The sequence below is a fragment of the Panthera pardus genome, unplaced genomic scaffold (genome assembly GCF_024362965.1).
Source record: "Panthera pardus isolate Hobbes unplaced genomic scaffold, ASM2436296v1 HiC_scaffold_17, whole genome shotgun sequence".
Classification (NCBI taxonomy): domain Eukaryota; kingdom Metazoa; phylum Chordata; class Mammalia; order Carnivora; family Felidae; genus Panthera; species Panthera pardus.
Window position 1 is genome coordinate 149,042,719 of NW_026526732.1, and position 232,288 is coordinate 149,275,006.

The window sequence follows — 232,288 nt, forward strand, 5'->3', positions numbered from 1 at the left end:
TAACCGACTGAGACACCCAGGTGCCCAAGAAAGTGATTTCTTGAGATAGAATCTATTCCTGGTGAAGATACTATTGTTGCATTGACAAAGGCTTGACAATATTACATAAATTTAGTTGATAAAGCAGCAGCAGGGTTTGAGAGGATTGACTCCAATTCTGAAAGAAATTCTTTTATGAGTAAAATGCTATCGAACAGCATCACATGCTACAGACAAATTACTCATGAAAGAGTGAATTGATACAGTCAAACTTATTGTTGTCTTATTTTAAGAAATTGCTAAACCCATTCCAAACTTTAACAACCACCACCCTGATCTATCAGTGGCCATCAATATTGAGGTAACCTTCTCCACCAGCAAAAAGATTGTGACTCGCTGAAAGTTTAGATGATGGTTAAAAAGTATTTTTAAAGTATTACATTGGTTTTTTAGGTATGATACTTCTGTATATTTAATAAACTATGGAATAGTATAAACAGCTTTTATGTGCACTTGGAAACCAAAAAATTCTTTTGACTAGCTTTATTGTAATATTTGTTTTATTGTGGTGGCATTGAACCAAAGCCACAAGATCTCTTAGAGATGCCTGTACCTCCCAAGTTGAGAGCCACTGATAAAGAACAACAACAACAAAAATGATTTCTATTAAATGTTAACGGTTATCTTCTTTACAATGAGATAACTGGCAGTTTTTAACTATTTTTCTTTTTTTTTTTTTTTGCACTTACCATATTTTTCAAAATAAAATTATTTAACCTAAATAAGTATGTTTTAGTCTTGAAATAGTGCTTCTTTTACATGTTCATTAAAAGATACTGTTGGTATGTAATAAATATCTTCACACTATCACAATAATTATGATACTATATTATCGCTTCTCAACCTTTTGGCTAAGATCCAGTGTATGATACTATATTTATTTGAGAGACTTTTACAGTAGCCATGATAATATAATGCCAATGGAGAGTTCTTTTTTTTATTTAATTCTGTGAGATCCAAGACTATATTTTGAACTGCACATTTTACCCCTCTAATTGGATTGATTCATTGACCAAACACTATTACATGCCAGGCACTGCCCTTGGGTGCAATGGTGGGCATTAAACACAGCCCGCATGGAACTAATTCTAGTGAGAAAGTCATTAATTCAATAATAAACACATAAAATTGCAATCATAACAGGTATTTTTTTTTAAGGATAAGGAAGTTAGGGGTAAGATAGTGGTAAGGGATGAAGGATGGAAGGGAAGGTGAGGACAAATCAGGGACAGGAGATGGTGTTACTGAACCAGAGTAGACCTGCTTCTTAGTTATAGATGAAGACAACACAAGGTCATTTTGCCTCTCAAGGTCATTTTTAATTTTATGAATAAGAGATCACTGGGAATAATTTCCAAAGCCTTGTCTCTGGGAACAGGGGAAAGCAGGTTCCTTTTATGAGGGCTTGAGATGAATAGACAGAGGAGGGTTTTAACACTATAATGAGGCTGAGGTAACTGGCACTTCTAGCACTTTTTGATTCAGATCTATGCAGGTGTCATCCTCAAATGTTTCTTTTTCTGTTCCAACAGTTCATTAATTAGTTTCTAAAATGTAAGATTGCCTGGCAGAAGCTTCTAGGAGTTCAGTTTCTAAAAGGTAGGATTGACAGGGAGAATCTTCTAGAAGTTTAGCTTCTAAAAGGTAAGATCGGCAGGCAGAAGCTTCTACTAGAAGTTTCCTCAGTTCAGGGGGTCAGACCAGAGACATTGTGGGGGGGGAGGGGAGAATAGCAGAGGAAGGGGAGGGGGAAGCGAGGCTGGTGAAAGACTGGGCCAGGGACTGGGATCACACTAGAGGGCAATGGGAAAGCCAAGGTAGGGTGGGGGTGGGAGGCCTTGCCAAGCCCAGCACCATCCCCCTACCCTTCTTGGTTCACCTAAAGTGTTGAGTCATCCTGCCTTATGTAGGTATCTTATTTGGGGCTGGGTTCTCAGGACAGTGAAAATGCTTAAAATAACTAAAATAATTTTAGCAACTGAAAATAACAAGCACCATTCTTAAAATGACCTATTATAGGAAGATTTTTACCTAGTGAGCCAGGTTAGGGAATGTTTAATCTTAAGTTCTGCTTTAATTGAGAGCTAAAAGATTAGTTATCTTTAGAAAAAGTGGAAGGAGAAGAGTATTCCACGTTGGGAGGATAGCAGTACAAAGGCACCTTGACATGAACAAATAGGCTCATAACAGAGACTAAGAGAAGCCTTGCACACCGAGAGCATACAAAGTTAAAAACAAAGCTGAAGAAGCAGACCAGAAGCCACACTAGTGTCTTTTAGGGCATGTTAAATTTTTTCTCTCATCTTTGATTAACTAAGAAACCACAGCAAGGTTTTTAATGAGACATGGCTAGATCTGCATTTTGAACAAAAAACAAAAATTATTCTTGCTTGCAAAAGGATGACAGTTTGAAGAAGGGTCAAGGTGGTGTAAGAAGGCCCAAATCAGATATTACTGCAATCATGTATGTAAGAGATGAAGGTATCCTTGTAGTGGTAGTGAAGATAGGAATGACTAGACTTGAGAGATACTACCATTCTGTACATATTGAGTTTGATGTGCCTTTGCAGTATGCAAGAGGAAATATCAAGTTGACAAAGCTGATAAAGAGGTAAGACTCTCAGAGAAGTCTGAGCTGAAGATATTAATTTAAGTCATCTGTAGACCTGGCAATTGAAGCCATCTGTGAAGATCATCCAGGGAAAGGAATGGAATGAGGAGGTGTCCTAAGTCAAACTTGATATGCAGCCACTGAATGAACAGTCAATAAAGAATAAAGATGCTTTTGGTGCAAAAAAAGTGCTTTTATTATAGCACGGGGACAAGACCTGGGGCAGAAAGAGCTGCAACCGTGATTGTGAAGTGTGATAGATTTTTTTTTTTTTTACATTGCAGGGGTAGGGATAAGGGAAGTCTGTAAAGGGATTTCTGTATGTTAAAGAAAACTTACAGGACCCTAGGGGTCTGGCTATTGTCAAACTAAAGTTGCTTTTAGCTCTAGCAAACATCAACATTAAGGAAGCCATGAGTTCCTTGAAGAATGTCACATTCTGTCTGTGTCAGGTATTTATAAATGGGCTGCAAGTTATAAGAAAATTTAATTTTATCTTTATTTCTCTTACTTTTGTTCTCCTTATCATTTTTCCCCCTGAATAGTTTAGACCCTTAAATTTTTAAGGTTGTTGAAGGTGGAAGGTCTTATCTTCTATAACTTCTTCCTGCTGAATAGGGGCATAGAGATGTCCCTACCTATGGGTCAACATGGGTCAGTTGGGGAATTTAGGAGTTATGGAAGTCAGAGGCAATTGAATTCAAGGTAGACAACATATATGAACCTCCTTGATTGGAAAGGATCATCTATCAGCTTGAAGTTATGGCAGTGAAGAAGTCTTAGCACCAGGCAGAGACACTGGAAAAGACAACAAAATAAGGTTAATATTATTATGAGGAAAAAGAAGCCCAATAAAAAGTCCTTTGACAGTTGACCAAAATCTTCCTCCAGTCCATGAGTTTAACCAATCATTAAAGGAGAGGGAGGGATCATATTAAGCACCAATTTCAGTATTCTTACCTTTTAGCAATCCTGTTACATTTTTGTGATAATCTGGAATATATACACAACATTCCATTTTAATAATAGCACATGTACCATGTACTTTATAACAAAAATGTAATGTCATGTTGAGAATCATTTAAGGTCTTAATTGTGTGGCAGGTGGTATTCGCCATCATATAGATGTTTTGTTTAGCAAGCAATCAGGTAATTAATATGGAAACAAAAGGAAAATATAGGATAATGGTTGGAGCAAATTACAAACCTATTGTCTGAGTCTCAAGAGCTCCCAGTGAGTAGATTTTTAGATGTCAGGCTTGACGTATCCTTAGATGGAGTAGGAAAAGTCAACAGAAATCAGATGGGTTTTCCTGGTTTGCAATTCAAATCTCTCTGGTGATCCTTTTGAATAGCCCATAGAGCAACAGGCACAGAAACTGTCTATACATGCGTTTTGTGGCAATTTTTCTGAAGCTGACCTCAAGTTGTCCAGCATCAGCTTTCAGGGCTTCAGGAAAAAGGGCAGTTTTCATTTTTAATGACTTTAAGTTAAGACAATGGAAGGAGATTGGAAACCTTAGTTTGAAGACATAGCCAGATATTTGAGGAAACCAGGAGAAATTAGGACCTAGTATAGTTTATAATAAATAATATTAAAATCTAGTATCTACAAAGATGTGTTATTGAAATATATTTTCTCTATATAATCACACTCACTTTTATCAAAAATAGTCAAATCAAACTAATTCATTTGAAAAACAAGTCAAATTTTAACAAACTTAGTCTAATTATTTACATAAGCTCAGCAAGAATAGTGATTGGCCATATATGCCTTTTAAAATCTGCTTTTCTGGAACTTTTTATAAAGAATCTCTAGGTTAACTTTTAGTAGCCTCTTGAGGCCAGAAGCCGCGCCAAATATTTGCATCAGACTTGTCTGCAAAACTTGTAGGTTTGGGTGAATTCCTCTTATTGAGATCCCCAACATATCCTGAGGTTCCTGCACCTGCCAATAAGTGACATCTTTAATTCACCTGGTAAGGCTGCTGGGAACTCTGGAAGCAAGGTATCAGGCCAACACTTCCAAGGGATTTAATGGGCCTCATGAAATCCACCTTGCTTAGTTCTTTAAAGCTGTCTCGTCATATCCAAGTCTATACATATCTCTCTCAAAGTGACATTCCAGTGAAAGCTTTGGTAAAATAACTAACGTTGGGTGTCTGGGTGGCTCAGTTGGTTGAGCACCCAACTCTTGATTTCAGCTCAGGTCATGATCTCATGGTTCTGGCAGCACAAAGCCTGCTTGGGATTCTCTCTCTCTCTCCCTCTCTCTCTCTCTCTTCCACCCCTGCTCACATAATCTCTCTCAAAGTAAATTAAAAAAACATTTAAAAATAACCAATGTTTCCAATGGTGTCCTGTTACAAGGAGAATAGATTCTTATTGAACTTATGCAAATAGCTGTAATTGCCATGAAATAAAGAACATTCACTGAGAACTTCTGACTTCTGGAGGGTTCAGGTAGAGAGAAAAGTTAAATGCTTCAATTTTTTCACAAAGGAATATTTTATAATATATCTGTATAATCATGGATACCTTAAGAGAAGGCTTCCTTAATCTGGAGGAGGAAACATTAGAGAACCATAAATGTTTCAAACAAGAGTCACAAAAACTATAATCAGCTTTCTTAATTTATTTAGTCCCATGTTACTAATTCTTGTTTTGTTTGAATGCAGCTTTTTAGTTTGTTCCAGAAATTCTTACCCATTTCAGTTTTGATCTTAAGGATCTGTATTTTTCAATATTTTTCAAAAATATCTGTATTTTTCAAAAGCACTTTTTATGAGTCTCCCTGAAGATAAAACACATTTCACAAATGACAAAAGACTATAATGCAATTGAGAGGAAATTCAGCTATTTCTGTGACCCATAACACTTTCATAATTAGAATATCATGTGATGACCTTATATCAGAACATAATATACCAAATAAATAAGCCTAATTAGTCAAAGACTTCATCTATAATTTTAAATCTTAGGGAAGTTTGTCAAAAACCTTAGAAAGTTTTAAAGTACATGCCTAGGGGTAGGAGTTAAGATGGCAGAGTAGTAGGGAGACTCTGGGCTTGCCTTGTCCCTCAAACACAGCTAGATTAACATCACATCATTTTGAACATCTAGGAAATAGATCTGAGGATCAGGAGAACAATCTGAATAATTTGAGGAAGGGAACATGGCAGGTAGGAGTTGCAGAGATGTGAACTGGGGGAGAGAAAATCTGCAGTGCCATGGAGGGTAGGGAGCCCTTTTCATGGAAAGGAGAAGGTGATAGGAGGAAAAAGAGCAGTGCATTGCATTCATGCAAAAAAAGCACTCCCCCAAAACCATTTACTGGGAAATCAGGAGGAACTGACTATCACAAGATTTTGCAAACAATGGAGCTCAAATTTTGATGTTTTGGAAGTTAACACCATTCACCAGGGTTGATCTGGGTGGACAGTGGTACTCCAGAGGAGAAGGAGGACAGAGGCCTGGGAACAGACAGCTGAGAAAGTGGTGTGGGGATCCCCTGGGTCATACTGGGAGAGAACATTCCCCTTCCTGGAGCGCATTTGGAAGAGGGTGTGTTGCCTCTCCAAGGACAAAAGACCTGCTGGTGGCCTCTGAGCAGCTGGTGCCTCTGAGCAGCTGTTCAACAGCAGGGGACAGAGGTACACACAGAGGGCAGATAACCATGTCACAGCTTTATACTGTGCTTCACCATAAATTCCAAGCACCTGTGTGGCCAAGTGACTGCTTTTCTGGGACAGAATGGCACCAGGTGCAGCACCGGTGCAGCTCTTCTCCAGAGGATGGCAATGGGTCCGTGTCTTGCCAGGTCTTTTAAGAATAGGAGTTTTGAATCCTGGCTGCATGCCAGAGATAAAACACAGGAGAGTGTGGCATCTGGCATGTTGATGGCCCAGGCATAGACAAGTTGAGGACAGGAATCTGACAGAATCCAGGGACACAGGAGGGGAGATTATTTGCTTGCTAATGAGTGAGGATTTCCTGAACAGTGGTGGGTGTGAGCTCCCCTACCAGGTATTAGAGAGTGGGGCAACACCATCTTCTCCCATAGCTGGGTTAGACTTCAGTGAGCAACACAGTGCCTCTAGTGAAGGCTGGAACGGCTTACACCAAACCCCACTCCCCTGCACCCTGCAGGGGTGTCTGTATCAAAGCAGGTCTGACTTTAAGTCAGCACAGGGGGCCTCTCCCCAGAGGACCAAAACAGACACCCCACATGCACCAAGTCTACTGATCATAGAGTGCTCCAAAACATCACCTTCAGTTCTGGTGGAAACAGGACTAAGATTTCTTTTCTTTTCTTTTTCTTTTTTTTTTTTTTTTTTTTTTTTTTGCTTTTTGAATCACTCATATATTTTTTGTTGTTGCCCATTTTGCTTGTTTGTTTGTTTTGTTTCATTTCCTTTTCCATTTTTGGATCAGGTTTCTTCTTTTTTTTTTTCTTTCTCTCTCTCTCTCTTTTTTTCTTTCCCTTAGGAATCAGGCTTATAGTTGTTTGTCTGTTTGTTTGTCTTGTTACTTTTCCTTTTATATTTTTTTTAGATCAGGCTTTTTTTTTAAAATCAGGCTTATTTTAACAAACAAGTCAAAGCACACCTACTTAAAAATCCGCACACTCCCCAATGTAAGCAAAGAGGAGCTCTGCAGAGAACTTCCTGGGAGAAAGAGCAGTCAAATCACAACAGCAAAGTGCACACAGCATACACCAGAAATACTTCCTGCAGTGCCAGGCCCTGGACAGTGTATGACCCCTTCTTAATATAGCATTACTCCCAGGAGCAGGAAACATAACAAGCTTTCATAACACACAAAAGACATGAACCTAGACAAAATGAAAAGATAGAGGACTTCTCCCCAAAAGAAAGATTGAGAAGAAACCACAGTCAGGGATTTGCTCAAAAAGGGTATAAGTAATATACCTGAACAAGAATTAAGAACAACAGTCATAAGAATACTATCTGGGCCTGAAAAAAAGCATAGAAGACACCAGAGAAACCCTTGCTGCCAAGATAAAGACCTAAAAACTAGCCAGACTGAAATAAAAAATGCTATAACTGAGATGCAAAACCAACTGGATGTAATTGTAATGGGGGTGGAAGAAGCAGATGAATGAATAGGTGATTAAAAGACAAAATTATAGAAAACAATGAAGCTAAAAGAAGAAGGAAAGAAAACTATTAGATCATGAATATACACTTAGGAGAGTCAGCAAATCCATGAAGTGCAATAATATCCCTATCTTAGGAGTCCCAGAAGAAGAGTGGGAAAAAGAGGCAGAAGCCTTATTTAAACAAATTGTAGCTAAAAACTTCCCTAATCTATGGAAGGAAACAGGCATTCAAGTCCAAGAGGCACAGAGAAACGCCCTCAAAAAAAAAGTCAACACCAAGATATACCATAGTGAAATTTGCAAAATGCAAAGATAAAGAGAGAATTGCAAAAGTGACTAGGGACAAAAGGTCCTTAACCTACACGTATGTAAAGATAGATACATAAAAATATCAGCAGACCTGTCCATAGAAACATGATGGCCAAGAAGGGAGTAGCATGATATATTCAATGTGCTAAATGTGAAAAATATACAGCCAAGAATACTTTACCCAGGAAGGCTGACATTCAGAACAGAAGGAGAGATAAAGAGCTTCCAATACAAGCAAAAACTATAGGAGTTCATGACCACTAAAACAGCTCTGCAAGAATTATTATAGGGGACCCTTTTAGCAGGAAAAAGAAACCAAAAGCAACAAAGAACTACAAAGGAGCAGAGACAATCTATAGAAACAGTGACTGTACAGATATTACAATGACACTAAATTCATATCTATTGATAATCACTGTGAAGGAAAATGGACTAAATGCTCCAGTCAAAAGGCAACAGGGTATCAGATGGAGTAAAAAAACAAGATCCATCCATATGCTACTTACAAGAGATTCATTTTATATCCAAAGAAACTTCCAGATTGAAAGTGAGGGGGTGGAGAATCATCTATAATGCTAATGGATATTAAAAGAAAGCTGGATTAGCCATATTTATATTAGACAAACTAGATTTTAAATCAAAGACTGTAATAAGAAAGGAAGAAGGGCACTATATCATAATAAGGAGGTCTATCCAACAAGAAGATCTAACAATTGTAAATATTTATGCCCGTGCAATACCCAAATATGTGTCAATGAATAGCTAGCTTAACACAACTCATTGATGATAATACAATAATAGTAGGAGACCTTAACACACTTCTTACAACAATGGACAGATTATTTAAGCAAAAGATCAACAAGGAAACTGGCTTTGAATGACTCATTGGACCAGATGGACTTACCGGATATATTCAAAACATTCCATCCTAAGCAACAGAATACATATTCTTTCTGAGTGCACACAGAACATTCTTCAGCATAGATCACATACTGGATCACATATCAGCATGAAACAAATACAAAAAGATTGACGTTATACCATGCATATTTTCAGACCACAATGCTATGAAACTTGAAGCCAATCACAAGAAAAAATTTGGAAAGATCAGAAATACAGAGGTTGAAGAATATCCTACTAAAGAATGAATGGGTTAACCAAGTTATTAAAGACAAAATTTAAAAAATGCATGGAAGCCAATGAAAATGAAAACATGACACCCCAAAACCTTTGGAATGCAGCAAACATGGTCATAAGAAGGTAGCATATAGAAATACAGGCCTTCTTCAAGAACCAAGAAGCTCTCAAATACATCACCTAATCTTACAGCTAAAGGACCTGGAAAGGAACAACAAATAAAGCCCCAAAACAGCAGAAGAAGGGAAATAATAAATATTAGAGCAGAAACAAATTATATAGGGGGGAAAAAACCAGTAGAACAGATCAACGAAACTAACAGCTGGTTCTTTGAAAGAATTAGCAATAAACCCCTAGTCAGACTTATCAAAAAGAAAAGAAAGGATCCAAGTAAATAAAATCATGAATGAAAGAGGAAAAATCACAACCAACACCACAGAAATACAAACAATTATATGATAATATTATGAAAAATTATATGCCAACAAATTGGGCAATCTGGAAGAAATGGATAAATTCCTAGAAACATATAAACTACCAAAACTGATACAGGAAGAAATATAAAAATTTGAACAGATCCATAGCCAGCAAAGAAATTGAACCAGTAATTAAAAATCTCCTGAGAGGAGCCAGGATGGCAGAATAGCATGGAAGTTTTTGTGTGTCTCGAGTCCATGAAATACAGCCAGACCAACACTAAACCATCCTGCACACCTAGAAAACTGATTGGAGGATTAACACAACAATCTGCACAATCTGGACCACAGAATTCAGCAGGTACACAGTGCGGAGAGGTGAACTTGGAGAGCAAGAAGGGAGGTGCTTTTGCAGGCAGAGAGGACGAAGATGGGGCAGGAGTGGGGGGAGAATACATGAAAAGCACCCCTCCCCAAAAGCAGCTGGAGAGAAAATGGAAAATTGGAAACAAACACAGGGACTAAACTAAAAAGGGAGAAAGGAGAGGGTTTAAATTCCATTAAGCCTGTAAACAAAGGGAGCACAAAGTCTGCAACTCCGCAGCTCAATACCTGGAGGTGCTCTGATGAGAAGGGCAAATCCCCAGGAACAGAGTGGGGTCCGGGAGGGTCTCAGGCCACACGGGGAAAAGCAGTTCCACTGCTGGAAGGACATTTGGTAGAGACTGTTGAAGCCACCCGGTCCCAGCAGACCCCAGAAAACGGCCACACTCGCTGGTGCTGGAACAAGGTCGTTAAGGGTGAAGCCTGGTGCCAGATGTGTGTTGTGATTTTCCACAATCCCTGAAACGCTGCTGCTACACTATCTCATGAACTCTTTCTGGGTTGGGCTGGCATCTGGCTGTAGTCTCGGGGCACTGGCAGTAGCAGGGTCCAGCAAGCATTCCTGGGTGCAGCCAATATTCGGCCATTGCTTATTCAGCCATTGCTCGGTGAGACTGTCCCACAGAGGGGCGGAACGGGTCAAAGCTGCAGTCCTTCAGAAGTAAGGGGCCAGGGAAAACAGCCACATATGAGACAAAACTTGGGAGAGAGGTACTGCCTGGGGCCTGGTCACAGAGGGTGAAAAAGCGGGGAGTGGACAAAAACTGAAGACGGAGGATGGGTGTGCGATTGCTGATTCGGGAGAACAGACTGGGTAGCTGAGTGGCACCATTGTCACTGCTCCCACACATGCGCATAGCACCTACAAGGTTGGCAACAATCCACCTCAGTAGCCTAGCAGCGCCATCTAGTGGAGAAGGGAGCCATTACACTGAGCCCCACCCAACTGAGACAACCTCCCTCTTCAAGAACACAAGTCTCACTGCCTACTTAGTTTATGGACTATAAAGCGCTTCAGAGTCTGACTTCTAGGGGAAACTGAAGTAATTTCAGTCCTATTTCAATCTATTAGCAGGTCTGTCTATTCAATTTTATTTTTTTTTCTCTTTTTCACTTCTTTTCTTTTTCTTGAATACAGAAAGAGAAAAAATTCATTTTTACTTTCAATTTCTATTAAAAATATTTGTCTTTAAATTTTTACTGTATTTTTTACTTTTGTGTAAATTTTTTCAAATTCTATTTTACTTCCATCATTTTATTTTAGTCTACTACAATGTATTCACTTTTTCAAATTTTCAAAATATTTCCCTTTTTTTCCCTTTTTTCTCTTCATTTCTTTTCTTTCTCTTGAATACAGAAAGAGAAAAAGTTCATTTTTATTTTTAATTTTTATTAAAAACATTTTTCTTTAATTTTTTCTACTATATTCTTTACTTTTGTGTAAATTTTTTCAAATTCTATTTTACTCCCATCATGTCATTTTAGTCTACTTCAGTGTATTCACTGAATTTTCTGAATTCACTGAATTTTTTCAAATTCTCAAACGATTTCCTTTTTTCCCCCCTTTTTTTCTCTAACCTGTCAAACCACTTTCAACACCCAGACCAAAACACACCTAACCTAGCATCATTTATTCGATTTTTGTGTGTGTGTGTGTGTCTTTAATTTTTTAGTTTTAATTTTTTTAATATTAATTTTTCTACCTCATTAATTCCTTTCCTCCCTTCAAAATGACAAAATGAAGGAATTCACCCCAAAAGAAAGAACATGAAGAAATGACAGCCAGGGATTTAACCAACACAGATACAAGCAAGATGTCTGAACCAGAATTTAGAATCATGACAATAAGAATACTAGTGGGAGTCAAAAATAGATTAAAATCCCTTTCTGCAGAGATAAAAGAAGTAAAAAATAGCCAGAATGAAATTTAAAATGCTATAACTGAGCTGCAATCATGGATGGATGCCGTGGCGGCAAGGATGGATGAGACAGAACAGAGAATCAGCGATATAAAGGACAAACTTATAGAGAATAATGAAGCAGGAAAAAAAAGGGAGGTGAAGGCAAAAGAGCACAATTTAAGATTTAGAGAAATCAGTGACTCATTAAAAAGGAACAACATCAGAATCAAAGGGGTCCCAGAAGAGGAAGAGAGAGAAATAGGGATAGAAGTGTTATGTGAGCAAATCATAGTGGAAAACTTTCCTAACTTGGGGAAAGACGCAGACATCAAAATCCAGGAAGCACAGATGACCCCCATTAGATTCAACAAAAACCGACCATCAACAAGGCATATCATAGTCAAATTCACAAAATAGTCAGGCAAGGAGAGAATCATGAAAGCGGCAAGGGAAAAAAGTCCCGAGCCTACAAGGGAAGACAGATCAGGTTTGCAGTGGATCTATCCACAGAAACTTGGCAGGCCAGAAAGGAGTGGCAGGATATATTCAGTGTGCTGAATCAGAAAAATATGCAGCCAAGAATTCTTTATCCAGCAAGGCTGTCATTCAAAATAGAAGGAGAGATAAAAAGTTTCTCAGACAAACAAATATTAGATGAGTTCGTGACCACTCAACCAGCCCTGCAAGAAATTTTGAGGGGAGAAAAGTTGAAAAAAAAATATATATATATATATACACATATATGTGTATGCGTGTGTGTGTGTGTGTGTGTGTGTATACAAATACCAAAAGCAACAAAGATTAGAAAGGACCAGAGAACACCACCAGAAAGTCCAACTCTACAAGCATCATAATGGCAATAAATTCATGTCTTTCAGTACTCACTCTAAACGTCAATGGACTCAATGCTCCAAACAAAAGATATAGGGTAACAGAATGGATAAGAAAACAAGATCCATTGATATGCTGTTTACAAGAGACCCACTTTAGACATAAAGACACCTTCAGATTGAAAATAAGGGGGTGGAGAACCATCTATCATGCTAATGGTCAACAACAGAAAGCCGGAGTAGCCATACTTAACCAGACAATCTAGACTTTAAAATAATGTCTGTATCAAGAGATGGAGAAGGGCATTATATCATAATCAAGGGGTCTATCCACTGAGAAGACCTAACAATTGTAAACATTTATGCCCCAAACTATAGAAAGCTTATGAAAGAAATTGAAGAAGACACAAAAAAAATGGAAAAAAATTCCATGTTCCTGGGTAGGAAGAACAAATATTGTTAAAATGTCGATACCACCCAAAGCAATCTACATATTCAACGCAATCCCTATCAAAGTAACACCAGCATTCTTCACAGAGCTAGAACAAATAATCCTAAAATTTGTATGGAACCAGAAAAGACCCCGAATAGCCGAAGCAATCTTGAAAAAGAAAACCAAAGCAGGAGGCATCACAATCCCAGACTTCAGGCTATACTACAAAGCTGTAATCATTAAGACAGTATGGTACTGGCACAAGAACAGACACCCATATCAATGGAACAGAATAGAGAACCCAGAAATGCACCCACAAACGTATGGCCAACTAATCTTTGACAAAGCAGGAAAGAATATCCCATGGAATAAAGACAGTCTCTTCACCAAGTGGTGCTGGGGAAACTGGACAGCGACATGCAGAAGAATGAACCTGGACCACTTTCTTACACCATACACAAAAATAAACTCAAAATGGGTGAAAGACCTCAATGTAAGACAGGAAGCCATCAAAATCCTCGAGGAGAAAGCAGGCAAAAACCTCTTTGATCTTGGCCACAGCCAATTCTTACCCAATACGTCTCCGGAGGCAAGGGAAACAAAAGCAAAAATGAACTACTGGGACCTCTTCAAAATAAAAGCTTCTGCACAGCAAAGGAAACAATCAGCAAAACTAAAAGGCAACTGACAGAATGGGAAAAGATATTTGCAAATGACTGATCAGATAAAGGGTTAGCATTTAAAATCTACAAAGAACTGGGGCGCCTGGGTGGCGCAGTCGGTTAAGCGTCCGACTTCAGCCAGGTCACGATCTCGCGGTCCGTGAGTTCGAGCCCCGCGTCAGGCTCTGGGCTGATGGCTCAGAGCCTGGAGCCTGTTTCCGATTCTGTGTCTCCCTCTCTCTCTGCCCCTCCCCCGTTCATGCTCTGTCTCTCTCTGTCCCAAAAATAAATTAAAAAAAAAAAAAAACGTTAAAATCTACAAAGAACTTATCAAACTCAACACCCAAAAAACAAATCATCCAGTGAAGAAATGGACAAAAGATATGAATAGACACTTCTCCAAAGAAGACATCCAGATGGCCAACCGATGCATGAAAAAATGCTCAACATCACTCATCATCAGGGAAATACAAATCAAAACCACCATAAGATACCACCTGACACCTGTCAGAATGGCTCACATTAACAACTCAGGCAACAACAGATGTTGGCGAGGATGCAGAGAAAGAGGATCTCTTTTGCATTGTTGGTAGCAATGCAAGCTGGTGCAGCCACTCACCAGCTTGGAGGTTCCTCAAAAAACTAAAAATAGAACTATGCTACGACCCAGCAATTGCACTACTAGGCATTTATCCAAGGGATAAATGTGTGCTGTTTTGAAGGGGCACATGCACGCCAATGTTTATAGCAGCTCTATGAACAATAGCCAAAATATGGAAGAGCCCAAATTTCCATCAATGGAAGAATGGGTAAAGAAGATGTGGTATATATATACAATGGAGTATTACTTGGCAATCAAAAACGAATGAAATCTTGCCACTTGCAACTCTGTGGATGGAACTGGAGGGTATTATGCTAAGTGAAATTAGAGAAAGACAAAAATCATATGACTTCACTCATATGAGGACTTTAAGAGACAAAACAGATGAACATAAGGGAAGAGAAGCAAAAAATAATAGAAAAACAGGGAGAGGGACAAAACATAAGAGAATCTTAAATATAGAGATCAAACAGAGGGTTGCTGGAGGGGCTGTGGGAGGGGGGATGGGCTAAATGGGTAAGGGGCATTAAGGAATCTACTTCTGAAATCACTGTTGCACTATATACTAACTAAATTGGATGTAAATTTAAAACAATAAAAAATAGTATTATTATTAGTTTATATCTTTTGACCCCTTTTACCTACTTTGCCTACTTCTTGCCCCTCACCTTGGCAATCATCTATATCTTCTCTGTATTTATGAGTTTGGGTTATTATGTTGGGGGGGGGGTATTTTGTTTTCTTGTTTTTTGTTTCAGATTCCACATATATGTGAGATAATTTGGTATATGTCTTTCTCTTTCTGATTTATTTCCCTTAGCATAATGCCCTCCTGGCTATTATAAATAATGTGGCAATAATACAGGTGTGCAGGTATCTTTACGAGTTTAGTAATTCCATTTTCTTTGATTAATAGGAGGGGAATTGCTGGGTGATAATGGTTGCTCTATTTGAATTTTTTGAGAAACCTTTATATTGTTTTCCATAGTCACTGCACCAATTTACAATCACACCAACAGAGCACATTGTTGCCCTTTCCTCCCCATTTTTGCCAACCCTTGTTATTTCTTGTCTTTTTTATTACAGCCATTCTGACAGGTGATAGGTGATATCTCTTTGGGTTTTGATTTGCATTTCTCTAACGATGAGTGATCTTGAACATCTCTTCCTGTATTTCTTGGCCATCTGTATATCTCCTTTGGAAAAATATCTATTCAGAACTCTGCCCATTTTGTAATTGCTATTTGCTTTTGTGTTATTGAGTTGTATGAGTTCTTTATATATTTTGGATATTAACCCCTCACCAGATATGTAGCTTGCAGATGTTTTCTCCCATTCAGTATGTTGCCTTTGCATTCTGTTGATGATTTCCTTTGTTGTGCAGAAGCTTTTTGGTTTGATGTAGCCCCACTTGTTTGTTTTTGCTTTGTAGCTTTTACTTCTGGTGTCAAATCCAAAAACTCAGTGTCAAGACTGAGATCAAAAACGTTCTGCCCCCAGTTTCACCCAGGAGTTTTATGGTTTTAGCTCTTATGTTTAAGTCTGGAATACATCTTGACTTAGTTTTTGTGTATGGTGTTAGATAGGTGTCCAGTTGCATTCCTTTGCTTGTGGCTGCCCAGTGTTTCCAACACCACCTATTGAGGAGACTGCTTTTTCCCCATGTTACATCCTTGGCTCTTTTGTTGTAAATTAACTGGCTACATATGTGTGGGTTTCTTTTTGGGCTTTCTGTTTCTGTTCCATTGATCTATGTGTCTACTTTTATACCAATGCCATACTGTTTTGATTACTATAGCTTTGTGATAGAGTTTGAAAGCAGAAAACATGATGCCTCCAGCTTTGTTCTTCCTTCTCAAGATGGCTTTGGCTATTCGGGGCCATTTGTGGTTCTATTCACATTTAAGGAATATTCTTTTCACATTCTATTTTTGGACATGTTCTTAAATTTTGATAGGGATTGCACTGAATGTACAGACTGATTTAATCACTGTACGCATTTTGACAATATTAACTCTTGGGATCCATTAGCATGGAACGTCTTTCCACTTATTTCTGCTGCTTGTAATTCGTTCACCAATGAGTTATGGTTTTCGGTATACAGGTCTTTCATCTTCTTGTTCAAATTTATTCCTAAGTATTTTATTCTTTTTGAAAGACTGCAAATTATTTTCTTGATTTCTCTCTCTGCTAGTTTGTTATTCATGTATAGAAATTCAACACATTTTTATGTATTGAATATCTGTTCTTAAACTTTGCTGAATTCATTTACTAGTTCTAAGAGCATTTTTGTGGGGTTATTTAGGTTTCTATGTGGCATATCATGCACTCCTAATAAGTGAAAAGGTAACTGGGAATATAGGATGATGTCATCTAACTTGGATGAGAGTATGCAGACATATGGAGTGATAGTTTTCAAATTTTCTAAAATGTTTTGTTGTTAATATAATCAAACGAGTCCATAAATATGGTTTGTTTTTGATATACTGTTTTCTTTAAACCAGACATATAGAGCTGTGACATAGACCGGTTCTTCCCAACACTTTCCCACCCCACACTCTGTGCGTCTTGAGAGATAGCCACCCTGTCTCTTTTTTCTGTCCTGGAATCCAGTGCCTGACTCAACTCTTCAATGAATACTTCTCGAAATAATGCACTTGGGGAGAGGCTTATTTTTTCATAGGTTTCCTGCAAGGCACCCCCCCCCCCCCAAAACACTGAATTTTACAGAAGTGTTTCTGATCTACCTGGAATCCTGTGAGGATGTCTTAATTTTGCATGTGGCTTCCTTTGCAGACAGATCAGAGAGCCCAGCAGTATTCCTGCAATGTCTCTTGTGACCACCAGAGGGAGGTGTTTGGCTGCTCTTGACAAGGACACTGCTCCACTTCAACAGAAGATCCAAATTAATCTCCTTCAGGACTTAGTTCACAGTCTTCGCCAGTTGCTTTAAGGACTACTTATTCGCTTTTATGCTCTAGTTTCCTTGGGATCTATTGAAAATGCTATGCAAGTAACAACTTAAAGTAATACACTGACTAGAAGATGTCCCTTCTTACACATACAGACACATAAAATTATGAATGACTGAATGAAGGTGGACGTTCACCTAAACATAATATAGAAAATGAACCCACAGTGATCAAAGACCTAATTTTAAGAGATAAAACTAAAACTCTGAGAAGAAAGCATAAGAACAAGTCTTCCTGACCTTATTTTGGCATCTGTTTCTTAAGGATGATACCAAAATCAACAAGAGGAAAAACACATATGTGGATAAATGGTCACCAACATGATTGCCTTTCCACTTGACTCTTCATGTGCTCCAGGCACCAGGCAGGAATCGTACAAATCATTTCTCAAGTGATTCGTCTGACAACCCACTTAGCAACATCAGTTCTTTCTCCATTTCAGAGATGGGGTCATGAGGCTCATAGGAACCCCTGGGGTCACTCAACTACAAAGAGGCTGAGCAAGGGCTAGAACTGCTGTCTCTCTGCCTTTGGACCTTGTGCTCCATCCACACTGCTCCACCCAGGAACCCAGAAGACTGCAAATCTTCCATATCGAATCTCTAGGCCTGAAGACCTCACTGAACTGAGGGGGCAGTGTTGCCTGCCCTTATGACTAAGGCTTGGCTTGGCCAGAAATGGCAGCCAGCCTTTATCTGAGAAAGAGGAGGTTTCTCCCTGGGCACCAGGAACAAAGGTTCATGTAGCTTCAGGGCTGAGATGTCTCTTCTGCAGCATCTGATTGCAACCTTCTTGTCAGGTAGGCCCCACAGGGGTGACAAGCACCGACTTTGAACCCTGCCTCCGCCTCTCTGTGGGGCATAGAAGGGAAGAGTTCCCTCAGTCAAAGAGGGACAGCATTTCTACCTTCCTCATGGAATTGTTGTGGTGATTTAGTGACATGATTCATGTCCCAAAAAGACACTCAGTAATCCTTAGCTGTACCTGTACATGTTACTCCACTGTGAGCCCACTGCTGCCATGGACTCAGCCTCTGCATTCTCTGTCCCCTCTGCCTGGCACGCCCTGCTCCCTCTGACTCAACTGTCCCTCCAGAAAGCCTTTTATCACCTCCAGTGTGGGTGGAGTGTCCCTCAGTTGGGCTCCCACAGCACTGTTGCTCACCCATCACACCCAGGCCAGCCCTAGGACTGGACATCACCCACAGCTTGTGTCTCTGGACATAGACAGTCCCAAGTGTTGAGATCTGTGCTCTGGAGTTCCCTAAACTGTCAGCTCTTCCTTGAGCCAAATGTTGTAGTGCTCACTGAAGGAGCTCTTTCCCTCCAAAGCAGCCAAAGCGAGCTGCCCTCAGCCCCATGGCACCTGCCTTCCCCACCCCTTCTGTGCAATCAGTGGTGCACAGCATCTTGGGCCTCATTGGATGCCAGAATCGCAGTGCCTTTTGGTGCTTAGTATTGAAAATATTTTCTGGAGGTGAATTTGGGTTTTGATGGAAACATCAGTAGGATGAAGCCTGGCCACTTCCAACAAACCAACACAGAGCCTGTGCCCCTGACCAATATGGCAGTAACTCAGCTCACGGCAGCCTTTCCCCCTTAGTCCTCACAACTCTCCTCTCTTACCTGCTCCCCATTCAATGGTGTTTCTCTCTCTTCCTGCAGGGAGAGCCCCAAGTTTCCTCCTTCTGAGGATCTATCTTCTCTGTCTGGGGAGCCCCATCTTGTGGCAGAGAAGACATGGGTTGCTGACCATGGCCTCTCTTACTACTTCAGATCAAGTGGACTCTCCCTGAATTGACTTTATGGGAGGAGAGGAACCCCCCCTTCTCCTCACATGGTATCTTGAACAGGAAGAACAGCCCCTTCTCTCACAAAAATTGAACTTGAGGGATACCAAGGTTGGGACTAGCAGGTGCAGGGGGTCACTGCCGGAGGAACCTGAGGGGTGTTGAGGGGTATTCCCAGTGCCAAAACCCCTGGCTGAGGCTCTATCTATCCTGCAGCTTCCATGAGCACTTAATGTGATTTGTAAAGGTCTCCCTTGCTCACAGAAGTTCAAGTGGTTCTTGCTGTTGCCAATAAAACTACATCTGGATGAATACATTCAAATACATTTCCTACTGATGGTCTATAACTCATTGACCTGACCTGCACTTACAGGTTCTTTCCTGAGAGGAACAGGCCCAGCCAGGGTGGAGGGCCAGCAAACAGACAGCAGTGGCCCAGGCTGCATCTTCCACTAGCCTGAAAGCAGGGCCCAGCTGCTCTACTTAGAAGCTGAGTTATGGAACAGGAGGGAAGAAGTGGCTGGGGTGCATCACAGAACGGGGCCTAGATGAGGTGTGTTCCAGGACATAGGATAGGGATGCTGTCAGGGTGGTCATATGAGGGGGATTTGGGCTCTTCCCCGCTCTATGGGTCACTCCTAGGTACTCTCATGGGCTCAATCCTGGCTTGTCCTCCTAATTCTTCAGGTATCCACTCAGTCTCTGGGGTCCCTCCTTTCCCAAATAAGGCCCCAACTTAATAAAGAGACTGTACAATGGAATACTACGTGGCAATGAGAAAGAATGAAATATGGCCTTTTGTAGCAACGTGGATGGAACTGGAGAGTGTGATGTTAAGTGAAATAAGCCATACAGAGAAAGACAGATACCATATGGTTTCACTCTTATGTGGATCCTGAGAAACTTAACAGAAACCCATGGGGGAGGGGAAGGAAAAAAAAAAAGAGGTTAGAGTGGAAGAGAGCCAAAGCATAGGAGACTCATAAAAACTGAGAACAGGGGCGCCTGGGTGGCTCAGTCGGTTAAGCGGCCGACTTCAGCTCAGGTCAGGATCTCGCGGTCCGTGAGTTCAAGCCCCGCATCAGGTTCTGGGCTGATGGCTCAGACCCTGGAGCCTGCTTCCAATTCTGTGTCTCCCTCTCTCTCTGCCCCTCCCCCGTTCATGCTCTGTCTCTCTCTGTCTCTCTCTGTCTCAAAAATAAATAAAACATTTAAAAAAACTGAGAACAAACTGAGGGTTAATGGGGGGTGGGTGGGAGGGAGGGGGGGTGGGCGATGGGTATTGAGGAGGGCACCTTTTGGAATGAGCACTGGGTGTTGTATGGAAACCAATTTGACAATAAACTTCATGTATTGAAAACAAAAAAAAGAGAGAGACTGTAACTATCGGAAACTGTAACCAATACCTCAAGAAAGTATATAATTTATATTCCAGGATTGTGCTTATAGGGATCAGTCCTAAAGAAAGAGAGATTTATGGCACAGATATACCGTTCACTACAACTATGCGAGTCAAAAAATTGGAATTGCCCCAATTATTCAACAGCTGGAGACACTGAATAAATGATGATGTGTGGCAACTGAGAATACACAAGGGGACAGGAGTGGCTGTGCCCGTCCACTGTGGAGACATTAGGTAGTATAAGAGCATAGTCCTGGAACCCTCCATGTCCCAACCCAACACACACTCACAGACACACACACACACACACACACACACACATGCTACAAAGAGAAAGGACTGGAAACAGGGAAACCATATTTTATGGGCAATTATTTGTTGTTAGGAGTGTATCTTTTTTCTTCATATTCATTTATTTGTTATTTTTTAATGTATGAGAGAGAGAAAGAGAGAAAGAAAAAGAGTAAACACCGGTGGGGAAAGGGCAGAAAGAGTTAGAGAGAATCCTGTGCAGGGCTCCAAACTGTCAGCACAGACCCTGACTAGGGGCTCAGTCCCACAAACTGTGAGATCATGACCTGAGCCGAAATCGAGAATTGGACGCTCAACTGAGTCACCCTGCACCTATCTTCATTACTTAAATTATTATTTTACTAAATAAACAACTCATCTAAAACCTTCAATAATATAATTTATTACCTAAAATATTGGTAATAAATGGGAAGATTTAATATTTTATTGTGGTATTTTTATACTATGCCCATTAGCCTAATTTAAACATGGCCTGTCCGGGAAAATAAAAGATTTTACAGGTATTTTACTGGTCCAGACATTTCTCTTGTAGTTTGTGGCTCTCGAGTCAAACTTACTTACAAAAGGTGTCCCTATCCCACATAATGAAGATAGTTCATTTTGAGGCTTCACATAATCTATGTTCTTTGGGGGATGTTCCTTTGTAACAAAAATGTTATTTTCATTAAAAATTTCAAGAATTATTAATCACCGTCATGTTATGTAGCCAGACACAAAAGGCCATGTTGAATGATTCCACGCACATGAAAATCCCAGAAGAGGTAAAGCAACAGAAACAGAGAGACCAGTGGTTCCAGGGATTGGGGTGAGGGAATGAGCAGTGACCGATCAGTAGCACAGGTGTCTCTGTGATGGAAGTGTTCTAGCAGTACCTAGTGGTCATGGTTGTATAACATTGTCAAAGTACCTAATGACACTTCAACATCCAATTTAAAAGGATCAGAGTCAAACTTTACTTGAAGTCAATTTATACTTCACTTATAAAACAAAATACACTAAGCCATTCCATATCCGAATAAAAAACACAAAAATTTCAAAAAAAAGCAACGACAGGGGAGGGGAAGCCATCCTTTGGGGATGAGCCGAAATGAGCCACTGCTTGGGAGCTGAGGCTGGTTGTTCAGCTGTAGCAAGTGGTTGTTCTAGTCCTTCCGTAACCCCGTAGCTGGGGCTGGAGCCTGCTCATGCTCCGGGGCTGCCAAAGGTGCAGGTGGTTCATCCAGCTCCTGACAGTGAATCAGAGCTATAACTACCACCTACACTGGCTCTGAAACTGTAGGGAGGGTCACTGCTTTTCCTAATTGCTGAGCTCCAGCAGGAGTGATGGCTTCAGCCACCTCGGGCTCTGAAGCTGCAGCAGGCAACACAGTGGGAGCTGGGGCTAGCTCTTGAGTTGGTTCTGGATCCTGCTCCGGAACGGGTGCTATAGCTTCAAGAAGAGAAAGTATCATCATCACGATTGCCTTTCCATGTCTCTTCCAAATAAAGGAAACCTCTCCCACCAGTCAATGTCTTCTGAGTCCAAACCCACCCCCAGGAAGTCTCCCCAGATGGCAGACCATGGGGACAGTTATCTGAGACTACTCACGGCTCCTGATCCAAACACAGCTTAAGGATACTTGTTCTGTGTGGCCTACCCTGTCCCCTCCACATGCTCACATCGCCCACCCTGAGTTCTCCTCACCCTCAACCTCTGGCTCATTGGGCTCCATGTGTCCCAGCTATGAGAGGAAAACAGAGATATGGTGCTCCAGGTGTGAGCCCAGCATGTTAAGCCCCACATATGCCAGCAGCATCTTCAGGCAGGGAAATTCTGCAGGTTGGAAAAAATCCTCAGGGGAGTGGCCCATCCAGGTGCCCAGAATGGAGAAGATGGCCCTGGAGATACAGAAGTGGGCAGAAGAATCAAGACTGATGTCTCAGGGCACCCAGTGGGAACCTGGGCTCCTATGCCTCCAGCTGTCCAGAGGCTGGTCCTACTCCTTGTCCACCTCTGATTTGGCACTCCTGCTAAGATAGTCCTGGTCACTGAGGAGAGTCTGGCAAAAAGCCATTTTGAATGGGAGCCCTTAACCAATGATGGGGCCATCTCTGTCCTTCTTGGAGAATGACTCTGTGCTCTGTCTCCCTGCCTACTTCCTGCTGGAATTCAACTCCATGTGGGCAGGGAGGGGTGGTGTCTGGTCAGTTCATTGTCCTCACTGCATACACCAGTGCTCCATGAATATCGGAACAAATAGGAAACAAAGGAACCCGTCTCTCAGCAGGGCTTCTCAGGACCCTCCTAATACCTCAAACTTTACCTCCTCCGCCTACATGTTGCTTTATTCACTTCGCATCCATGTGGGTGTCCCCCCACTGACCCTAATCTCCCACAAGGTGGGGGACATCTGGTCCCTGAGCCCTCACTGGGTCTCTGAAGCACTTGCTGAGCACCCACCGTTGAAGTGCCACCAGATTGGTGAGTGTGATGCTCCCCACACCCTTTGTTCTGGGTCCCAGGATGGGGGTGGAGGCAGGACTGGGAGTGGGAAGGGATGGGGTTGGATTCTCTTAGGAGGTGACTCTGTCCTCTGGCCCCCTCTGCTGTCCCACTGTGCCCACACCTCATCTACAGCTCTCTAGAACCCCTTTCTCCTCTTCCAGGAGAAGCACTCAGACCTTTGCCCGCTCAAAGGAATCGCAGATGTGTGGGATGCAGGGTCCAGAGCCCTTCCAACTCACCGCCCCCCACCCCCGCTGCCCTCTTGGAGGGGGAAGACCCTCCTGCACTGTCTAAAGCCCACTCACATTTTCTGCTGCTCCAGGGGTCTGTCATCTTCATCCCATTTCAGGAAGGATGCATCCATACCTAGAGGAGGCCAGGAGGGCATCATATCACCTGTCCTGTGTATGCTACCTCTTGTCATACCTAGTGTCACTGACCCCTGTGTAGAATGGAGCCCTAGAGGGCAGGGTGTTGTCTGCTCTGTGCCTTGGATGACAGTCAGCTCCTAAAGAAGTGCCTGCATCTGGTGGAGCTTCCTGTATGTTTGATGAATGAATGGGCCTCAACTAGCACCATCACAGATACCTGAGTGGGCCTGGGGCCACCTGCTCACCCCCAGGGATCCCTGCTCTGGTCTCAGCCAGGATTCAGACCCCCAGATGGAGCCTCAAATCTCCTTTTCAAATGGGAAAATGGCCCAGCTCAAGACCTGGTGACAGTGAGAGATGAGGCAGAAACTTCATCATGGGGAAGAGGACAGTAATAATCCAGCACAGCCACAGCCCTGCCAGCAGACGGTTCCACAATGCCAGGTGCACTTTCCCTGCAGGGCCCCACTGGGTCCCTATAATAACTCTGCCCCCATCTGAGGAACAGACTGAGACTTGGGAAGGTTTGGTGACATTCCCAAGACTCAAAGCCTGTAAGTGGCCAAATTCAGTGGGGCTGTGGAGAGGCAGGGTGCTCACCTTGGACTCAACAGATCCAGCACCTTTTCAGTAGTGGAAAAGTTCTGTACATGTCCAGGAACATGGAGACATGGGGGCGGAGGGCAGCGGTCTCTGCCCAGGAAGACAGGCACTGGATGCTACACTTGCTTATCCAGGAAGCCTGCCTAGATGGTCCACACCACGCTGGTCTCATTCTTATTCACGGTTGAGGCATTTTTACCCTGAGGTGGAACAGAGGAGGGACACAGAGTCAGGCAGCACACTGGCCACCAGGAGGGTTAGGGGACAGAATGCAGAACAAATCCCCAAGCCTTCAGTGGCTTGTGGCAAGACTGAAACATAGGTACCAACAGTAGGAAAAAGGATTTTGGCGTTAAAACTAGAATTTGAGGTGGATAGTGACTGAACATGTGAGTATTTAAGGTCAGATTGTTAGCTGAGTATTGACAGCCCCTCCCTGCATTAACAGCATCATCCGTGTGATTTCTGACAACACAGCCCATTCTAGAGATGAGAAGGCAGAGGCATTTCCTGGGGTTAGAGGGATTAGGGTAATAGGTCATGTAGGATGTCCAGTGAGCACTGTAACATGGCAACAAAAGGGAATCATGTCAAAGTCCCACATCAGTGAAGAGCTAAATGGGTGTGGTAACCCATCTCCCTTCTGGAATGTTGTATAGCCCAGAGAGGCCCCTACTCCTGACCTGGAGGGGCCTCAGGGATGTGTTCCTTGGCAACCAAACTGCAGAGCAGCAGACAAAATACCATGAGCCCCATGTCCCTTCTGGCAAAAATCTCCCTACTCATGATGATCATGTGCCAGATTTGGAGAAGGTGTGCCAGGATGGTCAGGCCAACAGGGACACCTGGGAACAGGAGTTAGGAAAATACTTACAACAGTGAAAAAATACTCTAGACCAGATGGGATGTGAAATGACTTCAGGTCTCTTTTCTGATATTCCTACAAATGAGTGGAGAGTGACTTTGCATCTGGCCATGGCAGGGGCTGGGCCGTGAAGGCAAATTTGAGGAGGATTTGGGGATCCAGATTCATCTGGGAGCAGAAGTCTACAAGGGGGCTCAGGGGAGTAGCAGTGTGGCTTCTGGGCCCTGGGATCTTTTTGCTACATCTGGGCCCTGGCTGTGGGTCTCCCTGGTACCTGCACTCACCCTGAGCCGCTTCGGTCCCGCATCCTGTTGGTGGTGTGGGGCATATTCCTGTCTTTCACGGAAGTTGAGCAGAGGATCTCATCACTCAACTCCTGCCCCATCTCTGGTGTGCAGTTCTGTAAAGACAGTCCAGCAGATAGGCAGGAGGCCTCAGAGTCCTGACTGGCTGCCTTTACTGGCCCTCAGACCCATGTGACTCCATTCCAGACACACTACACCACAGTGTGCACAGACTTCCACCAAGGAGGAAAAAGATACATGCACAAGGACCTTGGATTAACCCTTGCACAGGAAAGAAGCACCTCAGGAATCCCTTTTCCACCCTACCCACCATGACATTGGTGTGGACATGATGGGGCCACCAGGTTATCCACTGCCCTCCAACCTTCTCTAGCCCCAGGCAGGACCTCCTCACATGTCCCTCTTTCCCTGAAACTGAAGAGGAGGGAATGGGGCTTCCCAGGGATGGCTCGAAGAGGTGGCCTGAACTGAACTGGCCTTCCCTAGGCTGCTCTGTGTTACTTTACGGGGTCTTCAGAAAAACAGCCTGAGGCATTGGGAGCGAGGGTTGAGCCAACATCCACAGCATCTGAAACATCTTCCCCACTGGGGTCTCTGGAAGCCAGAGCTCCAGAAAGAAAGATCAGCAAGAAAACATTTTTTACTATCAAGTGTCTCCAGCCAAGTGAGCCTGGTGTGGGACTATACTAGATAGAATATGGGTGCCTGGTTATGGGGATTCCAAGTTCTCTTGGGATCTGTTGTCAAGGCAGTAACTTCACTGCCTAGGATCACCTACCCAAGTCCCCTCCAGGGATAACACCTATGCAAATAGAGCCCTGGGCTGCTGGCTTCTCACCCCCTTTCTCCATGAAATGTCTCATCTGTACACAGTTACACCAATACACTACTCTCTACAGTCCCCTGGGAAGGTCTGGGTGCATCCAGGTCCCACCTTTGAGACACATCTAGGTTCAGACACAAGTCTTCATTCTTACCTGATTTTGACCCTGGATAAGCCATTGTGCCTCTCAGGGATGGTCTGTGTCCTTCCTGTGCAATGGAGATTATTCTAGCATGTACTTCCTCGGGATGTCCTCGGGCATATTTGGGATGATACCTATGAAATTGGAGGAGTAGTGTCACACATAGGAAATGCTTCCAACCGTATTTTCGTCGTCTCTTCACCACCTCTGAACCTGCAGCTCCTCAGATCCCCCCCCCCACCGTCCTTACTGGTGTGTGTGTGTGTGTGTGTGTGTGTGTGTGTGTGTGTGTACCAGTGTTCACATTCTAGAGGCCCAGAAGATGGGAAGGATGGGCAAAAGCTTCCCAAGATCTTAGGCTAATTTCCAAAGCAAACCAGACAGAATGGATTTGAGCCTTGGCCTAGAAGGTCAGAACCCACCCTTACCTCTAGACTCTGCCATTCTCTCCCTCTCCACTGGGTGCAATGTGGACAGGGGTGCACTCAGTGGGTTGCCCTGACCTGGGGTCCTCCTCAGACAAGAATGTGCTGGAATGCCTCCTGTCACCCTCCTGTTCACCCTCACCCCCACACCATCTCCATGTCTGCACAGGTATAATAACACAACATTTTCCAGAGCCCCCTCAGAAAGCCTGGGTGCAGCCAGGACCCCAACTTTAAGGACATGGAGCTAGATTCATGCTTGGTTCTGCCTTTTGACCTGTCCCTGTGATTCTGGAAAAGGCACTGACCCTGTCAGAGTCCTCATCTTTTCCCCTCAGTGGCTCCTTGAGATCCCCACCTCATGTATACTTGTCCTTGTGTAACTCCCTCCTCTGGAGTGTGGCCTAGACTTAGTGATTCACTTCTATTCTACAGAAGATGGCAACAGGACCCAAAGCCCCTTCCAAGGTTTGGTTATAAAATCTCAGTGCCCAGCCACGTGCTCACTCTGACCTGTGTTCTCTCTCAGATCCTCACACTGGGGAACAGGCCTCTATGTTGAGTCATGACACAGACACATGCATGTGGTCTAGCACTGAGAGACAACAACAGAAGAGAAGAACTCAGGCCTTTGATGTGGACTGAACCCTGCTAACACCCCTAAGTGAGCTCAGGTTCTGAGTGAAGCAAGTCCTGCCTCGGTGCTGACAACAGCCCCAAACTCCTGTGAGACTCTGGTAGGAGGCCCCAGCTGAGTGCTGCTGGATTCCCGGTTCCCTGGGACCGTGAGACAGTAAGTGTTTGTGGGTCAAGCCACTAAGTGTGGGGAAATACGGTCATACAGCACTAGTAGCAGAGTGCTGAAAATGTCATCCTGCCCCAGGCCCTGGCCCTCCTCCTTCTCCCTCTCTGCTCTCCTCCCCAACTCTCTCTAGCCTTCCTATCCTCCTTTCTAACCTCCACTCTGACAACACCAACTTCTGCCTCCCAGCAGGCACTCCTGTGCCCTTTGCCAGACTGCATATGCTCAGATTTGTGCAGGACTGACTCCTTCCTGTCCTGCTGACGAAAATATTAATGTCAGCTCAGCACAACCTCATTGGACCCTCACCTGGTGGAGCTCGAGACCCAGTTTAATTTACAAAAAAAAAAAGAAAGAAAGAAAAGAAAAAGAAAAAAAAAGGAAAGAAATAAAGCTGAATCTCAAGGGTAGTCAACAAATAATAAAAATACTATAATTAATAGAGAAATCAAGAAACATGATCTAGATATTATTAAAGCCAACAGAGGAGAAAATGGCATAACTAAAAATAATTAAAACAAAAAGCAGAAAGGGGGAATAAAGCTGCAAAGAGCAGAATGGTGAAGTACAACGGCAAGGTTTCAACATAAGTATACCTGGTTTGTGGCTTCCAGGTGCTGACTGAGAACTAGTTGCATTGAAGGCAAAACAGCTGGCAATATGGTGGGCAGGTCAGATGAGGCTAAGCACTGAGCAGGTCATTTTGCCTGGACACCTGTCACTCACCACCAGGCAGCCTCCACACTGAACAGCCCTTTAGCATCTTGGGCATGGGTCTCTGAGAATGCCAGGAACTTCTCCCTACTGAGGGACCTCCACTGCACGTGGGGCTTTGGGAGCCACTCCAAGGCTGTGCACTGAAACCCTGTCCCTCTCTGGCCCGGTGACGTGTACTTTGGGGACAGAGCCCATGCCTGCAAGAGAGAAGGTGGAGAGCACAGAGAGGCCTTCCCGAACCCGGGGATGCCATCAGAGTCTTCCTGTGCATAACTCCAGGGGCAGCATGCATTCTGGGGGCTCCCTGGGGAGCAAAGCAGTGGCCCTGCCATAGGGAACAGAAGGAAGGAGCATGGGGTCCTGCATTGGGCACAGAGGGCAGGGCTCTTCTCTCCAACCATGAGAGTGGCATGTCCATTACCCCCAGTGACAGAAAGAGGAATTTGGTCCCAGGTTACATCCTTCTCTGCTCTTCTCACCTCACACACGCTCCGGGGCATCTGCTCCCACCATCGAAAACCCTACCTACTTCCTTCCTGAGCTATCTCCCTAATATCCACGTCCCTGGGGGTTAGCTCTGCCAGAATTCCTCACAGATGTTTCAAACTCAAATCCTGAACTAATTCATATTTGGCCCCATCTGTGATAGTCTGACGATGAACATATCCCTAATCCTTCAGCCTCCTTTACATCTAAGCTTCTGCCACATATTTTTAGTGCCTTCACACTCTGCCTCTGGGTTCCATCATGCACCTTGACTCAGCCACTGAGAGTTCAGGGAATGTGACTCTAGCAGAGGCTAGAAACTGCTTGTGCCTTTGCCTTGGCCTCTGACACAGGAAGGACATGCTCAGTCTAGCAAAGCCTTTCCAGCTAAAACTCTCCTAGATCAATCAGCCAGCAGCCAGCTGAACAACACCCATGGGAGCAAACACAACCAAAGTCCACTGTAAGGACAAAAAAAAAGGTAAGAAGTTTATTGTCCCTGTTGAAAATAGAGGAAGAAATCCCTTCCTATCCTTTTACTTACAGCATTTACTTTAGGAAATTTGTGATTTTAGAGGCTTTCTCCCCCTCTTTGAAATGTATGTAAGTCCTTTGTGAAAACTAGATAGGTCTTTTGCCAGCTTTGAGGTCCAAGAATGTCTTTCTTAAGAACCAGGGAGCCCTCTCTCTGAACTGTTAACATCAAGAAGGACAGCACCCCTGTGTCCCCATTATGTGACCCAAATCTCAGTGGGTACCATGATTCCAGTGTAACACTATCTCCTGTCATTAAGATAGGAAACTTGGGGGGGGGGGGGGGGTTTCTGGATGAAGCCAAGAGTTGGTCACCCCAATTACCAAGCAAACTTGGAATGAACTGTGACAAATATTGCTGTCACATCCACTTACTTGAGGGTTAATACCTGTTTATCCAGAGAACATGTGTGTAATGAGTTGTGTCTGCATGGCTATGTAAAAGGGTGAGATTTCTTCTGTCTTTGCAATCCCTTAGTAGATTCTCTGTGATGCACAACACAATCTGGTTAATGCTAATGCAATGATAAAAATGTTTCCTTTCCCTACTATCTTTCTGAAAAGGATTTCCAGGTTGAGAGATTTTGTGTTTAATCATATTTCCCCTACATGACCGAAGATGTATGAGTAAGCCCAGTTAAGATTAGCCAAACACAGGGGCACCACGGTGGCTCATTCAGTTGTGCGTCTGACTTCAGCTCAGGTCATGGTCTTGCAGTTCGTGAGTTCAAGCCCCGCGTTGGGCTCTGTGCTAACAAACAGCTCAGAGCCTGGAGGCTGCTTCAGATTCTGTATCTCTCTCTCTCCCCTTCCCCCTCCACTGCTCATGCTCTGTCTCTCTCTGTCTCTCAAAAATAAATAAATGTTAAAAAAAAATAAAAACAAAAAAAGATCAGCCAAACACAGCCCAGATGAGGTGAACTGCTTTAATGCACAGATTAATTAAATGGTTGTTGCTATATGCCCCTGAGCTTTCTGCGTCAGCTTTCTGAGACACCACAGCATTGTTGTCACAATAGGCAACTAACACATAGTTATCAATATTTCTACTGCTAAACAACAAACTGCCAAAGAGAAACCTTGGGAGTCTCTGCAGTCCCCTCTTCCCCCTCCAAACTCCTGTTTCCAAAGCTACTCATTCAGTTGGGTCTACTTTCCCAACTTCTCTGATGCTGGAAACCCCTCTTCTATCTCATTGCCCCTACGTGAATTCAGACACCTCCCCACCCCGTAACTACATGTTTGTTCCAAGTTTTCTCACTTTGCATATACCCTCCCTTAGAGCAGTCAAAGCAAAACTCCTACCCAAAACACCTCCTTCCACTGTTCTGTTGAAAATTTCCTCAGCTCTGCATCCAAACTCCATGAGACAGAACACAAAGCCTTGGGAGGTCTGGCATTGGCCTCTCAAACCGTCTTCTTTAATATTTACTTACAACTAGCAGTTGGGAGATCACCAGACCTTTCCTACAGCCAGGGCCTCCACCAATAACCGTCTGTCCCGATGGAGACACAGCAGGGCTCCCGGAGGCTCTCGCCCACCCAAGGGAGTTGCAGGAAGGGGGATGGGGACACACTTACCTGCAGACCCCCAGCAGGCAGCTGGAAGGGGAGAAGCAGGGAGGTGAGACAGGAGAGCAAATAGCCCCTGCAGGAATCTTCCATTTCCTCAGGGCTGGGGAGACACAGGGCAGGAGGCAGAGAACACCTACAGAGATGAGGAGGGCCAGCCCACAGTTCTGGGCCTCAGAACAGACAGAAGGGCTCAGGGCTGATAATAATCCCCAGAACAAGAAGATTTTTTGTTACTAGTCATTATGCTGATGGGGCTGGGGGCCCCCACAACCCTGGTACGGAGAAAGCCCTCCCAGTCCCTTGGAAAGCTTTCGCAGACTGCTCTGCCTATAGGACCAGAACCCTCCTGCCTTAGCACAGGGCCTCCCCCAAGTCTGTATGAGTCACAGACCACCAGAGATGCCCAGGGACACAGGCCCAAACTCAGGCCCCTGCCCATGAAGGACCCGCCAGATCCTGTGTGCTGTTCTTCTGCTGCCCCCTAATAATGACCATGGAACCACTGAGAAGCATGAGAGTCAGACGACATCCTCCTCAAGGACATTGTGGTTCCCACCACACACATGCTGTCTTGAGGCCCTTTGCTTATTGAGTTCACCCAAATTTCAGCTCCCACCTCCCCCAGCTGTTGCTACTCAGGACTAAGGACCTGGCCTTACTCCCAACAGAGGGCTCCATCAATTCCCCATGAAAAGTTGATCCTCATCCTCTACATCTCTGAGGAGTTTCTGCCTCAGGACAAAGGAATCCATGAGGGGGCTGCCTAAGTAGCTTAGTCGTTTAAATATCTGACCCTTAATTCCAGCTCAGGTCTTGACCTCAAGTCATGAATTCAAGCCCCACGTTGGCACAGCTTGTGAAGCCTACAAAAAAAAAAAAAAAAAGCGGATCCCAGGAGAGAGAGAGCACAGAAACGATAAAATGTGTCCTGGTCAGACAAAAAAGGTTTCACACCACCTACTGCTGGGTGGAGTGGGGGTCCGGCAGCAAATAGTACTGAGAAGAACAGATTCTGGAGGTGACTGCTGACTTCTCCAGATTCAGCCACTCTCTAGGCAACCACCTTAGGCTAGTTTCTTGACCTGTTCTGCCTCAGTTTCCTCAATGTCAAGTGGGGATAGTAACGGGATCTCACCCCAACATGCAAGGATGTAGTGCTACACAAACGTCAATAAATGAATGAAGTGCAGGCATCACTGTATTTCTCCTGGGTCTTCTCAGAGCCTCATTATTACCCAGCACCACCAGCCTCACGACAATTTCAGCCACTTCCTCAAAGCCAGCTGCTCCCACCTTTCCTTTTATTGGCCAAAAGGATCTTCAGAACCAACTTACCTGCTTAGAAAGCTGAGACTTCTGGAATGTCTCTAACTCAGTAGTGTGAGATCTCAGCAGACCCCAAATCTGCTCTCAGAGATTGCACTTGCAGTTAGCTGCTCTGAGCCCCAAACCCTGCTTCCAAATCCAACGTTGGGTGCCATAGGGTCTTCTTGCCTGAGAGGCAGGTGGTTTCCAGATGAGTGGGAAGCAGAACCTGAACAGATTACAGGAGTCTGAGCCAAAACAGGGTCCGGGGCCTCCACTAAGCACTCCCAGACAGGAGAACCCACCCTTCTCTGACTCCTGCACCATTTGAAAGTGAAAGCTTACAAAAAACAATCCCAGCAGACTCTGCCCTATCTTCTGGATATGCACCCCCATTATCAGGAATGAAACAGCATGACCAGAACCAGAAATACAGGACAAACCCACCCTGCATGGGGACAGAGGCCCAGATTCAGCAATTCTTTGTTGAAGCACTGCTACTCTCCACTTTGGCTAACTTCTAGACCAAAAGCAGGGAGTGTGTGTGGCAGAGCCAAGATTAATACCTATCCCTGTGCATGGGGCTCTCTGTACTGGCTCTTCATTACCCAGCTGATTACATGTCTATTTGTGAATCACATGTGGCCAGAGCCATTGAGGAGTCCCAGTGTAGTTGCTATGTGTTTTTTTTCACCAGGAGACCACCAAGGTGCTCTCCACAACTTGGCAGCAGAGAGGTTAAGACTGAGCAACAGGAGCTTCCAGAATCAACTCCAGGACCCTGGCTCTGACCAAATGAATGGACATTGACCTATCGCTTGTTAGTATTTTGTTCTCATACATGGCTACGATATAATTCAGCCCTCTCCCTGCCAGACCACAGTGTGCACAAAGAAAGGCAGATTCTATGGTCTCCGAAAGAAAACCAGGGAGCTTCCTCACCAGCCCCTTCCTGGGGCTTCCTCACCAGCCCCTCCCTACCTGCAGGTTCCCATCTCGGTAAAGGATAACTGGGTGAACACAGTTATCTCTGCCAGAAACTGGAGGGACATTCCACTACACACTCCATTTTCCCACCCAGTCTACCTCCAATGTACCAGAATGTTCAAGACTTTTCTCAAATCCATATCCATGGCCATTACCTGGCTCCTGACTACCCTCATTCCCCCCTGGCCCAAGAAGGGTGTTCCTGCTTTCCCATGAGTGTCCCCTGCTCACCTCCAGCCTGACCTCCTCAAGTTCATTTTCCTTCCAAGGTCATGATCCTTTCAAATCACCTTGTGTCAGATCTGCCTCATCTGTTCAAGGAATCCCCCTATCAACCTCTTGTCTGTGACCCCCAATCCCAGGCTTCCTCTCTGACCTCTTTCCACACTCTCCCAGTTGCTCCCTCACTGGCTTGGGTGACTCCTTCCAGTTCATGGAGCTTTGCCATCCTCAGGCCTTCTCACAAGCCACTGGTTGATCCTGCTTGCTCTCTTGTCCCCCAAACCCCTCAATATTCCAGTCTCACCTAAAGTGACCTTCCTCAGAGGGGCCCTCGCCAACCTATTCATCCCCATACATGCCCCATACACACGCTTGTTGGAGTTTAATGACACCCTGCTTTTCACAATAGCCCTGACAAGCATTCTTCTGGGGCATGTCTGTGACATTCACAAAGGGAGGCACTGTGTGCCCTGCTCAAGTGTCCAGCACATAGTAAATACTCAATAAACTTTGTTGAGCTCATTTGCAGAAGACTCACTGCAGCAGCCCATTGGCTACTCAGCCTTATCTAAATTGGGCAAACATTTCAGGCCATTGAGAAACATGAAGAGTGTTAAAATTCTGACCTAAACAAGTTAGCCCCTTGGTGGATACAACAACTCCACCATCTTTCCCACTTTTCTTCTTACCCCAAACATAAGTTAGTTCATCACTGAAATGTCCCCAGGATAGAATCGTCAGATTCAACAACCAAAAACCTTTGTTTGCTCACTTAAGTCTGCCCAGTTCTCAGGTGTTCACATGTTAAGTGATTGGTGTTAAGACAATAGCTTGGCCTAGAGCCTCCCTGGTCACACTTCTGCCATGTTGTTGTCATTACTGTCTTCATTCTGCATGTGAGGAAACCAAATCTGTCTGAGTTTGACAACCACATACTTGGCAAAGACTCTCATCCTGTGTTCACTCTTGATTGTTCTGAATGATCTGCTATATTTGTTTTCATGAAACAAGGAGTGCCTGATCCACTGATACATGAGAGTGATTGGCTTCTGCTCAGAGGTCTGGTCTGAGATACTTAAACTCTAAGCAAACCCAGGACATCTGGAGAGACCTGAAACATCTGATTTTTTTATCCCCAAACGTCCATTTCTTCCAATATCCACTTAGACTTGTGAATGTTGGCAAAATGCAACTTAATGCAAAGTAAACTAATGAGATAAGGACCTATATTAGCCTCCAGATCCATCCACCATGGCCCCCACCAATCCCTGCCCTCAGGTCTCCTTGAGGAGACTCCTCAAGACCTAAGAGACATTAGGGGAGTTTGATGAAAAGACTGAGGGAAGGAAAACAAATTTGCACTCGTACTAAGTGCCAGGAATGGGGCTACACAAGTTGTATTTATGACACTTCATTTTCACACATGCACACAGAGATGAAGGAAGACATGAGCCCTGCCATCTATTAGTCTTTAATCCAGGAACTTCCTAGAGGAGGGAAGGCTGGACCTGCAAGGACACTCCCCACACCCTCCTCCCAGTCCTCAAGCCCAGCCCAGCCCCCAGCTCTACACAGTTCTAGGTGAAAAAGGAGCAGGAAGAGGACCTTGGACTCAGCAATGGCTCAGAATGACATGGCCAGAAAGCTTATCTCCTCTGAATTCCAGTCCTTGGATCCCATGTTGGGAGGGAGAAACACGAAGGAATGACAAAGCACAGGGAAGATGTTCCCTAAGGATCCTGGAAGGACACCTGGAGGTACTGCAGGAAGGACACCAAACAGCAAACTTCCCTGCTCTCCCCCAGCTCATCAGGCTCATGTCTCAGCTGCTTTATCAGCAACTACTGCTCACTGGCCATTAATGATTTTTCTTGCTCAGAATATAAATTATTCTGATGCTAATGGGGTTAATATTATACTTTCTTCTTTAGCAGCCATATAATATCTCTTATCTTTCTTCATGTGTGTTTCAAACAGTTTCAGAGAAATACCTAAGCCATGAAAGAAGGGCTAAGGTAAAATGAATTGTGTTTTTATAATGTGCCAGTTGGTGGAAACGATTAAACACGCTTTTTAAAAACCCGTAATAAAGGAAAGCTTAACTTATGTTATTTTTGATTTTTATTATTTTTTTTATTTGAGTATAGTAGACACACTATGTTACATGAGTTTCAGATGTACAACCTAGTGACTCAACAAGTTTAAACATTATGCTAGTTGTGCTCTGTGTTTACAGGTCTGATTCTGCTTTTTTGCTCATTTGTTTATTCATTTCTTTCTTTTTTTTTTTTTTGATTCCACATAGGAGTTAACTCATATGGCATTTGTCTTTCTCAGTCTGACTTATTTCACTTAGCATAATACCCTCTAGGTCCATTCATATTGTCACAAATAGCACAATCTCATCTTTTTTTATGTCTGGGTAATGTTCGATTATGTATATAAACGAACTTTTCCTTATCCATTCCTCAATCTGTGAACTCTGAAGTTGCTTCCATACTTGGCTTTTGTAAATAATGCTACAACAAACACAGGGATGCATACATCACTTCAAATTAGTGTTTTCATTTTCTTTGTGTAAATACCTAATAGTGATATTAATCAATCATTCATTTATTACTATTACTATTTTGCAATACTATTTTTAATTTTTTGAGGAAACTCTATACTGTTTTCCACAGTGGCTGCAACAGGTTGCATTCCCACCAGCAGTGCAAGAAGGTTCCCCTTTCTCCACATCCTCACCAACATCTTATTTCTTGTCTTTTTGATTTTAGCCATTCTGACAGGTGTCAAGTAATATCTCATCGTGGTTTTGATTTGCATTTCCCTGATGATGAGTGAGGTCGAGCATCTTTTCTTGTGTCTATTGGTGATCTGTATGTCTTCTTTGGAAAAATATCTATTAGGTCCTCTTCCCCTCCCCCATTTTTTTAATGTTTATTTATATTTGAGAGAGAGAGACAGAGCGTGAGCAGGGAGGGGCAGAGAGAGGGAGACACAGAATCTGAAGCAGGCTCCAGGCTCTGAGCTGTCAGCACATAGCCTGATGTGTGGCTTGAACCTACGAACTGTGAGATCATGACCTGAGCTGAAGTTGGACGCTTAACCCACTGAGCCACTCGGGCACTCCACCTTTGGACTTGGAAGTAATGAGAGGCACTACACAGATTCTGGAAACCGTGCTCATAGTCAAAGCTTTCTGAAATTCACCCAGCATCTGAAAATCCTCTTCCTCATTCGTATCTTTATTCTGGTAGAAGTTCTCTTCTTTCCAACTGGAGTTGACACACACGAAGAACCAGATCCTTCTTCTTAATTCCTGAATTAACACAGCACTGGTATTTCATGAATAACAGACATTTACTAAGGTTGGTAAGATAAGTGTGCTTCCACCATCCCAGAATAGGAGGTATATACAGTAGAATATTAGACTGCTTTCCTCTTGAACATCAATCAGCCACTCATTTCTCCAGAAATTTTTGGATGGCCAATGTCTCTAATCAGAGTGCACATTTCCCAAAATAGAACTGGTGACCTACCCATAGCCTCTGGGTTCATCTGCACAACTCAAGTTGGATAAAATATACACCATTTAATTCTGCAGAGTCATTCAGCCCTCATCTCCTTCATATCCAAGCAGAATAAAGACTGTATGAAATAATTTTCATTACCAAAAGAAGCATTACTTCCAATAGCTAAATTCAGCCTACCCCAAACAAGCTCAGTCAATATTATCTTCTGCTGCCTGAGTATAAGGCATGAACTGACTGTTCTCATAGCCATACCCCAGGAGACTGCATCCAAAGCAAGAGTGCAAGACACCAAGTCATCCAGGACTAACCTCAGAGGCTTTTGTCTCAAGGAATGTGAAGCTCCAGAAAGAGCCACCATAAGGAGTCTGGGGTCCTATGGTCACATAGCCTCAGGGCCATAGGGGAGTAATGGAGAGCCGGCCCCTGGGAGAGCACCATCAACAGCACAACCTGAGCTGAACTCATTCCCTGAGAGGCTTACAGGTTCCTCCAAAGAAGAAGGAGGATTGTTAAGGGGCATAGGGGTCTCTGTAGGCACACCCACCACAGAGCAGATGGTCAGGGACACATCCCCTGACTTAATCGTGAAGTATGGAAACAGAGTCCCAGTGGAGGAAGTTAGAGGGAAGGAAAAAAGGTGAGATCCATCAGTCATGTTATAGAAGGAGACATCCTCTTCTTTGAGGTCTAAGAAAACACCCACCCTGTGGAGAACTTCATCACAGATTTCCTGACTCTGAGGGAGGAGAGCATATAATTTACCTCCGTACCACCCCAGGACCCAGAACCCCTTTTCTGGGCATACTGTGTACCAGCCTTTCCTCTCCACATCTCCCCTACAAACCCCCAGACCCCACTCGCTTCTGTTTCCATTCCTGATCTCCACCTCCCAGTAACAGCGCCCTGATGTGATGGCCTCCTGGCCCAAGATGCTACAGGGTCCTCCTGGGTCCTCAGTTGTGTCCTCCAAGGTCACACTAGTCTGTCCACCAGAGACAGCAAGGTGCAGATGTGCAGATTCTGGATCCAGAGTGACAGACACTGCAGAGAGAGTTGCCAATCATGCAAGACCTTCCCCTGCCCCATAACAAGGGCACACAACCACCACCACCACCCTCAGACACCTAGTTGCATATGGGAAGGGCTAAGCCTCCTGAGATGAGAGTCTTGTGACTCAAGTACACAGCTCTCCAAGCAGGAGAAGTAAGCATAAGACTGATCTGAGGGTTAGATGGGTCACAGGGAACTTGAGGACTAGTCTGGACTCAAGGACTGAAAGATATCTATTTAGAATCCAACATCAGTCACATCCACTAAGCTCAGCTATGTGACTTTTACTGCCCCATCCCACTGCACATCCATTGATGGTGCCAGCATTTGTATCACCACAGCAAGCTAAAGGAGACATCAGAGGCCATGGGGCAGCAGTAGGAATACCCAGAAAGAATGAGAAGTAACTCACAGGCCTGGAACTTCTCCTTCCGCCAGTCTACAAGAGAACCATATTTCACAAATGTAACAACAAATCAGAGATTTGAGGAGACTGTACATATCAGTGTCGATATCTTTTGGAAAAATCATTTGGAAACATTCAACTGAAGCATTTATTTCTTTTACACACACACACACACACACACACACACACACACACACACAGAGCCATCATGCTACAGCCTTCCCATGAAAGCCAAGCTATAAAACTTAATACCACTGAGAGGCTGGATAACAACCTGAAAAGAAAGCTAGACCCAGATTTCACCATCATATTATGCTTTCTCAAGAATACTTAGCCACACATTTATCCTGAAAGCTAGGTTTTCTTGAGAAGAATTGGGGAGATAAAAAATTCTGAGGCCTCCATTTAGTTCTAAAGAATTGATTAAACTGAACTTGGAGGTTGACTCTAAGCCATGGTAGAGACCATACAACCTGGCAGAGCTGAACTTGGAAGACAACTACAAGCCCTGGGCGAGGAGAATTCAGGACACAGCATCAGAGAAATTTTGCCTAGTCAGAAGGCAATGGAGAGGTTTCAAGGAAGGGAAAGACAGAAGTTCAAGCAGGAAAGACATACATCCAGTGAAAGGACAGACACTATGAACTTGTTTCCACTTTTCGTGGGTTATTGGGAGGAAAAATATCCCTATATGTAAGGGGAAATCAAAAATATCGGGTCTAGTCATCTGCTTCCCCCCTTAACTGCTCAGAGAGATCGAAATCACCAGGAAAAACCCCACGTGGTAGGTACCCAAATATGGCCATGTCCTAGGCCCCCTTATTCATGACTTTGAAAAATTATTTTTCAATTTTTAAATATGATGAGATCAGACATTAGTTCACCTCACGCTATGAGCCGATCAATATGCAAATATTTATTCTACTGTAATGGTATCTGTCCTTACAAAATAAAAAGGTATACAAAGTATACATTAAAACACATGCACTTCAATCCATCAGAGAAGGAGGAATGCTAAAAGAAGACTATTTGATCCTTATTTTTAATAAATACATCCCAAGAATCAGTGAGACTCTCTAAGGGGGTTTACTCACACATCTAGCCCCAAGTCTCCTGCATCCCTGGCTCCCCCTTCTCTGCTCTCATAGTCCATGTCCATGATCATGAACAAAACACCTGGGACAAACACCCGCGCGTGCACACACACACATACACACCCCACACAGGTTCAAAGGACCCAGATTCTTAACTCACACCGGTGCTAAGTGGTGTTCTGGATAACCTTTCACTGCTTTAGGATCCCCCGCACCACACTTCTGCCCCAACTGCTACTGGAAGGTTGAGATAGTCTCATGATCAGAAGCAAACTCAGTCAGAAAAGTACTTCAAAACTGCTCAAAATACTGTAAGTCTTTTCAGAAATCTCTCAAAGAGGTATCAGGGAGTTTATTACTTCTTGTGCACCCAAAAACTTTGCACACCCTCTGTGTACTTTACACTCAAACCACCGTGATTATGATTTGTGGTCTCTCTTCCACCACTCTGAGCTACCCAAAATCTCTCCAAGAGGAATCACAGGATTTCTACTTCCTTCTCATCTCCTCTCTTCCTCACTGCTTTTCTTTCCCTGATTTGTTCCCAACTTTTCTCTGGTAAACAATTGTCACTCCTCTAACTTTCTCCTGTCGTATCTTCACACATTGCCCTGATAAATCAAACCAGTAACAAGCCCATCAGGTAAACATGCAATTCTCCTAAAACGGAGATAATGGTTGTGAACAATTATAAGTTACAGTTCTTTCAAAAAAAAAATTTTTTTAAGTTCTTCCTCTGTTACACAAACATACAAATAAGATTTTGTATATAATTGCAGGTAGCTCTCAGACCCACCACCAGGAGTCCATAAATATCCTGGAAGCTCTGGATCTCAGATTCAGAACAGGCAATTTAAAGCAATTACTTTCACAGCAAGCAGGGAAGTTTAGAGGAAGAAACCCAACTTGGACAAGGAGCATGAGGAAACAAATGATGACCACCATTCCAGGGGACCAAGACAAAAACAGGAAAATCAAAAGTAGATCCGCAAGATGTAGGAATTTCAGGGTAAAATGGATTCAGAACCAAGGATCCCCTTAGGAATACCTGAATCGTAAGCAAGCAAGAATGATATCTGAAATCTTCTAGAGACAGCAATTTCTGGTCTACAAAGCCATTACTGTGTTTCAACTGTCCTTATAAATGAGCACTCTTTCGTCACTGCTCCAGCAAAAGCATCAGTTGAACAAGGTGTGTTCAGATGAAGTTGCTAATCCTAATAGTGACCTACAGTAGAGGACTGGTCAGAATAGAGGCAGATCTGTGTTTCCCAGAAGAGTCCCTGAAGTCTTCACAAGGAAACGACAAACATGACAAGGAGAACAGGGACACCCACCCTGTCCTGGTATGAGGTCCACTGACAGAGAAGGGGGAAGAGTTGAGGCTGAAGGGGTAAGGGCACAGAAAACTGAGTTACTCACCTGCATACAACTGCGCCTTCCTCCAGCCTGAAAAGGGACACACTCTAGTGAAATATGACCCAGAACAAGAATGCTTAGCATTGATCTACTGGCCTTGCCTCCTCTCTGTACTGCAGGTGACACTCCTAACAGAGTAGGGAGGCTGGAGAGGAGATATCTTCCTGCGATGTGCAGACAACAGAGTATTGGGGGAAATTCCCTGGATCACAGGTCAGAAAGCCTGAATTGCAGGCTGAGTTCCACCCCAGCCTGCTGCAGCTGTGTGACCTTTTGCAAAGCCATTTAGTATCCTGTGCCTTAAAAACCTCAAATATTCTTATTCTATCTCCATTCAGTTTTGCTTCTATGAAAATATTTTAGGGAATAAAATATAAATTATTCCATAATTATAAACAGAAATCATTATTACATCCAATGTTTTCCAGCAAAAAGATATTTGGGAAAGAACACAAAAGGGGACATGAATTAAGGACAGGGACGTTAGGTGGGATCTGGGGTAAAAAGGGCCAAACTTTCTCAGAAAACACATCACTGTTCTGGAGCATTGACACCTGACCCCACCACATTCCCACCCGTGGTCTGCCCAGTCCTCTACCCATCACTTTGTGACCAGCACCTCCAGGAACTGGAGAGAAAAGACTCTCCCTGGATGGTGTTACATGGAGGGGACACACTCCTAAACTTAATGACCCCATTTATTTACATAGCGTCTTTACCAAAATCTCAGAGCATCCAGTTTGAATGAGAACTAGTTGCACTGAAGGCTAAAAAGTTAGGAAGATGGTGGGCAGATTAGCACTGGAATAAACCCAAGATGCGTGACAGACTCCAGGGACCACCATCACCCCAGGTTCCCAAGCACTGTGTGGGAAACAGCACCCCAGATAGGGAAAGTCCATGGAGCAGGGTCCTGCCCCCCACCAGCTTCCACTTCTGCCCCAGGGAAGGGTCCGTATGTCTGTGCCTGAAACAAGGAGAAGGGACACCTTAGCTTAGGTAGGACAGGAGACCCAAAGACAACTGGAGAGTCACTCACCACCCAGGTAAATGGATTTCCTCCTGCCTGAAAGACAACACAGGAAACTGGTGAGCTAATAACCAGAGTGTCTCCTACACAGGGGACTCAGAAACTTCTGGGGAAAGAACAGAATTTACCGAGATCTTCTTGGAGTTCATCTGAAAGAGAGTGAAAAATAAGTCTGAACTCCCATCCTTAAGAAAGGAAAGACTGCACCTAGAGAACCCATAAAAGGACTTCTCTGTATCCTAGAAGATCTAACTCCAGACCCGCCTCCACAGCTCCAGCTGTCCTTTCTGGACCTGTTCAGCCACCTGCTTCCAGCCAAGCCCCTTGCTGTCAGCTTGTCCTCTGCACCACTTTCCACACTTGCCTGCCTTGGCTCCTGAGCTGCCTTACCTCTGGCCTTCAATGCCTCCTCCTTTGTCCACCGGGCCTCCTCCTTGTCCCTGTGCAGTCTCTCCCATTCCTGCATCTCCTGCCTCTTTACAGTATGTTCTGTCTTGATGTAATAGGCAGCCCCAAGGAGTGAGAGCATCAGCACCACGAGGCTCACTATGAAAGCTGGCTTCCACGGAGAGGCCTGGGGGAAGAAGGGCTCTGTGGCCAGCCAGAGACCCCATCAGTGGCACAGACCAGGGCAGCCAAGCCCAACACTCACAGAAGCCCTAGGCCACTCCCTCTGGCCCTGCTGGGAATGGGAAGTAGTGCTGACCTGGGATGAAAATGGCCATCGCCTTCTTCTGGTCCAGGACGGGGTTGAGGACTGAGCAGGTCATGTTCCCTGAAGAGCTGTCCCTCACCACCAGAGCAGACTCCACGCTGAACAGCCCTTCAGTGTCTTGGGCATGGGTCTCAGAGAATGTCAGGAACTTTTCCCCATTAGCAGCTCTCCACTGTATCTGGGGCTTTGGGAACCATCCCGAGGCCGTGCACACCACTCGGACCCCGTCCTCCTCTGGCCCTGTGATGTGCACTTGAGGGACAGAGCCCATACCTGTGAGAGAGAAGCTGGAGAGCACAAGGAGGCCTTCCAGAATCCAGGGATGCCAGCAGAGCCTTCCTCTGCACAACTCTGGTGTAGCATTGCATTATAGGGCTCCCTGGGGAGTGGTCCCTGCAAGAATTAGAGCAGGGGTCCTGCCACAGGGAACAGAAGGAAGGAGCATGGAGACATGCAGAGGACAGGGCTCTTCTCCCATCCATGAAGCTGGGAAGTCCATCACCCAGAGTAACACAAAGGAATTTCATCCCAAGTTCTATCCTTCTCTGCTCTTCTCAGCTCACACACTCTCCAGGGCATCCGCTAGCACACTCACTGCCCTGTGGTAAATCATTTCCATCCTTGACAACCCTACCTACTTCCTGAGCTCCTCCCGCTAATATCCACATTAGCTCTGCCAGGATTCCTCACAGATGCTTCAGACTCAAACCCTGAACTGATTCATATTTGGCTTCTCTGTGATAGGCTGATGATGAAAATATTCCCAATCCTTAAGCCTGTTTCACATCCAGCTCACCTTCTGCCACATATTTTTAATGCCTTCACACTCTGCTTCCGGGTTCCATCATGGGACTTATGTGGGCCACTGAGAGTTCAGGGAATGTGACTCCAGCAGAGTTGGAAAGTACTTGTGCCATTGCCTTGCCCTCTGCCACAGGAAGGACATGCTTGGGCTAGAGCAGTCCTTCCAGCTAAAGCTGTCCTAGATCAGCCAACAGCCCACTGAACTTCACCCATGTGAGTAAACCTAGTCAAGGTCGACTGTCAGGACAAAATGTATTAAAAGGCAGAGGCTTCTTGTCCCTGTTGAAAGTAAGGTCCCTTCCCATCCTTTTTCTTATGCCATTTACTTGAGGAAATTTGTGATTGTGGGGGCTTTCTCCCCTCTTTGAAATGTATATAAGTCCTTTGTGAAAACTACATAGGCCTTTTGTCAGGGTTGTGATCCAGGAATGTGTTTCTAAAGACCATGGGAGCCCTCTTTCTGAACTGTTAACACCAAGGTGGACAGCATCCCTCTCTCCCAGTTACTGGGGGAGTGTAGGAGCCTAACCTCATTGGGGACCAGGGCCCAAGTGCAAAACCACTTCCTGTCATAAAGATGGGAGAAGTTGTAAAAACAAACTATTTTAACTTTTATTTGTCTGGAAAACTCTTCATCTTTCCTTCCATTCTGAATGACAGCCTTGCTGCAGGTTTTTTCCTTTCAGTACTCTGAATATATCGTGCCACTCCCTCCTGGCCTGACAAGTTTCTGTTGAAATCTCTACTGAGTAACAGGAGGAAGTGTTGAACCACTATATTGCACTATATTGAACCACTATATAAAACTACATGTTAACTACACTGGAATTTAAAAAGCTTTTTTTTAACTTTTAAGATTGGAGAATTTGTTTTCCTTGGGATAAAGCCAATCAGCTAACATAGATGGTCACCCCAATTACCAAGTACATTTAGGGTGCGCTGCCCATGACAAATGATACTGTCAAGTCCATTTACATGAGGACTAGTAACTGTCTATCCAGAGAACATGTTTGTAACAAGTTGCATCTGCATGGCTATGTAAAAAGGTGAGATTTCTTCTGTCTTTGCAACCCCTTGGTAGATTCTCTGGGATGCACATCACTTACTGGTTAATGCTAATGCCATAATAAAAATGTTTTCTTTCCCTACTACCTTTGTGAAGACGATTTCTGGATTCGGAGACATTGTCTTTAATTATATTTCCCCTACACTTAAGATGTATGAGTAAGCACCATTAAGATTTGTCAAACACAGCTCAGGTGAGCTGAACTCCCCTAATGCTCAACAGTAAATAAATGGTTGTTACTATGCGCAGCTGAGATTTCTGTCTATGTTGCACAGCATTATGACAGCAATCAACAACTAACACAAAATAGCAATACTTCTAAATACTACTACTAAACAACAAATTGCCAAAAAACACGCAAAAAAACAACAATTAAAACAAACAAACAAAAAAAACCTTGGGAGTCTCCAGTCCCTTCTCTCCAACCCCCAAACACTTTGTGTCCCCAAATCCACCCACTCAGTTGGGTCTGTTTTCCAAACATCTCTGACACTGGAACCCCTTCTCTTCTCCCACCCCACTGCTCTGACATCAATTCAGGGATCCATCCTCCCCACCCTGTAACTACATGTCTTTCTCCAGTCTTGCTCACCTTCTATGTACCCTCTCTTACAGCTGTCAAAGCAAACCTCCTCCCAAAAACACCTCCCTTCACTGCTCTGTTTAAAATTTCCTCAGCTCTTCCTCCCAACTCCGTAATACACCACACAAAGCCTTCTATGGTCTGGCATCGCCCCTAACCTCAAAACCCCTCACCACTTCTTCCCAAGTTCTCCCACCCGGGCCACTCCAGCCCCAGGCCTATTTGGTTAACTGTTGAACTGCTCATAACCACAATCACCATGCTCTCTGTGCCCTTCATCATCCACCAGGGCTCTTTGGAACACTTTCTAGATTCACTCAAGTACCTGCTCAAGTGTGTACTCCTCATGCACTGTTCAAGATCAATCCCTTCTCTCTGCCCGTGGACCAGGATTGTCACTTCTCAGCAACCTCCCATCCACCTGTCTCACCAACCACATGGCTTCCTTGTCTGCCCAGACACACCAGCCACACTCCAACCTTGGTTGTTTCACATGAGTATTCCTCTGCTTGGAACTCTCACCCCCAGATACCCACTTAGCTAAGTCTCTACTCACCACCATCTAACATCCTCTATAACCCATCTGTCTGTCTATTTACTGTCTTTAACATAAACTCTGCAGGACAGGGATCTCTATTTGGTTCACTGATGTATTCAGGTGCCCAGAAGGGGACCTGGCACTTAGTAGGGATTCTATATATCTTAAAAGGGTATAAAGAATTAAGTGGGTTGGGAATGCAAGCTGGTGCAGCCACTCTGGAAAATACTATGAAGGTTCCTCAAAAAAACTACAAATAGAACTACCCTATGACCCAGCAATTGAACTACTAGGCATTTATCCAAGGGATACAGTTGTGCTGTTTCAAAGGGACACATGCACCCCCATGTTTATAGCAGCACTAACAACAATAGCCAAAGTATGGAAAGAGCCCAACTGTCCAGCGATGGATGAATGGATAAAGAAGAGGTGGTATATATATACAATAGAGTATTACTCGGCAATCAAAAAGAATGAAATGTTGCCATCTGCAAGTACGTGGATGGAACTAGAGGGTATTATGCTAAGTGAAATTAGTCAGTCAGAGAAAGACAAAAATCATATGACTTCACTCATATGAGGATTTTAAGAGACAAAACAGATGAACATAAAGGAAGGGAAACAAAAATAATATAAAAACAGGGAGGGGGACAAAACAGAAGAGACTCATAAATATGGAGAACAAACTGAGGGTTACTGGAACGGTTGAGGGAGGGGGATGGGCTAAATGGGTAAGGGGCACTAAAGAATCTACTCCTGAAATCATTGTTGTACTATATGCTAACTAATTTGGATGTAAATTTTTAAAAATTAAAAAAATAAATAAATAAATAAATAAATAAAGTTCAGTGTGGGAAAAAAAAGATACTGGTATATTGTTAGGACAGACAAATTAATGCAAAAATGGGGGCAAGGGGTGTTGAGTAACAGATAATTAGCCAGTCCTTAGAGGAAAAATTTTAAAAGAATGTACTCATGAACTTGCATGCATTGATGACAGAGTTGTAAATCAAAAGAAATATTTCTGATTTACTTTTCATCAATTTAACAAAAATGTGATTTTATACTCGAGTCGTAATACTTTCTTTTAGGAAAGAAAACTTAAAAATAAACTGATGATTGGGGCACCTGGGTGGCTCAGTCGGTTGAGCGTCTGACTTCAGCTCATGTCATGATCTCGCAGCTCCTGAGTTCGAGCCCCGTGTCGGGCTCTTTGCTGACAGCTCAGAGCCTGGAGCCTGCTTCAGATTCTGTGTCTCCCTCTCTCTCTGCCCCAACCCACTCGCATTCTGTCTCTGTCTCTCTCAAAAATAAATAAACATTTAAAAAAAGAAATAAACTGATGATTTTTCTAACAACAAAAAAAAGAATTAAGTGAGTGATGGGCATTGAGGAGGGCACCTGTTGGGATGAGCACTGGGTGTTGTATGGAAACCAATTAGACAATAAATTATATAATAAATAAATAAATAAACATTAAAAAATAAAAAAAAGAATTATAAGGATTCCTATTGAACTAAGCAATAAGTGAAAATCACTCCTTTCCTCATCTCTAAAATGAGGGGACTGATTCACTTGGCCCCTGATGTCGCTCCCAACTCCAACACTCAGGACACTAAATATAGATGAGCCACTCACCTGCCACCTTCAGCTCCAAACTGGCCTCTTCATAGAAATTTCCCTTTCTGAAGAAGCAGGTATACAGCCCGTTGTCGGAAGCCTGGACCTTGTGGATACGCACAGTGGCCTCCCCCTGGCTGAGGAAGTCCTTCACCAGCGAGGTCCGCCCTGTGTACTGAGCCAGCTGCTCTTCTTTCTGTTCCTGCTGGTTTTCATAGATGAACACTACTTCTGAGAACTTGGAGCGGAACCACCGCAGCTCCATGTTTTCCACATCCATGGCTGGGGACACATGACAGGGCAGCGTGACGTTCCCACCCAGCACTGCCACAATGGGGTCCGAGGGGCCAATCACCACAAACTCCTCTGTGGACACAGACACAGGAGCGAGAAAGTGGAGAGACACAGGTAGGGAGGCATGGAACACATACTGTCAGGTGGGGGGCCCAGGCAGGCAGGGGTGAGTAGCAGGTGGGAGGCTCTGACCTCACAGACTGAGCTGTGACCACTCTGAATTGGGACAAGATCATCTTACCACACCTTTGAAACCCGGAAATGATATCAAAGAGACTCCCTCAGCAGCCTGTGTTCCTGGTTTCCAGCCCTCCTTGAAGGACTCTCTAACTCAGGGGTTCTAAACTTCCACAAGCATTACAATCACCAGGAAGGCTTGTAAAACACTGACAGCTGGGCTCCACCCCCAGAGCTTCTGGCTCAGTACATCTGGGGTGGATCCAACGATGCACATTTCTAAGGGGTTCCCAGGGATGCTGAGACTGATGTTCCAGGGGCCATACTCTGAGATCACAGCTCCAGTTTGGCTCCTCTTACAACAGGACTGAAAACTGACTGAAGTTTATTATTTCTGCCCATGTGTTTCTCCTCTGCTGAATTACATGTGCATTAAAAACTAGAGCCCACAGTTATCTCCATTAAAACCTGCCCTCACTCCATCACACAAGCACCCAAATCACCACCACTTTTCACAGGCCTTGGTCTTCTGAGACGTGGTGGACATGTCACGACATGACATTTCTGCAGAAAGAACCCTGTTAGATCTCCAAAGAGTGACTTCTCATCTCCTGTGCTACTCGACTTTAGCTGAGTCACTATCTGTCTCACCTGAGGAATGACAGTGACTAGTCTCCCTGGGACTATCCTCTTCCCAGCCCCATTTGTGTGACCCTTTTAACCTGTAAGTAAAACCATGTCCCCTCTCTATCCAAGCCCTCCAATGCCTCTCTGGTTCCTGAAGTGACCTGCAAGCCCAATAAGGATGATCGCTCAGTGCTCTCTGACATCCAACTCTTGTTTCTCTTTCTTGCTCAATCTGTTCCACCCAACACGTGCCTCTTCTGCTCCTTCAACACCCAGGCACACTGCCTGCTTTGCTCTGGCTGCTCCCCACTCTGGAAACCCTCTTTCCATGGGGATCCAGACAGGATGGTACTCCACATCTTCATTCCCATCTCACTGCCTACACCGACCACCTTATGGAGCACTGCTGCCCGCCCACACACCCTCCTGCACTGCTGACTGCCCACCCTGCTCTACTTCCTTCTCCCATACTGTCCACTCCTCTAACAGACATAGATACCATGGAGTTGAGGTAGTTAGTACTCGCTGTCTCCTGCCAGAATGTAAGCTCTGTGGAGATAGGGACTCTGGTTTGTACATAGATCAGCACCTTACACAAACTTCATACCCTGTAAATATGTATGGAATGTAATGAATTAATAACCAAATAACTAGTTAGATACCAATAGAGCCAGCAAACAAAAAATAAAAGGAAATTTATTTTCACACTTTCACAGTGAAATTCACATTTTTTTACTTTGTAAGACATAAACTCATTGGACAACTGTCTTGGTCCCCTTCCCTTATTTTATGGTCCTGGGACTCTTCCTTTTTTTTTAATTTATTTATTTACATTCAAATTAGTTAACATACAGTGTAGTATTGGTTTCAAGAGTAGGACCCAGTGATTCATCACTTGCATATGACACCCAGTGCTCATCCCAACAAGTGCCCTCCTTACTGCCCATCATACATTTAGCCCATCCCCTACCCACCTCTCCTCTAGCAGTCCTCAGTTTGTTCTCTGTATTTAAGAGACTCTAATGGTTTGCCTCCCTCTCTGTTTTTATCTTACTTTTCCTTCCCCTCTGCTGTTTTGTTTCTTAAATTCTACATATGAGTGAAATCATATGGTATTTGTCTCTCTCTGACTCATCTCGCTTAGCATAACACCCTCAAGTTCCATCCACATTGTTGCAAATGGTAAGATTTCATTCTTTTTGCTCACCAAGTAGTATTCCATTGTACATCTATACTGTTTCATATTTATCTATTAAGTAGTCAATGGACATTTGGGCTCTTTCCAATACTTTGGCTATTGTTGATAGTGCTATTATAAACATTGGGGTGCATGCGCCACTTTTAATCAGTACATTGGTTTCCTTTGGATAAATACCTAGTAGTGCAATTGCTGAGTTGCAGGGTGGTTTTATTGTTAATATTTTGAGGAACCTCCATACTGTGTTCTAGAGTGGATGCACCATGTTGCATTTGGTGCTGGGAATCTTCTTAAATATTTAATTATACCTAGTTGTTGGGGGATCACCAGACCTTTCCTACAGCTAGGGCCTCCACCAATAACCATCTGTCCTGATGGAGACACAGCAGGGCTCCCAGAGGCTCTCGCCCACCCAAGGGAGATGCAGGAAGGGGGATGGGGACACACTTACCTGCAGACCCCCCAGCAGGCAACTGGAAGAAGAGAAGCAGGGAGGCGAGACGGGAGAGCAAAGAGCCTCTGCGGCAATCCTCCATTTCCTCAGGGCTGGGGAGACACAGGGCAGGAGGCAGGAGAACACCTACAGAAACGAGGAGGGCCAGCCCACAGCTCTGGGCCTCAGAACAGACAGAAGGGGTCAGGGCTGATAATAATCCCCAGAATAAGAAGAATTTTTGTTACTAGTCATTATGCTGATGGGGCTGGGGTCCCAGGACAAAGGGTGCTCAGGACAAAGGAACTGGCCTTACTCCCAACAGAGGGCTCCATCAATTCCCCATGAAAAGTTGATCCTCATCCTCTATATCTCTGAGGAGTTTCTGCCTCAGGACAAAGGAATCCAGGAGGGGGCTGCCTGGGTAGCTTAGTCGGTTAAATAGCTGACCCTTAATTCCAGCTCAGGTCTTGATCTCAAGTCATGAGTTCAAGCCCCACGTTGGCACAGCGCGCGAAGCCTACTTAAAAAAAAAAATAAGAGGATCCCAGGAGAGAGAGAGCACAGAAACGATAAAATGCGTCCTGGTCAGACAAAAAAGGTTTCAAACCACCTACTGCTGGGTGGAGTGGGGGTCCGGCAGCAAATAGTACTGAGAAGAACAGATTCTGGAGGTGACTGCTGACTTCTCCAGATTCAGCCACTCTCTAGGCAACCACCTTAGGCTAGTTTCTTGACCTGTTCTGCCTCAGTTTCCTCAATGTCAAGTGGGGATAGTAATGGGATCTCACCCCAACATGCAAGGATGTAGTGCTACACAAACGTCAATAAATGAATGAAGTGCAGGCATCACTGTATTTCTCCTGGGTCTTCTCAGATTCTCATTATTACCCAGCACCACCACCCTCACCACAAGCTCAGCCACTTCCTCAAAGCCAGCTGCTCCCACCTTTCCTTTTATTGGCCAAAAGCATCTTCAGAACCAACTTACCTGCTTAGAAAGCTGAGACTTCTGGAATGTCTCTAACTCAGTAGTGTGAGATCTCAGCAGACCCCAAATCCGCTCTCAAAGATTGCACTTGCAGTTAGCTGCTCTGAGCCCCAAACCCTGCTTCCAATTCCAACGTTGGGTGCCATAGGGTATTCTTGCCTGAGAGGCAAGTGGTTCCCAGATGCGTGGGGAAGCAGAACCTGAACAGGTTAGAGGGGTCTGAGCCAAAACAGGGTCCTGGGCCCCCACTAAGCACTCCCAGACAGGAGAGTCCACCCTTCTCTGACTCCTGCACCATTTGAAAGTGAAAGATTACAAAAAACAATCCCAGCAGACTCTGCCCTGCCCTCTGGATGGTGCACCCCAGTTATCAGTAAGGAAGCAACGTGATCAGAGCCACAGAAACAGGGCAGGTACAGGTCCACTGACCCACCCTGCAGGGAGTCACACAGAGGTACAGACTCAGCAATAGTTTGATGAACAACTGCTACTCTCCAGGTTGGCTAACTTCTAAACCATAAGCAGAGAGTGTGTATGGCACAGCCAAGACTAATACCTAACCCTATGCATGGCTGTTCACTACTGAGACTCTTCATGACAGTTGGTGAATACCATCAGGCAAGAGTCTTTGAAAAGCCCCTGGTGTAGCTGCTTTGCTTTTCTTCACCCGGAGACCACATAGGTGTGGCAACAGAGAGGTTACTACTGGGCATCAGGAGCTTCCAGGACCAGTTCCAGGACTCTGGCCCTGCCCAAGCTGAATGGACAGCACCCTGTGGCTTGTTAGTATTTTACAAGTATGCATGGCCTGGATACACCATTCAGTCCCCTCCCTGCCAGGCTGCAGTGTGCTCTAGGAAAGATGGATGTTATGGTCTCTGAAGGAAAACCCTGGAGCACTGGGGCTTCCTCCAGCCCCTCCCTACCTGTATGTTCCCATCTCAGCAGGACACCTTGGTTCACTCAGTTACATCTGCCGGAAACTGGAGGGTCATTCCACTACACAGTCCATGTTCCCACCCAGTCTACCTCCAATGCACCAGAAATGTTCAAGACTTTTCTCAAATCCATATCCGTGGCCAGTACCTAGTTCCTGGCCACCCCCATTTCTCCCCTGGCCCAAACAGGGTGTCCCTGCTTCCCCATGAGTGTCCCCTGCCCACCTCCAGCCTGACCTCCTCAAGTTCATTTTCCTTCCAAGGTCATGATCCTCTCAAGTCAGATCTGCCTTATCTGTTCAAGGGATCCCCCTATAAACCTCTTGTCTGTGATTCCCAGGGCACAGCTTCCTCTCTGACCTCTTTCCATCACTCTGCCAGTTGTCCCTCACTGGCCTGAGTTAGTTCCTCCAGTGACTTCCTCCGTTCCGAAGCCTCGGGCCTTCTCACAAGTCATTGTATCATCTTGCTCTCTCATTCTCTCTCTCTCTCTCTCTCTCCCTCTCTCTCTCTCTCATCCCCCAAACTCCTTAACGTCTCAGTCTTGCCTAATGTGACCTTCCTCAGAGGAATCCTCGCCCACCTGCTCATCCCCATACGTGCCCCATATACGTACTTGTTGGAGTTTTACTGGCACCCTGTCCTCCAGCACAGCTCTGACATTGGTTCTTCTGTGGAATGTCTGTGGCATCCACAAAGAGAGGCACTGTGTGCCCTGCTCACATGCCCAGGACACCGTAAACAATAAACTTTGCTTGAGCTCATTTGCAGAGGACTCACTGCAGCAGCCCATTGGCTACTCAGCCTTGTCCAAATTTGGAAAACATTTCATTCCACTGAGAAACACAAAGACGGTTAACTCTGACCTAAACAAGTCAGCCCAGCCCCTCGGTGGTAGGACCCCACCATCTTTCCTGCTCCTTGTTTCTTCCTGCCCCAAATACATATGCTTCACCGAAACATCCCCAGGCTAGAAACTCAGATTCAACCACCTTTGCTTACTCCCTCAAGCCTGCCCAGTGCTCGGGTGTTCATGAGTTAAGTGACTGGTGTTAAGACACTAGCTTGGGCTACAGCTTCCCTGGTCACATTTCTGCCAGGTTGTTGTCATTTATCTTCATTCTACAGGAGACGAAACCAAATCTCTCAGAGTTTTGCAACCACACACCCAGCAAAGCCTCACCCAGCCTGCATTCACTCTTGATTGTTCTGAATAATTCACTGGATTTGTTTTCATGAAACAAGGCCTGACTGGCTCATGGTGCATGGGCTTGATAGTTTTCTGCCTAGATGTCTGATCTGAGATATTAAAACTCTGCACAAATCCAAGACCTCTGGGTATATCTGAACACATCCCAGGTTGTCATCCGCAAAGGTCTATTCTGCCAATATCCACTTAGACTTGGAACTATTGGGAAAATGTACCTTAACGGAAAAATAACAAATGAGGGGAGGCTGGGTGACTCAGTCCATTAAGCATTTCACTCTTGATTTTGGCTCAGGTCACGATCTCACAGTTTGTGGGATCAAGTCCCTTGTCGGGCTCTGTGCTGAGAGAGGAGCCTGCTTGGGATTCTTTCTCTCCCTCTCTTTTTGTCCTTTGCCCACTCACGTGGGTGCACACACTCACTCTCTCTCAAAAATAAATAACCTTTTTAAAAAGTCAATATTTTTTTAAAAAAGAAATAAAAATAACAAATGAGATAAGGACCAATATCAGCTTCCAGGTCTACCCCCCCCCACCCATGCCACCACCAATCCCTGCCCAACAGGGAGACTCCTCAAGGCCTAAGAGACATTAGGGGAATTTGATGAAAAGACTGTGGGAAGAATTTGACTGAGTTCCTACTAAGTGCCAGGAATTGGGCTACACAAGTTGTATTTATGACACTTCATTTTCACACATGCACACAGAGATGAAGGAAGACATGAGCCCTGCCCTCTATTAACCTTTAATCCAGGAACTTCCTAGAGGAGGGAAAGCTGGACCTGCAAGGTGCACCCCTCCTTACTGCCCCACATGACCCAGTCCACGAGCCCAGCCCAGCCCCTAGCTCCACACAGCTCTGGGTGAAAAAGGAGCAGGAAGAGGACCTTGAACTCAGCAACAGACCAGAATGATATGGCCAGAAAGCTTATCTCCCTTGAAGGCCAGTCCTTCGATCCCAGGATGGGAGGAAGGGGAGAGGAAGGAATGACAAAGCACAGGGAAGATGTTCCTGAAGGACACTGGAAGGACACCTAGGGACACTGCAGGAAGGACACCACACAGCAAACTTCACCGTCCTCCCCCAGCTCTCAAACTCATGTTCCAGCTGTTCGTCAACAAATACTGTCCACTGGCCATGAATGATTTTTCTTGCTCAATATAAGTGATCCCGATGCTAGTGTGTTAATATTATACTTTCTCCTTTAACAGCCATGTAATGCCTCTTATCTTTAGTTGTTTCAAGTACTTTTGAAACACTTTTCAGATAAAAACTGAAGCCATAAATCAACGGCTAATATAAAAAGAAGTGTAATTTTAAAATGTGACATTTGGTGGAAAGGATTAAACCTCATCTTTAAAAATCTGCAATGTGGTGAATCTTAATTTATTTTGACGCTGTGAAGGTCAAGGTTCACTGGGTTATCTTCCACTGCAGGAAAAAAGTTTATACAAGTGTTTCCTGCTTGTTTGGTATCTGGAAAAACTGAAAAATAACAGGAAACACACACACACATACACACATGCGCGTACACACACATAAGGCGATAGTTTCCGTGTAGATTTCAAAATGTTCCTTCCTTTTCTAACCAGCATGACCACGCTGGTGGGTTGAGCTCTGCCCTGGGAGTCTGCTGAGGACAAGACCAAGGGCTCAGTGGGGATGATCAGTATCCCCTGAGTCTGCACACCTGCCCCTCTGGTGAGCACAGCCCTTCCTAATGGAGGCTGTCTTCCCATATCTGAACTATCCCACCAAAGATGCCTCAGAAAATTCCTTAGACCCTTACTCATTCCCAGGACTGGGGCCTGCCCAGGCCTCTTAGAGGTCGACTGCAAAGCCCAACTGGCCAGGGCACCTGCCCCGGCACCCTCTGAATGCGCAAGTCCCTTTGCTTCCAAAGTCTGAGATTCCTGGGGACATGAAGAGGCATCACTTCCACCCCTCTGAGCTATATAAAGGCAAAGGACTGAGACCAGGGAGAAAGACATTCTTATAGAAATTTTAATAAATTTTATTACGCCATCAATTAGCAAAAGATAAATAAGAAATTGAAAGAAAGCCAAGAGAAAAATGGTGTAAGAATGGAAAGAACAGGGGAAAAAAAGAATGGAAAGAGCAAGAAGAAAGAAGTGAAGGAGGGAGAGGAAAAGGGAGAACAGAATGACGGAGGGAGGGAAGGGCAAGCAGGGAGGAAAGGAAAGGGAAAAGAGAAGGTGCAAGCCCCACCTTGCATTCAGCCCTGATATATCTGGGGACAAGACACCTGAATGGGACACAGGTATGCCCACAGTGTCTCAAGTACATTCACTAGTCACTGAGATGTCAGTGAATGTTTTGCAGTGAGTGAATACAAGTACCGCCCACATAGAGGTGACCCAGTCATAACCTGGGAAGCATTTACTCACTCTCCCAATCCCATGTAGATCAGGCCCATCCACAGTCAAGGCTGAAACAGTTAAGTCCTTGTAGGAGGGTGAGTGCAAAGTTATGGGAAAAGGGCCTGGAGATCTGCTACTTTAGCCTCTGACCTTGAAAGAATCAGAGGAGAGAGGCCCGAGGCAGAAAAGTCAGGAGGGGCCCTGGCCAAGCTTGAGAGGCTGATTCTAACAGTCCCCAGCATGCCCAACACCCTGTTCCTCCATGTCAGGGAGACTTGCCTCCACAGGCTGAGCTGTAGGCTGAAGCCCTGAGGCCAGGCCCCAGCTCACTACTGACTTTCACCAAATACTCAGGCCCACCATTTATCTAGTGCTATTTCACTCTGGTCATTATGTACTTTGTTTCAATAAATGACTTACTCTAATCCTCAGAGGAGAGTCTTTCCTCACTTTAAAGCTGAGAGACAGAAGCTGAAGAATACACGGGGACACGGGGACCTGCCCAGGGCCAAACCCTACTTGACGCTGGTCCACCCCAAAACTCAGGTGAGCCCTAAACAGAGGGCACCAGATTGGAGGCCCTGGGCCCAGAAATCCTCTCTAAAGTAGCAGGTCTCAGAGACGGAAGCAGGAGGACTATGCTGCAGCAGCTGCCTGGGAGGCAACCAGACAGAGGGTGCTGTGAGGGGAGAGCAACCCTGGAGACCCTACCAAGTCTCCCAGATTCCATCAGGCTCTGCTGCCCCCTTGTGGCCAGCATGCACAGCACCGAAGGAGCGCTTCCCTGCGGGAGGACAGAGGGACAGAGACAGATACAATCTTATAAATGTGGATGGGAACATAGGAAACCAAGCACAAAAGACCGCAGCCTACAGGACTCCTGATAGATGAAATTAGAGAACAGGCAAAACGGAAGGCAAAACGGATCCGCGGTGGCAGAAGGCCGATGAGGAGTTCCGTGGCACTGAGGGGTAGTTAGGACAGGAAAGGACACCACATAGTTATCCTGGGGTGGTGGGGCTTAATTCATACTTATCGACTTACTGAAGTTAGCTTATTCATTTTATTTATTATTTTTATTTTATGTATTTATTGTAATTAAATATTATTCATTTTTAAAGAACAAAACTGAGTTCCCACAGGAAAGTGCTGGGACAGATGTCAGCATCTCTGTCCAACCAAGTCTCCACACATTGGTTTGGCTCCCCATTCTCACTGTTCCTCTAAAGCCTGGTAGGGTGAGGATCCCCCTTCACAGACACCCCCATACATACACACACACACACACACACACACACACACACATCACTGCATCCTGTCTTTGCAAAAGGTCCACACTGCCAGGCCTTGGTTCTGCCATTTCCCCACACCAAAAGCTATCTTCTCCACCTGCCCCATCCCCTTTCACCCCTCACTGTGCCCCTAGTGAAAGGTCATAGGACACAATCTCTACACTCACTTGTTCAGCGGGCATCTATTGACAGCTGGCTTCAAGCATCTGGGGGAGACAAAGAAAGTCTCTTGCCCCAGACATTCTCACAACCTGGCCACTTAACATGACACATGGCAAAGCAGAGAAACCGCAAGGCAATGTGAGCAAGAAGCGTGGACCCTCAGATACGCTAAAGATACGATACACCTAAGGGAGGCCCTGGGCAGACTTGCTGGAGAAGTGCCCTAGGTTTGCAATGTTGACTCCCCTTGAGAAACTCCAAATTCCCTGGAACAAAGCTGGAAGTGGCTAGTCCAAGTGTGACACCTCTGAGAAGACAGCTTCCTTGCTGAGGAGACACTGACTCAGAGTTGGAACCAGAGATTCAAGGTAGAGGGAGGGAGTTAAAGATTGAATCCCAAGAGGGTGAGCGATGGAAAGGAAGCTGAAGATTCTGCCTTACAGTTTGTGGTGAGAAAAGCACAGCACTGAGTGAGGAGAGAGGGTCTCCCACCACATGGAAACTCAGTTCTTAGCCAGCCCACCTGAGGCCAGAGTGTGAGAGAAGAGAGGTGGAGGGCCCCAGAAGGAAGCAGAATTCCATTAAGATGGTTCAATTACAAAGTTGTAAAGAAGTAATTTATCTGGGGATGGGTGGGACAAGGGAACAGCAGGGGCTTCTGAGGCACCTGAGAGCCTTTATTCCTCCTCCCAGCCTTAAAGGGACAGGGAAGAGGAGCCCAGATACTGGCAGGGAGGGAGGGAGAATACCCCACCTACTCTCCCTCCACCAGAGCCTCCCTCTAGTGCCTCCCATTGGCTGTACCCGGTGAGAAGCCACCAGCAAGTCCCTAAGCCCTTGCTCCCTGTGATCAATCCAGGGAGTCAGTGTCCCCAGTTACAGAGTGAGGCAGGGAAAGGTGAGAAAAGACAAGGAAGAGGGGGCAGACAGGGAGTAACACAACAAAGGACAAAGGGACTCAGGGGAAGAGGCTAACATGAGAACCCCCACCTGATCCATCTCTGCCACAAGCACCTTCCCAAGTGATCCAACTACTGCTTCTGCCAGATGACAACCCTCCCCCCAACAAAGATAAGGACACCAGTGACAAGCCCAGTGAGTGGGGAATCTGGGTGCATATAGAGGTTGGAGAGGTAGGGAGGCCTGCCAGGCAGCTCTAGAGTGGACAAAACACAATTTTTGATGTCTCCAGGCCCGAAGTCATACCCCAGACTAGGAACGGTGGGGAGCCTCCCAGCAGGTATTTGAGAAGACCTGAGGACTAGGTTCTATGTAGGTTTACCCCCAGGAGCCTTCCCCAGGGACAGCCCCCATCCACTTCTGCCACCATCACCACCACAGAGGCCAGGAAGAATCACCCCCTGCATCCTTTTAGTTCACACTCAAAAGGTAGAGATTCATTTTTAGAGAACTTTGCATAGGAAATGCAAAAGGAAACATAAGGACACAGAAAAGAAGGATTGTCAACATACAAGGCTCTCAGGGGCCTATACAATGACAGCTGGCCAGGGGGCCAAGCACGGTAGCTGAGTGGGACCAGCCTCAGGCTATTCCAGAACCACCTCCTCTCCCCAAGTCTCTCACCCCATTGAGCTCTGAGGCTGTTCCCCATGCCCCAGATTTACTCTGCAGATGTCTCTCCATCCCCTCAGGACTCTCCTGTCACACCTGTCTGCTCTGGGAAGCCCAGTGCCTTAACCCCATGATCCCAGCTCCCCCTCTCCCACCTTGCCTTCCTGCACTCACCAGCCCTATTCTCGTGCACCACCCTCACCCACACAGACTAGCTTCTGTGGGCAACAACCATCCTCAATTTCCTTTGACCGGCCCCTCCACGTCTTCCCTGCCACTCAGTTCTTCTCAGTCCCTCCTCAAATTACTCACTGCCATCAGGTGTCAGATAGGAGACCCAAAGGAGCCCTGGAAACTTCTAGTTCAAACCCTTGGGTTCAAGTTATCCACTGACCTTGCTCACCATTTCCCACTCTATCTTCTCTACCTCTAAAGTGATACCCTCTCCTTGGCTAAAAATGCAGATGGGCAGAGGGAGTGCCTCCCAATGATTGTAGCTGGCTGCCTCTCCCTGAGGCAACCTGGCCTTCCCTGGCCATGGGCCTTCCCCCATTGCAGGATAAGAGTCCTGTCATGCCCTAGACCTGCACCCAGCACATGTACACTGCCCGTCTTCCAGAGTGCCAAGCCTGGCCACTGGCTTCTGAAGAGGTCTGCAGGGCACAGGCCACACCTGCACCTGCTGGGAGACAAGAGATCAGCCTGCTCCTCCCCCTTTCCACAGCCAAGAGTTGGACACCCTCAGTGGGCAGAAGCCCAGCACCCACACTTCAAGGAGGCCTTCCCCCCAGGGAGCAGGCGACAGGTCACATTCACCAAAGGATATGCTTTGGGGGTATGGGGGTGAAAAGTCTTCCAGAAGCTTCCTAAGGGCCTCCCCTTTTCCCAAGTCCCAGAGGTCACAGAAGGGGAGAGTCTTCAAGCCTCAACTGCACCCAAGGAGCTCCTGTGCCCAGAGGGGCAGAGTCCACAGTGCCTCTGCCCACATCCAGCCCAGAGCTCTCCCTTTCAGGAAAGGGAATCAAGAGTTTGGGGTTAGATGTGTTTCTGTTGACTTTTTGTTAGACATCTTGGTGGGGAGTGGAAGACACAGTTGAACATGTAGGTCTTAAGCCCAAGAAAAGTTCTAGAGCGCCTGGGTGGCTCAGTCAGTTGAGCATCCGACTTGGACTGAGGTCATGATCTTGCAGTTTGTGAATTCAAAGCCTGCATCGGGCTCTGTGCTGACAGCTCAGAGCCTGGAGCCTGCTTTGATTCTGTGTCTCCCTCTCTCTCTGCCCATCCCCTGCTCATTCTCTCTCTCTCTCTCTCTCTCTCTCTCTCTCTCTCTCCCTCAAAAAAAAAAATAAATAAGCATTATTTAAAAAAAGAAAAGTTCTGGGCTGGAAACATCCTTTGTGTGGCTACAGGACCATTTGATGGTGGTCAGAGCTGTGGGGATGGAGAACAGCTGGCTTCTCTCTGAGCTTCCACAGGGGATGTTCATACCACCTCCCTTCACATCCACAGTTTTACTTATTATAGCTGTCCAGGTCTCCCACATAGTTTGGGAACCTCTGGAGGGCAGTGGAAGGTCAAAGATCCTTTAGCACAGGCAGATCCTCCCAACACCTAAAGCTGGGTCAGGCCCAGAGAACCCATGAGGAAGGTACCATGCTGGGCAGCTCTTGCCCCGTGACTGTGCCAGGCTGGGGCCCAGGACCCAGGAGAGCCATTCCCAGCCTTTCCATCAAGATAGGCCATGGACCAGAGACTTTACCTCTTGTCCCAAACACCCAGGGAGGGTGGGTTGTGAGTAGACCAGAGCAGCCCACGCAGGTAGCTAGCTGCCAATCTCAACACCTCTGGCTGCCTTCGCTGCACGATGACCTCTCTGCCCCCACATCACGCATCTTGGGACCCTCTGCATCCTCACTGAGTCTGCCCTCTAAACAGTTCGCCACAGGACAAGTCCTAAAGCCCCAGCCTGCTGCCCCCACCCCAGTCACACTCCACCCCCATTACCTCCCCATCTCCACCTCTCCCCATCCTAACCTCAACTCTCCCACCCCACCCCCACCCCAGCCACGTCCCCTGCCCACTCCAGACCCTCCACCACCCCACTCCCAGCCACTGCCTAAGGGCTTCTTCCTCCTACCACTGAGAAAACACTACCCTTCCACTGAAAACACATCCAACAGTCCTCTCTCTTCACCAAGAATTCAGTAAACTTTGGCAAAAGAGGTAGAAAAAAAAAGGAGATAACACACAGATTCACAAACCCTTTGGGTCCCTGGGGCTTAGGACGTAGAGACATTTACTAGAGGTCAAGTAGTAGTTTTGCTTCTCTTACTTATCCTGCCAATTGTTTTAATACTTAGCAACTTGGGGACTTAAATTTCCTTAATATTTAAATAAATTTGCTCCTCATACTAGGCCCCAGTACAAGACTGCTTCTCTTCAGGAAAAGAATAAATAAGTTGTTGTGCTATCTTTAACTTTTGTCTGCTTATGCAATAGTTTGTAATTTTAAAATGGAGAATTTTCTGAATCAGTCTATGATCATGTGTGTCCAGTAAAAATGTTAGTCTATTTTACGGGTTTAATTGCCAATCTTTCTGGCAAAGGGATAACCCATAATGTTGCACCACCCAGCAGCTCCAGTTTAGGGTCTTCTAGGACAGTATCTGACTGGTCAAGTACCCATGTACAACCCTGTGCACCTCCCACGCTCCTAATCCAGCACCTACTGACTGACCCACACTAGCCCCAACCTCCCCGGCCAAGGTCTGAGTGCCCAGGGCCAGTAGTGTGCTGAGGAAAAGGGACAGGCACAATTCACTGACTTAGGAAGAACACACTTTGTGCTATGTCAGGAGCCGCTTTCAGCCCCTTCTGGATCCCAGACCTAGAGAGGCAACCATTTCCCCAGCCCACCCCTCCTCCCAGGTCAGATTTTCCAGAAAGTACTACTCTGGGCTCTCACATCATGAAAGGATGTCAGCATCTTCAGGGTCACCTTCAGAGCCACTGTCCAGAAGCCCCAAGGGCCCTATCTATACCTTCCATGAGCACAGAGCAGTCACTCGATGTAATAAATTCTCCAGAATATCCAAGAACCAAGAACCGCATAATGGTCATCCGTGGGGAGAGGGCCAGGGCAGCTGAGAGATGCATGTGGGGAGAGCAGTCCCTATAAGAAAGGCAATTAGCCTGATTCACAAGATCCCAGGATCCAGGAAATGGAAAAGCTTCTCTGAAGCTGGAAGGAGGTCATTTAGGAAATACTGAAAAATTTTAAGTATCCCACACTGTGCTCAACACCTCCTGTTTTTGCAAGTCACTCTTCTCCCCCACCCCCATAATTTGTCCTCTTCCCAGACTTCCAACCGCTTCTGCCCGATTTTAACAATATCCCACTTAGATTTCCAGACCCATTGTTATAATTACCTTGCACACTCAACTCCCATTTTCCTCATTCTCTCCATCATACCACCCTGGAAAAATCCAGCTTTGCCTAAATCCAACTTCCCACCTACTCCATGTCTAAATCCAAGCAGCTAAGTGATTGGATAAAAATACTCAAACATGCCTATGGAAGATTTATAATCACAAACTTCAAGCTCGTCGATAAAAGGACACAGAATTTTCCCGTTTACTCCCTCACAAACTTTCAAGGCAATTATTTCACATTTTCTCCTTAATTACACACCCTCCCTCCCCTCCACTTTCAACTGATAACCAACTCCTCCACTCGGTCACTGAACCCCAGCCCCTCCCACCTATTCAAGGACATTCCTCCTGCAACACTCCCTCTTCTGCAATGCTGTCTTTCCCTCTGAAAATCACACCCACAAGAAAACAAACATGGTATACTTCCTATCTTAAAAAGCAAATGGCAGGGAGCCAAGATGGCAGAACAGCATGGAAGGTTTTTTTGTGTCTTGCGTCCATGAAATACATCCAGATCAACACTAAACCATCCTGCATACCTAGAAAACTGATCTGAGGATTAACACAACAATCTGCATAACCTGAACCACAAAATTCAGCAGGTACATGGCACGGAGAGGTGAACTGGGGGAGACAGAAGCCATGGAGGGCAAGGAGCTCTTTTTGCGTGCAGGGAAAGGATGGAGACAGGGGGGCAGGGGAGAATATGGGAAAAGCACCCCCCCAAAACCAGCTGGAGAGAAAGGGGAAAAGTGGAAACAGTCACAGGGATTAAACTAAAAAGGGAGAAAGGAGAAAGGAGAGGGTTTAAATTCCATTAAAACTCTATAAACAGGGGGAGCACAGAGTCTGAAACTCCACAGCCCGATACCTGGTGGTGCTCTGGTGGGCAGGGTGAATCCCCAGGAGCAGAGTGAAGTCCAGGGATCTTCAGGCCACATGGGGAGAGGAGGTTCCCCTGCTAGGAGGACATCTGGTAGAAGCTGTGTGCCCCCCCCCCCCAAGGCAAAGGCCCCAGTGGATAAGGGAGAACAATCATATTTACTGGTGCTGGAACAAGGTTGTTGGGGGTGAAGCCTGGTGCCAGATGCATGTTGTGAGTTGCCATAATCCCTGACACAGTGCTACTACAAAATCGTGTGAACTCTTTCTGGAGCAGGCTGGCACCCAGCCATAGTCTCTGGGCATTGGCAGCAGCACAGTCCCACAAACGTTTCTGGGTGCAGCCGGCACCTGTCCTTTGCTCTGTGAGACCCTCCCACAGAGGGACAGAATGGGTCAAAGAAACAGGCCCTCAGAATTAAGGGGTCAGGAAACACAGTTGCATCTGAGATGAAACTCAGGAGGGAGGTGCTGCCTGGGCCTTGATCATGGACAGTGTAAAACTGGGGAGTGGACAGAAGCCAAAGACAAAGGATGGGTGAGTGATTGCTGATAGGGGAAAACAGGGTTCCGATACTAGAGACTGGGTAGCTGGGTGACACCACTTTCACCACTGTGGCGCATCCACATACACCCCTACAAGCGCCACAACAATCCACCCCAGGAAGCGAAGCAGCGCCATCTAGTGGAGAAAAGGCCATTACATTAAGCCCCACCCAACTGGGCCAACTTCACTCTTCAGGAACACAAGTCTCTCTGCCTGCTTAGTTTACAGACTATAAAGCACTTCATAGTTTGACATCGAGGGGAAAGTGAACTAATTTCAATCATATTTCAGTCTGTTCGCTGGTCCATCTATTCAATTTTCTTTCTTTTTTCTTTTTATTTTTACTCTTTTCGTTTCTTTTCTTTTTCTTCAATGCACAAAGAGAAAAAATTTATTTTTATTTTCAATTTTTATTAAAAATATTTTTAATTTTTTTCTACTATATTTTTTTGCCTTTGTGTAAATTTTTTCTAATTCTATTTTACCTCCATCATTTCATTTTATTCTATTTCAGTGTATTCATGTTTTCAAATTTTCAAATGATTTCTTTTTTTTTTTCTTTCCCTTTTTTCTCTAATCTATCATGCCCCTTTCAACACCCAGACCAAAACACAGCTTAGATATAGCATCATTTATGTGACTTTGTGTGTGTGCGTGCTGTTTTTAGTTCCTTAATTTTAAGTTTTTTTAATTTTAATTAAAAAAATTTTTTTTCCCTCATTAATTCCTTTTCTCCCTTCAAGATGATGAAATGAAGGAATTCACACAAAAAGAAAGAACAGGAAGTAAAAACAGCCAGGGACTTAACTAACACAGATACAAACAAGATGTCGGAACCAGAATTTAGAATCATGATAATAAGAATACTAGCTAGGGTCGAAAATAGATTAGAATCCTTTTCTGCAGAGATAAAAGAAGTAAAAGCTAGTCAGAATGAAATAAAAAATGCTATCATTGAACTGCAATCTCAAAAGGATATTCAGTGGCAAGGATGGATGAGGCAGAGCAGAGAATCAGTGATATAGAGGACAAACTTATAGAGAATAATGAAGCAGAAAAAAAGAGGGAGACTGAGACAAAAGAGCACAATTTAAGAATTAGAGAAATCAGTGACTCATTAAAAAGGAACAACATCAGAATCATAGGGGTCCCAGAAGAGGAAGAGAGAGAAATAGTGGTAGAAGGGTTATGTCAGCAAATCATAGCGGAAAACTTTCCTAACCTGGGGGGAGACACAGACATCAAAATCCAGGAAGCACAGAGGACTCCCATTAGATTCACCAGAAACCAACCATCAACAAGGCATATCATAGTCAAACTCACAAAATACTCAGGCAAGGAGAGAATCATGAAAGCAGCGAGGGAAAAAACAGTCTTCAACCTACAAGGGAAGACAGATCAGGTGTGCAGCAGACCTATCCACAGAAACTTGGCAGGCCAGAAAGGAGTGGCAGGATATATTCAGTGTGCTGAATCAGAAAAATATGCAGCCAAGAATTCTTTATCCAGCAAGGCTGTCATTCAAAATACAAGGAGAGATAAAAAGTTCCTCAGACAAACAAAAATTAAAGGAGTTCGTGCCACTAAACCCGTCCTGCAAGAAATTTTAAGGGGGACTCTGTAAGGGAGAAAAGTCAAAAAAAAAAAAAAAAAAAAGACAAAAAGCAACAAAGACTAGAAAAGACCAGAGAACACCACCAGAAACTCCAACTCTACAAGAAACATAATGGCAATAAATTCATATCTTTCAGTACTCACTCTAAACGTCAATGGACTCAAAGCTCCAATCAAAAGACATTGGGTAACAGAATGGGTAAGAAAACAAGATCCATCTATATGCTGCTTACAAGAGACCCACTTTAGACCAAAAGACACCTTCAGATTGAAAGTGAGGGGACGGAGAACCATCTATCATGCTAATGGTCGACAGAAGAAAGCTGGAGTAACCATACTTATCTCAGACAATCTAGACTTCAAAATAAAGACTGTAACAAGAGATGAAGAAGGGCATTATATCATAATTAAGGGGTCTATCCACCACGAAGACCTAACAATGATAAACATTTATGCTCCATTATGCTCCAAATGTGGCGGCACCCAAATATATAAATCAACCAATCACAAACATAAAGAAACTCATTAATAACAATACCATAATAGTAGGGGACTTCAACACCCTACTTACAGCAATAGGCAGAGCATCTAATCAGAAAATCAACAAGGAAACCATGGCTTTGAAGGACACACTGGACCAGATGGACTTAACAGATAACTTCAGAACATTTCATCCTAAAGCAGCAGAATATACATTCTCCTCCAGTGCACATGGAACGTTCTCCACAATAGACCATATACTGGAACACAAATCAGCCCTAAGTAAGTACAAAAAGATCGAGATCATACCGTGCATATTTTCAGACCACAACACTATGAAACTCAAAATCAACCACAAGAAAAAGTTTGGAAAGGTAACAGATACTTGGAGACTGAAAAACATCCTACTAAAGAATGAATGGGCTAACCAAACAGTTAAAGAGGACATTAAAAAGTACATGGAAGCCAATGAAAATGAGAACACCACAACCAAAACCTCTGGGATGCAGCAAAGGCAATTATAAGAGGAAAGTATATAGCAATCCAAGCCTTCCTAAATTAGGAAGAGAGATCTCAGATACACAACCTAGCCTTACAACATAAACAGCTGGAAAAAGAACAGCAAAGAAAACCCCAAAACAGCAGAAGACAGGAACTAATAAAGATTAGAGCAGAAATTAATGCTATCAAAACCAAAAAAACCAGTAGAACAGATCAATGAAACCAGAAGCAGGTTCTTTGAAAGAGTTAACAAAATCGATAAACCACTAGCCAGTTTGATCAAAAACAAAAAGGAAAGGAACCAAATAAATAAAATCAAGAATGAAAGAGGAGAGATCACAACCAACACAGAAGAAATAAAAACAATAATAAGAGAATATTATGAGAAATTATATGCCAATAAAATGGGCAATCTGGAAGAAATGGACATATTCCTAGAAACATATACACTACCAAAACTCAAACAGGAAGAAATAGAAAATTTGAACAGACCCATAACCAGTAAGGAAATCGAATTAGTAATCAAAGTCTGTCAAAAAACAAGAGTCCAGGGCCAGATGGCTTTTCAGGGGACTTCTACCAAACATTTAAGGCAGAGTGAACACCTATTCTCTTAAAACTGTTCCAAAAAATAGAAATGGAATGAAAACTTCCAAACTCTTTCTATGAAGCCAGCATTACCTTGATTCCAAAACCAGAAGAGACCCCACTAAAAAGGAGAGCTATAGACCAGTTTCCCTGATGAACATGGATGCAAAAATCCTCAACAAGATATTAGCCAACCAGATCCAACAATACATTAAAAAAATTATTCACCACGACCAAGAGGGATTTATACCTGGGATGCAGGGCTGGTTCGATATCCACAAACAAGTGATTCATCACATCAATAAAAGAAAGGACAAGAATCATATGATGCTCTCAATAGATGCAGAGAAAGCATTTGACAAGATACACCATCCTTTCTTGATAAAAACCCTCAAGAAAGTAGGGATAGAAGGAGCATACCTTGAGATCATACAGGCCATATAGGAACAACCCAACGCTAATATCATCCTCAATGGGGAAAAACTGAGAGCTTTCCCCCTAAGGTCAGGAACAAGACAGAGATGTCCACTCTCACCACTGATACTCAACATAGTATTGGAAGTCTTAGCCTCTGCAATCAGAAAACACAAAGAAGTAAAAGGCATCCAAATTGGCCAGGAGGAGGTCAAACTTCCACTCTTCGCAGATGACTTGATACTCTATATGGAAAACCCAAAAGATCCCATCAAATCACTGCTAGAATTTATTCATGAATTCAGCAAAGTTACAGGATATAAAATCAATGCACAGAAATCGGTTGCATTCCTCTACACCAACAATGAAGTGACAGAAAGAGAAATCAAGGACTTGATCCCATTTACAGTTGCACAAAAAATCATAAAATACCTATGAATAAATCGAGCCAAAGAGGTGAAAAATCTATACACTGAAAACTATAGAAAGCTGATGAAAGAAATTGAAGAAGACACAAAAAAATGGAAAAAGATTCCATACTCCTGGATAGGAAGAAGAAATATTGTTAAAATGTCAGTACTACCCAAAGCAATCTACATATTCAACGCAATCAAAGTAACACCAGCATTCTTCACAGAGCTAGAACAAATAATCCTGAAATTTGTATGGAACCAGAAAAGACCCTGAATAGCCGAAGCAATCAATGGAGGAATGGATAAAGAAGATGTGATATATATATATATGTATATATATATGTGTGTGTATATATATATATATGTATATATATATATATATATACACACACACACAATGGAGTATTACTCAGCAATCAAAAACAATGAAATCTTGCCATGTGCAACTACGTGGATGGAACTGGAGGGTATTACGCTAAGTGAAATTAGTCAGTCAGAGAAAGACAAAACCATATGACTTCACTCATATGAGGACTTTAAGAGACAAAACAGATGAACATAAGGGAAGGGAAACAAAATAATATAAAAACAGGGAGGGGGACAAAACAGAAGAGACTCTATGGAGAACCAACTGAGGGTTACAGGAGGGGCGGTGGGAGGGGAGATGGACTAAATGGGTAAGGGGCACTAAGGAATCTACTCCTGAATTCATTGTGGCACTATATGCCAACTAATTTGGATGTAAATTTTAAAAAATAAAAAATCGGAGCACAGCAACACAAAGGTAGTCTTCCTAGGTGATATTTAAATCTGCCAAAGACACTCGGAGGGAAGATGGCGGCGTAGGAGGACGCTGGGCTCACTGCGCGTCCTGCTGATCACTTAGATTCCACCTACACCTGCCTAAATAACCCAGAAAACCGCCAGAGGATTAGCAGAATGGAGTCTCCGGAGCCAAGCGCAGACGAGAGGCCCACGGAAGAGGGTAGGAAGGGCGGCGAGGCGGTGCGCGCTCCACGGACTGGTGGGAGGGAGCCGGGGTGGAGGGGCGGCTCACCGGCCAAGCAGAGCCCCGAGTCTGGCTGGCAAAAGCGGAGGGGCCTGACGGACTGTGTTCCCACAGCAAGCGCGACTTAGCGTCTGGGAGGTCATAAGTTAACAGCTCTGCTCGGAAAGCGGGAAGCCTGGAGGACAAAGGGAGGGAGAGCTGCTGAGCCCCCAGACGACAGAGCTCAGTTTGGTGGGGAACAAAGGCGCTCGCCAGCGCCATCTCCCCCGCCCATCCCCCAGCCAAAATCCCAAAGGGAACCAGTTCCTGCCAGGGAACTTGCTTGCTCCACGCAAACACCCAACTCTGTGCTTCTGCGGAGCCAAACCTCCGGCAGTGGATCTGACTCCCTCCCGCTGCCACAGGGCCCCTCCTGAAGTGGATCACCTAAGGAGAAGCGAGCTAAGCCTGCCCCTCCTGCCCCCCGTGCACCTTGCCTACCCAGCCCAGCTAATACGCCAGATCCCCAGCACCACAAGCCTGGCAGTGTGCAAGTAGCCCAGACAGGCCACGCCACCCCACAGTGAATCCTGCCCCTAGGAGAGGGGAAGAGAAGGCACACACCAGTCTGACTGTGGCCACAGCAGTGGGCTGGGGGCAGACATCAGGTCAGACTGCGGCCCCGCCCACCAACTCCAGTTATACACCACAGCACAGAGGAAGTGCCCTGCAGGTCCTCACCACTCCAGGGACTATCCAAAATGACCAAATGGAAGAATTCCCCTCAGAAGAATCTCCAGGAAATAACAACACTAATGAACTGATCAAAAAGGATTTAAATAATATAACAGAAAGTGAATTTAGAGTAATAGTCATAAAATTAATCGCTGGGCTTGAAAACAGTATAGAGGACAGCAGAGAATCTCTTGCTACAGAGATCAAGGGACTAAGGAACAGTCACGAGGAGCTGAAAAGCGCTTTAAACGAAATGCAAAACAAAATGGAAATGACGATGGCTCGGATTGAAGAGACAGAGGACAGAATAGGTGAACTAGAAGATAAAGTTATGGAAAAAGAGGAAGCTGAGAGAAAGAGAGATTAAAAAAATCCAGGAGTATGAGGGGAAAATTAGAGAACTAAGTGATACACTAAAAAGAAATAATACACGCAGAATTGGTATCCCAGAGGAGGAAGAGAGAGGGAAAGGTGCTGAAGGGGTACTTGAAGAAATTATAGCTGAGAACTTCCCTGACCTGGGGAAGGAAAAAGGCATTGAAATCCAAGAGGCACAGAGAACTCCCTTCAGACGTAACTTGAATCGATCTTCTGCAAGACATATCATAGTGAAACTGGCAAAATACAAAGATAAAGAGAAAATTCTGAGAGCAGCAAGGGATAAACGTGCACTCACATATAAAGGGAGACCTATAAGACTCGTGACTGATCTCTCTTTTGAAACTTGGCAGGCCAGAAAGGATTGGCACGATATCTTCAGTGTGCTAAACAGAAAAAATATGCAGCCGAGAATCCTTTATCCAGCAAGTCTGTCATTTAGAATAGAAGGAGAGATAAAGGTCTTCCCAAACAAACAAAAACTGAAGGAATTTGTCACCACTAAACCAGCCCTACAAGAGATCCTAAGGCGGATCCTGTGAGACAAAGTACCAGAGACATCACTACAAGCATAAAACATACAGACATCACAATGACTCTAAACCCGTATCTTTCTATAATAACACTGAATGTAAATGGATTAAATGCGCCAACCAAAAGACATAGGGTATCAGAATGGATAAAAAAAACAAGACCCATCTATTTGCTGTCCACAAGAGACTCATTTTAGATCTGAGGACACCTTTAGATTGAGAGTGAGAGGATGGAGAACTATATATCATGCTACTGGAAGCCAAAAGAAAGCTGGAGTAGCCATACTTATATCAGACAAACTAGACTTTAAATTAAAGGCTGTAACAAGAGATGAAGAAGGGCATTATATAATAATTACAGGGTCTATCCATCAGGAAGAGCTAACAATTATAAATGTCTATGCGCCAAATACCAGAGCCCCCAAATATATAAAACATTACTCATAAACATAAGCAACCTTATTGATAAGAATGTGGTAATTGCACGGGACTTAAACACTCCACTCACAGAAATGGATAGATCATCTAGACACACGGTCAATAAAGAAACAAGGGCCCTGAATGATACATGGGATCAGATGGACTTGACAGATATATTTAGAACTCTGCATCCCAAAGCAACAGAATATACTTTCTTCTCGAGTGCACATGGAACATTCTCCAAGATAGATCATATGCTGGGTCACAAAACAGCCCTTCATAAGTTTACAAGAATTGAAATTATACCATGCATACTTTCAGACCACAATGCTATGAAGCTTGAAATCAACCACAGGAAAAAGTCTGGAAAGCCTCCAAAAGCATGGAGGTTAAAGAACACCCTACTAACGAATGAGTGGGTCAACCAGGCAATTAGAGAAGAAATTAAAAAATATATGGAAACAAACGAAAATGAAAATACAACAATCCAAACGCTTTGGGACGCAGCGAAGGCCGTCCTGAGAGGAAAATACATTGCAATCCAGGCCTATCTCAAGAAACAAGAAAAATCCCAAATACCAAATCTAACAGCACACCTAAAGGAACTAGAAGCAGAACAGCAAAGGCAGCCTAAACCCAGTAGAAGAAGAGAAATAATAAAGATCAGAGCAGAAATAAACAATATAGAATCTAAAAAAACTGTAGAGCAGATCAACGAAACCAAGAGTTGGTTTTTTGAAAAAATAAACAAAATTAACAAACCTCTAGCCAGGCTTCTCAAAAAGAAAAGGGAGATGACCCAAATAGATAAAATCATGAATGAAAATGGAATTATTACAACCAATCCCTCAGAGATACAAACAATTATCAGGGAATACTATGAAAAATTATATGCCAGCAAACTGGACAACCTGGAAGCAATGGACAAATTTCTAAACACCCACACTCTTCCAAAACTCAATCAGGAGGAAATAGAAAGCTTGAACAGACCCATAACCAGCGAAGAAATTGAATCGGTTATCAAGAATCTCCCAACAAATAAGAGTCCAGGACCAGATGGCTTCCCAGGGGAGTTCTACCAGACATTTAAAGCAGAGATAATACCTATCCTTCTCAAGCTATTCCAAGAAATAGAAAGGGAAGGAAAACTTCCAGACTCATTCTATGAAGCCAGTATTACTTTGATTCCTAAACCAGACAGAGACCCAGTAAAAAAAGAGAACTACAGGCGAATATCCCTGATGAATATGGATGCAAAAATTCTCAATAAGATACTAGCAAATATAATTCAACAGCATATAAAAAGAATTATTCACCATGATCAAGTGGGATTCATTCCTGGGATGCAGGGCTGGTTCAACATTCGCAAATCGATCAACGTGATACATCACATTAACAAAAAAAAAGAGAAGAACCATATGATCCTGTCAATCGATGCAGAAAAGGCCTTTGACAAAATCCAGCACCCTTTCTTAATAAAAACCCTTGCGAAAGTCGGGATAGAAGGAACATACTTAAAGATCATAAAGGCCATTTATGAAAAGCCCACAGCTAACATCATCCTCAACGGGGAAAAACTGAGAGCTTTTTCCCTGAGATCAGGAACACGACAGGGATGCCCACTGTCACCGCTGCTGTTTAATATAGTGCTGGAAGTTCTAGCATCAGCAATCAGACAACAAAAGGAAATCAAAGGCATCAAAATTGGCAAAGATGAAGTCAAGCTTTCGCTTTTTGCAGATGACATGATATTATACACAGAAAATCCGATAGACTCCACCAAAAGTCTGCTAGAACTGATACATGAATTCAGCAAAGTTGCAGGATACAAAATCAATGTACAGAAATCAGTTGCATTCTTATACACTAACAATGAAGCAACAGAAAGACAAATAAAGAAACTGATCCCATTCACAATTGCCCCAAGAAGCATAAAATACCTAGGAATAAATCTAACCAAAGATGTAAAAGATCTGTATGCTGAAAACTATAGAAAGCTTATGAAGGTAATTGAAGAAGATATAAAGAAATGGAAAGACATTCCCTGCTCATGGAATGGAAGAATAAATATTGTCAAAATGTCAATACTACCCAAAGCTATCTACACATTCAATGCAATCCCAATCAAAATTGCACCAGCATTCTTCTCGAAACTAGAACAAGCAATCCTAAAATTCATATGGAACCACAAAAGGCCCCGAATAGCCAAAGTAATTTTGAAGAAGAAGACCAAAGCAGGAGGCATCACAATCTCAGACTTTAGCCTCTACTACAAAGCTGTCATCATCAAGACAGCATGGTATTGGCACAAAAACAGACACATAGACCAATGGAATAGAATAGAAACCCCAGAACTAGACCCACAAACGTAGGGCCAACTCATCTTTGACAAAGCAGGAAAGAACACCCAATGGAAAAAAGACAGTCTCTTTAACAAATGGTGCTGGGAGAACTGGACAGCAACATGCAGAAGGTTGAAACTAGACCACTTTCTCACGCCATTCACAAAAATAAACTCAAAATGGATAAAGGACCTGAATGTGAGACAGGAAACCATCAAAACCTTAGAGGAGAAAGCAGGAAAAGACCTCTCTGACCTCAGCCGTAGCAATCTCTTACTCGGCACATCCCCAAAGGCAAGGGAATTAAAAGCAAAAGTGAATTACTGGGACCTTATGAAGATAAAAAGCTTCTGCACAGCAAAGGAAACAACCAACAAAACTAAAAGGCAACCAACGGAATGGGAAAAGATATTTGCAAATGACATATCGGACAAAGGGCTAGTATCCAAAATCTATAAAGAGCTCACCAAACTCCACACCCGAAAAACAAATAACCCAGTGAAGAAATGGGCAGAAAACATGAATAGACACTTCTCTAAAGAAGACATCCAGATGGCCAACAGGCACATGAAAAGATGTTCAACGTCGCTCCTTATCAGGGAAATACAAATCAAAACCACACTCAGATATCACCTCACGCCAGTCAGAGTGGCCAAAATGAACAAATCAGGAGACTATAGATGCTGGAGAGGATGTGGAGAACGGGAACCCTCTTGCACTGTTGGTGGGAATGCAAACTGGTGCAGCCGCTCTGGAAAGCAGTGTGGAGGTTCCTCAGAAAATTAAAAATAGACCTACCCTATGACCCAGCAATAGCACTGCTAGGAATTTATCCAAGGGATACAGGAGGACTGATGCATAGGGGCACTTGTACCCCAATGTTTATAGCAGCACTCTCAACAATAGCCAAATTATGGAAAGAGCCTAAATGTCCATCAACTGATGAATGGATAAAGAAATTGTGGTTTATATACACAATGGAATACTACGTGGCAATGAGAAAGAATGAAATATGGCCTTTTGTAGCAACGTGGATGGAACTGGAGAGTGTGATGCTAAGTGAAATAAGCCATACAGAGAAAGACAGATACCATATGGTTTCACTCTTATGTGGATCCTGAGAAACTTAACAGAAACCCATGGGGGAGGGGAAGGAAAAAAAAAAAAAAGGTTAGAGTCGGAGAGAGCCAAAGCATAAGAGACTGTTAAAAACTGAGAACAAACTGAGGGTTGATGCGGGGTGGGAGGGAGGGGAGGGTGGGTGATGGGTATTGAGGAGGGCACCTTTTGGGATGAGCACTGGGTGTTGTATGGAAACCAATTTGACAATAAATTTCATATATTAAAAAAAAAAGAAAAAATTTAAAAAAAAAATCTGGCAAAGACATGAGACTGGATGGGATCACCCAGGGACAGACGAAAAATAGAAGAGGCCCAGAGATTGCACCATGGACACCACAGTGGTACAAAGTTGAGGAGACGAGAAGTCACCAGCAGGGAAGGGAGGTCTGAGGGAACACGAGAGGCTCCAAGTCTCCCGAACTATATAATCACAAGTAATCTCTCAGGGTGGGCCAACTGTTGTGCATTTCTACATCTACCATGAGCATCTTCTCTGTGTTTGGTCACATTATCAAGGCCCAGCTCAGAGATGGATCCTATCTTAAGGTCAAAAGTCCCCAGGACTAAAGTGTGAATGATTGACAAGTTTATTCTCCTCAGGGGATATACAATATAAGAAGAGTCAGTTGAGTACAACAAACCTCTATTTGATGGGATGTTGTAAGGAATGAGGTCACTTTACACCAGAAAGAACTTTCTGTGTCTCCTGGGACAGAGAAACAAGCTCTTAGGAAAGCATCAATACTCTTTTGGACAGTAAGATCCTAGAGGCCAGGGAGAGTATCTGTGACCCAAGCACAGCTCATAACACCTGAACAGGTGCATGCTGTCTTCCTTAGGTAGGGATAAGGCAAGAAGTGGGCTGTGCACTTTCTTGACAATGTCTTCTTTTTTAATGTTTATTTTTGAGAGAGAAAGACAGAGTGCAAGTGGGGGAGAGGCAGAGAGAGCGGGAGACACAGCACCCGAAGCAGGCTCCAGGCTCCGAGCTGTAAGCACAGAGCCCGACTCAGGGCTCAAACTCAGGAACCACAAGATCACGACCTGAGCCGAAGTGGGGTGCTCAACTGACTGAGCCACCAAGGTGCCCCGTCTATTTTTTATGTTTATTTATTTTTGTGAGAGAGAGAGAGAGCAGGAGAGGGGCAGAGAGAGAAGGAGACAGAGAATCCCAAGCAGGCTTCGAGCCACCAGTGCAGAGCCCGACACAGTACTTGGGCTCATGAACAACGAGATCATGACCTGAGCTGAAATCAAGATTTGGACACTTAACTAACTGAGCCACCCATACACCCCACTGACACTGTCTTTAAACTCAGCTTCTGCCCTATCACACCCCAGGACCCCTTCTACCCAACCACTCCCTTTCTGTCTCTGTTATCCTTTCATTCTCTCAAGCTGCGGCCTAGTGCACTAGCCTCCTTTTCCACACACACACACACACACACACACACACTCACACACAAAATGTGGGGTCAAGAATATGGAAGAAATGGAGAGTTTCATTTTTTCTACTCAGGTCTTCACAGTTCCGTGAGAAGCATAGTGTCCCTTCTTATTTTCCTTTCCCTTCTCACAAACATCAAATCTCACCCTGTCCACCAGTCAACAAACCAGAAGGTAGCAAAAGGAGAGACTTTTCACACTAGGTTTCTTCTGCCCAAGACTCCATCCTCAGAGCTGCCACCAACTAACAAAGATGATGGGAAAGTGGCAATGGCATAAACAGGACAATGGGACAGAAACACACACAGGAAACTCACGAAGAAGAAACAAGAATAGCCACTAAATAGATGAAAATAATGTCAGCTCTCCAGCAAGCACAATTGAAAACAATGAAACACCATTTCACCTGTCAAAGTGGTAGGTATTCCGATTCTGATCAGCAGGGTCGGCGAGAATAAGGGCATGCACAGACACTACGGCACAGGTGCGTCCTGTGCTGCTTTCTGGAGAATGACTCGGCAACACTTAGATACCAAAAGCTTTCAAAATAAGCCTATCCTTTGACTCTTTGACTCAGTGGTTTCCCTTCTAGGAACTCAGCCTATGGAATCACTTAGGCAACCATGCAAATATGTATGTTCAAAAATATTTACTGCAGCATGCCTTACCGTAATTTTAAGGATTGAGATCCAACTAAATGCCCCCACAATGGGAAACTGGTTTCAATGAACGAGGGTTCATCAAGCAGTGGGATACTTGCCAACCATTAAGAATGATGTTAGCCCATGTGTCTTCTGGTGTGCTGCGTTGAGAAGGCTATAGCCTCACGTTGGTGGTATTCCTGGCCCAAAATGAGTAAACTGAAGAAACATCAGACATACCTAAATTTAGAAACAACCTACAAAATAGCTGACCTGTATTCTTCAAACCTGTTAATAAAGGGCAAAGTTCGTCTAAGGAATTGTATCCATATTAAAGGATACTGAAAAGACATGATGATTAAGTGCAAGGCATGATCTGGGACCAAGAAAAAAAAATCAGTATGAAGGACATCATGGGGCAATTGGCAGATTTGGAACATGGACAGTAGATTAGGTAATACTATTGTATCAACTTAAGTTTCCCAATTTTGATAGTTGTACTGTAGTTACATAAAACATGTTCTTGTTCTTAAGACATTCATACCCGTGTTTTCATAAGTAAAGGAATATCTTGTGTACAACTTACTCTCAAGTGGTTCAGAAAAAAATACTGTGTATTTAGAGAAATAGTGATAAAGCAGATGTGGTCATGATGCCAGTTGGTGAATCTGAGTGAAGAGTATCCTGGAATTATATTCTTGCCCCTTTGCTGTGAGCTTTAAATTATTTCCAAATAAAAAGGAGTTTTATTTTTTTTAATATATGAAATTTCTTGTCAAGTTGGTTTCCATACAACACCCAGTGCTCATCCCAAAAGATGCCCTCTTCAATGCCCATCACCTACCCTTCCCTCCCTCCCACCCTTCCATCAACCCTCAGTTTGTTCTCAGTTTTTAAGAGTCTCTTATGCTAATAAAAAAGAGTTTTAAAAAGGGAAGGTACTCCGGGCACACCAGGCTGCAGCTTTGGGTAGCACAGTGCTGGGGCTGTGCATGGCTATTGATAACACCTCCAGCCACCCCAGACTCTCAGCTCTCTGTGCTACTAAGGAAACTCAGTGTGTGACTGACCCTGGAGCTGTTCTGGGTTGACTCAAAAAAAGTAGGATGAGTCAGGGAAATGAATTCTCTTTTGTCGTTCTATTTACTCCAATTCTGAACTCAGAAACTGACATTCCGTACATCTCAGAGATCTCTGTGGTAGAGACAGGGAAGGGAACCTACCTAAATATACAGTTTGCGCTGGATAATCCAGACTGCACATTTCAGTACCGACAACATTCATTTATCATTGATATTGGTTTTATACGTTTCCCAACAAAGGAAGGCCAAGATTTCCCCCAGAACCAGCCCAGTAACTTGCCCATTCCCCCAAAGGAGAAAACTAAGTCCCCAGCAAGGGCCAAGGTAATGGCTAGGAGTGCCCTGCATTCCCACTGCCAAGGTTAGTGGTTTCGACTTATAGAAAGTTGCAGAGTGTCCAAGAAGCACGGATACTAACCTGGAATAGAAGATGCCTCAGCACCCCACACCTCTGTTCCAGGCCCTGACCCTCCCAGGGCAAGGGTAAGCCACCTTGTTATTCTCATCTCTAGAAAGGGGAGACCACACAACAACAGAAGGGCTGGGACTGAACCCAGAACCCCCCCCCCCCAGCCCGGTGCTCCCATCCTGTTCACCTGCCACACCATCCCACTCCCCCTCTCCCCAGGGGTTGTCAGGGACAGAAGGCCCCTCCCTCATCCCCCTCAATGTTGTTCCACTCCTCCCCCTCCCATCACTAGGGTGTCCAGGACATTGTGTGACTCAGGAAACAGCTCAGACGTGAGGCTTGCAGTGGGCAGAGGAGGAGGAAGGGGCCGTGGGAGCAGAGGAGGTGGCTCCTGCCTCGGTGAGGGCTCTGAGGGTCCTTGCCTGAGGAGGCAGAGGATCTGGGTGTGGGGCGGTGCTCTGGAATGCAGCCCCCTTCACTGCTGCTGCTGCTGCTGTGTCACTCAGTCGTCAAGACCAGAGGTGAGGCATGGGGTAGGAGAGGTGAGGGGACCCATCTTCCTTAAGAGGGTGTTGATGGGTTGGGGGCAGAGGGCCAAGCCCCATGCTTTGAGAGGACACCGGGTGGAAGAGAATCTCACCACCATCACCCCCCAAATGCAGGAAGAGAAGACTCTGCTGCTGCAGCTGCACAAACCAAGGCTTTGGGGCCTGTGCCAGGGGCGGTGACTGTCTGGGGAATGGGTGGGAGGGTGCCCGCCTCAGGGAGAATCCAGTTGGCCTTAGTGCTGGGGGACAGCAGGCTCTTGCAATCACATTTAGGAGGTAAAGAGGGAAAAAGACTGGCCACCTGCTAGGGAAGGCGATGAGAAAAAAGCAGGAGATGGAGACATGGGAAGGTCAAGGGCTGACCAAGTCCCTTTCCCGGTCCAGCTGTCCCCACCCCCCGGATGGCTCAATGCTGGGCCCTTCCGGGAGGAAATCCCTTCAATGTCTCAGCCATTCACCTTCCAGGAGTCCCCTGGGCCCCCCTCCTGAGCCCTGTTGTCTCCATTCCAAGGGATGGAGCCTGAGGCTGGACTTGGAAGGCTGGATAATAAACAGGAAAGGGGGTGGGGATTAGGAGCTGAGAGGATCCCCAGGCCTGGGATGGGGGCGGGGCGATGCTAGGGCAAGAGCACCACTCGGGTAGGGATCAGGCAAGTGCAGAAGTGGTGGTGGCTGAGAGCACGTGTGGGGCTGCTGCAGGCAGCAAAGCACCCAGAGAAATCTGGGAGCACAGCGCTCCCCACTCCTATGCCTTCCTCATCTCCATCCCTAGTGCTTCGGTGTGGGGACTTCCCAGAACCCTGTGCCAACGGAGGCACCTGCCTGAGCCTATCTCAGGGACAAGGGAGCTGCCAGTGAGTGTCTCCTGGGAGTGGGAGACCAGAAATGGGGAGGGAGAGCTGGGGAGGAGGAGGGACTGGGAAGGAAGGAGAAAGGGAGGAGGTAAAGGCACTAAAGGGAAACAAATGAAGGCAAAGGAAGGGAGGTGGGAGAGAAGGCAAAGAGGACCCAGTGACTTCAGTTTTCCACTCTCCTCCCCTGCTCAGGTGTGCCCCTGGCTTCCTGGGTGAGACATGCCAGTTTCCTGACCCCTGCCAGGATGGCCAGCTCTGCCAGAATGGGGGCAGCTGCCAAGCTCTGCTTCCCGCCCTCCCAGGCTCCCCCAGCCTTCCCTCTCCCTTGGCCCCCAGCTTCTCCTGCACCTGCCCCTCTGGCTTCACTGGCCAGAGGTGCCAGGCCCAACTCAAGGACCCCTGTTCTTCCTTCTGTTCCAAAATGGGCCGCTGCCATATCCAGGCCTCAGGCCGCCCACGATGTTCCTGTCTGCCTGGATGGACAGGTGAGCACTGCAGTGGTGGGGAGGAGAGGACAAGCAGGAACACTGGACTGGGAAGTGGGGTGGGAAAGATGGAACTGGAGTCTGCAAAACAACCAGCCCCTTTGAGGACAGAGGCTGTGAGAATCAACAAGCCCTCTTGCTGACCATTGACCCGAGACACATTCACCAGCATGGCTGTACCAATGGTCAAAACGTTGAAGTGTTTTCAAACCCGTTAGTAAATGGCTACTGCCATAGCCCCTTCAGTGCCCCAGCCTGGCCCCTCGACGCAGTAGCTAGAGTGTTAATGCCTAGCACAAGGCAGGGAGAGGGGAACCTCCTAGATCCTGCGTAATGGGCTTCTGGCCTTTATTCTTCCAAGTAGGAGCCCATAACAGCACCTGGAAAGACTGTGGTGGTGGGAGGTGTAATGGGGGTGGAAGGGATCTGACCCAGAGAGAGAAACGGGTATCAAGGCAAGGAAGAGGGGTGCAACCCTGGGGCGAGGGTGTGGGACCCCTGGTGGGCAGGGTGTCCTAGCCTGGGGAAGCAGTCAGGCGTATGGGACAGAGGTGAGAGCCCCTGGAGAGGAAGGCTCCTCTGATCTACCAGGAGGGAGGGGACTGGACAGGGCAGTGAAGACCACACAGGGAGGAAAGTGATCTGTGAGGGGTGGACTAGAAGAGCAAGGCTTCTCAAACGTGGCAAGGCACAGCAGTCACCTGGAAAGCCTGCAACATACTGGTGCCCACGTCCCAGAAAGGCTGCTTTAGTGGGTCTGGGGTGAGCCCAGGCATGGAGATATTTTGAGTGCCTGGGTAATTCTGAGGATTTGGGGGTGGGAGACCAGCCTCTCGTGGTGTGACAACAAGGAGGACTGTCAATGGCAACTTGCCAGGCCTTGTGCTTCAGAGCAGGGGCCCACGTGTCCAGTGCCAGCTCTGCCACCGATGAGACGCGCGCCCTTGCATCAGATAGTTAAGATCTCTGCATCCTCAGTTGCCAGCTGATGTCCACACTTCATAACATTGTCGAGAGGAGGAAAGGGAGTGATGTTCAGGAGGTGGTCACTTAGCCCAGTGCCAGCCACCACCACCGCCGTTGCCACTGGGGGGAACAGATGAGACGTCTGTCTCCTTATCATTATCTGGAACACTGTACCCACCTAAAGATTAGGAAATCCAGACAAGAGAGGCCAGACACACCTGAGGGCACACAGCGGTGGTGGCACAGCAAGGTGCCGAGTCTGGAGGCCAGCTGCTTTTCTCCTCCCCACCAAGGAAAGGCCACCAAAGGAAGGACACTGTGTCTCAGGTCTGCTCAGCAGGGCCAGCCTGCAATACTCCCACCAACAATGACAGGTCCCATTTTCCAGAATGCCAAAACTGAGGCAAGGGGTGGTGGAGCAGGGCAAAAAGCGTATGGGAACAAAGAGAAGGAAACATGAAAATCAGACACAAATAATCCAGAGTGAGAGCTGGATTCTCCCAGCTGAGCGGTGGGGGGGGATTGAACAGCACCCTCTGTCCTCTGCCTCAGGTGAGCAGTGCCAGCTTCGGGACTTCTGCTCAGCCAATCCCTGCGTCAATGGAGGGGTGTGTCTGGCCACATACCCCCAGATCCAGTGCCGCTGCCCACCTGGCTTCGAGGGTCATGCCTGCGAACATGATATCAATGAGTGTTTCCTGGACCCAGGGCCCTGCCCCAAAGGCACTTCCTGCCATAACACCTTGGGATCTTTCTGGTGTCACTGCCCCACTGGGCAGGAGGGTCCACGCTGTGAGCTCCAGCCAGGACCCTGCCCCCCTACGGGCTGTCCCAATGGGGGCACCTGTCAGCTGGTTCCAGGGAGAGACTCCACCCTGCACCTCTGCCTCTGCCCCCAAGGTGCGTCCTCACATCTGCCACCCCTCTCTCTGGGCAGGGAGGTCCCCTTCCCTTTGCTAATCCCATGACCCTGTCAGGTTTCAGAGGCCCGAGCTGTGAGGTGAATCCAGATGACTGTGCTGGGCACCAGTGTCAGAACGGGGGCACTTGCCTGGATGGGCTGAGCACCTACACGTGCCTCTGCCCAGAGGCCTGGACAGGTGAGTCGTTTAAGCCAAGTCCATGGCACCCGTGGCCCATATGATCAGCCCCTAGCCTCCCCTCCTCACAGGGCTCCCAACTCCAGCCTTTGTCCCCTTCCCATCCCATCCCCTACAGGCTGGGATTGCTCCGAAGATGTGGATGAATGTGAGGCTCAGGGTCCCCCTCACTGCCAAAATGGGGGTACCTGCCAGAACTCAGCTGGCAGCTTCCATTGTGTGTGTGTGAGCGGCTGGGGAGGCACAGGCTGTGAAGAGAACCTAGACGACTGTGTTGCTGCCACCTGTGCCCCGGGATCCACCTGCATTGATCGTGTGGGCTCCTTCTCCTGCCTTTGCCCACCTGGCCGCACAGGTGTGACAGAGGGCTCGGGGAGGTGGCCGTGGGGATGGCAAGTGACAGAAGCATAAGCGGGACAGCTGGGATCCTCAAGCGGCCCAAGAGCCTCATGCCCATCCTGCTGTGCCACATGGAGGACATGTGCCTGAGCCAGCCATGCCATGGGGAAGCCCAGTGCAGCACCAATCCCCTGACAGGCTCTCCACTCTGCCTGTGTCAGCCTGGCTACTCGGGGCCCACCTGCCACCAGGACCTGGACGAGTGTCAGATGGGTAAGGCACCCCCACATCAGATCCTCTCTGAGTCCCAAACAGCCTCTGCAAATTGTTTTTCAAATTAAAAATACAATCATCTCTTTTTTTCCCAATTTTGTCCAGATTTGGCAATTCTTCCCTACACGGTCTTCTCACCAGTGCTTAGCCCTCCGGGCCCCACTTAGTCCTTGTCTGTGTTAAAGACACCAGCCCTTTCTCCGATTTGTTCACTCTGCCACAAGCAGGCCCTCATGCCTTCCCTGGCCTTTCTGGCCCCCTTGCCCTTCTGCCCTGGGCCCCTGTGAACTTCTGACTCCTCTCCTCCTAGCCCAGCAAGGCCCCAGTCCCTGTGAACATGGCGGCTCTTGCCTCAACACCCCCGGCTCCTTTGACTGCCTCTGTCCCCCTGGCTACACGGGCTCCCGCTGCGAGGCTGATCACAATGAGTGCCTGTCCCAGCCCTGCCATCTAGGCAGCACCTGCCTGGACCTGCTTGCCACCTTCCACTGCCTCTGCCCACCAGGTACTAGATGGATGGGGCCCTGAGTAGAGGACACAGGGGACTAATCCTGAACCCACTAGGCATGACCCCTCCAGAACATAGATAGCCCCAGGCCAGTTGGGATCAGCTATCAAAGAATACCTCTTTCTCATCTCCCCACCCAAGATGAAAACTCTGGGAAACCCATGGCCTCTAGGAGAAGGGCAGCCACAGATGGTACTGAGGTTGTACACTGCTCAACTCTGGGGGTGAGAGGAAAGCATTCACTTCATAGTCATTGTAAAGTGCGCAGCCTGGTCCACTGTACACAGAGGCCCATCAAGGAAGAGCAGAACAACAGCAGCCTCGGCTCATGCCAACTCAGAATGTTCCTCCTAATCACAGAAACTGTCCCCTGTAGAGATTGAGTAAATCCTTAAAACCCCAAAGGGCCTGTATGCTTGAATTTGGTACAATAGAAAAAAAAAAGTGCCACAAGGCTGCACCTACCTCCAAGTTAGTTTTAAGGGAGACAGGTCTCCCCAGGGGTATAGTGACCAACCCGATATCAGGAAGCTGAATGAAACCAAAAAAATAATGGCTTACTTTATGCCAAGTACCACCTGAACATCTTACATGCATTTTGTCATCTTGGCAATAACCCTCTAAGGTCAGTATTGTTACTGTGCCCATTTTACAAGAAACAGACACAGAGAGATTAAGTGAGTTGTCCAGCTAGTAAGTGGCATGGCCGGGATTCAAACCCAGGGCTTCAGTAGATTTAACCACTACACCAAACAGTCTTCCTAAACTGAGCAGCATCCAAGGAAAAAAGCTGAGAAAACCATGCAGTCATCCAAGGGACAAGGTCATAGATACCAAGGAACTTCAGAAGCAGAATCCCCAGGCAAGAAGTGGGAGGCAGCCGAGGTCTAGAGGCTGATCCAGCTTCAGTTCAGGGTGGGACTGCGGATACCAGGACAAGCCCAAAGATACAGGACAAATATGTGACCAACAAGCTACCCAAATGCCCTTCAAATACCCCCCCTTGGGGACTCCTGGTCTCCCTGGCACAGAAGCCTACTGGGGTAGAACAAGAGGCATGACTCACCTCCAAGCAGATGCCCATTTGTTTCATTTGACCTTGAGGACCTCCAGGCTCATTAGCCCGGCCCAGTGAGCCTGCCGTCTGGGCACAGAGAATGGCCCCCAAAGGTATTTCCTTGCTGCCCCCTCGGGTCCCAGCAGGTGCCCTGCTCCCTGAGCTTTCACATTTAAAGGGGGCAGAGCCACACACAGCAGAGCAGCAGGACCGCAGGCTCGTCGCCCCAACCTTCAGGCAGACAGCACCCTGGGAGGGTTCTAGAACCCTGGTCATCCTGGGCAGAAGGGGTGAGCAGCCCAGGCAGGGCTCAGCCTGCACCACATCTCCATGTCCCAGGCTTAGAAGGGCAGCTCTGTGAGGTGGAGACAGACGAGTGTGCCTCTGCTCCTTGCCTGAACCAGGCTGACTGCCAGGACCTCCTCAACGGCTTCCTGTGTGTCTGCCTGCCTGGTGAGTACAGATTCCACTCCAGCCCTTCAGCCCAGCCCCCTGAACCACAGTGCAGGCCCGGCAATCCCAAACCTTTTGAAGTTCACCCTGGCTTGGCCAACGAGGCTCCCATTTCTCCCAACTCCTCTGCTCCCCCAACTCTCTTCTGTTACATCCCAAATCTTCCACGCGTACTCATCCACCTTTATCTCTGTCCTGCCAAATTACCCAAATCGTCCTTTCTGGCCCTCCTCCAGAGTCCGCTCGTGGGGATCCCAGGCTGGTCTTGGCACTGCTCACCCTGGATGCAGGGAAAACTGCCCCCGGCCTTCCTTCTCCACCATTATCGATCCCTCTGTTCCCTGATGTGATGATAACAGATGTTTCTTGAATATTTGCTCCAGGCCAGGCACTTGGCTGTGTACTTTTCAGGCATTACCTCATTTAATCCTTTCAATGACACCATAAGGTAGGTTCTATTATTCCCCTTTTACAGAAGAGGACACTGCAGCCTAGAGAGCTTGAGTAACTTGCCCAAAGTCACACAACTGGCAGGTGCTGAACATCATCCTCCTGTCACCTCCACCTGCCCCAGGTGTCTTCTCTGGGAAGCCCCCCAGGTTCACTTTTCCTGGTGAGGGGAGGGGCCACGACTTGCATTTATGCTTTTGATACATAGTATTTTCACCATTCACACACACAGCCAGTTATACCTTCTTTATATAAAGAATGAAGTTACTAAGACATGCTGTTATGTTCTGAAATTCAAATCACTATTTGAGAAGCCCCCAGATTGGTACCTTCATTATATAATGATACATGCAGATGAACCTCCAAACCAAGCCATTTGAAACAAGATTCTCTTCACTGCAATTCATAGCAATGTTATTTCTGTCTCTGTAAATAGAAGGTTAAATATCGGTATTAACTCCAAATTTCTTGTTTGAATCCATGAAATCATACCTGTATATCTCAGTCACAAATATTTGTAACAAACCCCTAATGAATCCAAAGTCAGGAAAGAAAGAAAAAGAAGGAGAGGAGAGGAGAGGAGAGGAGAGGAGAGGAAGGGGAAAAGGAAAGGAAAGGAAAGGAAAGGAAAGGAAAGGAAAGGAAAGGAAAGGAAAGATAACCTTTACCATCTCTCCCCACTTACTCCCTGCCCCTCAGGATTCACTGGCTCCCAGTGTGAGGAGGACATCGATGAGTGTGGAAGCTCTCCCTGTGCCAACGGTGGGCAGTGCCAGGACCAGCCTGGATCATTCCATTGCGAGTGTCCTCCAGGTAGACCAATGCTCAAACACTGGAGGGAAGAGTGGGGGCCAAGTGCAGACTCCCCTGCAGGTCCCTGACCCTCCTGCTGTGCCATAGGCTTTGAAGGCCCTCGCTGTCAGACCGAGGTGGATGAGTGTCTGAGTGGCCCATGCCCCACTGGAGCAAGCTGCCTGGATCTCCCAGGAGCCTTCTTTTGCCTCTGCCCCTCTGGCTTCACAGGTAAGCAGGGGAGGTGTTAGAAAGGACTGGCAGGACAGTTGAGTCCATTAGGGGTGGAGCAGAGGTCATTGCTGGATATTCAAGGGTTGGAATGTAAAAAGAGAATGAGAATGGAACCCCTTCAAATTATTCAATGCAAAACCTGCACAACCTGAGGCTGACAGCAGGTGTTATTTACAGGGCCCACACTGGGCCCAACATGAATGGTGTGATTAGGGTTCAGAAACAGGATGGGGTTCAAGAGGAAGCCATTCATTTGCTTATTTAGAATGTATTAAGTGCCTACTATGCACAGCCAGACACAGACACAAGTTGGTAAGAGACCTGCTCTCCTCAAGTGGCTTTAAATCTAGTGCAGAGAGACCAAGAAGTCTCCTGTTGGTTATAGCCACAGGTGCTCTGAGAGAGGACTGCACAGGATTCTATAAGAGCACAAAGGACCAGCCAACCAGACTAGAGATGAGAAGGCTTCATGAGGAGGTAATGGCTGAGCTGAGTCTGGAAGAATGAGTAGGAGTTTGTCAAGACAGAATGATTACATGTTTTAGCTGCAGGTAACTGCATTGCAAAATGATGCCATGCAGGAGCCTGTGTGCCATTCTGAGGAAGTTAGACAGTATCCTGAGGCAACAGGGAGCCACTGAAGGACAGGTTCGTGGGGAGTGAGCAAGTCATATGTAAAAAGTGGCTTTGACCCCATCAAGGACATAGAGGGACTCTGTTTTCCCTCTGACCCATCTCCCCACCCCAGGTCATCTCTGTGAGGTTCCCCTGTGTGCCCCCAACCTGTGCCAGCCCAAGCAAAAATGCCAAGATCAGGAAGACAAGGCCCACTGCCTCTGCCCTGATGGAAGCCCTGGCTGTGCCCCCGTTGAGGACAACTGCACCTGCCACCACGGACACTGCCAGAGGTAACCTTCCACTGTCCTCTGGGTCCTCCTCAGCTAGGCCAGGGAGAGACAACCGGTGAGGGGTGAGTCTGCAAGAAATGACCAATAGGGAAGAAGAAGGAAACGGCGAAGTTCTGAGGTCAAAGCCAAGGTGAGGGATCCACTAGTGAGTGCTATCCCGTGAGGGGAGAGTTCATAAATAACAGGAGAAACGGAGGGCTAGAGGGTCAGAACAGGAAGAAAAACATGAAATCCCAGGACCAATTAATCATACATTAGAGGGGTACCTGGGTGGTTCAGTCGGTTGAGCGTCCGACTTTGGCTCAGGTCATGATCTCACAGTTCATGAGTTCAAGCCCCGCGTCCAAGCTGTGCTGACAGCTCGGAGCCTGGAGCCTGCTTCAGATTCTGTGTCTCCCTCTCTCTCTCTGCCCTTCTCCCACTGTCACTCTGTCTCTCTCTCTCTCTCTCTCAAAAATAAAAAATTGATAAATTTGAAAAAAACATCATACATTAGACAAATATTGAACATCTACTATGGGTGTATCCTTTTCCAGGCACTGGAGGAATAGCACAGAACAAAAGAGACAAAGTGTCTGTTCTCATGGAGCTCTCACTCTAATGAGGAAAGACAGATAATAAACAAATTATAGAAGAAATGTATATACATATTCATACATATAGTCGGAGAAAACAAGCAGGAGGCAAGTATGGAAGGGGGAAAATGCTGAGAACAGAGCCACTGAAGAAGGGGACCAGACTCTCAGGGCCAAAAAAAAGAAGAGATCAGGGGGCTGGGTGGCTCAGTTGGTTCAAAGTCCAACTCTTGACCTCAGCTCAGGATGTGATCTCAGGGTGGTGAGTTCAGGTCCCACGTTGGGCTCCAGACTGGATTGGACTCCAGAATGGGCGTGAAGCCTACTTAAAAACAGAAGAGGTGCCTGGATGGCTCAGTCAGTTAAGCATCTGACTTCGGCTCAAGTTGTGATCTCGCGACTGACAGCTCAGAGCCTGGAGCCTGCCTCAAATTCTGTGTCTTCCTCTCTCTCTGCCCCTCCCCCACTCACACCCTGTCTCTCTCTCTCTCTCTCTCTCTCTCTCTCTCTCAATCTCTCTCTCCTCAATCTCTCTCTCTCAAAAATAATAATCAAAAAGAAAAAAAAAAGAAATTTATAGGGGTCTAACCAATGATGGGGAGTGGGGAGGGGAGAAGAAAAAATCACCAGAAGAAGAAAAACACCCTTCTTTTTCTCGTTATGACCAGATCCTCATGTGTGTGTGATGTGGGATGGACAGAACCAGAATGTGAAGCAGAGCTAGGGGGCTGCATCTCCACGCCCTGTGCGCATGGGGGCACCTGCCACCCCCAGCCCTCGGGCTACAACTGTACCTGCCCCACAGGCTACACAGGTGAGGCCCTTCCCAAACCACAGACATTCTGGGCTGGCCACCTCTAATCAAGAGCAAGACCAGTAGAGGCATGTGTCCAAGGCCTCTGGGTCTTGGTCACCACCAAGGAGAACTGGGCATGTGCTGCAGGGACCACAGGCGATATGCAGGAGGTGGTAAGAAAAGAAAAGAGGTTGGATGGAAGACAAAAGGGATGGGGATGAGGAAAAGGAAGGGGAGATAAGTGGAGGAAGACAGAGAGAAGAGGATGCCCTTTCTCAGACCCCACTCATTTCCCTCAGGCCCCACCTGCAGCGAGGAGCTAACAGCTTGTCACTCAGGGCCCTGTCTCAACGGTGGCTCCTGTAGCCCCAGCCCTGGGGGCTATTCCTGCACCTGCCCTCGGAGCCACACTGGGCCCCGCTGCCAGACAAGCACTGACCACTGTGCCTCTGGTGAGTACCTACCATGTTCTGGGGCTGGGCCACAGGTGGATGGAGGAACTGGTCAGGGTGTGTTGGTGCCGTCTGATAAAAATCAACTGGCCACCACGAGCTGCAGTTTTGATGGGGGCAGCAGGGAGTGCGTGTATGTCCTGTGCGGGGTGTGACTAAGGTCACAGGCCAGGTATGGGTAAGGAACCCAACCCCTCACAGCCTCCTCTCTCCAGCCCCGTGCCTCAATGGGGGTACCTGTGTGAACAGGCCTGGCACCTCCGCCTGCCTCTGTGCTGCGGGCTTCCAAGGCCCACGCTGTGAGGGAAGGACCCGTCCTAGCTGTGCAGACAAGTGAGCAAAGACCCCTAGAGGAAGGGAAGGGGCCCCTCAGCCTTCCCACCCTTCCTGTCCATCTCCTCTGGGGCTCCAGGCTGCCTTGAATTCCACATCCCACATCCTTTCACTATGACTCCCTTTCTGGTTTCCTATCTCATCACCGCGTCACATACGCCCTCCCCTTTGGTTGCCGGGACTGCCTCCCACCATGCCTTGTCTCTGTCCTGTCCAGCCCCTGTAGGAACAGGGCAACCTGCCAAGATGGCCCTCAGGGTCCCCACTGCCTCTGCCCCCCTGGCTACACAGGAGACAGCTGCCAGGTGAGGGGTGCTGAGCCAAGTGTGCTGAGGAGGGCGGTGGCTGAAGGGCTCTAGTGGGAGGGTCTCAGGGACTAGAAGAGCAGGGAGCTTGGGAAGGTAACCACATGAAAGTGGAATCTGGGAGTTGAGCTCTAGCTGGCAGAAGCTGTCAGAAGACCATCTCTGGGCCTGAACACATGACACTCAGTCTTGCCCCATGCTCTCTCCTAAACCTCAGACTCTGGTGGACATCTGTGCCCAGAAGCCCTGTCCACACAATTCCCACTGCCTCCAGACTGGGCCCTCCTTCCAGTGCCTGTGCCTCCAGGGATGAACCGGGCCTCTCTGCAACCTTCCGCTGTCCTCCTGCCAGAAGGCAGCTTTGAGCCAAGGTGCTAACCCAAGGACCAACTGGGGAACAGATGAAGAGAGAAAGGGTGTCCCTCTCTACCTGATCCCTAAGGAGACCCACATACAACCTTTGACCAAAACAACCAACTAAGAGTCAAAGTAACACAGACCAACCACTACTGCTGATTCTATAGCTCAGCCCTCCTATCACCATGCTCAAAGCAACTCAAGCAACACCAACCAACCCAGACAACAAGACTCCAGTTTATCACAACCACTGAGACATAACTCCATGTGAAGCAACTCAACTCTGTCACTATCATAACTCAGCTAGAATGGATCACACTTAACCCAACTTCACTCAGCTGCTGCTCCCAATCATTTTGATGTTATGCCAACCCCCTTGTGAAAGAATACCCCCCCTCATTCAAATGAGGTTTAATATGAGCAGAACTCAGGAAAGAGACTACTGTGGGGTTAGGGGATGGGAATCACAGTGAGAGAACATCACAGGATGCCAATTCAGGGGACAGACTTAGGCACCTAAAGTTTCCGCTGAGTTCTTTCTTCCTTGAGACTTGTTTTAAGCCACGAATACAGTTGCTTATAATGCTCTAATAAGTTTAAGAAGAGGTATCTCTCTCCATTCTGGCAGAACAGGCAGGAGGGGGATCTTGATGACTTAATCTCTTCAGCACCAGAATTTATTGACTCCTCAGGCTCCAAGTGGCCTCCACCCACCCCAGGAATGTCAGTGATCCCCATGAGCCTCTCTGCTCTGTGTCTGGGACCCCTGAGAACCTAACTTAGCTTTGTCTATCCCTGTTTGCCTTTCTTCTCAGGCACAGAAGTTTCTTCCCTGTGCCAGAATGGAGGTCTCTGCATCGACAGTGGCTCCTCCTATTTCTGCCACTGCCCCCCTGGATTCCAAGGCAGCGTATGTCAGGACAGGGTGAACCCATGTGAGTCCAGGCCCTGCCAACATGGGGCCACGTGCATGGCCCAGCCCACTGGATATCTCTGCCAGGTAAGCCGGTCTAGAGGAGAGCAGTAGGGGAGACAAGCGTGGGTGGATGTGGGAAAAGTAGTTGAGGGGGCGTGTAGTGATGTATTCATTTCCCTTTCCTTTACCCACATACCCAACCAACCACCAAGTCATGCCATTTTGCCTCCTAAATCTTTCTCAATTCTGTCCTTCCTCCTTCACCCTTTGTCCCACTGCCTCAGTCTAGGCCTTTGCTGCCTTCCACCCTCCTCCACACATGGAGCACCCTCCTATTGTCCCTGCCTCCCCACTTGTCCACCTATAGGCTCAACCTTTATTCCACTACCAGGGTGCTCTGTTGAAAACGTTAAGCTGACCTGTCACTCCCCTGCTTAAAAACCTTCAGTGGCTGCCCACCTCTTTTTAAAAAAAAAAATTTTTTTTTTAATGTTTATTTATTTTTGACAGAGAGAGACAGAGCATGAGCGGGGGAAGGGCAGAGAGCGAGGGAGACACAGAATCCAAAGCAGGCTCCAGGCTCTAAGCTGTCAGCACAGAGCCCGACACGGGGCTAGAACTCACAGACCGCGAGATCATGACCTGACCCTAAGTCAGACGCCCAAATGACTGAGCCACCCAGGCGCCCCATTGTGGCTCTCTGATAGTGAAATCTAAGGCCAGCGTGACCCAGCCTTGCCTGCCTCTTAGGTCTCATGTCCCCACATCCCCGCCCTCCTACTCTCTGCTCTAGCTGCTGTTGGCTTCCCTACACACCCCTTATACTGGCTCTCCAGTGTCCTTCCCCACCCACTTCCACTGGACAGTGCTCAAGAGGTGCCTTCCTCAGGGAAATGTCCCTAACTTCTCTCCAGACTGGGTTTGGGCCTCTCCCTCGTGGTTCAGGTCACTGAGCAGAAGAGGCAAAGCTGGGATTCAAGTCCAAGCAGCCTGATGCCTGTACTCAGAAGGCTGACTTTGGATAAAAGGTGTGATGCAAATCCCCCAACCACCCTCTTTAACTTTTTAATTTTATTCTTTAACTTTTTATTATGACCATTTTCAAACATACGCAAAAGCAGTGTACTAATTAGTAGCAAACACCCCTTCACTCAACACTCAGCTTTACCTCCCCTTTCCTGAGACTTCTTCCCTCTGATGTCTCCAAGATACCCCCTCACCCGCTTCTCCCAGCCCTCCAGCCACTCCTCACACTCTCTGTAATTCCCTTTTGCTCCACCTTTCTGAAGCCTGGTACTGCATTCTTACATGCTCTCCTTCCTCTTGCAAGAACTCAGCACATGGTACAGACCTCATCGATGATCTTCTCCCACTAGCAGAAAGGTAAACAATTGGAAAATGGCTAAGGGTACTGGTTATGAAGTCACAGACTTGCACTGAATCCCAGCTCTGCCACCTGCTAGCCGAGTCATGCAGTCTTTCCAGGAATCATTTGCCTTTTCTGCAAAGTGAGAATCAAATGAGATAATTCACATACAAGTTTGTTGGGAGGGTTTTATGAGCTTATGTATAGAAATCATGCAATAAATGCTAGCTGTCTCTCTGGTTTACTGAGAACGTCATGGAAGCAGGGATGAGTTCTAATTTTCTTCATGTTCCTAGTGCCTACAATAGTGCCTGGCACGAAGTAGGCATTCAATAAACACTTACAAATTAATTACAAAAGCATGACAGAGCCTGGGGGTGAGGCGTGTGATTGGGGGAGGGAGGTCTTACAAAAACAGAACTATGTTTAATAGCATTGTATCATAAGATGGTTTGGGACTGCTGGAGCGGTTAAGTTGCCCACTATTGAACAAGGGTATAGCATGGAGTTGAGATACAAGGGTGAAGCTACGCAGGGCTGTGATGGATGATCAGTTGAGTGATACTCTGAACTGGAAGGTAGGGAAGGGATTGGGCAGACTGTCTTGAGCTGGCTCCCCTGTACTGTTGAGATGGGCTGGATTATTGGTTCCCTGTCTGACCCTCTTTGCCCGCAGTGTGCCCCAGGCTACAATGGACAGAACTGCTCAAAGGAATCCAATGCTTGTCAGTCCCAGCCCTGTCACAACCATGGGACCTGCACCCCCAAACCTGGAGGCTTCTACTGCACCTGCCCTCCAGGTTTTGTGGGGCTGCGCTGTGAAGGGGACGTAGATGAGTGTCTGGACCAGCCCTGCCACCCCCCAGGCACTGCAGCCTGCCACTCTCTGGCCAATGCCTTCTACTGCCAATGTCTGCCTGGCTACACAGGTGAGGCCTGGGAGGGTGTGTGTAGGCATGTCTGTGGCACAGCTGAGTTGACAACCCCCACTCACAAGGCAGCCTAGTCATCATGTCCATCCCCCTGCCTCCCCACCCCAGGGAATATGCCCCAGGATCCCTTCCTGTGCAGGTAGTACTGGGTCAATTCCCAGTAATGAGCTAGGAAGGGGGCAATGACTGAAGTAGCGTATGACATCTAACCCCACCCCACCACAGGCCAGTGGTGTGAAGTGGAGACAGACCCTTGCCAGAGCCAGCCCTGCTCCAACGGAGGGTCTTGTGAGACAACAGCAGGACCACCCCTGGGTTTCACCTGCCACTGCCTCCAGGTAAGTAACCACAAACCAGTCTTCTCTGTTTCCCCCAACACTGGTGCCAGGTGAGAATGCCTGAGTGGGATCCTAGAGGGGAATCTAGGGAGCACTGGAGTGGGAATTATTGATGAGAACCAGCCCATGTTAATGGCGATGAGTGGCTCTCAGAAGCAGTTCAAGGGGGCAGGCAGGATCAGGTGTTAGCATGAATGGATTTTCAGAAATCATTGGCACTGCCTAAGGTAAGGCCCCAGAGTCAAGCTGGGCGACCTTGAGTAAGTTCTTTTACGTGTGTGTGTGTGTGTGTGTGTGTGTGTGCGTGGACCTCAGATGCATGAAATCAGGTTAATCATAAGCCTTTGTTCATGATACACCATCATCATTGGTTTGTGCATGGCCTTCTTTTTATTATTCTTACAACATAATACCCAGGAACCTAATCTAAGAATTACAACAGTAACGATGACCCACATCTACTTATGTCTTCCTCTATCCTCTTCCCCTTCCAGAGAAAGAGAGTTTATCACCCTATGTCCAAGGATTAAGATAATATTCATTTAATACCACTCTATTAAGTGTTTAGTCTTCCAGGTTGTTGCACACAGCGGTGGTTCGTCCGTTTTCACTGTGTAATATGTCATTATGTGAAAAAACCATGGACCATGGTTTCAACATCTATAAAATGACTTGATATAAACTTGATGTTCTCTGAGGCCCCTTCCAGATATGAGATTCTAGGACCATCTGAGTTATCTTAACCCGAGAGTTTGCTTGGTGGGGGGGAGTGGGAAGAATAATACAAGGGCCTTCCCCAACATCTCTCTCCTCTCCACAGGGTTTTGAGGGCCCCACCTGCAACCACAGAGCCCCCTCCTGTGGCCACCACCACTGCCACCACGGTGGCCTGTGTCTGCCCTCCCCCAAGCCTGGCTTCCCACCCCGCTGTGCCTGCCTCAATGGCTATGGGGGCCCTGACTGCCTGACCCCACCTGCTCCTCATGGCTGTGGCCCTCCTTCTCCATGCCTACACAATGGCAGTTGCTCAGAGATCCCTGGGCTGGGGTCCCCAGCCTTCCGATGCTCCTGCCCTCCCAGCTCTCCAGGGCCCCGGTGTCAGAGGCCTGGAGCAAAGGGATGTGAGGGCAGAGGTGGAGATGGGGCCTGTGATGCTGGCTGCAGCGGCCCTGGAGGAAATTGGGATGGGGGAGACTGCTCCCTGGGGGTCCCAGACCCCTGGAAGGGCTGCCCTTCCCACTCCCAGTGTTGGCTTCTCTTCTGGGATGGGCAGTGCCACCCACAGTGTGACTCTGCAGAGTGTCTGTTTGATGGCTACGACTGTGAGACTCCTCCAGCCTGCACGTGAGCCTAAAACCCTGACTTCAGGTTGGGGGTGGGGAGGCCTCTAAGTTACAGTGTGACCACAGCCTCAGGCTCCAGGCAGTTGCCACCCTTGATAACCATTGCCAAGTAGGGGTGGAAGACACTAGGCTCCAGCCCAGGGGAATAGGGCAGCATCAATATTTAACATGGGGACCAGGAAGGAGGGCACTGCCTCTGTCTGGGCTCCTAAGAGTTGTGAGAGCTCTGGCCTCAAGCCTCTCTAAGACCTGTTGCCATGGAGTATCTCCCCTAACAACCAGCACCCCTGAGGGAAAAGGTCTTTGGACTCTCCTTCAGGGAGACAGGAGAGCTTGGGAGGGTAGGGAGAAGGGACAGTCTTAGGGAACAAGGGTGTCATAGACATTAGAGTGTCTCAACTACCTACCACCCAGGGCCTGACTAAGCCCATTGCTCTGGAGCTGTACCCACTTAGCAACCTGTGCCCTAGAGGCAGTGGAATATCAGGTATCTCTCTGAAATGAAGAAGGGGGTCAAGTTTCTTTGGGGATCCTGAGTCCCTCTCACTCAGGCAAGGTGAGAATCATGAAAGCAGAAAGGGGAAAAAATTTCCTAACCTACAAGGGAAGACAGATCAGGTTTGTAGCAGATCTATCCACAGAAACTTGGGAGGCCAGAAGGGAGTGGCAGGATATATTCAGTGTGCTGAATCAGAAAAATATGCAGCCAAGAATTCTTTATCCAGCAAGGCTGTCATTCAAAATAGAAGGAGAGATAAAAAGTTTCTCAGACAAACAAAAATTAGAGGAGTTTGTGACCACTCAACCAGCCCTGCAAGAAATTTTGAGGGGAGAAAAGATGAAAAAAAGTATATATATATATATATATATATATATATATGTGTGTGTGTGTGTGTGTGTGTGTGTGTATGTGTGTGTGTGCGCGCGCGCGCTTGTGTGTGTGTGCGTGTGTATAAATACCAAAAGCAACAAAGATTAGAAAGGACCAGAGAACACCACCAGAAACTCCAACTCTACAAGCATCATAATGGCAATAAATTCATAACTTTCAGTATTCACTCTAAACGTCAATGGACTCAATGCTCCAAACAAAAGATACGGAGTAACAGAATGGTTAAGAAAACAAGATCCATTGATATGCTGTTTACAAGAGACCTTCATAAAGACACCTTCAGATTGAAAATAAGGGGATGGAGAACCATCTATCATGCTAATGGTCAACAACAGAAAGCCAGAGTAGCCATACTTAATCAGACAACCTAGACTTTAAAATAAAGTCTGTATCAAGAGATGGAGAAGGGCATTATATCATAATCAAGGAGTCTATCCACCAAGAAGACCTAACAATTGTAAACATTTATGCGCCAAACTATAGAAAGCTTATGACAGAAATTGAAGAAGACACAAAAAAAAAAAATGGAAAAAAATTCCATGCTCCTGGATAGGAAGAACAAATATTGTTAAAATGTCGATACCACCCAAAGCAATCTACATATTCAATGCAATCCCTATCAAAGTAACACCAGCATTCTTCACAGAGCTAGAACAAATAATCCTAAAATCTGTATGGAACCAGAAAAGACCCCGAATAGCCGAAGCAATCTTGAAAAAGAAAACCAAAGCAGGAGGCATCACAATCCCAGACTTCAAGCTGTTACAAAGCTGTAAGCATCAAGACAATACGGTTCTGGCACAACAACAGACACCCATATCAATGGAACAGAATAGAGAACCCAGAAATGCACCCACAAACGTATGGCCAACTAATCTTTGACAAAGCAGGAAAGAATATCCCATGGAATAAAGACAGTCTCTTCACCAAGTGGTGCTGGGGAAACTGGACAGCGACATGCAGAAGAATGAACCTGGACCACTTTCTTATACCATACACAAAAATAAACTCAAAATGGATGAAAGACTCAATGTAAGACAGGAAGCCATCAAAATCCTTGAGGAGAAAGCAGGCAAAAACCTCTTTGATCTTGGCCGCAGCAACTTCTTACCCAACACATCTCCAAAGGCAAGGGAAACAAAAGCAAAAATGAACTACTGGGACCTCTTCAAAATAAAAGCTTCTGCACAGCAAAGGAAACAATCAGCAAAACTAAAAGGCAACCGACAGAATGGGAAAAGATATTTGCAAATGACATATCAGGTAAAGGGTTAGCATTTAAAATCTACAAAGAACTTATCAAACTCAACACCCCAAAAACAAATAATCCAGTGAAGAAATGGGCAAAAGACATGAATAGACACTTCTCCAAAGAAGACATCCAGATGGCCAACCGATGCATGAAATAATGCTCAACATCACTCATCATCAGGGAAATACAAATCAAAACCACCGTGAGATACCACCTGACACCTGTCAGAATGGCTCACATTAACAACTCAGGCAACAACAGATGTTGGCGAGGATGCAGAGAAAGAGGATCTCTTTTGCATTGTTGGTAGCAATGCAAGCTGGTGCAGCTACTCACCAGCTTGGAGGATCCTCAAAAAACTAAAAATAGGGGCGCCTGGGTGGCTCAGTCGATTGAGCGACCGACTTCGGCTCAGGTCATGATCTCGCAGTTCGTGAGTTTGAGCCCCGCATCAGGCTCTGTGCTGACAGCTCAGAGCCTGCAGCCTGCTTCTGATTCTGTGTCTCCCTCTCTCTCTGCCCCTCCCCCGCTCATGCTCTGTCTCAGAAATAAATAAACATTAAAAAAAAATTTTTAAACCGAAACTAAACTAAAAATAGAACTACCCTACACCCAGCAATTGCACTACTAGGCATGTATCCAAGGGATACAGGTGTGCTGTTTTGAAGGGGCACATGCACGCCAATGTTTATAGCAGCTCTATGAACAATAGCCAAAATATGGAAGAGCCCAAATTTCCATCAATGGAAGAATGGGTAAAGAAGATGTGGTATATATATATATATACAATGGAGTATTACTTGGCAATGAAAAAAGAATGAAATCTTGCCATTTGCAACTCCGTGGATGGAACTGGAGGGTATTATGCTAAGTGAAATTAGTCAGAGAAAGACAAAAATCATATGACTTCACTCATATGAGGACTTTAAGAGAAAAAAAAGATGAACATAAGGGAAGAAAAGCAAAAAATAATAGAAAAACAGGGAGAGGGACAAAACATAAGAGAATCTTAAATATAGAGATCAAACAGAGGGTTGCTGGAGGGGCTGTGGGAGGGGGGATGGGCTAAATGGGTAAGGGGCATTAAGGAATCTACTTCTGAAATCACTGTTGCACTATATGCTAACTAAATTGGATGTAAATTTAAAACAATAAAAAATAGTATTATTATTAGTTTATATCTTTTGACCCCTTTTACCTACTTTGCCTACTTCTTGCCCCTCACCTTGGCAATCATCTATATCTTCTCTGTATTTATGAGTTTGGGTTATTATGTTGACGGGGTGGTATTTTGTTTTCTTGTTTTTTGTTTCAGATTCCACATATACGTGAGATAATTTGGTATATGTCTTTCTCTTTCTGATTTATTTCCCTTAGCATAATGCCCTCCTGGCTATTATAAATAATGCGGCAATAATACAGGTGTGCAGGTATCTTTATGAGTTTATTAATTTCATTTTCTTTGATTAATACCTAGGAGGGGAATTGCTGGGTGATAATGGTTGCTCTATTTGAATTTTTTGAGAAACCTTTATATTGTTTTCCATAGTCACTGCACCAATTTACAATCACACCAACAGAGCACATTGTTGCCCTTTCCTCCCCATTTTTGCCAATCCTTGTTATTTCTTGTCTTTTTTATTACAGCCATTCTGACAGGTGATAGGTGATATCTCTTTGGGTTTTGATTTGCATTTCTCTAACGATGAGTGATCTTGAACATCTCTTCCTGTATTTCTTGGCCATCTGTATATCTCCTTTGGAAAAATATCTATTCAGAACTCTGCCCATTTTGTAATTGCTATTTGCTTTTGTGTTATTGAGTTGTATGAGTTCTTTATATATTTTGGATATTAACCCCTCACCAGATATGTAGCTTGCAGATGTTTTCTCCCATTCAGTATGTTGCCTTTGCATTCTGTTGATGATTTCCTTTGTTGTGCAGAAGCTTTTTGGTTTGATGTAGCCCCACTTGTTTGTTTTTGCTTTGTAGCTTTTACTTCTGGTGTCAAATCCAAAAACTCAGTGTCAAGACTGAGATCAAAAACGTTCTGCCCCCAGTTTCACCCAGGAGTTTTATGGTTTTAGCTCTTATGTTTAAGTCTGGAATACATCTTGACTTAGTTTTTGTGTATGGTGTTAGATAGGTGTCCAGTTGCATTCCTTTGCTTGTGGCTGCCCAGTGTTTCCAACACCACCTATTGAGGAGACTGCTTTTTCCCCATGTTACATCCTTGGCTCTTTTGTTGTAAATTAACTGGCTACATATGTGTGGGTTTCTTTTTGGGCTTTCTGTTTCTGTTCCATTGATCTATGTGTCTACTTTTATACCAATGCCATACTGTTTTGATTACTATAGCTTTGTGATAGAGTTTGAAAGCAGGAAACATGATGCCTCCAGCTTTGTTCTTCCTTCTCAAGATGGCTTTGGCTATTCGGGGCCATTTGTGGTTCTATTCACATTTAAGGAATATTCTTTTCACATTTTTTTTTTTTGGAAATGTGCTTAAATTTTGATAGGGATTGCACTGAATGTGCAGACTGCTTTAAGCACTGTGGGCATTTTGACAATATTAATTCTTGGGATCCATTATCATGGAATGTCTTTCCACTTATTTCTGCTTCTTGTAATTCGTTCACCAATGAGTTATGGTTTTCGGTATACAGGTCTTTCATCTTCTTGTTCAAATTTATTCCTAAGTATTTTATTCTTTTTGACTGTAAATTATTTTCTTGATTTCTCTCTCTGCTAGTTTGTTATTCATTTATAGAAATTCAACACATTTTTATGTATTGAATATCTGTTCTTAAACTTTGCTGAATTCATTTACTCTTACAGTTCTAAGAGCATTTTTGTGGGGTTATTTAGGTTTCTATATGGCATATCATGCACTCCTAATAAGTGAAAAGGTAACTGGGAATATAGAATGATGTCATCTAACTTGGATGAGAGTATGCAGTCATATGGAGTGATAGTTTTCAAATTTTCTAAAATGTTTTGTTGTTAATATAATCAAACGAGTCCATAAATATTGTTTGTTTTTGATATACTGTTTTCTTTAAACCAGACGTATAGAGCTGTGACATAGACCGGTTCTTCCCAACACTTTCCCACCCCACACTCTGTGCATCTTGGGAGATAGCCACCCTGTCTCTTTTTTCTGTCCTGGAATCCAGTCCCTGACTCAACTCTTCAATGAATACTTCTCGAAATAATGCACTTGGGGAGAGGCTTATTTTTTCATAGATTTCCTGCAAGGCACCCCCCCCAAAACACTGAATTTTACAGAAGTGTTTCTGATCTACCTGGAATCCTGTGAGGATGTCTTAATTTTGCATGTGGCTTCCTTTGCAGATAGACAGCCCAGCAGTATTCCTGCAATGTCTCTTGTGACCACCAGAGAGCGGTGTTTAGCTGCTCTTGACAAGGACACTGCTCCACGTCAACAGAAGATCCAAATTAATCTCCTTCAGGACTTAGTTCACAGTCTTCGCCAATTGCTTTAAGGACTACTTATTCGCTTTTATGCTCTAGTTTCCTTGGGATCTATTGAAAATGCTATGCAAGTAACAACTTAAAGTAATACGCTGACTAGATGTCCCTTCTTACACATACAGACACATAAAATTATGAATGACTGAATGAAGGTGGACGTTCACCTAACATAATATAGAAAATGAACCCACAGTGATCAAAGACCTAATTTTAAGAGATAAAACTAAAACTCTGAGAAGAAAGCATAAGAACAAGTCTTCCTGACCTTATTTTGGCATCTGTTTCTTAAGGATGATACCAAAATCAACAAGAGGAAAAACACATATGTGGATAAATGGTCACCAACATGATTGCCTTTCAACTTGACTCTTCATGTGCTCCAGGCACCAGGCAGGAATCGTACAAATCATTTCTCAAGTGATTCGTCTGACAACCCACTTAGCAACATCAGTTCTTTCTCCATTTCAGAGATGGGGTCATGAGGCTCATAGGAACCCCTGGGGTCACTCAACTACAAAGAGGCTGAGCAGGGGCTAGAACTGCTGTCTCTCTGCCTTTGGACCTTGTGCTCCATCCACACTGCTCCACCCAGGAACCCAGAAGACTGCAAATCTTCCATATCGAATCTCTAGGCCTGAAGACCTCACTGAACTGAGGGGGCAGTGTTGCCTGCCCTTATGACTAAGGCTTGGCTTGGCCAGAAATGGCAGCCAGCCTTTATCTGAGAAAGAGGAGGTTTCTCCCTGGGCACCAGGAACAAAGGTTCATGTAGCTTCAGGGCTGAGATGTCTCTTCTGCAGCATCTGATTGCAACCTTCTTGTCAGGTAGGCCCCACAGGGGTGACAAGCACCGACTTTGAACCCTGCCTCCGCCTCTCTGTGGGGCATAGAAGGGAAGAGTTCCCTCAGTCAAAGAGGGACAGCATTTCTACCTTCCTCATGGAATTGTTGTGGTGATTTAGTGACATGATTCATGTCCCAAAAAGACACTCAGTAATCCTTAGCTGTACCTGTACATGTTACTCCACTGTGAGCCCACTGCTGCCATGGACTCAGCCTCTGCATTCTCTGTCCCCTCTGCCTGGCACGCCCTGCTCCCTCTGACTCAACTGTCCCTCCAGAAAGCCTTTTATCACCTCCAGTGTGGGTGGAGTGTCCTCAATTGGGCTCCCACAGCACTGTTGCTCACCCATGACACCCAGGCCAGCCCTAGGACTGGACATCACCCACAGCTTGTGTCTCTGGACATAGTCCCAAGTGTTGAGATCTGTGCTCTGGAGTTCCCTGAACTGTCAGCTCCTCTTTGGGCCAAATGTTGTAGTGCTCACTGAAGGAGCTCTTTCCCTCCAAAGCAGCCAAAGCAAGCTGCCCTCAGCCCCATGGCACCTGCCTTCCCCACCCCTTCTGTGCAATCAGTGGTGCACATTGGGGTGCACAGTGGGCCTCATTGGATGCCAGGATCCCAGTGCCTTTTGGTGCTTAGTATTGAAAATATTTTCTGGAGGTGAATTTGGGTTTTGATGGAAACATCAGTAGGATGAAGCCTGGCCACTTCCAACAACCCAACACAGAGCCTGTGCCCCTGACCAATATGGCAGTAACCCAGCTCATGGCAGCCTTTCCCCCTTAGTCCTTACCTGCTCCCCATTCAATGGTGTTTCTCTCTCTTCCTGCAGGGAGAGCCCCAAGTTTCCTCCTTCTGAGGATCTATCCTCTCTGTCTGGGGAGCCCCATCTTGTGGCAGAGAAGACATAGGTTGCTGACCATGGCCTCTCTTACTGCTTCAGATCAAGTGGACTCTCTCTAAGTTGACTTTATGGGAGGAGAGGAACCCCCCCCCCTTCTCCTCACATGGTATCTTGAACAGGAAGCACAGCCCCCTCTCTCACAAAAATTGAACTTGAGGGATACCAAGGTTGGGGCTAGCAGGTGCAGGGGGTCATTGCTGGAGGAACCTGAGGGGTGTTGAGGGGTATTCCCAGTGCCAAAACCCCTGGCTGAGGCTCTATCTATCCTGCAGCTTCCATGAGCACTTAATGTGATTTGTAAAGGTCTCCCTTGCTCACAGAAGTTCAAGTGGTTCTTGCTGTTGCCAATAAAACTACATCTGGATGAATACATTCAAATACATTTCCTACTGATGGTCTATAACTCATTGACCTGACCTGCACTTACAGGTTCTTTCCTGAGAGGAACAGGCCCAGCCAGGGTGGAGGGCCAGCAAACAGACAGCAGTGGCCCAGGCTGCATCTTCCACTAGCCTGAAAGCAGGGCCCAGCTGCTCTACTTAGAAGCTGAGTTATGGAACAGGAGGGAAGAAGTGGCTGGGGTGCATCACAGGAGGGGGCCTGGATGAGGTGTGCTCCAGGACATAGGATAGGGATGCTGTCAGGGTGGTCATATGAGGGGGATTTGGGCTCTTCCCTGCTCTATGGGTCACTCCTAGGTACTCTCATGGGCTCAATCCTGGCTTGTCCTCCTAATTCTTCAGGTATCCACTCAGTCTCTGGGGTCCCTCCTTTCCCAAATAAGGCCCCAACTTAATAAAGAGACTGTACAATGGAATACTACGTGGCAATGAGAAAGAATGAAATATGGCCCTTTGTAGCAACATGGATGGAACTGGAGAGTGTTATGCGAAGTGAAATAAGCCATACAGAGAAAGACAGATACCATATGGTTTCACTCTTATGTGGATCCTGAGAAACTTAACAGAAACCCATGGGGGAGGGGAAGGAAAAAAAAAAAGAGGTTAAAGTGGAAGAGAGCCAAAGCATAAGAGACTCTTAAAAACTGAGAACAAACTGAGGGTTAATGGGGGGTGGGAGGGGGGGTGGGCGATCGGTATTGAGGAGGGCACCTTTTGGAATGAGCACTGGGTGTTGTATGGAAAAGCATTTGACAATAAACTTCATATATTGAAAATAAAAAAAAAGAGACTGTAACTATTGGAAACTGTAACCAATACCTCAAGAAAGTATATAAATTATATTCCAGGAATTGTGCTTATAGGGATCAGTCCTAAAGAAAGAGAGATTTATGGCACAGATATACCATTCACTACAATTATGCGAGTCAAAAAATTGGAATTGGCCCAATTATTCAACAGCTGGAGACACTGAATAAATGATGATGTGTGGCCACTGAGAATGCACAAGGGGACAGGAGTGACTGCCTGTCCACTGTGGAGACATTAGGTAGTATAAGAGCATAGTCCTGGAACCCTCCACGCCCCAACCCAACACACACTCACAGACACGCGCACACACACACACACACACACACACACATGCTACAAAGAGAAAGGACTGGAAACAGGGAAACCATTTGTTATGGGCAATTATTTGTTGTTAGGAGTGTATCTTTTTTCTTCATATTCATTTATTTGTTATATTTTAATGTTTATTTTGAGAGAGAGAAAGAGAGAAAGAAAAAGAGTAAACACCAGTGGGGAAAGGGCAGAAAGAGGAAGAGAGAATCCTGTGCAGGGCTCCAAACTGTCAGCACAGACCCTGACTGGGGCTCAGTCCCACGAACTGTGAGATCATGACCTGAGCTGAAATCGAGAATGGGACGCTCAACTGAGTCACCCTGCACCTATCTTCATTACTTAAATTATTATTTTACTAAATAAACAACTCATCTAAAACCTTCAATAATATACTTTATTACCTAAAATATTGGTAATAAATGGGAAGATTTAATATTTTATTGTGGTATTTTTATACTATGCCCATTAGCCTAATTTAAACATGGCCTGTCCGGGAAAATAAAAGATTTTACAGGTATTTTACTGGTCCAGACATTTCTCTTGTAGTTTGTGGCTCTCGAGTCAAACTTACTTACAAAAGGTGTCCCTATTCCACATAATGAAGATAGTTCATTTTGGGGCTTCACATAATCTATGTTCTTTGGGGGATATTCCTTGTAATAAAAATGTTATTTTCATTAAAAATTTCAAGAATTATTAATCACCGTCATGTTATGTAGCCAGACACAAAAGGCCATGTTGAATAATTCCATGCACACGAAAATCCCCGAAGAGGTAAAGCAACAGAAACAGAGAGACCAGTGGTTCCAGGGATTGGGGTGAGGGAATGAGCAGTGACCGATCAGTAGCACAGGTGTCTCTGTGATGGAAGTGTTCTAGCAGTACCTAGTGGTCATGGTTGTATAATATTGTCAAAGTACTTAATGACACTTCAACATCCAATTTAAAAGGATCAGAGTCAAACTTTACTTGAAGTCAATTTATACTTTACTTATAAAACAAAATACACTCAGCCATTCCATATCTGAATAAAAAACACAAAAATTTCAAAAAAAACAACGACGGGAGGGGAAGCCATCCTTTGGGGCTGCAGCCGAAATGAGCCACTGCTTGGGAGCTGAAGCTGGTTGTTCAGCTGTAGCAAGTGGTTGTTCTAGTCCTTCCGTAACCCCAGTAGCTGGGGCTGGAGCCTGCTCATGCTCCGGGGCTGCCAAAGGTGCAGGTGGTTCTTCCAGCTCCTGACAGTGAATCAGAGCTATAACTACCACCTGCACTGGCTCTGACACTGCAGGGAAGGTACTGCTTTTCCTAATTGCTGAGCTCCAGCAGGAGTGATGGCTTCAGCCACCTCGGGCTCTGAAGCTGCAGCAGGCAACACAGTGGGAGCTGGGGCTAGCTCTTGAGTTGGTTCTGGATCCTGCTCCGGAACGGGTGCTATAGCTTCAAGAAGAGAAAGTATCATGTCTCTTCCAAATAAAGGAAACCTCTCCCACCAGTCAATGTCTTCTGAGTCCAAGAACCCCCTCCAGGAAGTCTCCCCAGATGGCAGACCATGGGGACAGTTATCTGAGACTACTCACGGCTCCTGATCCAAACACAGCTTAAGGACACTTGTTCTGTGTGGCCTACCCTGTCCCCTCCACATGCTCACATCGCCCACCCTGAGTTCTCCTCACCCTCAACCTCTGGCTCATTGGGCTCCATGTGTCCCAGCTATGAGAGGAAAACAGAGATATGGTGCTCCAGGTGTGAGCCCAGCATGTTAAGCCCCACATATGCCAGCAGCATCTTCAGGCAGGGAAATTCTGCCGGTTGGAAAAAATCCTCAGGGGAGTGGTCCATCCAGGTGCCCAGAATGGAGAAGATGGCCCTGGAGATACAGAAGTGGGCAGAAGAATCAAGACTGATGTCTCAGGGCACCCAGTGGGAACCTGGGCTCCTATGCCTCCAGCTGTCCAGAGGCTGGTCCTACTCCTTGTCCACCTCTGATTTGGCACTCCTGCTAAGATAGTCCTGGTCACTGAGGAGAGTCTGGCAAAAAGCCATTTTGAATGGGAGCTCTTAACCAATGATGGGGCCATCTCTGTCCTTCTTGGAGAAGGACTCTTTGCTCTGTCTCCCTGCCTACTTCCTGCTGGAATTCAACTCCATGTGGGCAGGGAGGGGTGGTGTCTGGTCGCTTCATTGTCCTCACTGCATACACCAGTGCTCCATGAATATCGGAACAAATAGGAAACAAAGGAACCCGTCTCTCAGCAGGGCTTCTCAGGACCCTCCTAATACCTCAAACTTTACCTCCTCCGCCTACATGTTGCTTTATTCACTTCGCATCCATGTGGGTGTCCCCCCACTGACCCTAATCTCCCACAAGGTGGGGGACATCTGGTCCCTGAGCCCTCACTGGGTCTCCGAAGCACTTGCTGAGCACCCACCGTTGAAGTGCCACCAGATTGGTGAGTGTGATGCTCCCCACACCCTTTGTTCTGGGTCCCAGGATGGGGGTGGAGGCAGGACTGGGAGTGGGAAGGGATGGGGTTGGATTCTCTTAGGAGGTGACTCTGTCCTCTGGCCCCCTCTGCTGTCCCACTGTGCCCACACCTCATCTACGGCTCTCTAGAACCCCTTTCTCCTCTTCCAGGAGAAGCACTCAGACCTTTGCCCGCTCAAAGGAATCGCAGATGTGTGGGATGCAGGGTCCAGAGCCCTTCCAACTCACCGCCCCCCACCCCCGCTGCCCTCTTGGAGGGGGAAGACCCTCCTGCACTGTCTAAAGCCCACTCACATTTTCTGCTGCTCCAGGGGTCTGTCATCTTCATCCCATTTCAGGAAGGATGCATCCATACCTAGAGGAGGCCAGGAGGGCATCATATCACCTGTCCTGTGTATGCTACCTCTTGTCATACCTAGTGTCGCTGACCCCTGTGTAGAATGGAGCCCTAGAGGGCAGGGTGTTGTCTGCTCTGTGCCTTGGATGACAGTCAGCTCCTAAAAAAGTGCTTGCATCTGGTGGAGCTTCCTGTATGTTTGATGAATGAATGGGCCTCAACTAGCACCATCACAGATATCTGAGTGGGCCTGGGGCCACCTGCTCACCCCCAGGGATCCCTGCTCTGGTCTCAGCCAGGATTCAGACCCCCAGATGGAGCCTCAAATCTCCTTTTCAAATGGGAAAATGGCCCAGCTCAAGACCTGGTGACAGTGACAGATGAGGCAGAAACGTCATCATGGGGAAGAGGACAATAATAACCCAGCACAGCCACAGCCCTGCCAGCAGACCGTTCCACAATGCCAGGTGCACTTTCCCTGCAGGGCCCCACTGGGTCCCTATAATAACTCTGCCCCCATCTGAGGAACAGACTGAGACTTGGGGAGGTTTGGTGACATTCCCAAGACTCAAAGCCTGTAAGTGGCCAAATTCAGTGGGGCTGTGGAGAGGCAGGGTGCTCACCTTGGAATCAACAGATCCAGCACCTTTTCAGTAGTGGAAAAGTTCTGTACATGTCCAGGAACATGGAGACATGGGGGCGGGGGGGCAGCGGTCTCTGCCCAGGAAGACAGGCACAGGATGCTACACTTGCTTATCCAGCAAGCCTGCCTGGATGGTCCACACCACACTGGTCTCATTCTTATTCACGGTTGAGGCATTTTTACCCTGAGGTGGAACAGAGGAGGGACACAGAGTCAGGCAGCACACTGGCCACCAGGAGAGTTAGGGGACGGAATGCAGAACAAATCCCCAAGCCTTCAGTGGCTTGTGGCAAGACTGAAACATAGGACCCACAGTAGGAAAAAGGATTTTGGTGTTAAAACTAGAATTTGAGGTGGATAGTGACTGAACATGTATTTCAGGTCAGATTGTTAGCTGAGTATTGACAGCACCTCCCTGCATCAACAGTATCATCCGTGTGATTTCTGACAACACAGCCCATTCTAGAGATGAGAAGGCAGAGGCATTTCCTGGGGTTAGAGGGATTAGGGTAATAGGTCATGTAGGATGTCCAGTGAGCACTGTAACATGGCAACAAAAGGGAATCATGTCAAAGTCCCACATCAGTGAAGAGCTAAATGGGTGTGGTAACCCATCTCCCTTCTGGAATGTTGTATAGCCCAGAGAGGCCTCTACTCCTGACCTGGAGGGGCCTCAGGGATGTGTTCCTTGGCAACCAAACTGCAGAGCAGCAGACAAAATATCATGAGCCCCATGTCCCTTCTGGCAAATATCTCCCTATTCATGATGATCATGTGCCAGATTTGGAGAAGGTGTGCCAGGATGGTCAGGCCAACAGGGACACCTGGGAACAGGAGTTAGGAAAATACATACAACAGTGAAAAAATACTCTAGACCAGATGGGATGTGAAATGACTTCAGGTCTCTTTTCTGATATTCCTACAAATAAGTGGACAGTGACTTTGCATCTGGCCATGGCAGGGGCTGGGCCGTGAAGGTAAATTTGAGGAGGATTTGAGGATCCAGATTCATCTGGGAGCAGAAGTCTACAAGGGGGCTCAGGGGAGTAGCAGTGTGGCTTCTGGGCCCTGGGATCTTTTTCCTACATCTGGGCCCTGGGTGTTGGGTCTCCCTGGTATCTGCACTCACCCTGAGCCGCTTCGGTCCTGCATCCTGTTGGTGGTGTGGGGCATATTCCTGTCCTTCACGGAAGTTGAGCAGAGGATCTCATCACTCAACTCCTGCCCCATCTCTGGTGTGCAGTTCTGTAAAGGCAGTGCAGCAGATAGGCAGGAGGCCTCAGAGTCCTGACTGGCTGCCTTTACTGGCCCTCAGACCCATGTGACTCCATTCCAGACACACTACACCACAGTGTGCACAGACTTCCACCAAGGAGGAAAAAGATACATGCACAAGGACCTTGGATTAACGCTTGCACAGGAAAGAAGCACCTCAGGCATCCCTTTTCCACCCTACCCACCATGACATTGGTGTGGACATGATGGGGCCACCAGGTTATCCACTGCCCTCCAACCTTCTCTAGCCCCGGGCAGGACCTCCTCACATGTCCCTCTTTCCCTGAAGCTGAAGAGGAGGGAATGGGGCTTCCCAGGGATGGCTCGAAGAGGTGGCCTGAACTGAACTGGCCTTCCCTAGGCTGCTCTGTGTTACTTTACGGGGTCTTCAGAAAAACAGCCTGAGGCATTGGGAGCGAGGGTTGAGCCAACATCCACAGCATCTGAAACATCTTCCCCACCGGGGTCTCTGGAAGCCAGAGCTCCAGAAAGAAAGAACAGCAAGAAAACATTTTTTACTATCAAGTGTCTCCAGCCAAGTGAGCCTGGTGTGGGACTATACTAGAATATGGGTGCCTGGTTATGGGGATTCCAAGTTCTCTTGGGGTCTGTTGTCAAGGCAGTAACTTCACTGCCTAGGATCACCTACCCAAGTCCCCTCCAGGGATAACACCTATGCAAATAGAGCCCTGGGCTGCTGGCTTCTCACCCCCTTTCTCCATGAAATGTCTCATCTGTACACAGTTACACCAATACACTACTCTCTACAGTCCCCTGGGAAGGTCTGGGTGCATCCGGGTCCCACCTTTGAGACACATCTAGGTTCAGACACAAGTCTTCATTCTTACCTGATTTTGACCCTGGATAAGCCATTGTGCCTCTCGGGGATGGTCTGTGTCCTTCCTGTGCAATGGAGATTATTCTAGCATGTACTTCCTCGGGATGTCCTCAGGCATATTTGGGATGATACCTATGAAATTGGAGTAGTGTCACACATAGGAAATGCTTCCAACTGTATTTTCATCGTCTCTTCACCACCTCTGAACCTGCAGCTCCTCAGATCCCCCCCCCAACCGTCCTTACTGGTGTGTGTGTGTGTGTGTGTGTGTGTGTGTGTGTGTACCAGTGTTCACATTCTGGAGGCCCAGCAGATGGGAAGGATGGGCAAAAGCTTCCCAAGATCTTAGGCTAATTTCCAAAGCAAACCAGACAGAATGGATTGGAGCTTTGGCCTAGAAGGTCAGAACCCACCCTTACCTCTAGACTCTGCCATTCTCTCCCTCTCCACTGGGTGCAATGTGGACAGGGGCGCACTCAGTGGGTTGCCCTGACCTGGGGTCCTCCTCAGACAAGAATGTGCTGGAATGCCTCCTGTCACCCTCCCGTTCACCCTCACCCCCATACAATCTCCATGTCTGTACAGGTACAATAACACAACCTTTTCCAGAGCCCCCTCAGAAAGCCTGGGTGCAGCCAGGACCCCAACTTTAAGGACATGGAGCTAGATTCATGCTTGGTTCTGCCTTTTGACCTGTCCCTGTGATTCTGGAAAAGGCACTGACCCTGTCAGGGTCCTCATCTTTTCCCCTCAGTGGCTCCTTGAGATCCCCACCTCCTGTATACATGTCCTTGTGTAACTCCCTCCTCTGGAGTGTGGCCTAGACTTAGTGATTCACTTCTATTCTACAGAAGATGGCAACAGGACCCAAAGCCCCTTCCAAGGTTTGCTTATAAAATCTCAGTGCCCAGCCACGTGCTCACTCTGACCTGTGTTCTCTCTCAGATCCTCACACTGGGGAACAGGCCTCTATGTTGAGTCATGACACAGACACATGCATGTGGTCTAGCACTGAGAGACAACAACAGAAGAGAAGAACTCAGGCCTTTGATGTGGACTGAACCCTGCTAACACCCCTAAGTGAGCTCAGGTTCTGAGTGAAGCAAGTCCTGCCTCGGTGCTGACAACAGCCCCAAACTCCTGTGAGACTCTGGTAGGAGCCCCCAGCTGAGTGCTGCTGGATTCCTGGTTCCCTGGGACCGTGAGACAGTAAGTGTTTGTGGGTCAAGCCACTAAGTGTGGGGAAATACGGTCATACAGCACTAGTAGCAGAGTGCTGAAAATGTCATCCTGCCCCAGGCCCTGGCCCTCCTCCTTCTCCCTCTCTGCTCTCCTCCCCAACTCTCTCTAGCCTTCCTATCCTCCTTTCTAACCTCCACTCTGACAACACCAACTTCTGCCTCCCAGCAGGCACTCCTGTGCCTTTTGCCAGACTGCATATGCTCAGATTTGTGCAGGACTGACTCCTTCCTGTCCTGCTGACGAAAATATTAATGTCAGCTCAGCACAACCTCATTGGACCCTCACCTGGTGGAGCTCGAGACCCAGTTTAATTTACAAAAAAAAAAAGAAAGAAAGAAAAGAAAAAGAAAAAAAAAGGAAAGAAATAAAGCTGAATCTCAAGGGTAGTCAACAAATAATAAAAATACTATAATTAATAGAGAAATCAAGAAACATGATCTAGATATTATTAAAGCCAACAGAGGAGAAAATGGCATAACTAAAAATAATTAAAACAAAAAGCAGAAAGGGGGAATAAAGCTGCAAAGAGCAGAATGGTGAAGTACAACGGCAAGGTTTCAACATAAGTATACCTGGTTTGTGGCTTCCAGGTGCTGACTGAGAACTAGTTGCATTGAAGGCAAAACAGCTGGCAATATGGTGGGCAGGTCAGATGAGGCTAAGCACTGAGCAGGTCATTTTGCCTGGACACCTGTCACTCACCACCAGGCAGCCTCCACACTGAACAGCCCTTTAGCATCTTGGGCATGGGTCTCTGAGAATGCCAGGAACTTCTCCCTACTGAGGGACCTCCACTGCACGTGGGGCTTTGGGAGCCACTCCAAGGCTGTGCACTGAAACCCTGTCCCTCTCTGGCCCGGTGACGTGTACTTTGGGGACAGAGCCCATGCCTGCAAGAGAGAAGGTGGAGAGCACAGAGAGGCCTTCCCGAACCCGGGGATGCCATCAGAGTCTTCCTGTGCATAACTCCAGGGGCAGCATGCATTCTGGGGGCTCCCTAGGGAGCAAAGCAGTGGTCCTGCCATAGAGAACAGAAGGAAGGAGCATGGGGTCCTGCATTGGGCACAGAGGGCAGGGCTCTTCTCTCCAACCATGAGAGTGTAGTGACAGAAAGAGGAATTTGGTCCCAGGTTACATCCTTCTCTGCTCTTCTCACCTCACACACGCTCCGGGGCATCTGCTTCCACCATCGAAAACCCTACCTACTTCCTGAGCTATCTCCCTAATATCCACATCCCTGGGGGTTAGCTCTGCCAGAATTCCTCACAGATGTTTCAAACTCAAATCCTGAACTAATTCATATTTGGCCCCATCTGATAGTCTGACGATTAACATATCCCTAATCCTTCAGCCTCCTTTACATCTATCTCAGCTTCTGCCACATATTTTTAGTGCCTTCACAGTCTGCCTCTGGGTTCCATCATGCACCTTGACTCAGCCACTGAGAGTTCAGGGAATGTGACTCTAGCTGAGGCTAGAAACTGTTTGTGCCTTTGCCTTGGCCTCTGACACAGGAAGGACATGCTCGGTCTAGCAAAGCCTTTCCAGCTAAAACTCTCCTAGATCAATCAGCCAACAGCCAGCTGAACAACACCCATGGGAGCAAACACAACCAAAGTCCACTCTAAGGACAAAAAAAAAAGGTAAGAAGTTTATTGTCCCTGTTGAAAATAGAGGAAGAAAGTCCCTTCCCATCCTTTTACTTACAGCATTTACTTTAGGAAATTTGTGATTTCAGAGGCTTTCTCCCCGCATTGAAATGTATATAAGTCCTTTGTGAAAACTAGATAGGTCTTTTGCCAGCTTTGAGGTCCAAGAATGTCTTTCTTAAGAACCAGGGAGCCCTCTCCCTGAACTGTTAACATCAAGAAGGACAGCACCCCTCTGTCCCCATTCCTGTGACCCAAATCTCAGTGGGTACCATGATTCCAGTGTAACACTATCTCCTGTCATTAAGATAGGAAACTTGGGGTTTTTTTTTCTGGATGAAGCCAAGAGTTGGTCACCCCAATTACCAAGCAAACTTGGAATGAACTGTGACAAATATTGCTGTCACATCCACTTACTTGAGGGTTAATACCTGTTTATCCAGAGAACATGTGTGTAATGAGTTGTGTCTGCATGGCTATGTAAAAAGGTGAGATTTCTCTGTCTTTGCAATCCCTTGGTAGATTCTCTGTGATGCACAACACAATCTGGTTAATGCTAATGCAATGATAAAAATGTTTCCTTTCCCTACTATCTTTCTGAAAAGGATTTCCAAGTTGAGAGATTTTGTGTTTAATCATATTTCCCTTACATGACCGAAGATGTATGAGTAAGCCCAGTTAAGATTAGCCAAACACAGGGGCACCAGGGTGGCTCAGTCGGTTGCGCGTCTGACTTCAGCTCAGTCATGGTCTTGCAGTTTGTGAGTTCAAGTCCCGCGTTGGGCTCTGTGCTAATAAACAGCTCAGAGCCTGGAGGCTGCTTCAGATTCTGTATCTCTCTCTCTCCCCCTCCCCTGCTCATGCTCTGCCTCTCTCTGTCTCTCAAAAATAAATAAATGTTAAAAATTTTTTAAAAAGAAAAAAGGATCAGCCAAACACAGCCCAGATGAGGTGAACTGCTTTAATGCACAGATTAATTAAATGGTTGTTGCTATATGCCCCTGAGCTTTCTGCGTCAGCTTTCTGAGACAACACACTCACAATAGGCAACTAACACATTGTCACAATAGGCAACTAACACATAGTTATCAATATTTCTACTGCTAAACAACAAACTGCCAAAGAGAAACCTTGGGAGTCTCTGCAGTCCCCTCTTCCCCCTCCAAACTCCTGTCTCCAAAGTTCCTCACTCAGTTAAGTCTACTTTCCTAACCTCTCTGACGCTGGAAACCCCTCTTCTATCTCATTGCCCCTACGTGAATTCACACACCTCCCCACCCCATAACTACATGTTTGTTCCAGGTTTGCTCACCTTGCATATACCCTCCCTTAGAGCAGTCAAAGCAAAACTCCTACCCAAAACACCTCCTTCCACTGCTCTGTTGAAAATTTCCTCAGCTCTGCATCCAAACTCCATGAGACAGAACACAAAGCCTTGGGAGGTCTGCCATTGCCCTCGCAAACCGTCTTCTTTAATATTTAGTTACAACTAGCAGTTGGGGGATCACCAGACCTTTCCTACAGCCAGGGTCTCCACCAATAACCATCTGTCCTGATGGAGACACAGCAGGGCTCCCAGAGGCTCTCGCCCACCCAAGGGAGATGCAGGAAGGGGGATGGGGACACACTTACCTGCAGACCCCCCAGCAGGCAACTGGAAGAAGAGAAGCAGGGAGGTGAGACAGGAGAGCAAAGAGCCTCTGCGGCAATCCTCCATTTCCTCAGGGCTGGGGAGACACAGGGCAGGAGGCAGGAGAACACCTACAGAGACGAGGAGGGCCAGCCCACAGCTCTGGGCCTCAGAACAGACAGAAGGGCTCAGGGCTGATAATAATCCCCAGAACAAGAAGAGTTTTTGCTACTAGTCATTATGCTGATGGGGCTAGGGGCCCCAGGACAAAGGCTGCTCAGGACAAAGGACCTGGCCTTACTCCCAACAGAGGGCTCCATCAATTCCCCATGAAAAGTTGATCCTCATCCTCTATATCTCTGAGGAGTTTCTGCCTCAGGACAAAGGAATCCAGGAGGGGGCTGCCTGGGTAGCTTAGTCGGTTAAATATCTGACCCTTAATTCCAGCTCAGGTCTTGTTCTCAAGCCATGAGTTCAACCCCATGTTGGCATGGGGTGTGAAGCCTACTTAAAAAAAAAAAATAAGAGGATCCCAGGAGAGAGAGAGCACAGAAACGATAAAATGTGTCCTGGTCAGACAAAAAAGGGCTTCAAACCACCTACTGCTGGGTGGAGTGGGGGTCCAGCAGCAAATAGTACGGAGAAGAACAGATCCTGGAGGTGACTGCTGACTTCTCTAGTGGCCAGATTCAGCCACTCTCTAGGCAACCACCTTAGGCTAGTTTCTTGACCTGTTCTGCCCCAGTTTCCTCAATGTCAAGTGTGGATAGTAACGGGATCTCACCCCAACATGCAAGGATGTAGTGCTACACAAATGTCAATAAATGAATGAAGTGCAGGCATCACTGTATTTGTCCTGGGTCTTCTCAGAGACTCATTATTACCCAGCACCACCACCCTCACCACAAGCTCAGCCACTTCCTCAAAGCCAGCTGCTCCCACCTTTCCTTTTATTGGCTGAAAGCATCTTCAGAACCAACTTATCTGTTTAAAAAGCTGAGACTTCTGGAATGTCTCTAACTCAGTAGTGTGAGATCTCAGCAGACCCCAGATCTGCTCTCAGAGATTGCACCTGCAGTTAGCTGCTCTGAGCCCCAAACCCTGCTTCCAAATCCAACGTTGGGTGCCATAGGGTCTTTTTCCCTGAGAGGCAGGTGGTTCCCAGGTGAGTGGGAAAGCAGAACCTGAACGGGTTACAGGGGTCTGAGCCAAAACAGGGTCCTGGGCCCCCACTAAGCACTCCCAGACAGGAGAGTCCACCCTTCTCTGACTCCTGCACCGTCTGAAAGTGAAAGCTTACAAAAAACAATCCCAGCAGACTCTGCCCTATCTTCTGGATATGCACCCCCATTATCAGGAATGAAACAGCATGACCAGAACCAGAAATACAGGACAAACCCACCCTGCATGAGGACAAACAGAGGCCCAGATTCAGCAATTCTTTGTTGAAGCACTGCTACTCTCCAGGTTGGCTAACTTCTACACCAAAAGCAGGGAGTATGTGTGGCAGAGCCAAGATTAATACCTATCCCTGTACATGGGGCTCTCTGTACTGGCTCTTCACTACCCAGCTGATTACATGTCTATTTGTGAATCACATGTGGCCAGAGCCATTGAGGAGTCCCAGTGTAGTTGCTACGTGTATTTTTCACCAGGAGACCACCAAGGTGCTCTCCACAACTTGGCAGCAGAGAGGTTAACACTGAGCAACAGAAGCTTCCAGAATCAACTCCAGGACCCTGGCCCTGACCAAATGAATGGACATTGACCTATCGCTTGTTAGTATTTTGTTCTCACACATGGCTTCGGTACAACAATTCAGCCCTCTCCCTGCCAGGCCACAATGTGCACCAAAAAAGGAAGATTCTATGGTCTCTAAAAGAAAACCAGGGTGCACTGGGGCTTCCTCACCAGCCCCTCCCTACCTGTAGGTTCCCATCTCGGTAAAGGATAACTGGGTGAACACAGTTATCTCTGCCAGAAACTGGAGGGACATTCCACTACACACTCCATGTTCCCACCCAGTCTACCTCCAATGTACCAGAATGTTCAAGACTTTTCTCAAATCCGTATCCATGGCCATTACCTGGCTCCTGACCACCCTCATCCCCCCCTGGCCCAAGAAGGGTGTTCCTGCTTTCCCATGAGTGTCCCCTGCTCACCTCCAGCCTGACCTCCTCAAGTTCATTTTCCTTCCAAGGTCATGATCCTTTCAAATCACCTTGTGTCAGATCTGCCTCATCTGTTCAAGGAATCCCCCTATCAACCTCTTGTCTGTGACCCCCAATCCCAGGCTTCCTCTCTGACCTCTTTCCACACTCTCCCAGTTGCTCCCTCACTGGCTTGGGTGACTCCCTCCAGTTCATGGAGCTTTGCCATCCTCAGGCCTTCTCGCAAGCCACTGGTTGATCCTGCTTGCTCTCTTGTCCCCCAAACCCCTCAACATTCCAGTCTCACCTAAAGTGACCTTCCTCAGAGGGACCCTCGCCAACCATTCATCCCCATACATGCCCCATACACACACGTGTTGGAGTTTAATGACACCCTGCTTTCCACATTAGCCCTGACAAGCATTCTTCTGGGGCATTTCTATGACATTCACAAAGGGAGGCACTGTGTGCCCTGCTCACGTGACCAGCACATAGTAAACACTCAATAAACTTTGTTGAGCTCATTTACAGAGGACTCACTGCAGCAGCCCATTGGCTACTCAGCCTTATCTAAATTGGGCAAACATTTCAGTCCATTGAGAAACACGAAGACTGTTAAAACGCTGACCTAAACAAGTTAGCCCCTTGGTGGATACAACAACTCCACCATCTTTCCCACTTTTCTTCCTACCCCAAACATAAGTTAGTCCATCAGTGAAATGTCCCCCGGATAGAATGGTCAGATTCAACACCAAACACCTTTGTTTGCTCACTTAAGCCTGCCCAGTTCTCAGGTGTTCACATGTTAAGTGATTGGTGTTAAGACAATAGCTTGGCCTAGAGCCTCCCTGGTCACACTTCTGCCATGTTGTTGTCATTACTGTCTTCATTCTGCACGTGAGGAAACCAAATCTGTCTCAGTTCCACAACCACATACTTGGCAAAGACTCTCTCATCCTGTGTTCACTCTTGATTGTTCTGAATGATCTGCTATATTTGTTTTCATGAAACAAGGACTGCCTGATCCACTGATACACGAGAGTGATTGGCTTCTGCTCAGAGGTCTGGTCTGAGATACTAAAACTCTAAGCACACCTAGGACATCTGGAGAGACCTGAAACATCTGATTTTTTATCCCCAAATGTCCATTTCTTCCAATATCCACTTAGACTTGTCAATGTTGGCAAAATGCAACTTAATGCAAAGTAAACTAATGAGATAAGGACCTATATTAGCCTCCAGATCCATCCACCATGGCCCCCACCAATCCCTGCCCTCAAGTCTGCTTGAGGGAGACTCCTCAAGACCTAAGAGACACTAGGGGAGTTTGATGAAAAGACTGAGGGAAGGAAAACAAATTTGACTGCGCTCCTCCTAAGTGCCAGGAACTGGGCTACACAAGTTGTATTTATATGACACTTCATTTTCACACATGCACACAGAGATGAAGGAAGACATGAGCCCTGGCATCTATTAGTCTTTAATCCAGGAACTTCCTAGAGGAGGGAAGGCTGGACCTGCAAGGACACTCCCCCCACCTCCCAGTCCTCAAGCCCAGCCCAGCCCCCAGCTCTACCCAACTCTAGGTGAAAAAGGAGCAGGAAGAGGACCTTGGACTCAGCAATGGCTCAGAATGACATGGCCAGAAAGCTTATCTCCTCTGAATTCCAGTCCTTGGATCCCATGTTGGGAGGGAGAAACATGAAGGAATGACAAAGCACAGGGAAGATGTTCCCTAAGGATCCTGGAAGGACACCTGGAGGTACTGCAGGAAGGACACCAAACAGCAAACTTCACTGCTCTCCCCCAGCTCATCAGGCTCATGTCTCAGCTGCTTTATCAGCAAACGCTGCTCACTGGCCATTAATGATTTTTCTTGCTCAGAATATAAATTATTCTGATGTTAATGTGGTTAATATTATACTTTCTTCTTTTTTTATTTTTTTTTAACGTTTATTTATTTTTGAGACAGAGAGAGAGCATGAACAGGAGAGGGTCAGAGAGAAGGAGACACAGAATCTGAAACAGGCTCCAGGCTCTGAGCTGTCAGCACAGAGCCCGACGCGGGGCTCGAACCCACGGACCTTGAGATCATGACCTGAGCCGAAGTCAGACGCCTAACCGACCAAGCCACCCAGGCGCCCCTATACTTTCTTCTTTAGCAGCCATATAATATCTATCTTTCTTCATGTGTGTTTCAAACAGAGAAATACCTAAGCCATGAAAGAAGGGCTAAGGTAAAATGAATTGTGTTTTTATAATGTGCCAGTTGGTGGAAACGATTAAACACGCTTTTTAAAAACCCGTAATAAAGGAAAGCTTAACTTATGTTATTTTCAATTTTTATTACTTTTTTTATTTGAGTATAGTAGACACACTATGTTACATGAGTTTCAGATGTACAACCTAGTGACTCAACAAGTTTAAACATTATGCTAGTTGTGTTCTGTGTTTACAGGTCTGATTCTGCTTTTTTGCTCATTTGTTTATTCATTTCTTTCTTTTTTTTTTAGATTCCACATAGGAGTTAACTCATATGGCATTTGTCTTTCTCAGTCTGACTTATTTCACTTAGCATAATACCATCTAGGTCCATTCATATTGTCACAAATAGCACAATCTCATCCTTTTTTATGTCTGGGTAATATTCGATTATGTATATAAACCAACTTTTCCTTATCCATATCCATTCCTCAATCTGTGAACTCTGAAGTTGCTTCCATACTTGGCTTTTGTAAATAATGCTACAACAAACATAGGGATGCATACATCACTTCAAATTAGTGTTTTCATTTTCTTTGTGTAAATACCTAATAGTGATATTAATCAATCATTCATTTATTACTATTACTATTTTGCAATACTATTTTTAATTTTTTGAGGAAACTCTATGCTGTTTTCCACAGTGGCTGCAACAGGTTGCATTCCCACCAGCAGTGCATGAAGGTTCCCCTTTCTCCACATCCTCACCAACTTCTTATTTCTTGTCTTTTTGATTTTAGCCATTCTGACAGGTGTCAAGTAATATCTCATTGTGGTTTTGATTTGCATTTCCCTGATGATGAGTGAGGTCGAGCATCTTTTCATGTGTCTATTGGTGATCTGTATGTCTTCTTTGGAAAAATATCTATTAGGTCCTCTTCCCCTCCCCCATTTTTTTAATGTTTATTTACATTTGAGAGAGAAAGAGACAGAGCGTGAGCAGGGAGGGGCAGAGAGAGGGAGACACAGAATCCGAAGCAGGCTCCAGGCTCTGAGCTGTCAGCACAGAGCCTGATGTGTGGCTTGAACCTACGAACTGTGAGATCATGACCTGAGCTGAAGTTGGACACTTAACCCACTGAGCCACTCAGGCACTCCACCTTTGGACTTGGAAGTAATGAGAGGCACTACACAGATTCTGGAAACCATGCTCATAGTCAAAGCTTTCTGAAATTCACCCAGCATCTGAAAATTCTCTTCCTCATTCATATCTTTATTCTGGTAGAAGTTCTCTTCTTTCCAACTGGAGTTGACACACACGAAGAACCAGATCCTTCTTCTTAATTCCTGAATTAACACAGCACTGGTATTTCATGAATAACAGATATTTACTAAGGTTGGTAAGATAAGTGTGCTTCCACCATCCCAGAATAGGAAGTATATACAGTAGAATATTAGACTGCTTTCCTCTTGAACATCAATCAGCCGTTCATTTCTCCAGAAATTTTTGGATGGCCAATGTCTCTGGTCAGAGTGCACATTTCCCAAAATAGAACTGGTGACCTACTCATAGCCTCTGGGTTCATCTGCACAACTCAAGTTGGATAAAATATACACCATTTAATTCTGCAGAGTCATTCAGCCCTCATCTCCTTCATATCCAAGCAGAATAAAGACTGTATGAAATAATTTTCATTACCAAAAGAAGCATTACTTCCAACAGTTAAATGCAGCCTACCCTAAACCAGCTCAGTCAACTATTTTCTTCTGTTGCCTGAGCAAAAGGCATGAACTGACTGTTCTCATAGCCATACCCCAGGAGACTGCATCCAGAGCAAGAGTGCAAGACACCAGATCATCCAGGACTGACCTCAGAGGCTTTTGTCTCAAGGAATGTGAAGCTCCAGAAAGAGCCACCATAAGGAGTCTGGGACAGTGTTGGGGTCCTATGGTCACATAGCTTCAGGGCCATAGAGGAGTAATGGAGAGTCGGCCCCTGGGAGAGCACCATCAACAGCAGAGCCTGAGCTGAACCCGTCCCCTGAGAGGCTTACAGGTTCCTCCAAAGAAGAAGGAGGATTGTTAAGGGGCACAGAGGTCTCTGTAGGCACACCCACCACAGAGCAGATGGTCAGGGACACATCTCCTGACTGAATCATGAAGTATGGAAACAGAGTCCCAGTGGAGGAAGTTAGAGGGAAGGAGAAAAGGTGAGATCCATCAGTCATGTTATAGAAGGAGACATCCCCTTCTTTGAGGTCTAAGAAAACACCCACCCTGTGGGGAACTTCATCACAGATTTCCTGAGGCTCAGGGAGGAGAAAGGTACGGAATTTACCTCCGTACCACCTCAGAACCCAGAACCCCACTTCTGGCCACTCTCTGTACCAGCCTTTCCTCTCCACATCTCCCCTACAGACCCCCAGACCCCACTCGTTTCTGTTTCCATTCCTGATCTCCACCTCCCAGTAACAGCGCCCTGATGTGATGGCCTCCTGGCCCAAGATGCTACAGGGTCCTCCTGGGTCCTCAGTTGTGTCCTCCAAGGTCACACTAGTCTGTCCACCAGAGACAGCAAGGTGCGGATGTGCAGACGCTGGATCCAGAGTGACAGACACTGCAGAGAGAGTTGCCAATCATGCAAGACCTTCTCCTGACCCATAACAAGGGCACACAACCACCACCACCACCCTCAGACACCTAGTTGCATATGGGAAGGGCTAAGCCTCCTGAGATGAGAGTCTTGTGACTCAAGTACACAGCTCTCCAAGCAGGAGAAGTAAGCATAAGACTGATCTGAGGGTTAGATGGGTCACAGGGAACTTGAGGACTAGTCTGGACTCAAGGACTGAAAGATATCTATTTAGAATCCAACATCAGTCACATCCACTAAGCTCAGCTATGTGACTTTTACTGCCCCATCCCACTGCACATCCATTGATGGTGCCAGCATTTGTATCACCACAGCAAGCTAAAGGAGACATCAGAGGCCATGGGGCAGCAGTAGGAATACCCAGAAAGAATGAGAAGTAACTCACAGGCCTGGAACTTCTCCTTCCGCCAGTCTACAAGAGAACCATATTTCACAAATGTAACAACAAATCAGAGATTTGAGGAGACTGTACATATCAGTGTTGATATCTTTTGGAAAAAATCGTTTGGAAACATTCAACTGAAGCATTTATTTCTTTTACACACACACACACACACAAACACACACAGCCATCATGCTACAGCCTTCCCATGAAAGCCAAGCTATAAAACTTAACCACTGAGAGGCTGGATAACAACCTGAAAACAAAGCTCTAGACCCAGATTTCACCATCATATTATGCTTTCTCAAGAATCCTTAGCCACACATCTATCCTGAAAGCTAGGTTTTCTTGAGAAGAATTGGGGAGATAAAAAATTCTGAGGCCTCCATTTATTTCTAAAGAATTGATTAAACTGAACTTGGAGGTTGAATCTAAGCCATGGTAGAGACCATACAACCTGGCAGAGCTGAACTTGGAAGACAACTACAAGCCCTGGGTGAGGAGAATTCAGGACACAGCATCAGAGAAATTGTCCCTAGTCAGAAGGCAATGGAGAGGTTTCAAGGAAGGGAGAGACAGAAGTTCAAGCAGGAAAGACATACATCCAGTGAAAGGACAGACACTATGAACTTGTTTCCCCTTTTCGTGGGTTATTGGGAGGAAAAATATCCCTATATGTAAGGGGAAATCAAAAATATCGGGTCTAGTCATCTGCTCCCCCCTTAATTGCTCAGAGAGATTGAAATCACCAGGAGAAACCCCACGTGGTAGGTACCCAAATATGGTCATGTCCTAGGCCCCCTTATTCATGACACTGAAAAATTATTTTTCAATTTTTAAATATGATGATATCAGACATTAGTTCACCTCACGCTATGAGCCGATCAATATGCAAATATTGATTCTACTGTAATAGTATCTGTCCTTACAAAATAAAAAGGTATACAAAGTATACATTAAAACACGTGCTCTTCAATCCATCAGAGAAGGGGGAATGCTAAAAGAAGACTATTTGATCCTTATTTTTAATAAATACATCCCAAGAATCAGTGAGACTCTCTAAGGGGGTTTCCTCACACATCTAGCCCCAGGTCTCCTGCATCCCTGGCTCCCCCTTCTCTGCTCTCATAGTCCATGTCCATGATCATGAACAAAACATCTGGGACAAACACCCGAGCATGCACACACACACATACACACCTCACACAGGTTCAAAGGACCCAGATTCTTAACTCACACCGGTGCTAAGTGGTGTTCTGGATAACCTTTCACTGCTTTAGGATCCCCCTCACCACACTCTTGCCCCAACTGCTACTGGAAGGTTGAGATGGTCTCATGATCAGAAGCAAACTCAGTCAGAAAAGTACTTCAAAACTGCTCAAAATACTGTAAGTCTTTTCAGAAATCTCTCAAAGAGGTATCGGAGTTTATTACTTCTTGTGCACCCAAAACCTTTGCACACCCTCTGTGTACTTTACACTCAAACAACCGTGATTATGATTTGTGGTCTCTCTTCCACCACTCTGAGCTACCCAAAATCTCTCCAAGAGGAATCACAGGATTTCTACTCCCTTCTCATCTCCTCTCTTCCTCACTGCTTTTCTTTCCCTGATTTGTTCCCAACTTTTCTCTGATAAACAATTTTCACTCCTCTAACTTTCTCCTGTCGTATCTTCACACATTGCCCTGATAAATCAAACCAGTAACAAGCCCATCAGGTAAACATGCAATTCTCCTAAAGGAGAGATAATGGTTGTGAACAATTATAAGTTACAGTTCTTTCAAAAAAAAATTTTTTTTAACTTCTTCCTCTGTTACACAAACATACACATAAGATTTTGTATATAATTGCAGGTAGCTCTCAGACCCACCACCAGGAGTCCATAAATATCCTGGAAGCTCTGGATCTCAGATTCAGAACAGGCAATTTAAAGCAATTACTTTCACAGCAAGCAGGGAAGTTTAGAGGAAGAAACCCAACTTGGACAAGGAGCATGAGGAAACAAATGATGACCACCATTCCAGGGGACCAAGACAAAAAACAGGAAAATCAAAAGTAGATCCGCAAGATGTAGGAATTTCAGGGTAAAATGGATTCAGAACCAAGGATCCCCTTAGGAATACCTGAATCGTAAGCAAGCAAGAATGATATCTGAAATCCTCTAGAGACAGCAATTTCTGGTCTACAAAGCCATTACTGTGGTCCAACTGTCCTTATAAATGAGCACTCTTTCGTCACTGCTCCAGCAAAAGCATCAGTTGAACAAGGTGTGTTCAGATGAAGTTGCTAATCCTAATAGTGACCTACAGTAGAGGACTGGTCAGAATAGAGGCAGATCTGTGTTTCCCAGAAGAGTCCCTGAAGTCTTCACAAGGAAACGACAAACATGACAAGGAGAACAGGGACACCCACCCTGTCCTGGTATGGGGTCCACTGACAGAGAAGGGGGAAGAGTTGAGGCTGAAGGGGTAAGGGCACAGAAAACTGAGTTACTCACCTGCATACAACTGCGCCTTCCTCCAGCCTGAAAAGGGACACACTCTAGTGAAATATGAGCCAGAACAAGAATGCTTAGCATTGATCTACTGGCCTTGCCTCCTCTCTGTACTACAGGTGGCACTCCCAACAGAGTAGGGAGGCTGGAGAGGAGATATCCTCCTGCGATGTGCAGACAACAGGGTATTGTGGGAAATTCCCTGGATCACAGGTCAGAAAGCCTGAATTGCAGGCTGAGTTCCACCCCAGCCTGCTGCAGCTGTGTGACTTTTGCAAAGCCATTTAGTATCTTGTGCCTTAAAAACCTCAAATATTTTTATTCTATCTCCATTCAGTTTTGCTTCTATGAAAATATTTTAGGGAATAAAATATAAATTATTCCATAATTATAAACAGAAATCATTATTACATCCAATGTTTTCCAGCAAAGAGATATTTGGGAAAGAACACAAAAGGGGACATGAATTAAGGACAGGGACGTTAGGTAAGATGTGGGGTAAAAGGGGCCAAACTTTCTCAGAAAACACATCACTGTTCTGGAGCATTGACAGCTGACCCCACCACATTCCCACCCATGGTCTTCCCAGTCCTCTACCCATCACTTTGTGACCAGCACCTCCAGGAACTGGAGAGAAAAGACTCTCCCTGGGTGGTGTTATATGGAGGGGACACACTCCTAAACTTAATGACCCCATTTATTTACATAGCTTCTTTACCAAAATCTCAGAGCATCCAGTTTGAATAAGAACTAGTTGCTTTGAAGGCTAAAAAGTTGGCAAGATATGGGGAGATCAGCACTGGAATAAACCCAAGATGCATGACAGACTCCAGGGACCACCATCACCCCAGGTTCCCAAGCACTGGGTGGGAAACAGCACCCCAGATAGGGAAAGTCCATGGAGCAGGGTCCTGCCCCCCACCAGCTTCCACTTCTGCCCCAGGGAAGGGTCCGTATGTCTGTGCCTGAAACAAGGAGAAGGGACACCTTAGCTTAGGTAGGACAGGAGACCCAAAGACAACTGGAGAGTCACTCACCACCCAGGTAAATGGATTTCCTCCTGCCTGAAAGACAACACAGGAAACTGGTGAGCTAATAACCAGAGTGTCTCCTACACAGGGGACTCAGAAACTTCTGGGGAAAGAACAGAATTTACCGAGATCTTCTTGGAGTTCATCTGAAAGAGAGTGAAGAATAAGTCTGAACTCCCATCCTTAAGAAAGGAAAGCCTGCACCTAGAGAACCCATAAAAGGACTTCTCTGTATCCTAGAAGATCTAACTCCAGACCCGCCTCCACAGCTCCAGCTGTTCTCTCTGGACCTGTTCAGCCACCTGCTTCCAGCCAAGCCCCTTGCTGTCAGCTTGTCCTCTGCACCACTTTCCACACTTGCCTGCCTTGGCTCCTGAGCTGCCTTACCTCTGGCCTTCAACGCCTCCTCCTTTGTCCACCGGGCCTCCTCCTTGTCCCTGTGCAGTCTCTCCCATTCCTGCATCTCCTGCCTCTTTACAGTATGTTCTGTCTTGATGTAATAGGCAGCCCCAAGGAGTGAGAGCATCAGCACCACGAGGCTCACTATGAAAGCTGGCTTCCACGGAGAGGCCTGGGGGAAGAAGGGCTCTGCGGCCAGCCAGAGACCCCATCAGCGGCACAGACCAGGGCAGCCCAGCCCAACACTCACAGAAACCCTAGGCCACTCCCTCTGGCCCTCTGGGAATGGGAAGTAGTGCTGACCTGGGATGAAAATGGCCATCGCCTTCTTCTGGTCCAGGACGGGGTTGAGGACTGAGCAGGTCATGTTCCCTGAAGAGCTGTCCCTCACCACCAGAGCAGACTCCACGCTGAACAGCCCTTCAGTGTCTTGGGCATGGGTCTCAGAGAATGTCAGGAACTTTTCCCCATTAGCAGCTCTCCACTGTATCTGGGGCTTTGGGAACCATCCCGAGGCCATGCACACCACTCGGACCCCGTCCTCCTCTGGCCCTGTGATGTGCACTTGAGGGACAGAGCCCACACCTGTGAGAGAGAAGCTGGAGAGCACAAGGAGGCCTTCCAGAATCCAGGGATGCCAGCAGAGCCTTCCTCTGCACAACTCTGGTGTAGCATTGTATTCCAGGGCTCCCTGGGGAGTGGTCCCTGCAAGGATTAGAGCAGGGGTCCTGCCACAGAGAACAGAAGGAAGGAGCATGGAGACATGCAGAGGGCAGGGCTCTTCTCCCATCCATGAAGCTGGGAAGTCCATCACCCAGAGTAACACAAAGGAATTTCGTCCCAAGTTCTATCCTTCTCTGCTCTTCTCACCTCACACACTCTCCAGGGCATCCGCTAGCACACTCACTGCCCTGTGGTAAATCATTTCCATCCTTGACAACCCTACCTACTTCCTGAGCTCCTCCCACTAATATCCACATGTTAGCTCTGCCAGGATTCCTCACAGATGCTTCAGACTCAAACCCTGAACTGATTCATATTTGGCTTCTCTGTGATAGGCTGATGATGAAAATATTCCCAATCCTTAAGCCTGTTTCACATCCAGCTCACCTTCTGCCACATATTTTTAATGCCTTCACACTCTGCTTCCGGGTTCCATCATGGGACTTATCTGGGCCACTGAGAGTTCAGGGAATGTGACTCCAGCAGAGTTGGAAAGTACTTGTGCCATTGCCTTGCCCTCTGCCACAGGAAGGACATGCTTGGGCTAGAGCAGTCCTTCCAGCTAAAGCTGTCCTAGATCAGCCAACAGCCCAATGAACTTAACCCATGTGAGTAAACCCAGTCAAGGTCGACTGTCAGGACAAAATATATTAAAAGGCAGAGGCTTCTTGTCCCTGTTGAAAGTAAGGTCCCTTCCCATCCTTTTCTTATGCCATTTACTTGAGGAAATTTGTGATTGTGGGGGCTTTCTCTCCTCTTTGAAATGTATACACGTCCTTTGCAAAAACTACATAGGCCTTTTGTCAGGGTTGTGATCCAGGAATGTGTTTCTCAAGACCTTGGGAGCCCTCTTTCTGAACTGTTAACACCAAGGTGGACAGCACCCCTCTCTCCCAGTTACTGGGGGAGTGTAGGAGCCTAACCTCATTGGGGACCAGGGCCCAAGTGCAAAACCACTTCCTGTCATAAAGATGGGAGAAGTTGTAAAAACAAACTATTTTAACTTTTATTTGTCTGGAAAACTCTTCATCTTTCCTTCCATTCTGAATGACAGCCTTGCTGCAGGTTTTTTCCTTTCAGTTACTCTGAATGTATCATGCCACTCCCTCCTGGCCTGACAAGTTTCTGTTGAAATCTCTACTGAGTAACAGGAGGAAGTATTGAACCACTATATTGCACTATATTGAACCACTATATAAAACTACATGTTAACTACACTGGAATTTAAAAACCTTTTTTTAACTTTTAAGATTGGAAAATTTTTTTTTCCTTGGGATAAAGCCAATCAGCTAACATAGATGGTCACCCCAATTACCAACTACATTTAGGGTGCACTGCCCATGACAAATGATACCATCAAGTCCGCTTGAGGGCTAGTAACTGTTTATCCAGAGAACATGTATGTAACAAGTTGCGTCTGCATGGCTATGTAAAAAGGTGACATTTCTTCTGTCTTTGCAATCCCTTGGTAGATTCTCTGGGGTGCACATCACTTACTGGTTAATGCTAATGCCATAATAAAAATGTTTTCTCTCCCTACTACCTTTGTAGTAGGGAGATTTCTGGATTCGGAGACTTTGTCTTTAATTATATTTCCCCTACACTTAAGATGTATGAGTAAGCACCATTAAGATTTGTCAAACACAGCTCAGGTGAGCTGAACTCCCCTAATGCTCAACAGTAAATAAATGGTTGTTACTATGCGCAGCTGAGATTTCTGTCTATGTTGCACAGCATTATGACAGCAATCAACAACTAACACAAAATAGCAATACTTCTAAATACTACTACTAAACAACAAATTGCCAAAAAACACGCAAACAACAATTAAAACAAAAAAAAAAAAACCTTGGGAGTCTCCAATCCCTTCTCTCCAACCCCCAAACTCTTTGTGTCCCCAAATCCACCCACTCAGTTGGGTCTGTTTTCCAAACATCTCTGACACTGGAACCCCTTCTCTTCTCCCACCCCACTGCTCTGACATCAATTCAGGGAACCATCCTCCCCACCCTGTAACTACATGTCTTTCTCCAGTCTTGCTCACCTTCTATGTACCCTCTCTTAGAGCTGTCAAAGCAAACCTCCTCCCAAAAACACCTCCCTTCACTGCTCTGTTTAAAATTTCCTCAGCTCTTCCTCCCAAGTGGCACTTAGTAGGGATTCTATATATCTTAAAAGGGTATAAAGAATTAAGTGGGTTGCGAATGCAAGCTGGTGCAGCCACTCTGGAAAACACTATGAAGGTTCCTCAAAAAAACTACAAATAGAACTACCCTATGACCCAGCAATTGAACTACTAGGCATTTATCCAAGGGACACAGGTGTGCTGTTTCGAAGGGACACATGCACCCCCATGTTTATAGCAGCACTATCAACAATAGCCAAAGTATGGAAAGAGCCCAACTGTCCAGCGATGGATGAATGGATAAAGAAGAGGTGGTATATATATACAATGGAGTACTACTCGGCAATCAAAAAGAATGATATCTTACCATTTGCAACTACATGGATGGAACTAGAGGGTATTATGCTAAGTGAAATTAGTCAGTCAGAGAAAGACAAAAATCATATCACTTCACTCATATGAGGATTTTAAGAGACAAAACAGATGAACATAAAGGAAGGGAAACAAAAATAATATAAAAACAGGAAGGGGGACAAAACAGAAGAGACTCATAAATATGGAGAACAAACTGAGGGTTACTGGAGGGGTTGAGGGAGGGGGATGGACTAAATGGGTAAGGGGCACTAAAGAATCTACTCCCGAAATCATTGTTGTACTATATGCTAACTAATTTGGATGTAAATTTTAAAAAATTAAAAAATAAATAAATAAATAAATAAATAAATAAATAAATGAATAAAGTTCAGTGTGGGAAAAAAAAGATACTGGTATATTGTTAGGACAGACAAATTAATGCAAAAATGGGGGCAAGGGGTGTTGAGTAACAGAAATTAGCCAGTCCTTAGAGGAAAAATTTTAAAAGAATGTACTCATGAACTTGCATGCGTTGATGACAGAGTTGTAAATCAAAAGAAATATTTCTGATTTACTTTTCATCAATTTAACAAAAATGTGACTTTATACTCGAGTCGCAATACTTTCTTTTAGGAAAGAAAACTTAAAAATAAACTGATGATTGGGGCACCTGGGTGGCTCAGTCGGTTGAGCGTCTAACTTCAGCTCACATCATGATCTCGCAGCTGGTGACTTCAGGCCCTGCGTCGGGCTCTGTGCTGACAGCTCAGAGCCTGGAGCCTGCTCCAGATTCTGTGTCTCCCTCTCTCTCTGCCCCAACCCACTCGCATTCTGTCTCTGTCTCTCTCAAAAATAAATAAACATTTAAAAAAAGAAATAAACTGATGATGTTTCTAACAACAACAAAAAGAAGAATTAAGTGAGTGATGGGCATTGAGGAGGTCACCTGTTGGGATGAGCACTGGGTGTTGTATGGAAACCAATTAGACAATAAATTATATAATAAATAAATAAATGAACATTAAAAAATAAAAAAAAAGAATTATAAGGATTCCTATTGAACTAAGCAATAAGTGAAAATCACTCCTTCGCTCATCTCTAAAATGAGAGGACTGATTCATTTGGCCCCTTAGGTCGCTCCCAACTCCAACACTCAGGACACTAAATATAGATGAGCCACTCACCTGCCACCTTCAGCTCCAAACTGGCCTCTTCATAGAAACTTCCCTTTCTGAACAAGCAGGTATACAGCCCGTTGTCGGAAGCCTGGACCTTGTGGATACGCACAGTGGCCTCCCCCTGGCTGAGGAAGTCCTTCACCAGCGAGGTCCGCCCTGTGTACTGAGCCAGCTGCTCTTCTTTCTGTTCCTGCTGGTTTTCATAGATGAAAACTACTTCTGAGAACTTGGAGCGGAACCACCGCAGCTCCATGTTTTCCACATCCATGGCTGGGGACACGTGACAGGGCAGCGTGATGTTCCCACCCAGCACTGCCACAATGGGGTCTGAGGGGCCAATCACCACAAACTCCTCTGTGGACACAGACACAGGAGTGAGAAAGTGGAGAGACACAGGTAGGGAGGCATGGAACACATACTGTCAGGTGGGGGGCCCAGGCAGGCAGGGGTGAGTAGCAGGTGGGAGGCTCTGACCTCACAGACTGAGCTGTGACCACTCTGAATTGGGACAAGATCATCTTACCACACCTTTGAAACCCGGAAATGATATCAAAGAGACTCCCTCAGCAGCCTGTGTTCCTGGTTTCCAGCCCTCCATGAAGGACTCTCTAACTCAGGGGTTCTAACCTTCCACAAGCATTACAATCACCAGGAAGGCTTGTAAAACACTGACAGCTGGGCTCCACCCCCAGAGCTTCTGGCTCAGTACATCTGGGGTGGATCCAACGATGCACATTTCTAAGGGGTTCCCAGGGATGCTGAGACTGATGTTCCAGGGGCCATACTCTGAGATCACAGCTCCAGTTTGGCTCCTCTTACAACAGGACTGAAAACTGACTGAAGTTTATTATTTCTGCCCATGTGTTTCTCCTCTGCTGAATTACATGTGCATTAAAAACTAGAGCCCACAGTTATTTCCATTAAACCTGCCCTCACTCCATCACACAAGCACCCAAATCACCGCCACTTTTCACAGGCCTTGGTCTTCTGAGACGTGGTGGACATGTCACGACATGACACTTCTGCAGAAAGAACCCTGTTGGATCTCCAAAGAGTGACTTCTCATCTCCTGTGCTACTCGACTTTGGCTGAGTCACTATCTGTCTCACCTGAGGAATGACAGTGACTAGTCTCCCTGGGACTATCCTCTTCCCGACCCCATTTGTGTGACCCTTTTAACCTGCAAGTAAAACCATGTCCCCTCTCTATCCAAGCCCCCCAATGCCTCTCTGGTTCCCGAAGTGACCTGCAAGCCCAATAAGGATGATCGCTCAGTGCTCTCTGACATCCAACTCTTGTTTCTCTTTCTTGCTCACTCTGTTCCACCCAACACATGCCTCCTCTGCTCCTTCAACACCCAGGCACACTGCCTGCTTTGCTCTGGCTGCTCCCCACTCTGGAAACCCTCTTTCCATGGGGATCCGGACAGGATGGTACTCCACATCTTCATTCCCATCTCACTGCTTACACCGACCACCTTATGGAGCACTGCTGTCTGCCCACACACCCTCCTACACCGCTGACTGCCCACCCTGTTCTACTTCCTTCTCCCATACTGTCCACTCCTCTAACAGACATAGATTCCATGGAGTTGAGGTAGTTAGTACTCGCTGTCTCCTGCCAGAATGTAAGCTCTGTGGAGACAGGGACTCTGGTTTGTACATAGATCAGCACCTTACACAAACTTCATACCCTGTAAATATTTATGGAATGTAATGAATTAATAACCGAATAACTACTTAGATACCAATAGAGCCAGCAAACAAAAAATAAAAGGAAATTTATTTTCACACTTTTCATAGTGAAATTCACATTTTTTTACTTTGTAAGACATAAACTCCTCATTGGACAACTGTCTTGGTCCCCTTCCCTTATTTTATGGTCCTGGGACTCTTCCTTTTTTTTTAATTTATTTATTTACATTCAAATTAGTTAACATACAGTGTAGTATTGGTTTCAAGAGTAGGACCCAGTGATTCATCACTTGCATATGACACCCAGTGCTCATCCCAACAAGTGCCCTCCTTAATGCCCATCACACATTTAGCCCATCCCCTACCCACCTCTCCTCTAGCAGTCCTCAGTTTGTTCTCTATATTTAAGAGTCTCTAATGGTTTGCCTCCCTCTCTGTTTTTCTCTTACTTTTCCTTCCCCTCTGCTGTTTTGTTTCTTAAATTCTACAGATGAGTGAAATCATATGGTATTTGTCTCTCTCTGACTCATCTCGCTTAGCATAACACCCTCAAGTTCCATCCACATTGTTGCAAATGGCAAGATTTCATTCTTTTTGCTCACCGAGTAGTATTCCATTGTACATCTATAATATTTCTTATTTATCTATTAATCAGTCAATGGACATTTGGGTTCTTTCCAATACTTTGGCTTGTTGATAGTGCTATTATAAACATTGGGGTGCGTGAGCCCCTTTTAATCAGTACATTCGTTTCATTTGGATAAATACCTAGTAGTGCAATTGCTGAGTTGTAGGGTGGTTTTATTGTTAATGTTTTGAGGAACTTCCATACTGTCTTCTAGAGTGGCTGCACCAGGTTGCATTTGGTTCTGGGACTCTTCTTAAATATTTAATTATACCTAGTGGTTGGGGGATCACCAGACCTTTCCTACAGCCAGGGCCTCCACCAATAACCATCTGTCCTGATGGAGACACAGCAGGGCTCCCAGAGGCTCTCGCCCACCCAAGGGAGATGCAGGAAGGGGGATGGGGACACACTTACCTGCAGACCCCCCAGCAGGCAACTGGAAGAAGAGAAGCAGGGAGGTGAGACAGGAGAGCAAAGAGCCTCTGCGGCAATCCTCCATTTCCTCAGGGCTGGGGAGACACAGGGCAGGAGGCAGGAGAACACCTACAGAGACGAGGAGGGCCAGCCCACAGCTCTGGGCCTCAGAACAGACAGAAGGGCTCAGGGCTGATAATAATCCCCAGAACAAGAAGAGTTTTTGCTACTAGTCATTATGCTGATGGGGCTAGGGGCCCCAGGACAAAGGCTGCTCAGGACAAAGGACCTGGCCTTACTCCCAACAGAGGGCTCCATCAATTCCCCATGAAAAGTTGATCCTCATCCTCTATATCTCTGAGGAGTTTCTGCCTCAGGACAAAGGAATCCAGGAGGGGGCTGCCTGGGTAGCTTAGTCGGTTAAATATCTGACCCTTAATTCCAGCTCAGGTCTTGTTCTCAAGTCATGAGTTCAAGCCCCACGTTGGCACGGCGCGTGAAGCCTACTTAAAAAAAAATAATAAGAGGATCCCAGGAGAGAGAGAGCACAGAAATGATAAATGTGTCCTGGTCAGACAAAAAAGGTTTCAAACCACCTACTGCTGGGTGGAGTGGGGGTCCGGCAGCAAATAGTACTGAGAAGAACAGATTCTGGAGGTGACTGCTGACTTCTCCAGATTCAGCCACTCTCTAGGCAACCACCTTAGGCTAGTTTCTTGACCTGTTCTGCCTCAGTTTCCTCAATGTCAAGTGGGGATAGTAATGGGATCTCACCCCAACATGCAAGGATGTAGTGCTACACAAACGTCAATAAATGAATGAAGTGCAGGCATCACTGTATTTCTCCTGGGTCTTCTCAGATTCTCATTATTACCCAGCACCACCACCCTCACCACAAGCTCAGCCACTTCCTCAAAGCCAGCTGCTCCCACCTTTCCTTTTATTGGCCAAAAGCATCTTCAGAACCAACTTACCTGCTTAGAAAGCTGAGACTTCTGGAATGTCTCTAACTCAGTAGTGTGAGATCTCAGCAGACCCCAAATCCGCTCTCAAAGATTGCACTTGCAGTTAGCTGCTCTGAGCCCCAAACCCTGCTTCCAATTCCAACGTTGGGTGCCATAGGGTATTCTTGCCTGAGAGGCAAGTGGTTCCCAGATGCGTGGGGAAGCAGAACCTGAACAGGTTAGAGGGGTCTGAGCCAAAACAGGGTCCTGGGCCCCCACTAAGCACTCCCAGACAGGAGAGTCCACCCTTCTCTGACTCCTGCACCATTTGAAAGTGAAAGCTTACAAAAAACAATCCCAGCAGACTCTGCCCTGCCCTCTGGATGGTGCACCCCAGTTATCAGTAAGGAAGCAACGCGATCAGAGCCACAGAAACAGGGCAGGTACAGGTCCACTGACCCACCCTGCAGGGAGTCACACAGAGGTACAGACTCAGCAATAGTTTGATGAACAACTGCTACTCTCCAGGTTGGCTAACTTCTAAACCATAAGCAGAGAGTGTGTATGGCACAGCCAAGACTAATACCTAACCCTATGCATGGCTGTTCACTACTGAGACTCTTCATGACAGTTGGTGAATACCATCAGGCAAGAGTCTTTGAAAAGCCCCTGGTGTAGCTGCTTTGCTTTTCTTCACCCGGAGACCACATAGGTGTGGCAACAGAGAGGTTACTACTGGGCATCAGGAGCTTCCAGGACCAGTTCCAGGACTCTGGCCCTGCCCAAGCTGAATGGACAGCACCCTGTGGCTTGTTAGTATTTTACAAGTATGCATGGCCTGGATACACCATTCAGTCCCCTCCCTGCCAGGCTGCAGTGTGCTCTAGGAAAGATGGATGTTATGGTCTCTGAAGGAAAACCCTGGAGCACTGGGGCTTCCTCCAGCCCCTCCCTACCTGTATGTTCCCATCTCAGCAGGACACCTTGGTTCACTCAGTTACATCTGCCGGAAACTGGAGGGTCATTCCACTACACAGTCCATGTTCCCACCCAGTCTACCTCCAATGCACCAGAAATGTTCAAGACTTTTCTCAAATCCATATCCGTGGCCAGTACCTAGTTCCTGGCCACCCCCATTTCTCCCCTGGCCCAAACAGGGTGTCCCTGCTTCCCCATGAGTGTCCCCTGCCCACCTCCAGCCTGACCTCCTCAAGTTCATTTTCCTTCCAAGGTCATGATCCTCTCAAGTCAGATCTGCCTTATCTGTTCAAGGGATCCCCCTATAAACCTCTTGTCTGTGATTCCCAGGGCACAGCTTCCTCTCTGACCTCTTTCCATCACTCTGCCAGTTGTCCCTCACTGGCCTGAGTTAGTTCCTCCAGTGACTTCCTCCGTTCCGAAGCCTCGGGCCTTCTCACAAGTCATTGTATCATCTTGCTCTCTCATTCTCTCTCTCTCTCTCTCTCTCTCTCTCTCTCTCTCTCTCTCTCCTCTCTCTCTCTCTCTCATCCCCCAAACTCCTTAACGTCTCAGTCTTGCCTAATGTGACCTTCCTCAGAGGAATCCTCGCCCACCTGCTCATCCCCATACGTGCCCCATATACGTACTTGTTGGAGTTTTACTGGCACCCTGTCCTCCAGCACAGCTCTGACATTGGTTCTTCTGTGGAATGTCTGTGGCATCCACAAAGAGAGGCACTGTGTGCCCTGCTCACATGCCCAGGACACCGTAAACAATAAACTTTGCTTGAGCTCATTTGCAGAGGACTCACTGCAGCAGCCCATTGGCTACTCAGCCTTGTCCAAATTTGGAAAACATTTCATTCCACTGAGAAACACAAAGACGGTTAACTCTGACCTAAACAAGTCAGCCCAGCCCCTCGGTGGTAGGACCCCACCATCTTTCCTGCTCCTTGTTTCTTCCTGCCCCAAATACATATGCTTCACCGAAACATCCCCAGGCTAGAAACTCAGATTCAACCACCTTTGCTTACTCCCTCAAGCCTGCCCAGTGCTCGGGTGTTCATGAGTTAAGTGACTGGTGTTAAGACACTAGCTTGGGCTACAGCTTCCCTGGTCACATTTCTGCCAGGTTGTTGTCATTTATCTTCATTCTACAGGAGACGAAACCAAATCTCTCAGAGTTTTGCAACCACACACCCAGCAAAGCCTCACCCAGCCTGCATTCACTCTTGATTGTTCTGAATAATTCACTGGATTTGTTTTCATGAAACAAGGCCTGACTGGCTCATGGTGCATGGGCTTGATAGTTTTCTGCCTAGATGTCTGATCTGAGATATTAAAACTCTGCACAAATCCAAGACCTCTGGGTATATCTGAACACATCCCAGGTTGTCATCCGCAAAGGTCTATTCTGCCAATATCCACTTAGACTTGGAACTATTGGGAAAATGTACCTTAACGGAAAAATAACAAATGAGGGGAGGCTGGGTGACTCAGTCCATTAAGCATTTCACTCTTGATTTTGTCTCAGGTCACGATCTCACAGTTTGTGGGATCAAGTCCCTTGTCGGGCTCTGTGCTGAGAGAGGAGCCTGCTTGGGATTCTTTCTCTCCCTCTCTTTTTGTCCTTCGCCCACTCACGTGGGTGCACACACTCACTCTCTCTCAAAAATAAATAACCTTTTTAAAAAGTCAATATTTTTTTAAAAAAGAAATAAAAATAACAAATGAGATAAGGACCAATATCAGCTTCCAGGTCTACCCCCCCCACCCATGCCACCACCAATCCCTGCCCAACAGGGAGACTCCTCAAGGCCTAAGAGACATTAGGGGAATTTGATGAAAAGACTGTGGGAAGAATTTGACTGAGTTCCTACTAAGTGCCAGGAATTGGGCTACACAAGTTGTATTTATGACACTTCATTTTCACACATGCACACAGAGATGAAGGAAGACATGAGCCCTGCCCTCTATTAACCTTTAATCCAGGAACTTCCTAGAGGAGGGAAAGCTGGACCTGCAAGGTGCACCCCTCCTTACTGCCCCACATGACCCAGTCCACGAGCCCAGCCCAGCCCCTAGCTCCACACAGCTCTGGGTGAAAAAGGAGCAGGAAGAGGACCTTGAACTCAGCAACAGACCAGAATGATATGGCCAGAAAGCTTATCTCCCTTGAAGGCCAGTCCTTCGATCCCAGGATGGGAGGAAGGGGAGAGGAAGGAATGACAAAGCACAGGGAAGATGTTCCTGAAGGACACTGGAAGGACACCTAGGGACACTGCAGGAAGGACACCACACAGCAAACTTCACCGTCCTCCCCCAGCTCTCAAACTCATGTTCCAGCTGTTCGTCAACAAATACTGTCCACTGGCCATGAATGATTTTTCTTGCTCAATATAAGTGATCCCGATGCTAGTGTGTTAATATTATACTTTCTCCTTTAACAGCCATGTAATGCCTCTTATCTTTAGTTGTTTCAAGTACTTTTGAAACACTTTTCAGATAAATACTGAAGCCATAAATCAACGGCTAATATAAAAAGAAGTGTAATTTTAAAATGTGACATTTGGTGGAAAGGATTAAACCTCATCTTTAAAAATCTGCAATGTGGTGAATCTTAATTTATTTTGACGCTGTGAAGGTCAAGGTTCACTGGGTTATCTTCCACTGCAGGAAAAAAGTTTATACAAGTGTTTCCTGCTTGTTTGGTATCTGGAAAAACTGAAAAATAACAGGAAACACACACACACATACACACATGCGCGTACACACACATAAGGCGATAGTTTCCGTGTAGATTTCAAAATGTTCCTTCCTTTTCTAACCAGCATGACCACGCTGGTGGGTTGAGCTCTGCCCTGGGAGTCTGCTGAGGACAAGACCAAGGGCTCAGTGGGGATGATCAGTATCCCCTGAGTCTGCACACCTGCCCCTCTGGTGAGCACAGCCCTTCCTAATGGAGGCTGTCTTCCCATATCTGAACTATCCCACCAAAGATGCCTCAGAAAATTCCTTAGACCCTTACTCATTCCCAGGAGTGGGGCCTGCCCAGGCCTCTCAGAGGTCGACTGCAAAGCCCAACTGGCCAGGGCACCTGCCCCGGCACCCTCTGAATGCGCAAGTCCCTTTGCTTCCAAAGTCTGAGATTCCTGGGGACATGAAGAGGCATCACTCCCACCCCTCTGAGCTATATAAAGGCAAAGGACTGAGACCAGGGAGAAAGACATTCTTATAGAAATTTTAATAAATTTTATTACGCCATCAATTAGCAAAAGATAAATAAGAAATTGAAAGAAAGCCAAGAGAAAAATGGTGTAAGAATGGAAAGAACAGGGAAAAAAAAGAATGGAAAGAGCAAGAAGAAAGAAGTGAAGGAGGGAGAGGAAAAGGGAGAACAGAATGACGGAGGGAGGGAAGGGCAAGCAGGGAGGAAAGGAAAGGGAAAAGAGAAGGTGCAAGCCCCACCTTGCATTCAGCCCTGATATATCTGGGGACAAGACACCTGAATGGGACACAGGTATTCCCACAGTGTCTCAAGTACATTCACTAGTCACTGAGATGTCAGTGAATGTTTTGCAGTGAGTGAATACAAGTACCGCCCACATATAGGTGACCCAGTCATAACCTGGGAAGCATTTACTCACTCTCCCAATCCCATGTAGATCAGGCCCATCCACAGTCAAGGCTGAAACAGTTAAGTCCTTGTAGGAGGGTGAGTGCAAAGTTATGGGAAAAGGGCCTGGAGATCTGCTACTTTAGCCTCTGACCTTGAAAGAATCAGAGGAGAGAGGCCCGAGGCAGAAAAGTCAGGAGGGGCCCTGGCCAAGCTTGAGAGGCTGATTCTAACAGTCCCCAGCATGCCCAACACCCTGTTCCTCCATGTCAGGGAGACTTGCCTCCACAGGCTGAGCTGTAGGCTGAAGCCCTGAGGCCAGGCCCCAGCTCACTACTGACTTTCACCAAATACTCAGGCCCACCATTTATCTAGTGCTATTTCACTCTGGTCATTATGTACTTTGTTTCAATAAATGACTTACTCTAATCCTCAGAGGAGAGTCTTTCCTCACTTTAAAGCTGAGAGACAGAAGCTGAAGAATACACGAGGACACGGGGACCTGCCCAGGGCCAAACCCTACTTGACGCTGGTCCACCCCAAAACTCAGGTGAGCCCTAAACAGAGGGCACCAGATTGGAGGCCCTGGGCCCAGAAATCCTCTCTAAAGTAGCAGGTCTCAGAGACAGAAGCAGGAGGACTATGCTGCAGCAGCTGCCTGGGAGGCAACCAGACAGAGGGTGCTGTGAGGGGAGAGCAACCCTGGAAACCCTACCAAGTCTCCCAGATTCCATCAGGCTCTGCTGCCCCCTTGTGGCCAGCATGCACAGCACCGAAGGAGCGCTTCCCTGCGGGAGGACAGAGGGACAGAGACAGATACAATCTTATAAATGTGGATGGGAGCATAGGAAACCAAGCACAAAAGACCGCAGGCTACAGGACTCCTGATAGATGAAATTAGAGAACAGGCAAAACGGAAGGCAAAACGGATCCGCGGTGGCAGAAGGCCGATGAGGAGTTCCGTGGCACTGAGGGGTAGTTAGGACAGGAAAGGACACCACATAGTTATCCTGGGGTGGTGGGGCTTAATTCATACTTATCGACTTACTGAAGTTAGCTTATTCATTTTATTTATTATTTTTATTTTATGTATTTATTGTAATTAAATATTATTCATTTTTAAAGAACAAAACTGAGTTCCCACAGGAGAGTGCTGGGACAGATGTCAGCATCTCTGTCCAACCAAGTCTCCACACATTGGTTTGGCTCCCCATTCTCACTGTTCCTCTAAAGCCTGGTAGGGTGAGGATCTCCCTTCACAGACACCCCCATACATACACACACACACACACACACACACACACACACACACACACACATCACTGCATCCTGTCTTTGCAAAAGGTCCACACTGCCAGGCCTTGGTTCTGCCATTTCCCCACACCAAAAGCTATCTTCTCCACCTGCCCCATCCCCTTTCACCCCTCACTGTGCCCCTAGTGAAAGGTCATAGGACACAATCTCTACACTCACTTGTTCAGCCGGCATCTATTGACAGCTGGCTTCAAGCATCTGGGGGAGACAAAGAAAGTCTCTTGCCCCAGACATTCTCACAACCTGGCCACTTAACATGACACATGGCAAAGCAGAGAAACCGCAAGGCAATGTGAGCAAGAAGCGTGGACCCTCAGATAGGCTAAAGATACGATACACCTAAGGGAGGCCCTGGGCAGACTTGCTGGAGAAGTGCCCTAGGTTTGCAATGTTGACTCCCCTTGAGAAACTCCAAATTCCCTGGAACAAAGCTGGAAGTGGCTAGTCCAAGTGTGACACCTCTGAGAAGACAGCTTCCTTGCTGAGGAGACACTGACTCAGAGTTGGAACCAGAGATTCAAGGTAGAGGGAGGGAGTTAAAGATTGAATCCCAAGAGGGTGAGCGATGGAAAGGAAGCTGAAGATTCTGCCTTACAGTTTGTGGTGAGAAAAGCACAGCACTGAGTGAGGAGAGAGGGTCTCCCACCACATGGAAACTCAGTTCTTAGCCAGCCCACCTGAGGCCAGAGTGTGAGAGAAGAGAGGTGGAGGGCCCCAGAAGGAAGCAGAATTCCATTAAGATGGTTCAATTACAAAGTTGTAAAGAAGTAATTTATCTGGGGATGGGTGGGACAAGGGAACAGCAGGGGCTTCTGAGGCACCTGAGAGCCTTTATTCCTCCTCCCAGCCTTAAAGGGACAGGGAAGAGGAGCCCAGATACTGGCAGGGAGGGAGGGAGAATACCCCACCTACTCTCCCTCCACCAGAGCCTCCCTCTAGTGCCTCCCATTGGCTGTACCCGGTGAGAAGCCACCAGCAAGTCCCTAAGCCCTTGCTCCCTGTGATCAATCCAGGGAGTCAGTGTCCCCAGTTACAGAGTGAGGCAGGGAAAGGTGAGAAAAGACAAGGAAGAGGGGGCAGACAGGGAGTAACACAACAAAGGACAAAGGGACCCAGGGGAAGAGGCTAACATGAGAACCCCCACCTGATCCATCTCTGCCACAAGCACCTTCCCAAGTGATCCAACTACTGCTTCTGCCAGATGACAACCCTCCCCCCAACAAAGATAAGGACACCAGTGACAAGCCCAGTGAGTGGGGAATCTGGGTGCATATAGAGGTTGGAGAGGTAGGGAGGCCTGCCAGGCAGCTCTAGAGTGGACAAAACACAATTTTTGATGTCTCCAGGCCCGAAGTCATACCCCAGACTAGGAACGGTGGGGAGCCTCCCAGCAGGTATTTGAGAAGACCTGAGGACTAGGTTCTATGTAGGTTTACCCCCAGGAGCCTTCCCCAGGGACAGCCCCCATCCACTTCTGCCACCATCACCACCACAGAGGCCAGGAAGAATCACCCCCTGCATCCTTTTAGTTCACACTCAAAAGGTAGAGATTCATTTTTAGAGAACTTTGCATAGGAAATGCAAAAGGAAACATAAGGACACAGAAAAGAAGGATTGTCAACATACAAGGCTCTCACAGGCCTATACAATGACAGCTGGCCAGGGGGCCAAGCACAGTAGCTGAGTGGGACCAGCCTCAGGCTATTCCAGAACCACCTCCTCTCCCCAAATCTCTCACCCCATTGAGCTCTGAGGCTGTTCCCCATGCCCCAGATTTACTCTGCAGATGTCTCTCCATCCCCTCAGGACTCTCCTGTCACACCTGTCTGCTCTGGGAAGCCCTGTGCCTTAACCCCATGATCCCAGCTCCCCCTCTCCCACCTTGCCTTCCTGCACTCACCAGCCCTATTCTCGTGCACCACCCTCACCCACACAGACTAGCTTCTGTGGGCAACAACCATCCTCAATTTCCTTTGACCGGCCCCTCCACGTCTTCCCTGCCACTCAGTTCTTCTCAGTCCCTCCTCAAATTACTCACTGCCATCAGGTGTCAGATAGGAGACCCAAAGGAGCCCTGGAAACTTCTAGTTCAAACCCTTGGGTTCAAGTTATCCACTGACCTTGCTCACCATTTCCCACTCTATCTTCTCTACCTCTAAAGTGATACCCTCTCCTTGGCTAAAAATGCAGATGGGCAGAGGGAGTGCCTCCCAATGATTGTAGCTGGCTGCCTCTCCCTGAGGCAACCTGGCCTTCCCTGGCCATGGGCCTTCCCCCATTGCAGGATAAGAGTCCTGTCATGCCCTAGACCTGCACCCAGCACATGTACACTGCCCGTCTTCCAGAGTGCCAAGCCTGGCCACTGGCTTCTAAAGAGGTCTGCAGGGCACAGGCCACACCTGCACCTGCTGGGAGACAAGAGATCAGCCTGCTCCTCCCCCTTTCCACAGCCAAGAGTTGGACACCCTCAGTGGGCAGAAGCCCAGCACCCACACTTCAAGGAGGCCTTCCCCCCAGGGAGCAGGCGACAGGTCACATTCACCAAAGGATATGCTTTGGGGGTATGGGGGTGAAAAGTCTTCCAGAAGCTTCCTAAGGGCCTCCCCTTTTCCCAAGTCCCAGAGGTCACAGAAGGGGAGAGTCTCCGGGCCTCAACTGCACCCAAGGAACTCCTGTGCCCAGAGGGGCAGAGTCCACAGTGCCTCTGCCCACATCCAGCCCAGAGCTCTCCCTTTCAGGAAAGGGAATCAAGAGTTTGGGGTTAGATGTGTTTCTGTTGACTTTTTGTTAGACATCTTGGTGGGGAGTGGAAGACACAGTTGAACATGTAGGTCTTAAGCCCAAGAAAAGTTCTGGAGCGCCTGGGTGGCTCAGTCAGTTGAGCATCCGACTTGGACTGAGGTCATGGTCTTGCAGTTTGTGAGTTCAAAGCCTGCATCGGGCTCTGTGCTGACAGCTCAGAGCCTGGAGCCTGTTTTGATTCTGTGTCTCCCTCTCTCTCTCTGCCTATCCCCTGCTCATTCTCTCTCTCTCTCTCTCTCTCTCTCTCTCTCTCTCTCTCTCTCAAAAAATAAATAAGCATTATTAAAAAAAGAAAAGTTCTGGGCTGGAAACATCCTTTGTGTGGCTACAGGACCATTTGATGGTGGTCAGAGCTGTGGGGATGGAGAACAGCTGGCTTCTCTCTGAGCTTCCACAGGGGATGTTCATACCACCTCCCTTCACATCCACAGTTTTACTTACTATAGCTGTCCGGGTCTCCCACATAGTTTGGGAAACTCTGGAGGGCAGTGGAAGGTCAAAGATCCTTTAGCGCAGACAGATCCTCCCAACACCTAAAGCTGGGTCAGGCCCAGAGAACCCATGAGGAAGGTACCATGCTGGGCAGCTCTTGCCCCGTGACTGTGCCAGGCTGGGGCCCAGGACCCAGGAGAGCCATTCCCAGCCTTTCCATCAAGATAGGCCATGGACCAGAGACTTTACCTCTTGTCCCAAACACCCAGGGAGGGTGGGTTGTGAGTAGACCAGAGCAGCCCACGCAGGTAGCTAGCTGCCAATCTCAACACCTCTGGCTGCCTTCGCTGCACGATGACCTCTCTGCCCCCACATCACGCATCTTGGGACCCTCTGCATCCTCACTGAGTCTGCCCTCTAAACAGTTCCCCACAGGACAAGTCCTAAAGCCCCAGCCTGCTGCCCCCACCCCAGTCACACTCCACCCCCATTACCTCCCCAACTCCACCTCTCCCCATCCTAACCTCAACTCTCCCACCCCCCCCCACCCCAGCCACGTCCCCTGCCCACTCCAGACCCTCCACCACCCCACTCCCAGCCACTGCCTAAGGGCTTCTTCCTCCTACCACTGAGAAAGCACTACCCTTCCACTGAAATCACATCCAACAGTCCTCTCTCTTCACCAAGAATTCAGTAAACTTTGGCAAAAGAGGTAGAAAAAAAAGGAGAAAACACACAGATTCACAAACCCTTTGGGTCCCTGGGGCTTAGGACGTAGAGACATTTACTAGAGGTCAAGTAGTAGTTTTGCTTCTCTTACTTATCCTGCCAATTGTTTTAATACTTAGCAACTTGGGGACTTAAATTTCCTTAATATTTAAATAAATTTGCTCCTCATACTAGGCCCCAGTACAAGACTGCTTCTCTTCAGGAAAAGAATAAATAAGTCGTTGTGCTATCTTTAACTTTTGTCTGCTTATGCAATAGTTTGTAATTTTAAAATGGAGAATTTTCTGAATCAGTCTATGATCATGTGTGTCCAGTAAAAATGTTAGTCTATTTTACGGGTTTAATTTCCAATCCTTCTGGCAAAGGGATAACCCGTAATGTTGCACCACCCAGCAGCTCCAGTTGGTCAAGTACCCATGTACCTCCCTGTGCACCTCCCATGCTCCTAATCCAGCACCTACTGACTGACCCACACTAGCCCCAACCTCCCCGGCCAAGGTCTGAGTGCCCAGGGCCAGTAGTGTGCTGAGGAAAAGGGACAGGCACAGTTCACTGACTTAGGAAGAACACACTTTGTGCTATGTCAGGAGCCACTTTCAGCCCCTTCTGGATCCCAGACCTAGAGAGGCAACCATTTCCCCAGCCCACACTTCCTCCCAGATCAGATTTTCCAGAAAGTACTACTCTGGGCTCTCACATCATGAAAGGATGTCAGCATCTTCAGGGTCACCTTCAGAGCCACTGTCCAGAAGCCCCAAGGGCCCTATCTATACCTTCCATGAGCACAGAGCAGTCACTCGATGTAATAAATTCTCCAGAATATCCAAGAACCAAGAACCGCATAATGGTCATCCGTGGGGAGAGGGCCAGGGCAGCTGAGAGATGCATGTGGGGAGAGCAGTCCCTATAAGAAAGGCAATTAGCCTGATTCACAAGATCCCAGGATCCAGGAAATGGAAAAGCTTCTCTGAAGCTGGAAGGAGGTCATTTAGGAAATACTGAAAAATTTTAAGTATCCCACACTGTGCTCAACACTTCCTGTTTTTGCAAGTCACTCTTCTCCCCCACCCCTATAATTTGTCCTCTTCCCAGACTTCCAACCGCTTCTGCCCGATTTTAACAATATCCCACTTAGATTTCCAGGCCAATTGTTATAATTACCTTGCACACTCAACTCCCATTTTCCTCATTCTCTCCATCATACCGCCCTGGAAAAATCCAGCTTTGCCTAAATCCAACTTCCCACCTACTCCATGTCTAAATCCAAGCAGCTAAGTGATTGGATAAAAATACTCAAACATGCCTATGGAAGATTTATAATCACAAACTTCAAGCTCGTCGATAAAAGGACACAGAATTTTCCCGTTTACTCACTCACAAACTTTCAAGGCAATTATTTCACATTTTCTTCTTAATTACACACCCTCCCTCCCCTCCACTTTCAACTGATAACCAACTCCTCCACTTGGTCACTGAACCCCAGCCCCTCCCACCTATTCAAGGACATTCCTCCTGCAACCCTCCCTCTTCTGCAATGCTGCCTTTCCCTCTGAAAATCACACCCACAAGAAAACAAACATGGTATACTTCCTATCTTAAAAAGCAAATGGCAGGGAGCCAAGATGGCAGAACAGCATGGAAGGTTTTTTTGTGTCTTGCGTCCATGAAATACATCCAGATCAACACTAAACCATCCTGCATACCTAGAAAACTGATCTGAGGATTAACACAACATCTGCATAACCTGAACCACAAAATTCAGCAGGTACATGGCACAGAGAGGTGAACTTGGGGAGACAGAAGCCACGGAGGGCAAGAAGCTGTTTTTGCGTGCAGGGAAAGGATGGAGACAGGGGGGCAGGGGAGAATATGGGAAAAGCACCCCCCCAAACCAGCTGGAGAGAAAGGGGAAAAGTGGAAACAGTCACAGGGATTAAACTAAAAAGGGAGAAAGGAGAGGGTTTAAATTCCATTAAAACTCTATAAACAGGGGGAACACAGAGTCTGAAACTCCACAGCCCGATACCTGGTGGTGCTCTGGTGGGCAGGGTGAATCCCCAGGAGCAGAGTGAAGTCCAGGGATCTTCAGGCCACACGGGGAGAGGAGGTTCCCCTGCTAGGAGGACATCTGGTAGAAGCTGTGCGCCCCCCCCAAGGCAAAGGCCCCAGTGGATAAGGGAGAACAATCATATTTACTGGTGCTGGAACAAGGTTGTTGGGGGTGAAGCCTGGTGCCAGATGCATGTTGTGAGTTGCCATAATCCCTGACACAGTGCTACTACAAAATCGTGTGAACTCTTTCTGGAGCAGGCTGGCACCCAGCCATAGTCTCTGGGCATTGGCAGCAGCACAGTCCCACAAACGTTTCTGGGTGCAGCCGGCACCTGTCCTTTGCTCTGTGAGACCCTCCCACAGAGGGACAGAATGGGTCAAAGAAACAGGCCCTCAGAATTAAGGGGTCAGGAAACACAGTTGCATCTGAGATGAAACTCAGGAGGGAGGTGCTGCCTGGGCCTTGGTCATGGACAGTGTAAAACTGGGGAGTGGACAGAAGCCAAAGACAAAGGATGGGTGAGTGATTGCTGATAGGGGAAAACAGGGTTCTGATACTAGAGACTGGGTAGCTGGGTGACACCACTTTCACCACTGTGGCGCATCCACATACACCCCTACAAGCGCCACAACAATCCACCCCAGGAAGCGAAGCAGCGCCATCTAGTGGAGAACAAGGCCATTACATTAAGCCTCACCCAACTGGGCCAACTTCACTCTTCAGGAACACAAGTCTCTCTGCCTGCTTAGTTTACAGATTATAAAGCACTTCATAGTTTGACTTCGAGGGGAAAGTGAACTAATTTCAATCATATTTCAGTCTGTTCGCTGGTCCATCTATTCAATTTTCTTTCTTTTTCCTTTTTATTTTTACCCTTTTCGTTTCTTTTCTTTTTCTTCAATGCACAAAGAGAAAAAATTTATTTTTATTTTCAATTTTTATTAAAAATATTTTTAATTTTTTTCTACTATATTTTTTCCTTTGTGTAAATTTTTTCTAATTCTATTTTACCTCCATCATTTCATTTTATTCTATTTCAGTGTATTCATGTTTTCAAATTTTCAAATGATTTCTTTTTTTTTCTTTCCCTTTTTTCTCTAATCTATCATGCCCCTTTCAACACCCAGACCAAAGCACAGCTTAGATATAGCATCATTTATGTGACTTTTTGTGTGTGCGTGCTGTTTTTAGTTCCTTAATTTTAAGTTTTTTTAATTTTAATTAAAAAAATTTTTTTCCCTCATTAATTCCTTTTCTCCCTTCAAGATGATGAAATGAAGGAATTCACACAAAAAGAAAGAACAGGAAGTAAAAACAGCCAGGGACTTAACTAACACAGATACAAACAAGATGTCGGAACCAGAATTTAGAATCATGATAATAAGAATACTAGCTAGGGTCAAAAATAGATTAGAATCCTTTTCTGCAGAGATAAAAGAAGTAAAAGCTAGTCAGAATGAAATAAAAAATGCTATCACTGAACTGCAATCTCAAAAGGATGTTCAGTGGCAAGGATGGATGAGGCAGAGCAGAGAATCAGTGATATAGAGGACAAACTTATAGAGAATAATGAAGCAGAAAAAAAGAGGGAGACTGAGACAAAAGAGCACAATTTAAGAATTAGAGAAATCAGTGACTCATTAAAAAGGAACAACATCAGAATCATAGGGGTCCCAGAAGAGGAAGAGAGAGAAATAGGGGTAGAAGGGTTATGTCAGCAAATCATAGCGGAAAACTTTCCTAACCTGGGGGGAGACACAGACATCAAAATCCAGGAAGCACAGAGGACTCCCATTAGATTCACCAGAAACCAACCATCAACAAGGCATATCATAGTCAAACTCACAAAATACTCAGGCAAGGAGAGAATCATGAAAGCAGCAAGGGAAAAAACAGTCTTCAACCTACAAGGGAAGACAGATCAGGTGTGCAGCAGACCTATCCACAGAAACTTGGCAGGCCAGAAAGGAGTGACAGGATATATTCAGTGTGCTGAATCAGAAAAATATGCAGCCAAGAATTCTTTATCCAGCAAGGCTGTCATTCAAAATACAAGGAGAGATAAAAAGTTCCTCAGACAAACAAAAATTAAAGGAGTTCGTGCCACTAAACCCGTCCTGCAAGAAATTTTAAGGGGGACTCGGTAAGGGAGAAAAGTCAAAAAAAAAAAAAAAAAGACAAAAAGCAACAAAGACTAGAAAAGACCAGAGAACACCACCAGAAACTCCAACTCTACAAGAAACATAATGGCAATAAATTTCATATCTTTCTGTACTCACTCTAAACGTCAATGGACTCAAAGCTCCAATCAAAAGACATTGGGTAACAGAATGGGTAAGAAAACAAGATCCATCTATATGCTGCTTACAAGATACCCACTTTAGACCAAAAGGCACCTTCAGATTGAAAGTGAGGGGACGGAGAACCATCTATCATGCTAATGGTCGACAGAAGAAAGCTGGAGTAACCATACTTATCTCAGACAATCTAGACTTCAAAATAAAGACTGTAACAAGAGATGAAGAAGGGCATTATATCATAATTAAGGGGTCTATCCACCACGAAGACCTAACAATGATAAACATTTATGCTCCATTATGCTCCAAATGTGGCGGCACCCAAATATATAAATCAACCAATCACAAACATAAAGAAACTCATTAATAACAATACCATAATAGTAGGGGACTTCAACACCCTACTTACAGCAATGGGCAGAGCATCTAATCAGAAAATCAACAAGGAAACCATGGCTTTGAAGGACACACTGGACCAGATGGACTTAACAGATAACTTCAGAACATTTCATCCTAAAGCAGCAGAATATACATTCTCCTCCAGTGCACATGGAACGTTCTCCACAATAGACCATATACTGGAACACAAATCAGCCCTAAGTAAGTACAAAAAGATCGAGATCATACCGTGCATATTTTCAGACGACAACACTATGAAACTCAAAATCAACCACAAGAAAAAGTTTGGAAAGGTAACAGATACTTGGAGACTGAAAAACATTCTACTAAAGAATGAATGGGATAACCAAACAGTTAAAGAGGACATTAAAAAGTACATGGAAACCAATGAAAATGAGAACACCACAACCAAAACCTCTGGGATGCAGCAACGGCAATTATAAGAGGAAAGTATATAGCAATCCAAGCCTTCCTAAAGAAGGAAGAGAGATCTCAGATACACAACCTAGCCTTACAACATAAACAGCTGGAAAAAGAACAGCAAAGAAAACCCCAAAACAGCAGAAGACAGGAACTAATAAAGATTAGAGCAGAAATTAATACTATCAAAACCAAAAAAACCAGTAGAACAGATCAATGAAACCAGAAGCAGGTTCTTTGAAAGAATTAACAAAATCGATAAACCACTAGCCAGTTTGATCAAAAACAAAAAGGAAAGGAACCAAATAAATAAAATCAAGAATGAAAGAGGAGAGATCACAACCAACACAGAAGAAATAAAAACAATAATAAGAGAATATTATGAGAAATTATATGCCAATAAAATGGGCAATCTGGAAGAAATGGACATATTCCTAGAAACATATACACTACCAAAACTCAAACAAGAAGAAATAGAAAATTTGAACAGACCCATAACCAGTAAGGAAATCGAATTAGTAATCAAAGTCTGTCAAAAAACAAGAGTCCAGGGCCAGATGGCTTTTCAGGGGACTTCTACCAAACATTTAAGGCAGAGTGAACACCTATTCTCTTAAAACTGTTCCAAAAAATAGAAATGGAATGAAAACTTCCAAACTCTTTCTATGAAGCCAGCATTACCTTGATTCCAAAACCAGAAGAGACCCCACTAAAAAGGAGAGCTATAGACCAGTTTCCCTGATGAACATGGATGCAAAAATCCTCAACAAGATATTAGCCAACCAGATCCAACAATACATTAAAAAAATTATTCACCACGACCAAGAGGGATTTATACCTGGGATGCAGGGCTGGTTCGATAACCACAAACAATTGATTCATCACATCAATAAAAGAAAGGACAAGAATCATATGATGCTCTCAATAGATGCAGAGAAAGCATTTGACAAGATACAGCATCCTTTCTTGATAAAAACCCTCAAGAAAGTAGGGATAGAAGGAGCATACCTTGAGATCATACAGGCCATATAGGAACAACCCAACGCTAATATCATCCTCAATGGGGAAAAACTGAGAGCTTTCCCCCTAAGGTCAGGAACAAGACAGAGATGTCCACTCTCACCACTGATACTCAACATAGTATTGGAAGTCTTAGCCTCTGCAATCAGAAAACACAAAGAAGTAAAAGGCATCCAAATTGGCCAGGAGGAGGTCAAACTTCCACTCTTCGCAGATGACTTGATACTCTATATGGAAAACCCAAAAGATCCCATCAAAACACTGCTAGAATTGATTCATGAATTCAGCAAAGTTACAGGATATAAAATCAATGCACAGAAATCGGTTGCATTCCTCTACACCAACAATGAAGTGACAGAAAGAGAAATCAAGGACTTGATCCCATTTACAGTTGCACAAAAAATCATAAAATACCTATGAATAAATCGAGCCAAAGAGGTGAAAAATCTATACACTGAAAACTATAGAAAGCTGATGAAAGAAATTGAAGAAGACACAAAAAAATGGAAAAAGATTCCATACTCCTGGATAGGAAGAACAAATATTGTTAAAATGTCAGTACTACCCAAAGCAATCTACATATTCAATGCAATCAAAGTAACACCAGCATTCTTCACAGAGCTAGAACAAATAATCCTGTTCCTATGCATCCTATATATATGCATATATATATATATATATATATATATATATATATATATATACACACACACACAATGGAGTATTACTCGGCAATCAAAAACAATGAAATCTTGCCATGTGCAACTACGTGGATGGAACTGGAGGGTATTACGCTAAGTGAAATTAGTCAGTCAGAGAAAGACAAAACCATATGACTTCACTCATATGAGGACTTTAAGAGACAAAACAGATGAACGTAAGGGAAGGGAAACAAAATAATATAAAAACAGGGAGGGAGACAAAACAGAAGAGACTCTATGGAGAACCAACTGAGGGTTACAGGAGGGGCGGTGGGAGGGGAGATGGACTAAATGGGTAAGGGGCACTAAGGAATCTATTCCTGAATTCATTGTGGCACTATATGCCAACTAATTTGTATGTAAATTTTAAAAAATAAAAAATCGGAGCACATCAACACAAAGGTAGTCTTCCTAGGTGATATTTAAATCTGCCAAAGACACTCGGAGGGAAGATGGCAGCGTAGGAGGACGCTGGGCTCACTGCACGTCCTGCTGATCACTTAGATTCCACCTACACCTGCCTAAATAACCCAGAAAACCGCCAGAGGATTAGCAGAATGGAGTCTCCGGAGCCAAGCGCAGACGAGAGGCCCACGGAAGAGGGTAGGAAGGGCGGCGAGGCGGTGCGCGCTCCACGGACTGGCAGGAGGGAGCCGGGGCGGAGGGGCGGCTCGCCGGACAAGCAGAGCCCCGAGTCTGGCTGGCAAAAGCGGAGGGGCCTGACGGACTGTGTTCCCACAGCAAGCGCGACTTAGCGTCTGGGAGGTCATAAGTTAACAGCTCTGCTCGGAAAGCGGGAAGCCTGGAGGACAAAGGGAGGGAGAGCTGCTGAGCCCCCAGACGACAGAGCTCAGTTTGGTGGGGAACAAAGGCGCTCGCCAGCGCCATCTCCCCCGCCCATCCCCCAGCCAAAATCCCAAAGGGAACCAGTTCCTTCCAGGGAACTTGCTTGCTCCACGCAAACACCCAACTCTGTGCTTCTGCGGAGCCAAACCTCCGGCAGTGGATCTGACTCCCTCCCGCTGCCACAGGGCCCCTCCTGAAGTGGATCACCTAAGGAGAAGCGAGCTAAGCCTGCCCCTCCTGCCCCCGTGCACCTTGCCTACCCACCCCAGCTAATATGCCAGATCCCCAGCACCACAAGCCTGGCAGTGTGCAAGTAGCCCAGATGGGCTACGCCACCCCACAGTGAATCCCGCCCCTAGGAGAGGGGAAGAGAAGGCACACACCAGTCTGACTGTGGCCACAGCAGTGGGCTGGGGGCAGATATCGGGTCGGACTGCGGCCCCGCCCACCAACTCCGGTTATACACCACAGCACAGGGGAAGTGCCCTGCAGGTCCTCACCACTCCAGGGACTATCCAAAATGACCAAACGGAAGAATTCCCCTCAGAAGAATCTCCAGGAAATAACAACAGCTAATGAACTGATCAAAAAGGATTTAAATAATATAACAGAAAGTGAATTTAGAATAATAGTCATAAAATTAATCGCTGGGCTTGAAAACAGTATACAGGAGAGCAGAGAATCTCTTGCTACAGAGATCAAGGGACTAAGGAACAGTCACGAGGAGCTGAAAAGCGCTTTAAACGAAATGCAAAACAAAATGGAAACGACAACGGCTCGGATTGAAGAGGCAGAGGAGAGAATAGGTGAACTAGAAGATAAAGTTATGGAAAAAGAGGAAGCTGAGAGAAAGAGAGATAAAAAAATCCAGGAGTATGAGGGGAAAATTGGAGAACTAAGTGATACACTAAAAAGAAATAATACACGCATAATTGGTATCCCAGAGGAGGAAGAGAGAGGGAAAGGTGCTGAAGGGGTACTTGAAGAAATTATAGCTGAGAACTTCCCTGACCTGGGGAAGGAAAAAGGCATTGAAATCCAAGAGGCACAGAGAACTCCCTTCAGACGTAACTCGAATCGATCTTCTGCAAGACATATCATAGTGAAACTGGCAAAATACAAAGATAAAGAGAAAATTCTGAGAGCAGCAAGGGATAAACGTGCACTCACATATAAAGGGAGACCTATAAGACTCGTGACTGATCTCTCTTTTGAAACTTGGCAGGCCAGAAAGGATTGGCACGATATCTTCAGTGTGCTAAACAGAAAAAGAATGCAGCCGAGAATCCTTTATCCAGCAAGTCTGTCATTTAGAATAGAAGGAGAGATAAAGGTCTTCCCAAGCAAACAAAAACTGAAGGAATTTGTCACCACGAAACCAGCCCTACAAGAGATCCTAAGGGGGATCCTGTGAGACAAAGTACCAGAGACATCACTACAAGCATAAAACATACAGACATCACAATGACTCTAAACCCGTATCTTTCTATAATAACACTGAATGTAAATGGATTAAATGCGCCAACTAAAAGACATAGGGTATCAGAATGGATAAAAAAAACAAGACCCATCTATTTGCTGTCCACAAGAGACTCATTTTAGATCTGAGGACACCTTTAGATTGAGAGTGAGAGGATGGAGAACTATATATCATGCTACTGGAAGCCAAAAGAAAGCTGGAGTAGCCATACTTATATCAGACAAACTAGACTTTAAATTAAAGGCTGTAACAAGAGATGAAGAAGGGCATTATATAATAATTACAGGGTCTATCCATCAGGAAGAGCTAACAATTATAAATGTCTATGCACAAAATACCAGAGCCCCCAAATATATAAAACAATTACTCATAAACATAAGCAACCTTATTGATAAGAATGTGGTAATTGCACGGGACTTTAACACCCCACTTACAGAAATGGATAGATCATCTAGACACACGGTCAATAAAGAAACAAGGGCCCTGAATGATACATGGGATCAGATGGACTTGACAGATATATTTAGAACTCTGCATCCCAAAGCAACAGAATATACTTTCTTCTCGAGTGCACATGGAACATTCTCCAAGATAGATCATATGCTGGGTCACAAAACAGCCCTTCATAAGTTTACAAGAATTGAAATTATACCATGCATACTTTCAGACCACAATGCTATGAAGCTTGAAATCAACCACAGGAAAAAGTCTGGAAAGCCTCCAAAAGCATGGAGTTAAAGAACACCCTACTAACGAATGAGTGGGTCAACCAGGCAATTAGAGAAGAAATTAAAAAATACATGGAAACAAACGAAAATGAAAATACAACAATCCAAACGCTTTGGGACGCAGCGAAGGCAATCCTGAGAGGAAAATACATTGCAATCCAGGCCTATCTCAAGAAACAAGAAAAATCCCGAATACAAAATCTAACAGCACACCTAAAGGAACTAGAAGCAGAACAGCAAAGGCAGCCTAAACCCAGCAGAAGAAGAGAAATAATAAAGATCAGAGCAGAAATAAACAATATAGAATCTAAAAAAACTGTAGAGCAGATCAACGAAACCAAGAGTTGGTTTTTTGAAAAAATAAACAAAATTGACAAACCTCTAGCCAGGCTTCTCAAAAAGAAAAGGGAGATGACCCAAATAGATAAAATCATGAATGAAAATGGAATGATTACAACCAATCCCTCAGAGATACAAACAATTATCAGGGAATACTATGAAAAATTATATGCCAACAAATTGGACAACCTGGAAGAAATGGACAAATTCCTAAACACCCACACTCTTCCAAAACTCAATCAGGAGGAAATAGAAAGCTTGAACAGACCCATAACCAGCAAAGAAATTGAATCGGTTATCAAAAATCTCCCAACAAATAAGAGTCCAGGACCAGATGGCTTCCCAGGGGAGTTCTACCAGACGTTTAAAGCAGAGATAATACCTATCCTTCTCAAGCTATTCCAAGAAATAGAAAGGGAAGGAAAACTTCCAGACTCATTCTATGAAGCCAGTATTACTTTGATTCCTAAACCAGACAGAGACCCAGTAAAAAAAAAGAACTACAGGCCAATATCCCTGATGAATATCGATGCAAAAATTCTCAATAACATACTAGCAAATCGAATTCAACAGCATATAAAAAGAATTATTCACCATGATCAAGTGGGATTCATTCCTGGGATGCAGGGCTGGTTCAACATTCGCAAATCAATCAAGGTGATACATCACATTAACAACAAAAAAGAGAAGAACCATATGATCTTGTCAATCGATGCAGAAAAGGCCTTTGACAAAATCCAGCACCCTTTCTTAATAAAAACCCTTGAGAAAGTCTGGATAGAAGGAACATACTTAAACATCATAAAAGCCATTTATGAAAAGCCCACAGCTAACATCATCCTCAACGGGGAAAAACTGAGAGCTTTTTCCCTGAGATCATGAACAAGACAGGGATGCCCACTCTCACCACTGTTATTTAACATAGTGCTGGAAGTACTAGCATCAGCAATCAGACAACAAAAGGAAATCAAAGGCATCCAAATTGGCAAAGATGAAGTCAAGCTTTCGCTTTTTGCAGATGACATGATATTATACACGGAAAATCCGATAGACTCCAGCAAAAGTCTGCTAGAACTGATACATGAATTCAGCAAAGTTGCAGGATACAAAATCAATGTACAGAAATCAGTTGCATTCTTATACACTAACAATGAAGCAACAGAAAGACAAATAAAGAAACTGATCCCATTCATAATTGCCCCAAGAGCATAAAATACCTAGGAATAAATCTAACCAAAGATGTAAAAGATCTGTATGCTGAAAACTATAGAAAGCTTATGAAGGTAATTGAAGAAGATATAAAGAAATGGAAAGACATTCCCTGCTCATGGATTGGAAGAATAAATATTGTCAAAATGTCAATACTACCCAAAGCTATCTACACATTCAATGCAATCCCAATCAAAATTGCACCAGCATTCTTCTCGAAACTAGAACAAGCAATCCTAAAATTCATATGGAACCACAAAAGGCCCCGAATAGCCAAAGTAATTTTGAAGAAGAAGACCAAAGCAGGAGGCATCACAATCCCAGACTTTAGCCTCTACTACAAAGCTGTCATCATCAAGACAGCATGGTATTGGCACAAAAACAGACACATAGACCAATGGAATAGAATAGAAACCCCAGAACTAGACCCACAAACGTATGGCCAACTCATCTTTGACAAAGCAGGAAAGAACATCCAATGGAAAAAAGACAGTCTCTTTAACAAATGGTGCTGGGAGAACTGGACAGCAACATGCAGAAGGTTGAAACTAGACCACTTTCTCACACCATTCACAAAAATAAACTCAAAATGGATAAAAGACCTGAATGTGAGACAGGAAACCATCAAAACCTTAGAGGAGAAAGCAGGAAAAGACCTCTCTGACCTCAGCCGTAGCAATCTCTTACTCGACACATCCCCAAAGGCAAGGGAATTAAAAGCAAAAGTGAATTACTGGGACCTTATGAAGATAAAAAGCTTCTGCACTGCAAAGGAAACAACCAACAAAACTAAAAGGCAACCAACGGAATGGGAAAAGATATTTGCAAATGACATATCGGACAAAGGGCTAGTATCTAAAATCTATAAAGAGCTCACCAAACTCCACACCCAAAAAACAAATAACCCAGTGAAGAAATGGGCAGAAAACATGAATAGACACTTCTCTAAAGAAGACATCCGGATGGCCAACAGGCACATGAAAAGATGTTCAACGTCGCTCCTCATCAGGGAAATACAAATCAAAACCACACTCAGATATCACCTCTCGCCAGTCAGAGTGGCCAAAATGAACAAATCAGGAGACTATAGATGCTGGAGAGGATGTGGAGAACAGGAACCCTCTTGCACTGTTGGTGGGAATGCAAATTGGTGCAGCCGCTCTGGAAAGCAGTGTGGAGGTTCCTCAGAAAATTAAAAATAGACCTACCCTATGACCCAGCAATAGCACTGCTAGGAATTTATCCAAGGGATACAGGAGGACTGATGCATAGGGGCACTTGTACCCCAATGTTTATAGCAGCACTCTCAACAATAGCCAAATTATGGAAAGAGCCTAAATGTCCATCAACTGATGAATGGATAAAGAAATTGTGGTTTATATACACAATGGAATACTATGTGGCAATGAGAAAGAATGAAATATGGCCTTTTGTAGCAACGTGGATGGAACTGGAGAGTGTGATGCTAAGTGAAATAAGCCATACAGAGAAAGACAGATACCATATGGTTTCACTCTTATGTGGATCCTGAGAAACTTAACAGAAACCCATGGGGGAGGGGAAGGAAGAAAAAAAAAAAAGGTTAGAGTGGAAGAGAGCCAAAGCATAAGAGACTGTTAAAAACTGAGAACAAACTGAGGGTTGATGGGGGGTGGGAGGGAAGGGAGGGTGGGTGATGGGTATTGAGGAGGGCACCTTTTGGGATGAGCACTGGGTGTTGTATGGAAACCAATTTGACAATAAATTTCATATATTAAAAAAAAAAAAGAAAAAAATTTTTTAAAAAATCTGGCAAAGACATGAGACTGGATGGGATCACCCAGGGACAGACGAAAAATAGAAGAGGCCCAGAGATTGCACCATGGACACCACAGTGGTACAAAGTTGAGGAGACGAGAAGTCACCAGCAGGGAAGGGAGGTCTGAGGGAACAAGAGAGGCTCCAAGTCTCCTGAACTATATAATCACAAGTAATCTCTCAGGGTGGGCCAACTGTTGTGCATTTCTACATCTACCGTGAGCATCTTCTCTGTGTTTGGTCACATTATCAAGGCCCAGCTCAGAGATGGATCCTATCTTAAGGTCAAAAGTCCCCAGGACTAAAGTGTGAATGATTGACAAGTTTATTCTCCTCAGGGGATATACAATATAAGAAAAGTCAGTTGAGTACAACAAACCTCTATTTGATGGGATGTTGTAAGGAATGAGGTCACTTTACACCAGAAAGAACTTTCTGTGTCTCCTGGGACAGAGAAACAAGCTCTTAGGAAAGCATCAATACTCTTTTGGACAGTAAGATCCTAAGGCCAGGGAGAGTATCTGTGACCCAAGCACAGCTCATAACACCTGAACAGGTGCATGCTGTCTTCCTTAGGTAGGGATAAGGCAAGAAGTGGGCTGTGCACTTTCTTGACAATGTCTTCTTTTTTAATGTTTATTTATTTTTGAGAGAGAAAGACAGAGTGCAAGTGGGGGAGAGGCAGAGAGAGCGGGAGACACAGCACCCGAAGCAGGCTCCAGGCTCCGAGCTGTAAGCACAGAGCCCGACTCAGGGCTCAAACTCAGGAACCACAAGATCACGACCTGAGCCGAAGTGGGGTGCTCAACTGACTGAGCCACCAAGGTGCCCCGTCTATTTTTTATGTTTATTTATTTTTGTGAGAGAGAGAGAGAGCAGGGGAGGGGCAGAGAGAGAAGGAGACAGAGAATCCCAAGCAGGCTTCAAGCCACCAGTACAGAGCCCGACACAGTACTTGGGCTCATGAACAACGAGATCATGACCTGAGCTGAAATCAAGATTTGGACACTTAACTGAGCCACCCATACACCCCACTGACACTGTCTTTAAACTCAGCTTCTGCCCTATCACACCCCAGGACCCCTTCTACCCAACCACTCCCTTTCTGTCTCTGTTATCCTTTCATTCTCTCAAGCTGCGGCCTAGTGCACTAGCCTCCTTTTCCACACACACACACACACACACACACACACACACACACTCACACACAAAATGTGGGGTCAAGAATGTGGAAGAAATGGAGAGTTTCATTTTTTCTACTCAGGTCTTCACAGTTCCGTGAGAAGCATAGTGTCCCTTCTTATTTTCCTTTCCCTTCTCACAAACATCAAATCTCACCCTGTCCACCAGTCAACAAACCAGAAGGTAGCAAAAGGAGAGACTTTTCACACTAGGTTTCTTCTGCCCAAGACTCCATCCTCAGAGCTGCCATCAACTAACAAAGATGATGGGAAAGTGGCAATGACATAAACAGGACAATGGGACAGAAACACACACAGGAAACTCACGAAGAAGAAACAAGAATAGCCACTAAATAGATGAAAATAATGTCAGCTCTCCAGCAAGCACAATTGAAAACAATGAAACACCATTTCACCTGTCAAAGTGGTAGGTATTCCGATTCTGATCAGCAGGGTCGGCGAGAATAAGGGCATGCACAGACACTACGGCCCAGGTGCGGTCCTGTGCTGCTTTCTGGAGAATGACTCGACAACACTTAGATACCAAAAGCTTTCAAAATAAGCCTATCCTTTGACTCTTTGACTCAGTGGTTTCCCTTCTAGGAACTCAGCCTATGGAATCACTTAGGCAACCATGCAAATATGTATGTTCAAAAATATTTACTGCAGCATGCCTTACCGTAATTTTAAGGATTGAGATCCAACTAAATGCCCCCACAATGGGAAACTGGATTCAATGAACGAGGGTTCATCAAGCAGTGGGATACTTGCCAACCATTAAGAATGATGTTAGCCCATGTGTCTTCTGGTGTGCTGCGTTGAGAAGGCTATAGCCTCACGTTGGTGGTATTCCTGGCCCAAAATGAGTAAACTGAAGAAACATCAGACATACCTAAATTTAGAAACAACCTACAAAATAGCTGACCTGTATTCTTCAAACCTGTTAATATAATAAAAGGCAAAGTTCGTCTAAGGAATTGTATCCATATTAAAGGATACTGAAAAGACATGATGATTAAGTGCAAGGCATGATCTGGGACCAAGAAAAAAAATTCAGTATGAAGGACATCATGGGGCAATTGGCAGATTTGGAACATGGACAGCAGATTAGGTAATACTATTGTATCAACTTAAGTTTCCCAATTTTGATAGTTGTACTGTAGTTACATAAAACATGTTCTTGTTCTTAAGACATTCATACCCGTGTTTTTATAAGTAAAGGAATATCTTGTGTACAACTTACTCTCAAGTGGTTCAGAAAAAAATACTGTGTATTTAGAGAAATAGTGATAAAGCAGATGTGGTCATGATGCCAGTTGGTGAATCTGAGTGAAGAGTATCCTGGAATTATATTCTTGCCCCTTTGCTGTGAGCTTTAAATTATTTCCAAATAAAAAGGAGTTTTATTTTTTTTAATATATGAAATTTCTTGTCAAGTTGGTTTCCATACAACACCCAGTGCTCATCCCAAAAGATGCCCTCTTCAATGCCCATCACCTACCCTTCCCTCCCTCCCACCCTTCCATCAACCCTCAGTTTGTTCTCAGTTTTTAAGAGTCTCTTATGCTAATAAAAAAGAGTTTTAAAAAGGGAAGGTACTCCGGGCACACCAGGCTGCAGCTTTGGGTAGCACAGTGCTGGGGCTGTGCATGGCTATTGATAACACCTCCAGCCACCCCAGACTCTCAGCTCTCTGTGCTACTAAGGAAACTCAGTGTGTGACTGACCCTGGAGCTGTCCTGGGTTGACTCAAAAAAGGTAGGATGAGTCAGGGAAATGAATTCTCTTTTGTCGTTTTATTTACTCCAATTCTGAACTCAGAAACTGACATTCCGTACATCTCAGAGATCTCTGTGGTAGAGACAGGGAAGGGAACCTACCTAAATATACAGTTTGCGCTGGATAATCCAGACTGCACATTTCAGTACCGACAACATTCATTTATCATTGATATTGGTTTTATACGTTTCCTAACAAAGGAAGGCCAAGATTTCCCCCAGAACCAGCCCAGTAACTTGCCCATTCCCCCAAAGGAGAAAACTAAGTCCCCAGCAAGGGCCAAGGTAATGGCTAGGAGTGCCCTGCATTCCCACTGCCAAGGTTAGTGGTTTCGACTTATAGAAAGTTGCAGAGTGTCCAAGAAGCACGGATACTAACCTGGAATAGAAGATGCCTCAGCACCCCACACCTCTGTTCCAGGCCCTGACCCTCCCAGGGCAAGGGTAAGCCACCTTGTTATTCTCATCTCTAGAAAGGGGAGACCACACAACAACAGAAGGGCTGGGACTGAACCCAGAACCCCCCCCCCAGCCCGGTGCTCCCATCCTGTTCACCTGCCACACCATCCCACTCCCCCTCTCCCCAGGGGTTGTCAGGGACAGAAGGCCCCTCCCTCATCCCCCTCAATGTTGTTCCACTCCTCCCCCTCCCATCACTAGGGTGTCCAGGACATTGTGTGACTCAGGAAACAGCTCAGACGTGAGGCTTGCAGTGGGCAGAGGAGGAGGAAGGGGCCGTGGGAGCAGAGGAGGTGGCTCCTGCCTCGGTGAGGGCTCTGAGGGTCCTTGCCTGAGGAGGCAGAGGATCTGGGTGTGGGGCGGTGCTCTGGAATGCAGCCCCCTTCACTGCTGCTGCTGCTGCTGTGTCACTCAGTCGTCAAGACCAGAGGTGAGGCATGGGGTAGGAGAGGTGAGGGGACCCATCTTCCTTAAGAGGGTGTTGATGGGTTGGGGGCAGAGGGCCAAGCCCCATGCTTTGAGAGGACACCGGGTGGAAGAGAATCTCACCACCATCACCCCCCAAATGCAGGAAGAGAAGACTCTGCTGCTGCAGCTGCACAAACCAAGGCTTTGGGGCCTGTGCCAGGGGCGGTGACTGTCTGGGGAATGGGTGGGAGGGTGCCCGCCTCAGGGAGAATCCAGTTGGCCTTAGTGCTGGGGGACAGCAGGCTCTTGCAATCACATTTAGGAGGTAAAGAGGGAAAAAGACTGGCCACCTGCTAGGGAAGGCGATGAGAAAAAAGCAGGAGATGGAGACATGGGAAGGTCAAGGGCTGACCAAGTCCCTTTCCCGGTCCAGCTGTCCCCACCCCCCGGATGGCTCAATGCTGGGCCCTTCCGGGAGGAAATCCCTTCAATGTCTCAGCCATTCACCTTCCAGGAGTCCCCTGGGCCCCCCTCCTGAGCCCTGTTGTCTCCATTCCAAGGGATGGAGCCTGAGGCTGGACTTGGAAGGCTGGATAATAAACAGGAAAGGGGGTGGGGATTAGGAGCTGAGAGGATCCCCAGGCCTGGGATGGGGGCGGGGCGATGCTAGGGCAAGAGCACCACTCGGGTAGGGATCAGGCAAGTGCAGAAGTGGTGGTGGCTGAGAGCACGTGTGGGGCTGCTGCAGGCAGCAAAGCACCCAGAGAAATCTGGGAGCACAGCGCTCCCCACTCCTATGCCTTCCTCATCTCCATCCCTAGTGCTTCGGTGTGGGGACTTCCCAGAACCCTGTGCCAACGGAGGCACCTGCCTGAGCCTATCTCAGGGACAAGGGAGCTGCCAGTGAGTGTCTCCTGGGAGTGGGAGACCAGAAATGGGGAGGGAGAGCTGGGGAGGAGGAGGGACTGGGAAGGAAGGAGAAAGGGAGGAGGTAAAGGCACTAAAGGGAAACAAATGAAGGCAAAGGAAGGGAGGTGGGAGAGAAGGCAAAGAGGACCCAGTGACTTCAGTTTTCCACTCTCCTCCCCTGCTCAGGTGTGCCCCTGGCTTCCTGGGTGAGACATGCCAGTTTCCTGACCCCTGCCAGGATGGCCAGCTCTGCCAGAATGGGGGCAGCTGCCAAGCTCTGCTTCCCGCCCTCCCAGGCTCCCCCAGCCTTCCCTCTCCCTTGGCCCCCAGCTTCTCCTGCACCTGCCCCTCTGGCTTCACTGGCCAGAGGTGCCAGGCCCAACTCAAGGACCCCTGTTCTTCCTTCTGTTCCAAAATGGGCCGCTGCCATATCCAGGCCTCAGGCCGCCCACGATGTTCCTGTCTGCCTGGATGGACAGGTGAGCACTGCAGTGGTGGGGAGGAGAGGACAAGCAGGAACACTGGACTGGGAAGTGGGGTGGGAAAGATGGAACTGGAGTCTGCAAAACAACCAGCCCCTTTGAGGACAGAGGCTGTGAGAATCAACAAGCCCTCTTGCTGACCATTGACCCGAGACACATTCACCAGCATGGCTATACCAATGGTCAAAACGTTGAAGTGTTTTCAAACCCGTTAGTAAATGGCTACTGCCATAGCCCCTTCAGTGCCCCAGCCTGGCCCCTTGACGCAGTAGCTAGAGTGTTAATGCCTAGCACAAGGCAGGGAGAGGGGAACCTCCTAGATCCTGCGTAATGGGCTTCTGGCCTTTATTCTTCCAAGTAGGAGCCCATAACAGCACCTGGAAAGACTGTGGTGGTGGGAGGTGTAATGGGGGTGGAAGGGATCTGACCCAGAGAGAGAAACGGGTATCAAGGCAAGGAAGAGGGGTGCAACCCTGGGGCGAGGGTGTGGGACCCCTGGTGGGCAGGGTGTCCTAGCCTGGGGAAGCAGTCAGGCGTATGGGACAGAGGTGAGAGCCCCTGGAGAGGAAGGCTCCTCTGATCTACCAGGAGGGAGGGGACTGGACAGGGCAGTGAAGACCACACAGGGAGGAAAGTGATCTGTGAGGGGTGGACTAGAAGAGCAAGGCTTCTCAAACGTGGCAAGGCACAGCAGTCACCTGGAAAGCCTGCAACATACTGGTGCCCACGTCCCAGAAAGGCTGCTTTAGTGGGTCTGGGGTGGGCCCAGGCATGGAGATATTTTGAGTGCCTGGGTAATTCTGAGGATTTGGGGGTGGGAGACCAGCCTCTCGTGGTGTGACAACAAGGAGGACTGTCAATGGCAACTTGCCAGGCCTTGTGCTTCAGAGCAGGGGCCCACATGTCCAGTGCCAGCTCTGCCACCGATGAGACGCGCGCCCTTGCATCAGATAGTTAAGATCTCTGCATCCTCAGTTGCCAGCTGATGTCCACACTTCATAACATTGTCGAGAGGAGGAAAGGGAGTGATGTTCAGGAGGTGGTCACTTAGCCCAGTGCCAGCCACCACCACCGCCGTTGCCACTGGGGGGAACAGATGAGACGTCTGTCTCCTTATCATTATCTGGAACACTGTACCCACCTAAAGATTAGGAAATCCAGACAAGAGAGGCCAGACACACCTGAGGGCACACAGCGGTGGTGGCACAGCAAGGTGCCGAGTCTGGAGGCCAGCTGCTTTTCTCCTCCCCACCAAGGAAAGGCCACCAAAGGAAGGACACTGTGTCTCAGGTCTGCTCAGCAGGGCCAGCCTGCAATACTCCCACCAACAATGACAGGTCCCATTTTCCAGAATGCCAAAACTGAGGCAAGGGGTGGTGGAGCAGGGCAAAAAGCGTATGGGAACAAAGAGAAGGAAACATGAAAATCAGACACAAATAATCCAGAGTGAGAGCTGGATTCTCCCAGCTGAGCGGTGGGGGGGGGGATTGAACAGCACCCTCTGTCCTCTGCCTCAGGTGAGCAGTGCCAGCTTCGGGACTTCTGCTCAGCCAATCCCTGCGTCAATGGAGGGGTGTGTCTGGCCACATACCCCCAGATCCAGTGCCGCTGCCCACCTGGCTTCGAGGGTCATGCCTGCGAACATGATATCAATGAGTGTTTCCTGGACCCAGGGCCCTGCCCCAAAGGCACTTCCTGCCATAACACCTTGGGATCTTTCTGGTGTCACTGCCCCACTGGGCAGGAGGGTCCACGCTGTGAGCTCCAGCCAGGACCCTGCCCCCCTACGGGCTGTCCCAATGGGGGCACCTGTCAGCTGGTTCCAGGGAGAGACTCCACCCTCCACCTCTGCCTCTGCCCCCAAGGTGCGTCCTCACATCTGCCACCCCTCTCTCTGGGCAGGGAGGTCCCCTTCCCTTCGCTAATCCCATGACCCTGTCAGGTTTCAGAGGCCCGAGCTGTGAGGTGAATCCAGATGACTGTGCTGGGCACCAGTGTCAGAACGGGGGCACTTGCCTGGATGGGCTGAGCACCTACACGTGCCTCTGCCCAGAGGCCTGGACAGGTGAGTCGTTTAAGCCAAGTCCATGGCACCCGTGGCCCATATGATCAGCCCCTAGCCTCCCCTCCTCACAGGGCTCCCAACTCCAGCCTTTGTCCCCTTCCCATCCCATCCCCCACAGGCTGGGATTGCTCCGAAGATGTGGATGAATGTGAGGCTCAGGGTCCCCCTCGCTGCCAAAATGGGGGTACCTGCCAGAACTCAGCTGGCAGCTTCCATTGTGTGTGTGTGAGCGGCTGGGGAGGCACAGGCTGTGAAGAGAACCTAGACGACTGTGTTGCTGCCACCTGTGCCCCGGGATCCACCTGCATTGATCGTGTGGGCTCCTTCTCCTGCCTTTGCCCACCTGGCCGCACAGGTGTGACAGAGGGCTCGGGGAGGTGGCCGTGGGGATGGCAAGTGACAGAAGCATAAGCGGGACAGCTGGGATCCTCAAGCGGCCCAAGAGCCTCATGCCCATCCTGCCCTCCAGGACTCCTGTGCCACATGGAGGACATGTGCCTGAGCCAGCCATGCCACGGGGAAGCCCAGTGCAGCACCAATCCCCTGACAGGCTCTCCACTCTGCCTGTGTCAGCCTGGCTACTCGGGGCCCACCTGCCACCAGGACCTGGACGAGTGTCAGATGGGTAAGGCACCCCCACATCAGATCCTCTCTGAGTCCCAAACAGCCTCTGCAAATTGTTTTTCAAATTAAAAATACAATCATCTCTTTTTTTCCCAATTTTGTCCAGATTTGGCAATTCTTCCCTACACGGTCTTCTCACCAGTGCTTAGCCCTCCGGGCTCCACTTAGTCCTTGTCTGTGTTAAAGACACCAGCCCTTTCTCCGATTTGTTCACTCTGCCACAAGCAGGCCCTCATGCCTTCCCTGGCCTTTCTGGCCCCCTTGCCCTTCTGCCCTGGGCCCCTGTGAACTTCTGACTCCTCTCCTCCTAGCCCAGCAAGGCCCCAGTCCCTGTGAACATGGCGGCTCTTGCCTCAACACCCCCGGCTCCTTTGACTGCCTCTGTCCCCCTGGCTACACGGGCTCCCGCTGCGAGGCTGATCACAATGAGTGCCTGTCCCAGCCCTGCCATCTAGGCAGCACCTGCCTGGACCTGCTTGCCACCTTCCACTGCCTCTGCCCACCAGGTACTAGATGGATGGGGCCCTGAGTAGAGGACACAGGGGACTAATCCTGAACCCACTAGGCATGACCCCTCCAGAACATAGATAGCCCCAGGCCAGTTGGGACCAGCTATCAAAGAATACCTCTTTCTCATCTCCCCACCCAAGATGAAAACTCTGGGAAACCCATGGCCTCTAGGAGAAGGGCAGCCACAGATGGTACTGAGGTTGTACACTGCTCAACTCTGGGGGTGAGAGGAAAGCATTCACTTCATAGTCATTGTAAAGTGCGCAGCCTGGTCCACTGTACACAGAGGCCCATCAAGGAAGAGCAGAACAACAGCAGCCTCGGCTCATGCCAACTCAGAATGTTCCTCCTAATCACAGAAACTGTCCCCTGTAGAGATTGAGTAAATCCTTAAAACCCCAAAGGGCCTGTATGCTTGAATTTGGTACAATAGAAAAAAAAAAGTGCCACAAGGCTGCACCTACCTCCAAGTTAGTTTTAAGGGAGACAAGTCTCCCCAGGGGTATAGTGACCAACCCGATATCAGGAAGCTGAATGAAACCAAAAAAATAATGGCTTACTTTATGCCAAGTACCACCTGAACATCTTACATGCATTTTGTCATCTTGGCAATAACCCTCTAAGGTCAGTATTGTTACTGTGCCCATTTTACAAGAAACAGACACAGAGAGATTAAGTGAGTTGTCCAGCTAGTAAGTGGCATGGCCGGGATTCAAACCCAGGGCTTCAGTAGATTTAACCACTACACCAAACAGCCTTCCTAAACTGAGCAGCATCCAAGGAAAAAAGCTGAGAAAACCATGCAGTCATCCAAGGGACAAGGTCATAGATACCAAGGAACTTCAGAAGCAGAATCCCCAGGCAAGAAGTGGGAGGCAGCCGAGGTCTAGAGGCTGATCCAGCTTCAGTTCAGGGTGGGACTGCGGATACCAGGACAAGCCCAAAGATACAGGACAAATATGTGACCAACAAGCTACCCAAATGCCCTTCAAATACCCCCCCTTGGGGACTCCTGGTCTCCCTGGCACAGAAGCCTACTGGGGTAGAACAAGAGGCATGACTCACCTCCAAGCAGATGCCCATTTGTTTCATTTGACCTTGAGGACCTCCGGGCTCATTAGCCCAGCCCAGTGAGCCTGCCGTCTGGGCACAGAGAATGGCCCCCAAAGGTACTTCCTTGCTGCACCCTCGGGTCCCAGCAGGTGCCCTGCTCCCTGAGCTTTCACATTTAAAGGGGGCAGAGCCACACACAGCAGAGCAACAGGACCGCAGGATCGTCGCCCCAACCTTCAGGCAGACAGCACCCTGGGAGGGTTCTAGAACCCTGGTCGTCCTGGGCAGAAGGGGTGAGCAGCCCGGGCAGGGCTCAGCCTGCACCACATCTCCATGTCCCAGGCTTAGAAGGGCAGCTCTGTGAGGTGGAGACAGACGAGTGTGCCTCTGCTCCTTGCCTGAACCAGGCTGACTGCCAGGACCTCCTCAACGGCTTCCTGTGTGTCTGCCTGCCTGGTGAGTACAGATTCCACTCCAGCCCTTCAGCCCAGCCCCCTGAACCACAGTGCAGGCCCGGCAATCCCAAACCTTTTGAAGTTCACCCTGGCTTGGCCAACGAGGCTCCCATTTCTCCCAACTCCTCTGCTCCCCCAACTCTCTTCTGTTACATCCCAAATCTTCCACGCGTACTCATCCACCTTTATCTCTGTCCTGCCAAATTACCCAAATCGTCCTTTCTGGCCCTCCTCCAGAGTCCGCTCGTGGGGATCCCAGGCTGGTCTTGGCACTGCTCACCCTGGATGCAGGGAAAACTGCCCCCGGCCTTCCTTCTCCACCATTATCGATCCCTCTGTTCCCTGATGTGATGATAACAGATGTTTCTTGAATATTTGCTCCAGGCCAGGCACTTGGCTGTGTACTTTTCAGGCATTACCTCATTTAATCCTTTCAATGACACCATAAGGTAGGTTCTATTATTCCCCTTTTACAGAAGAGGACACTGCAGCCTAGAGAGCTTGAGTAACTTGCCCAAAGTCACACAACTGGCAGGTGCTGAACATCATCCTCCTGTCACCTCCACCTGCCCCAGGTGTCTTCTCTGGGAAGCCCCCCAGGTTCACTTTTCCTGGTGAGGGGAGGGGCCACGACTTGCATTTATGCTTTTGATACATAGTATTTTCACCATTCACACACACAGCCAGTTATACCTTCTTTATATAAAGAATGAAGTTACTAAGACATGCTGTTATGTTCTGAAATTCAAATCACTATTTGAGAAGCCCCCAGATTGGTACCTTCATTATATAATGATACATGCAGATGAACCTCCAAACCAAGCCATTTGAAACAAGATTCTCTTCACTGCAATTCATAGCAATGTTATTTCTGTCTCTGTAAATAGAAGGTTAAATATCGGTATTAACTCCAAATTTCTTGTTTGAATCCATGAAATCATACCTGTACATCTCAGTCACAAATATTTGTAACAAACCCCTAATGAATCCAAAGTCAGGAAAGAAAGAAAAAGAAGGAAAGGAGAGGAGAGGAGAGGAGAGGAGAGGAGAGGAGAGGAGAGGAGAGGAGAGGAGAGGAGGAGAGGAAGGGGGAAAGGAAAGGAAAGGAAAGGAAAGGAAAGGAAAGGAAAGGAAAGGAAAGGAAAGGAAAGGAAAGGAAAGATAACCTTTACCATCTCTCCCCACTTACTCCCTGCCCCTCAGGATTCACTGGCTCCCGGTGTGAGGAGGACATCGATGAGTGTGGAAGCTCTCCCTGTGCCAACGGTGGGCAGTGCCAGGACCAGCCTGGATCATTCCATTGCGAGTGTCCTCCAGGTAGACCAGTGCTCAAACACTGGAGGGAAGAGTGGGGGCCAAGTGCAGACTCCCCTGCAGGTCCCTGACCCTCCTGCTGTGCCATAGGCTTTGAAGGCCCTCACTGTCAGACCGAGGTGGATGAGTGTCTGAGTGGCCCATGCCCCACTGGAGCAAGCTGCCTGGATCTCCCAGGAGCCTTCTTTTGCCTCTGCCCCTCTGGCTTCACAGGTAAGCAGGGGAGGTGTTAGAAAGAACTGGCAGGATAGTTGAGTCCATTAGGGGTGGAGCAGAGGTCATTGCTGGATATTCAAGGGTTGGAATGTAAAAAGAGAATGAGAATGGAACCCCTTCAAATTATTCAATGCAAAACCTGCACAACCTGAGGCTGACAGCAGGTGTTATTTACAGGGCCCACACTGGGCCCAACATGAATGGTGTGATTAGGGTTCAGAAACAGGATGGGGTTCAAGAGGAAGCCATTCATTTGCTTATTTAGAATGTATTAAGTGCCTACTATGCACAGCCAGACACAGACACAAGTTGATAAGAGACCTGCTCTCCTCAAGTGGCTTTAAATCTAGTGCAGAGAGACCAAGAAGTCTCCTGTTGGTTATAGCCACAGGTGCTCTGAGAGAGGACTGCACAGGATTCTATAAGAGCACAAAGGACCAGCCAACCAGACTAGAGATGAGAAGGCTTCATGAGGAGGTAATGGCTGAGCTGAGTCTGGAAGAATGAGTAGGAGTTTGTCAAGACAGAATGATTACATGTTTTAGCTGCAGGTAACTGCATTGCAAAATGATGCCATGCAGGAGCCTGTGTGCCATTCTGAGGAAGTTAGACAGTATCCTGAGGCAACAGGGAGCCACTGAAGGACAGGTTCGTGGGGAGTGAGCAAGTCATATGTAAAAAGTGGCTTTGACCCCATCAAGGACATAGAGGGACTCTGTTTTCCCTCTGACCCATCTCCCCACCCCAGGTCATCTCTGTGAGGTTCCCCTGTGTGCCCCCAACCTGTGCCAGCCCAAGCAAAAATGCCAAGATCAGGAAGACAAGGCCCACTGCCTCTGCCCTGATGGAAGCCCTGGCTGTGCCCCCGTTGAGGACAACTGCACCTGCCACCACGGACACTGCCAGAGGTAACCTTCCACTGTCCTCTGGGTCCTCCTCAGCTAGGCCAGGGAGAGACAACCGGTGAGGGGTGAGTCTGCAAGAAATGACCAATAGGGAAGAAGAAGGAAACGGCGAAGTTCTGAGGTCAAAGCCAAGGTGAGGGATCCACTAGTGAGTGCTATCCCGTGAGGGGAGAGTTCATAAATAACAGGAGAAACGGAGGGCTAGAGGGTCAGAACAGGAAGAAAAACATGAAATCCCAGGACCAATTAATCATACATTAGAGGGGTACCTGGGTGGTTCAGTCGGTTGAGCGTCCGACTTTGGCTCAGGTCATGATCTCACAGTTCATGAGTTCAAGCCCCGCGTCCAAGCTGTGCTGACAGCTCGGAGCCTGGAGCCTGCTTCAGATTCTGTGTCTCCCTCTCTCTCTCTGCCCTTCTCCCACTGTCACTCTGTCTCTCTCTCTCTCTCTCTCAAAAATAAAAAATTGATAAATTTGAAAAAAACATCATACATTAGACAAATATTGAACATCTACTATGGGTGTATCCTTTTCCAGGCACTGGAGGAATAGCACAGAACAAAAGAGACAAAGTGTCTGTTCTCATGGAGCTCTCACTCTAATGAGGAAAGACAGATAATAAACAAATTATAGAAGAAATGTATATACACATTCATACATATAGTCGGAGAAAACAAGCAGGAGGCAAGTATGGAAGGGGGAAAATGCTGAGAACAGAGCCACTGAAGAAGGGGACCAGACTCTCAGGGCCAAAAAAAAGAAGAGATCAGGGGGCTGGGTGGCTCAGTTGGTTCAAAGTCCAACTCTTGACCTCAGCTCAGGATGTGATCTCAGGGTGGTGAGTTCAGGTCCCACGTTGGGCTCCAGACTGGATTGGACTCCAGAATGGGCGTGAAGCCTACTTAAAAACAGAAGAGGTGCGTGGATGGCTCAGTCAGTTAAGCATCTGACTTCGGCTCAAGTTGTGATCTCGCGGCTGACAGCTCAGAGCCTGGAGCCTGCCTCAAATTCTGTGTCTTCCTCTCTCTCTGCCCCTCCCCCACTCACACCCTGTCTCTCTCTCTCTCTCTCTCTCTCTCTCTCTCTCTCTCTCTCTCCTCAATCTCTCTCTCTCAAAAATAATAATTAAAAAGAAAAAAAAAAGAAATTTATAGGGGTCTAACCAATGGTGGGGAGTGGGGAGGGGAGAAGAAAAAATCACCAGAAGAAGAAAAACACCCTTCTTTTTCTCGTTATGACCAGATCCTCATGTGTGTGTGATGTGGGATGGACAGGACCAGAATGTGAAGCAGAGCTAGGGGGCTGCATCTCCACGCCCTGTGCACATGGGGGCACCTGCCACCCCCAGCCCTCGGGCTACAACTGTACCTGCCCCACAGGCTACACAGGTGAGGCCCTTCCCAAACCACAGACATTCTGGGCTGGCCACCTCTAATCAAGAGCAAGACCAGTAGAGGCATGTGTCCAAGGCCTCTGGGTCTTGGTCACCACCAAGGAGAACGGGGCATGTGCTGCAGGGACCACAGGCGATATGCAGGAGGTGGTAAGAAAAGAAAAGAGGTTGGATGGAAGACAAAAGGGATGGGGATGAGGAAAAGGAAGGGGAGATAAGTGGAGGAAGACAGAGAGAAGAGGATGCCCTTTCTCAGACCCCACTCATTTCCCTCAGGCCCCACCTGCAGCGAGGAGCTAACAGCTTGTCACTCAGGGCCCTGTCTCAACGGTGGCTCCTGTAGCCCCAGCCCTGGGGGCTATTCCTGCACCTGCCCTCGGAGCCACACTGGGCCCCGCTGCCAGACAAGCACTGACCACTGTGCCTCTGGTGAGTACCTACCATGTTCTGGGGCTGGGCCACAGGTGGATGGAGGAACTGGTCAGGGTGTGTTGGTGCCGTCTGATAAAAATCAACTGGCCACCACGAGCTGCAGTTTTGATGGGGGCAGCAGGGAGTGCGTGTATGTCCTGTGCGGGGTGTGACTAAGGTCACAGGCCAGGTATGGGTAAGGAACCCAACCCCTCACAGCCTCCTCTCTCCAGCCCCGTGCCTCAATGGGGGTACCTGTGTGAACAGGCCTGGCACCTCCGCCTGCCTCTGTGCTGCGGGCTTCCAAGGCCCACGCTGTGAGGGAAGGACCCGTCCTAGCTGTGCAGACAAGTGAGCAAAGACCCCTAGAGGAAGGGAAGGGGCCCCTCAGCCTTCCCACCCTTCCTGTCCATCTCCTCTGGGGCTCCAGGCTGCCTTGAATTCCACATCCCACATCCTTTCACTATGACTCCCTTTCTGGTTTCCTATCTCATCACCGCGTCACACACGCCCTCCCCTTTGGTTGCCGGGACTGCCTCCCACCATGCCTTGTCTCTGTCCTGTCCAGCCCCTGTAGGAACAGGGCAACCTGCCAAGATGGCCCTCAGGGTCCCCACTGCCTCTGCCCCCCTGGCTACACAGGAGACAGCTGCCAGGTGAGGGGTGCTGAGCCAAGTGTGCTGAGGAGGGCGGTGGCTGAAGGGCTCTAGTGGGAGGGTCTCAGGGACTAGAAGAGCAGGGAGCTTGGGAAGGTAACCACATGAAAGTGGAATCTGGGAGTTGAGCTCTAGCTTGAGGTTTGCATGGAGTAGAAGTAATGAAAGGATTTCTGATCCCAGGAACTGTTCTGGGATGTGGAGGGGTGGGGGAGGGAGGCTATCACCTGGCCCCAGACCATTCAGGAGAGAGCTTGAGAGGTAAGGATTTTGAGCAGCTGGCAGAAGACCATCTCTGGGCCTGAACATATGACACTCAGTCTTGCCCCATGCTCTCTCCTAAACCTCAGACTCTGGTGGACATCTGTGCCCAGAAGCCCTGTCCACACAATTCCCACTGCCTCCAGACTGGGCCCTCCTTCCAGTGCCTGTGCCTCCAGGGATGGACCGGGCCTCTCTGCAACCTTCCGCTGTCCTCCTGCCAGAAGGCCGCTTTGAGCCAAGGTACTAACCCAAGGACCAACTGGGGAACAGATGAAGAGAGAAAGGGTGTCCCTCTACCCGATCCCTAAGGGCATCCACATACAACCTTTGACCAAAACAACCAACTAAGAGTCAAAGTAACACAGACCAACCACTACTGCTGATTCTATAGCTCAGCCCTCCTATCACCATGCTCAAAGCAACTCAAGCAACACCAACCAACCCAGACAACAAGACTCCAGTTTATCACAACCACTGAGACATAACTCCATGTGAAGCAACTCAACTCTGTCACTATCATCACAACTCAGCTAGAATGGATCACACTTAACCCAACTTCACTCAACTGCTGCTCCCAATCATTTTCATGTTATGCCAACCCCCTTGTGAAAGAATACCCCCCCTCATTCAAATGAGGTTTAATATGAGCAGAACTCAGGAAAGAGACTACTGTGGGGTTAGGGGTTGGGAATCACAGTGAGAAAACATCACAGGATGCCAATTCAGGGGACAGACTTAGGCACCTAAAGTTTCCACTGAGTTCTTTCTTCCTTGAGACTTTTAAGCCAAGAATACAATTGCTTATAATGCTCTAATAAGTTTAACAAGAGGTATCTCTCTCCATTCTGGCAGAACAGGCAGGAGGGAGATCTTGATGTCTTAATCTCTTCAGCACCAGAATTTATTGACTCCTCAGGCTCCAAGTGGCCTCCACCCACCCCAGGAATGTCAGTGATCCCCATGAGCCTCTCTGCTCTGTGTCTGGGACCCCTGAGAACCTAACTTAGCTTTGTCTATCCCTGTTTGCCTTTCTTCTCAGGCACAGAAGTTTCTTCCCTGTGCCAGAATGGAGGTCTCTGCATCGACAGTGGCTCCTCCTATTTCTGCCACTGCCCCCCTGGATTCCAAGGCAGTGTATGTCAGGACAGGGTGAACCCATGTGAGTCCAGGCCCTGCCAACATGGGGCCACGTGCATGGCCCAGCCTACTGGGTATCTCTGCCAGGTAAGCCGGTCTAGAGGAGAGCAGTAGGGAAGACAAGCGTGGGTGGATGTGGGAAAAGTAGTTGAGGGGGCGTGTAGTGATGTATTCATTTCCCTTTCCTTTACCCACATACCCAACCAACCACCAAGTCATGCCATTTTGCCTCCTAAATCTTTCTCAATTCTGTCCTTCCTCCTTCACCCTTTGTCCCACTGCCTCAGTCTAGGCCTTTGCTGCCTTCCACCCGGACACATGGAGCACCCTCCTATTGTCCCTGCCTCCCCACTTGTCCACCTATAGGCTCAACCTTTACTCCACTACCAGGGTGTTCTGTTGAAAACGTTAAGCTGACCTGTCACTCCCCTGCTTAAAACCCTTCAGTGGCTGCCCACCTCTTTTTAAAAAAAAAAATTTTTTTTAATGTTTATTTATTTTTGACAGAGAGAGACAGAGCATGAGCGGGGGAGGGGCAGAGAGCGAGGGAGACACAGAATCCAAAGCAGGCTCCAGGCTCTGAGCTGTCAGCACAGAGCCCGACACGGGGCTAGAACTCACAGACCGCGAGATCATGACCTGACCCTAAGTCAGACGCCCAAATGACTGAGCCACCCAGGCACCCCATTGTGGCTCTCTGATAGTGAAATCTAAGGCCAGCGTGACCCAGCCTTGCCTGCCTCTTAGGTCTCATGTCCCCACATCCCCGCCCTCCTACTCTCTGCTCTAGCTGCTGTTGGCTTCCCTACACACCCCTTATACTGGCTCTCCAGTGTCCTTCCCCACCCACTTCCACTGGACAGTGCTCAAGAGGTGCCTTCCTCAGGGAAATGTCCCTAACTTCTCTCCAGACTGGGTTTGGGCCTCTCCCTCGTGGTTCAGGTCACTGAGCAGAAGAGGCAAAGCTGGGATTCAAGTCCAAGCAGCCTGATGCCTGTACTCAGAAGGCTGACTTTGGATAAAAGGTGTGATGCAAATCCCCCAACCACCCTCTTTAACTTTTTAATTTTATTCTTTAACTTTTTATTATGACCATTTTCAAACATACACAAAAGCAGTGTACTAATTAGTAGCAAACACCCCTTCACTCAACACTCAGCTTTACCTCCCCTTTCCTGAGACTCCTTCCCTCTGATATCTCCAAGATACCCCGTCACCCGCTTCTCCCAGCCCTCCAGCCACTCCTCACACTCTCTGTAATTCCCTTTTGCTCCACCTTTCTGAAGCCTGGTACTGCATTCTTACATGCTCTCCTTCCTCTTGCAAGAACTCAGCACATGGTACAGACCTCATCGATGACCTTCTCCCACTAGCAGAAAGGTAAACAATTGGAAAATGGCTAAGGGTACTGGTTATGAAGTCACAGACTTGCACTGAATCCCAGCTCTGCCACCTGCTAGCCGAGTCATGCAGTCTTTCCAGGAATCATTTGCCTTTTCTGCAAAGTGAGAATCAAATGAGATAATTCACATACAAGTTTGTTGGGAGGGTTTTATGAGCTTATGTATAGAAATCATGCAATAAATGCTAGCTGTCTCTCTGGTTTACTGAGAACGTCATTGAAGCAGGGATGAGTTCTAATTTTCTTCATGTTCCTAGTGCCTACAATAGTGCCTGGCACGAAGTAGGCATTCAATAAACACTTACAAATTAATTACGAAAGCATGACAGAGCCTGGGGGTGAGGCGTGTGATTGGGGGAGGGAGGTCTTACCAAAAACAGAACTATGTTTAATAGCATTGTATCATAAGATGGTTTGGGACTGCTGGAGCGGTTAAATTGCCCACTATTGAACAAGGGTATAGCATGGAGTTGAGATACAAGGGTGAAGCTACGCAGGGCTGTGATGGATGATCAGTTGAGTGATACTCTGAACTGGAAGGTAGGGAAGGGATTGGGCAGACTGTCTTGAGCTGGCTCCCCTGTACTGTTGAGATGGGCTGGATTATTGGTTCCCTGTCTGACCCTCTTTGCCCGCAGTGTGCCCCAGGCTACAATGGACAGAACTGCTCAAAGGAATCCAATGCTTGTCAATCCCAGCCCTGTCACAACCATGGGACCTGCACCCCCAAACCTGGAGGCTTCTACTGCACCTGCCCTCCAGGTTTTGTGGGGCTGCGCTGTGAAGGGGACGTAGATGAGTGTCTGGACCAGCCCTGCCACCCCCCAGGCACTGCAGCCTGCCACTCTCTGGCCAATGCCTTCTACTGCCAATGTCTGCCTGGCTACACAGGTGAGGCCTGGGAGGGTGTGTGTAGGCATGTCTGTGGCACAGCTGAGTTGACAACCCCCACTCACAAGGCAGCCTAGTCATCATGTCCATCCCCCTGCCTCCCCACCCCAGGGAATATGCCCCAGGATCCCTTCCTGTGCAGGTAGTACTGGGTCAATTCCCAGTAATGAGCTAGGAAGGGGGCAATGACTGAAGTAGTGTATGACATCTAACCCCACCCCACCACAGGCCAGTGGTGTGAAGTGGAGACAGACCCTTGCCAGAGCCAGCCCTGCTCCAACGGAGGGTCTTGTGAGACAACAGCAGGACCACCCCTGGGTTTCACCTGCCACTGCCTCCAGGTAAGTAACCACAAACCAGTCTTCTCTGTTTCCCCCAACACTGGTGCCAGGTGAGAATGCCTGAGTGGGATCCTAGAGGGGAATCTAGGGAGCACTGGAGTGGGAATTATTGATGAGAACCAGCCCATGTTAATGGCGATGAGTGGCTCTCAGAAGCAGTTCAAGGGGGCAGGCAGGATCAGGTGTTAGCATGAATGGATTTTCAGAAATCATTGGCACTGCCTAAGGTAAGGCCCCAGAGTCAAGCTGGGCGACCTTGAGTAAGTTCTTTTACGTGTGTGTGTGTGTGTGTGTGCGCGCGCGTGGACCTCAGATGCATGAAATCAGGTTAATCATAAGCCTTTGTTCATGATACACTATCATCACTGGTTTGTGCATGGCCTTCTTTTTATTATTCTTACAACATAATACCCAGGAACCTAACCTAAGAATTACAACAGTAACGATGACTCACATATACTTATGTCTTCCTCTATCCTCTTCCCCTTCCAGAGAAAGAGAGTTTATCACCCTATGTCCAAGGATTAAGATAATATTCGTTTAATACCACTCTATTAAGTGTTTAGTCTTCCAGGTTGTTGCACACAGCGGTGGTTCGTCCGTTTTCACTGTGTAATGTGTCATTATGTGAAAAAACCATGGACCATGGTTTCAACATCTATAAAATGACTTGATATAAACTTGATGTTCTCTGAGGCCCCTTCCAGATATGAGATTCTAGGACCATCTGAGTTATCTTAACCCGAGAGTTTGCTTGGGGGGGGGGGGGGGGGGGGCGGAGAGTGGGAAGAATAATACAAGGGCTTTCCCCAACATCTCTCTCCTCTCCACAGGGTTTTGAGGGCCCCACCTGCAACCACAAAGCCCCCTCCTGTGGCCACCACCACTGCCACCACGGTGGCCTGTGTCTGCCCTCCCCCAAGCCTGGCTTCCCACCCCGCTGTGCCTGCCTCAATGGCTACGGGGGCCCTGACTGCCTGACCCCACCTGCTCCTCATGGCTGTGGCCCTCCTTCTCCATGCCTACACAATGGCAGTTGCTCAGAGATCCCTGGGCTGGGGTCCCCAGCCTTCCGATGCTCCTGCCCTCCCAGCTCTCCAGGGCCCCGGTGTCAGAGGCCTGGAGCAAAGGGATGTGAGGGCAGAGGTGGAGATGGGGCCTGTGATGCTGGCTGCAGTGGCCCTGGAGGAAATTGGGATGGGGGAGACTGCTCCCTGGGGGTCCCGGACCCCTGGAAGGGCTGTCCTTCCCACTCCCGGTGTTGGCTTCTCTTCCGGGATGGGCAGTGCCACCCACAGTGTGACTCTGCAGAGTGTCTGTTTGATGGCTACGACTGTGAGACTCCTCCAGCCTGCACGTGAGCCTAAAACCCTGACTTCAGGTTGGGGGTGGGGAGGCCTCTAAGTTACAGTGTGACCACAGCCTCAGGCTCCAGGCAGTTGCCACCCTTGATAACCATTGCCAAGTAGGGGTGGAAGACACTAGGCTCCAGCCCAGGGGAATAGGGCAGCATCAATATTTAACATGGGGACCAGGAAGGAGGGCACTGCCTCTGTCTGGGCTCCTAAGAGTTGTGAGAGCTCTGGCCTCAAGCCTCTCTAAGACCTGTTGCCATGGAGTGTCTCCCCTAACAACCAGCACTCCTGAGGGAAAAGGTCTTTGGACTCTCCTTCAGGGAGACAGGAGAGCTTGGGAGGGTAGGGAGAAGGGACAGTCTTAGGAAACAAGGGTGTCATAGACATTAGAGTGTCTCAACTACCTACCACCCAGGGCCTGACTAAGCCCATTGCTCTGGAGCTGTACCCACTTAGCAACCTGTGCCCTAGAGGCAGTGGAATATCAGGCATCTCTCTGGAACGAAGAAGGGGGTCAAGTTTCTTTGGGGATCCTGAGTCCCTCTCTCCTCACCCCACAGTCCAGCCTATGACCAGTACTGCCGTGATCACTTCCACAATGAGCACTGCGAGAAAGGCTGCAACACTGCAGAATGTGGCTGGGATGGGGGTGACTGCAGGCCCAAAGATGGAGATTCAGAATGGGGGCCCTCCCTGGCCCTGCTGGTGGTGCTGAGCCCCCCAGCCCTGGACCAGCAGCTGCTTGCCCTGGCCCGGGTGCTATCCCTGACTCTGAGAGTGGGGCTCTGGGTAAGGAAGGACAGTGATGGCAAGGATATGGTGTACCCCTATCCTGGGACCCAGGCCGAAGAGGAGCTAGGAGGAACCCTGGATCCCTCTCATCAGGAGAGAGCAGCCCCTCAAACACAGCCTGGAGGCAAGGAGACAGACTCTCTCAGCACTGGGTAAGAAGGCCGGGCAGGAGGATGGGGCAGACACTAGTTTTTTAATGGGTGGAGGGAAGGGAGCCAGCAAGCAACACACAGGACTCTAAGGCGCATCCCCCACAGGTTTGTGGTAGTGATGGGTGTGGATTTGTCCCGCTGTGGCCCTGACCACCCTGCATCCCGCTGTCCCTGGGACCCTGGGCTCCTGCTCCGCTTCCTTGCTGCAATGGCTGCAGTGGGGGCCCTGGAGCACCTACTGCCAGGACCGCTGCTGGCTGCCCATCCTCGTGCTGGCACTGGTAGGTGACCCCCTGTCATTTCCGCTGACTTTGCTCCCAGACCCCCTTTCATGCCAGCAACGAGCAATGGAGGCCAAATGACATGGGACTGCAGGGACCCCAAATGTTCTGTGTGGAGACTTTACCCTCGTGAACCTCTCATTCTCTAATTGGCTCTCCTCATGACCCATTTGCTCTCCAGTCTCCTCCCTTATTTCCCGAAGTACTTTATCCTAACCTTTACCATAGACTTCCCACAAACCTTGGGTTCTGGTCTATCCTGTCTACTAAGTCCAATCATCCCTCTGCCAAACAGCTCACAGTACATGAAAGAACTCCTATAGCACTTATGAGGTGCCAGACCTTGCTCTAAGCGCTTTATAACATTAACTCATTTAATCCTTCCAACAATGCCACGAGGCAGGTACAATTATTGTTCCCACTTTACAGATGGGGAAACTGAAACAAAAAGAAGTTACTGCACTTGCCCGAAGGTCTCACAGTAGTACTCAGCCTCACCAGAAATGGTCTCTTTTTGTGACTGTGTCTCTCCCACCAGCACCACCAACCAACCAGCTTCCCTGGCCTGTGCTGTGCTCACCAGTGGCTGGGGTGCTCCTCCTGGCCCTTGGGGCTCTTCTCGTCCTTCAGCTCATCCGGCGGCGGCGCCGTGAGCATGGGGCCCTCTGGCTGCCCCCTGGGTTCATTCGAAGGCCTCGAACTCAGCCCACTCCCCGCAGACGCCGGCCTCCTCTGGGTGAAGATAGCATTGGCCTCAAGTAAGAGTGAGGATGAACCCAGGCTCTGGGAAAGACTCTTTCTTGTGGAGATTGATGATCAGAAGTTGATGACAGAGGAAGGGGAGGGGGGAAAGAAGGCTGCTGGAAATCCTGGGGACCCTGAAGGTCCCCTACCCACACACCCCCTTCCAGGGCACTGAAGCCAGAGGCAGAAGTTGATGAGGATGGAGTTGTGATGTGCTCAGGCACCAAAGAAGGCGAAGAGGTGGGCCAGGTGAAACCACAGGGACAGAAATGGTCCTGAGGTGATGGTGGAGTTAAAGGGGCAAGTCAACTTTCCTTCACTGATCCTTGTTCTGATCCCCAAGGCTGAGGAAGTGGCCTCACCCTCCAAGTGCCAGCTCTGTCCTCTGAGGGGTGACTGTCAGGAGCTTCCCCAGGCAGCCATGCTGACTCCTCCCCAGGAATCTGAGATGGATGTCCCTGACGTGGATACCCGCGGACCTGGTATGTAAGACAACCCAGATCAAGAAAAGGAAAACTCCCTTGGACTCTTCTAGAATCAGAAAGCCTTTTGATATTCGAACTGAAAAAAACTAACCTTAGAGTTAGTGCCTTAGAATTGTGGTTCTCAAAGTGTGGTCCCCAGACAGAAGAATCAGTTCCACCAGGGAAATTGTTAGAAATACAAATTCTCAGGCTCCACTCCAGAGCTATTGACTCAGAAATTCAAGATATTGGGAAATCTGTGTTTTAACCAGCCCTCCAGGTAAGTCTGATCCAGACTCAAGTTTGAGAACCACTGCCCTAGAATGTTAAAGAATTATGCCTACTTGCTCCTTTTACAGATGAGGAAACTGAAGCACAGAGAAAAGTAGAAAAGTCATTTGACTAAAGCCACATAAAATCAAGAGCCAGAGCTGGGCTTCCTGACACTTGAGGCTATGATTCTCCATTAACCTCCAAGTTCTCCTCCTACCCCAGTTATGTCCTTTTGATTGACTTGACTCCCATCCCTCATGTCTCTCACCCACAGATGGGGTGACAGCCCTGATGTCAGCAGTTTGCTGTGGGGGAGTGGAGTCCAGGACCTTCCAGGGGTCATGGTTGGGAAGCCCTGAACCCTGGGAACCTCTGTTGGGTGGAGGGGCCTGTCCCCAGGCTCACACTGTGGGTACTGGGGAGACACCCCTGCACCTGGCTGCCCGATTCTCCCGGCCAACTGCTGCCCGCCGTCTCCTTGAGGCTGGAGCCAACCCCAACCAGCCAGACCGAGCAGGGCGCACCCCACTTCACACCGCTGTGGCTGCTGATGCTCGGGAGGTTTGCCAGGTCAGTGCACACTGGGATCGCTAAAGGGAACAGGGGGCAAACTCATAAGTAAACCTGGGCAAAAGCATCCCCTAGGGTTTGGCAGAGAGGAAGGTGATATGAGATTGGGGATCTGAAAGGAAAAACAACAGATAACTGAATATGGGTTTGGGGGTGGTTAAGAGTGTGAGGGACCTGAGCTAGCAGTCCAGAACATACCAGGGATCACTGCCCCCCTTTGACCCCCCAGCTCCTGCTCCGCAGCAGACAGACTGCAGTGGATGCACGGACAGAGGACGGGACCACAGCCCTGATGCTGGCCGCTAGGCTGGCGGTGGAGGACCTGGTTGAAGAACTGATTGCAGCCCAAGCAGATGTGGGGGCCAGAGATAAATGGGGTATGAATCCGGAGAGGTTGGAGTTGTGCTATGGAGAAATTGCACAGATGGGGTGTGAGTAAGAGGCAAAAAAAAAAAAAAAGGAAGCAGCTGAAGGACCAACTGGAGGCTGGGGTATTCCATCCCACCTAGCTGTCAGGGTGGTAAACCTGCGGTGTGGTGACAGTATAAAACGTTGTCTTCCCCTTTCATCCTGAACAACATACACACACTGCCCTAGTCCACTGGAAAATAGGCTGGGGAAGAAGTGTCTGTGAGAAGGGGGAAGGGTCTCGTGGGGGGAGGTCTCCCGGTCCCACCGTGCACAGAACAATGCCCCATTGTCCCTCCCGCGCGCCGGTGACGTTACTAGAAGCAAGGCTTCCGGCCAACCGGCGGTCACCCAGGCAACACTTCCGCCTTTGAAGTAACCCAGCCAGCCCGAATAAGTCCTTCCCTCTAAACCAGAATCCGTGGGAAACAGGAACCCAGGCGTCTGGTCCCCAGCCTCTGGGTAACAACCTCCCATGTCGTCCCCTAGGAAAAACCGCGCTGCACTGGGCCGCCGCCGTGAACAACGCCCGGGCCGCCCGCTCCCTTCTCCAGGCCGGAGCCGATAAAGATGCCCAGGACGGCAGGGTTAGACCGAGAGTGGGCTCCCTACAAAAAAAAAAAAGAAAAAGAAAAGAAAGAAAAAGGAAGAGACAGGAAAGAGAGAGAGAGAGAGAGAAAGAAAGAAAGAAAGAAAGAAAGAAAGAAAGAAAGAAAGAAAGAAAGAAAGAAAGAAAGAAAGAAAGAAAGAAAGAAAGAAAGAAAGAAAGAAAAAGAAACAAAGAAATTAAGAAAGAGAAAAAAGAAAACGAGCGTGGGAGAGGCAGAAAGAGCGGGAATGCCACGCAACCTGAATGGGGAGGGGCCAGTCGTCAAGAGAGTGGAGTCCGGAAGGGCCAGCCCTGTGGGCGTGGCCTGATCTCGCCCTCTGGCTGTTTCTTCCGGTACAGGAGCAGACGCCGCTGTTCCTGGCGGCCCGAGAAGGGGCGGTGGAAGTAGCTCAACTGCTGCTGGGATTAGGAGCGGCCCGAGGACTGCGGGACCACGCCGGGCTAGCGCCCGGAGACATCGCTCGCCAGCGTAACCACTGGGATCTGCTGACGCTACTGGAGGGGGCGGGGTCACTAGAAGCGCGTCACAAAGCCACGCCCGGCCGCGGGGCGGGAGCCTTCCCGCGCTCGCGTACCGCGTCGGGAAGCTTGCCCCCGCGTCGGGGCGGGGCTCTGTCGCGCAACCGGACGCTGTCAGCTGGGGCTGGTCCGCGTGGGGGCGGAGCATGTCCGCAAACCCAGACTTTGTCATTAGAATGGGCTGCGCGTGGGGGTGGAGCCTATTCGCATTGCCGGAGCCCATCGAAAGGAGCAGGAGGCGGCCTGTCCCCCGGAGGCCGTAGGTTTTCTCCAGGCATGCGCGGGCCTCGGCCCAACCCTGCTGTAGTGCCAGGAAGATCCGGGGCCGCTTCCGGGGGCGGGGGTGGGGCCTCAGCCGACGATTGGCCCTGCGATTGGGTGACCCTGAGAGCCTGCGGCTCCAACACTCCAATCCCGCCTCCTTGCCTTACGCCGTCCCCGGAGCGGGGATCCCCTCAAGTCGCCTGGGATTCTCCAACCCACCAAGTAACGCCTTTAAACGCGGGAGGCGAGGGTCAAAAATAGGACGCTACATGACAGGGATTCTAAAAATGAGCACCCATTATAGGACAGCCTGGAAACACTCCAGATTTTAAGATCCTGGATCCCCAAAAGTGAGGAGTCAAGAGTATTGTGTCCCTCCCAAAGTGACTATGCCCACTCCTCCTCGTCTTACACGTGGAGAAGCTGCAGCCCTGAATGAAGAGGGCCCAGCCCTTCTCCCAGAAAATAAGGGTGAGGAGCTACAGAAGGGTGGAGTGGAACCAATTACTACAAACGTAAAGGATGTAAGTTCTTTCCTGTATACGGTATCCAAAGGAAACCTCTGTCATCCACAAATAGCTGACAAATATTTACAGAGTACCTACTATGTGCCAGGCACTGTGTAGGTGCTGAAGTGTGTGAGCCAAGGGCCACTCCAGCTGATGACTCCTTGCACTTTACCCACTTCCCTCCTCAACAAACCATCCCAGGGATGAAGCGTCATTCTTCTCGCCACCACTATCTATTTAAGAACCTCAAATCTGTCATCCCATAATAAAGCTTATTTGAAGTGTTAACCTTTTTTTGGAAGAGTTGAGTGGAATGGGAAAAAATTCCACTCATGGGAATGGCTGCAAAGAGTCTTCAGAATTTTGTGCTCTAAGAACAAAGGCATCCCTTTAGGGGCCACCTGGGTGGTTCAGTTGGTTAAGCGTCTGACTCGATCTCAGGGTCATGAGTTCAGAGCCCTGCGCTGGGTGTGAAGCCTACGTAGGAAAAAAAAAAAAAAAAGTCCTCTTTGGATGGAGGCTTTGAGTACAGTTCAAGAGCGAGAATAAGTAGATTTCCGGGATACTATTGTTATTTTAGAGTATCACCTGAAAGTAAGAGTCTCTAGTAGCCCAGGGAGAAACCACACATAACTATGTATACCCTTTATCCTCTTCAAAGGGCATTTAGTTATGAGCACTTAGGAGATTCCTAAGGCCTCAAGTTAAGGCAGATGGAGAGAGCATCTCAAACATACACCTTTCAGAAACATGGTTACACCTCTTTAATGGTGATGGGCCTGAGACATGGAGGCATGAGGCATTTTGAAAGCTAATAGTAACTACCATTTATTGAGCATTCACTATATGCCAAATTATCGCACTTAATCCTCACATCAATTCTATAAGGTAGGTGCTATTAAAGCTCCATTTTACTTTTTGAGAAACTGAGGCACAGAGATTTTATTTGCCCAAGATTGCAAGGCATTAAGTGGTAGAACTAGATCTCTTGATCACTAGAGTTGACTTCATGCTCCAAGTCACTCAGCTGTAAACTTCATAATATGGCAGGTTGCCATTTAGAGGTCCCAAATATCTCTATCCTGTTCCCACCCTGGTGCCAGCTCGCCTGACCAGTATTGAGACCAAGCCAGGGAGAAGGTCATCTCCCTTTTCCATTTCTATACCCTTCATTCATAACCAGAGGAAAGTTTCCCCTGCCCCTTGTCTCATATTTGGTACATATCTTGTCCCCTGAATAGACTATAAGCACCTAGAGGGCAGGGATAACTATCCAACACATATTTATTGAATACTTACTGTGTGTTAGAGCCACTGCTAGGGGTATATGTACATGTTTGAGGGCCCAACATCCCTGGGTCTGAGTACTTTGCTTCCCATTGGAACCATGCCCCTCCCAGTCCCCATAGTCTGTGGGAAGCTGGGACACAGAAGAGGGACAAAGCCTACATCAGGGTCCTCTTAGGAAGGGGACCTGGGGGAGTGGGCGGGGGGGGGGGGGTTCTGAGGAGTAAAACCACTTCCTGTGTAGCTAGTTCCTGTGTTGACAGAAAGAGCTGAAGGGGAGGAGGGGAGTGGAAAGAACAGAGCCTAGGGTTGAGGGACTACTGAAACTCTGGAGATGTGAAGACCAAGAGTCATTCTCTATGATAAACCCCCTCCACTACTGCAGCTGGAGACGCTTTTCCCAGTCTCTGTGCTCCCCTGGGGCAAGAGAGGTCGAGCAAGTAGTTTGGGTGGGAAAAGAGAACTAGAGGAAGTTGACAGGGATGGGCGGGGCCCGTGGGGGGGCTGACCAGGAACCCAGCTTCCTGCTCAGTACCCAGGCATCCAGCCCCTGGCTCACCCCCACCCCTTCCAGCCCCCACTCCCCTCAGGAACCTAGGGTTCCAGCCCTCCTCCCAAATCCCAGCTACCCCACCCCCATCAATTTCTCCCCTCCAGGGGATGGAGGCCGAGAGACCCCAGGAAGAAGAGAATGGTGACCAGGTGAGCTGCGCACTGGGCTGGGGAGGCTGACACTGGGAGAGAGGGAGGTAAGAGGATGTGGGGCAGGGACGCAGTGAAAGGGGACTCCGGGGACTTGGAAGGGCTTGGGCAAACTGAGGCAGGAACAGAGACACAGAAAGAGGAAATGGGCTGTCAGCCTAGCCCCCTGCCCACCACACCCCCACTTGATTGGACCGGATGTCTCCCAGCATCAGGGCCCCCATCAGGATGAGCATGGCTGGCCCCCTGTGAACACCACCACTCGGCCTTGGCGATCTGCTCCTCCGTCCCCTCCTCCTCCAGGGACCCGCCACACAGGTACCCTCACTGGCCCAGGGAGCTCCCTCACCTTGGTGCCCACATCCTTCCTGATCCCATTACCAAGGCCCTCTCCCCACCTCCTCCTGATTCCCCATTGCACCCCCTCAGCTCTCACTCCAAGTCATCTAGCACCACCACCCCTCCTGTCTGCCAACTTCTCTGGGTCTCTGAGCCCTACCCCTCCTCTCCCCAGCCCTGGGGCCCTGCTCGGCCTCCCTGCTCTCCCTGCAGACTGAGCTCCTTCTGGATTTGGTGGCTGAGGCCCAGTCCCGCCGCCTAGAGGAGCAAAGAGCCACCTTCCACATCCCCCAGAACCCCCCAAGCATAGCCCCAGCCCCACTTCGGCCTCTTGAGGACAGAGAACAGCTCTACAGCACTATCCTCAGTCACCAGGTGAGACACCTCCCCAGAAGGCAAGACCCAGGCTTTCTGGTTTCTTGGCCCTTGTTCTCTTTTGGGCCCTACCCCTCCTCCCCACCATCTACCCCCTGGCCAGGCCCCGGTCCCTCCATCCCCATCACATGTATCCTACATACCCCTCTCGCCAGCCTTGGCTCCTTGCAAGGCCTGCCCCTCTTAAAATCTCAGCAACACCCTCCCTTCCCTCCACTCCTCTAGTGCCAGCGGATGGAAGCCCAGCGGTCAGAGCCTCCCCTACCCCCAGGGGGACAGGAGCTCCTGGAGTTGCTGCTGAGAGTTCAGGGTGGAGGTCGAATGGAGGAGCAAAGGTCCCGGCCCCCCACACATACCTGCTGAGACGTGAGCCCCTCCACCAGCCCCTCCACACTCCTGGGGCTCAAACCTGGGCAGCATGCCCTCAACCCCTGCTTGGCAGGGGCACCAGAGACTGGAAGACCCAGGAGAAATCTCAATATCCATCATCTTCATCCACCTTCCCGAGGAACAGAGGAGGTGAAAGTCCTGGGAATAGGGTAGGATGGTCATTTAACTCCCTCCCCCAGTACATGGGAGCTTGAAGCAGTGAGAAGATCCCAGCCACTGGGAAACACCCCACCCCCTCCCCTGATCCCAAGGAGTGGCTGGAAGTCTTGGTCCTGAGCTGTGGGGATACCCCCAGTAGTCTAGCCACTAGGCAGGATCTGAGGGCTCAGGCCTCCATCTCCCAAGAGAAGGCAAATCTCCCAAAGTTAGGACCTGAGAGACAGTTCCACCCTCCTTCCCAGTAAGAAGAAAGGGAGAGAGGGCATTGAAAAAGGTAAGACCATTCGCCCACCCCACCACCAGCACTGCCACCCCAGGACTGAGGGGCCTACAGGCTGTGAATGGACACTTAGCACTGCCCACCCTCCCTCCCCACTGCTGCTCCGAGTCCGATGTTTTGGTTGTATGAATAAATGTAATTCTCCTCTGGACTGACGAAGACTGGTGTTTGGGGCTGCGGGGGGGGGGGGGGGGGGCGGGGGGGGGCGAGGGGGGGATAGGAAGGTGAGGCCAAGAGGCCGCCTCTTTCCCTACTTTGGCGAGAGGCCAGCTCCCCTCCCTGGCTGGTTAATTACTGGCTTATTAAGCAGCGGTTGGAGACCTCCCTAATTATACCCCCCCAGCCCCCCCTCTCCTGGTTTTAATTAAGTAGAACAGGGAGGGGAGTCATTAGGAGAAGAAATATGAACTGAGCTGTCTGTGAACCCAGGGATTCTAGGGGCCGGAGTCCACAACACCTAGATTCCCTAATTCAGAACCCAAGTTGCGGCCCCTGAGCCCCAATACGCCTCCCGCCCCCCCACCCCGCCCTTCCGAGGCCACCGAAGTCCAGCCCCCGGGCCTAAGCATATCCCACCCCCCCACAAGGTCTAGTCTCCTCCCCTCGTCCCCTCTTCCCTCTCCCCTCCTCCACTCGATGCTAGTTCCTCTGTTTCTATGTGTCTTTCTCCGCCCCCAGCTCCTCCCTGTTCCTCCTCTCTTCTCCCCTCCTCTTCCTCTCCGGCTCCCCTCCCCGCCCCCCCCCCCCCGCCTCCCTCCCTCGCTCCCCCCTTCTCCCTCCTCCCTCTCTCTCTCTCTCTCACACACACCCCCGCTTGGGCCTCCTCTCTCTCTCCGGCTCCATTTTCTCCGCCGCCGGGGGCCGGGGTCTCCTGTGGGGGGCCCAGCCGGTACCCCAGGTCTCCCTTCAGGGCCGGGGTGAACCTCCGGGAAAGCCGGGAGGGGGGAGACGGGCGGGGGTTGGGGCGGAGGGAGCAGCGGCCCCACTGAGTTTGGGGGGGGGGGAAGTAACCAGGCGGGGGGAGGGGCGGAGCAGGGAGGGGGCCTCAGGGCCCCCCCCCAACTATGGACGAGCGGCTGCTGGGGCCGCCCCCTCCAGGTGGGGGCCGGGGGGGCCTGGGATTGGTGGGTGGGGAGCCTGGGGGCCCTGGCGAGCCTCCCGGTGGCGGAGACCCCGGTGGGGGTAGCGGGGGGGTCCCGGGAGGCCGAGGGAAGCAAGACATCGGGGACATTCTGCAGCAGATAATGACCATCACCGACCAGAGCCTGGACGAGGCCCAGGCCAAGTGAGTGCCCCCACCCCGGGACCCCACACAGACCCAGCAGAAACCCCATTCACAAGCTCTGAATCTTCTGGGAGTCGCCCCCACCCCCTACTCCAGGATCGGCTCCAGGATCCTAAAGCTCTCTTCTCTCCTTACTCCTGGGAGCTCCAAGATAAGCCCTCCTTCACGAACCTCCCCTCACCCCCAGGCCCTGAAACCTTCAAAGAGGGGAACCCAGGGTGGCCTCACCCCCCCCCCCCCCCCCGCCCCCAAACTCCCCACTGACTGCCATACTCCCTCGAACATGTTCCATCTCCAGAGCCCTGTTCTGGCCCTCAGACTAAAAAACTGCTATGCTGTCTTAACTCTCCTCCCAGCCCACCCCCATACTCTCCAGGCCTGGGGACCTCCATAGCCCTTCCCAAAGCTCCTACTGCTCCTCTCCACCATGGCCCAGCCTTCAAGGGTCCTCCCCCACCCTTGGCCCCTGTTCAGCAGGACACTAGGAGCATCAGAGCCTCCTGCCTTGTTCAGTCCCAGGACCCTCCACACACATCTATATTCAACTCCTCCAACCCCTCTCTGGCACCTCAAACTCTGACTCTTCTTGCAGTCTGCATCTCTTTTCCTCTGCAGTCTACCTAGTCACCCTCATGTCAGCAGTCACCCCCAAACTCTCCTTCTCTACCCCTGTAGACCCATTTCCCACAGCCCCCGTACATGCCCACAGTGCTTTTATCTTGCTGCCTGCATCTTCCCTCCATCTTCCTTAAGCCAAGCAGCTTCTCCACATTTCCACACTCAGGGAGCTGATCTCTTCCCAAGAACCCCCCAACTCCATTCTGCCCCCACCCCCATTTTGTACCTCCCTGCTGGTTCAGAGGCACCCCTCTCACCCTCATGGTCTCCCTCACTTGATCCCTCCTCTGTTTCTATAGCTCCTCAACTCTTCTCTCCCCTTCCTCCCAAGGAAACACGCCCTCAACTGCCACCGCATGAAGCCTGCTCTCTTTAGTGTCCTGTGTGAAATCAAGGAGAAAACCGGTATGTGGGACCCCCTCTGATTTCTCCCTTCTGGGGACAGAATCCTGTTCTTTATAGGACTCAGGCTCAGAGTTTGATACCCTGGGGCCCTGAGAACAGTAGGGGTTAGGGAAGTTGCTAAGGGGAACTAGGGAGGGAACCAAAACCTGGAAACTTGGGTCTCCAGGAAGACACTAGGAGGGCTGAGAGCTGGCTGTGGGTTCCCTGGGTCCCTAAGTTCATTGGCCTGTATGCTAGGCCTTAGCATTCGAAGCTCCCAAGAGGAGGAGCCGGTGGACCCACAGCTGATGCGCCTGGACAACATGCTTCTGGCAGAGGGTGTGGCTGGGCCTGAGAAAGGAGGGGGCTCAGCAGCAGCAGCTGCGGCGGCAGCAGCCTCCGGGGGCGGCGTGTCCCCTGACAACTCCATCGAACACTCGGACTATCGCAGCAAACTTGCTCAGATCCGCCACATCTACCACTCGGAGCTGGAGAAATATGAGCAGGTGAGGAGACAGGCTGGAGTGGGTGAAAGGAGAGGCTCCTGAGGGGAATCCCAGGGCCAAAGGGCCCCTCCTCACAACCCACTGGCTCCCACTATAGGCGTGTAACGAGTTCACAACCCACGTCATGAACCTGCTGAGGGAACAGAGCCGCACACGGCCTGTGGCACCCAAGGAGATGGAGCGCATGGTGAGCATCATCCATCGGAAGTTCAGCGCCATCCAGATGCAGCTCAAGCAGAGCACCTGTGAGGCTGTCATGATCCTGCGTTCCCGCTTCTTGGATGCCAGGTGGGGCTCAGAGGCCCAGGCCAGCCCCCAACCCTGGGCTCCTTCCCATTCTTCTCCAAGCCCCTGGGCCACTGTGCAACACAACATGGTACCCTATAGCAGTGGCATTCTCCAGAGTTAGGCAAGATGGAGGCCTTGCCCGAACAGCCGGCCTCCTCACCACCTTTCTCCCTCTTCTGTAGACGAAAACGCCGCAACTTCAGCAAACAGGCCACTGAGGTCCTCAATGAGTATTTCTACTCGCATCTGAGTAACCCATATCCTAGTGAGGAGGCTAAGGAGGAGCTTGCCAAGAAGTGCGGAATCACTGTCTCTCAGGTATTAGGGAGGCTTGGGGAGGAGTTTTCAGGTCAAAAGCTCTCTGATTCTACTGACTGAGGGACTTAACATAAAGTTCTCTACCTGACTCTGCTTTCTGCTCAACACCCCACAGGTCTCCAACTGGTTTGGCAACAAGCGGATTCGGTATAAGAAAAATATTGGAAAGTTCCAAGAGGAAGCAAACATCTATGCTGTCAAGACCGCCGTGTCAGTCACCCAGGGGGGCCACAGCCGCACCAGCTCCCCGACACCCCCTTCGTCTGCAGGTGGACCCCACTGCCATCCTGGCTGGCTGTCTTGCACGCTTCCTGCTTTTGTTCCCACTTCCTATCTAGGCAGGATCACAGCTGAGAGGGGGCCTTTGGGGGTGAGAAGGACCTAGCTGAGATGGGATGGAGATGTCAGGGGACAGAGGCCACTCCAGTGAAGTTACTTCTATCTTCCAGCAAGTGGCCAGGGACGGAGTGGGGAGGCTCAGAAACTGCCTGCTCCTTCTGAGTGTTGCAGTGTTGTCTTACAGATAATTTGCATATAGTGGTGCACCCCCAGAACTAGTTCATAGGGCTTTTCGGAAACCAGAGCTGTGGTGAGAATCCTGTCTGCCATCAAAGGCTGTGTTATACTCTTCTCTAATCCCTTCTCTACTCCCCCTCCCCCTCCCCCCCCACCAAGGCTCTGGCGGCTCTTTCAATCTCTCAGGATCCGGAGACATGTTTCTGGGGATGCCCGGGCTCAACGGAGATTCCTACTCTGCTTCCCAGGTCAGGTGGCCCATCTCCCCTTGCGTAGGGCTTTCCCAAACTCGGTTTCCCTCTCTTCAAGGTATAAGACTCGTCACTGTGTCATACCCTTCTTTGCTGCCTGCAGGTGGAATCACTCCGACACTCAATGGGGCCAGGGGGCTACGGGGATAACCTTGGGGGAGGCCAGATGTACAGCCCTCGGGAAATGAGGGTGAGTGGATACATGAAGCTCTCTTTGTCCAACTTTCACCAGGACAAGAGGGCCTTTTCGCTGGCAGTGTTATCCCCACACTAGACTTCCCAGAGCCCTGCCCCAACCGTCTCTCTCTTTTTCCAGGCAAACGGTGGCTGGCAGGAGGCTGTAACCCCATCCTCAGTGACGTCCCCGACAGAGGGACCAGGGAGCGTTCACTCTGACACTTCCAACTGATCTTGCCCCTCAGGGCCACAGGGGTGGGGGCTCACAAGGCGACTCTTGAAGAGGACACAGGCATCCAGAGGACAAACCCCAGACACAGGAGAAGCACAAGACAGAGAAGGGCAAATGGGGTCATCCCTTCCCCAACCAGACTCTCTCAGTGCTGGGGGTGCTGACTACGTGGCAGGGAGAATGGGCTCCCCTAAGGGGAGAGTGGGGTCTGTCTCCCTCTTTTTAACTTTTTTTTCAGTCTTTCTCTTCCTTTCTGTCACAAAACCCAGAATCCTATTGTTCAGATCCCTTTCCCTCTGCTGTCTTTCCATCCCCCTCCACCCCGTACTATATTCCATTTCTCTTTTCTCTGGGCTCCCCCACCCCACTTATCTGCTCTGGGATCTGTGGAGAAGCCAGCCCTGCCCAACCAGAGATGCCAAAACTGGGGACACACCTTCTGGACAGAGGACATGGGCCATGAACCCTGTGCCTCCCCACCCCCTGCCCCTCCAGATGGCTTTATTACCTCATACGCAGCTCATCTTAAACCAATAGAATCGCTCGGTGGACTAGAGTGTCTGACTCAGATATCTACCTCGGAGGGAGTTTCTGCTACTTTAGGGAATTGTTGACTGGGCTTTGGGGTTGAATTTTTGTTGTTGTTTTGTTTTGTTAAGGAAAGAAACAAAACCCTGGGATCCATCTGTATTTTGAAAAATTTTTGTTGCTGTTATTGGTTCTTAATTTTTAGTTTGGGGAAGTAGATGTTTTTATAAATATGTTGACTTTTTTTTTTTTTTTAATTTCTTGCTTTCCCATGTTAGGGGTGATAGCCAAAGGGGTCATGATAAGAGAAAGGGGAACAAACAGAACTTGCAAAGAGGCCCAGCTGGCTCCAGTCCTGTCCACCAGAAAGTACATTTAGCAGGGCACCAAGCCTGCACCCCTAAAATCACTTAGTTGGATGTTCTTTGCTTATGCAGGCAGCTCTTTGCTGCATTTGCTGTGGAGATAGGGGCTTGCTCTGCTGACCTGTCCCCACCCCCCACTTCCCTCAATCCTTGGGCAGGGCTGGACTCGGTAACTTTGAGGAAATGCCACCTTTCCCTGTGAGTGACACGTCTTTAAATCTTTTTTTTTTTTTTTTTAACTACTATTTGCAGATTGGAGGGGAAAGAATGGGGAGGGGCTTATTGCCAAATATGTTAATGTGGGTTGGGTGCTTGTGTTAGTTATCTCCCTCCATTTCCCCAGAAATGAGGCATCTTTTATTCTCAGTTCAAAATCAGGAGGGTGGGGAGAGAGAGGAGGGAGGTTGCAAAAAGCCAGGTATGTGGGAAAGTAAAATCACCAATGTCCCATCCTTGGCCAGAACTCTTACCATCTGAACCCCTCAAACATCCTCAGGATTTTACGAGACTGTCCTAGTGGGGAACCTCTTCTGTCAAAGATCCAGGCAGGACTGAAGGGGAGCAGGTTAGATGTGTGATGGGTGGTGGGTGGGAGGCACGGGCTGGGGGCAGTTCTCTCCTCACTTGTAAACTTGTAGTTTCACAGGAAAAAAGAAAACACATACACACATACACACACACACACACACACACACACACAGTTTTAAATAAAGAATTTTCTTTTTTCCCTGGGTTTAGTTGAGAATTATTTTCAAAAACATGAAAAACCCCAGAAAAAAAAATCTTTTTCTCATAAAGCCCCAAACAGGTGTTTTTCCCAAGTTCCCCCAGCCTTGCCCTCACCACCCAGGCCCCATGGTTCACCCTCACCCCCTCCTCAAGGGAAAAAGCCTGGCCTGAACCCTGTTGCCTAGCAACCTTGCCTAAGCCATATGGGGCTCCCATTGTCTCACCAGGCAAGCCCTCAGTGGTCTCCAGTTTTCTACCAGGCAAGCCCTCCGTGGACTGATGGGATGGGTTGGGGGTCCTGAGTGAGAAGAGACCCTAGGAGGTACACTCCCCACCCCCATGGATATGGCTGGGCCCAGAGACTGGCAGTGCCTAAGGGTGGGGTGATAACTTTCTCCTAGTATCTGAAGTACTCTTGTCCAAGAAGCATGAATTCCTAGCATTCCCTGTGACGGGACAGGACGGGAAGATGGGGGTAGGGGAGAAGGTGCAAGCCCCACCTAGGGCGGTGGCCACAGCAGTGAGGGGCAGACAGAGCAAGGAGCCTGGGAAGGAAGCAGGATGGCAGCAGGGGCAGCGGCTGGAGCCTGGGTGCTGGTCTTCAGTCTGTGGGGTGAGCCACTCCCCTCACACCAATCCTCCCTGCAGAAAGCACTCTGTCCTCCCCAAATCTGCCCAGAACTTTCCTGGAACCTGGGCACTGCTCTTCAAGCTCCCTCACCCACCTTGTCCTAGTTTTATTAGCCCCCATTTCCCTCCTACCCTTCCACCATTGTACTGTCTCCCAGGGGCAGTAGTAGGCGACCGAAACGTCACAGCCCGGATTGGGAAGCCACTGGTGCTGAACTGTAGGGGGGCCCCCAAGAAACCACCCCAGCAGTTGGAATGGAAACTGGTAAGCAGGGCTCCTGTCACAGCTTCCCCACTTCCAGAGAGACCAGCGATGATTTGTATCCCCACCTCCCTGCCTCAGGAGTCCTTTCCCAAAGGACCTGCCCTGCTCAGGCCCCTCTCCTCTGTCCCCAGAACACAGGCCGAACAGAAGCTTGGAAGGTCCTGTCTCCCCAGGGAGGTCCCTGGGATAGTGTAGCTCGAGTGCTCTCCAATGGCTCCCTCCTCCTGCCGGCAGTAGGGATCCAGGATGAGGGGACTTTCCGGTGCCAGGCAAAAAGCAGGAATGGAAAGGAGACGAGGTCAACCTACCAAGTCCGAGTCTACCGTAAGAGTTCAGGGCCTTCTCCATGGCCCACCTTTCATCTAAGGAAAAGTCTTCAACCCCAGCCCTCGACTCCTTGGCCCTGGTGTGTGAGAACCTGTGACTTCAGATGCCCCAGTTCCCACACCTGGGTTGTGAGAGTCTTCAGAGCTGCAGCCTCTGATTGAAATTTTCCCTCCTTCAGAGATTCCTGGGAAGCCAGAAATTGTGGATCCTGCCTCTGAACTCATGGCTGGTGTCCCCAATAAGGTAGTGGAAGAAAAGGGGAGAAGTAGAAAGCAGTTCTGAGAAGAGGAAGGGGGTGTAAGCCGTGTCCGTGTAGGTGTATGCGTTTGTGTGCGCGTGTGTGTGTAGTCTCTTATTTTCAAAGGTGATGGTTACTCTTTCCCCAGGTGGGGACATGTTTGTCCAAGGGGGGCTACCCTGCCGGAACTCTTAACTGGCACTTGGATGGGAAACCCCTCATACCTGATGGCAAAGGTAAGTCCCAAAGTTCCCCCTCCTGCTGCCTTCTTTCTGACCCCTCCCATATCCACCCTGGGAGGTCTTGCCTTGTCCTTCCTTCTCCTCCCCGCCATAGGAGTGTCTGTGCAGGAAGAGACCAGGAGACACCCTGAAACAGGGCTTTTCACACTCCAGTCAGAACTGATGGTGACCCCAGCCCGGGGAGGAGCTCCCCATCCCACTTTCTCCTGTAGCTTCAGTCCTGGCCTTCCCCGGCGCCAAGCCCTACACACGACCCCCATCCAGCTCAGCGTCTGGGGTGAGTGGAGGTGGGGAGGGCCTGAAAGTTTGGCCCTCAAGGAGGGAAAAGTGAAGCCCATGGCCACAGGGACCACACATAGGTATAACTCTCAACCTCATGCCCCCACCCCCAGAGCCTGTGCCTCTGGAGGTCCAATTGGTGGTAGAGCCAGAAGGTGGAACAGTAGCTCCTGGTGGTACCGTGACCCTGACCTGTGAAACCCCTGCCCAGTCCTCCCTTCAAATCCACTGGATCAAGGACGTGAGTGACCTGGAGAGGGGGCTGGGAAGTAGACAGACACATCACTGGCAACTAGGACAGGAGGCTCATAGAGAGGCAGGCAAGGACCTGGGGAAGACAACAGAATATCAGAAGATATGGAGACAAAGATAGGAGTATGGGACATGTGGAAACATATTACACGTTGTAATAGTCTCCTATCCCCCTTCTCCCCACAGGGCGTGCCCCTGCCCCTTACCCCCAACCCTGTGCTGCTCCTCTCTGAGGTAAGACCTCAGGACCAGGGAACCTACAGCTGTGTAGCCACCCATCCCAGCCATGGGCCCCAGGAAAGCCGTGCTGTCAGTGTCCACATCATCGGTGAGGAGACCTCTCTCCAAATCCCAGGAACCCTGGGGCTGGGCTAAGGGATGGTGCAGACTCGAATTCCCTACTCCATCCTGGCACTGTCCCCTCCATGTACCCACACCCAGGCCTCCTCTGCCCCACCCAAGCCATACCAAGACAGCCTGTCCCCTCTCTCCTCTGAACCGAAGAAAGGGAAAGACTCCACTGGGGCTCCCACTAAATAGCCTACTTTCTCTCACATTGAGACCTTCCCTTCTAACTTGCTCTGACTTTGTCTTTCAGAAACAGAGGAGGGGCCAACTGCAGGTGAGGCGTTCCCAACGGCCAAAGTGACTGGGGGATGGTCTGGGGGATGGTTGACCAGAAAGGAATGGTGAGTGGGAGGGGCCAGGCCCTCACTTCTCTGCATCTCTCTACAGGTTCTTTGGAAGGGCAGGGGCTGGGAACTGTAGCCCTAGCCCTGGGGATCCTGGGAGGCCTGGGGATGGCTGCCCTGCTCATTGGGGCCATCATATGGCAAAGACAGCGACGCCAAGGAGAGGAGAGGTAAGTGGAGAAAGCCAGAGACCTCAGACTTGAGACTTCCAGGCAGCAAGAAGGGAGGTAAGGGGGAGCAATGATGGAGTGCCGGGAACCATGTACAGTATTCTCCCCCATCTTCCTCCTCAGGAAGGCCCCAGAAAACCAGGAGGAGGAGGAGGAGGAGCGCGAAGAGCTGAATCAGTCAGAGGAGCCTGAGGCAGCTGAGGGCAGTGCAGCAGGGCCTTGAGGGATGCACAGCCAGACTCCATCCATCACCTCCATTTTCTTTCCCCTCACCCCTGCTCTGTTCTGGCCCCACACTAGTTCTTTCCTGTGTAACTGTACCCACCTCACCAAACGTGCTTCCACAACCAGAGCCTCCCAACAGTGAGAAGTAAACACCTTGCCCTATTTGCTCATGTATGTGTGTGTGTATGTGTATGTGTAAGATGCCCTCACCCCTGAACCCTTGAAAGCCTTGAAGGAGAGAGGCTCACCCTCATGCTTCCCCACACCACGCAGATATTTACTCAAGTTAGAGAGAAGCTGCTCCTGTTCTGGAAGGAAGGAGGTAAGGACAAAGGTGGGCAGAGCTTCCATCAATACATCTCACCTTGTTTATTCAATTTATAATAAAGGAGGTAGTGAGGGGAAGGAAGCACTTAAGTCAGAACCCATAATAGACACTGGGGAGAGAAAAATTAAGTTAAATCAACAAGGGGAAAGTAGGGGAGAATCAGAGGGAGACTTGCCCATCTTTCAACACCAAATCAAGAAAGGATCAGTAGAGAGAAGAAACAGACATTCTCTTCTGTCTGTCCTCCCATCCCAGAGCTGGGAGTTATGATGCTACTCAGTGAGTTCAAAGCAGAAGGTTCTTCCATATTCTGTCACTCCTCCTCCCCGCACCCTCCTAGAAAGTGGCCAGGGTTGGCCTCAGCCAGTACAAATGGAGTGGTTGGGGAGGAGGGGCCAGGAGTCAGGAAGGGTCAGCAAGGACCCCCAATACTGATTCTCCTCTGGCCGGAGGTGGGTAGGAAGGAGACAAAGCTCAAATACTGAGCAGCCAGAAAAAGAAGAAGATGGCGAGAAACAGGAACAGGGAGTCCTGCCAGCTGGAGGCCGAGTGACCCTGTCCCAGATCCACACCTGTAGGAGAGAGGAAAGCTGTGGAAGAAGCATCCACTCCTACATTGGGAAGGGGACTGAGTGGGTTCAGAGGGCTCCCTGCTAGGAGCTGAGGGAAGGCTCTTACCTGTACCCCGACGCAATGGGTCATGGGTGTTGAAGACGGTGGTGAAAAAGCCAAAGGGAAAAGCACCAACACCAAATGAGAAGTGAAAGCCCCCGGTATCACCAAATGACTGGAATCCCTAGGAAGGTGGAGAAAGTCAGAGGGGAACAGGGCAGGTCTTTGCAAGGAAAAAACACAATCAGACAAGACTCACCCCTCTGCTCTCTGGAGCTGGTCGCTGGCCCTGGGGGCGGGGTGGAGTTTTCAATCTGAGGAATAGGAGAGAGACTAGCAAGAAGTGTTCTCTCCCCTTCTACACCCCACTGCCAGGGCAGAAGCCTTCCATCTTCCCTCAGCACCAGCCCCTCTCTCTCACCTGGGGTCCTGGGGCTTCTGGCTCCCTCGACCATAAAGAGGGACAACCTTTTCTCTGCTGATCCCAGCTTTACACACTGGGCATTCTTGCCGCTCTGGCCGTGTCTCCAGCCACTGGGGGAGAAAATGAAGTGGTTTCCAGTACACAGCAGGGTCTTTGAACTCCTCAGACCTCCCCATTTCCCTCTTCATCTCCTCTGAGTACGCACCTGATGAAGACAGGGCCAACTGGATGGGGGCGAAAAAAAGAAGGTCAAACCAGCTACAGAAAAGAGACACGGACCCAACCTCATAGAGTCCCATCTCACCCCCTCTCCCAGGTACTACCTGCTTCTTTTCCCATTTTCTGCAACCTCTACCATGCCAATCTGGCCTTCCTTCTTCTCTGATCTTACAACATCTAAAGCTATATCCATCCTCAACATGGTCAACCTTTTCCTCTCCCCAAACACACAAAGACACACACACACACACACACACACACACACACACACACACACCCATCTCCTCCCTTCTCTGCCTTTCGACTTAGTTTCCAGTTCTTTTCAACCACAGCTTTCCAGATCTCCTCTTTCAGTCCCAGCCCTGTCCTTGGCCTTATCACTCCCAAACCAGACCCCCTTTTACTAGCACCTTCTCCCACTACTCCTTTTCCTCTCTTCTAGGCTCAATAAAGTCCCTATTTCCACAAACCTTTAACTTCTCAGGGTTGCTCCTTCAGTGCCCTTCTCCTCAGGTTGTCATACCACTGCTTACCAATATCTCATCTGAATGGGATTCCACATCCCTAGGTCTCAACCTACTCAAGCAACGTGTGCCACCCCTAACCTTTGAGTCTAACCTGTACAGCTAAGACCCCTCACTTTCCGGGGTAAGGTAGCTCGGGTCTCGCCTGTACAGATGTGCTGTTCCCGCCCTACCCCCGGTCCGGCCCCACTTCTTAACACACCATACCTCTCACCTCCTAGTTCCAATGACTCTCCGTTCTATGGGTCTCCTCTGTACAGACGTGACCCTCTTGCCCACACATACTCAAAGAGACATTAAGTCCCCTTCTCGGGCCTCACCTACGGGGACGTGACCTCCATTATCTTGTATGATTGTATGCCACCCCGCCCCCAGCCTCCCTAGTATGGAGGTGAGCCCCACTTTTCTCCCACTCCCGGATTCTCACCAATACAGGTGGCCACACACACTGACCACAGCTTCGCGAGCAGTCTCCAGACATATATTACATTCGAAGGTCGCGCCCGCCCCGCCCCGCTCGCGGTTTGGCCCTTCGGGGCCCCCGTCCTCCTCCTCCGCTGCCGCCATGGACTGTTCTGTTTCGCCTTCACGTACCCTTAATCCCCTCAAAAACACACATACACACGCCCCAACAAGAAACCGCCTCCGGCCCACGATCTTTGGGAGGGCTTCAAAGTTTTCTAGGCACTATTGGCCTGAGTGCCCGCCAATCACACAATTCAAAAGAAAGGATTGGTCCAAAGGGTAGGGGTGAGGTTTGCGCAGTCCCGCCCTTGCACAATGATTATTGGCTGATACAGTCTCAGTCAGTATGCAATGCGACGGGATTGGTAACAACTCGATACGTCCGGTCGCCCGACCCGGGGGAGCTTTATTCGTCTGAGTAACTGCCAATCATAACCAAAGGCCATAAGCAATTGGTTCGGGACTACACAGGCCTCGCCTACTACAAGTCCCCTTTCTTTCCTTCACTTCCCCTTTCAGAGAATGTCCGGATTCCTATTGGGCTTTGGAGCTTAGGGCTCCAAAGCCCTTGATTGGCTGGAACTCGATAGAAAATGGTGGTTAAGGAAAGTGCGCATGAGCTGCAGGCGGCGGGAAGAGGTGGGCCAATCCTGTGAAGGTTAAGCCTTCTCTGGTCCCACCCCTTCACCTCTATCTTGTCGCCATGGTGACTGCTCTACGATTGGCGGGGTTTGAGGTTCAAAGACTTTGGCTCGGCCTCATCCGGGGCCTCCGGCTGTGGTCTCTCCAGGCTGATTGGGCCGTTTCTTTCACCTCTGATTGGCCGAGATCGGAAAAGACGGCGAAGAGCTCGGCAAGAGAGCAAGTACTAGGGTCTCAGGGTTCAAAATGGCTCCGGCCTCCTTCGGTGACGTAGAGAGCAGAACTTGGCTTCGCCCCTCCCTTTTAGTGAAGAAGGGAGCAGAACTGGGATCAGCTCGACGTTTGGATTGTGCGAACACATATCTGCGGAGCTGGTGTTAACCCATCTCCCTCGGCTGGAGGACTCAGCCCGCTCCTCCTTAGGTGATTTGCAGAACAGAACTAAAGGCCCACACCTTTTTAATGTGACACAGTATGACAGAGTTAACCTCGACTCCGTTTTAAACCTTAAAAGCAGGTTTTAAACCCTCTTTGTGAGTGGGTACCGAGGGGGCAAGGCACGCCCCTTTTCGGGCGACCCGAGGCGGAATGAGGTTAGGCCCGCCCCTTCCGTCCTATAATGTATCCCGCAGAACTGGGGTCTTCCTCCAGGGTTGGACCCCTGGGACTTGGGCAAGGTGCTTCAGAGCTTGGGCATATTGTACGAGTTTGGGTCTTTTCTACAGTCAGTGACCCTCACTGTGGCCCAAGGAGCAGAACTAGGTAACAGCCTTCCCACTCCCAGTGTTCTTTGCATCGTCTACCTCAGGGAGAGTAAATTCAAGCAGGGCGAAGGTGTGTCTGGCAGCGGGGACAGACACAGGCTGAGGGCAGTACAGCAACACCCAGATAAAAGGTCCCACGTGACTCAAGTGAGGCATGGTGAGAAGATGGGAGTTCCCTAGAGGAGGGCGGGGGAGGTTAAAGTACCGGAGGCCTGTCAAGGTTCAGGAAAAAAGTTACTGAGAGGTGGAAACAAAGAGAGGAGTGATGGATGATCCTGGTAAAGGAATGTGGAAGTATGGGAAAGAGGAGATCGAGGGCTGGAGAGGGAACAGATACATGGCTACAAAATTAAGGAGGCATGCTCATCCCAGAGTAATCTAGCATTCTCATTTTTTTTTTTTAAAAAGCAACCCTAATGCCCAGTTTTCATTGGAAGAAAAGATGCACCCAGACTCTGTGTTGGGGAGGGAGGCTGTCTCACACCGCCTCAGTGACTAGGGAGACTGATAGGAAGGAACTAGAAAAGAAAAAGTACTGAGGTTAAATAAAGAGCATGGGAGGACAGGGGCAGGGAGAGGGCCTGAAAGTAAGTATCCCTTCTCTTTAAAGACCAGAGAGGCGTCTGGAAGAGGGAGCCGGGATGCTGGGAGCAAATGCGGGAAGGGGTGGGGAGAGCAAAGGTCAAAGAGAACCGGTAGAGAGCTGGAGGGCCAGGTGAGGTGAGATGGGGCCCTTGAGAGAAGACAGGTGAAGAACTCAGTGCTTGGCATTTAGTAGGTGCTTGAAACTACCTGGAAATGAACGGGGGACAGGAAAGAGGTTTTTGGAGAAGAGTTGGAGGGAATAAACAGCGGATAAGGGAGTTAAGGAGAAAGGAAGAAACCCAGTGAAATTTCCAGGAAGAGGAGACCTGATGAAGAAGGAATGGGCAAAGGAAGGAATACAGCACCAAGGGACACACAAGCCGTGTGTGCTGAAAGGGAATTGGAGGAAAAAAGGATGCAGCTGGAGCCAGAGAAGGCCAGAGGCGGAGGCAGAGCCCAGCGGAGCGCTCGCGGGGCGGAGCTACCGAGAGCCCACTGGTCGATGCGGCGAAAAGATGCGTGGGTCCCTGGGAGTCGATTGGCAAAACAGGCCGCCCATCACCGCCCTCTACTTCCTGGCCAGCCCCGGAAACCGGCAGGCGTTGGGGAGGGGTAGGGGGGGGATAGCGGCAACAGCAGCCCCAGCCCTCAGAGAGACAGCAGGAAGGGAGGGAGGGAGGGAGCTGGGGGGACAACCCCCCCACCATTCCTACCGCAATGGGCCCAGCCTCCCACTCTCACCTCCCCTCCATCGGCCGGGGCTAGGACACCCCCAAATCCTGTCGCCCCCTTGGCACCGACACCCCGACCGAGGCAGAGACAGCCACCCGCCACCACCGCTGCCGCAGCCTGGCTGGGGAGGGGGCCAGCCCCCCGGGCCCCCCACCCCACTGAGGTGGGGGCGGGAATGGGATGGGAGGAGGCGGGAGGAGGGTGCCGAGAGGGACTTGGAGGAGGGGATGGGGGAGAGATTGGGTCTGGGAGGCGGACTGGGGAGAGGGTTGCTGGGGAAAGGAGAGGGGCCCTGAGAGGGAGGAAGGATGGAAGAGACACGGCGGAGACCCTGCGAATTTGGGATGGGGGTGTGGACAGGGCCCTGAAGAGGGAATTCCCGACACCTTCCCCAATTCCTTTTCCTGCCCTTTGGCCCCACATGACTCTTGGGGGGTTGTGGCCGGGAGAAGGCGGTTTATTGCCCTCCTTCCCCCAGCAGAATTTGCTTCCTAGGAATGCCCTCAGACACCTCTGTTTCCATCTAGGCACAGGACCTTTCTCAGTGGCCATCCACACTGGGCTAGATCCTTACTGACACACAGATGCTTTGTGGGGGGCCATGTTTTCTACACTGAATCTGTGTGCCTTTGACACGTTTAATGGCTTATGTGCGGCTAGCTTCTCCCTATGCTATCCATGGACTGTGGAGAGATGATGTGTTATTTTCCATCAGAATTGCCCATTCTCATATCTTATGTCCATATCTCATGTCCAGTCTTGACATTGTTCAAATGTGTGAGTTTTTATATATTGCATCTATTATGTGGTTTCATGTTTCTTGCACATTTTATGCTTTTGCGTGTTTACTTTTTGCGTGTAAAGGTTATACCTTCCTTATTTTGGTTCGTATGTTATGTCCATGATCCTGTCGTATGCAAGTCTTCATGTGTGGTATCCTGTGGTTGAGTTCACTAGTGCACACTCATGATGTGATCGGATTGGCCTGTTTGCTGCATGTTTTCCCAGTCACGGTTTACACCGCACATACGCATGCTCCTTCGCATGATATGCTGATGTGACATGACCGCAGCATGTGTGCTTCTGGTTACACATTCTATTTATTTAATAATTTTATTGACAGTATATTTTGTGAGTCATATGCCCATTAACCCATATGGCACTTCACAGTGCTTATAAATCTTTCGACATTTCTGCTCCGGAGAGGGTCACTTAATGTCACGTACTAGAGAGAAAGGTAACTGGGCCTCCATGTCCCCAGAGAACCATTCCCATATGCCTTACCTTGCTGACCTTCCTGGTCTATGTCTTTTCACATACATTATCTCTTTCGTGGCTGTGTACAGTCTGTGTTCATGGAGCTCAGTGCATGCCTCAGGTCAACCCTGCTGTGCACATTATCTGTCCCTCACTCTTTTTGCACTGTTGGCATGTATTTGATGACAGCAGCATCTTTCCCTGGTGGCATGTTAATCCCCATTCTGTATGTTTCTCTTTTGTGTGAGATGGGATGTACCATCTTGATTGTTGTTCCTCCCTCAGTGTGACCATATAGTATATGTGTATATTCAGAGTAGGTTACCGTTAGGCTTTTTGTTGTGTTCATTGCTTTCTTGATGACTTTTCTTTTCATAGTTAATAGTCCTCAAGAGTGTAGCTATCTGATTCATAATTGGCTCTGTCATTAACTATGACAGGCTGTGTATACAGCCTTATAATCTGTTCAGCATGTTTATTGAGCACTATCTCCTCCTTCTGTCCTGGGTATTGGGGAAATGACAAGAGTTCCTGCCCTCAGGCTGCTTACAGACTGGGGAAGGAAACAAAAATGAGCAGTTACTTACACTGTGGTGTCAAGATCAGTGGTTCTCAAACTGCTGTGCACATCAGACTCACTTGGAGGGCTGTTCCTCACTTGGGGGAGTTAAAATACCTATTCTTGGGCCTAAGGCCCAGAATTTGATTCAGGAGATCTGGGGTGAGGTCCAAGAATATGTATTTCTACACTTTGAGAACCAGTGATCAAGATAAAAGTGTAATGAAAACTCAGGCCAGGAGGGGTTCAAGAAGACTTCCAAAGTGTGACGCTGAGCTGGGTCAGGCAAGTGAAAGACAGAAGGGCATTCCAGCCAAAGGGACCAGCCTGTTCACAGCACAGAAGCATGAAAGATCATGGTGTGTCTGAAGAACTGAAGTAAATCAATTTGGAGCAAAAAGGACTCTTGTGGGCATGTGGCCAAAGATGTAAGCAGAAGTCAACTTGTCGAAAGGGCCTTTTAGAAGACGGAGAAATGCTCAGATTTGTGTTACAGAAAAATCTCTGTGGTTGCCATGTGGATGACGAATTGGAGGAGCAGAGTTAGGAACCTGTCGCAAATAGTCCAGGGGAGAGAAATGCTGGTCCAGACTTACAAGGGCAGTGGGATAGAGCAAATCAAGCCTATAGCTTTAGAGTTGGCAGAGTCTCCTGTTTCCTCTATTGCTTCCGAACCTTCACTGGTTGGCAATGGCCTTTACCTTTGAACATAGTCCTTCCTGTCATTAGAAGACAGTGACTGTAGCCTTGCTGAAAGTGACAGGTATTTGCCTGAACACCTTTTTGTGACTTGTGACCCTGCCCCCAGCAGTAGGACAGAGTGGAGGAAGGAGGAAGAACCTAAAAGGCAGGTTCTGTGTGCCTGCACCTCTTCCTCCTCAACTCTTTCCTCTCCCAGGGCAGATGGTGTGAGTCGCTTTTACTCTCTCCCCTCTTTCTTTCATTTGGTCAGGCCTTAACATATTATATACCTGCCTGACCAGGTCGCCTCCGGTGTCGCTGGAAGGGAAAGAAGGAGGAGTAAGGGTTTGTTTGCCTGCCTGCGGAGGCAGGATTGATAGAGGCAGCAACTCCTGGTATGTCCATGGGTTTATCTGGAAACAGGAAGGGGAGGGAGGTTGGACACCTTGGTGGAGAGGGATTTTTCTAGTTATGCATTTACTTTCCTTTATCTGTTACTGGGTGTGATTGTAAGTTTGCATGTGTGTGTCAGTGGGTCAGTCTTCGTATGACTGTGTGTTTGTGTTTTTGTTAGTGACAGAGCCTTTATTCTTGCCAGTCTGCCCTTGAGAATGTCTGTGGGTGTTTTGTGCCTTTCACTGTATTTGCTGTCTGCTGTGTGTCCACCTGTGTGCATACATACTGGCCGCAGCATAACTGTGGTTAGGAACACAAGCCACTTAGGTTTCAACTAGGAAGTGCCTCTTAGGAGCCATATCACCACAGGTAAGTTCTTTAACCTCTCTGGGCCTATCTCCGAAAAATGTAAATTATGTGGTTCATATTTAAGGTTTAACATAGTCTATAGATCAACCCTAATCCAACAGATATATAATAAAAGCCACGGTGTAATTTTTAATTTTCTGGAAGATACATCAAAACGTAAAAAGTAACAAGGTGGAATTAATTTTAATAATATATTCTATTGAATTCAGTATCCAGAAAGGTTGATTTCAAAATGTAATCAATACAAAAGATTATTAATGGGATATTTTACATTCTGTTTTTCATTCAAAGTCTGAAATCTGATACATATTTTACACTTCCAGCACAATTCAGTTCAAACTAGGCCACATTTCCAGTGCTCGGTAGCCATATGTGGCTGGTGGCTACTGTATTAGACAGGTATAGACCATCCTAAGACCCTTACCAGCTACAAGTGTTTGTTATTGTTATTGTTGTCCTATTATCACACGTCTGTGAGTTGTGGGTGTTCATGTGTCATGTCTCTTGTCTTTGTGAATATTTCTGGAGGCTTCTGAGAGAGGGCTGGGTGAGCAGTCCCGAGCTCCTGTTCCCACCGCCCCCATCCTAGAGAGGCTGTCTGGGCAGGTTTTGATGGGAGCCCTGACCCCATCCTGTGTCTCTGGCCCTTGTCCTCCTAGCTCCCCAAACCGTGCCTTCTGTGCCTTGCCCGTCCCACTCCCCTCCAGGAACGAGGCCCACTGTCTCTTGCCGGTCCCCTGCAGGTGGCCAGAATGGAGTTGTGGCCGGGGGTATGGCCTGTGCTGCTGCTGCTCTTCCTGCTGCTGCTCTTCCTGCTGCCCACCCTGTGGTTCTGCAGCCCCAGTGCCAAATACTTCTTCAAGATGGCCTTCTACAATGTCTGGATCCTCTTCCTGGCGGTGCTCGCCATCCCTGTGTGTGCTGTGCGAGGACGCAACGTTGAGAACATGAAGTGAGGGCCAAGGGGTTTTGGGTGATGAGAGAACCTAAGAGTCCCAAGTGAGCAGTGGGTGGGGAGGTTGTGGGATGTGTAAGGAAGATGGAGAGAGCCCAGGGACAAGGAAGGAGAGAGAACTGCAGATGCCCAGAAAGGCAGTGGCGGGGGGTGGGTGAGGTGTGCTGATGGACATCAGTGGGTCCTGCTGGAACCCCTTGCCGTGACCCCACAGGATCTTGCGTCTGATGCTGCTCCACATCAAATACCTGTATGGGATCCGAGTGGAGGTGCGTGGGGCCCACCACTTCCCTCCCTCACAGCCCTACGTCGTGGTCTCCAACCACCAGAGCTCACTCGACCTGCTTGGTGAGACCCCTCGTAGGGCATACCTCCCCCAGTTATGCCCTTCCCCCCTCCCCAGAATCTCTTCCGCTAGGGGTCCACAACTCCCCTTCGTCTGGACATTGCTCCCTTTCCCTTTCCCTCAGTCCTTCTTACCCTCATAAGTAGGCTAATATGTACTTAATCACCCCATCCTCCTCAGGGCTTCCCGGCCCCTCTCCCCTATCTCCGTCCTTAAGAATGTGGGAGATGGCCTGTTTCCCATGACACTTTACCTCTACCCTGATCTTCACTCCCACCCCCGACCTTTGCCTTAGGGATGATGGAGGTACTGCCAGGCCGCTGTGTGCCCATTGCCAAGCGTGAGCTGCTGTGGGCTGGCTCTGCTGGACTGGCCTGCTGGCTGGCAGGAGTCATCTTCATCGACCGGAAGCGCACTGGGGATGCCATCAGTGTCATGTCTGAAGTTGCCCAGACCCTGCTCACCCAGGACGTGAGTCCCCTGTGGCAAAGGGGGGTGGCAACACTGGGGAGTAGAGCAGGGCCAGCGGCCCTCAAAGGTCCATTACAGCCTCATGACCGTTTTTGGACCCCTCTGTGTATGTCTTCTTGACCTCTGTCTTCCCCAGGTGCGGGTCTGGGTTTTTCCAGAGGGCACGAGAAACCACAATGGCTCCATGCTGCCCTTCAAACGTGGCGCCTTCCACCTTGCAGTACAGGCCCAGGTAATTACTATTTCCCCCTCTGCTACTGAGCCCCCAGCTTCCACCATTCTTTTCTTTCTTGGCAGATGTTTGTCATGGGGGCCTTGGAAGGGAACTGTGGGCTGTTTGCTTTTCCCTTTCCCCAGGTTCCCATTGTCCCCATAGTCATGTCCTCCTATCAAGACTTCTATTGCAAGAAGGAGCGTCGCTTCACTTCGGGTGAGGGCTCTGAGTAGATCTGGGGCTGGGGGTGGCTAGAAAGGCCATGGGAGAGAGAGGGTAGACATCCCCATGAGACAGGAGGATTGGTCAGTGTCCGAACTGAGATGTCCAAAGGATCATCCAGTGACCCCACATCAACTAATAAATATTTATTAAGCTCCCACCATACCCTGCTACATGGGTAACACTTGATCCCTCCAACAGGGGCCATTACTGCCCAGAGGGAAAGATAAGACCTGTGTGTGCAAAGCTGTAGTAACACTTGGCAGTGAAAGCTAATCCTAGATGATGGGGGCTGGAAGGGTGCTAAGGAGGTGTCCGGACTGGGAAGGCTTTGTGCAAGAGGGCCTTAAAACAGATAGCAGCTGGCAAGCAGAGGGGCAATTGTCCAGGGTAGGGGGAGGAGAACTGAAAGGTTGGGGAGGGAGTAGCGGGAGAGCTCAGGAACTGGGCCCTGCCTGTGAGCAAAGGCCTAGGTAGACAGCCCATGATGGTGCTCACCCCCTCCCAGGGCGATGTCAGGTACGGGTGCTGCCCCCAGTGCCCACAGAAGGGCTGACACCAGATGACGTCCCAGCTCTGGCTGACAGAGTCCGGCACTCCATGCTCACCGTTTTCCGGGAAATCTCCACTGATGGCCGGGGCGGTGGTGACTGTCTGAAGAAGCCTGGAGGGGTGGGCGACGCCCGGCTCTGAGCTCCCTTCCCATCTACCCCCAAGTTCCTCCCACACCTACCAACCCAGTGGGCCCTGAAGCAGGGCCAAGCCCACTTCCTTGTTTCTCCTCTCCCCACTGTTCTCCTCTTTGGAATCTTCAATTTCTGAAGTGAATGTGGATATAGCACCGCTCCTTGCCCCTTCCCAGTTCCCCCCATGGACTCTCTTGCCTCGGTGCAGTCTCCACTCTGACCCCCACCCACCTCCTGTGCCATCTTGTCTTTGGGACAGTTGCCTCCCCCTCATCTCCAGTGGCTCACCTACACAAGGGTGGGAGCACACCATCCTTTCCCCAGGGGACCCTCTTCTTTTGTGATCTTCTCTCCCTCTCCACCCCACATTGGCCAGTGGACTCATCCATTCTATGGAACAATACCCTACCACAAGTCCATGGATTCAGTGGACTTACCCGTTTGTGAGGACTCCTCACACTGTGGCTGGAAGCAATGCCTGGAACATTCCTGGCTTATCCTGGGAACACTCCTCAGCACCCTCACCCTCCCTCCCATGGAGCCTCCTATCAGTGGAGGCTGGACTCTTCTCACTCAGAGGTTTCATCCTGCCCATACCCAGGTGCCCAGGGGTGAGCATACTCCTAGATGCCAGTTTGGTCTCCACATTTCTGCTTCCCCCCATCCCTGTGGTACAGTTCTTCAGTGGTCCTGGCCCCAACCCAGTCCCCTGCAGCCCGGCTGTACCATTCTAACCAGACACAAGGGGAAGAGGCAGACATTAGGTGCTGCACTCACTTCTGCTCCCTGGGAAGTTGGGGAAAGGAACTGAACCCTGGCTGGAGGGGATGGGAGGGCTTTTAATTTATTTCTCTTTCTTTTGAGGCTTCCCCTCTCTGAGCCAGTTTTCATTTCCTCCCTGTGGCATTAGCCACTCCTGCCTCCCACCCCAGACCTGTGCCCACAACTGGGAAGGTGGGCTGGGAGCAAAAAGAGAGGGTGGGACCCAGTTTTGTGTGGTTTTTATTAATTATCTGGATAACAGCAAGAAACCCGAGAATAAAGATTGAGAGAGAGAGAGAGAGATCTGGGCACTTTCTGGCTGCATTTGTTAAGGCATTGAAGTGGTTCTCGCCTAGGCCACCTCCCCCAGCCAGAAGACTCAGGGGTGGGCCCAAGGCACCCATCTTTTCCCCTTCCTTCAGCTCTCGTAAGTTTCCATCACTCATTGCTCCTTAGTGGCAGATAACCTTATCTTCGCTTCCCCAGCTGGCCAATCCCAGAGGATTAGTGGGGCCAGTTTCTGTATAAATTAGGGGGCAGGGGCTCTGGAGGGGTTCCTTATTGGCCGCCGATTGAGATTGAGGCCTGGGCCCAGGCTGTTGTCCTCACAGGAGCCTGGTGAATGACAAGGAGGCAGACACATTGGCTGTGGACTTCTGGGGCTGCCAGGGCACTGGAGACACTCTCACCCAACAATAAGTGGACTGGGGACAGGGTACCAGAAGAAGGGGTGAAATATGGGTATCTGAGGAGTATGCGGAGACTGAGTGTTGGGGAAGGGTTTGGGGAAAAGAGAAAAGTGAACCAGGGAAGGGTGTCCAGGAGAGCTGGGGGCAGCTATTGGGGATGGGGATTCAAGCAGAGAAGGGCATGAGGACTTACAGGCACCTAGCCTCTCCTCCAGCAGCAGCACTTGGTCGCTGAGAGACTCGATCCTGTCGCCACGGCCCCATAGCTCTGCCACCTGTTCCGGGTGTAGCTCTTCAGGTGGCATGGGCAGCATGGCTCGGACCCAGGCCCCGGCCTGACCTGCCCACTACAAAGGAAGGGACGCTTCAGAGTGTTGGGGGTGGAGCACACCCTGCCAAGAGGGGTTGGACCCAGGCACCAACATTCACCTGCTCCAGCCGCTCCAGGCGCCCTTGAAGCTCCCAAATCTCCTGTCTCAGGGCACGCTCATCTTGTTCTGCTTCCCGAACTGGGACAAAAGAGGGCGTGACCCACTGCCCAGTTGAGTGCAGGCCCTCATTGCCACCCATGCTCCCACTCACCTGCCACACTGAGGATGTTGGCACCAGTTGGGGGCTCCGGGGCGCCCTCTGTGCAGGTGCGCCTGTCCAGACCCAGCACCAGGCCTTGAGGACAGCCACAAGTGAAGCTGCCTGCGGTATTGAGGCAACGGTGCGAGCAGAGGGCAACACCAGTCCTACATTCATCCACGTCTAGTTATGGGAGAGAAGATGGGGGCTGAAGGGTGGGGGCGAGCTGGCACCCCAAAGGTATGAGGTCCTGGTGCCACTGTATGGGGGTGCAGGGCGAGGTGACTCACCCACATGACAGTGCTTCCCACCCCAGCCTGGGGCGCACTCGCACTGCTCTGGCCTAACGCAGACGCCTCGGTTCTGACACGGCTTGGCACAAATGGCTGTGGGCACAGAAGGGTGGTTCAAAACCAGACCCACTGCCTGCCTCCCCAGCCCTGCGGGGCACCCTGACCCCAGGCCTGGGAAGACCCAGTCTCACCATCACAGGTGAGGGCCCCTGGATGCCGCTTCTTCCAGCCCTGGCAGCACACGACGTGGGTCTGCGGCACCTCCCTCCTCACCTCCCTCCACGCCACACGGTATGTGGTCCTGGAACATAGACCCGGCTCTGAACATTGGTTTATGGGTTTTGGTCTGGGTTCTTGAATTTCTTCTTGAAAGACTCCAGAGTCCAGCCTCCCTATCCCTCACCTGTAGGTGCTGCAGATGCGTCTTCCATCACACATGGTCAGGTAGGGCTTATACACTGGTTGGCTGTAGGACTCGTTGTAATGGAGGGGGACCACGAGCATCTGCTTGGAGCAGACCCCCTGGCTGCACCCATGCCAGAGAAGGTAAGACACATTCAGTGACCTGGGAGCGGTCAGGAGTCCCATTTCCCTTAAGTCTCCATTGAGGCCCTGCCCTCCCTGGAGGTGACCACCTCACCCCCATTCTAAACTTCATGGTTTTGCCACCTGTTGACGCCCCACCCCCAGCAGGTTTTCTGAAGACCTCACCCCTGGATCTGCCCCCCTGTCATCACCTCTCTTTGAGGGATCCACCCTTGGCCCCCTGGACTGACATCAGTAGCAGGAGGAAGGAGAGTCCGCCTAAGAGACTGCACGGTTCATCCCTGGACCCCATGATTCTCCTTGACTCCAAACTGCAGGCTGCAGGCAAGAAGAGGTTAATGGAGGCCATTCCTGTCTCCCATAACTTTTCCAGCTCCAGCCCCTCCAAAAGCAGTCTGCTAGTGCCCTCTAAGGGAGTTAGTACGTTCACTTGTACACATTTGCACTAGCCACCAGGATTGTCTACACCTGCGTGTACATTTAACACGACCCCTTCATCCAGCACAGCATGGTCCAAGCATGCATGCAATTGCACACCCCAACACACTCCCTCCATCTTCTCTACACACACACTCTGCCCATAACCTTCCTATCTGTAACAAACCCTCTTCTATCTTAATTTTTCTACCTTCAAAGTCTCAGATATTCACCATTACACCCCCTCACACCCTGCACACAAACCCATGCACCTGGAAACTGCACCTTAAACACATTCCTACTACCCCACATACCCACACCCTCACTCCTACCACACTCCCCAACTCACACTCACACTAAGGCTCATTCCCCGTTGACACTGTCTCCCCACCTGTCTTTCCCTCTCTCCCGGAGACTTCCAGCAGACCAGCCTCAGCAACAGCAGCTCAGACTGGTGGGCGGGTTGGGCAGGCTGGAAAGGAGAGGAGGGGCTGGGCCAGACAGAATCCTCCCATCCCTGCCCCCTCCCACAAGCCTCCTTCACAGCTCCTGCTTGATCAGCTCCATGGGTCTAAGTCCCACTACCTTCACCACCACCCCAGCAAAGGGCCCCCTAGAAGTAAATTCCAAACTCTACGAACCCCCTTATTTCTGGACTCCCCAGATCAGCAGAGGCTACCAGCTCTGTAACACCACCAGTACCCCTGGCTCTTGACACACCCCTCAACCCAACACAGACTCGGGGAGAACTGAGGAACAGGGAGAGAGAGCTGGCAGAGAAAAGCAGGGTCAGGTCATGGGAGAAGAGGCAAGATTCAATGAGGAAAGAAAGGAGGGCAAATCGTCACAAAGGGACAAGGCGGGGGGGGGGGGGGGGTGGGAAGCCCATGGCACTAAGGGGAAACTGCCCCCATTTGATGATGACATTTGTTAGGGCCTGGGGGTGGGGGGCAGAGTTGAGTCAGCCACCGCCCCCCATACCAGAGCAGACAGGGCCCTATTGTCTCCACCAAAATTCCTTCTTTTAAGGAAGAGGAGGCTCATTGTCCAGCCCCTCACCCAACTCAGGCCTACAAAGGTCGAAAAGGGGTGCAACAAATGCCCACCCTGACCCTTAGCCCCCTCGTCTAGCCTGGGGGTGGCAGACGCATTCCACCCATGAGGCTAGGGCACAAACCACTGAAGCCCTGGGCTCAGCCCCCCAGGCTTAGGCTGGAACAGGAAGAGAATTGTCCTCTGCAGGAAAGAACCCACAGAGAATCAGGAACCCACACAGAATGGGCATTTAGAGAGCGGAAACGCCAAGGGGGTCCCACCCCACACCAGGCATCCGGGCACCCAGACCTCAGGCTCTCCATCCCCACCCTCCTTGGGGAGCCAGGTCCCCCTCACCTGGAAAGGAGCCAAACCACACTGAGGAAATGGACTTTTATTTCCATAAATACAGGGTTAACACCCATTCAATGGTAGCTAAAAGGGGCTGGGGCCTCAAAGACACTAGGCTCCCAGGGGGTACCCCAACACTGAACAGAGGGACTGGGGGATCCCCAAACCTGAGATGGGCCTCACAGGCCATAGATATTCCCCAACACTGACATTTCAAGAACGGAACTGTCCCCATAGGGGAGCCTCAGAACCCCACTCTCATGGGTAGTCCTTCCTGGGAGTTGGGAGGGCTGAGAAAAAGGGAACATGGGGAGAACAGGAGCTAAAAATGTCCTGAGTGGCCTAGAAGGAGACCCCTGTAGTGGGCAGGGGCTGGGTTCTCCTATACAGCCAGAGACAGAGCAGCCACAGCAGCAGGAGCAGCCACGAGATAAAAACCTGGTTTCTCTCTTCCTGGCCTCGGGAGAGTGAGAGAGCGTGGAGCAAACCCCAAACATGAGGTTGGGGGAGACCAGGATTTGTCATCTACAGAGGAGCACAGGAAAGGAGTCCTGGGAGCCCTGGTTGGTGGGGGCAGTGTGGGAGCAATGGGGTGGTTGCAGGCACACCGGAGCTCACATCTGCTTTCCAAGGCCACCGCTTGGTCTCTGGGCTGGGAAGTTCCTGAGGGATCCCTGAGGACATCCTCAGGAGAGCCAAGGTTCAATGCAGGTCTCATAAAGGGTACGGTTGGAGTGCCAGGCCGTATGGGAGATCCCAGCCATCGGACACCTCACTATGGCTCCCCGAGCCAAGAGAGTCTTCAACCCAAAAGAATCCCGCAGATAAACCTTCAAGGTGGGCAAAGAGTCATAAAAGGAGAAACAAAGTGAGCTCCTCCTGGTGTCCCAGGTCCCCTCCCCACAGGGTGAACCCTTCAGCTCAAGGGGTCAGTGGCAGGGAGGGCTACAGACTGCGGTGGGGCTGTGCCAGAAGAAAGGGGAAGTCATCCCAGGGGGCTCACCAGTTGCTCCTCCATCTCCAAGACCGTCTCATTTGCATCATAGAAACCAAAGAAGCTACAAAGAGATTGAGGGTGGGCAGGGGAGGAGGTTATCAGGAGAGCGGGAGAAAATCAAGGTAGGCTAGGGGAGGGACCTCAGGAACTCATGGCCTATTGGGAGATAGGCAGCAAGGAAGACACCCAAAATATTCAAGTGGATATCATGTACCTCACAAGGTGACACAGAGGCTACAGCATTGCTTCTACAGAGTCCCATCAAAAATGCAAACCTGAATCTAATCATGAGGAAACAGCCAACAAACCCAAACTAAGGGACATTCTACAAAATAGTTCAAAAATATCAGTGTAATGGACGAAGACAGAGGAAATACCCCAGAAAAAAAAAAAAAAAAAAAAAAAAGAGAGAGAGACTAAAGAGACACGGACAAGTAAATGCAACACATGATCCCAGGTTAGATCTTGGACTACATTTTTTTTTCCCCCTATGAGGACAACTGGAAAATATTTGAATAAGGTCTATAGAGTATCTTATTGATGTTAACTTCCTGACTTTGATAATTATATTGTGGATATGTAAAGACAAGTCCTGTATACACAAAACAGACACTGACACACTGAAGTTTTAGGAGTAAAGAGACATCATGTCTACAACCTACTCTCAAATGGTTCACAAACACACCTATACCCCCATATACATATTTAGAGGGAAGAAAGAATGAGGACATAAACATGGCAAAATGGTAACCTTTAGAAAATCTAGGTGAAGAGTACACACAATTGTTTTGTAATACTTAAGCAACTCATTAAGTATGAAGTTATTTCAAAATAAAAAGGTCTTAAAATTTTGAAAAGTAATATTTAATTGGCATGGGCAGTGAGTGGGCACTGACCATGAACAACAAACGTTAATAGTGCTAAGTCCAAGGGACAATGGGAACAAAAAAAGACCACCCCGCTGGTTTTAGAGCACCAACAAAGCCTTCCCAGTGAGGTACTCTCCACTAGGGAAGGCTGATCCCCCAGCAAACGGAAGAGCAGGAGCAAAGGTACAGAGGTGAGGCCCAGTTGGGCACATGGGGGAGCTGGGTTGGAGGCCTGAAGGCCACATGGAGGGGCTGGATTTCATCAGGTATAGGAGAGCAGTAGGGGCACACAGACCTGGATGTGAACTCCAGCTCTGCCACACACTCCCAAATGTATGTGGTTGAGCATATTACTTATCCTCTTTGTCCTATTTAAGAATACTTCCTTTTCAGAGAGGAAGTGAAACACCCTGGTTAAGTTAGATAGCCTGACTTCACCAGTTACTAACTCTATGAATGGAGACAAGTTATTTAAGCTCCTTGCACCTAAGTTTCCTTACATGTTAAACAAGGATAATAGTAATTACCATGAACCCTGTCTCCTTATATGTCAAAGGAGGATTAAAGGAGATTTATTTGAAAAGTACTTAGAATTGTGCCTTGGGACATAAAAGGTGCTATATAACTGTGAGCTATTACAATCTTCAGAGGGTCATAGATGTAAAATGAGATAGAATAAATCCCAACCCTTGCTATTATAAGGAACATGACTCCTTCACTTAAAACCCTCCAATGCCTTTTTCATCTCACTCAGATTAAAAAATCAAGGGCCATGGTTGCCAGGAGCTGGGGGGAGGCAGGGATGGGGAGTTCTTGTTTAATGGCTATGGAGTTTCAGTTTGGGAAGAAAAAAAAAGTTCTGAATATGGATGGTGGTGATGGTTACACAAGAATGCCAATGTGCTTCATTGCCGCTGCACTGCACACTTAAAATGGTAAATTTTATGTTCTGTATATTTTAGGAAAAAACAAAAATAAAAAACAAGGGCCTTACTTTGCCCTACAAAGGGTCAATATTACTGGCTCCCTGCTACCTCTTTCATCTCCTCTCCCACCCTCTTCCCAGCTTCCTGGGCTCTAGCCACACTGGCAACCCTATTCCTCACACCAGCCCCAGGACCTCTGTAGGTGCCACTCCTTTTCCCTGAGTCGTTTTCCCCCCCCACCCCCAGATTGTTGCACAGCTCCTTCCCTCACTTCCTTAAGTTTCTACTCCCATGACAAGTCTTCCAGGACTTATCTAGCCACTATCTGACATAGGGTCCAGTCACCCTCTAATCCCTTCCCCTGCCTGTCTCATCACCACCTGACATACATATTTGCATCTATTTTTCTGTCTCCCACACTAGAAATTAAACTACGTAAGAGTGGGGACTTCTCTTTCATTTACCGCTGCATCCCAATGGCCCAGAACAGGGCCTGGGCATATATACAGTGCTCAATAAATATTTGTTGAATGACTAAAGGAGCTTAGGTGACACTTCAGATCACTCATGATGAATTGCAGCAGAGGCCCACACATAGCACAATGGAGCCATAGATTTTCCTGAGAAATCGGATGGAGGAGATAAGGCTGGAGGCTATTACAAAAGTCCAGGTATATAAAAGAGGTAGAAGGAAACGTGGCATGGAATTATACACACACATCCTACCAGTGGCGATTTCCTGGTTTTGATACTGTGCTGTAGTTACATAGGATGCAATCACTGGGGGAACCGGGGAAAAGATACCTATGTAGGACCTCTCTAAACTATCTTTGCAACTTCCTATGAATCTGTAATTATTTCAAAGTTAAAAGTTTTTACAGGGGCGCCTGGGTGGCTCAGTCGGTTAGACGTCCGACTTCGGCCCAGGTCACGATCTCACGGTCTGTGAGTTCGAGCCCCGCGTCGGGCTCTGGGCTGATGGCTCAGAGCCTGGAGCCTGCTTCTGATTCTGTGTCTCCCTCTCTCTCTGCCCCTCCCCCGTTCATGCTCTGTCTCACTCTGTCTCAAAAATAAATAAACGTTAAAAAAAAATTAAAAAAAAAAAAAAGTTTTTACAAAGCAGGGGTTTAGGGTTGGAGAGGAAGTAGAGTCTGACGGGCTAGATACAAGGCATTGAGGAATGACTACCAGGTTTTGTTGCTGAGTGACAGGATATATGGAGGATGGGAGCATTAGCTGACCAGTGGGAGGTACAGGCCAGTTTCAGGCAGGAGATTAATTGTTGGGGGCTAAGGGGTATCCTTAGCCAATCTTTGGGCCACACAGTCCCATATTACCTGGACTGCCAGGGGGTAATAACACCATCATCAGGGCCCCCAATCAGCACCAGGCGGCCCACACGAAGAAAGTTCTTCCTCCATGCTAAAGGGTGGGAAGAAAAGAGCCTGAGTCAGTCACAGGGGTCAGGCCAGGTTGGAGAGGGAAACACAGGGGGTTGGAGAAGCAGAAAACGGGACCCAGACAGGAGCCTGGAGTCTCACCAGTGGCATTGGGATGATCTCTTTCCCCATTGATCAGGGCCAGAAAGCTGCTGGCGTTGAGGTACAAGTCATCGTGGTGGGGGTCTAGGTACAAACAGCAGTTAGAAAGATAGAGAAGCAGGGAAAAGAAACAAGACCAGAGTCTGAAAAAACAACCAGGAGACTACAATAGCAGGTAACGTGAATAGTATCAACAATAATAATAATTGTAAACACGATACCAAACACCTTTGTCCAGCACTTACTATGTCAGATACTGTTCAAAGTACATTACATTTGTTAATTTATTCAATCTTCACAAGCACCTATTGGGTAGATACTAGATTATTATTTTACAGATAAGGAAAACAGCCACAGTAAGGTTAAGTAACTTGTCCACAGTCACCCGACAGGGTCAAGCTTCAAACACAAGTAGTCTGGACCCAGCATCCATGGTCTTAAAAACTACACTAGGTGTTTGCAAACTATGGACCATGGGCCAAACCCAGCCCACTGCTTACCTGTATAAATAAAGTTTTTTGGAACACAGATACATGCATTTACATATGGTGTATGGTTGCTTTCAAACTACTGTGGCAGAATTGTATTTGCGACAGAGACCATATGGCCTGCAAAACCAAAAATATGTACTATCTGGCTTGTGATCTCTGCACCAGACTATACTCTGAGGTGATAAGGTAACACACATAAAGCATTCTGAACAGCGACTGTTCACACAGTAAGTGCTCATTACATGAAGTTATCTTCATCATCACTGCTGTTGGTTATGGTACGGGTGGGAGCAGCCGGCCCTACCCTCCAGGGCACCCTCTCATGGAGTCCCGTTTGGCATCCCCTACTCACCGTGCCAGTAGTTGCAGATGGAGAATTCCTGGCCCCAGGGGCTATAGCAGATCCGATAGAGGTTAGACCTCATAGAGGTAGGGAAGAGCCACTTCAAATAGTCTGTATCTGGCAAGAGAACAGCAGTATCAAGTGGCCCCAAACCTTTGTGTCCTCAAAACTCGGGGCCCCCTTTGACCTCACGATATCCGCTCACCTCCATACTGTCCCATTTGTGGAGAGGAGAGAGAGATGAAAGAATCCACATTGTGCTCATCCATGACAGAGAGCAGCGCCCGGCACACCAGGCCCCCTGAAGGCAGAACACCACATTGGACAGGGACTCAGGGACAGCCAGGCCAACAGCCTCTCCACTAGGCACCCCCCTCCACCCACCACAATATACATAAGGAGACTGAGGCCCAGAGAAAACAGGCACACCCTGTGGCAAAAGGCTATATACATCATGTAAGTGACAGAGCCAGATTAGATTCTGGGTCTTCTGACTCTAACTGTAGGGTGTTTTTTACTTCCCCATTATCCCTTATTTCCAAGAACCATGGGTAATGGCAAAAGGGGACAGCAGTGCAGGGAGCCTCCCTCCCACTCAGGACACAGAGATAAGACCCAAGTGCTGAAGGAAGTCAGAAAAGTAGGGCTCAGGTACCAGGGCTGGAAGAATGTGGTTCAGAAAAGGGGACACTAGAATGTGTCCCTCAGATAAAGATCAAGCCTCAGAGAGGGCTTAGGAGTTGGGAGGGGGAGGGCGCCTACCCTGCGAGTAGCAGATGAGATGCACCCCTTGAGGGGCCTTTGCCATGATGGGGGCCACAGCCTCTCCGAACCCTTGCACCTGTTCCCACAAGGGTCGCAAGCTCTCTCTCCCATCGAAGAGATCGAGCACTGTCACCACAGTCCCGGGGTGTGTCTGTGGGAAGGGGGCAATGCTGCAACAGGGGATGGACTGTGGAGCCCCTCCACACCGCCCCCCTGGGCAGTGTCCACATGCCTAATTGTGCCCTGCTAGAACCAGGGATCTCATCCCCCGATCTCCCAACGCCAGCACCAGCTCCTCCAGGAACTGAGCAGGCCCAGAATGGCAACTTTCGGTTCCCCATTCTCTTTCCCCAGCCACTACAGACGCCTCCAACGCCCCACAACAGGGTGTCCCCTACCAGACCTCGTTGATATATTCCAGCAGGTGGCGGAAGCTGTACGAGCTGTCAAAGAGCCCGTGCACCACGATGACCGGCTTGTAGGGAGCGCGATGGGGCGCGGGGGCTGCGGGCAGCAGCAGCAGCGGCAGGAACGGCAACAGGAGCAGGATCCCCGCCGGGGGCAGCCGCAGCCCCCTGAGCCCCAGCATGCTCCCGCCTGAGAAGGGGGCGATGAGGGCCTGTGAGAGAGATGACAACACACCCTCCCCTCGAAGCAGACGCCTGGCATCAAGAGCCCCCTCCCCGCCGGTGCTCACACTAGGTTCAGGTCACAAAACACCCTACTTTTAACTTACTTCAAGGTTGTGGGGAAACACACACCCCTACACATTGACGCACGGACGCGCACCCGAAGCCCCGCCCCCAACTCTACGGGGACTCGGTCCCTAGGCCGAGGATCTTCTTAATGCATCATCCCAGCCATGCACGACCCTGGGTTTTGCAAGAAAGACCCCCGAGCAGCAGCGCAGGCTTCTGGAGAATGCAAGCTCCCACCTGGCCTAGGTCCGTGAGCCTGGCTCCGCCAGCTGTTTACTTCTCCCTAGACTGGAACCCGCAAGGTGGGGGGAGGGGAAGGGTGTGAAGAGAGCTCGCGCAGGGGAATGACGGATGGGAGAGGGGAGGCTGCTAGGGGTCGCGCTTCGCCGTCACGTCCGGGGCTTTCCCTGGCAACCGTGCCCGCGTCCCCTGTAACGCAGGCCCAGGACTGGAGGGGCAATGGAACATTCCACTGCACTCCGCGAGCGGGGGAGGAAAAAGACAGAGCGATCCATTTTAGACTGGTGGGGAGAGGAAGAAGCATCAAACAAATCCTGGGAATCGTGAGAAGGCCAGTTCTGGCCCTGCCAGGCACTTGCGACACCAGGGTCCGAATTCCTGGTCTCGATTCGCCCCACTTCCCAATTCGGGCGTCCGGCTCCGCTGCGGAACGTGAAGTTCCCCTGCCCCCGCGGGAGGTGGGAGGGCGCTGCGGAAAGGCAGTCCTCCGCATTTCGTCTCATGCCACCGGATCAGGGCTGAAGCCAGCCCAAGCGGACCCCTCCCCATCCCCACCCGCCCGCCGGCAGGCCCCAGGTCAGCGTCTTACAACTCTTCATTATGAAGTGGGTGTAGTGCCCTTGTCTCCAGAGACGCGAAGAGTCCTCGAGGCCCCTCGAGCTAAAAGTGCAGCCTGGCCCAGTTTCTCCTGGCCTACTCTACTCCACTCCTGGTACACGACCCACCTCCAGGGGGCGGAGGGCCCCTGGGGCAGCGCTGACTCACGCGTGCGTGGTTTGCACCAGTCTTTCAACTTGAGAGACCCCCACAATCGGCCTTTAGCCGGGAGTTCCTGTGTGCGGCTCCCGACGCAGACCTTCGAACCCCTTCCAGACTTCCGAGCTCCAGACGTCCCGCAACTCCGCCTTGATCCCTACCCGATACCTAGGTGGGCTTTTGCTTAGCATTTAAAGACGCTTCCGTTGAGAAAAGGATTTCGAAGCTTGTCTGAATCCCTCCTGTTCACAAGGTCTTTGCCGGTCTAAAGTCTCTCAATAAAACCAATCTGTGCCCCGAGTCTGTAGTGTGAGGATGGGGTGGCAATGGGGGGTCGGGGGCTCAGGCAAACGCCTTGGAAACTGGAACAACCAGCTTGGGGCCGTGACCTAAATGTCTGGAGCTCTGTAGGCTCCACTTGGACGCGAGGGCGAGGACACAGCCCGGGAGGGCGACTGCCTCGGGTGGGGGTTGGGCAGTACTAATCTGAAGGTGGAGGTAGGGGAGGGTTCCCGACTGCCTTTTCGCAAAAAGCCCAGCTCCTGTAAGTCTCGGTAGACGACCTGTTTTCACCTCCCCTCCCCATATACGTGCCCCCAAGATACAATGAACAAATAAAAGACTGCAATTACTGCTGTGCCCTGAACCTCGCACTCCTGTCACTCAGGAGGTGGCGTTGCGTCTTGGCAGAGGTGGTGGGTGGATGGGTGGGATTTTAAAAAATGGATCTGAACACTGAGGGGCCCAGGAACTCTAAGAAGCCCGATAATCAAGTGGGGAAAGAGCATATATTATCCCCCAAACTTACTCTCTGTCCTTCTCCCACCCCCACCCCCCCTAACCGCAGGTCCAACTCCCCTGGAAATACTCTAGACCCAAGCCCCCCACTTTACCTGCAATTTACCCAGACCATAACCCTGGGAACTCTTTCAGGTCATCGCAGGTCTCAACTCTGCAGTTCTCTCTCACGCAGTTATCTTTCTTAAAGCGGGGGCAGCTAAGGCCAAGCATTTGGGAGAAGGTCCTGAGAACTTGCAGGGACTCTGAGGGAAGCTGAGGAGGGGGACATCTGACTAAGGTGAACCAGATCCGGTGGGGACTGGGGTATTGAATCCACCAAGCACCTGCTCACTTCCTCCCACAGTATAATCACTGTAGCCAGTCTTGGAGGGGAAGACTCTAGAGAGTTCTCCCCCCTCCCCCCCCCCCCCCACTCCTTCCTTCCCTTAGTCCCACCCGCCTTGCCTGGTCTTGCTCGCCTCCCTGTTTCCATGACAACTCCAAGGGAGCCCAAACTGGGGGCCTGAATGCCGGGGTGAGAGGAGGAGAGACCTAGTGAGGGTACCTCGGAAACTCTCCCCTTCCCTCTCCTCGGCCCCTTTAAGCTCCCCCCCCCCCTTCCCTGCTCTCCCTCCGCCCCCCGCCGCTGTCTTCATCTCTCCATCTCTGTGCTGCCGCTGCCGCCGGCTGCGCAATCCGCACACCAAGACTCCGACGCCAGCCAGGGACCCCGACTCCTGCTGCAGACACCCTGTCCCAGCGACACCACAGGCATGTCATCGGAAAAGTCAGGTAAAAAACAACAACAAAACCTCCTGCCCTTTCCACCATCTCCAGACTCTCCCCCCAATCCTTAGCCCCAACCCCCTCCCTCACCCCTCCGTTGGGGGGGGGGGGGCAATTCTATTTCATTTCATTTCGGTCCAGCTCTCAACCCCCCCATCCCCTTCTCTTTCTGTATTCCCCTCCTTCCTCTCCTTCCAATCTCAGCCTTGTCCCCTTGCCAACAACATGGAAAGGGGACAGGTTGAAAGGGTGAAGGAAGTACAAGAGTGGCTTAGCATCAGCCAGGTGCTGCAGGGATAGCATCATTGGGAGTGACAGATGGACAGATGACACTGGCTCACATGGAGACATTCAGTGGGGAAATAATAAAAACATGATGAGATGGAGGTTGTCAGGGGAGTAGAATCCAGAAGACCCTTGTTTATCTGCCCTAAATGAGGTGCTGAGATTCCCAGAGAGGCTAGGGCACCCGTCCCCAGTGCAAGAAGACAGAGTGGAATATGTCATCCTTCATGTGTTTATACAACTGTTGAATTGAGCACATGTTAACACAGTGTTGCATGTCTACACACGTGCACACACAGGACTAGCTCAGATGGGCAAGCCCAAGGCAGCCATAGCTTGGGTGTGCAGGTGAAAGCTGTGGGCACCGTTGCTGAAGGGGGAGATGAGCAGAGGAGGGTTTCCACTTCAAAACTAGATTGAAAGAAACAAGGGGGGTGGGCAGATGGCTTAGATACAACCCCTTTCCTGCCCCTAAGACCAAGAGATGGCTTCTCACCCATCTCCTCTGTCTCTCCCATTATCTTTCTCCATCCCTGTCCCTGTATCTCCCCCTACCCCCTTATCTCTTCTCTGCCTGTCTTGCCTCTCTCCCCATACCCTCTCCTGTGCTCACTGCCCCCAGGCCTCTCAGACTCAGTGCCTCACACCTCTCCACCACCCTATAATGCCCCCCAGCCCCCGGCCGAACCCCCTGCCCCACCCCCACAGGCAGCCCCTTCCTCTCACCATCACCACCACCACCACTACCACCAGTCCGGGACCGCCACCCTCCCGCGCTTGGGGGCAGGCGGCCTGGCTTCTTCCGTGGCCACTGGTCAGCGCGGTCCCTCATCCTCCGCCACCCTGCCGCGACCGCCACACCACGCTCCACCTGGCCCGGCCGCCGGGGCGCCCCCACCCGGCTGCGCTACCTTGCCCCGCATGCCACCCGACCCTTACCTGCAGGAGACTCGCTTCGAGGGCCCACTGCCCCCGCCGCCGCCGGCCGCCGCCGCCCCACCCCCGCCGGCGCCCTCCCATACGGCCCAGGCTCCGGGCTTCGTAGTGCCCACGCACACGGGGGCGGTAGGCACGCTGCCACTGGGGGGCTATGTAGCCCCCGGCTACCCCTTACAGCTGCAGCCTTGCACTGCCTACGTGCCGGTCTACCCAGTGGGCACGGTGAGTACAGGGCAGATGGGGCTTGGGAGGAAGGGGTGGGGACACACAGGGGGCTAGTGAGACAGAAAAACAGGGCCTGGGACCAGGCGGCGTTCCTAGGACAAGGCCTAGAGAGAGGAGGGACTAGGAAAGGCTTGGGAATGGGGGTTGGGGGGTTGGAGGGTCTAGTAGTCATTTGGGGTCAGAGAAGGGGAACGGAGCCTAGAAGTCCAGAGGAGGTTTGAAAGAAGGAAACAGCCTGGAGAGAGGGGGAGAAGAAACGAAACCTGGGAACCATGGAGGAGGATAAGGGAGAGTAAACCTGGAACTGACTGAATAGGGAAGGCCAGGAAGATATTTGGAGAGAAGAAACGAGGTCTGAAGTGAGGCCAGGGCAGCCCTGGTGCGGCCATACCTTGGGAGAGGGAGTGTGGAGATCACCAAGAATATAGGGTTAATGACAGCAGTGAAGAGAGAAGCACCTAGTGGAATTTATGGGTGTCCTGGAAGGGTCGTGGATGATAAGTTTCTCTGAGAAGCAACGTGCAAGAATTGTGCTTTAAAAACCATTGTGCCAGACACAGAATGTTGGTGGGCTCAGAGACGATGGGAATGACATTCTCTCCCCCCAACCTTCTCTACACAGCCCTATACAGGCGGGACCCCGGGGGGGACGGGAGTAGCCTCCACGCTCCCCCCGCCGCCCCAGGCCCCAGGGCTGGCCCTGCTAGAGCCGAGGCGCCCGCCGCACGACTACATGCCCATCGCGGTGCTGACCACCATCTGTTGCTTCTGGCCTACGGGCATCATCGCCATCTTCAAGGCAGTGCAGGTGGAAGTGGGGGAGAGGGCGGGCATCTGGGAAGGGAGCCCTCACCCGGTTTTTCTTATTCCAAGGGAGTGCCGAATGTTCTGGGAAGCATCTCAGAGGGAGCAGCAGCTCTGATCAGCTTTCTTCCGCCCGTCTCCCGCAGGTGCGCACGGCCTTGGCCCGCGGAGACATGGTGTCTGCCGAGATCGCTTCCCGCGAGGCCCGGAACTTCTCCTTCATCTCCCTAGCGGTGGGCATCGCAGCCATGGTGCTCTGTACCATCCTCACCGTAGTCATCATCATTGCCGCTCAGCACCATGAGAACTACTGGGATCCGTAAGGACGCACCCGGCCTGGCCCCGCCCCGCGCCCCTCAACCTCCCAAGCGCGTTCTGCAGCCACGCAGCGGATCCAGTGGGTGCCCCGCACACCTGCCTCTGGGGCCACCGAATTTCGATACATCCTAAACTCTGCCTCCACGGAACCTCTCGCCTTGCGGGCACGCTCCGAATCCAGTTCCTCAGGAACCCCGAAAAAACCCACCCCCCCCCCCCCCAGGGATGCCACTTTCCGGGATCCCCGCCAAATGCCGGGCCCTCAGTCACTCCAGTACCCCGCCGCCTCTAAATGCAGCGACCCCAGCGGAGCTCCTTGGGTCTCCACTCGCCGCTGGGAGACCGGTCCCCAAAGCCCCGCCTCCTCTATAGGCTCCGCCCTGGCTCTGTCAAAACCCCGCCTCCAGGGCGGCAGGCTCCGCCTTCCTTTCCTTCCCCGCGAGGTGACTGCGTCCGGTGATTGGGTTGTGGCGCTAGGCCTCGCCCCCAGACTGACACACTCCTCCCCTTCTCCTGGCGCGGGGACCTAGCCCCGAGGTAGTTACGCCCCCACGCTCTCTCATTTTTGATGGTACAGTTTTGTCTTCTCCACCCAGGTCTCTTACTATTTTCTTGCTAATCCCAGAACCTCTACTTTTGGTAATTTTGGAATGAGATTTCGGAGGTTCCCAGTTTAGGACCTTTCACCCCGGGATGACGAACGTCCCCGTTGTCTGTAAATATTCCCTTCCACCTATTCCAATCAGTGGGCAGCCGGGCAGAAGGTAACCCAGGGTAGGACCTCCCAACGTCAGGAGGAGCCAGCCCCGTTCCCCGCTCCCCTCGCCAGTCCCTACCTTGTTCTGATTTGTGCGTGAGTGTGTGTGTGAATTTCTGAAAGAATATTAAAGAGACTAAGTGGATTTATCACCCGCAATTCCGAAGACTGCCGCCTTACAAAGACCCTCCTCCTTTGGTTCCCTCTTTTACCTCCTCTTAGCTTCCCTTCCGAGGGAAAGAAAGATAAAAGAAAACTGACAGAGACAAAAGTGGGAGGAGACAGATTCCCAAGACACCACAGAGACAGACACAACCATGGGAGGGGGGAGGGGAGACTCCTTAGGAATCCTACCAGGGAAATCTGGTATGGGGTCCATTCTTGGTGGGGATTTCTTTCCCCCAGCACACATTTTTCACCTTCTATTAGACTGGGCTTAGGGCTTTGAAGAGAGGGAATTTACAAGTAGACCCAAGTATCTATCCCAGAACTCCAGGAAATTGGGAGAAAAGGACAGACTATTCTAATAGGGTGACAGGGAAAAGATGCCAACTGCTTACAGCTGTTCCTGCCTTCAGGCTGGAGGGTGGTAAACAACTTGGACTAGAGCCCTGCATGGTATGTTGTACCTGCATGGGGAAGGCAAAGGGAGCAGAGTGCTATGGGAGGCCATCGCAGTCCACACAGGCTGCTAGAACAAAAATGCTATTGACTCGGTGACTTATAAGTAACAGAAATTTATTTCTCACAGTTCTGAAGGCTGGAAGTCTGACAGCAGGCTGCCAGTATAGTTGGGTGAGGGCCCTCTTCTGAGTTACAGACCTCTCATTGTATCCTTACATGGTGGCAGGGGCAAGGGAGCTCTATAGGGTCTTTTTTACAAAAGCACTAATCCCATTCATGAGAGTTCCACCTTCATGACCTTAAGCACCTCCCAAAGACCTCCACCTCCTAATACCATCAAATTGTGCATTAGGATTTCAACGTATGAATTTGGTGGGGAGCACAAATATTCAGACCACAGCAGAGCCCCAGAGAAAAGGTCACTAGGCTCTCAAGTCCAGCTAGGGCTAGTTGCCCACTGGTACCCTGAGGTCAACCAGGAGGCCTCTGGTGTAGGGGTGCACAAGCAGTGGACTTGGTATCCATCTGTACACCTGCAGGACAGGGTTCTATGCTGAATTTGCGCATTCATACAACATGCAGGCGCCATGCAGGATGCTGGCAAGACATCTGCCCAGACAATAGATGTGAACACCGACCTCATGGAGTTGAGAATCTGAAGGAAAACCATGCACCGAGATAGGAGACATGGGAGAAGGATGAGATGGACTATGGAAATCATGGGTTCCCCTTTGGACGTTTCAGATTTAATGTGTTTTGTTCACCAAAGATCTTGAAAAAAGAATTCACATTTGCAGCTACCACTTCCTCACCACCTACTCACTCCCCCCTCCCTTATATAAGTATTGTCAGAGATGTGTCTGTGTCTCTCTTTTTTTCATACCCACTATTTCTTAACCCTTTAAAACATATTTCCACTCCCTCCTCTACTGAAACTGCTCTCTCAAATACCAGAAGTTACCAAGAACCAAAGTTACCAGAAATTACTAGGAACCAAAATCAATGGCATTTGCACAGTATATATGCAGTGCCTTTCTGAACCCTCCCATGTTTGTCCCTTGTCCCTAGATTCTCCACTCACCTAGTTCACAGACATGTTATCTCCCCCCCACCTCTGTACATACTTCAAATCATGCCCCCCTCTTTTTTTTCCCTCCCTTCCCCTAAGTGTCTATCTCTAGATTTTACCCTTTTCAGAGACTTTCCCATCCACTCCAAATTCAGAGATCATTTCTAACTAAATGTTTTTCTGCCGTGGACCAAATGTTCGTGTTCTCCTCAAATTAATTAGATCAGTTGAAATCTAATCCTAAGCGTGATGGTGGGGCCTTTGGGAAGTGATTAGTCATGAGGACAGACCTTCATGAATAAGATTAGTGCCCTTGGGACGCCTGGGTGGCTCAGTCGGTTGAGCATCCGACTTCAGCTCAGGTCATGATTTCATGGTTCATGAGTTCAAGCCCCACATCGGGCTCTGTGCTGACAGCTTGGAGCCTGGAGCCTGCTTCAGATTGTGTCTCCCTCTCTCTCTGCCCCTCCCCCACTCACACTCTCTCTCTCTCTCAAAAATAAATGTTAAAAAAAAAAAAAAGATTAGTGCCCTTATAAAAAGAGACCCCAGAGAGCTCCCTTGTCCCTTCCACCACATGAGGACACAGTGAGAGGACAGCATTCCATGTACCAGAGGGGGCTCGCACCTTACACCAAATCTGCCACCACCTGGATGTTAAACTTCCTGGCCTCCAGAACTGTGAGAAATAACTCCTGTTGTTTATAAGCCATTCACAGTTTGTGGTATTTTGTTACAGCAGTCTGAGTTGTCAGAGACATTCTCCAACCTATATATGTATATGCAGGCATTCTTCCAGTGCCTGTGGAATACGGCCACATGGACCATACTGCTTGTCCTCTAAACTCAGCATGTTCCAAACCAAAATGATGAGATGCTACTGAAAACCTGCTTCCCTGTCTCTCTTAATGGCACCATTTCCCCCATCACCCTTATCTGAAAACTTGATGTTCCCTCCATCTTTCTCCTGCCTTTACTTTTTGGTGTGCTGTCAAGCTAAATCAATTTTATCATCACAATATCTTTTGAATCTGTAACTTTTCCCCAGCGCTTGTCTGAATAATGACCTCATCTGGGATTGCTGCGACAGCTCCTCTAAACGATCTCCCTACTTCCTACCTCTCTTACCTCTCGCAGCTCCAAGTCTCCCTCAACACTGCTGTCAGGTTACCCTCCCTAAACATGCTTTTTTTTTTATAACTTCACTTCTCAAAATTCCTTCAAGATTCCCTATAGCTTACTCAATTATTTATAAAATTGTAATCTGGCCTTCACTCCCTTCCATAATTTAAAACCATCCAGCTTTCTCTCTTCATCCTAATCTCCGACCAAACTGCATTACTCATCATTCCACCCCCAGGTTTTTGCCCAGCTGTTCTCAAATCTCAGACCTCTTTCTCTAAACTCTGTCTCTTACAAACCAAATTGTTTGCTGCTTGTCATGTGTTTCGGACCACATCTAAGCTTGAGCTCACGATGTTCTCCCTTCACATTTGTGTCTCCACTTGGCCAAAATTTACCTATCCTTTAGGGCTCAGATCAATTCGCCCCAACTCAAGCAGGAAGGAATTTCTCTCCTATGGATTTGACTAAAGCAATCACTTCTAAACAGAGCTCCAGGCATTCCTTGGAGCAATGATTCTCACCCCTGGCTATACATTAGAGTCATCTGGGAGCTTTTAAAAATCCCAAAGCCCAGGTCACATCCTGAACCAATTAAATCACAGTCTCTAAGAGTGAGACTCAGGCATCAATATTTTTTTAGACATCCCCAGTTAATTCCAAAGGGCAGCCAAGATTGCAAACCATAGGCTTAGAGGAAGTTTAGGGACCACAAAGGGAGGAGGAGGGGGGAGCCTATGGCTTCAACTAGAGCAACTTTCTTTAAGAGAAAGGTATGCAGATCTAAAACCTACACATTTTTCACTTTATCTGCATTTTCCCATGTCTTCCCACCTGAGATGTTGTTGTTTTTGTTTGTTTCTGTTTTTGTTTTTTTTTTTAACGTTTATTTACTTAGGGGCACCTGGGTGGTTCAGTCAGTTAAGCATCTGACTTCGACCCAGGTCATGATCTCATAGTTTGTGAGTTGGAGCCCCACATCAGGCTCACTGCTGTCAGTGCAGAGCCCATTTCAGATCCTCTGTCCTCCTCTCTCTCTGCTCCTCCCCTGCTCATGCGCGCACGCTCTCTCTCAAAATAAATACATTACAAAAATAAATGAAAGTTTATTTACTTATGGGGGGGGCAGGAAGAGAGAATTCCAAGCAGGCTGTGCAGGTGCTAGTCCAACACGGGGCTCGAACCCCAGAACTGTGAGATCATGACCTGAGCTGAACCCAAGAGCCAGAGGCTTAACCCACTGAGCCACCCAGGCACCCCCCCACCTGAGGTCTTGATGTAAACATCTCACTTTGTGAGCTACTAGAAGGCAGGAGCCAAATTTGGTTTAGCTCTGGTTTTCAGATCCTCCTCAGATAGAACCTCTTGTACCACTCTTTGAACTCAATTGAATGGAAAATAATTAGGCAGAGGAAGAAATGAATGACAATGGCTTCCTCCAGATCTCTTCACCCAGATTCCTCCCTTAAGAAGTGTATTCCAATTTGATTTCCCTCCCAGTTTACCTGAATTCCTTCCCTGTGTGGTGCTCTTGATTCTTGCACCACTACAGACAGAGATCCCATCCTCTAGGAGAGGCTCTGGACCCTTCTAACATCTACTTGAGAGGTCTGATTCCCCCAATTGTTTGATTCTGGGTCATCATTCCCCCTCGTTCATTGAAGATTCAGTACATAGGTTACTGCCTTCCTTCTTCTTTACCACCACGTCTGTCATTTCATTACTTGGCGGGGGGGGGGGGGGGGGGCTTGAATAGCCCTGTAAATAACCATCCAGCACCCTGATCAATTCCTGGCCTTCATCACTTCCACCAAGGTTTTCCCCCACTCCTTAGCCACTCTTCTCTGTGTCCTACCTCCAGCTGGGTTACCATCAATAACTGCCACCCCTCCCAAATCTGTTCAGTCTTTGCATGTCACCCCTTCTTCCATTTAGTACCTCATTCCAAAAGTTCTTCAATCCCACCCAGACCTTCCATCCATCGACTCTCTCACTCTTCTTTCATATTTGTTCCCCTCAATTTTTCACTTCCCTTATTACCCAGTATAGATCTCACGGTTCAATACTGTCATCACCTCTCAGCCCTTGCCCTTTTATTCCTGGCCCCTCTCATTCAGACACATTTTAGTCCCGGTTAAATCCAATTCTGTCTGCTCCGCACCTGCCCCCAACAGCTGAATATGTCTGGGGGAAAATACACAGTCATATTGACTGGTCTCACTTCCTATCAGCCCTCAGTATGGCCTGCAAGCTCACATTGCCCCAAGCTGTTCACATCCCCCAAGTCTGAGACTGCAATTTCACAAGATGGCAACCTTCCTTCCTATTCAGTGAGAAAACAGAAAATTTCAGAAGAGAACTTCCCCCTGGTTCCACCCTCAAATCTACTAGTTCATTTGGTTTTCAGCTGTATTTATTGCCTTCTTGTTACTGCATAGAAGCTGACCTGCTCCCAGTTGCCACCCCATCTGTACATTGGGGTCCTGTCCCTTCCCACCTTTCAGAAATGAGACTCTTAAAATTATCTCCTACCTCTCTTACATAATCAGTTTCCCCCTCTTTACTGAAACATTCCCATCATCATACAAAGATGCTGTAATAATACAGCTCACGTTTGAGAAGGAAAAATAAACCTCTCATTTTCTATTTACCTATGCAGTGAAAGCACAACATTCAGAATAGTAGATACCCCTTGGCAGGAGAGGAAATCCAATTGGAGAGGGACACACAGGGAACTTTAACAATGGCAGGGAGATTTTATTTCTCAAAATCTTTTTTAATGTTTTTATTTATTTTTGAGACAGAGAGAGACAGAGCATGAGCAGGGGAGGGACAGAGAGAGAGGGAGACACAGAATCTGAAGCAGGCTCCAGGCCTGCTGGGGCTCAACGCGGGACTCAAACTCACAGACCATGAGATCATGACCTGAGCCGAAGTTGGACTCTCAACCAACTGAGCCACCCAGGTGCCCCAGGGAGATTTTATTTCTTAAGCTGCATGATGTTCATTAAATTACTTTGTAATATACCTGTGTCAAGATTGAGAAATGCTGAACTAGACCATCAGCAACATGTGACACAGTCAAACACTTCTTCCTCCTTGAAATGCTTTCTTCACTTTAATACTCTTTCTGGATCCAACTAAAAAAAGTATTGTATTCCCTAATTCCTTATTTGCTGCTCCTTTTGTCTTCATTGACAGCTCCTACTCCTCTTCCAGACACCTACATATTAGAGGGCTTCAGGACCCTTCCCTTGATCCTCTGCCTAATCCAAGCTCCCACAGCTACCATTGTCCTTGACTAACCCCTTAACTGGATTTTCTGCTTCCATTTTTGACTGATACAGTCCATTCTCCATGCAGAAATCAAAGTGATCTTGGGGCGCCTGGGTGGCTCGGTCGGTTAAGGTTCGACTTCGGCTCAGGTCATGATCTCACGGACCGTGAGTTCAAGCCCCGCGTCGGGCTCTGTGCTGACAGCTCAGAGCCTGGAGCCTGTTTCAGATTCTGTGTCTCCCTCTCTCTCTGCCCCTCCCCTGTTCATGCTCTGCCTCTCTCTGTTTCAAAAATAAATAAATGTTAAAAAAGAAAAAATTAAAAAAAAAAAAGAAATCAAAGTGATCTTTTATTATACATCCTGCCCAAGCGAGCACCAGAGTGATCTTGTAAATTACCAGATGCTATCACTCACCTTGCTCAAACCTTCTGGTGGCTACCATATATACACTTAGAATAAGGTCCAAAATATGTTGGCCTATGAAGCCTACCAGACCTTGTTTCTTCCCCACCTCCTTGACTTCATCCCCTCCCACCCTTTGCCTTGTTTACTCTGCTTCACCCACTCTGGCCTCCTTGCTGGTCTCTGAGCCGCTAGGAATTTAACATAAAAATCCAATTCCTTTCCGCCTAGGGCCTTTGCACTCCTCTTTTTGTCTTCCTGGACACTCTTCCTCCAGTTATCTGCACGCCTGCTCCCTTGCTCATTCATGTCTTTGCACAAATATCATCTCTACAAGGAAGCTTCTCCTCATCATGATTAAAAACAGCACAAGGGGCCTCAGTCGATTAAGTGTCCTACTTCAGCTCAGGTCATGATCTCATGGTTTATAAGTTCGAGCTCCATAATGGACTCACCATTGTCAGCAAGGAGCCTGCTTCAGATTCTTCTCTCCCCCTCTCTCTCTCTGCCCCTCCCATGCTCTCTCTCTCTCTCTCTCTCAAAAATAAATAAACATTAAAAAATAAATAAAAAACAGCCCTGTGCCTGGTATTGTGGTCATAATGCATGGCCAAGATTTGGTAAAGAGCAGCTCTTATCATTAAACATTTCTCTGTGGAAAAGTCTGCCTTTCACTGCTTCATCCTGCCTGAAAACCCTGCCTATAATACAACCCTAAAATGCTTTGGGAGCAGAGGAGGGAGGAACAATTTTGACATAAATCCCAGCAGAACTAAAACCACAGAAACCACCAAAGCTAAACAGAAGGGGAAATTTATTTAGCCTTTGGAAAGCTAGAATTTTTGTCTCTCGTGCTGATGATAAATCGCAGAGAGTAACTGCAGCATATGGTGCCATGTGGTGAGTATGGAATGCAGAGGAATGTGAGGGTATAAAAAATTCCAACCATCTTGATGCCTGGTGACAGGGCAGCCCGCATGGGATATTGAGATCTCTGAGAAAGCTGAGATTGACAAGCCAGAGATGAATAATACTGGATGTAAAGTGGCTTTCATTTCCTTATCTCTCCTGACTTGTATTGCTTCCTTCACCTGCAATAAACAAACTCCTGCAATCTCTCCAGGTCAAAATCATGTCCATCCTCCAAGACTCAACCCTCTGGACTCCTTTTCAGATCACCCCCCAGTTGGAAATAACCTCCCTGCCACTTATCAGTTGTATGCTTGCCTCTGGAGCTTTTGTTAACTATGACCTTACCCTATTAGACTGCTGGTGGGGATCTCTCTATATTTCTCTCTGTGTTCCATTGACAAGTTCTGAGTACTCAGTGAAGATTATTGAATGAATAAGAATCTTACTTCACCCATTTAGAGGGAAGGTGCCATATGCTTTGTGTGTATGGAGACAACAAGGAACAACCACCAGCTCACAAATTATCTTGCACCAGTTCCTGAACCTCTTCTCTCAGCTTCTGCCATCAGGTTAGATCTTTGATGACGGCAAAACAACGCCCCCGTGGAGCAGAAACAGACCCATAAATACAGAGGACAAACTGATGGCTGCCAGAGGGGAGGAAGGCAAGGAGATGGGCAAAGTGTATGAAGAACAGGGAATACAGACTCCTAGTTGTGGAATGAATAAGTCACAGGGATTAAAAGTTCAACATAGGGAATACGGTCAATGCTATTATGATAATACTGTATAGTGACAAACGGGCTCTACACTTGTGGTTGAGCGTGGCATAACATATAGACTTGTCCCGTCATTACATTGTCCACCTGAAAATAATGTAACATTGTGTGTCAACTATCCTTCCATTAAAACACACACACACACACACACACACACACACACACACACACACACACACAATGCCCTTATAGGATAGGGCAAGAAGAGCACCAGAATATGGCCAGATACTCTGAGTTACCTTGAAAAGATATGACTCAGAAAAAAGAAAGAAGAAAGAAGAAAGACAGGACAGAAATGACACCAGGTGGGGTTTAAAAACAATTATTTACAGGTAAATCCTCACAAACTTGTCATATGTGGAGATTTCCCTCAGAATGATCTTCAACAAAGCATTAAATGTCCTTTATAATGACTTGGATGAAGGAAGAATTATTCCAGAATAGGGTCTATTGTCTATAATCACAGATTGCAAAAGCAGTGACCCCACCTCCACCCCAAGTCCTTCCATTCTCCCAAGATGTCTCTCTGACTTTCTTAACACAGAGTCTCCTATGATCTCATTTCCTTTCCAGAGGTTCCTGTGTGCTACTCCCTCCCATCCCTTTCACCTGAGACAGGAGAAATGTCTTAGACACAAGGTAAGTCATGTTCCAAAGCACCCATACAATTTGGTGCTGTGAGGTTAGTCCCTGAAACACCAAAAGAAGAGGGAGAGCAGGAGACACTTGTAGTGGGAGGTTGGGATTGA

The 232,288-nt window shown here is 48.1% G+C and overlaps 12 protein-coding genes and 3 long non-coding RNA genes across 41 annotated transcripts; 7 read left to right on the forward strand and 8 right to left on the reverse strand.

The window, feature by feature from the left end:
• Positions 1-21,881: 21,881 nt before the first annotated feature.
• Positions 21,882-24,067, reverse strand: LOC109260697 (uncharacterized). Its single transcript, XR_002077118.2, has 3 exons — positions 23,711-24,067; positions 22,605-22,798; positions 21,882-22,349 (listed from the first exon to the last, which is right to left on the reverse strand). It is a non-coding gene; the product is annotated as an uncharacterized LOC109260697 (long non-coding RNA).
• Positions 24,068-24,398: 331 nt separating this feature from the next.
• On the reverse strand, positions 24,399-33,277 carry LOC109260705 (uncharacterized). Its single transcript, XR_002077120.2, has 4 exons — positions 32,389-33,277; positions 31,060-31,153; positions 26,527-28,655; positions 24,399-25,644 (listed from the first exon to the last, which is right to left on the reverse strand). It is a non-coding gene; the product is annotated as an uncharacterized LOC109260705 (long non-coding RNA).
• Positions 33,278-35,826: 2,549 nt separating this feature from the next.
• Positions 35,827-133,108, reverse strand: LOC109261422 (butyrophilin-like protein 1). Of its 10 annotated transcripts, XR_008423107.1 has the most exons (11): positions 132,764-133,105; positions 131,790-131,918; positions 129,060-129,407; positions 124,977-125,258; positions 124,662-124,862; positions 124,400-124,420; positions 124,281-124,307; positions 123,247-123,273; positions 120,752-120,778; positions 118,486-120,330; positions 35,827-36,318 (listed from the first exon to the last, which is right to left on the reverse strand). XR_008423107.1 is itself a non-coding variant. In XM_053905186.1 (10 exons), exons 2-10 carry the CDS (start codon positions 131,872-131,874, stop codon positions 119,666-119,668), a joined length of 1,683 nt encoding a protein of 560 aa, XP_053761161.1. In that variant the 5' UTR covers positions 131,875-131,884; positions 132,764-133,106; the 3' UTR covers positions 117,993-119,665. The 10 variants fall into 10 exon arrangements, 9 of the variants coding, with proteins under 9 accessions (XP_053761161.1, XP_053761160.1, XP_053761158.1 ...); XM_053905186.1 differs by lacking the exon at positions 35,827-36,318 and having other exon boundaries at positions 117,993-120,330; positions 131,790-131,884; positions 132,764-133,106; XM_053905185.1 differs by lacking the exon at positions 35,827-36,318 and having other exon boundaries at positions 117,993-120,330; positions 131,790-131,949; positions 132,764-133,106.
• On the reverse strand, positions 37,476-113,823 carry LOC109260702 (butyrophilin-like protein 1). 5 transcript variants are annotated; one of them, XM_019439100.2, is made up of 10 exons: positions 51,149-51,469; positions 50,176-50,270; positions 47,447-47,794; positions 42,809-43,090; positions 42,493-42,693; positions 42,231-42,251; positions 42,112-42,138; positions 41,076-41,102; positions 38,566-38,592; positions 37,476-38,144 (listed from the first exon to the last, which is right to left on the reverse strand). In XM_019439100.2, the coding sequence occupies exons 2-10, from the start codon at positions 50,258-50,260 to the stop codon at positions 37,483-37,485; spliced, it is 1,680 nt and encodes a 559-aa protein (XP_019294645.2). In that variant the 5' UTR covers positions 50,261-50,270; positions 51,149-51,469; the 3' UTR covers positions 37,476-37,482. The 5 variants fall into 5 exon arrangements, with proteins under 5 accessions (XP_019294645.2, XP_019294646.2, XP_019294644.2 ...); XM_019439101.2 differs by having other exon boundaries at positions 50,176-50,341; XM_019439099.2 differs by having other exon boundaries at positions 50,176-50,304; positions 51,149-51,468.
• Positions 78,002-94,353, forward strand: LOC109261419 (neurogenic locus notch homolog protein 4-like). The gene is given in 21 exon segments (XM_053905192.1): positions 78,002-78,189; positions 78,989-79,070; positions 79,263-79,555; positions 81,074-81,421; positions 81,499-81,621; positions 81,740-81,978; positions 82,065-82,233; positions 82,544-82,738; positions 84,138-84,251; positions 85,401-85,514; positions 85,602-85,724; positions 86,476-86,635; positions 87,879-88,024; positions 88,306-88,458; positions 88,674-88,791; positions 89,009-89,096; positions 89,314-89,467; positions 90,269-90,453; positions 92,412-92,664; positions 92,893-93,005; positions 93,826-94,353. Coding segments are annotated over 21 exon segments (3,756 nt in total). The 5' UTR covers positions 78,002-78,131.
• A 26,426-nt stretch (positions 133,109-159,534) lies between the features above and the next one.
• On the forward strand, positions 159,535-181,959 carry LOC109260560 (notch receptor 4). Of its 4 annotated transcripts, none has more exons than XM_053905177.1 (30): positions 159,535-159,722; positions 160,522-160,603; positions 160,796-161,088; positions 162,609-162,956; positions 163,034-163,156; positions 163,275-163,511; positions 163,626-163,781; positions 164,092-164,286; positions 165,686-165,799; positions 167,002-167,115; positions 167,203-167,325; positions 168,077-168,236; positions 169,478-169,623; positions 169,905-170,057; positions 170,273-170,390; positions 170,608-170,695; positions 171,046-171,199; positions 171,999-172,183; positions 174,137-174,389; positions 174,618-174,730; positions 175,564-176,087; positions 176,646-177,029; positions 177,135-177,310; positions 177,849-178,068; positions 178,222-178,303; positions 178,398-178,536; positions 179,066-179,361; positions 179,591-179,738; positions 180,259-180,356; positions 180,719-181,959. In XM_053905177.1, exons 1-30 carry the CDS (start codon positions 159,665-159,667, stop codon positions 181,421-181,423), a joined length of 5,985 nt encoding a protein of 1,994 aa, XP_053761152.1. In that variant the 5' UTR covers positions 159,535-159,664; the 3' UTR covers positions 181,424-181,959. The 4 variants fall into 4 exon arrangements, with proteins under 4 accessions (XP_053761152.1, XP_053761155.1, XP_053761153.1 ...); XM_053905180.1 differs by having other exon boundaries at positions 178,222-178,294; XM_053905178.1 differs by having other exon boundaries at positions 177,135-177,307; positions 177,846-178,068.
• Positions 161,415-162,568, reverse strand: LOC109261421 (uncharacterized). The gene is made up of 2 exons (XR_002077369.2): positions 162,273-162,568; positions 161,415-162,174 (listed from the first exon to the last, which is right to left on the reverse strand). It is a non-coding gene; the product is annotated as an uncharacterized LOC109261421 (long non-coding RNA).
• A 1,278-nt stretch (positions 181,960-183,237) lies between the features above and the next one.
• Positions 183,238-185,354, forward strand: GPSM3 (G protein signaling modulator 3). Of its 2 annotated transcripts, XM_019438880.2 has the most exons (5): positions 183,238-183,389; positions 183,616-183,660; positions 183,870-183,978; positions 184,175-184,374; positions 184,600-185,354. In XM_019438880.2, the coding sequence occupies exons 1-5, from the start codon at positions 183,318-183,320 to the stop codon at positions 184,735-184,737; spliced, it is 564 nt and encodes a 187-aa protein (XP_019294425.1). In that variant the 5' UTR covers positions 183,238-183,317; the 3' UTR covers positions 184,738-185,354. The 2 variants fall into 2 exon arrangements, with proteins under 2 accessions (XP_019294425.1, XP_019294427.1); XM_019438882.2 differs by lacking the exon at positions 183,238-183,389 and having other exon boundaries at positions 183,404-183,660.
• An 898-nt stretch (positions 185,355-186,252) lies between these two features.
• On the forward strand, positions 186,253-191,404 carry PBX2 (PBX homeobox 2). The gene is made up of 9 exons (XM_019438801.2): positions 186,253-186,488; positions 187,438-187,511; positions 187,749-187,996; positions 188,094-188,284; positions 188,467-188,602; positions 188,718-188,871; positions 189,278-189,366; positions 189,473-189,559; positions 189,686-191,404. Exons 1-9 carry the CDS (start codon positions 186,268-186,270, stop codon positions 189,776-189,778), a joined length of 1,293 nt encoding a protein of 430 aa, XP_019294346.1. The 5' UTR covers positions 186,253-186,267; the 3' UTR covers positions 189,779-191,404.
• Positions 191,405-191,520: 116 nt separating this feature from the next.
• Positions 191,521-194,890, forward strand: AGER (advanced glycosylation end-product specific receptor). 4 transcript variants are annotated; one of them, XM_019438799.2, is made up of 11 exons: positions 191,748-192,013; positions 192,189-192,295; positions 192,427-192,619; positions 192,801-192,865; positions 193,009-193,096; positions 193,197-193,379; positions 193,495-193,622; positions 193,820-193,961; positions 194,232-194,255; positions 194,369-194,495; positions 194,619-194,890. In XM_019438799.2, the coding sequence occupies exons 1-11, from the start codon at positions 191,962-191,964 to the stop codon at positions 194,716-194,718; spliced, it is 1,209 nt and encodes a 402-aa protein (XP_019294344.1). In that variant the 5' UTR covers positions 191,748-191,961; the 3' UTR covers positions 194,719-194,890. The 4 variants fall into 4 exon arrangements, with proteins under 4 accessions (XP_019294345.1, XP_019294343.1, XP_019294342.1 ...); XM_019438800.2 differs by lacking the exon at positions 191,748-192,013 and adding an exon at positions 191,521-191,722 and having other exon boundaries at positions 192,189-192,619; XM_019438798.2 differs by having other exon boundaries at positions 191,730-192,295; positions 194,594-194,890.
• Positions 194,891-195,074: 184 nt separating this feature from the next.
• RNF5 (ring finger protein 5) lies at positions 195,075-197,475 on the reverse strand. 2 transcript variants are annotated; one of them, XM_019438810.2, is made up of 6 exons: positions 197,255-197,475; positions 196,290-196,308; positions 196,082-196,194; positions 195,920-195,974; positions 195,727-195,844; positions 195,075-195,620 (listed from the first exon to the last, which is right to left on the reverse strand). In XM_019438810.2, exons 1-6 carry the CDS (start codon positions 197,392-197,394, stop codon positions 195,523-195,525), a joined length of 543 nt encoding a protein of 180 aa, XP_019294355.1. In that variant the 5' UTR covers positions 197,395-197,475; the 3' UTR covers positions 195,075-195,522. The 2 variants fall into 2 exon arrangements, with proteins under 2 accessions (XP_019294355.1, XP_019294356.1); XM_019438811.2 differs by lacking the exon at positions 196,290-196,308 and having other exon boundaries at positions 197,255-197,364.
• A 2,436-nt stretch (positions 197,476-199,911) lies between these two features.
• Positions 199,912-207,236, forward strand: AGPAT1 (1-acylglycerol-3-phosphate O-acyltransferase 1). 2 transcript variants are annotated; one of them, XM_019438807.2, is made up of 7 exons: positions 199,912-200,178; positions 204,021-204,229; positions 204,447-204,580; positions 204,874-205,049; positions 205,186-205,281; positions 205,407-205,479; positions 205,994-207,236. In XM_019438807.2, exons 2-7 carry the CDS (start codon positions 204,030-204,032, stop codon positions 206,176-206,178), a joined length of 864 nt encoding a protein of 287 aa, XP_019294352.2. In that variant the 5' UTR covers positions 199,912-200,178; positions 204,021-204,029; the 3' UTR covers positions 206,179-207,236. The 2 variants fall into 2 exon arrangements, with proteins under 2 accessions (XP_019294352.2, XP_019294353.2); XM_019438808.2 differs by lacking the exon at positions 199,912-200,178 and having other exon boundaries at positions 205,426-205,479; positions 205,994-206,158.
• On the reverse strand, positions 207,156-210,733 carry EGFL8 (EGF like domain multiple 8). 5 transcript variants are annotated; one of them, XM_019438803.2, is made up of 9 exons: positions 209,840-210,733; positions 209,223-209,349; positions 208,889-209,011; positions 208,677-208,786; positions 208,483-208,578; positions 208,205-208,375; positions 208,052-208,131; positions 207,816-207,969; positions 207,156-207,548 (listed from the first exon to the last, which is right to left on the reverse strand). In XM_019438803.2, the coding sequence occupies exons 2-9, from the start codon at positions 209,321-209,323 to the stop codon at positions 207,463-207,465; spliced, it is 921 nt and encodes a 306-aa protein (XP_019294348.1). In that variant the 5' UTR covers positions 209,324-209,349; positions 209,840-210,733; the 3' UTR covers positions 207,156-207,462. The 5 variants fall into 5 exon arrangements, with proteins under 5 accessions (XP_019294348.1, XP_019294350.1, XP_019294349.1 ...); XM_019438805.2 differs by having other exon boundaries at positions 209,804-210,733; XM_019438804.2 differs by having other exon boundaries at positions 209,798-210,733.
• Positions 210,734-210,862: 129 nt separating this feature from the next.
• Positions 210,863-219,159, reverse strand: PPT2 (palmitoyl-protein thioesterase 2). Its single transcript, XM_019438802.2, has 9 exons — positions 218,294-219,159; positions 217,170-217,363; positions 216,764-216,917; positions 216,207-216,302; positions 216,011-216,118; positions 215,168-215,251; positions 214,964-215,048; positions 211,838-211,892; positions 210,863-211,664 (listed from the first exon to the last, which is right to left on the reverse strand). Exons 1-9 carry the CDS (start codon positions 218,301-218,303, stop codon positions 211,521-211,523), a joined length of 930 nt encoding a protein of 309 aa, XP_019294347.1. The 5' UTR covers positions 218,304-219,159; the 3' UTR covers positions 210,863-211,520.
• A 737-nt stretch (positions 219,160-219,896) lies between these two features.
• Positions 219,897-223,513, forward strand: PRRT1 (proline rich transmembrane protein 1). Its single transcript, XM_019438879.2, has 4 exons — positions 219,897-220,032; positions 220,934-221,472; positions 222,098-222,283; positions 222,426-223,513. Exons 1-4 carry the CDS (start codon positions 220,014-220,016, stop codon positions 222,600-222,602), a joined length of 921 nt encoding a protein of 306 aa, XP_019294424.1. The 5' UTR covers positions 219,897-220,013; the 3' UTR covers positions 222,603-223,513.
• The last annotated feature ends 8,775 nt before the right edge of the window (positions 223,514-232,288 follow it).

Excerpts from the sequence above, each read along its gene's own strand:
- LOC109260702 (XM_053905191.1), bottom strand. The coding sequence starts at position 113,448 with ATGGAGGATTGCCGCAGAGGCTCTTTGCTCTCCTGTCTCACCTCCCTG. Across the intron at positions 43,091-47,446 it reads TTTGGAGCTGAAGGTGGCAG|GTATGGGCTCTGTCCCTCAA; the intron begins GTGAGTGGCTCA and ends TCTCTCTCACAG. Across the intron at positions 42,694-42,808 it reads GATGGCCATTTTCATCCCAG|AGCCCTTCTTCCCCCAGGCC; the intron begins GTCAGCACTACT and ends GGCTGGCCACAG.
- LOC109261422 (XM_053905186.1), bottom strand. The coding sequence starts at position 131,874 with ATGGAGGATTGCCGCAGAGGCTCTTTGCTCTCCTGTCTCACCTCCCTG. Across the intron at positions 123,274-124,280 it reads GAAATCCATTTACCTGGGTG|GCTGGAGGAAGGCGCAGTTG; the intron begins GTGAGTGACTCT and ends GTCCCTTTTCAG. Across the intron at positions 120,779-123,246 it reads GAAGGCGCAGTTGTATGCAG|ACTGGCGGAAGGAGAAGTTC; the intron begins GTGAGTAACTCA and ends GTTCTCTTGTAG.
- PPT2 (XM_019438802.2), bottom strand. Across the intron at positions 211,893-214,963 it reads ATTACCCCCTGGCAGTCCAG|CTTCTTTGGTTTCTATGATG; the intron begins GTAATATGGGAC and ends ATCTCTTTGTAG. Across the intron at positions 211,665-211,837 it reads TGGAGATGGAGGAGCAACTG|GTTTATCTGCGGGATTCTTT; the intron begins GTGAGCCCCCTG and ends CCCACCTTGAAG.
- AGER (XM_019438797.2), top strand. The coding sequence starts at position 191,870 with ATGGGGGTAGGGGAGAAGGTGCAAGCCCCACCTAGGGCGGTGGCCACA. Across the intron at positions 192,866-193,008 it reads TGGCTGGTGTCCCCAATAAG|GTGGGGACATGTTTGTCCAA; the intron begins GTAGTGGAAGAA and ends CTCTTTCCCCAG. Across the intron at positions 194,256-194,368 it reads AGAGGAGGGGCCAACTGCAG|GTTCTTTGGAAGGGCAGGGG; the intron begins GTGAGGCGTTCC and ends ATCTCTCTACAG.
- RNF5 (XM_019438810.2), bottom strand. The coding sequence starts at position 197,394 with ATGGCGGCAGCGGAGGAGGAGGACGGGGGCCCCGAAGGGCCAAACCGC. Across the intron at positions 195,975-196,081 it reads CAGAAGCCCCAGGACCCCAG|ATTGAAAACTCCACCCCGCC; the intron begins GTGAGAGAGAGG and ends CCTATTCCTCAG. Across the intron at positions 195,621-195,726 it reads CCCATTGCGTCGGGGTACAG|GTGTGGATCTGGGACAGGGT; the intron begins GTAAGAGCCTTC and ends TCTCTCCTACAG.
- PRRT1 (XM_019438879.2), top strand. Across the intron at positions 221,473-222,097 it reads CGGTCTACCCAGTGGGCACG|CCCTATACAGGCGGGACCCC; the intron begins GTGAGTACAGGG and ends TTCTCTACACAG. Across the intron at positions 222,284-222,425 it reads CCATCTTCAAGGCAGTGCAG|GTGCGCACGGCCTTGGCCCG; the intron begins GTGGAAGTGGGG and ends CGTCTCCCGCAG.
- PBX2 (XM_019438801.2), top strand. The coding sequence starts at position 186,268 with ATGGACGAGCGGCTGCTGGGGCCGCCCCCTCCAGGTGGGGGCCGGGGG. Across the intron at positions 187,512-187,748 it reads TGAAATCAAGGAGAAAACCG|GCCTTAGCATTCGAAGCTCC; the intron begins GTATGTGGGACC and ends CCTGTATGCTAG. Across the intron at positions 189,367-189,472 it reads ATTCCTACTCTGCTTCCCAG|GTGGAATCACTCCGACACTC; the intron begins GTCAGGTGGCCC and ends TGCTGCCTGCAG.
- LOC109260560 (XM_053905177.1), top strand. The coding sequence starts at position 159,665 with ATGCAGCCCCCTTCACTGCTGCTGCTGCTGCTGTGTCACTCAGTCGTC. Across the intron at positions 172,184-174,136 it reads CTACTGGGTATCTCTGCCAG|TGTGCCCCAGGCTACAATGG; the intron begins GTAAGCCGGTCT and ends CTTTGCCCGCAG. Across the intron at positions 177,311-177,848 it reads CCATCCTCGTGCTGGCACTG|CACCACCAACCAACCAGCTT; the intron begins GTAGGTGACCCC and ends CTCTCCCACCAG.
- GPSM3 (XM_019438880.2), top strand. The coding sequence starts at position 183,318 with ATGATAAACCCCCTCCACTACTGCAGCTGGAGACGCTTTTCCCAGTCT. Across the intron at positions 183,979-184,174 it reads TCCAGGGACCCGCCACACAG|CCCTGGGGCCCTGCTCGGCC; the intron begins GTACCCTCACTG and ends TCCTCTCCCCAG. Across the intron at positions 184,375-184,599 it reads GCACTATCCTCAGTCACCAG|TGCCAGCGGATGGAAGCCCA; the intron begins GTGAGACACCTC and ends CCACTCCTCTAG.
- EGFL8 (XM_053905194.1), bottom strand. The coding sequence starts at position 209,380 with ATGGCCTCCATTAACCTCTTCTTGCCTGCAGCCTGCAGTTTGGAGTCA. Across the intron at positions 208,579-208,676 it reads AGGGGCCCTCACCTGTGATG|CCATTTGTGCCAAGCCGTGT; the intron begins GTGAGACTGGGT and ends CTGTGCCCACAG. Across the intron at positions 207,970-208,051 it reads GCCTGGAGCGGCTGGAGCAG|TGGGCAGGTCAGGCCGGGGC; the intron begins GTGAATGTTGGT and ends CTTCCTTTGTAG.
- AGPAT1 (XM_019438807.2), top strand. The coding sequence starts at position 204,030 with ATGGAGTTGTGGCCGGGGGTATGGCCTGTGCTGCTGCTGCTCTTCCTG. Across the intron at positions 204,581-204,873 it reads GAGCTCACTCGACCTGCTTG|GGATGATGGAGGTACTGCCA; the intron begins GTGAGACCCCTC and ends CCTTTGCCTTAG. Across the intron at positions 205,480-205,993 it reads GGAGCGTCGCTTCACTTCGG|GGCGATGTCAGGTACGGGTG; the intron begins GTGAGGGCTCTG and ends ACCCCCTCCCAG.